Below are 262,206 nucleotides of genomic sequence, written 5' to 3'. Positions count from 1 at the left end.
GAACTATCCCTTTAAAGTGACAGCCAGGTGACTTTCACTGTGGCCAAACACAAACTCAAGTGAGTTTATAAAAGCAGCTGCAGTGTTTGTGCTCGAGCAGCGTATCACACTTGTCTCTCCCCCTCTGATGTCTGCAGCCCTGGGGGCCGCGGTCTCCTCTCTGCCCAGGGACCTCCAGGGCACGACTGAGCCCAAGAGAGGGTGTAGGGGTGGGGGGGTGGGGGGGCTGCTGGAAGGTCGCTCAGCAGGGGCTGGGAGCGCGCAGCTCTGCAGAGAAGAGGCCGAGTGCCCACCGCAGTCTAGAGGTCAGCGGTGGAGTGGCCCCCGTCACACATCCCTCCTGTGTTTTATTCCTCCATAACAAAGAAGGTAGGGGAAACAGGCAGTGACTGAGCAGCACTCGACCTACCGCCCTGTTTCTGAAGGGAGGGGTGTATATGTATGTGTATGTGTGTGTGTGTGTGTGTGTGTGTGTGTGTGTGTGTGTGTGTGTGTGCAGAAGGCGGGGGGGGGTTTCCTCCAAGTCTCTAAATGTGACAATAATTGATAGATATCTTTGTGTGAGTTGTATGAAGCCCGTCTCCAGCCAGTCTTAGTGGGGAGTCTTCTACATTATACCAATAAAGACGTCTCTTCGCCGCCTCCAGGCACGGTGCGATATGTCATGGCCGCGCTGACAATGAGGCAGGTCTGTTTTCGATCACGAACATTGTCGTGCGTTACGGCATCGTCAAAAATGTGCCTAGCTCAGCTCCGGGATTTGGATGACAGTTGCTCTGTAGGAGCGATAGACGGTGGATGGAGGAGCAGGAGGAGGAGGAGGAGGAGGAGAGGGAATGTGACAGCGGTCTGATTTATGAGCGCAGGCGAAGGAATCAGTCTGCGGTTTGCATCTGAACAACATTGAAACCACGTTTTCCCAGGTTGAGGCCACAAGTGCAGAGCGAACTGTCTGGAAAGGCAACAGCCATTAAGGTCAAGAAGAACGTCGGAGCTGAAAATGAGCTGTGACTCGACGACGCTCAAAGCTGCTGCTGCTGCTGTTGGTTGTTGGTTGTTGTGAGTGGTGGTGTGTTGTGGAGATCGGTGTGGGGAGGGGAGGGGGCCTCGGTGTCTGCATCAGTAGGTGCACATGGAGGGGGAGGCTCACACACACAGAGGTCCCCTACCGGGCCGGTTTCTACGGTGACCTGAGAAAGGCCGTAACCAGGTCCGGCTCTTTCTCAGGCCTAATCAGCGTATTACCACAAAGAAGGACATGTGTTCGCCCCCCCCACCACCACCACCACCCCGCCCCTCCCCTCCCACCCCCTCTACCCTCCCCACTCAATCCGACCGGCATGGCTGGACACAGGCAGCCAATAAAACCAGGATTAGGAGGGTATCTACACACACTGGGGCTGAAGCGAAAAAGTTTCTGAACACGCCCCGATCCCACCCTGCTCCGTTCACAAACTCCTTTTCATCGTCCCTCTCTCTCTCTCTCGCTCCTGCCATCGTTCACTTTATTTCACTTGCTCCCATGTTTATATCCGTCCTTTGCCTCTTCTTCCTTTCAGGGCCCTCGGCCTGTAAGCTCTTCACACAATGGGGCATCCAGAAATTACTCATTTTGCTGGAGCGGTGGTTGATGCAGCCCCCCCCCCGCCCCCCCTTCATGCTCTGGATCCTGTGTGCTTTTTTTTTTTTTTTTTGGCTGTTATGATAATGAAACGTGCTCCATCACAATGACAAAGCTGTGTGCATGTGTTTTGGCTTTGGTGTTTGTGGAAGGGAGAGTTTATGTGAATTCACGCTCCTTTACATATTTTTGCATGAATTCACGCTCCTCCACATAATGAAAGAGCGAGACGGAAACTCTTCCACTTGGACTTAATGACCAGGAAACAGATCGCCTGATTAATTAAACCCAGATAATAATAATAAAGATAATAATACTGATAATAAAGACCTGTATAGGAAGTATCACCATGTTCACTGTGGGGATTTGTCTTGACGAGCTGCAGCTTCACCGTCTTCAGCGTCTTTGCTGATGTGTCCTGGAAATGAGGGGGGAGTGTTAAAGATGATATCAATGTCCTTTGTCAGGACTTTTTAGGACTGGGTGGAGGAGAAGGAGAAGGGAAAGGAGAAGGAGAAGGGGAATGGGGGGGGGGGCAAAGACGACAAGAACTCTTCCCCCCAAATAAACCTTTTTCATTAGAGCAGCAAACACTTCATCCCTCTGCTGTGTGAGCGAAGCCCTATTGGGTGTATGTGTGTGTGTGTGTGTGTGTGTGAGTCACTCAGCGAGGTCCCACATGGAAGAGCATAAACCCCTCAGCGGTCTTTAGCCGGACACTGAGGCGGCCTAATTAAAGGGCACTTAAGCCCCCACAATGTGCGACGGTGCAGGTTGGAGTCGGTGGGTGGGTGGGGAAGGGGAAGGGGGGGGACACAGAATTCATGGCACTCGTAAACAAGGGGGAATCCAGGACGGACGGAGGGGACAGAACAGAAGAGGGCTACATGCCAGAGACTTTGTTCACACAAGATGAAGAGTCAACAGCCTCCCTATCCCTCACCCCTCCTTAGCCATCCCCCCTAATAACCACCTTCTTCAGAGGAGCTGCGAACACAATGCCGTCCCACTCCCCTCCTCTTGCTCTCAATCACTGTTGGGACAATGAGGAGAGGAACCCCACCACTCACACTCACACTCACACCCCCACCACCACCGCCGCCGCCACCGCCACCGCCGTCCCTCTGCCCCTCCCCGACCCCCAAACAGACACTTCTTTTATTGAAATTCTTTGGTGTTCTAATCCTCAGCTTCCTCCAGGGGCAATAATGGACTCCCTGCGTCAGCCTTTTCCAGCGGGGCTATCATCCAAGCCTGCCTGGGTCACAAGTCCACCTCTTCCCATTGGAGCAAAGTGGCCCCGGCACTGTCATTCCTGTCACATCCAGCTCATCCACAGCCCATACAAGCCCCCGCTGCCATTGACCTTAAGAACACATTGAAATCGCCATTGAAAAAAAAATTCTTAAATAGCATTTTCCACAACTTTGCAACCGGTAATCAAATAATCCAATGTCTTACCTTTCACATTTACAGAACAAGGTGGAAATATTTTTTAATTTTCCCTTTTTTTTTCTTTTTTTTTTCTAAACGATATTACTCAGCTTTATTCAATTTACACAAATCCCCCTTTTGGCTTCACTGCGTCTTAGTTCATCTGTACACAACTCGGGGAGTTCACCGAGCGTGTTCTGTTCACGACGTTGCCTAACAGTTGGCAGGAGAGCGTGGAAAATGCACAAAGTATGAAATACTGGTTAAAATAAATTGTCAGCAAATTGCATAAGTGAAATGACAAGAAACACAATGAATGCTGAGCAGAGATGAAGCTGTATGTTTGGAGTAATAAGAAGTGAAATATTACAGGGATCCGTTTTTATAAAGAAGAAATACCTCTCGGTAAGAAGCAGCAGCACCACCACCGCCACCGCCACCGGGGACGGACTCAGACAATAACTCAGGCTGAGAGTTTGACTCCGTCCCAGGCCACCCTGCTCGTGCAAACCATCAGAACCGCTCATTTAGTTGACTGTTTGTTGATGTAATGCTACTGGGCTAGTTATAAATTTGGCCATTATGCTCATCTGGGAGGAAAATTAGCCACATTACAAAATAGAAAAAACCAACAAATATGAGAAAATGTGCGCTCTGGTTACATCTGCTCAGTTTGTGGATAATCAAACATTATATTATTGATGTCTATTATCAAAGGCAGAAACTAAGTGCTTGAAGAAAAAGCCACAGAACTCCACTTAGTGAGATGACTGTACAGTTTAATCAAGAATAATATGCTGAGGATACGTTAAGTACTTTTAGAGTAGAAGTTATTGCATTGCAGATTTTATATTATTATCTCAAGAGGGAAACTTGAATTGTAGTTTAAGATAAAAGTGCAACGATTCACATAATGAAATAAAACACACAAACCATAAAAAAGGTCTACATTAAGAACATCAGACATTAAATACACAACACACTTGTGCAACTTCAGCAGCATTTCACTTTCAGATGTGTTTTATACACAGTGTGTAGGTCTCTGTGTGTGTGATTGTCTTTCCTGGTAACGAGGTCGATTAATGAGTAGAAATGCAACGATCTGTGTGCGTCGGTGTTACATCTCTCATGTCGACTGCAGCACTGTGACGATGAGTTTAAGTTACATCACTACACTGTAGGTGAAGCACAGCATCACACACACATACACCACATTTGCACCACTTCAGAGTGTGTTGATGGTGACATCTGCTGGTCACACACACCAATCAGAGGCTTTTTAACTGTCGTGAGCCTGTGATGTCATCACTATGGCTGCACCTGACGGGTTATTATATAGATTTGTTTGATTTATTGGGAAATAAAATGTCATTGATGGATGGTATGCTGATAGAGATCACCAACAGTGTGTATTGCTTTAACATTACAAAACAGATTGGCTCGGATTCATTCAGTATAGTGGCAGGATTTCATCAGTATATCTACAAAACACAAAGAATAAAAAGCCTTGAGGTTGAATCTCTTCCAACTTTTCTTTTAAAATGAGCTGTTATGGTTTTATGACTTTAAAAAAGCTGCATTAGCACAAAGAGTAGAGTGTGATTTCCATCCAGCAAGCTTTATATGACAAATGAATAAAAAGCTAAACTAAGCGTAAGTCTTCCAACCACAATGGGAAGATGCAGGAGACGAACACACAAGACACAAGAGACTTTGATATCAATGTTTCAACAATAAAAACATATTTTATAGCAATCCTTAAATCTGAATTATTTCTTGGACAAGTTGGTTGGTTATCAGATTGAAATAAACACAGAGGAGACATAAAGGTTCTTTAGCTCAGATTTCAGTTTTTGAATTTTAATGTTTCCCACCAAAATACACTGGTTTCAGGATTGTTCATCTGAAGCTGATAATCAAATACAAGCTCGTGAAATTCATCTCACCATTAAAAGCTTTCACTACTGGCATGAATCCCATTAACAGACTCACATTACGTCTGAGAGCCTCGGCCAGATGAACTGCAGGGGATCAGCCAGGGAGCGCAGATAGGCTATGTAGTTTTACATCTAAACAGCTATTAAATATGTGGTTGTGAAGAAATGGATACGACGGCGAGACTCTGAGGCTTTGAGGCTTTGATTTGATCATCGGTGGCGGCGGCCAGAGATCGCATATCCACCACCAAAACCATGGGAGCAACAGCCTGTGAACCAAGGAACTGATAGGACCGTATTGATTATTGTTTTTGCTGTTGGAGGTGATTTTAATCTTAGGATCTGCTGTCTAACATTTTAATTTTCACATCAGGCCCTTGAACTGTTGTCTTATTTTTGCTAAAATAATCCTTTTAGTTTGAGTTTGTGAGTCCAGATGATGCCCTGCTGATGTAGGCGTCATCGCTTCGCCTCCCTGCTCTTCAGGTGTATTTTATCAATGTCATGTACTCGCTCATTGTTCCAGTGCCAGCGATGATCTCACGGCTCTGTCATCCCTCGTCCGCACTTCAACAGAGCTCTAGGTTTACAAGAGCTGAGACAGGCTACGGCACCCAAGGCTACGAGCGTATGAGAGAGTCCACTGTCAGCCGGCCAAACCTGTCTGATGCCACTCATCAACAGGGGTCCCCTTAGAAACAGTGGGTGTCATGTGACATCGCATGCAAGTAGAACACAGTTGACCCCTCCAGCCTCGGGCTACTGTGGGCCTAAATTAGTATTGGGGCTTATCTTGGGATCCAGAACATGACACTGTTGATCTTTGATTTTGGGACGGTGGTATCAGCCACGTCACTCAGGTCTCTTTCTGCCTCCAGCAAGGTCTCCTCTCACCTTGGCTATAGACAGAGTCAAGGGCCTCCTTTTGTACACAGGTATCAAGTGCTAAACACGGAGGCATCACAGCCTGAGTTTTTCTTTTAATTTAACACAAATGGAAGAATTTATTCTTCATGAAAGTCTATTTAAATGATTCTCAGACTCACTTATCCTTATCTCAAGTGTTTTTCTCTCTTGTTTTTCTTTTTCTTTTTTTTTTTTATAAATATCTGCAAGAGACGTTTTATTTTTAGCCACACAAGTGGCTCAAGAGGCGGCCGGAAATATTTCAACAGTCACTGGATGGATTGCCATGAAACTTGCATAAACATTCTTGGTCCCCAGAGGATGAATCCCACAGAGTAATCATGAATTTTTCCCTTAAAATGGCATCAAATGGTTGACATCTGTTCTCTGAAATGTCTCAACAACATTAGGACATATTGTCATTAATCATTCATTTTCAGCCAATCTGTAGCAAACTGACTGTAAATGGGATGTAAATATTGTATGGGTATGAATATGTATATATTGTTGATTATTGATGGTGTATATCCTTTATAGCCTAATTTAAACATGGGGGGTTATATTATTTATTATTTTGTAATGTATTTGTATACTGTATGTGAAATGGGGTAGCCTATTTAAAGGCTCACAGAGTGGGTAACATGGTAGTATATTCATTGTGACACTGACATTTTTTAAATTTGAAATAAAAAACCTAAAAAAGAAATACATTTAATAATATCAGCAAAAGGAACCAGATGTTTTACTTGTTTAAAATAATATTTTATTTTATTTCATTTCAGGATTTAAATGTCAATCATGACCGTTTTCTCTGGATCCCTCCTACGCCGTGACGTCAAATGGGGGGGCGTAGTCCACGTTTTTTCAACGCACTGAGCGCTGATTGGTCGAGCCGTGTCACGTGACCCGGAACAGCCAATGACAACAGAACGCGAGGAGTAAAATAACGGGAGTTGAAGTGCGGGGCCGTGAAAACGAGCAGCGGTGACGTTCCGTGATGAACTGTGCTGTGTTGTCACCAGCTGTTGGCTCCACGACCCACGGAAAAGTGTCTGTGTCTCAATGGATCGTGTGTCCGAGCGCGGACCGGGACCCTGAGCGGCGCGTTTGGAGCCCGACGGTGGCACCGGATGAGCGGTCGGGACACCGGAGCCTCTCCAGCCTCCCGGTGATATAGTATCAGTTATATAACTGAAGGCAGCGTTAAGACAAAAAAAAAAAAAAAACTGTGATAACGGACTAGAGCCAATACAGGTCGGAGTTGAAGCCATTTTTCTCTGCAGTGAGTGTATTGATTGATTTCCTCACATATGTGTGTGTAGTTCTGACTCCAGATCAGCCTCAGTCACACTTGTGGATCTTTGTGTGTCGCCACGTTACCGATTATTTAGTATCCAGTTACATTTTAAGGCTGTGACAGGCAGCTCGGAGCACCGAGGCTCGTTACTCTGTTTGCTCCTCTGTGGACCAGACTCACTCCTCCTCAACATGACTGATCTTTGGTGACACCTTAGTTCCTTATAACAACCTTTGTCACAGGGAAATCCTGGCTTCTGATTGGCTGTCAAAAAATTGGCAGTCAAAAAGTAATTATTGATCATCTATTAGTAGTGCACAACAGAACAGGCCCAACACAAACAAGCATCCAGCCAGGTCAGGACTTGTAAGGACTGGGTTAGGCAGCTACATGGTTTATCACTGTTACTGTGTTGAGCATTTGTTGAATTATTCTGATTTGAAAGATTAATTTTGTAACAGGAAGTAAACTAATTTGATTAGAAGGTGGAAAATGATCAGTTGCTTTCTGATTAGTCTTGATAATGTGTTTCCAGGTTTTTAACAATCTTTAAAGACTTATCTCTGTAGAGTTATAAGTGATAAAGTTGCAGCCTATAAATGATCAATTATCAATATTTAATTGTGGCTGAAACAAACTATTATGTGGAGTTTGAACCATAGCAGTAAATAGTTTATAGCACTAAAGTCATAATGTTGAATGATCACCCTCCTCCATAGGAGTTATTATAACACCTTCACAAGTAGGCGAGCCACATCATTAACATTTATAGTATTATCCTGCTCATGCACATTAACATGAGGCTTCATAACCTTCAGTGTGCTTCTGTCTGATCACCTCTTTGCAGAGACAGAGCCAGTGTCACGCCGCCGCCATGAACGTGGGCACGGCGCACAGCGAGGTGAACCCCAACACCCGGGTGATGAACAGCCGCGGCATGTGGCTGTCCTACATCCTGGGCATCGGCCTCCTGCACGTCATCCTGCTCAGCATCCCCTTCGCCAGCGTGCCCGTCGTCTGGACGCTCACCAACCTCATTCACAACCTGGTCAGTGGAGCAGAATATGCCCATAGGCGCCCGCCAGCGCTGCTGCCATAGTTTGGCTTTTAACGTTTATTGAACAGGTCAGCTCAGTGAAGGACACGCTGGCAGCAGTGCAGCGCTGGCCTAGTTTAGTTTAAAAAGGTTTGGAGGATGAAAATACTTCACTTCACTGTCGAGACAAAAGAAGAAACTGTCCTGTCTGCTGCTTCGATGCTCTGGAGATATTCATCTGTGTTGCATCATAAACTTTGATTACTTCAGACCGTCTGTTCCACAGTTTCTGAGTAACTAGGACAAAGTTTAAAGGGATAGTTCAACATTTTGGGAAATTGGCCCATTGACGAGTAGGTTCGTTACCTTTAATTGTCGGTGCAAGCTATCTTTGGAACGGCGGAGCAGAGCCGCAAGCTGCTCAGAGCTACGCTACGGAGGCTAATGGGATTTCTTGGTTTCCCTCATCAAACTCATCAAGTACACAATCCAACAACTCCAAAACGCTCTGGTGGACAAGTTTTGACCTGCACATTCACCATGCTATGAGATAATAACAGAACGTTACCAGACAGAGTTGTTTTAGAGGCAAATTCATGCAAAACCGCTGATGCGCGTTACCGTCGGGGGCAGTTTTTAAGCAAGCAGTCTCTGCATTCACCTTTAAAACAACTCTGTCTCTTAACGTTCTGTTATTATCTCATAGCGTGGTGAATGTGCAGGTCACAACTTGTCCACCAGAGCGTTTTGGAGTTGTTGGATTGTGTATTTGATGAGTTTGATGAGGGGATCCCATGAGCCTCCGTAGCGTAGCTCTGAGCAGCTCTGCTCCGCCGTTCTAAAAATAGCTTGCACCGACAATTAAAGGTAACAAACCTACTGCTATGAACTATTCCTTTAATTCTCACTCAAGTGTGTTTTTTGCTGTACACTAAAAACACATCCACTTGCAGCTTTTGCAAGAATGCGGACGAGAACAACCCCTACACCCTGCCTCGGTCTCTGGGGATGTGGGCATGGCTATAACTTCCTGCCTAATTACTCATTTATGTTCTACACATATTTGCTGCAGCTGTGTCTCATCTCCGTCTCCGTGTCTCCTCTTCCTGTCGCAGTGCATGTACCTCCTGCTGCACACGGTCAAGGGGACGCCCTTCGAGACGCCCGACCAGGGGAAGGCGCGCCTCCTCACCCACTGGGAGCAGATGGACTACGGCGTGCAGTTCACCGCCTCGCGCAAGTTCCTCACCATCACGCCCATCGTCCTGTAAGTGGAGCCCTGCAAAAAAAAAACTAACAGTGCAGAGCAGACATGTCCAAACCATTTCACAAATAGGGGTTGTTGTGTGGCTGCAGGTTTTTGTTCCAGCCAATCGGTTTGGTGACCAATCAGCTGTCTTGAAACCTGCAGCCCTTTGTGGAATAGTCTGGACATGCCCGAGGTAGAGAAAAACTTCCCATGGTGCTCAGACAGAGGGACGGGGGGGGGGGTGTACGATCCCTCACTGGCTTCCCACCCAGCAGCAGCAGTTTTGTCACTGCTGCTGCGTGGGAGTGTTCCTGCCAAGCTCCTTTAATCAATAAGCCACCCCAAATGGATTTAGCAAATTCAGCCCGCTTGTACCGTAATTTGAAATTACTGTGAACCTGTTATGGTTCGTCTGTGGGAGAGAGAGAAAAGGAAAAAAAAGAAGTAGGTTTAATAAGAAAATGTGCCCCTCTTGTTTCTCTGCACTCACTAGGATTGTTTATTGATTAGCGCTTGCTGCTGCTGCTGCCTTGTTAGCCGGCCTCGCAGATTGTTCTGGGGCTTAGTATTAGCAGCAGCACCCCTCGCTGCTTTCATGCCCTTTTCCCGTCCTTATTAACCACCAGGAAGAGCTCCGGCTCCCTGGGGTTGATTTGCCAGCTCAGCTTGAACATTGTAGTGATAGCAATTTTGCAGGTGTACATTTTTTATTTTTTTATTTATTAATATATATATCTTTTTTTTTCTTTTTTAAAATTTCGTACTAGTTTTAAAGGACCTTTTGTTTCCCAACCGGTGCCAGCAGGAGATGAGCAGTCAGTCCCTCAGCACCAGATGGAAAAAAAAGAAGCTAGATGTGTGATTTTTTTTTCATTTATTTTTTTCATTTTTTTTAAAAACATGTCCTCACTTGTTCAGCTGAGAACAGGATGTGAAATTCTCATTTCTTAACTCACAAAAACAGCCAACACTGGTGTATGCAGAGTCAGTTTCTTCCTCCTAAAGCCGTCAGCCGTCGCCCAGCATGTAGTTATAGTTTTGAATACAACAACATGGTTAATAATCATTTCTATCCTTGTAATCATTACTTCCTCTTCAGGTATATCCTAACCAGCTTCTACACCAAGTATGACCGGGTCCATTTTGTGGTCAACACTGTTTCCCTGCTCACCGTGCTCATCCCCAAGCTGCCGCAGCTCCACGGCGTGAGGATCTTTGGGATTAATAAGTACTGACAAGGAGGAAGAGGGCGCCTCCTTCCCTGAGTCCCCGTGGACCGCCGAGAGCACGCAGAGTATCAGGCCTCCGATTTGGCTGCAGATCCGCGAGGATCCGAAGCTCTTTGGCTCCCGACTCTGCTGAGCTGCGCTCTAAATGAAGCCTACTGGGGACACTGCCATGGTACCAAACCCCAGGAAAGAGACACAGGAGGACTGTACAGAGACAGCAACAAAAGGGAAAGTGAACCGTTGTGATTGTTTGACGCCTAATCTCCCTCGAGTTTTTCCAGAGACACTAAAGAAGCATCTTTAAAGGAGAGTGTTCTGTGCATTTTCTGCAGGAAGAATGACAGTTTGCTGATGCGTTGGGAGTGGAGGACAGTGGAGTTGAACAAATAATCATGTGCCATTTTACACCCACTGGCACAGTGAGACAGCAATCAAATTTTTTTTCTTTTTTTTTTAATGATACACTGCTGTATTTATTCAGCTTCACTTTCATGCTAAGCTTCCTCTTTTCGGGCTTAGAGGAGAGTAACAGGACCTTAATGAAATGGTGAGAAACCTGTCAAGGGCTGCAGAGGCGAGACACAAGAAACCACAAGGTTTTATATTTAGCTCTCACTGCTCTGCTCAGGGCCAAGAATGGGAGGTTAAGCAACTCTTATTTTATCTGACCATTTCCATATTTGGACTCCTCTTGTCCTGGTTTGTGTCACAGCGAGCCTCCTGTCTGCAGGATCGTCTGGTGTGTGTGAACTGGAAGAATTCACGATGGGCGCTCCATTAATCCAACGATATACAGTATAAGCAGAAGTTCGTTTGAAGCGTTTGGGTCCTTACTTTATACTCACTGTTACACTACAAACAGGAACACGTGCTTGCAGCTCCTCTGCAGCAGAACTCAGGACACATTACCTTCACCAAGCCTGCTGTATCTGCGTTTTATTTTGAAAACCTGACACAGAGCGACCCATTTATTAGGTACACCTGTGCAGCCTAATGCACCACATCTAATGTTTTCTTCACCTCGATCCGACACTTTGTTCAACAAGGAACCTGTGAAGTATTTAAACATAAAGAAACATGAAAAACAGCAATTTAAAGTTACATTAATGTACCTTTTTTTTGGCAGAGAAGTTGTATAGAATAAAAATAGCCTGTTAACAAAATGTATCTAAAGGATGGGGAGCAACATTAGTGTTTGCTTGGAGTCATGTGTTCAATCTTCAATAACAGCTCAGCTTGTCGCAAACTCAGCTTTTCTTTCTTTTTTTTCCTGATTGGACCGAAGTCAGAGTTTATATTAAGATACTCAATAGAGCAGCTTTTAAGATGAATTGGAAAGCGATGTCAATCAGTTTTGTTTTCTTTAGAGTAGCTGTGTCCACAAGACAAAGCCTGATCTCAATCCTTTTTTCTTTCGAGAACATCAAGTCTTCACCCTGTCGACATTTGTTTTTTTTTAATGATCCAAGTAAATGAGTCATGTTCGAGAGCTGCTTCGCTAGATTAGCTGAAAAGGTAACTGTAGCTGTTTATCTTTTAAAGATTTAATACCTACTGCCGGTTTTATGCATGAATAGGCTCCATTCTTATTAGTCTGTGTTGTGGCAGAAGGCTCAATGAAGAAGTCCATGAATCTTTTCACTGTGGCAGGTCTCAGCGTGAATGAGTGGGTCGTGTGGGTGGGTAATGACTAATGATATTGACATGTGGGGTGTGAGTCGCCGGCTTAATGGGGATTTGGGCTTTTTTTACAGTGGCTTATGAAACAGTTAAATAAACCAAACCCCAGATAAACACCTGAGACTGTGTTTGTTTGAAAAAAACAGATCGAAGCAGAATTACATAATGTTTTAGATGTGTCCTAATGAGAGGGAAAAGTCATATGGATTATATGTTTATGTCGAACAGTGTTGTGGAACTGGATATTTGTTTTTTTTTGTTTTTTTTAACATGTTTACTAATGCTCGCCTGAACTACATATTTCACTCTCAGCAGTAATAATAGCAGTAGCCATGGTAACATTGATGTTATTGACAGTAGTAGCAGCAGTGGCCATAGTGACAATACCAATTTCAGCTTTTCCATCTCGGTACTCAAGGGGACTCGTTTTAACCCAGTTAGAGAAATTGTAACTCATGCTGTTTCATATTAATTATTGCTGAAACCAAAACGATTCCACTCAATTATTCCCTTTTGGCGGACTGACGTGTTGAATTGGCAGAATTTATAATCAATGTATTTGAAGCACGGGACCAAAGATCCAGACACTTGAGGGGGATGTAAATAGCAGTTGCAGCGTTTCTTTCTCCAACATGACGCTTTTCAAATGTCATCGTTTCTCACCATAAAGGGCTTTTATTCAAGGACATGCTGTAAGAACTGTAGCACAAAGTGACCATGTATATTTTACATGTGTGTGTGTGTGTCGTTCTTGTTTTTTTTGTACTCGACTGTTGAAGACAACAGATACTGAAAGACGGTTGAACTGAATGTTGATTAAATGTGAAACTGTGCTCATGGCTTCTGCTCGGTGGAAACTGCAACCTGCTTTTTGAAGGAAATGTCAATGTGAGCTTCTGTAAGAGTGCTTGACCCAAAATACAGTATTTTTCAAGTATCATCTCGAAATTGTTTGTGTGTGTGTGTGTGTGTGCAACATAATGTGAACCTGTTACAGGATTTGAAACCTGCAGGATCCTGTTGCCTTCATGTGACTTCTTTAACATCTTGTGTGCAGGTTTTTTAAAAGAGTCCTCGAGGCTTAACTTTAAATCTAAACACCATTTAAAAGATTATCAGGATTACTGATAATGCATTGTAAATCTCTTTTTATATTTATTATAAAATCTCTATGACTTGTTTTGACTTGCAGCCGTTATTTTAGTTCATTTCAAAAGGTTTTAATGCTTTTATTGTGGTGGATCTATAATACTTACAGCAATGTTTCCAGAGAAATTACTACAATTTGCTTTTACCTTTTAAATTAGCACATATTTCCTCACTTTTTTTCTCTAGTAGAGTTTGCACATGGAAAAAAAGTATTACATCACTGTGAAACAAATGTGGTTACAGCTTCCTGATTGTCGTGCAGTAGAAATTGCTGCTTTGCTTGCAGTGCAACAGACTAATCAAACTTACCAAATTAATATCACACACCGTGGTGCTGTCAGCTCCACCTGGAAACAAAGTGCCACCTCAAATCAAACATTCAATCCTCTGTCTTCATTTCAGCTTTGCAAACTGATACAGGCGCCGCAGCGCACTGTCACACAACACCAGAGGCTTTTTAAACATTGATTAAGTGAAAGTAACAATGAGTCTGAAATTCACTGAGTCAAATGCAAAACATTCACTTTTATGTCCTTTTCTCATTTTCCAGTGTTTTGTGACCATTAGAAAAAAGAGCAGAGCCATCTGTAAATGTCCGTCTAATTATCTGGCAGACGGAACTCTGCCTCCTTTTCTAATAAGAAATATTACTGTTGCTAAGGCAACTAGGATGATTATGAACTTTAATTGAATTTTTTAATTTAATAGATTTTAAGCCTGATTGCCCTTCCCCTCAAGATGCTGCTGCACAGCCCTGTAATCTCATATTCTTTTCATGTGATAGGAGTTTCAAGAGGTCGAAGCCTGGAGCCAGTGTAAATGTGGATTTGTGAATGTGAGCTCATGGTCCAATTAACTGAATTACATCCTGTACAATGTGGTTAAAATTTGAGGCATGCAGTGCACAATAATGTGTGAGCGAGTTACCATGACAACAACTGGATATTAAAGAGGAAACAGGTAAGTGTTCACATTATTCCTCAAAGTGGTGGGACTGATGCTGATACACTGAATGCTGTGTTTTTAAAAACAATATTAAACACAATAAGTCAGGTCTTTGTCCAGCAGAGGGCAGCAAAGGGCTGATAGTCATCCTAATCTGAGGAGACATCCAGCTCCTTTCAATAGAAAAGTGTTGAGGGAGAGGCTGTTGGTCTGTTTCTCTAGTTTCTCATTTATTCATTTGTACATAAAATTTCACAGTCTTGTGAAAATATGATTTATTTACCTTTTTCCTTCATAATCCTTCATCATAGACCATACTGTCTAAGACTTTGCCTGACAGTAAACACATAATCTTTAAAATGTACAGAGTTTGTGTGTAAAATATTAAGTTAGATTAGATGAGATTAGAAAAACTTTATTGTCTGTTTATCACAGAAAATCATCTTTGGCGTGGCTCAAAACACATTAAAAGGAGACAGACACTCTTCAGACACGTTAAAATGAATAAAACAAAATCAGAGGGGGAAAACACAAGCATACTGCACGTTGATTAAAGTGCTTAAAGTGCTGAGGTGATCAGTAATGTGGTGCAGTTGAATTGCTCAGTTTTGTTTAGAATGTTTATTTTTCATAACTTCTTTAAAAAAATGGTTTAAATTGCTTCTTGTTTGGTAGTAGGCTACATAGGTAGGCTACAGTTTTTGTAGAAAATGTTCTGTTGACAAAGAAAGTAGTGTCCTTGTCCTCCACATGGGTTTCAGAGAAAAAAAAAAAGTATTTTTTTCCTCTGGAGATTCATCCTTTCTTCTGTTGTTTCCCTTCTATGATGTCCAAGATCAACCCAACATATCTCAATACAGGTGCACTGAAAAACATCAACAACAGATGGGTAGTTTCTTCTTCTAGTCCACAGAAATGACAGGAGTATTCAATATCAGTTTGAATCTTCTTTTTTTTAATTATTATTATTACCAATACACAGCTTAACTGGTAATAAAAGTAGCCTAGTAGTAGACGAGTGATGTAGTTTTCTCAGGTGAGGCAGGTGAGGCCTTTGACAGGTCACATGATCATGGCTCATCGTCCAATCAGAACCCAGCTATGACGTCAACAGTTACGCGCAGATTCGAGTCACTTTTTTTTTTTTGAACTCCCCGAACAAGATCAGTTTAGTTTACAGTGGATCACGCGAACCAACTTCATATTTCGTTTATCTTACCTGAATATAAAAGTGGTACAAGTGGAGAGACTCTTGTTTAATGGCAGTTTGTTTGTCGACCTAAAATCAGTGATTTTGCGCGGTTGAGTTGTTGGAGAGTCACTCAGATTTACTCGTTAGCCGTCTCCGTTTGCTAGCACTTGGTTCAAAAATAAAAGTTAGGCGGCTCTGTACCAGCTCTGTACCCATGGCCCTCCCCTCTCCCTCTCTGAAAATGAACGGAACCTTCCCCAAGCTCCGAGTGTGTTTGTCCAAGAGCCAACTTCTTTGGTGAGTGAATTAAACCTCTACGTTAACTGTTGAGATTTGGTTTTGTGTTATTTTGTGCTAAGTAACGTTAGCATGTTCAACCGTAATGGTCCATTTGTGAGAAACTACTAAATATTAGGCAGTATGAAATGAAAAATGTAGGTTTTCCCCATCTTTAATAATGTATATCCATGTTAATTGTTGATAACTTGCCAAATTCTTGTAAATCGTGGATTTTTTTTTATTTTTTATTACCGGTACATTGATTTTCTAAAACCAGTCACTGTTTCCATGGTCACAACCTCCTCCTGGCTGACAAGAGCTAGCAAGCTCTGCTAGCATTAGCTACGTAGCAGGCATGAACCTGTAACATCTAACCCCACCACTAGCATTATATAATATAACTGTTGCCTGCGGCTCTTGGCTAAAACAGCCTCAGTCCAAAACTATTTTTGGTGTTTTCTCATTGTTTTATCTCTTACCTTTACCGAGGGCGTCAGACTGCCCCTAAATGGGGACATTTTTGCCCCTAAAATTTGAGACGGTGCAAGTAAATTTTTTATTTACTAGAGCTTGTGCAACCACTTTATTTGATTTTTTTTTTTAACTCTGGTGAAATGTGGAAGGGGCACCTCAAAGAATATTGTATCTGTCATTACTGGTGGCAGGCCAATGTGTGTGAGGATCATGAATGAAAAGTAAATGTGAATATTTGCTTTGCAAGTCGATTTACAGTATGTGCTTCTTAGTTTATAGCTTGCGCTCCTAAAATTTTAAGTTAGGGTGTGCTCCTGGTAAAAAAAAAGTTAGTCTGGAGCCCTGTTAGCCTAATGCATTAACAACCATTTCAAATTTACTAATGTATGTATGCAACTCTTCTGGCAAACCTATACCCTCTGATATGGTGGTTCTCAATAATAGTAATTCACCAGATGTATTTGCTGTGTGTTTAGGCTGTGGGCAAGAGAAGAGATGGAGCAAGCAGTATGTGCAAAGGAAAAACATGTAAGTATTTATATCTGCAATTGGTGCAACAGTGTAATTGGGGAAAAAATAACACATTGTTTCCTACTCATTACGCTGTTTCTCTCTCCCACATATGTTTGCTATACCCAATTGATTTACAGTCTGTTTTCTACACAGGCTCAACATTCACACTAATTTGCGCCCCCCTTCCCAGGTGCTGGTTATTCAGAACCATTAAATAAGGATTAAAAATGTCCAAAGACGCTTAAAACGTTTAATAATCTGATAATAATCTGTCTCCTCACGAGTGCAGGGAACAGACGTCCATGTGCTTTATACTTCCCAACAGGTGCAGTTTGCCCACCTGCTTTATTCACTGTGTGCTTCAGCTATTTATTTACTAATTGCAGTCACATAGATAAAACACAAGCAACGAATACAGAGGACGATAAGCAATTAATTCACTGTTATTGTTTTTTCTTTTCTGCCCTTATTAATAATTTCAAGACCACCCATGTTTACTCTGTTAAGTAGCAATTTAAAGGTCCCATATTTTTCACCTTTCCAGCGTTTCATTTGAAGTGTTGATGCATAACAAAGAACAACACAATTATACATTTGTGGTTTCAAGAACCAATTTCAGCAGAACAGGTTTTCTTTTATTTTTTTAAAGACTCAACTTTCAACTTGATTTTGCTGGTAATACTTTAGGTAATACTTTACTTTTGTAGGTAAATATTGGTCATTTTTAACCATTTTACTCTTTGATTATTTTCTTTTCTTTCATCTTGACTCTTGAAAATGTGAGAAAAGTTTGTGCTGGTGCTCGGACAGGCAGCGTGTCTGCCTGCCTCTCAGAGGGAAACACAGTCACATGGCTGCCACACGACCAACATCATTCAATATGGATGGCAACCCAGCCAGAAAGGCAGCGCCCCAAACAGGCCCTGAGCAACCGGGGGAACACGTGGCGCTGCCATCTACTCAGATTGAGCATCTGAAAAATGCATGCTGCATGCTCCCACTGCGTGTGCTCAGTGTTTTTTTTTTCTGTGGATGTGACAGTGTCAGGGACGAGATGAAACACAGCAAACCTTGGGTTTCCTTGGTTTCTCAGCCGCCCTGCTGCGACATTGATACAGTTCAGTCTAATAACAATAATGTGCTTGATCACGAGTGATGTGTGTTTCATGTATGAGGGGGGAAGTAGGAGGTGCAACTGTATAGAAGGGGTCAGCTATAAATAGAATCAAACGAGAAATGGATCAATTAATTATGAGCTCTGCCTCCCCCACGGGGCCTTTGAACTCACTGGGAAAGCCAAGGGCAGGAGTGATGACAGGAGACAGTGCCCCCTCGGAGCTAGCGTGCTGTCACTGCAATGCACTGTGGGGTTTCCTGAGAGCGCCTGTAGACTTCCTTAAGGTCAGCCCACTCTTTGATGGCTCCTCAACCAAACACAGTCAGACCAGTTCAGCTATATAAAGGCTGTGGCTACTCACCTAGAAACACATATGTTAAAAGGCAGTAGTACGGTGAACAGTATGTTTGAATTTTCTATTAGTCCACACAGCAGCAGAGTCAGTCTTCTCTGCTGTACCCCGAAACCTAAAGTCTTATAGGCTACTAAAATTAGCATTTAAATTAGTTTTTTTTCTGTATAAATTCAGTCTGTGGAGAACATTCCCTACTTTACCAATTCACAAAAACAAATTTCCTTCATAAAATAATCTACAAAACAGGCCTTTATTGTAAAGATGGAAAAAGTGGTTAGATGATGGAGTTTTCCAAAGGGGGTGTAGGTTTGATGTCAGAAATGGAGTGCATATGTTACAGTGCATATGGGACATTGTCCCTTCCTTAGTTTAATGAAGTACAGTAATTAGGACAAAAAATCTGAGTTATAATATGATGTAAACATATGTCAAAGCTTGGTTTTAAGTCTTATGGTTTCCTTATGAGATTAAATAGTCATAAATAAGTAATTTTAAACAAAGAATAAGTCTTAAAGGAGAAAAAACCCTTTGGTTCCTCAGATTTTGTGGAGGCAGGGCAGATGTGATTGAAATAACTCTGATCAGATATGAATGTGCAGGGATGAAACATAAAACAGAAGTATCTTATATGAAATAATAAAGAATAAAAGTCAAACCTTTGAGGTTATGTATCATCGCTGATTGAGAAAACACATTTTCCGGCCTGAAACAATGTTTAATACTCCACAGACTGTCTGCAGGACACAGTGGTCACTCCATGTCATAAGTCAGCTGGAGTGGCCTCCAACCAATGACAATGATGAGACAGATAATGTGTCACAGGACGGCGAGCAGCAAGAGCTGAAATGAAATGAAACGAGAAGTTGGAGTTCATTTCTCCCTGCTGCTGACATGTCGATTTGTTCTCAATATAACCAGCTCAGCTCTTTAACGGGCAGAAGAAACCACTGAAAATGTACAAAGGACGTCAGATGCAGAGGTTTATACGAGTCTCTCAGAGCCCAAACAGTTTGACTTGGCGACGGAAAACCACTTTAGTGCAGTTACAGATGAGACGGTTCGTGGTGACACCTCCACATGATGAATAGCTGTAAGGAACGAGCTGTCTTCTCTGGGTGGAGCTACGAGCCAACTCATAAAGCCTCTTACTCAGATCTATCACGGGAGCCATGAATATTCATAAACTGTTCTTCTTTTACATTATTAACACACTCATTCCGCCCAATAATAAAATTTATGATTGCTCGGTGACATCTGGAGTTCAAAACCAGCAGAATCACATTTTCCGGTCACCATGGCAGTGTCGCATAAATGGGGGAAAAAACACACACACACACACTCCAGAAACGCAGTCATAAATAAAACACACCACAGCATAGGAGACGGGCCTAATTAGCTTTCACTTCGCTGCAATTTAGCACTGCACTGCTGGGTATTAAGCCATGACTGGATCTGAATATTCTTAATTAATTACCTAGGGCTTACTGAACATTTTACGCTGGCTTTTGTGTTAGTTATTTATCTTTTTTTTTGGTTTTATTTTCCCCTCTTCAAGGACCTTCAGCTCTATTGTTTTCCAACAGTGTTTGTGCATATGTGGGTGGTGTTAGCTGAGGCTTCTGTGCTGTATTATTATCTCACTTTGTGTGAGTGCAGGGGGTAAAGAGAGTGAGAGGGAGGGAGGGGAAGCAAAGCCACAGGGAGCACAGGGTGTTTGTAAAGAAGAGAGGGAGGCTGTGTGTGTGTGTGTGTGTGTGAAAATCAGGACTATATAAAAACCACTCAACTCGAACCCAAGACTTCCTCAAACTCTGAAATCCAAGTCTGAGCACGTTTCAGATCAAATGACGACGGAGGAAAAACAAAGAAACAATGTTCTCTATCGTGAGCGTGAAATAACTTCAGATGCTGCACAGCGTCTAAAATAAGGAGGCTTTATTTGGTACATGACTCTATAGAAAACAAACATATCACACACACATCCTATATCACAGATGTTATTCCCTGATACTCTGAAAGCTCTTCACTCTTGTATGGCCCACAGTCACAGCAAACAGAGACACGGCTGTATGGAAGGTAATTTAGTTCCGAATTAGCTTCACAATGGGGAAATTAGCTAATTTACCTTGTGAAGACTGACATCATGGATCAAAACATTATATTAGCTAAATCCCAACTAGCAATAATTCAACCATAGCTCAGCAACTGTAACCTAAGTGTTGGGTGCATTTAGAAAACAGAACAATGCTATTTTTAGAACGGCGGAGCAGAGCCGCCAGCTGCTCAGAGCTACGCTACGGAGGCTGATGGGATTTCTTGGTTTCCCTCATCAAATTCATCAAATACACAATCCAACAACTCCAAAACACTCTGGTGGACAAATTGTGACCTGCACATTCACCACGCTATGAGATAATAACAGAACGTTAAGAGACAGAGTTGTTTTAGAGGTAAATACAGAGACTGCTTGCTGAAAAACTGCTCCCGACGGGAACACTTATCAGCGGTTTTGCATGAATTTACCTCGAAAACAACTCCGTCTCATAACGGTCCGTTATTATCTCATAGCGTGGTGAATGTGCAGGTCACAACTTGTCCACGACAGCGTTTTGGAGTTGTTGGATTGTGTATTTGATGAGTTTGATGAGGGAAACCAAGAAATCCCATTAGCCTCCTTAGCGTAGCTCTGAGCAGCTCGCAGCTCTGCTCCGCTGTTCTAAAAATAGCTTGCACCGACAATTAAAGGTAACGAACCTACTGCTATGACTATAGGGATTATGTTAATGGGCCAATTTGCCCAAAATGTTGAACTATCCCTTTAAATTAATTAAAAGTTGGTGTCAAAAATAATAATTGGGGTCGATGGCTTTAGCAGATTTGTATTCATGCCAGGATGTTGTTGTGTGTGAAGTGCTACAATGCAGGAGTGTGTGTCATTGAAAGTCTGAAGTGTTCCTCTCACCGTCGAGCCTGGACTCTCATCACGAGGACTCTCAGAAAGACGTGCTAATTTCATTGACTGTAATTCAGTTTCATCTCTCTTGAAGCGGAAGGATGTTTTTGAGGCGTTAGAGGACATATGATGCACAGGTGTTACGCACTCTATATGTCTGACTGACATGTTTACATCCACCTCACCTGAGTGTCTTTTTAATCTCCGTAGGTGGTCCAAGAGCAAAAAAGGCATCTGGCAAAATCCAAACTCCAGCATGGTACGTTCCCCACCTCGCCCTTATTGATTCTATTGATTCCGTATTTGTTTTTCAGTTTGGATCACAGAGCTTTTCTCCAGCTGTGGTGTTTCATGTATGTGTACCTGCGTGGATATGCATACTGTGCTGTTCAAAGGGGAAAAACTAAGTTAAAAGCCACTTTTTCAACTCAAGTCAAATATATGATGATCAACAGTAACTAACGATGATGCACTGCACTGATTTTCGGGGTGGAATATATTCCCAGAAGAATAAAAACAGTGTGTTGTCTTGAATTTAAATCATTTAACTTAAATTATTCTTATTTATGTGCCATAATTTAGACCTGTTACACTCAGTATGATAAATTAATCCCCTGTTTTGCATTCAAGTGACAAAATTGTAAGCTTCACTGGTAAATGAAGCCTCTCTCTTATGTGGAATATTAATCATTCCATCTATACTATACTTTCTGAAATAGATTCACTAAAGCTTTCTGTTCATTTATCATTACATTTTTGAGCTTCTCTCTCCCCTGTGTTATTAGCGAATCTCATTGACAGCTCCTGCCAGAGGGCATGTTAGCTCTGAAAAATAATTAGATGGGATGGTTCTACTTTGAACTTTGGACAGTTTTCACACTGAAAAAACAGTTTTTTATAGAGGTTACAGAAGTTTTCAAAACATCTTTTTGTTTAATAAGATCATGAGAACAAATGATCTCTTCTTCTCAGTCAGATCACATGATGCAAAGAATGAGCAGTTTTTCATTCTCTTCTTTTTCTTCTTTTTTTAAACTGCTTCTGGGAGAACTGCACAGACAAGTTCAGTCAAGTAGTATGCCTATGATGTTGAATATTTATATTTTAATGTGGTCGACCCTGAAATGGGAGGCCACGGTTAGCAAATCAAGGTGGAGGAGAATTCATTCCCATTGCAAAAGAAAACATTAGAAAGCCTTTGTTCACTTTGGTGCAAAAACCGACCAATCTGCTGTGTTTTTTGGTCTCCAAGCTGTTGGATGTTAGTGAAACCTCATTATCACACCAGTAACCACCAGATTCACAGACGACCTTCCACCCGAAAACAGTCTGGTCTTCATCGAATCCAGTAGGAAAGGAAGGGTTGCAACAGACGACGTTTACCATCAGGGAGGCAGCGTTAAAACAAAGACTGCATTAAAGCAGAACTATGCAGGTCGGCCGGAAATAGCTCGCTCCTTCGTTGGTTTCTCTTTTTTTCCCTCTCCGGAGCTCCCCCACAGTTCTGGGAGGCACATGTCACTGTCGTAAAAAAAAAAAAAAAAAAACTCGCCGCCGCCACCTCCTCCACCCCCCCTACACGTGCTGTTTGCTAAGCCCTGCTAACACCGAGCTAACGCTAACACGGAGCTAATGCTAACACGGAGCTAATGCTAACACGGAGCTAACGCTAACACCGAGCTAACGCTATGCTAACACGGAGCTAACGCTAACACGGCGCTAACGCTAATACAGCCACACACAGGCACAAAGACACAGACATACACACACAGGAATAAAGGTTCCAAAACGCGAAGGTGTGTGTGTGTGTGTCATGATGTATTACATTATCTTATAAAAGACCCATGGTGTGTGTATCTGTGTTAGCATTAGCTCCCCGTTAGCCACAAGCTGAACTTCATCAGTAAACATTTCATGTTTCCATGGTTTCCTCCGACTTTCCGAACTCAAACCAATCACGATTCGTGACATGCATGACGTCATATGCGTTCTTATCTCGTACTGCCGTAAAGCAGTTTCTCGCGATACTTCTATCCATTGACGAGATTTGTAACACCGAGACGGACGACTGATCTTGCAAGTGCGGTTTTCAGCCAGTGGGGGGGGTGAGCGCATTGGCCTAGACCCCATTCACTTCATAACAGGTCACTCAACCATCACAGTGACTCTGAGCCACAATAATTACAGCCCAAATCCTGCATAGTTCTGCTTTAAAAAGCGTGATATCGATCGCGCCACTTGGCCTGGCAACTGTGGCGAGAAGAGGACGTGTCGGAGATTTATGACCGCGCAAATGCTTCTCGCTGCAGATTTTTTGAGTCTTGGCCGAGCGATTTGCCCACCTGCTGTTTTTTTCGACACTTCGTTCTCGGAGGAGGGAGCAACGACGAAGATCAGATCTGACGGCCAGATTGGAAGAGCTCAGCTCAGCTCCAAACTGCTGGGGAAATGCAGCGAGGTAGCACGGATGATGAATACTGTAAAAGCATTCAAAGCCAAAGTGTCTCTCTGAACCTCTCAGTAGAGAAGACGGAGAGACTGAGACGTTTCCTAAACCTGAGGAGACTGGCGCAGAATATAAAAGGAGGGGATGTCCAACCGTTGTGTGGCCGTTTGGATAAAGTGCCAGCCGAGTCTGACAGGTGTTTGTCTGAGCTGCTCGACAAAGAGGAAACTGTCAAACTCATCACAAACGTGTATCTCAAGTGAAAAGGCCTTTTTTAAACAGTTCCCTACTTTTTTAAGTTCATGAAATAAAATGTAACAGTGCAAATAATATCCAAAGACAAGCTCGGTTTCTGCTGTCTGCTTATGCAAAGCAGACATCAGCGCTGAATAAAGTATGGAACAAGTTACCGTGTCAGAATTTCAATCTAGTAATTCAGTGGAACGATTTCCTGTTAACAGCAACCAAACATCTGTGCAGTTGTTCTTGGAGTTGTTCAAATAACAGTTTACAGCAAACATTTAATAAATAACGCTAATGTATTCCTATCTTAAAACGATTTCATTTTACACGACACAAGGCAAAACTAGACATTTTTCAAAGCGGCCACAGTTATTATTCACAGCGAGAGGTCTGCGCTCGAGAGGAAAAATCTGAAAGAGAGAGAGAGAGAGAGAGATGGAGTCTGTGACCAGAATATTATAGCTCATAAAGAGAGATTAGACTATAAATCTTCCTCTGCCAGACCTCTAGGCTTTAGAGCTGGTTTTAATGTTTCACACCTGGATCTAGTTCATAATAACCAGCTACTATATAAGCATATCTTAATGAAAATACTATATATAGCCCATACACAGTAGTTAATATAACATTACCTTATGTGGGATGACGGTGAACACTGACCTGGCCCAGATTCACTTTGGTTATATTGTTGAAAACATGAGGGCAACTCTGAAACCATATATAATGAGATATAATCGAATCAAATGAGTACTTGTAATGCTTGATTAGAAGTTGTCTCTCCTATCATACCACAAACTGAGGTTGGGCGATTCGATGATTGTAGTGATTGTTTACAATATCGTTAGGGATAACACACTCAGCTCAGCCTACTGGATGTTGTTGGCGACATGGCAGTGATTTTAATACATGGGCCGAGTTAATGATTTAATTACTGTTATTATCCACAGTTGTCCATGGATGAGAGCAGGCGGCAGTAGACCACAGACTCTTCAGTGGAGCCGGATCCTGTTTGTTTCAAGGTAAGAAATTCACTGTGAGACCAGAAGTAATTTATTTCTCATGTTCATGCATGGTTTATGTTACCAACAACATGAATGTAGATTCACGTGTTACTGTGACATGTGCAACAAAGACCTGAACCCAGGCGTCCTGTGGTTCATGGTCATTGTCTTGGTTCACTGTTGCTATGGCATTTTCTCTTTTTCTTTTCTCATTTGTTATATTCATATACTTATGTTATAATAACCTTTATTTACATAGCACCTTTATTAACAAGGTTACAACGTGTTGCACAGATGCAGAATAATTAAAGACGGATAAAATGAGGAGAAAACAGTGACAAATAACGACCCATCCAATGAAAATCAAAGTAAAATCCTGTTGCCCGTGGTATTTAAAACCACAAAAAATCACAATAAAAGCTCAGCAAAACAAAAACAATATACAATAGTGTGCATATCAGTCGATAAGAGAATATAAAACCTGGTTGGAGTCTCTCCACCAGTTCTGACGGGCTCTGCTGAGGAAGGATCAGGAGTTTAACAGCTTAATTGCACCACATTATTAAAAACTCTTTCTATAACCTAGATCTGGTCAAACTACATCCTGGAGAGATCATTGCTTAAAATATCAAGATTAATTTTTAGCTTTTAGCTTTTTAAAATTCTGGTTCCCTGAGCCACGGACTGAGATTGGGTGATGAGCAGAGGGTTTTGGTTTGGTTGTGGGGGAGGGGCTGAGGCCAGGATATCAAATACAGACAATTTTTGACAATTAAATGGATCATTGTAGAGTGGATATCAATTTCTGAAGATGACAACAAGATTTAATCAAAATAATCAGAGAAAAGAGAGATGTATCACTTTGTGTGTCTGTCATTGTATAGTATTGATTTCCTTGGAGCAGTCTCAGACGCTGGGCTGGTTTTCCAGTAACTGCTATTTTTATTTTATCCTAGAGGCAGGTTTTGCATTTTATGAAACATTGGTCTGAATGAATAAATTATGCAAGAAACGCTTCACCTCTGGTCTTTAAATTTTACAACCATGAATCACTGCAGTATGTTTAGCCATAGCATCTTGTGACTGACCTCCAAGTCAATGTTTCCCCGCAGGGAGCTCGGCCCCATCCTTTATGGATCATCAGACCCACCACTCATTATTTTAATAATTCATAGGTGATAGCATGTAAATGATGAGCGAGGTAAGTCACCCTGGATGAATAATGTAGACTGCAGCAACATCCCAGGACACTGGACGCAGCTTCCTACCCACTCACCCTCCTCTTTCAAATTCAGTCTTTCTTTCCTCCATTCCTCTTTCTTCTTTTATTCTGACTTTATGTACAATCACGCTCCACTCCCTCTCCCCTCTCCCTCTTTGTCTCCAGTGCTTATTTGCTCTGTCTCACTATCATCCATCTCAACTTTTCCCCGTCTCTCTGTCCGCCTCCTCGTCTTGCTTCTTCCTCTTCCCTTCCCTCCTCCTGACCCCTTTCTTTCACCCTCCCTCTTTGTTCCTCGGTGAAAGCATTAAGAAATTATTCACAGTGATTTTTTTTCCCTCTCCCTCCTCTGCCTGTGCTTGGGCTGAGTGCTTGGCTGATTCGTGAGGAGTACCAAGGTCAGCTACAGTGGCTGCTGCTGCTGCTGCTGCTGCTGCTGCTGCGAGTACATCTCTCCCATTACCTCTTTCATACATTCATGGAGGGAAAATAGCCTGCCTCTATGGCCTGGAGAAACCTGCGCCGGAGCTGTTAAACCCATTTCCCTTGTTTGCTTGTCACTGTAACTTGTATTCTCCGACACTGGGCAGAGCAGCACTTTGGCCAGTCGACGTTAACATCACTTAAGCTCCTACTCCTCTGTGGAGAAATGAGAGGTTAGTGAGGAAGAGGTCGCAGCCCTAATCACACATCCTGACCTTGTTAGAGAAGCCCACCTGAACCATGTATTTTCAAACATTTATTGAAAGCGGGAATTACATTTTTAGTTCATGACATCTTTTTAGATTAGCTGGGACTTTAGTGGACTCAGGCTCTGCCCACTCAGCTTCACAACTGCTCTTCAGAAACCTGTGGGAGGCGTCGTGGAGGCTCCATCTGTCTTTATTTACAGGCCATGCTACTGTAGCATAGCAGACCCAGTGACATTACAAGACAATATCACATTCACCACATAAATAAAACCATCTAAAACATTGTACTACAGGGCTAATAGAGAATATGAGTAACCAATTTATTTTACTTCTTTCAGATATAGAAGAGAGTCTCAGGTGAATCAACTCTCGGAGGTCAATGGATGTTTCTGTTAATAGCTTTGCCATGGTACAATATGGTTTGAATGTTGGTCAAACCCGTCGACTCTCCACTTTCTCTTTCATAATCTGATGAAATCATTTGTGACTCACAGCTGGAGCTAGGACACTTCGAAAGCTTCAACTCAAATTTAGTTTGGTTTTAATTTAATTTGACTCACATAGGCTATTGCTTTTGCTGTTTTTATGAATCCAACACTTTGAACCATTTTCCAAAGCACCAAAACAATTCATCCACTGCAGCAAAGAGATGTTTTTCAGAAAGGATGTTAAGAATCTGGCCTCAATTTTTCATCATTTAAGCCAAATGAGGTCTTTGCACATTTCTCTATGACAAGAAGGAGCCTAATTAGACAGATCTGAGATTGTGCTGAGAGTCACGTGGCTCTTATATCATATGCAACTGCCTTGGACCTAAAATATTTTTTGCTTTTGCTTGTGTTTGTAGGTGACATTTTTCTGATTCAGTGAAGATGAAGTATTCTGACCGGTCACTTGCAAGAATAACTGCCAGATTCACGGTAAGGCTCATTGAATCATTACAACTGATCTGAGACTAATGCTTGGAGTGTCAGTGCAGCTAAGTCTGAGATGTATGTGTGATGTCTGCAAGATGAGGAGTCAGATGGACTTGCAAGACAAGACAGAGAGAGATAGAGAGACAGAGAGGCTGCCAACATGTTTGAACACTTGCACCCAGAAGATTTCTGCTTTTTGTGTTGCTTGAGGATCACGGTAAGTTCTCCCACACCTACAATGGCGGGGGAAGTGAGAGGTGAGGAGAGGCGGCGCGGCAGTCTGCAGCCTCGCCACTAGATGCTGCTGAATCCTCCTCACCAGTTCCTTTAAGGTCACCCTGTCATGTTTAATTAAGACGGACGCAGGGGGATGTGGAGGGAGAGAGAGACTGACCCTGGATTCTCTGCCGGGTCATGTAATTCTAGATGGACTTTTTCATACGGTCTGAGATTACATTTCATTTACATTTGCATCAGTGACATTTTCTTAACAGTGAATGCTGCAGTGGAACAAGCTTAGTGCCCCACATCCCGATCATGACAAGAAAAAAATTGTGTTGGGGAGTGCTTGGGTCAGTGACATCCTAACAAGAAATAACAAGATGATAAAAAGGAGAAGAAACACTTAAGATGAAGGGAATTATACATATTATTGCATGAATTATGAGATTACTTTACTTATTCAGGCTTCAGACATATTCAAATAATCATAGGTTGAAGGTTTATTCACAAGTGGAAAAACAAAACTTTATTAAGGTTAGGTATTGTTTAAAAATGTGTAATATTGAAGCTGTAACACCACAAAACTCTAATTTTCATTGACCTTTGTGAGAGTAATGTAAACTCGTTTAACTTGGCTGTAAATTGAATTGTTTTAAAATGCCAACTGGTTGGTAAACATGGCTGAAAAATGGCTGATAAATCTCAGAGGTGTGTGTCCCCCTGCTATGCTACAGATTAATTTCAGTGTGTGCGCAAAAGTATTGAGGTTCAATATTTGAGCCTAATAGTGATTAAAACTGTGCTGAAGAACAGAAGGAGCAGAGATTGGAGCTGCTTCACTGTTCTGCAATTATTTAAGCCCATTTTATTATGTAGGTTTACTTTAATAACTCGACTTTTAATATAGTTTGTGATTTAATCCCAAGATTAAGTGATGCTGCATTTGTGTACTGGAGGAAAAATATTACCCTTCTGAATGATTGATTCGGCCGATGTTATCACCACCTTTTCAATATTGTGGATAGATATCATCGGTCGACAGGCTGAGCAGGGCTTTTCTCTCTGATTGCTTTTTATATATTACTTCAACTAAGTCAAATATTACCTCGACTATTAAAGTCAATAAATCCTTAAAAGCCTGTCCCGACGCAGGTAATCTATAGTTGTGGACATGTGCGCCTGAATACAGATTGTGGTGCTCTGCAGACCGAATGTGTTGATGCCTTAAAGGCGGTCGATTATAAATGCATGTGCATCATTGTAACTGTGACACTTCGCCGTAACCGCAGCGATCGGCGTGTCCCCTGTGGGAAGGTGGCTGGAGCGAGACGCGGCAGAGGGGGAGGGGGTGATGTACTGTACAGTATGCATGCATGACATTGAGCCGAAGCAGTGGGGAGGGTGGGGGTGTGAGAGTGGGAGACATGGCCGGCCGCCTATTAGCCATGGCCTGACTGAGACACCGAGCACGGTGTAGAGGCGATTAGCTGACAATGAGAAGACGAGTGGCCCGTCCATCTGCCCGGCATACATCACGCAGACAGGCCGCGGCCCCACTGCTTGCATTTGCGGTCCCATTAGGGAATCAGCCCTCGGTCATATTTCTTCGGTCCGGGCCGAGCGGATCAATGAAACGAGATGGACTCGCTGCCAGCAGGCCACTTGTGTCTGAGTGGGGGCCCATCACATCTCTCCTTGTCTGGCGTGCAGCGGACGTGGGGAGAGCTTCGCCTCAGCACTTTGCCTGAGGGGGTGAGGAGGGTAAGCGCGCTGGTGATGAGTCACTTCCACAAGTTGTTTATTGATTGGCTGTGGGGCATTATATCTCAGCGCTCGTTAAGTATGCTGTCTTACCCGTCCGCTCTGCTTATTTGCAAATGGAAATGATGATCTTTGAGACTGACACAGTGTTCCCGCCGCTGAATCGGTTATCACGGTGTCTGAAGAAAGAAATGAAGCGGATAACAAGGGATCAGAGGTTTTAGTGTCTGTCAATTGGGCAGGTACATCTTTTATTCTATTCCAGATTGGTTTTGGTTTGCTGGAGATAACGTTTTCCTCCTGGCTGATGTGGGGGAAAAATGAATTCATTTCAGACACAGCACAGACAGATTTTGTTCTGCAAAATCTAGCCGTGTGTATGTGTGTGGAACTGGGTGGTGCCTATTAAAATTCCACACAACAGCCACACACACTGACTGCACCACTATCACAATCTGCTCTACCATACTTTGCACATTTCTGCAGAGATTAGCCATTTGTTTAAAAAAGAAAAAAAAGCTAAATCCCCAGAGTAGAGAGTGAGAGCTGATGGAAAATGAAAAGCCAACACACTTCATATTCCTCAATACTGGTGCTGATACAAAGGCTGTGTTTTGGCACTCAACACTTTAAGAGAAATATGTGTATGTTTTCCCCAAAGCTTTGTTTTTTTAAAGAGGAACTATGCAAGATTTTTACCTTAATTAAACAGCTTCGGAGTAATTGTGATGGTTAAATGACTTGTTACAGGGAGAATGGAGGCTCTCTGCCTTCCATCAAGCGTCCACCTAGCGTGGCCGAAGAACCAACCTCGCAAGATCATCGCCCCCGACCTTGTGTCCCAGATTTCGTCTCAAGAGAAACATGGACTGCTCTACGGCGCTACGACAAAAACACGTAATCCGTGATCCGTAATCTCTTGTTAAAGTTACCCACTTTTAGGTAGACATCGCTCCACAGATTGCCTTCTCGCCAGCTTCATTGAAAACAAATGCACATGGCCAGAGGAGAAGGGAGGAGAGTTAGCTGTGAGTTTTTATGACAATGAAAATTTGCACAAATATGAAACTGTAGGGGACAAAAAGCGACTAAAACTGACTTGCATAGTTCTCCTTTAATTCAACAAAACAAGCCCTTATATGTAAAATGTTGCCATCCAGACAACAGCTTTGCCTGAATAAAATAGTCTTTAAATGTCATGCATTTTAAATGAGGGAATTTTTTCTCCTGCAGGCAGTTCAATCAGTATCCAAAAAGTATTTAGATCTATTACCCAGATTTCACGTTCTCTTTAATGCTTGAAAGCCTTTTTGTAAATGGTGCTGCAAAGCAAACATAACATAGTGTGTGTATGTCATGTTAGTGCTGGCAGCAAGTTAGTAATGTTCACTCATCTGTACCAGAGTAGAACGTCTCGACATGCGCCCTGTTTCCTACGCTTGGCTTCCCTCTGATCTTTGCCTTCGGTCATTCCTGCAGACTTTGCTTCACGTGTAATTTCCCCCCAGCAACATGTACGTACAACGTCTGCAGCTATACACGATGCGACCGGGGCGACAGGTGATTGTGCCTGTGGTTCTGACACTGCATGTGTCCCACGGCTTAGCGACGTACCGAGATCCCTGTTGGCAGAATTCAGGCACGACCAACAACAGGCCGACTGTGTTGGTTCGCCATGTTAATACGGAAAGGATGCTGCCCTGTCAGAGCGAACATGCACCAGAGCTGACAGCTGCGGGTTACATTATAGATTGTGAGCTGCATATTTAATGAAAAATACATGTCTTCTCACAGTACTTTGTAAAAGTCACAGTATGTTTGACTCGGAGCCAGCTGCACTGGAATTTATGGGCATCTTAGGAAACATGAAATGAAGCATTACAATAGGAGATGGCAAGAAGCTGCTGGTTTGCCAAGTATCATGTTTACTGTGTTAAGGGTCATATAGATGGTAAATCCTCCTCTGTTTTAAATGCTTTATGATCTGAAATTCTAGATTTTGATTTAATTTACACTGGTGAAAAATAACTTTTAAGATTTACTTGATAAAATGTAAATCATACTAATCTGTTATAGTTATGGCTATGGGTTGCATAAGTAGATTTTATTTACTCAGTTGTTATATTAAGTTATATCATTACCTAGTTATATTCATGTTGCATTTACCTTTTACCAAATAAATGAAATAATTATTGACCTTTACCACAAATCACACAAAAACAATGTTGTAATACAGTTTTTAATGTATTGTGTTATGTGATTAAACTCTTTCCTAAACAGAATTAGATAAAGAATAAAATGGTGACTGAATAAAAACACATCACTTATTAAAAAACAAAAGAGATCAGGCAGAAAGACACGGTGCATTGATAGATACTTGGAAACTGTTTGCATTTTTTTTTCTGGGGCTTGACCGACACTGCACATTAAGGTCAGGATATCCCACCTATCCTCTGCTGCTTCAATTGTTCATTCTTTTTTTTTTTTTTTTAATTTGTCTCCTGTGCACCAACCATCTTAATGGAAGTGCATCGGTGAATTGCTCGAGTACCCGTCTAATCAAAAGATAACAATCGGGAGATTAATTGATAATGAAAATAATTATTAGTTGCAGCCCCAGTCACCACCCCTCCTCCTTCTCCCTCCTCTTTCTCTTTCTCTCCCTCCCCTTCCCTTCCTCTGACATCTCCTCTATCTCACACCTTGTCATCTCAGACCTATTATGTTTTTTTTTTCTTTCTTCTCACGTGCTGCTGTAGTTGCTCTGGCTCATATTTTAAGGCTTTTAACCGAGAGAGCTGACACTAACGGAGATGGAGCCTGACAGCTCAGCGCAACCAAGCTCACTCACCTCTAAGCATGCTCCGAGCAAAGTGTGTGTGTGTGTGTGTGGTCTGATGTACAGCGTGGTACTTTATTTACAGTCAGGTCCATAAGTATTCGGACGGTGACATACTTACAGACTTGGGTATATACAGTATTTGTATGCTTGAGTGACCAGTGAATGTCAGTCATGCACTGGAAGGAAAACATGCAGCATGATACAGCCCACATACAGTATATGTCCCAACTCCATCAGGCAAATAATAAATAAATAATGTTTGTCGTGTACCCACTCATAAAAAAGCCATGAGCTTTTGAGCGTGACCTTGTTGTGTTTAATGTTTATGTAGCTTCACAGTTACTGACAGAATCCCAGAGGTGGATGAAGAGCACATCTCCATCACCTGAGCCGAGGCATCGAGTCGCCTCATCAAATATTACTCTAATACAAATGGAAGTTATTCAGTTGAATTTTTTATTTGACACAAAGTATTGTTGTGCTGCTTTTTATAGTAGGCAAAAGTACATGATCCGTGTCAACACACTGTTGAATTGTTTCATATTTACACAGCCTTAGGACTCTGAAACAGCCCCGCTGACTTGGAGAATATGACACAATCAATGGAAATAGCCTAAAAAACTACTTGGTTTATTCTTATTTATCTGTGATAAAGAAGCTTCTGCCTCGTCTTTACTTTAACGTAGCATCATCAGGACATTGGTGCACACAGTTTGAACAGTGTAGGAGTTGGCTATGATTGTTTTTTCTTCTACATACTGTATGCTCTGGCATGTTTTCAAAATAAAATAAAATTAATTCAGCTGATTTGAAAGTCTACTTACTGTAAGTGATTAGATAAGATTAGACTTTTATTTTTTATTACAAAATATTTACAAAGATTATACAGTATATACAGCGTTACTTGTACAAAATGCTTCATGCACTACAAGTGCTTCATAAAAATGTAGTTAAGTCAATACTTATCTTTTCTCTTTTGTTGTGCAGTAAATGTTATAAGTCCCCCCCTCAAAAAAAACAAAAAAACCCTCAATTACTCTATTACTGTCCAGCTGTGTCAAAAAAAATTGACCAAACAGATGTCGTACTTCACAAGCCTCGTTCCTGTGATCTTTGATATCACACATACAGATACAAAGGCGATTACCACAGATGGTCAGCTGAGAAAGCTCGAGTTTATTGCGTGAAGTTGTTGACAACTTTTACGTCTGGAGGACTGTATTCTTCATACAGACAAGTTTATTTTCCAGCTGTAAATTGGCTCTTTCTGTACATAGAGGCAAAACTCCAAAAGTCTGTGAAATGTCAGAATATAGTGGAAAGTACTGCTGACATGTTCCCAGACTATGTGTCTTATTTTATCCTAAAGATAATAATATTTTATCAGGGAAAAGACGAAACTCCTCACTCTGGGAAAAGTCTTTGCTTAAAAAAAAACTCCAGTGACTGATTATTGAAATATTTACTAGTTGATACATGATAACTGAGAGCTGAAGAGTTCTCAGGCTTGGGGAACAGCGCAAAAGGAAAAAAACAAAACAAAAAACCCCAGTAATACTGAATTTAACTGAGTGTGAAGTTGCAGAGGCGCGGCGCTCAGCATTAGCTGCTGTTCATGTGCAAATCAAAAACACAGCGTGTTGCTTTAAGTTGCATCAATCCATGTAATTCTGGCAGTGGCATCACTGAAGCAGCACCGTGTTAGTTCAAGCAGGTTACATCAGTCATGCACTGACATCATATGATAAAACCACCTATGGCACGCTCACTGTCTCCTCTCTGGTTCCCTGCTAATTAATATGCAGCATCAATTCACTTAAACCTCTCTGTCTGTGACTGCCTGTTCTGGTCCCTGGTGAATTGTCAGACTACTGCATACAGTATACAGAATTGGTGTTTTTCTTACAGACTGAATCTTGAAGGAGTGTCTTAGTGAAGGTTTGCTGCAGATTTGCATCCTGCCAGCTCCCCTCTGGACTGATTAAATCACTCTAAGCATTTCGAGTGTGCTGCAGCTCTTAGGGTCCATCCTGCATCATTTGAATGTTAAATATATTCAATGTCAGCTCTGTAAATCACATGTCCTTTGCCCTCCTTCAAGGAGGGGAAATGGCGCCCGTTAAAGTAGCATCCAAACGAGGTTAATTCAGATGGTTTGACTTCAGACTGTATTTGCATAAAACGATAAGAGCGGAGCAGCCTGTTACACACCACACCAGCCACACACTTCTCTCATTAGCGTTTCATCCTTATCTTAACTTAAAGACAAAGACACAACAAAACATCCACAGAGGAAAAAAGAAAACGTAGCTGGTCGGGTGCAGCATGCTACAAAGCACAAGAGTGTTTGTGTAATTGTCTCTGCATTGGGTTCAGATGGGGTCCACATCATTCAAAATAAAACACACAAAAGCCAAACACAGACGCTGTTTAACTTGACTGTGTGTTTCATTAGTGGGTCTCTCCACAATCGTCAATCAAACACAGGCACAGACACATTTTGTCTGTGGGTCACTGTGCTAAAATGTGGCTTAAAGAGTCTCAGCACTTTGATTGAAGTCATGACAACAGTTTAAAATAGTTTATCACATTGGTAGATTTTGCGGATCAGATTTGCATGAATGGTTTTATAGATAAAGCGCTGTCACATGGCGTCAGGATTCTTATCATTTTAGCCGTGGTCAGGATTTATGAAGCTCAGATTTCAGCTCAAACTCTCTGAGTTTATTATCACTGGAGCAGCTCTGGCTGTATTTTTTCAGAGCACAGTGAACAGGTTGTTCCAACCTTAGTAATGACACAATATGAATTCCTTCCTCTAATTCCCTCTGATATATAGTATACAATACCTCTGCTGTATTAGCAGCATAACAAATCACATGTCTTAACTGATAGAAATAGAAAACATGAACCCGAACACCGACTGTTTTTTAGTTTGAACTCTGTATGAGTTTAGAGCAGATTTATCTTCCACAGGAAATTAATTCTGCTTCAGTATGAAACTGTCTTAAGATCCACGGCTGAGAGATACGACGTCGAACGACCAAATAATTGACCCGTCGATAACCTGTTACACAACCTTTTGCTTATGTGGTACAGTAATGAGAACAATAAGCTGATAGGAGCATGAAGTTAAACTAAAACATACATGCCTTTTGTCAGAGAAAAATGTTTGAGGAAATGGTTAAAAGCAAAGAACTTTTTCTTTCTTTCTTTTTTCCTAAGAATGGGAAGAGCTTTTAATAATCAAAACCCAGAGGGTTTACATCAAGGCCTGAGAAGAAAGTAGCTGTTCAGAGAGAGAGGGGAAGAAAGTGTCAGTGAAAGCCAGCTGCATCTTCATATGGATTCAGAGTGGAGCTCTTTGATGGGGTTTGCATTTTTTAAGATGTTCTCAATCAGAGGGGCTTCTGAATTCATCCCAAGGTTTTAGTTTGGTGCTGTATAAAATATTAGCCCAGAAGAGTCGGGCCAACCGACTTTCAGAAGAAAAGTGTCCTTTTCAAGTTAAAGAGGCGGGAGGGCACGTGGGCTCTGCACCATGTATGAATATATACTGTAGCTACATAGACACACACAGGCTCTGGCTCGCTCCTCCTCCTCCACTACGGAGATTGCATTTCTCATTCCCTTTCTGCAGCTGTCCTCGTGTCTCTGCCTGGCCTTTTCCTCCAGCTGTTGCTTTGATATTAGCTTCATGAAATCTGTGTGAACACCATGGACCCAAGTAATCTGCCCCACTGCAAGGGGCTCGTTCACAAAGTCTCTCTCATTCTCTTCTCATCTTCTCGCGTCTTCTTGCACTCTTTAATCCTCCCACCCTCCACACACAACACAAGAACTGTCAGTCATTACTCTTTTTTCTTCTTTTTTTTCCTCCTTCCCCACCCTTCCTTTTCATAACTCGGAGCAAGTTGGGTGAAAGGATATAATGTTTTTCCGGGGACATCTGACTGTGCAGCTTTTGATAAGGTTTCCTGCAGGTGTCCTGATTTATCAGGTTCACTGTTTTGTCCTCCGCTCACCCGCTCCGTACCCAACCCAAAGGCAAGCTGCGAGCAACACACTTAAAAATATATGTATTTCTTTGAAAACTAGAGAATCAAGCAGCACGGTGAATGTCATCAGCCGGCAGCACGGAGAGTGAGATCCAAACTGACCCTGAGCAAATCAGTATTGAGCAAAAATATTATATTAATTTAAATAAATTTAAAGAAAGTCAGCCTGAGGGCATCTCGGAGCCCTAATCAAATTCAGTAGTATTTTTTTTCTTCTGCCTTCCCTTGTACCTCATATAGTTTAATACATTTCCAATCAATACATAATTAGATGTGCTTTGGAAATAGCCCTATATGAACTGTGCACATATGAAATGTGTTTATATTTATTTAAGACAGAATCGTTATTTCTGAGACTCTTTGTAGATGTAAACCGCTACACAGCTTCAGCCTTGTGCTCGCTGTTTTATTGTATGGCTCCAAGGCAAGGTTATTTACACAGTGCATTACAGAAGCATGGAAATGCATTAACAATCAGACATTAAGGCATTGTAGCTCTATTTAAAGGACAGTAAAATAAGGTAATTAAAACATTTAACCCAACATGATGAGAAGATGTTAAAATTTCAATAAAAAGTCTAGTCTGAAGAAGGTCACAATGACCGAAAGCTTACAATAAATTGATATATGCACAGTATTTTATTGTTTTCTAAAAAAGTCTAATAAATCACACTTTAAATCACTGAAGCTGCACTTTCAGCCCAGCTAAATGCTAACATGCTCAAGGAAAACAATGCTAACACATTAATGTATTGATGGTAATTTGTTCTTTACCATGGTTATTGTAATAGATTAGCATGTAGCATGTGAACCTCATGATGGTGCTAGAGGCAAAGTCTGAGCATCAGTAAGCTTCATCCACTGGGGAGCCCGAATGTCAATCCAAACATTTAGCATCACAGCGCTAGCGTGACAAAAAACAAACCACCACTTGCTGCTTTTACAACCCTTGAAATTGGTAGTGATGTAATCAATGCCGTGACTGATTGATTAGTATATTAATGGTCAGAGATCTGTCATTCGGTCTAGTTGCTCCCATTGTAAACAGGAGGCATTGATTTGGTGGTAAACACAAGGAGCCTGCCCCTCCGCACCCCCCCAGTTCAAGCCCCATTAAAAGCTCTCAGAAGGTTGTTTACAAACGAGAAAGCTCGTCGCTCCAGAGACTTTTCTTAAGATGTGTCAGAATCAAAGTATTGATCTTTCCGTATTGACAAGCGGGTACAGCAGCTTTCAATTTTGGCTGTTAAATGTGATAATGAATGGGATGCTTCAGACCTCATTATGGTATTGAACATGAGAGGAGACTTTGGCGGGCTGAGGGAGAAGATGATGGAGCTAAGCCGGCGTTACCTTGGTCTTTCGGGGCCTCGGATCATGGTCATTGATTTGCTCTCGGTCTGCTTGTGGTGTCCAATTAAGTTCAATTCGTTTACCTGGAGTTATGAATAAAAACTACGCTTGATGTAATAATGGAGCCCTCATTTTTGTCGATTAGATGAACTGGGCTGCATGTCTGTGCAAAAATATATCTCCAGGTTTTTTTTTGTTTTTTTTTTACCATTAAGGATTTCAAACTGCTGATGTGACTGAGATGAAAGTGAACTAATTTAAAACCAGGACACAGACGCTGCGACTGCACACGCTTTTCATTTTAGACGAGGCCTCGCAGGAATCTTAACAGACACGTCCACATTTCACATGCACGTAATACTCTGCACATGAAAAATCCGATTAAGGTGCAGAAGGATGTGCCGCAGTGGCCTCCACCTCTAAGATTAAATACACGGGAGTTGCCCGAGAGGGAAGCAATTTCACCTGAAAACAAAGTATTGTACGATCAGCATTTAAAGCCCATGTTTCCAAAGAGATGAGTCACAGTGTTCCTGTGAATATATCGAATGAGTGTGTGCGTGTGTGCTGTGCTGTGCTGCTGCAAGACCAGCAGAAATGATCATCTAGCTGTCAAATATGATTACTGGCCACCATCAATATTATTAAAATGGATATTACAGTCATTATAAGTATGAAAAATGTATATTATGTTTGGACGATCTGCTCTAGTCAACAAAATAGTTGTCCTGCAGAAACTTCAGAGTATTTATTTCACTATTTCTCTATAGTAAAGTGTTGTCATGAAGACGTATGAGCTGTTTGACTCGGGCTAATGGAGCAAAACGCAGGATTAGCATCTTCCTCTCGTTGAAATGCCTTCATTTGTCTGTTTTGAGAAGCAGGAGTGGTGCTTTGCAGAACCTGAACAATGAGTTTATAACATATCAGAGTAATCTGAAACCTGCACATTTTATTATGAGACACTAGGTGGAAGGCAGAGAGCCTCCATTCTCCCTGTAACAAGTCATTTAACCATCACAATTACTCTGAAGCTGTTTAATTAAGGTAAAAATCTTGCATAGTTCCTCCTTAAGGCTGAATCTTTCATTTAGACACATGACACAGATATGTGACGACCTAATGAGCTCATGTAAGACTAGATTATGTAAATTTAGATATGTATAAATTTGCTGTTTTATGGCTAGGCTCTGCTGTAATCTTGTGACTGCCCACAGGCGCTACATTGAACTCCACACAGCAGCAGCAGAAAGAGGAGGACGAGGAGGAGGGGGAAGGGGAAGGGGAGGTGGGGAGGAGTCAGAGCTGCCTGCAGTGTGATGCTAAGGTGGAGGTGAGGTGAAGCTTTCATAGGAGTGTTGGTGGGTGCATTGCCATGATCAATAGGAAACTCAATATTCACAGTTAAGCGCAGTGAGATGACAGTTGGTCAGCCTTTAAAGATGGAGCAGAACAATACGAATACTGTTGATTTTAGGACTCACAGTATCGCCTTCTTAGATCGGTGTAGAAGCCGCTGCTGCTGCTGCTGCTGCTGCTGCTGCTGCTGCTGCTGCTGCTGCTGCTGCTGCTGCTGCTGCTGCTGCTGCAGAGGCTCACTTCAAAACGAACACAATTACACTGAGAGTTTAAGCAGAGATGTTTAGGTTAATTACAGTTGCCCCCACCCTGACAGATGAAGGCGTCCGACATGGTGCCTGAAACCGGTTACAACACGAGCGTATAATAAATGCACCATTGTACCAATAATAATGAATGCATCGTTTCTGTCTGACCTCCACAGCGTCGATGTGGACGCCCTGTGTGTAGTTGATAAAACTCAGCTGGAGGCAGGACTCAGTTACTAACTTATGATTAAGTTTATCAGTCAGCATTTTTTTTTTTTTTTTTTTTCCGGCATGTAGTAATAATAATAATAATAATCAGAAATCCATGATAATTAAAGTTGGAAAAGAAATACAGCACTGTAAGGAGATGTGAATGGTAGCAGTTCAACATTAGCGCCTCAAAGGCAAATCTTTTAGTGATGAAGGCAACAAGCTTTTATTTTGTAATTTTTCCCAAAGCCTCATTCTTTAGCTTAAAACTATAATAAAGACAATATACAGTGCATCATCTCCCCATAAAGAAGTGTATTTGTATCATATACTGTATATATTTTATACAGCATTTTAATGGAACAAGTTTCCATACTTGTTTTAATATTATCTGTATGTCTGTGGTCCTGATGGTTGTTTGAGGACAACAAGAACCAGACAGTCCCAACCAAAGATCCATTTATGAGTTTACTGTGATTAAAAACCCTTCAATGTTGCTCTTTAGAATAATAACTTGCACGCTTGGCTGCGAATACATTTTGATTGTATATCGAACAAAACAACCTGTTCATCACAGTGTGTCACAGGTTGAGTTATGAGGAAATAATAGTGAGAAGCAATAAGAAGTTTTTCTAGTCAAACTTTTTTTTTTTTTTCAAACTGCATAATTTGCAGACTTATTTTGATAAATAGACAAAAGAAGGTAAAAAAAAAAGAAAAGAAAGAAGCAGATTACACCAGAAGAAGAAGAGGAAACACTGATGAACAGCAACAAGATTAACTGTCATGTAAGGACAGTTTAAGACTAATAAGCTCTTGCAGGAATATATATCTGTTCCTCTTGAGCTGCTTGTAATGGCAAAGGATGACATAAGGCCACATGTTCACATCACTGCTCTGTCTCTTTGAAGCAGCTTGAGCTTCCCTCTCGCTGCTTTCATCTCGCTGCATTCACATGCTTTTTGGTTCTCCTCCTCTCTGCCTCTCCGCTCTCTATTCTCTGCCATGTACCAACAGGCAGCATTTGATGTCAGAATTTCCTGTGTTGTGCGGAGACATCTGTGGAGGCATGGCTCAGATTAGAAAGAGTCTGTTGTGTGGAGGAGGAGGAGGGGGGAGGGAGGGCATGTTGGCCCTGAAGACTACAGTGCTCTGCTGAAGTAGGTCTGAGTCAAACAGGCGATTTTGAAGACACTGCATGTAAAAACCACAATCTGGCTGGAAATGTCTGCCAGGAAATTGCACTTGCAGACAGACAAGAGTAAAGAGTAAATACCACAACCAAACACAGACAGGTTCCTCTGCATTCAGGTTGATGATGTGTGATGTTTCATCTCAACACATCAATCACAACCTGCAAATACGATACCAGGAAGACAAACGGCTAACCCAGATAAACAATGCACCAAGTAAACACAGTCATTTACTACTTCTGCTTTTTGTTTTCACTTTGCTCTAGTTTGTAAAATATTGACAAGAACGTGTCATGTCTGATAAAACACTGGCATCATTTAAGGAGTCTTGGTTTTGTTGAGTTTTGTTTCTAGTGAACAACACAGGCTCACTCTGTCAGCCACAAATCACAATCAATTTTCACTGGTTTATACAAACGACCAAATTAGGCAACACATGATGCTTTTGGATATGGTGAGAAATAAAAACCAGCATCAGTTTTATGAAATACATTTGCTTGCTTATTAAAGCAGCTGAGAAACATAAGTATTCTCAGCTTTTTTTTCCATTATTGTCCAGCCCTGTTTGAGAGGTTATTATAGACATGACACAATTATCATACAATGTTTGTTATTTTGCAATGTAATTAATGGGTTTGTACAGTAACAATCATGATAATTAAATGTTTTCTTCTTGCGTTAATTGAATTAAGAAAGAAACTGTGGCACAGAACTTCCTGGAATGAGTTCAGTTCATTACCTTGCACCAATCTCCTTACATATGTAGGTATATAGATAGATAGATGGACGGATAGAGGGATAGTTTTGTCTTTCCTTGTGGAGGTTATTGGATAACAATGTTAAATTCCTGCCTGAACTAATCTCTAATGGAGAAATGGCTCCTATGAGATGGGTCTCTGTTAAACCCAGATATGTAAAACCAAAATGTCAGCAGCTAGATACCGTTAGAGTGAATCAGTTTGGAGGGAAAGTGTTTCCTTTAAGATTATTGCACGCTGTGATTTGATACCTGCAACTTCCTGTAGACGCTGCTGTATTTGGTTCCCAGGGCTCTGCCCGTTCTCACGCCGACCGTCTAATCAGAGGCTGATTTACACCTGTGTCACCAGCTGAATACATTTCATTAGATAGCAGAATGGAGAGCGGCACGCCGGGTCAATTACCCAACACTTAACCTCCATGACAGCTCATCAGCCTGAAACATGACGGACAGAGTCAATGATTCGCAGGTTAATTGGGTGCAGGTAAACCCGCTTATCCCGATGGGGCTCTGCTGATGATGCGCTCTGCAGCTTGACTGACACCTGGTCCTGTTCCCACCTGCCACACCTGCAGGGCATCTACATACTGCAGGGGTGGAACGGTTTTTGTATTCGTCCCGTGATGTCGAGTCCTCACTCCAATCCAGGTGGCGGTAATGAGCCTAAAAGCTGCTCGCTTAGAGCATGGACTGTATAAGGAGCCGCCCGCCTAATTTATATCACCCGTGTGGGAACACTTTGGCTTCTCAGGGAAACACAACGACGACGACACACGAGTGGTCGACCTGACCGTCGGCGATGCTTCAAGGAGTGTTTTGTCGTTGTAAACCATTGGATGTGTGATGTAAACACGGAAGAACTACTCAGAGCAAATCCACTGGGAGCTGCTACTACTACAACAAGGCTAAAAACAGACATCAAATTAATTTTTTCCGAATAACTTTTTCATGTCGCAGCTTCAGGACACTTGGGTCAATACAGACGAGCAGTATCTGGATGTTTCATAGTGTGTGTTTTGGATGATTCAAAAGTGAGCACAATCCACCGGCATTATATAAAAATCCGTTGCCAGCTGGACCCCCCCCTGGAACTCCCAAAGCCTTTTGATGACTCCAAACACTTCCTTGGCATGACGGTGAGTAGAAAATTGGTGAATTATTGATTTTAGGTGAAGTATCCTTTCACCTTTCCGTTTTTATAGTTTTTTACTTTTATTACAAAAGAGGGTTTTTGTTTAACATTTTTGGTGTCTGTTGTACCGAACCCGTACTGAACCGTGACCCCCAAACCAAGTTACGTCCCGAACTTGTGACTTGTGTGTACCGTTACACCCCTAACATACAGCTGTGTATCGAACAGTGCGTGTCCTAATGCATACAGTATTTATTAGCACCGTCACAGTTCAGTGTGTGAAGAGGCGTGATGCACAGGAATGTGAACTTTGGAAGCAAAAAACACCTGGACACCTTTTGCCTGGAACTATTGAAATTCTGTCCATGTGCCGCTGTTCTCAGCTCACCACTTCTCTTCCTCAAAAGGAGAAGACATTGGAAATTGGCCTGAGACTAATTAGCTCAACAAAACTAAGTAGCCTGACTTACTCAGCTCAATAATCAGCTATAGTAGGAGCCCCAGGAGGGGTTCACGTGCACCCCCCTTATTTTTTTTTCTAGTCTGGATTTTTTGCATCCTTGGAACCTCTAAAATAGAGATTTGGGTGATCCCCGGAACAAAACCTGTCCAAAATGTGTTTTTTGCAATGTTTTAGTACCCCTATGATACCTGTGGAATTGTTGCCAGGAATGCCAGTCAGACTGTCTTTCAAAGACTGTAGCACGCTCAAATTTCGAGCGAGCCCAAAGATAGAGATATCAATGTATTCGGGACAACCTCAGGTTTCCAGTGTGACCAAGTTTGTTAAGCTACCTTGTCAGAAAGGGAGCTAAAAACCTAATGATTTAAAGTCAGATGAAAATTTTGTGAGGGAAAAACAGCCATCTACATGTTTTCAAATGGTCCCTTGACCTGTCACCTAGATGTATGTCAATGGAAATGGGTTATATGGGTACCTACAGGCCTCCCCTATCCAGACATACCTAATTTGTGTGAATCTAATGCAGTTTTGGGGGAGAACCATGCAGTAATTTGCATGCAGTAGCCTACAAATATGTCATTTCCGCCTATATACAAAATGGTGTATTTGACTATTTCTGCACACTGGGTGTTCATAAACAGTCACAAAATTGCATGAATTGGGTATGACTGGATAGCTGAGATGCTTGTGCATCCAATCAGCCTATTCAATTGTGATTTTAGTCCATAAAGTAGTGTATTGGCACAAATGGTGCTTATTGCTTATCATGAGCAATAATTCAATCACTCTTTGAAATTAACATTGGAGGATTTATTCACGTGTGCTAAACAGTAATTTCACCAAATGTAGCCATTTAGTAACTATGTATGAAATGCAATAACTTATGGTCATAGGAGCAAGAAATATTGCAAACATTAACTACTGTAGGAACCAGGGACATGTCCCCTATAGAATTCCTCTAGATGAAGCTTGATTTCAGTAGTTCTCTTCATCATCATAAATTTTTGCTTCAATGGTCTCATCTTGCTCTTCTTCCTCTTCTTCACTATCTGCCTCCTGTGTGAGTATGTCAACCAGAGATGGGCATTATGGGTCTAGCAGTCCACACTACTCCACAGTACTCCATAGTACTCCATCTTCATTCTTCTCTCATCCCTGGTGAAAATCATTTTGTAATATATGTTCTTGTTATACATAAAAAAGCAAACACAGTTAACAATATAATATTATTTACCAGATGTAGGTCATTTAGGCTGCTCAGAGATGGGCGTAGCTGCCTGTTTGTAACCTGCCACTCCAAAAGAAAGTTAATGCAGTGCATGTGAAGATGATACACAAGAAGCTAAGTTTGAAGTGGACCTTAGACACCTCCCACCATCACAATGCTGTCGCCATCCACCACAGTGCTATCTCTCCACCCACATTGATCGCTGCAACCATAGAGTTGCAGGTTACAAGCGGGCAGCTACCTTTGACTGCTGGACCGTTAATGCCTCCATCTCTGGTTGACATATTCACACAGGAGGCAGATAGCGAAGAAGAGGAAGAACAACAAGATGAGACCATTGAAGCAGAGACTTTTTTTTTTTTTTAACTTTTTTTTTTTTTTATTGATTTTTTCCAACGAAAAGGAAAAACAGAACAAACATATAAATATACACACAAAACAGGTACATTAGACAGGGTCATCCATAGCAAAACACAATGACAGGTTATTGTTCTAAACAACGGGCTAACAGAAATCAGGCTGATGAATCATGTCTAGGGGCTAAGGCACCCACAGTTCTCCAGTCTCTCTGGGTCCACAATGGCTCATGACCCAGGGGAAAAATACAATAATAATTTAAAAAAAAAAAAAAAAAAAAAAAACACACAGATTGTCCCACACAGAATATGCGATTACCTCTCATCTATGTAGTCCCTCCATTTCTTCCAGTATTGGTCACCTTTTTCAGTATTGTATCTCAGGGAAAATGTTAACCTTTCCATGTTATAGATTTCTTCAACTATTCCTGTCCACTCTGAAATTGTTGGACACTCCTTGTTCAGCCATTTCCTGGTTATTGCCTTTTTACTACTAGCCAATAGTATTTGTAATAGGTATCTGTCTTGCTTATTTATCTCAGTTGGTATGTTTCCTAAATATATAACATTGAAACTGAGATCAGGTTGCAAATTGATTATTGAATTGATTGCTGCTATAATGTCTTCCCAATAAGATGAAATTGTGGGACATTCCCAGAATATATGAAAATGGCCAGCTGACACATTACCACACCCTCTCCAACACCGTCCTTGAGCTGGGTTATTAGTCTGTAAACTTTTGATTCTGGGAGTTATAAAGAATCTTAGGGTGTTTTTCCAAGTGAATTCCCTCCACAGATCTGAGCTAGAAGTAGTGGACATTGTCTTACAAATATTTAGCCAATCATCTTCAGATATCTGTACGTTAGCTTCTTTTTCCCACCTTGATTTAATATACATTGTGGAGAAACCCCTGTCCTTCTGTAAAGCCGAATAAATCGTGGAGATCAGTTTTCTGCTCAAGTTTCCTTTATAGGCTTTAATAAATATCTCTATCAGGTTCATTCCTTCTTCTCCAGTTGTTTTGATGTTTTTATTAAAATAATTTCTCAATTGAAAATATCTGAAGAGATCCTGTTTCTCTAAGTTGTGTTTTCTCCTGAGATAGTCAAAAGAAACCAAGACAGTATTAGTGGAAACTGTACAGTAAGAGGTAATACCTAGGTTTGTCCAATATGTAAACCTGCTGTCCAGTTTGGCTGGCGTGAATTCCGTATCGAATGCTACCCAGCGTAATAGTCGTGCATTTCTTTCAATTTTAGGGTCTTTGAGAATTTTGTACCATATGTTTAAAGGGTTTATGATCAAATTAGTTAGTTTATCTGTCAATAAGTACTTTTTCAAGAGAGTTTTGTCTCCCAACACAGATGGGAGAGGTTCACATATAAAATTTTGTTCTAACTCTTTCCATTTTGCATCACATTCCGGATCACACCAACCAACCAGGAAGCGCAACTGTGCCGCTCTGTAATAATCCTCCAAACAGGGTAGAGCCCTACCGCCTTTATCCTTTGGCAACTGTAGTGTCTGAAATCTAATCCGCGGTCTTTGTTTTGCCCAGATAAAAGTAGATATCATCCTATTCCATTCATTAAATTGCTTTGGTGGTATCTCAATTGGCAACGACTGGAAGAGATACAGGAGGCGGGGCAGCACGTTCATCTTAACAATTTCTATCCGGTTGTACATATTTGTCGGTAATAAGGACCAGCGACTTAAGTCTGTCTTGATGTCAGCTGTTATAGAGGTATAGTTGTGGTCATAAATAGTAGTTAAGTCCTTTGGTATTTGTACTCCAAGGTATTTCATAATACTATTTGTCAGTTTAAATTTACATGTTGTATAAATGTTTTCGTGTGGGCTCAGGTTATAAGTTAGAGTTTGGGTTTTTTGTAAATTTAGTTTATAGCCAGAGTATGAGCCAAATTCTTCAAGTAGATGTAACAGTTTGGGGAGACTTACTTTTGGGTTGCTAAGGGTCATAAGAATATCATCCGCATATAAACAAATTCTATATTGTGTGTTTCCAATCAGTATACCAGTTATGTCCTTATCCTCTCTTATCGCCTGAGCCAGTGGCTCAATAAAAAGAGCAAAAAGTGTAGGGCTAAGGGGGCACCCCTGACGACAACCCCTCTCAAGAAGTATTGTATTAGACAAAGATCCGTTAATTTTTATTCTGGCTGTGGGGGAGCAGTATAAGGAATTCAAACATCCAATTACCTGATCATTGAAACCGAAACGTTTAAGAACCAGATACAAATATTTCCAACGAACAGAATCAAAAGCCTTTTCAGCATCGAGGCTAATGGCTATAGATTCCCTATCGCTACTTCTCATCCGATTAATGAGGTGGAGAGCTCGTCGCACGTTGTCTTGGGTTTGCCTGTGCTTCACAAAGCCAGTCTGATCTGGGTCTATCAGATCTGGGACAATGTCCTCCATCCTTTTTGCTAGTATTGATGCATATAATCTGTAATCCATGTTTAGCACTGATATGGGTCTGTACGAGCTACATTGTGTCTTGTCTTTACCTGGTTTGGGGATCACTGAAATTATAGCTTGTCTCCAGGAAAGCGGTGTCTCCCCGCCCCTAAGGACATAATTAAAGCATTTTTTGAGTACCGGTACAAGGATTTTTCGAAAGGTTTTATACCATGCAGCTGGATAGCCATCAGCTCCTGGCATTTTACCTGTTTTCAATCTCGATATGGCTTTATTAATCTCTTCATCCGTAATATCTTGGGTCATTATTTTATTCTGCTCCGTTCCCACCGATGGTAAATCTAAAGATGATAAAAAATCTGATACAACTACCGATTCAGCTGCCTGGGGTTGTGAGTATAAGTTCTTATAATAAGTTTCAAATGTGTATTGAATATCCTCCAGTTCGTGACACATTCTATCAGTCTCTGGGTCTTTAATTTTGTGAATAAATCTCTCTGCCAATTGTTTGCGTATCCTCCACGCGAGCAGTTTTTTAGATTTAGGGCCATTTTCATAGAATGTTTGTTTAATAAATTTTAGTCTTTTTTCCATTTGATTTTCGTATATGTTATTCAGGGTTTGTTTTGTGTCTCTGATTTGATTTAGGACATCATTATCGTTATACTTCATATGTCTGATTTCCAGAGATTTTAATTTTGCAGTCAGATCATTAATTTGTTTCTCTTTTTCTTTCTTCTTACGTGCTGACCACATTATTAGTTTACCTCTGACAACAGACTTAGCCGCATCCCATAGTGTACTGGGAGACACCATCTCATTATCATTAAACAACATATACTCTTCAAATTCTTTCTCTATATATTTTTGGCACTGGGAGTCATTTAAGAGGCTGGTGTTTAGTCTCCACAGGGTCTCTTTAGGTCTGTTATCTAAATGCAGTGTCAAATATACCCCGGCATGGTCGGAAATATCTCTTACCCCTATGTCACACTTTATAATCCTATGCCTGTCAGTTTTAAACATAAAAAAATAATCAATTCTTGAATACATACAATGCGAATGGGAGAAGAAAGTAAAACATTTATCAGTCGGATGTAATTCACGCCATACATCCAACATGCTTATTTCTTTAAGCATTTTTTTGGTGTATAATGCTTCAGGTTTAATATTTTTTGTTCTACTTGTGGAGTCTAGGGTGGGATGTAAATTAATATTCCAGTCGCCGGCGCATATCAGCACACCTGATGCTTCTGTAGTTATCATGTTAAACACCTTTTTAATTAGTCCTTTATTAGTTCCTGGTGGTCTATAAAAGTTAAATAATGTTACTTCTTTATTATCAATAAAACCTTTAACCAATAAGTAACGCCCTTCTTTATCTGTAATTTGTGAAGAAAACTGGAAATTTACTCTGTTTGAAATTAATACTGCTACACCCCTTGCATTTCCTTTCTCAAATGAGGAGTAGAATGAATTCCTAAACCCCATTTTACACAGTTTCCCATGTTCAATATTTGTAAGGTGAGTCTCTTGCCAGAAGATTATATCTTGCTTCTCCCTTTTCATTTTAGCAATGGCCTTACTCCTCTTGATGGGATTATTTAGCCCATTAACATTAAGAGTGATCACTCTGTACTCTTGATGATGCATTGTTGGAAAAAAAATAAGTTTATCTTAATAGTCAAACATTCATAGATGACCAGAACAGCAAAACATCTGCCTGTGTACCCAAGTAGAACGCAACATGTGAACCTAACAAACATAATGAACATTCGTAACTTCCATCCAAGAAGTGTAGTTTCAACTTCTAATTTGGGAGGGGAATCCCTTAACCTGGAAGGTGCCCCTCCCCGTGTCACCCATTCTCTCTGACAGGAAAACATCAGAGCAGTGCACGTAGAAAAGTTAACATTGGCTCCCAGACAAGCAGTCAGTCTACCTGGAAAAGGTTTATAGTAGAAAAATAAACCTGATCATGCTATACAGTCTGGTGTGGTATTGGCTGTAATAGTCTTACCAGTCTCTGTAGATTGCTCAGTTATTCACAATACCAAAACCTCTCATTAAGCCTCCTCATTGCGACGAAACCCCTTCAGTTTGTCCTGAATATTTTTGAGGCGGACCTCCTGCTGCCGACGTGATTTTGGGCCAGCTGTTTCCCACGGAGTTTGTTTTGATCTCGTCGAGGGTGCGCTCTGCGCGGGGGGGTCTGCTCCGTGTCCGTCCGGGATAAGTCCCCTCTTCCTCAGGTCATCAGTCGTCTCCTCCACGCTGTTATAGATAACTGGCCCCGCGTCGAAAAACACTCTGAATTTCGCTGGGTAAAGCATCTGGAAACGAACGCCCTTCTCCTTGAGAGCTTTTCTGATGAAGGTGTATGCCTTTCTTTTCAAGTGTATTTCTGTGGGGTAGTCTTGCTCAAAAAACACTCGTTTTCCGTTGTGGTGGATCTCCTTCTTTCTCCAAGCGGAGCGGAGCACCTGCTCTTTAGTTGTATACTCCAGGAAATAAACAAGCACGGACCTGGGGTTGGCATCTTGCGGCGGTCTGGGTCCCAGTGATCGGTGGCAGCGCTGAATACCGAGGGGGGTCTCGGTGAGAGACAGTTCACGTTTGAAAAACTGCTCCAGAAAGGTTTTCATGTTATCCCCCTCGGCCCCCTCTGCAATACCGTGGATACGGATGTTATTCCTCCGGGAACGCGCCTCTAGGTCCGTTAACTGGGCTTGAATGGATTTTTGGAGTTCAAGTGTGTACGTTAACATCTCCGCGTGCTCGGCGTGACTTTCCTCCACGTCGGCCACTCTCTGCTCCGTCGCCTCAACTCTATCCGTTATTTCTTTTAACTCAGATGAAATGCCATTTAGCTTCGTACACATTTCTCCTCGGAAGTCCACCAGCTCGCTCTTGAGTGTCCCTATTGCCTCGTTCAGGTCGTCTTTCACATCCACAAGAACCGCCTGTATCTCGGCAATTATCTTTGTTTGAATAGCCTCCATATTAGCCTCTTGCTCAGCTAGTATGCTAACGTTAGCTGTATCCTCACTTTCCGTCGGCGAGTTTTCGTCTTTTCCTGGGTTTAGTTGTGAGTTCTGTCTGGTGTGTCTTTTCTTTCCCCCTGTCATGCTACATTGATGTCTTTTCTGCGTGATTATCTAGTGTTTTTTTGGGGGGAAATAAGGCCGTCTGGGAGCCGCTGTTTTTTGCTGCCGTTTGCTCCTACGCCATACCGGAAGTCGAAGCAGAGACTTTTGATGATAAAGAGGAATACTAAAATCAAGCTTCCTCTGCAAGATGAATTATGTATGGGACATGTCCCTGGTTCCTACAGTAGTTTATGTTTGCAATTTTTCTTCCTCCTATACCATTAGTTATTGCATTTCATACATGAGCTCTTGAGGATATTATTGTGTTAAGTTACTGTGTGTTTAGAGTAATGACTGTTCAGGGGAAGGAACTGTTCATGATTTGTCCTGGACCTGATGGACCTGTACCTGCTCCCAGAGGGCAGCATGCTGAACAGGTGATGGTTTGGATGGGAGTGATCACTGAGAATTGCTGTAGCTCTGGAGAGGCAACAGAGCTAGCAATATAGTCCAGGGCGGGAGGTGGACAGCTGATCACTTCTTCTGCAGACCTTATCACTCTCTGCAGTCTCTTCCTGTCAGTCACAGTGCAGCCAGCATACCATACAGATGGCATGGCATACACCAGCAAACTCTCAATTGAGATGAGAAGGTCTTCCTGCAGTTTGTTCCATCTCAAAACCCTCGGAGGGGGAGACGTTGCTGGGCTTTCTGGACAAGGACAGTTATGTCAGCAGACCACGATAGATCCTCTGAGATATGGATCCCTACAAACTTAAAGGTGGAAACCCTTTCCGCAAGGTCAGGAGGGGGGGGGGTCAGTCTTGTGCCTCCAAAAGTCAGGATGGAAGAGCTCTTGTCACCAACTTTAACAGACTGTGGATGGTTAGAAAGAAAATTCTTAATCCAAGCACAGGTGGTAGGAGGGAGGTTTAGTGTGACCAGCTTGTCTGGATGGTATTGAATGCCGAGCTGTAGTCGAAAAGCATCCTAACTTTCCCTGAAAATTGAGTAAGTGTGGAGGATGCCACCCTATTCCAGCTGAGATGAAGATGTGCTTTCGTGGTTGCCATGCTAGTGGAGTAAAGGTTAAAGGCCTGGAAGTGGAGATGAACTGGGTCCTTTCTGCCGTCAGTTATCAAGGGAAATGTCAACTCCCTGCCCATCAAGAGTGATGAGCCGGAGATATTGGACTCAGAAAGTAGATTGTTTCAAAATCATAACAATTGTGTACATCCCACCAACGGCTGCTGCTCAAGTTCAATGCAAAGTTTTCCATGCAGTCGTTGCTAGGATACAGGCCAAACATCCTGAGGCACTGACCTCAATGACGTTTCCCTGAAGTTCCACACTGAAGATGGAGGAGGCCATTCTGAATAACTTGGATCATCCTCTTCATGACACCTTGATGGACCAGGAAAGCAGTGGTGGTGGACGGCTCCTCTGTCTTCACTGCAGGACGAAGAAAGCCATCAGGCTGAAGGTAGCTACAAAGAGTCTTCTCTTCTGCAAATTGTCAGAAGACTCTTCTGCGAATGGTCAATCACAGACAAATTAATTTGTAAAGTAATTTGTATTCATATTTGTAACAGAAGTCCAAGGATGTTCCAGGTAGCGTCCTCGGTGGACCTGCTTGTCTTGTCGGCAAACTGATGGGAAGCGGTCCTTGATGTGCCTTAGGACCAGCCTCTCAAAGCACTTGGTGACCACGGGTGTTAGGGTGATGGGTCTGAAGTCAATGAGGCCGCTGATGGTGGTGGATTTGGGAACAGGGATTATGGTGGCTGATTTCAGGCAGTGAGGGACAGTGGCTTATGTCAGTGAGAGGTTGAATATTTTTGTAAATACAGTAGACAGCTGATCAGCACACACTTAAAATACTTTGCCAGGAACTCTGTCAGGATCAGCAGCTGTCTTCTGATTCACTGACTTAAACACACTTGTGAACCTGATGTTCTTTGAGGGAGAGTGTGTCCGTGGATATGCTCAGAGGAAACTATGGGCAGCGGTGTGTGGGAAGCTGGAATGCTTTGGGTTTCTCAAAGCGGGTAAAGAAGTGGTTTAGCTCCTCTGTTAAAATGACCTTACAGACCCAGCCATGTTGCCCTGATAATATGTATTTTAGGCCTTCCCACACTTGCCTAGGGTTGTTGTTTAACATGTAATCCCAACTTGTTCTTATCGACTTTATTGCTCAAGACAAGCAATAAGCACCATTTGTGCCATTACACTACTTAATGGACTAAAATCACAATTGAATAGGCTGATTGGATGCACAAGCATCTCAGCTATCCAGTCATACCCAATTCATGCAATTCTCTGACTGTTTATGAACCCCCAGTGTGCAGAAATAGTCAAATACACCATTTTGTATATAGGCGAAAATGACATATTTGTAGGCTACTGCATGCAAATTACTGCATGGTTCTCCCCCAAAACGGCATTAGATTCACACAAATTAGGTATGTCTGGATAGGGGAGGCCTGTGGGTACCCATATAACCCATTTCCATTGACATACATCTAGGTGACAGGTCAAGGGACCATTTGAAAACATGTAGATGGCTGTTTTTCCCTCACAAAATTTTCATCTGACTTTAAATCATTAGGTTTTTAGCTCCCTTTCTGACAAGGTAGCTTAACAAACTTGGTCACACTGGAAACCTGAGGTTGTCCCGAATACATTGATATCTCTATCTTTGGGCTCGCTCGAAATTTGAGCGTGCTACAGTCTTTGAAAGACAGTCTGACTGGCATTCCTGGCAACAATTCCACAGGTATCATAGGGGTACTAAAACATTGCAAAAAACACATTTTGGACAGGTTTTGTTCCGGGGATCACCCAAATCTCTATTTTAGAGGTTCCAAGGATGCAAAAAATCCAGACTAGAAAAAAAAATAAGGGGGGTGCACGTGGACCCCTCCTGGGGCTCCTACTACTAATTTAATCTAAGCTAATTCTTTTTTTTTTTCTTTCTTCCCAGTATGATTTCTCCTCAAGCCAATAAAGTCAATACTGAGATTCACTGAAGAAGAACAAGAAATCAATTCACCATCTCTGTGAAATGAAACTTTTTAACCAGCTGGATGAAGAAAAATCGATCCTCTGATTACTCACTTTTTTTTATTGATCTTTGTATTTGTGCCGTTTCTCAGTAACGATGCATCTGCGTTCAACATTGCATAAAAAGGCTGTTGTGGTTTGTTGAGTCATTGCAACATGTGTGAGCCATGTTGAGTCTTGTTCACTGTGACATATGAACCGTCTGTGCCGACTGTCGTGGCTCAAGATGTTTTGCCGACTCTTCTATCTTCACATCTGAGCAAAGACTCCGCAAGATGTACAACGGCCCGTAGAAATGGCGTGAACAGTGTGTGGTTTCCGCTCGGCTCTGGCGGTCATTGCCAAAGAGCCAACACCGGCTAACAGCTGTCTGCAGATGTTGGCCTGACGGCGGCAGAAAACTGTGCAGATACATCAGTGAGCTGTTTTTCACTTTTAACTTTCATCAAGGTGCACATCTGCACTTCAGCCCCTGTGTAGCTCTACACAACGGCTTTTTGGTGTTTTGCACAACTTTGTTTAGTCATTTTGCATTTGCTGAGAGAAAGAAAAATTCTTGCATCCTCCTTTACATCAATACAATGTGAAAATGAGGCTGGATTCAGTTTCCTCTGTAAGGCAGCTCCTGCTCCAAACTGTAGTTGGATGAGCTTAGGTTTGTTTAGCCTTGCTCGTAGGTTAACAGGTGACTAGCTTTCAGTCTGCTGAGGAATGATGAGTTGTTGAATTGGCGTTCAGAAATCCTTGATTCCCTTCTTGGCAGTGAACACAGTCCCTAACCTTCTAGCTTCTCTGGACACTTTTTTCTGACCACCATACCATTACTGTGGCTGCAGTTGGATGCTGTACCTTCTTACTTCCTATTACCACTCACTGACTACATCTCAAGTTACCCACAAGGCTCCTGGCCTTAAAGTGGAAAGCTGGGCCAGTAACACTGTGCCTCACCCTTACAGAAAGTTAAATGAGTTTGGAGGAGGCATCTGATTTGGAAGCTCTCATGGGTGCGACTTCCAGTGGAAGTTTTCTGGGCACGTCCGCCTGGTAAGAGCCCGCGGGGTAAAAAACCAGATCACGCTGGGGAGGTTGTACATCTCATTTAGCCGGGAACCGCTGCAGGATCCCCCCCGGAGCAGCTGGAGAGCAACGCTGAGTTGACTGCATTTCTTAACCTTCTGCCACCACAACCCAATTCCAGATAAGCAGCAGAAAATGGGATGGATGGAAATATAACAATGCTGCTCACTTGTTGAATGTGGAAGAAATCTTAGCTGCCAGGATCAATTCAGAGAGGAGCTTCACGTTCGTATTTATCTGATGTAACTGAGTCAAAAATCAAATTGAATCAATACTGAACTTTGATTCCTCCTAACTCGGCTGAAAATTGAGTTAGGAGATGAGTGCAATCCTTCTATAAGACATCTGGAGACTGACTAATGCCTGGGAGAGGATATACTCTCTACCACATATATGATATTCTACATGCTCTTCCCTCACAGCCACAAATATCCCTCTAGAAGCAGCTCCTTTTTTTATTAGCCCACTTTAATGTAGATTTAGCGGTGGCAAGGAGAGGCTGATTGAAAGTGACCACTGCACACACCACTTAGAAAGTTATTAGGTGAGTTGTGAATAGAAGCAGTCTGGAGATAAAAATACATTTAGGTTAGAAGGTTTCCAGTCTTTGTGTTCAGCTAAGTGAAGCGGCCGCTGCCCGAAGCTTCACATTTCCTGTGGGAAACATGAGAGTGGTATCAATCTTCTCTGCCAACTTTGAACTATACCTTTTTTAATAAAAGTTAGATATGTTGGTGATTGGATTACATGTAGATCATTGTTGAAGATGAAGCGCTTGTCAAACCTTCTGTACGTCTCAGTGATTTACCAGGCAATATATTTGTGGAGTTGCAAGATTGTTTTGTCTTTAGTTAGTTGTGTCAGCAGCTTGAAAGAATCATCAGGATTCATTTCTCCTCATTGCTCCTGGGGCTGGTTATGAAAATGTGCAAAATCGGAAAACATGTGACGCAGCTGTTTAACAAGCAGTCTGTCCGTCGGCCAATCAGTGAGTCTCAGCACAGGAAACATAAATATTACAGAAAACAAATGTGTTTTCTGTTTGTTTTTAAATTCTTATTAATTTAGGGAGAATTAACTGGAACTCACCATCAAATTCAGAAAATGATGTTTTCATCTTGAGGCCATGTAGAAATTATTTTTTTCTTTTTTGAATAATCTACAGCTCCTAAATTTCAAGCATCCCGTCCTGTTTGGATGCTGGAGAGAAAGTGATGGGTGAAAAATAGCTGCACCTTGAAGGCTCAGTGCTCTGTGTACATATTTGATGTGCTATTTATATTGCCTCCATGTCAGCTTTACATCCTTTAATGTCTGGAGGGAGGCGTCTCTTCATTTCTCTTGTCTTGCACAAATGCAGGACAGTGCTTTGTGTTTAATAGACTGCTGTGCACATCTGAGATGTATACTGTGGAGCCCATGAATCTCAATCATCTGATAATAAACTCCCAACCTTGTTTACAACTTTCCGTGATGAGCATGCTGGGTTATCAGATTTTAATTAGTGCAAAATTAAATCTGTGGCAATATCTGATCCTCCACACCACCTCCACAGGTGGCGGGAGTGATGCATTAGAGTTGGTGTAGAAGACTCAGTTGTAAGCACGAAGGCAAAGTGCAGCAGTCGTCGTCACCGTGTGGTAAACCAGCCGTTTCAAAACACATTCTCACTTCATTACAACTCTGGTCTTGTTGTTTTTGCGGAGGCTGATAACAGCTGAGATATGCAAATGTGTTGGTTTTGCTAGAAAGAAGGAAGACGGGGTGAGAAGTTTCAAACAAAGCCTCAGGTCGGTTCAAGAGAAAATTGTCAAAACTGAAAAATAATGAACTGGACTGTTTGTTGCAAACAAAGAATAGAACAAAGTGTGAGAACAACTGATAATCACGGTGGCCGCGGCTGGAAAAACAAGACCTTTAATTATCCTTTTAAAGTTAATCTTAACCTTACATCTCACATACACAAAACATTTTGTATGTGTGAAAACAAATACTCAGAGACAAATAGCTGATAATACCTGCTTTTAAAAGGACTAAATGTTTGCAGCATTGATCAGGGTTGCACCATTCACTTTTGTCTAACAGTCGCCTCTATAAACCAGTTTAAACTGGTCCAAGAAACAAATATCGTTTGCAGACATTACAATTACAAGGTAAAATTTGTCTTTTGAATAAAATGCATGACCCAAGATAAGCTAACGAGCTAAAATGTAAAATGATTAGTGAGAGTGTAATATCCAGATTGCAGCAGCTGCAGTTTTTTTTTTTTTTTCCCATAGAGTTAAAATGTGTCACAACACGTCTTTATAAATGAAACACTGTGGGGAAACAGAGATGCTCCAGCCTACAGTTCATATTCCTCAGAAAATCAAATCATTTTTCTATTTTTTAAATAGAAAATGAAATTTAAAAAAATTACTGCTCCCTCTAAAACTATGACTCATATGTCATTTCATTTGTTTTGCATATTGTTCAGCTCTGCACCGATCTTTCAGGCATTAAGACAGTCAGTCAAATCTCTGCTCCGGTGTTCATTACTCCCACATGCGCCATTTTTATGGCCATACATAAACCTATTTCAGCTTCGCAAGCCTCAGTACAATTGTACTCATAAAAATGTTAATGTGCACATCTGTAAATGTTGTTATATGAAACATATTGCCAATTTATTGAGACATATGAAGGGCTAAAATTATCACAGCTTTGAGTAAAATGTCATTCAAATCCGTTTGATGTTGTTTCCCTTCCTCTTTGATGCATTGAAGTTTGCATATTGTTGCAGTGTGTGTGTGTGAATCTCTTTTTGGTTTTTTTTTTTGCACATGTATTATTTAAACTTTTAGCTCTGTGGCATTGTGAGAAGTTATCACATGGCCCAAACGTTGCGTTTTGGTTAAAGATAGCCTGACCAAAATAAACAGAGCTTTAGCTCAGACACACCCAGTGCACACACACACACACACACACACCTGAACATCGTCCTCACTCACGGTGCTGAGCTCAGACAGGGTCCCTTTACAGATCTCAGCCAAACCATGACTCAAAGCTGTGAGTCATCAGCGAGAGGCCGGAGATCAGAGAATTAGCGCTCTTCCTATTAGCCAATCATTTTTGATCCAAAGCACCCTTTTTAGTCATTAACTGCAATAAAAAAATTACTTTAAACCTCTGCCTGGATTTTATGATGTTGGTGCAGAAGTATTTTGCATGGTCTTATTTGTTCATTAGTTTTGGCTGACCCCGTCGCCCGCGGTGACGTAACTCCACTGGGTTTGGGTCTTTGTTGTCGCATGCATACATATGAGCTGGAGAAAAGCAACTGCAATAGAAGTGATTGTTTCCATAGCTGGCTGGGATGTGGTTTGTCTCTCTGTTTGCAATTCTGGAAAAGGAGGAGATGAGGATTGCAGTATGTGTGTGTGTGTGTCTTTGCTGAATATACAGCACAAAAGGTTCTGGGAGTTCCTTTTGGTGGAGAGTCGGAGTCTGAAAGACGAAGCTTGTACCAGAATAAAAGAGAGTGCTTGAACCTGGTCTTGTGTATTGTGACAGAGGTTATCTGTCTTTATGTCAGGCTGAATGCATAAACAGAAAGGAAAGTTCACAGGTTCATAAAGCTGTATCGATAAGAAACAGACTACTGCTAAGGTTGACATTGACTGAAAATATTGTACCATTCAGTCAGAAGGAAAACATACAACTGCCATTCAGAGAATTGAGGAAAATACATTTTATATGAATTTTATAGTAATTACTGGTTGTGTTTATTAAGAGCTGATTTCAGCTACTTTGAGTAGATGGTTTATTGTCTTTTTTGTAATTGTTTGAGAAAGGATGACTGAATGGATCATTTCCTCACCATTTATGTACAAACATTTTCAAACTACTGTAATTTGTTCCCACCTAGCCCTAAACCCAGAACATCTGTGGTGAAACTTATTAGCTGGTACATTTGGTGCCTTTTAGTGATATGAAATATTCAATACCTGTACCTGTTGAGCTGTATATCAGTGTAATTGTGCCTTTTATCTTTCTTTTTCTTTAAAGTTGCATGGGCCAAACGCATCTTGTGCTCTTCTTTATGAAGCGCTCTCATTCTGACAACCGTCTGTTGAGAGCTGCAGGTGCATCTGGACAACCTGTGTAAACATATGCTGTGCAAGGCAAAACTAAAAATACGCCTGCCTTTTAATCTTAGAGAGATCTCAGAGAATATATTATTAATAGTGAGCGGACCAGCAGCAAAGACATGACCCTGCATACCTCCCACTCCATCTCCTCATTACCGCCTGATGAGAGCTGGTACATCCCTTCAGGGCCTGGGCGGTGCACTAATAGCTGCTGTCTGGTGACGGGGGTCTGGTGCAGAGCGCAGTCACCCATGCCATACCAACCTTTAACCACTCATTCATTCAGCCAGAACAGATCAACCCCACTCGCAGCAGCTCCTCCTGTCAGCACAAGTGGGTGCAACACAGGAAAATACAAAATGTATAATATATTCTAGGATAAAAAGGCGTAAATGGTGGAGTATTGCTAATATTAGCTCGTGTTTTTTTTTTTTCTCTCCGGGGAATAAAAGGCATGCTGTGAAGTGTACTAGAGTAGAGTGGTGTGTGTTGGGATTGTTCATTAGTACAATACACAGAAGGCTCATCAACGAGATCAACAACACTGAGCCTCATTCATGAAATGTTTTTTTTTTTTTTTTTTTACACTTAATTACCTATAAATTACAGTCAGTGTGTAAAAAAAAAACAAAAAACAATGCAGATACTCTCCAGTAGTGTTGTCACGATACCAACATTTTGGTACCGGTATCGGTACCAAAATGTTTTTCGATACTTTTCGGTACTTTTCCAAATAAAAAGAGAACACAAAAAATGTCATTATTGACTTTATTTTAATAGAAAATCTTAGAACTATAACATATCAGTAGCCTACTGAACTCTTCCTAAATTAAATCATTAGTGGTCTGTTTAAAAATGATTATCAACTGCGTTATTTGAGGTCTGAAAACACTGCATCTTTTTTTGTTATTTTGACCAGTTGTAATTTTTGGGAGAAATTGTTCTCAGTAGTTTATAGAATGAAACACAAACGTTCATTTTACACAAACACACACCTATTGTTTCCCATATGCAGCGCCACAGAATCAAGACCAAGCCCCCCCCCCACCCCCCCATCAACGCAATATCGCTCCGTTAATTCATCTCCGCGTAGCGCTGTTCACTCACTCACTCACAGAGAGAGGGAGGGAGAGAGAGAGAGAGAGAGAGAGACACACAGAGACAGAGAGCATGCCAGTGGTGGTGCGCGGTAAAAACGGACTTATCAACCAGCTGTTTACATTAATTAACGAGTCTGTGGCGGCCCGTCTCTCTCGCGCGCGGCGCGCACACACACACACACACACACACACACACACACACACACACACAGTCACACATAAACACAGGCACATGGACAGGTGGCGCTGTAACGGTAATAAAAAAAAGCACCTTGCTTCGTTTGTGACTCGCTCACTCGCTCGCCTCGGCTCAAATTACAATGCGGCGACTTAACGCGGCGACGTCACCGCTGCCGGCGGCGCAAAATGAAAGTACCGGTCCCATCTAAGCGCAGTATGGTACCGTTTTAAATGCGTCAGTACCCCGGTACCACTCTAGTACCGGTATACCGAACAACCCTACTCTCCAGTGTCTCAGACCGGCTCCACAAGATGACTTCATTAAACTGTGTATAAGCTACGGATGGAGTCAAACGTTCACACGCCTGAACAGGGCAAACAAACAAACAAAAAGCGGCATTCCAGTCACCTGAATGCCGCATTTTTAAAATTTATTTTGTTTGTTTGTCAATCAAACATGATCTTATGTTCAGGCGGTGAATGAACTGAGAACTCTTACTTTGATAAAATTGGTAATACCATATGTTGGTTGTTTTTGAGGTAAATTCATGCAAAACCTCTGATACGCGTTCCTGTTCTCTAAAACAACTCTGTGTGGTAACGTTCTGTTATTATCTCATAGCGTGGTGAATGTGCAGGTCACAACTTGTCCACGAGAGCGTTTTGGAGTTGTTGGATTGTGTATTTGATGAGTTTGATGAGGGAAACAAAGAAATCCCATTAGCCTCCGTAACGTAGCTCTGAGCAGCTCACGGCTCTGCTCCGCTGTTCTAAAAATAGCTTGCACCGACAATTAAAGGTAACGAACCTACTGCTATGACTATAGGGATTATGGCAATGGGCCAGTTTGCCAAAATGTTGAACTATCCCTTTAACCTGTAAGGTCGTAGTTTACAACCTGTGGCTCAGGACACATGAGAAGTCTCAAATGCTCAAAAAAACCCAGATATCATTGTGTTTTTTCTAATCATCGTCAATTTAATTTGAAGAATAACTCCAGATATTCCAGTGTTAGCCATCTGATCTTTGGCAGTGAAACCAGTGAAGGGTTTTCCCTTTTTTCTGTGTTATCTTTATGAACATAATAAAAGATGAAATGATCCCAGAGAGGAACATCACTCGCTGCTCAAAGAGCCTGTAACTGCTTTGACGAGGGGTCAGGAGCATTGTGACGCTTTAAAGGCTTAAAATGCAAAGTTATTAGAACCAGCACATTTAGATATAATAGGAGGTCGAGGTCAATCCAATTCTGAAGCAGCACTGATATTTTATTATTTTTTGTGTCGGCCACTTAGTTATACTCCAGCACCGCGCTGAGAGAGAGTGTAAATCAGTGCTTAACTCAGCTGAGAGTTACGTTGCATTGTCTTAGACTGTAAAGGTGTGTCCCACCTATAATAAAGCACCACCACCTCAGTGTATCATTATCTTCCTATCTGCAAAAATTATGATTCAGCTGCTGCAGAGTAAATATATATAGGGAGCTGAACGATACTGCTCATAATTTAACTTTGCCTTGAAACATCAGCAGAGTGTGGCTGAGAATACAGATCATATCAGTGAATGTAGATCATGTGAATGTGTTGTTAGGCCACGATTTGGACGTGATGGATTTAATTCATGTCTTACTTTTAAAAAGTTGTCCCAGTTTAAAAAGCAGGGTCGTTAAACAAGTCAGTTTTGTTCCTTTTTCCTCATTCCTGTCATTTTTTTATCATGTTTATTCAGCCATGCAATAAGCTGATAGCAAAGAGAAAAGCTGCCAAGTTCCCACAATGCAACGTGCTGTCTGGGGCTATACGTTTTCCTGCGTTTGTTGACACGGCAAATAAATGGCGCTTATTTCCAAGTAATCATTTCCTCATATTTACTCTGCCCCTGTGTGGGAGCAGACAACGTTAGATTTACCGCCGTTTCTCCAGCGTTCAGCAGCGACCAAGGAGGGAAACGGTGACACGATGTTAGTGTTGGACGTAAACAGAAGCTCGTGTCTCCTGCTTTGTCTTCACAGCTGTCAACGAGGAGCAGCTCGTTTGTCTCACTCGCGCTCCCCGTCTCTCGCGCTCTCACCCTGCTGCTGCGCCGACCATGAAGAAGTGTTTAGTCCTTAATGAGAACAGACCTGTTTCTTCCCCCAATTAAACAAGGAGAGAGGAAGTAGGAGATGTGATAGAAAGAAATAAGATGCATCAATTAGATTTCCCCACAGAGCTTCAGAGAACAGATATCCCACACCTGGATATCCAACTCCTCCATCACTGTAGGGATATTTACTGTATTAGGGATGCACGATAACTCGCCCTTTTCTTTCTCACCAATACTGATGACCGATAACTTACTGCTTTTCATAACTGATACCCATAACATTTTTAGTTGATATACTAGGGCTGCACAATTAATCGAATTTTAATCACGATCACGATTTTGGCTGCCACGATTAAATTAAGATGATCGTCACGATTATTAACATGTAAAAAAACGGGCTGTGCTGCATATCAAATCAAGTGCTTTTTCAACCAATAGTCCGCCAACCACCAGGGGGCGAACGAGAGGTCAGGCCTCCATGAAGCTGCCTAACTAACAAGCGAGCGCTTCCTCCCTTTACATGTTGTTTACAGTCCAGAGTGTGTGTCCCGGCCGGTCTGCGCCTTCAAATGCTGCTGTACTGTGTCACCTTCTGCGCCCGGTGTTACGTCTCACTCAGACTGTATGGATCTCACTCTGCAGTGAGAGTGAGACGATGTCGGCAGCAGACGGTGACAGTAGACATGACGTGTGTCTGGTCAGTCAGCACCTCAGGCTGTCTACTGTCGCCGTCTCGCTCTGGATCGGATGGAGGTCGGGCTGCGGGGTGGTCTCGAAGCTGGACCGAGACCCCGTCACCCCACGTGGCCGTTTTGGTGTTAATTACATATTACATTGTGTAATTAAAACGTTCCGACCGTGATCATAACGGCCGGTAACGGCGATCTATGGCCGTTTTGGTGGCAGCACAGTTGAGCTAGGCCGACCTGCTGGACGCTGCCTGTGTGAAAACACTTGGTCTGTTCATTAAATGTTTTTAATTCGTTCCAAATTGCTGCTGAACCACCCGTGCTGTGCTTTGGTCCATGCTAGACAGACTCTTGCCCACACATCTCTGTGTATCATTGATGGCAAAAATTAATTTTTACCTATAGCCTACTTTGAAATTACATTTCAGAGCCTGTACTTTCTTACTTTTATTTGAGTAAAGGAGTTGAATCAGCAGCTACTTCTACCAGATTTATTTTTTATTTTTTGTTTTTTACACAAGTATCTGTACGCTACTGTACAGAATGACACCTCTGCACTCTGCAATGGCATTTATTTTTCGCTAGCCCTTTGTCTTGGGTAAATTTTATTTTAGGCTATTATTTATTTTTATTTTACGTTTTATTTTGAACTGAAAGCCTTGTTCACATAGCCTATTGTTTGTTTCAAATAGAAAGTGCAATAAAAACATGTTTTATCTAACATAATGTATAATCGTGATTAATAATCGTGATTTCAATATCGACAAAAATAATCGTGATTATCATTTTGGCCATAACCGTGCAGCCCTATGATATACACACCTCAGGTTAAAGGGATAGTTCAACATTTTGGCAAATTGGCCCATTGCCATAATCCCTATAGTTTTAGGAGTACGTTCGTTACCTTTAATTGTCGGTGCAAGCTATTTTTAGAACAGCGGAGCAGAGCCGCGAGCTGCTCAGAGCTACGCTACGGAGGCTAATGGGATTTCTTGGTTTCTCTCATCAAACTCATCAAATACACAATCCAACAACTCCAAAACGCTCTGGTGGACAAGTTGTGACCTGCACATTCACCACGCTATGAGATAATAGCAGAACGTTACGAGACAGAGTTGTTTTAGAGGTAAATGCAGAGACTGCTTGCCGAAAAACTGTCCCCAACGGAAACGCGTATCAGCGGTTTTGCTTGAATTTACTTCAAAAACAACTAAACTTTAATGAAAACTACAACGTAACTTTCCGTTATTATCTCATAACGTGGTGAATGTGCAGGTCACAACTTGTCCACCAGAGCGTTTTGGAGTTGTTGGATTGTGTATTTGATGAGTTTGATGAGGGAAACCAAGAAATCCCATTAGCCTCCATAACGTAGCCCTGAGCAGCTTGCAGCTCTGCTCCGCCGTTCTAAAAATAGCTTGCATCGACTATTAAAGGTAACAAACCAATTTGCCAAAATGTTGAACTATCCCTTTAAGAAAGGTTTAGATATAGTATGTAAAGACAAATTTAACATTATCGCTCTGCCTCTGACTTCATACAATAAGATAACCAACACTACTACTGTTGTAATCACAGACTGAAAATGAGCAAAATCAAGGCAATGTTGCCTAATTATGATTGGCTCTAGTAATCGTTATTATCGGTCCTGATCTGTGTGATGTCATTTTTCCGAATATCGGGTATTATTATTATCAGTACTGAAAGTCATCATGCATTCCTAATATTTATTCACAACATTTACCGTTCTGCAAGCCTTTATCAGGCCTTAATCATGTTCAATTCCTAATGTGCCACCTGTAATTAGGAGCTTAATCACACATGTGTATTCATGCAACAACAGGTCTTAACAAGATCAAACCGTGCGGTGCAGAACGATCTGGTCCCTGCTGCAGTGGGTTATGGGAAAGTGAAGGCTGTTGGTGACAAACAAGTGGCGTCCTTCGAAGTTTCTTCAGCTGCACTCAGAGGAAGATTTGAAGCGAACGAGGCCTTGCACGGCCGTGATGATGTATTCAGTCTGAGAAATGAAGCGGTCGAGGCCCTGACCTCGCTCACAGCTGATCTGTCCCGAGGTCACCGAGGAAACCGAGCCGCCGAGGCTCCTCCGGAAAATGACTGGAAAGGAAAAATCATTCAGAATTTAATTGAAATGTACAGTCATGTACCTATGTTACGTTCAAATACACCCACACAGGCGTGAATCACAGTTTCAGAGAAATCTATTCACTTCCTCTTACTAAACCTTCTTCCTCTGTGCCTGCAGATGTAGTTAGAGTGAGAACGTCTCTTCTCAACATTCGTGAACCAAACACTGTGAATTCATTCAAGGGAATAAACTGGTGCAAATTATAATGTAAATGAACTGACAATTAAAAGTATCAATGTTCCACATCGCTGCCAACTCAAAGTTAGTCAGCTTTAGTTTTAGTTCTGTATCAAAACATCACGTCTCTGCTCTTTTACCACTGCAGTGATTAACACAGTATTGATGTGAACGCAGCACGTTCGGCATCTTAAGCAGCAGCGGGAAGTCCGACCACATTCATCTCGATGCGTTTGGCTTTCTCTTTATTTACCTTTTGTTTCTTTTCTGTGCTGTTTGTCATTAAGTCGGCCGGCGTTTTGCTGCGGCTGATCCATTATCTGTGTGACCTTTCAGGTGCGTCGTTTCAGCCTGAGTGGGCGGACATAAATGATGCACTACATGAGTACACATCAGCCGGCTGGTAATCGATGCTCGTTCAGGATGCTGCTCGCCCGTTCGGTCGGAGGCTCTGGTTGTAAAACTGTTGAGGGATTTCCTTCACTTTACAGCGATATTAGATATTCATGAGAAACGGATGCGGCAACGCTTTTTTTTTTTTTTTCCCACATGAAAATGAGCATCTGCTAAACAGAAACCAAAGTGAGCAGAGATACGATCTCAACCTGACAGGTGATTCAACATCACTGTTAAGCAGCTGTGGTGTTATTTGAGTAATAATTCCTACAGGTAAAAAGAAAGAATTCACTTTCATCTTCAACTATTTTTCAAGCCGGCGTTGACGCTTTTGACAACGCGCTACCTACCGGGCATTATGGATTATATCGATCTGACACCGGCTGTTGATCTATCGCCCATTCCTGTAATTTGCTCACATTTTTTGTCCACCATCGACAATAATGTGGACGGATGTTTAATATTTAATAAGCAGGAGAAGGGGGGGGGGGGGGGGGGTGTAGCCGCTGGCCCCGCGGAGCCAGACCTCTTTCCTCTTCCTGTGCTGCCGCTGAGTTGGCAGGATGTCGTCAGCCACTTAGCCACTCAGTTACCGCTAAACAGCGACCGAGGCCCATTGCTTTCAAACAATACACACCAACACAGTGGTCAAGTTGACATATTACAGATACGGGCACATGGGAATACACACACACACACACACACACACACACACACACCACACACACTGACTGGCAGCCCTGTTTAGCCCAACACCAAACTACAAATGGACCGATTTGTCTTTTTATGAACTTTTCCTGGTGTGGAAGCTTCTGCTGATCCAGTTGTTATTGTGTTGTTATTGTATTACTCTGGTTTCCATTCCACCTTAAGTAAAAATCCTGCTTCCTTCCTTCCTCACAACCTTTTCCTGTTCATATCCCACTTTAAAATCTCTATAATATCAGCGACTCACATCCGACCCCGTAACAGCCTGGAGCCCAGACAATGACTTTTTATTTTTGAATTTATTACTATTATTATTATTACATTTTAATAATAACAACTGAGTATTTAGGATTGGACTGAAAGCAGGGGAAGTTAAGTTTAGTTTTTTTGCTTGGTCGTTGATAAGAAAAATGGAATTTGTGAAGATCAGATTTTGGAAGTTTATTCTGAACATGAAAGAACAAACAATAACAAAAACAAGTCATACAACAAGTTCTCCATGTCCAATGTAACTTTGTTTTAGTACATTCATTCAAAACCAATTTGTATTTTATTTATTTGATTGTTCTATAATTACGTCTTTTCGCTGAAATTGTACCGTTTCACAGTCGGCCCACTTGCAATATCGGCTTCACCACCCACCAGCGGGTTGGCAATCAGTTCTTTAGTGTTTGTTACTGGTGGCTGCTAATCTGAGTTTGTATGTAAATGAGCTGGTTAACCTGCTATAACCATCAACAGTACATTTTGTTGATTGTTAAGTGCACCACGTCCCCCACACAGTGAATATGGCGTCCATAAATAATGTCGCTTTCATGAGGAGTTTGTGGATGAATTTTGAATTTGAAGACAAACTTGCAGTTTTTTGTTCTCAATTTGCACTTTTTTTTTTTTAATGTATTCCTCACCATGGCAACGACGGCTGAGACTCATGGGTAGAGCCATCTGTCAGAACAGACTCATGGAAACGATGCGTGTTTTTCTCAGAAATGAGGATCATTGGAAATAAAAGTGGCGACAATAGACTTGTATTTTCTCAAACAGTCTTCCAGTCTGTTTCTGTTGCTCTGCTTCCTTTTAGTCTTTTTACACACACACACACACACACACTGAATACCTGTGGACATGAGCCGACCCTGACATCTGACTCAGGTCACTTTGTGATATGAGGCAATAAAAAAAACCCAAGGCTTCCGTGTGGAACCGCGGATCAGTGGAGCTTTGATTTTCTCACGTCGTCCTCCTCTGTAGAGCCCGAGCCGCCAACAAAACCAATAAAAGCCCGCTGGAAATATCAGTGTGGGCTTTGCTCCGGGAAGAAGTAGAGATATTGAAGACGGCGGATGAGGAGAATAACACCGGGTTTTAATGAGTCTTTCTTAAGCAGCGAAGCTCTGGAGTAAAATTTCTTTTGATTTCAGACCGGCTGGCTTTTTCTTTACAGTAGCCGTGTGGCTCTTTCACCATTGTTTGGGAGCACTAGACATTTTTTCCCTTGACATCACATGTGCAGTTATTTGCTCTTCACACACACACACACACACACACACACACACACACACACACACACAGACACATTCACACAACTTTCTGTCAGGGAGGAAAAATTAAGGAGGTGTTTTCTAAGGATTGTGGCTTTTGTATGTGTGTGGGTGTATTTACCAAAGGGACAGCATAATGGATGAAGGAGCTGCACAGATGAAAACGGTGTGTTCTGCCTCACAATGTGTATTGTGAAATCACTAATCAGTGATGCTGGGAGCACAGCCCCCCCCTCCCCTTGGGAAAAGCAGATGTCAAATCTGCAACAGTGCTTTGTGCAGCATATCAGTGGAGCTAATAGATCGGAAATCAACACAGGTTGTTGATAACAGAGAAGAACACTGCAGCAGAGCATGTGACAAGTTTAACTGCGGTTTTTTTTTTTTTACTCCATTTTCTTTTTTCCGTCTCGCCTTTTAATGTTGTCACTGATCTTTTTGCTGCGGCGACAACATCAGGCTGCATGACTAATATTTTCTCCCATAGATATAACGTCCCCAAAGTGACTTCTCTTTGAATAATATTTCAATATTTCATTCAGCTGCAGAGAGCTCTCCCTCTCTCTTTCTCTCTTTTTCTCTCTCAAGCTCCATTGCTTTTCTGGAAAATGCACGACACATCTCAAACATCCCAGCGTCAGGTTTTATTTCACCGCACATCATAGAAATCAGATGGAAGTGCTGCCGGGCTCATTTCCATACACAGTCTCAGTAAATACTCTGCTAAATTGAGAAAAAATGTTGATGCAGAATGATGCTCCTCTGGCGGTAATATTCAGTAAATAGGTGTCTATTCGTTTTTTTGCCCACCCCCCCCGTTTGACCTTCTCTCCTCCTATTTCTTCTCCTCTTTCACTCTCCGTCTCCACTAAGATGATGTAGACTTGGACATTAGTTAGCCACAGGGATGCTCTCAGCAGCCTTTCCTCTAATCGCTTACTGGACCTGCTCCAGAGCAGAGGCCCTGCATGCCTCCGACCTCTGAAAACGCCTGCATTGCAGATGAGCCTGCATGAAGGATGGATAGAAAGATGGAGATGAGAGTGAGGCGCATTTACAGTATGTATGAGTGGAGAAAAGGCTTTTTTTCCCCCCTCTCTCTCCTTGGCAGACTGACTTTACATTGATGCGATTGGAGAGAGGGTTAGTGGTACATGCCAAAAGTGAAAAGCTTTAGACAGTGTATGATGGAGACTCAAGCTCTGCCAAGAGCAGTGCAGTGGTGCCAGTAAAGAGCAGCGTGGTTTATGTATATGTGTGTATATATATCCCTTTGTGATGGGAACAGAGCAGGAATAAATCTTACATGAGGTTGAAGGACTGTTAGGATGCACAATGTACTGATATACACTCGACTACACAAGTTCGGAAACATTTTTTTTCAGTCAATCATTTCTCCTCTATCATAATACCAGTTGTTGTTTTATTTTATATTGTTGTAAAAGCCTTATTAGGCACCTTACAACTACAAAAGGGTTATGCATTTGTGGAATGAGCAACACAGCTAAACAGAACTCCTCATCATTAATATACTGTATATACAGTATATATATATATATACATGTATATAAAGGCAATCTCAATTCAGTGAGATATCGAAATTAGATTCTGGAGCCAGTGGCGTTCCCATATCTCCAGGATCTGGGACCTACTTCCATCCTTCCTCCACAAGTTGGGAGTGGACCCTGAGAGTGTAAAACAAATAAAATGTAAAGATATGTGTTGTTTTTTTTCGTTGTTACTTTGGGCAAGTGCAGTCATCCGATCAAAACAAGCAACGCTGAACAAGAGTGAATACAAACAGGAGAATATTGCAGGGGAGTTTGACACATTTTTTTTGTATGCTACCCACACATTTAGCTATGTTGCTCATTCCACAAATGCACAATCCTTACAAGTTGTACGTCATTGTAAAGGTGACCAATCAGTAGGGATGTAACGAAATAGTCAACTCACGATACGAAATATGATATAGGGCTCACGATACGATATAAAAAAATGAAAAAAAATTACCCGATGAAGATCTGTGACAAATTTTTGTTGATGAAAAACAATTTGACTGCAAACATTGGAGATAATGTGTTAGACTGTTTTGCTTCACAAAGAATGAATTTACCAATCTCTCTAGTTCTTTTTTTATTACAGTATCTCTTAAACATGAAAGTTTTGAAAGCATTTTGTCTTAGGGCCTTTATACTTTCGGCTCAAAATGCAGAAACCAAAATCAAATCACTTAGCTTATAACAATTAAAATAATTCTGTTTTTAACCTTGCTGAGGTTGAAACTACAGCAAAAAGACATTATCTAAGAAACAAAGAAAAAACACATTCAGTCTTTTTCTAACTATGTGCACAAAACAAGCAAGCAACCGACTTAAGGCCCCCACATAGTCGGGTGGAGCGGACTCCGTGGACAAGACTGGAATAGTAGATTATATGTTTGTCCCCCTCTGCTGACATTTATCATCCAACAGCGCGGTAATTATTTCTCATCCTGGACCTTGAGCTGCTTCATTTTTATAAGTGCATTTCCTACATCATTAATGCATAATTAAAATCTAAAGTGCTGCTGGTTGTGCAAAAGATTTACAAGGGAACATGTTATAATTCTTTTTGGAGGTGTATAAAAAAGTTTTTCCAGGTGCAGAAGCATGAAAGGGAAGTGAGTGAGTAAGTGAGTTTTGGACCAGTGGACAAAAAAGAAGCAAAAACAGCAACGCTCGAGTGAGCAGAAGAAGGGTAGATGTGCTCCGCGGGGCATCGGGTCGCATCGCGCTGTGCACAGACACGACCTGTTAACACACCTGCCCCGAACCGCTGATCCTTTATTTCTCAGGGCCGTGCACACGGAGGAGGCCGGCCCTCAGTGGACAGTCCAATGTCACCGTGTCCTGAAATGCCAGCGGAGACTCACTGCCCTGTGCTGCAGGAGTTTCCCCTCAATTTTTCTTTCCGAGTATTACATCCAAAACAAAGTATAACGTAGTAGTATAACGAGTATTACGGCCACATTGAAAACATTTTTTTTCTCACACACTTTAAGAATAGTCATAATAGTACGAGAATAAAGTCATCATATTATGAGAATAAAGTGGCAATTCTATGAGAAAAAAGCAACGATTTCCTCCAAGCCCGTCCAGTTCTTTCTGCGGAATAGATTATTCTTTTCAAAGTCCTGATACTGATGATAATGTGGTGCTGATTAAGTATCTCCTTGTTTGTGAAACCTATACTGAAGTACAACTTAAGAACACCCTAAACCAAAATAGATTTTTTGAAATTATTAACATGTCTGTGTAGTGTTTGGGTTCTGCTACAAGGCATTTTAGCAGCAAAGTTGCTAATGCACGCCATAACTGAGCATTTTAGATTTGAAAATGCGGTTTCAAAACCAGAGTCTGAAAAAATTGGATTCAGTTTTTCAGTGAGGATTAATACGACAGAATCTCTAGCAACCAATCCCGCTGATTCTTTTGCATCTCATTTACATAATATGCACAGGCTAGAATGCGAGAGTAATGTTAAAGTTAGACAGTGATGGCAGAGACTTGCTCTGTGTTTGGGCGTTAGGCGACTTGCAGATGTAGGTTCCTCCTCAGAGTCTGAGCGAGACTCTGGCTCAAATATGTACTGTAAGGCTGAAGTGAATAATATCGCCAATATTGCCGCGAGAGGTAGCCATGCTGATGCGCACAGCTGTTACCGAGTGACTCTGGGCTTGGCCGCTGAACGCGAGCGCCTAGAGCTCCATGTCTCACAGCAGCAGCAGCGGCTCAGAGGCCAATCTCACTGTGCGCTGTTGTTGACTGTGATGGTGACACTTCACATCTACCTCCACAGCTAGATGTTTGAAAATAGTACCGTTGGTTGAAGTGGCCGAGCGGCATGTTTTGACATCACCTTTCCGTCTCCCCTGCCCCCGCTGACGCGCACCGCTGTTACCGAGCAACCCAGACCAGGCAGCGGTGGTGGGCGGACGCAAATCATGACGCATTTGCATACTCATGAATATTCATAGAACCTGGATTTTTCAATGAGGGAGAAATAGTAGACGTGTTTTTAGCCTCTTTGAGAGTTTTTTTTAAAGGGACAACGAGGAGTTTCTATTTGGTTATAAAAAAGTCTCACGTTAATGTGGATGAATCTACGCTACCCACACTTGTTAATGGGCCCATTTTCGATAAATATATTGTTTTGTCTCTATCGTTATTTTGTTATTATTAGTGGTGGCGGAAATGCTGGTCGAGCCGACCAGCGTTTCTTTACTTTCGGTTTCGTGGCGAGGTCAAAGAATTTCACGGTGCGCGCGGAGGCTCATAAATGTAGTGTGAAAACGCTTTGCTTTTCCAAAACTCCTCGTTGTCCCTTTAAACAACTTTTTTGTGTGAAAGCAATTTTAATCAAAAAATAGTCATATAGCATTTTTACAAATTTTAAAATACCTCTTTAGGGGGACTTTAATATTATGCTCTACGGCCTTCATTTTAACAACTTTCCACCTCTAAAACAGCAGGTAAAAAATATTATGACTTTATTCTCGTAAAAAAATTTTGAAGTCTTTGAAAAATGTGGCCCGCATACTCATAATAAAGTAATTTAATCGCTTTAATAGTAATTTCATATCTCGTTTGCCCCCCTGTGGTTTCTTTAATAACCTCAGCATAATGTGTGAAGTTCAACCCCATGCTGCTGTAGATACAGGCGATTAGAAACGTATTAGCAGCTGCCATGTCGTCGCCTTGCTCCTCATGTCGGCCGTGGAAATAAGTACATCATCCCACAGAGCACTGCTTTGCCTTCCTGGTGTAGATTCTCTTGCATTTGGCATTCACACTCCTCCGTCTGCTTATTTTTGCCCAAAGTGCTCATTACATGGTATATTTGAAGATAATAAATTAAATCTCAGTTGGATTCGCTGAGAGCTAAACAAGGGAACACTTCCCAACAACAAAGACATTTAGTTTGGCAGCAGCACACATGAGAAATAAGAGCTTGCATTCTTGCTGCTCGCATACCTCTGCAGCTTCTCCGGGCTCCAGCTCTCAGTGTCTTGTTTTCTCAGGCTTGTGTGGAATAAGAGACATCTTATTGGGGGGAGAGAGAGGGTGGGGGGGGAGCGGGCGCACGGCAAAACCACGGCACAGGCTGTGTTTGTTTTGGCTCCGGGTCGTAGATGAGGTTTCTGACAGCTGTGCTACCAGGCATGCGACACGATAAGGCGCCGTACGAGCTCCTGGGGCTGCGTCGACAGCAGCCAGAGGTGAGCGAGCAAAAGTTTGCTTCCCCTCAGACGTCCTGTGAGTTTTTTTGAGGAGAGATCACTGCCTCTGTTGCATCACATCTCCTCTCCCAAGATTATCTTTTAATCTATTTTACTTTTATTTGACACAGACAGGAGCGACGGGGGAGCAAAGGGAAGTGACATGTGGTAAAAGCTTCCTGTTAGACGCCAAACAGGGACACGAAAAAGTGGCCGTCTTCTGCTGCTCTAAAATCTCACTTGTGTCAAGTTTGTGCTGTTTTAAAGAGTCAGACTATCTCTTAATGATGTTCCCTCTTTAATAAGGACTTAACAAGGCACATTCATAAATTATTTATAGGTATTTAGTGGCCACACGTTGTTGGTTTTTATTCCTAGTTTTTCTTTCACAGATGGTCCTGTTCACATGCACTAGAAATTTAAATGTTTGTTGTTATATTTGACATAAAAAGAGGAATTAATGCATATGGCACAGTGTTAGTGATGTACTTAAAAATAAAAACATGTTATAAAATATCTCCCCAAATGTGGCTCCTGCACAGGAAACATTCATCTGTGAATTCATCTGGTGTCGGGAGGATGGCACAATGTGAGCGCCTGTGGGGCCAGTTGGAAAGCAACCCAGGAACATGACAACAGTAGCCAGCTAGCATAGTGAGCTAGATAGCTAATTAAGTGCCAGTTAGTGCTCGGCTGCCAGCTGGACAAAAAAAACCCCGGGCTCCCAGTAAACCGTGTCTCTGCGGTGGAGTATTTATTTATTCTGAAGACAGTTACACTGATGTGGATGGTTTTACATAGATGGTATCACACATTTCCTCTGCTTCCCAAACAACGCCAACACGGGGGAGTCGACTCGGGAGTGAGCTGTATCCCAGAATTCACCACAGTCTGCTGCATCACATCAGTTCAGATGAGTCTGAATGTGAAGAAGCTGAAGTCTGTGACTTAAAGGGGACATCACTTTTTAACTTTTTATACACTCTTTAACACTTTCCGGCCCCCAAAATGTGAGAATCAACCAAAAAATCTGTAATTTTCAGACTCCTTAGGCTGAAATCCATGTGGTTTTACGAGCTGTTAGTAATTAGTTTGCGAATTTGCATAATACCACCCCTACCAGGTACCAGTAGAAGGGGCGGGGCTAGCAGTGGTTCATTTGCATTTAAAGGGACAGGCACTGAAACCAGCCGTTCTGAACAGGGTTGTTTTGAGAGGATGAAAAGAGCTGTGATGTTTGATCCTTGGGGTATTTTGACCACAGCATGTCACAGAAATGTCTTTAAGTCACCTGGGAACTATTTTAATTTGTGGGAAAAAAGGCATAATATGTCTCCTTTAATGTTGGTTTTTAGAGTGAATGTTATTATTGAAGACTAAATATGACACAGTTACAGCAAAACCCAGATCATTATTTTATCTGTGTGTATTTTCTATGCCGACAACTTCATTTTAAATCTTTACTTTATTTTTCTCCTCTCAGCTCCTAAATTACAAATTTTTAAATGTTATTCTCAGTAATATCTGATTGGTTATATTTGTTACGATTTATTTTATTTGTCCCAGCACATCTTTCTGTGTGCACTGTTTGTATTTTCAGGCGCCAACTAAAGCCCTTATTAACCAAGTGTGTTGCTGTGAGCTCTGATAGACTTCCACATGCCTGCAGCTTTAATGGGTGCTTGGGCGCTGTGGCAATTACTGAAAATTCATCACGAGTGGGCACTTGACTACTCACAAATACCCCGAGTGTAAGTGCCTCAGCAAACCCAAAACACCCACTCAGATTTACTTGTTTACTGTGATTTGAGTGGGATTGAAGCTGTGGAGTGTGACTGGACTGAACGTTTTAACCTTGTATGTTAAATTAACTGTTTAGTTTTGAGTTTTTGGGTCGATAAGCATGAATTATCCTGTTCTTTACCTGCAAGTTAAACCTCAGTGTCCACATCAGATAAAAGAAAAATTGGGATTGAGGCATCAGTATGAAGGCAAGTTTTTTTTTTTTTTGTCTTTCCTTTTTGATCGGGGTCTCAGTAGGATTTGCAGACCGGGGAATGGCGGCCCTGAACGCCTCGCCAACTGTCAACACTGATAGATGCATTACACTTTGTACTGAATAACGGATGCTGCTTCCAGCTCCTGAAAACAGTTTTCAATCAAGGCCACTCCAGTACAAACTAACCCATCTCTCCCAGGGCTCTATTATGTCTGACTGCCAGGTCCTCAGCAATCACCGTGCCAGCACATCCTCCATTATCTTCAACACAAAGGCTCATAGAGGTCTTGGTGAATGAGTGACAGCCCACGTGTAACACAACAGCTTCATCATGTTGCAGAGGGCTTCAGACCTTTTTTTTTTTTTTTGAGGGAGAAAACGGTGATTACGTCGCAGCGCTCTCATCGTGGTGTTGACCTGGCTGTTCAACGGAGGAAGAGATTAAAAGCGGAGTCGAGAGGTCGCGTCAGATGTTTCAGCAAGATTTCCCCGGCGCTCTCCTTTCCGCTCAGGTGACACTTGCAGGAAGAAGAGGAGCAAGAACGGCTGTCCTCAGCTGGTGGAGGAGGTCGGCCATTAACCGCAAGGTTGCTTGAAGAGTCCTTGAGATAAACGCCAAAGCCCAAATAGCACGCTGATGTGAAAATTGTGAGTCGTTTGGATAAAAGCATCTGCCAAAATGAATGTAATGCCGTGTACCAGGGCCGGCGCTTTGTTCTCTGGCCGAGCTCCAGCACTCCGACTATAAAGAGACTCCACAACAAGCGGAAATCGATGAACAGTGACCCCCCCTCGTTTTCACCTGACACATTCGCGCAAACTATGGAAAATGGTTTCTCTCCATCACCTGTGAGCAGCAGAGAAACAAAAACGCTGTTACATCTGAACCAGCGCCTCAGTACGGACCTCACGCGCTACACAGTGGCTCTTTATTACTGTCATTATTGTCATTATATCATATTTTCTAGATGAATAGAAAGTCAAGTGCTTCGCAGCTCAGTAGTGGTGATAATAATCGTTAATGATAAATAATAATGACAATGTGTTATGCCATCTACTGTAAATTACACCTGAAAGCCACTTTACTCTATAAAGTAAAGACCAATAGTTACAGAATCATGATAGAAAGGTCTTAAGGGAAATCTAATTTTAGAATAAATGAAGAAAAGGCAATGTGACAATAAATTCACAACTTTAGGAGCAAGAAGTCATGAGAATAAAACATAATATATAGGAAAATATAGTTTTATCTTTGTCATTTCCCTCACAAAAACAAGTGTTGTGCTCCTAAATAATGGATGACACATGATTATTTTATTCTCATACGATGTAGTTGTAAAACGATCTTGAAAATACAACTTTATAATCTATTTCTCCTTTGAGTTTTGTTTCTCTTTGCCTAATCCTGACACCTGTGGGTGCAGCTCTCATACAAACAGGCTGTGAGCCATCACTATTAGCACAAGTCGTGACTCGACATCCTCCAAAAAGAAAAAAAAAACACACACCAAACAAACCTTCAACAACTTTGCATAATGAGATTTTGAAGACAAACATCTCAAAGGTTCAGACACAGATCCCCTCCTCTGGAGCGAGCCAGCTGGTTTACCAGCGTCGGGGCGGCTTAGGACGAACACGGGAGGATTTTTCTGATCCATTTCCCGGCTGCTGTGAACATGGAGGCAGGAAGTCTCTATTGGAGGAGGACATGTGCTCATTTTCTTCTCCTTGGCCATGAATATCGAGCAGGACTTACCAGCCTCCTCGCTGTGGTAAATCCTCTGCACCTGCAGCGCTTTGATCCTTGTGGCGTCAAATCAATGTGGACCTTGTTTTTGTTTCTTTTTTTTTCTTGGAGTGTTGGTGTGAATATGATGAGTGATTTACATGTAGTGCAGTAACTGTGTGTTCGGGGGCATTTTTGTCTTTGTGAACTGTTTGTTTCATGAATATATAAACAGGAAATACTCATCACAGAGAGCTGAAGGCTTAAACATGTGTTACTGAGTGCTGCTGTCTCTGCAAACTTTATGCATGGGTTTTTTGATGCATACGTGGTTATGGAGAAATCATAAGCAGGTGTGTTATTTTGTTCAAAGTCATGGCATCCCTAGTTATATAAAGGCCCCTACTACACACCGGGGACGTGTTTGTCCTGCAAGTAATTCACTCGTCAATATTTTTTTTATGGTGTTTTCACACGCCATGATTGTTATGCAGTGAAAATATGACATCTTTTTTTTTGATTTGCTGTGTTGGAGGTACTGTAGTAGAGTTGGTAACAAGACGCAGCAGGTTTGGCTAATGTAAACAAACCGCTGTTGAATACGTGAGGGGTAATCAACATGTAGGTGTGTGTTATCCGGTTTTAAAGTGTGACATGTAGGCAAAGAACCACCTGATGCAAAGCCAGATCTTGGTTAGTAATTGTCACGTATATTCGCATTGCCGCCGCCCGCCGGTATGAATGGTTTTGATGCAAAATATTCGCCGCTGAATATTTTGCAATTTCGTGTCTTTTATTCGTCATGCCCCCGGTGTGTAAGGGCCTTAAAGCTGTGATTTCGAACAGACTAGAAACCTGAAAAATATAGTTTTTTTTCCTAGTTTTGATGAATTGATCATCTTAAAGGGGAATTGCCTTTTTTTTTTTTTTTTACAATCTGGACCTTATTTCTAGCATAAAATACGTCATTCATTTACTCACCCAGATAACTTTGGTGTCATTACAAGTCATTCCGACCAAATTAGATCCAGCCGAGGATCGCGTATATCCGTATAATGCGAGTCTATAGGGCACCGGAATGCAGCCTCTAAATAACACATTATCTGCCGCAAAACTCGTTCATTTCACCAATATTTTGTTATGATATGCTAGTGCTACTCCCCTCTGAGTCCGGGGTTAACTGTTATTAAATGTAAATGATCATATTTTATGCTAGAAATAAGGTCCAGATTGTAAAAAACAGCAATTCCCCTTTAATAAAGGTAATATCTTGTTCTGTTGGACCAATCCAATCCAAACCCCTCAGTATGTTCCAGTTTGACAAACACTTTCAGCTGCTGCAGAGTTGAATCCTTTGACTCGCATGTGTGTGAACAACAAACAGACGAGCCGCTTTTGAACACGTTTTAAGAGACGGCGAAGTGATGTGCATAAACTGAACAGATTCTGACAAGCAGCGTTCGTGGAGCCAAGACGTCAGTCAAAATCAAAGTGAGGGGGACGTGACGGAGCCGATGCCGCTCCGGGGTTCACGCTCAGTGTGATGGAAGAGTTTTGTCTTCCATCTTCACAACTTGTTTCTCCGTCCAGTCGTTGACAAACTGCTGCTAAACTAATGTAACAACATCTCAGCAGGCCGTTCGATGTGTCAAAGAAACCATCCAGTGTGTAGTTTTTGGTGGCTGTTTGTGTTGTCCCTAATTTCATGAATAGAGAAGAATTCTCACAGATGGACGACATCTTTTTCTTCTTTCAAAGGAAACATGTTTGGATCCGCACCAAATTGTGTCTTCTTTTCTTTTTACATCAAGATCCAAAATGTATTTACTGAGAAACTGATGAAAATATTGAAACATGACTTCTGACCTCCATGAAGATGAATCTGCCAAAGAATTAGCGTTAGCGCTTCCTCTCTGGCTTATTCTTTATCCCAGTCTGTTCAGTAGTTTTTTTGTCTTAATCCCGTTAATAAACAAACAAACAAACAAACAAACAGACTGGATGAAAACGTGACCTCATTCACTGAGGTAAACATCCATAATGTCAAATCTCTCCCAACAGTGGAGGAACAATGCTGTGTGTGTGTTCCAGGGAGCGTATCTGTATATGAACATGTTTTCTCCTGTGGGACCAGCACGGCTATAGACTGAAGCGATCTCCTTATAAAACCCCACCACCATGTCTCTCTCCTTCTCTCTCACACACATACACACACTTTGATGGACCAGAAATATTCAGAATTTGCTCCAGACCCTTGCCAGCTCCCCGGCGGTATGGCTGGCATGTGTTGGGGGGCACGTTTTTGCAGATCATACGGGGCCTTCTAAGTGCTGCCAGGAGCTCGGGTTCGCAATGTGGGATCCTGACGCATTGCAGAGGGAAACCAGACTTGGACACGATGCCTTCTAGTACACTGTGCATGTATAGTAATACATGCACGCAGATTAGGCGGACATGGTTGTCTGTTATCATGCTCTCTCTCTCTCTCCCTTCCTTCCCTTTCCCCCTCTTGTCACTCACACTCTCGTGCACTCACAGCCCGTGTGTGAGAGAGATGGCACCCCGCTTGGCAGCAGAAGAAAGGCAGGAGCAGTGGGAATCTGGAGGCTGTACGTTCCCTCAAACAGCAGCATTAGTATGCAGAGGAGCCCAGGAGCCAAAACACAGGCGATCAAGATGCTTCTATAGCTGCTTGAAAAGAGATGAAGGCCACTTAAAGGTATGATGGGATACAGCCTCAAGTGTCCTTTGGGCTCGAGAAGCAATTTAGCGCATTCACATGTAATATTTTAAACATCTTAGGCATCTAAGTATCACTGACATTCACAATGCCCGACTCTGAAGAGACATTTCTCTTCTTAACCTCAGTGGGATCAAACCACTTAGATGGTTTTTCTGTGGTAATATTTTAACATATTATCATCTGAAATATCTGGTCCCACTGTGTTTAATCTCCGCCGACCCCGGGCCCCCCCTCAGTGACTGCTGTCCCCCTACGGAGAAGCGTGTAGGCCTGAGCTCAGCAGCATCGCCTGGCATCGCTATGTAAGAGTAAGAGTAAGAGGCCCAAAGGCACTGAGGCACCAGGTCTCGTCGTTACTGTCTTCATCTTCTGTGAAATCCAGTGAACACGTCAGAAACCTAGGTGTGATTTTCGACGAAGACCTTAACTTCCAAAAGCACATCTCTTTTATTTCCAAAACTGCCTTTTATCATCTACGGAACATTTCTAAAGTTAGATCACTTTTATCTGTATCAGACTCGGAAAAACTGGTTCATGCATTCATTTCTAGCCGCTTAGACTACTGTAACGCTCTTTTCCCCGGATTATCAAACCACTCACTTAATAAACTTCAACTCATTCAAAATGCTGCAGCCAGAATTCTATCAAAAACACACAGGTACGATCACATCAGTCCGGTTTTAAAGTCTCTCAACTGGCTCCCAGTCAAATACAGAATTGATTTTAAAATTTTACTTATTGTTTTTAAATCTCTTAACAGTGCTGCCCCTCCCTATGTTTCTGACATGCTCACCCAATATACACCTGACAGATACCTCAGATCCTCATGTAAATCTCTTCTCAATATACCACGTATACATTCAAAATCAGCTCAAGGTGCTTTCAGTTATTATGGTCCAACACTATGGAACTCTCTGCCCATTGAACTCATCTCCAACAACATCTTCTTTTAAGCGTAATCTTAAAACATACCTGTTCTCGCAAGCTTTTAATTAGTTTTTTGTTTGTTTGTTTGTCTTAACACATTGGCTTCTGTTTTAATATGCACTAACTTTTTGTTTTAATATGTACTCACATGTATTGCATCTTGCTTTTATCATGAAGCACATTGAGTTTATGCTTGCCATATGAAATGTGCTATATAAATAAATTGACATTGACATTGACATTTATTGTCACTGCATTAAAATACAATGAAATGGCAACTGCCCATCACAATGGTGGCATACATACTTAGAATCACACACATTATAAGAGCAGGAACACAGAAAAAAAAACAAAAAAAACCCCACATACAGCACAAAAACAAAGGACGAGGTAGGTTAAAAGAAGATAAGGAGACGAATACAACATGGCAGGTTACGTGGGTTAAAGTGGCTGTGCATGTGCTAGGAAGTGGTGGTGTATATGGGGGTATGGAGTTGTGGAATTACTGTGTGTGTTTGTTGAGAGTCTGGATGGCTTTGTGAGAAAAAAAACTGTGCAAGAGTATGTATTCCTGCATGCTTTCTTTTACCTGATCACCACTTTGTCTCACAACAACAGATTAGTTCTTGGCGTCTACTTCGAGGTCGCCTACTGCACTGAGGCTTTAGTCTTGCTTCCTGCCATCACGTTTTATTCCATGATATTCAAAAGAACTATGTGGGTGCTGAAGCAAACCTCTTTATTTTAAGCTTTAAAGGAGACATATTCTGCTCCTTTTCCACAAAGTAAAATAGTGCCCAGGTGTCTTAAAGACATGTCTGTAACATGCTTTGGTCAAAATACTTCAAGGATCAAACATCACAGCTCTTTTCATCCTCTCTAAACAGCTCTGTTCAGAGCGGCTGGTTTCAGTGCCTGTCCCTTTAAATGCAAATGAACCACTGCTTGCCCCGCCCCTTCTACTGGTACAGGTAGGGGTGGTATTATGCAAATTCAAAAACTAGTTACATCACTGGAAGACAACTGAGGGAACAGTTCATAAAACCACATAGATTTCAACCTAGGGAGCCTGAAAACAGGCTACAGATTTTTGTCAATTCAAGGCAAGACAAACATCTAAATATATGTTAAAGAGCCTTCAAAAAGTGATATTTCCATAATATGTACCCTTTAAGTAGACCAAGACTGTCGTAATCATATTGTCTCGTTTCATAAAAGTAACATTTAGATGTTTAGAATGAGATATTTGAAGCCTACGTTGTAAATCTGACATCCTAACAGAAAATAAGCAGCGGAGAGACAAACTGTCGGACGATGCTCAGCCTCATGTTTTTCTGTTATTTTCCTTCCTGCAAAAATGAAAACAGGATCTGTAGTGTTTGTGATGATTTACTCCTCTGTTTGCCGTGATCTCTGTCGCCATGGATACGTAAGCGTACTGCCCACAGGCGCTGACAATCACTCTGGATGCCCCCCCCTCCCCTTCAGACTGCACAGCCTACAGAGTGTGTGATTACAGCAGGCTTCAATGTGCAGCACACGGCGCCATAGGAAGCGTTGGATCCTTGATCCTGTGATTAAAATCTTCAAAGAGACTTCAGATAGAAGTGGTGGAATTTTAAAAAGACATGCATTTTTCACATTAAATATGAGAATATTTATTTTTGGTCCTAAACACTTGACTGTTCCTCTACCATCATTTCCTTTTGTAGTGAATTAAATGTCAAAGCACAAGCTGTCATGATCAACAGAGGGGAAAACATGTAGGTGTCAACACGGAGACAGCAAATCAAAATAACCCGGCTGTCACTGTCGGTGTCAAACTCATTCGTCAGTTCAGAAGCAGAAAACTGCTCCTTCACTTGTACAAATCTTTAAACGTGTATCTTCCCACTTATGGTGTGAGTTACTCCCCTGTTGTGGGGAGTGATTCTTTGGTGTGAAACTTCTTCAAACAAACTTCTCAGCAGCATTATTACTTTAAATAAAGAAAAAAAAAAGTCCCTATGCTATTATTCTGAAGTGTTTACTGTAACACCAGCAGCCAGGCCTGACTTTACACCTGCTCCTCAGATGAATGGCAGCATGTTTACATCTTGCAGAGGTGTGAAGGTGTTATCGAGTGACGGAGGCTCCAGAGACCGGTGCACTCTGTGTGTTTGGTGTTTGTGTATTCTGACTTGTGCCTCACTTGGGCGAGGATAAATGATGGACTAGCTATTACAGTTGTTATTTGTATGCATAGCTTCACATGACTGCATCACTAAATGGTCGGGAGCAAACAATGCAGCAAGCATTACAGTAGCGAAGACAAACAGTGCAAACACCGCTGCCGGTTTCTCCACCGGGCTTTGAAATGTTTATTCCTGCTGTTCAATCAAGGCGTCGGTTTCCCTGTCAGCCTGGGATCTTGATTATAGACGTGCAGACTGAAATATCATGTCCAGAGCTGCAATTCTCGTCTACTTTTCAATTATGGTTCCATTACCGGCTCTGTGTCAACACATGAATGACTGCAGCCGCTCGCTAAAAGCTTACAGGACCATGTTCCTACAGACTTTCCCTTTTGTTCTGCCACTTCCAACACGGGCTAACAAAGTGTGCTCAGCGTGGCTGTCAGGAGAGGTGTCGTAGACTTCAGGTTGTAATGCTGTCGCACTTCTGTTTAAAAATCTGTTCCTTCAACAACAGATATGTGGCGATACACGTGAGAGCTGCAAACTGAAATATGCGTGAAGGGATAGTGTAAACTTCTTCACGTATATGTGAGAGGCAACGCGTCAACTCTGTGTTTATTTTCAGCAAAGCGCGCGATTTCACACTCAGTGCTGTCACATCAAGACTATGCTAATATACAGTAAATGGTTTTGGACCTTGGCTTTGAAATGGGACGACAATGTCCTGTTGAAATTCATGTGCTACGGCCTTGTTATTAGCTCTCAGTGCAAACAGCCATGCTAACATGCTTATGTTTATCAGATTTAACATTTGACATGTTCACCTGCTTCAGAGCTCATGACGTTTCTTAGCCGAAGATACCCAAGCTCGACCTGAGTGAAAGTCAAGATCTACCTGTTTTAACGTTAAGAGAAAAAGCCAAACCAGAGTTTATTTCCAACTTGAGGCCTCTTTATTAACTGTATTTAAAAACAGGAAGTGTTTAAGCCCGACTTTCAAATGAATCCAACCAACCACATTACCTAGAATTTGAAAACCACAGGTTTCAATTTCATAACACATCACACTTTCAATTCTAACTAAATGTTAAATTTCATTACAAAACTACTGACAAGTATCACACAATTGGGGCTATAGAAAAAGTAATTCATTCAACAAATAGTTTTAAAATGCTTCACTGCAAACAATGAAAATCAACCAGTCATTTACTAGGATTCGTCCTGTGGAGACCATGAATCTGTAGCTGCTACTTTTACGTTTCTGTTAGTGAACAGATAAAACAAGTAGACAGATTGTGCGTTGAGTTTCATATTTACATTCATATCATCCAGTTGTTTGATCTCTATACACATGGGCCCACATTTATGACCATTTTTCAAATTATTGTAAACAAATGATCCGTTTAGCATGAAGTTCCAGCATCTCCTTCTCTTCCCTCACTCCCCCAGTCTTTACTGCCTGCATATCTCCAGCCTAACTGCCAATACACCAAGACACCATGAATACACTCATCTCCCCACAGAGATGTTAAACACTGTAGAAAATATGAATATAATCGTTATTCATACAAAACTCCTCGTAGACTCTTTGGAAAACACGCACCATTGGACGTTAGAAAGCTGCTGTGAATAATGGTATTAAACAGTCCACCTAAAGGAACGCTGCATGCGCATGCATTATTGCATTGTTTATTTCCACATGATGCACAAATGAAGACTAAAAGCCCTTAATAATTGAGTGACTCTTTCAAGGTCTCTACAATTTCTGCCTCTTTTTAATTGGCTCTGTGAAGCAGGAGCGCACACTGAAGGAAAATGAGAAGCCTTAATATTTTTATCCTTCACCCTAGGGCCCTCTCTTTATCGTGCAACAAAAGCAAAACTCATTACTGTTTAGGAATATCAACTCAATGCACAGACGCAGACTTGTGTGCAGTGTCAATGCCAAGAGCGTTGTGAAATAAAGCATTCCTTTTGAAACTTGTAGAAGACCTTCTCTCTCCGTGCTTTTAGCCGATCCCCAGCTACAAGTCTTTTCATTGCTTTGTTCCACATTATTTCCCCATAAGCCTCCTTCCACTTTGTTTAGTCGTTGCTGCACATCTTTCTCTTTCCCCCTTTCGCTCCGTCTTATCTCCCCTCTGTATTCACCCTCTGTTGCCTGCGTATGGATCTGTCGTCTCAATGTAAGCCCACGGCCATGTGACCTTGGTACATGTGTTGATGCTGCTTCCTTAAAAACCTCCGTGCAAATCGTCCTGTCAGTCAGAAACTACTGGTCCACAGCAGAGTATTCAGCTTTAGGTGCCACACACACACACAGGCCTGGTATTAACATTGGGGCCCGACTGATATGGGATTTATGGGTCAATACGGATACTAATAATCCTCATGTTTACAAATAGACACATATTTTGCATTGATCCGACAAATATGCTCCAAACACATGCGACTTATCTGTATTGGAGGTTCAACATATTACTGTTTTACAATGATTAACTTTTATTGTTCATTGTGTCCTCAGTGTAGCACTGAAGTAAACTCTTGGAATGTAAATAAGATGAATAAAATTAACTAGAAGGTGAAAAGGCTTTGCTGAATAATGACACACAAATGAGATAAAACCACAAACAGAATGAACACTGACATTATTTTTCTCTAACGGATCAAATAATGCAGTGACATCATTTTTGCATTAAACCAGACAGTTTACAGTTCACCTGCAGAGTTTGAAGGCACAAAAAAGTTGGTGCTGATACCTGTGTGAGTGAGAAAGGCTCAAAGCAGCTCATTAATTGTTTGGGTCCTAATTAACACCTGTCTCAGGTGATCCAGTCTCTAAATACAGGTGTTAAGAAACAGAAGACACATTAGGAGGTGTCCACCTTCCCTCTGCAGTGTGAACACAAATACATCAGAGCCACATTGAAGGAAAGTTTTAATATGAACCGAAAATAATACATACAGATAATACTTAGGGATACACACTGACAGTAGATTGACTCTATACAGCAACACACACCTCTTTATTTGAATTTAATGCAGGGAACTGAAATCCAATCACAAGTGGCCAATGAAGACACATGCATTTTAAAACCAGTTGTGAACACACACTCGCAGCTGACCGCCAGTGATTGGACCATTGATGACACAGGTTAACAGCAGGGCCACACACACCCTTGATCTTAGTGATTGTTAGTGGGAAGGGTCAGAGGGCACAGGCAGAGAAGGTGTTTAAGATGATCAGTAATTGTCTTGCAGCCATTAGAGCTCAGCTGCATGTTTGTATTAGACATGATAATGAACCAGTTGTCTCCCATCAACCCTGATTGTGTTGTTTGTTCTCCCTGAATTTTCAAATCTTCAGTCCAGCATCTCCAAATCTCCACTTCTCCACACTTGGCCTGAATTAAAGCTCTGTCGTCCACACTGAGTGGATGCCCCCCTCATGTGAGACACTAAACCCTGTGGTTGGTCCATGTTTTTGGCAGCTGTGTCCATGTTTGAACATATATTAACGTATATTTTCATGTGGACGGCGGATCACATGTTGGGAAGAGAGCGCATCTCTGCAATCATTTCTCCATTTGACACACGCTGAGTTGATTGTGATCCAAAACCGGATGTAATCACATTTGGTTTAGTGTTTATAATTCTAAGCCTTGCTGCTGTAATTCATTGACTCTATTTAAATGGAAGTAATATGCTCTTTTTAATCGTTCATGCTCTATATCTACAATCTGTCACCAGCTGGTGTGGACCTCATACAGGGAAACCGCTACCACAGTAATTTAGATAAGTCATCAATGAGCATCTGATTTAAACCACAGCAGGGTAACACACTCCCCGTTGGCACCAGCAGACTAGCACAAGGAAAAAGTGTATTTGAGACTATTATAAAACATCTATAATGCTCATTAAAATGTTTGCTTTATGTTAAATATCTATGAAAACAGGAAGGAAAACAGTTCTCAGCTGCTGAACTACTGTACTAGAACACTTTCCGACTCACTTGGCTGCAGCTTGATAGACTAAGACGATGGTACTCTGCCCTCAGACTGCTGCTGTCTGATGGATTATATCCGCTTTGAAGTTCAAGTGCAGTGTACAAATAGTTTGTGTGTCTGGAAAACAAGTACGCCTCAGTCTGTCCGTCTTGAGTCGTGTCACTGATTTCAGGTAAGTCATACATCTCCATATCACACTGGGTGTTGCTAATCACCTGTAAACAAGTTGTGTCGCCATGATGGAACGAGACGTCTGGTGCTGTGCGTTTCAAAGAGTTCCCCTCATGACTGTCCATATCCATTTGGATTTTGCTCCACAGGGATTTTTGTCTCTCTCATTTCTTCCCCCGCTAATGCAAAACCAGGGGAAATCAGTATTTGCCGGTGCCGAGCCCCAGCCGTAATGAGATTTGAAGGACATCAAAGTGCCTCTTCTTTGAGGAGGATAAATAGATGTGATGAAAAATAGGACTGAAATGCAAATATCCCGCTGCGATGATGAACATGAATCAGCTTCCTTAGGGAGCGTGGCACAAAGGGATGAGGCAAGTTTGGCCAGCTGAGAAGTTTGGGAAATGAGTTGATGGATGTGTTCCAGAGATGAGATGTTGGCGGCTAAATTGAGATCTGAATCATGTGGCGATGAAAGGCAGCGTGAGCTCCGGCAGAGAGAGTGACACTCAGGTGTTACTATGAAGAACAAGACACCAAACAGGTGAAACACAAGCAGCGTCGTTCAATCTTTCAACGGCATGAATGGAGGCGACTCGTCAGTCTTGTCAAGAAGGTTCAGAGGACTTGTTCGCAAACTTTAAGGTTAATTCTGTCCCATAACAATATCTGTCCTGCAGGATATGTTTGAAGACTCCTTTAAATGTGGCAGACGTCTTTTCGTGTAGACAACGAAGGGCCTTCATCAAATAAGTCGTCATCTTATTTTGGTCAGACCTTCTTCGACCTTGTTGGTGTCACCAGCTACGATTCGAACAGTCATGACAAGATGACGTCACTTCCTCCCGATCCTCTCCTCTTTGGCCTTGTCCACATGGAAATGGAGCTTTCCCAAAACGATCTCTGTCTTCTTGTTTCTCAAATTTTTTTCCGTAAACACGGATGATGTGGAGCTTCAGGCTCAGTATCCAAGGGAACTGACATTGTAGTCCGCCGTTGTTGTTGTTACATTACGTCTATTGGTGTAGTTCAAGTTACAGGTAAGAGAAGCAGGGCTATGACATCATTGTTTCACAAAAGATGCGTTTTTGGTTGCCTACACGGAAACGCTGGGGTGGCTTTTTAAGATTTATTCACTTTGAGACCTGTTTCCAAAAAATACCGTTTTCAACCTCCCAAAAACACAGAAACAATAAAGTTTTGCACAAACTGTGTGGATTGACCCTCGATAAATATGCCTGTGATTGACATTTTCAAATGGCAGTTGAGGGCCCCCCAAAAATAATGACGCAGTCAGTGAAACCAGCTGAGAAGCTTTTAATCTTTTCATAACCCACAGGTTGCTATGGAAAACAGTGCGTACATCTCCCACTTCAATAATGGGAGCCTCAGTCGGAGTAAAGGGTCATTTCCTCACAGCAGTTTGATTGAAACTCGACTGCTCTCTCCGGTAAAGTGAGCAGAGCATTTATAAGAGAAGCGTTGGTGCCATGAAGGATGCTGGGATCACAGTATGGTGCTTTTGCCTCTTAATCAAAAGTTAGGTAAATTGCTGGTTACCTACAGGGCATGATGGTAGAGATCAGTGCTGCCATAGTTGCAGTATACAGTACAATAGGCTACCTGGTTAGAAACATGTTTTTATTAGCAAGTTGGATTCCTGTAATTAACAAAGAATTGAAAACAAAGCAATGACAGAAGAGAAATGAAATGAGAATTGAATTTAGACTGAGTTTCACAGAGTGAGGAAAAAACAGCCTGGAGCTTCCAGGTGAGTTTGGAGAGTTGGTGGAGGTTAAATCGTTTGGCCTCAGTCAATTCGGTCTGTTGTGTAAAGTGAGAAGAAAAAAAAAATGAACGAACAAAATCCAACGATGATAAAAGAAAAAAGAAAAAGCACAGAAATAATAACTGATTTTATCAGCGAGATGAAAATCCCACGGGGCTGCTGAAAACAAACACTTCTCTGAAAAGAATAGCAGCGACGACAAACAGTAATATTGTACAACTGAATGATGCTGTAAGATGCATGTGTTCCTCAGACACATGGGATGTGTGAGGTGACTTAGAAAACAGTGATAAGAGGATGTGGGAGAGGACGATAAAAGAAAAGCAGCCTTTGAAAATATGTAGGCGATGAAAGAAGGAAATTTCTACTGGGTCATGATTTCTAATGACTCTTCAGTCTTGTCATGAATCCACATTGACTATTTAATAAACCTCTCTGGAGAAGGTTATTATTTCCTGTTGGTCAAGGTATTTCTGAAACTTTTCACATATAAAAAACAAGGCAACAGTCTAGATGGCACCAGTGGGGAGTGTGATAATCACACCTAAACACACAAATACAATGATAAACACAAAAACAAGCCAACAGTGTCTTTCATGACAGTTTCAGGTTGATGTACATTCAGCTTGACGCTTCCCGTCCCAAGACGATTGAAGAAGTAGTTTCAGCTGCGTGTTTACATGGAGTATACAGACAGTGGGGGTGATGTTATTTCACTCTATGCTATTAGCTTTTGTTTGTTCAGAAGGTAAAAAAAACAACAGGTCTGAAATCACTGCTGTGAAATGAAACGCTGCCTTGAATATTAAATGATTTTAAAAAGGGGAAATTGTACGGCGCCAGTCTGATATCAGCTGTATTTACCTGCTTTTACCGGCCCAGTGTGTCGCCTCGTTGCAGTGCCCCTCGTGAGATATTCTCTGTGACAAACATAATTTCCCTTTATCGTTTTTAAAATGCTATGTTTTTTAAAGATTTCCTTCCTGGTTGACTCGTTAGCCCCTGTGGTGTCTGGTTGTTGAGCAGCTACTTTGTCAGAAATAAAACCTCGGTGGTGCCACTGTTTTGCAGAGCAGTCAACCGAACTCATGTTGCTGCTGAATAGGCCGATCAAAAATAATAGCAGACAGTCTGATTTCATGCAGCTGCGGGTTTCAGACAATAGGGTGCAGTGACGTTTTAACCTGCTGAGGAGCTGCAGGTCTGAAACATCTCACATTAAACCACTATACAGCATGTGTTTCTCTAACTGCTTCACAATTAAAGCTGATTTCTCTTGCTTTTACTTTGGATATGCATTAGCTATAGCAGTAACTATACATGCAGACTCTCCTGTTTTCCCCAGAGTATACTTACATATGTTGTTGTTTTACCTGAAAAACTCCTGTAATTTAACAAATACATGCAGCCGAACATCTTATGTTTGTCTAATTTTATCCAAGTTGCCAGATTGTGTATTGACACCCATACGTACAACTTCAAACCATCTGTTAATCAAAACTTGGCAACTTGACTCGACTGAAGTCTGTAGCTCAGGGCAGCCTGGTAAGACATGTGACTGTCTGATTAATTGCTGTTAACAGGTTTTACTAAATATGTTTTATCTAACAAGTATCTAATGAAAAATATTCCTTCACATGCCATTTTTAACTCTGTGTTTATTGTGTAGCTATTTTAAACCCCAACATTGAAAAAGGTAGTTTGATTGGAAAAAAACCCCTCAAGGATGAAACCTTTATGATTTCATTTTAGATTAACAATCATGTTATTATACATTGCAAGAAAAAAAAATCATCCAATGCAAAACAAGGCCATTCAAAGTGCTTTACAGAGCAATATAAAATGGTAAGGTATACAATTTACTGCAGAAGAATAAAGAGAGGATATAAAAGGGTTAAATTAAACATTAAATGATTTACAATGATAAAAAAAAAACAGTTAACAAAACCCTCACAGAATATACTGTGTAGACATATTAGCAGTGAAGAGTCTGAAGATGTAGGAAATAGATAAAGACCATCTGCAGTAAATGACCTGTCGCCTGAGTTTACAATGCTTCATCAAAGTAAGTCATTACTAAACTATTATCCATCCATCCATTCATCTATTCATCCATCCATTGTCTTCAGCATATCCAGGGTCAGGTTGCCGTAGCAGCTGGTTAAACAGAGGGTCCCTCTAAACTACTGTGAGAAGAACAAAGGCAACTAAATCACAGCTAGTTCTCACTCAGTCGATTAATAATGCATTGCTGTGTAACCTTTAACGTGTTGTTGCCTGTGTAAACCAGAGAGCAACATGTTAACTTCAGTCAACAGAGAAGTTCATCAGCAGCTAAGGTTAGGCATGCGGTGCCATTAAGGCGGAGGACGAGCTGCAGATGGAGCGATCCATTATTCAGAGCAGAGCCTCTCCGGTATCGGGCGGCGACAGCCATTTGTTAGATTAACTCTCACTTGTTTGCGTTTGGACACAGGGTGAGTCATGCTGAAAAACGTATGGGCTAATTGGAAAGTGTTACATTTCAACCTATGCTCATAAAAACTCCTTGAGAGATTCCGTTCAGATGGCAGATGCTGTCATGTTTATATTCAGAGAAAGGTTTAGACCACTCAGGCTCTCAGTGGGAGGATCTGTTGGCAAATGTCACAGGTGCAGCCTGCCATTAAATGTGCTGATTCCTGCTGATTGATTGTGCGTTGTTTTCTTGTTCAACAACAAAACAGCACATAATCACTGAAAGGTTCAAGAAAACAAGAACAGAGGAGCAGGAAATGAGGGTGAATGGACTAAATTTACTAATGACCACTTCACACCACTTACTTAAACCTTTTTGTCCTGTCAGTCATGGGTTCATGAATGTATTCATTTATTGAGCCTCTGCTCAGGAAATTGCACTAAATCATGTAATTCAAGATCAGATTGATACAGAATATCAAATAGAGGAAAATATCTTGGCATCGGTTCTGGAAAAAAAAAAACACTCACTGTTGAGCTATAGCTGTAATATTGTGCAGCCTGATTGAGAGGCACACTTCGACACAGCACTCCCAAAGACAATTCAGGACTTGGCTCGTATGCTTGTGTGCTTGGGAAGAAACAAGTTTTGTAGAGATGAGGTTATTACCTCGACTATTTAACTTGGAGGTGTCACTTCATCAGTGTGTTTTGGCAGCTTAAGGAACAATCAATACACTAAATTGATTAGAATATTCTGTTTTGCAGCAGGACTGTTTGTTCTTCACTTTTAGATTTCTAAAGTTGGCGTGTACTAAGAATTCCCCCTATGTTAAAACTGAACTGGACTTCATTCTACCTAATTAAAAACATTGGACCTGGCTCCAGCATACCCCAGTAATTTGAATGTAATAATGTGCAATTCTGCACAGAACTTGAAAGGATTTACAATTTTGTTTTGCCAAAACCTCAATTAAAATCAAGATCAATCAACAGATAGCTCCAGTGGCTGGATCATCAACAACAGCAATCATCAGAAGGACAGCCTTCCAATTAGACAATTTATTACTGCACATTTATTTTGGGAAGCATTTATCTCCTCAGTGTGACATCCGTACAGCAGCTGAAGTCATTGATATTGAAGTTATTTTTTCCCATTTTAAGAACAGAGCCAGATGAGCTAAAAAAAAAATCCTGGCTAAACTAAAATAAATGGCACAAAAAGCCACACTTGTTCTCCAGTGGGTGTTGGGAATCATCACAATTTCAATATCTACCATTTTAAAATAACATGAGGACACATTAGTGAATCTTATCTTTACATTTACTCATCAGGCTGATTAGAGATTGAATAATGGATTAAAAACAGCCATGCATGTCGGTCCATTACGTGTGCAGCCGTGTGCATTATGGGATGCACATGAACTAATGAAATATAATCTAAGATGCAGGAATTAATTCCTTGACGGCGTGCGCTAATGGGCAAAGTCCTGGGCACTGCAGCGCTACTACAGAATGAGAGCTGGAGGAAATCCACGGGGTTGATCCAGTCCAACACACACACACACACACACACACACACACGGACTGTGTTTCAACTGTTTTAATCCAATCATAAACCCTGAAGCCTCCAAATGGAAGTAAATCCTCAACAACATTCATAGTGTCAAGTCCAGCCCTGGAGATACAATGAAAACATGAGGGTTAGGGTTAAAGCTGCGAATGCCAAGTTTGCCTTTGTACTATGTACAAACTGAAGCAGTTTAAATTATTTTATAGGAACTAAAAGTGGACATGACGAGTAACAGCATTAAGCTTTCAAGCTTTTTATGTGTGAATCTATATGTGTGAGTGTACTCATTTAATTTATTTATAACCTCGGCAATAAGCAGCAGTTTATTTACGCTTCTCCTGCCAGAGGCTCAGAAACACTGAGATTTTTTAAAGTATAGCCTATTTACATTCATACACACAGTACTGGCTAAAGAACAAAACTGATACAGAATATTTGCTGTTTTGTTTTACAGGATTGTACAATATTCATTCATTTAATAATTGTGGCTTCTGCAGCACCTATCCAAGTCTGTGTCTGCAAGCTGTGACAAGAAAATGACAAGTGGGAGCAAATCAAGACATGACAGGACTGTGACACTCTGCAGAAAACACTGCGCACACACATCGAGCTGTGGCAGAGTTTCCCCCCTTTGACCACATTTGGATTGCGTGGCTTCAGTAATGGCTCTGAACCATAAACCCACATGAAAGCCTCAAAGGTCCCAGATGCTACATCTATGTTTGTGTGCAGCCTGTGCTGGGAGTGGGTTCGTATAGACGGGGCTGTTATCCATCTGTGCAGCCTTTCACTCGTTCACGTGTTCATCCAAACGTTCTCCGGCTGCTTCAAAGTCCGGTCCCTCTGTAGGAATAACCAGCACTTGGAGGACGACTGTGCAGCCAGTACAGGACAGGAAGTGGAGTGACGTTTAGAGCCAAAAGTAAAGATAGGGTGTATAATTAATACGCTTAATTAGACACCGGAGGTTGGAGTTGGACGGATCTGTGACGTTTTTATTTTTTTGATATTCGACCTTGAATCTTAGTTAGATGTTTTGCCACCAATGACAGAGGATTGGCTCATCTCTTTGATTCAGACTGAAATGTGCAGCTAATAACTGGATGGATTGGCACACGTCTTGTAAAAGAAGTTCATGGTTTCCAGATGACGTATTCCTCTGACTTTGGTGCTTCAGAGTGAAATATCTCAACAGCTTTAGGATGGATTGACATATTTTCATGCATGCGTCCTTTTATTGGTGTTGATGTCGTCCACGTGTAACTTTAACTCAGTGGTTCCCAACCTTTTTTGGCTCGTGACCCCATTTTGACAATCAGTCAGTCATGTGATCGTGGCCGTCAATCATGCTTCAGCTCAGATATGCTGCATTTTATTTGAACTCAATTTATATTTGAGAAAGTGAAAGTATAGAATACAGTTGTTTAAGATTGTGTGTGGTGTTTTTAATCATAATTTTAAAAAGAATAATAATTAGTTAAAGGGATAGTTCAACCAAAATTCAAATTTCACTCATTATCTACTCACTCTCATGTCAACTAAGGGCTGGGAAAAGTGCCTTCTCTGAGTTACAGGGGGGGTCCGCACAGCAGTATTTGTCCATATAATGATTGTGAATGGTGCTCACTTTTCTTCGTCCACAAAGACACACCAAAAAATACATCCAAATACCTCCATAGTGCTTGTCTGTAATGTCCCTCTTGTATTGAAGCTCCGACATGAGAAATTATTCCGCCGGGAACTGAGACACTGGGAGCTTCCACTACAAACAAGTTTAAAATATAGACTTATTTAATTTTTTTCAGAACAATTTCTCATGTCGGGGCTTCAATACAAGAGGGACATTACAGACGAGCAGCATGGAGGTAAGAAAAGGTAAGAAAAGTGAGCACCATTCACAACCAGTATATGGACAAATACTGCTGTGCGGACCCGCCCCCCGTAACTCCGAGAAGGCGCGGAGGACTCTGAAAATTCTCCCAGCCCTTAGTAGACACGGGGGTGAGTAGATAATGAGTGAAATTTGAATTTTGGGTGAACTATCCCTTTAAAAGAACATTTTTATCAGTAATTTTTTTAAAATCAATTACTAGACATTTCAGGCGACCCCATTTGAATTCCAGGCGACCCCACGTGGGGTCCCGACCCCAAGGTTGAAAAACACTGCTTTAAGGACATATGAAGAAAGAAAACAGGAGGAAAGAATTTCATACTGAGCAGACACTCATCTGATTTGGCTGAAGCCTCATTAGAATCACTGTATGGATTTTGTAGTTTAATGGGACTCAAACTCATTATGGACAGGAGGAACGACTGCAGTAATCAATAAGCCTTTAATGTGTATATGATGAGGTAGACCTGTTATTTAACCATATTGTGATCATTCTGTTTCCAGTCGTTGTTACCTAACACTACAGTATAGAGTATCTTTAGGGGTCTGGATGTAGAATAATTAATAGACACATTTTCAGCTGCATCACTGTAGTGTTAGCTGAGTCACACGAGCATGATGGGAAATGCGGTCCCTCCCGTCTGTTCCGAATCTGTCCTGAAATCTCCCCTGCAGGTCTGTAATGTATTCCTGCAATCTGAAAGGCAGTGGGGAATCTGATAATTGGTACCCCTCTGTAATTGGTATCCTTCAGAGTTGTCACAGCAACGGAAACAGATAACATTTGCACTCTGTACCAGATGCAAACCCCCGTAAATCACGCACACACACATGCACGCACACAACGAGGTGGCAGAAGCTGAGGGGATCAAACGCAGCGCTAACTCTGTGATGCTTCTCAATGTGTCATTTCCTCTCATCAGGCTCAATGAAAGTGGAAGATCTGCTTTTGTTTCGATAGTAAAGACCGATCAAGCAGCAACTTCCTACATCAAGGTGTTTTATACGCTCACACAGGCCATCGTATCTATACACACATCGATGAGTTGTTCAGAGAATACGCAGGAATCCTTTATTCGTACGCCGTAGTGGCACTTGCGCTTAAAATAAACCTTTATTCTCCACCACAAGCTCTCTCCCACTTCTGCTGTTTAAAAACTCGCAAAATGTAAATGTCATATGCGAGATCAGTCAGACAGAAATATCTGAGCGGCTGTTTGGGGTCTGCAGTCAACAGCATGCATTCACTCAGTTTCTGCACAGTGGGAGGGGGGGAATCTTTGAAATCATAGCTCAAGCCATCTTCATCTTTAAACCCTGTCTGCGTGATGCATTTTAAATCGAAGTTCACTATTAAAGAGATGTGATGGCATTGAATTCATATACCTTATATACTGTATAATATATACAGTATATGTAAAAAGGCTTATTCACTTTGCCATATGTTGACATCAGTATCCTCGATGCTTTCAGGATGGTTATGTCAGCGTGCGCTCTATTTGAAGCAATTATGGTAATTTTGTCGAAGCGAAGAAAAAGAAGAAGAAAAAAAAAAAGACTTTTTTTCCAGCTGTTATTTTGATCAAAGTGAATGGAAGGAGTTTATTATCTCCTGCCTTAAAGTGGAATTCAGATGTAATGATGAGGAGGAAGATTATCTATGTCTGTCTGTCCATCTGTCCAACCGTCCAGATAACTAAATGACGTACAGAGAACCGGGTGCACTCTGGAAACTCTACAGTTGTGTGTTTTTTTTATTTAGCTGTGCGTGTTTTCAAACTGAAGATGTTTTCTGAATTTGCAGCACATTTGGGCTGTCAGGGCCACCGTGACTGAAAAAACGATGACAACTGTTAGAATTCATTGTGTAATTGTAGGAGATCGAAGGTCCATCTTCCCTCTGAGTGGTTCACCTACTGTACTGGAGGTTGAAGGACGGCAGCTGATTATTATTTTCATTATCGATCAGTCTGTTTGTTTGCTTCAGTCAGACAAAATGTCAAACCTACGGGTTTTTAAACCTCAAGGTGACGTCTTCAAAGCTGCTGGAACATCTGATCGATTGTCATGAAATCAACCTTCAACAGCTTTGGTAAGTGATTAACAGTTGGAGGCGTTTATGGAACAAAATGTGAAACTTTCCCACATGTGAGTGCAATATTTTAACCCTAACAGCCATAACATATATTGAAAGATAAAGAAACATGATGAATGAAGCTGCCAGACTTTACTAAATAACAAATAACCTACTTGAAATGTTTTCACAATGACAAGTGGGTGAGCAGCAGCGTAGCATGAATGCATCCATTCACGAGTCCCTGGAAGTCCCTCAGATGCTTTTGAATCTATTCAGTCTCTCCTGTGCGACGGGTTTATTTACCAAACACGTTCTCTGTGTTTGTATGATGGACACCGTCTCCTGCAGCCGATGCATAAATCAGGTGGAGTGGTCGACTTCCAGGTCGAGAGAAATAAGTTTCCTAGCAACCGTCGCTCCTCAAAGCCACAGATTAACATGACTTTGTCTTGTACTCCACCTCAATACTCCTATAATAGATTCATTTCAATTATCGATTATACAAAAAATGACAGTGGTATTTGCTTGTTCCAGCCTTGAGTGAGAGGATTTTCTGGTTTACTCTGTTGTATGGGACTATAAACTGAATATTTGATGTCATCTCATTACTAGACGGTTCATATTTTTATTTAATTTATTCTTTTTTTTTTAAACAAATATTGCTCTTTTATTGCTTTGTATCCATTATTTGCTCTTTATTGCTTTCATTGATGTCTGCTGCTACAATACAACAAGAATATCTGATTTTATCATCTTATCTTATTTTACGAGGCTCTGAGTGTATTTTTGAACATGAATTGGTGTTAAATAATCACAAGTTTGAGCCCTTGTCCTCACATTTGGTTGATAAATAATAATATATGCTTAAATTAATTGATTCATTGGCCAATTATTGTCAATATGAGGTGATAATGTTGTAGTATTGACACTTGTAGACTGTGTGGAGACTCACTAGTCCTTTCCACCTCACACAAGGTGGACTAATGTCACCTCCTGGGTGGGAGGAGGAGGAGGAGGAGGGGGAGATGATGGAGTCAATAAATAAGGGCAGCAGAGGCGAGTCGAGGCGGAGGAGGCTGTTCCGCATTTCACATCTCGGCGTCCTGACATGTGTTTGTGTGTGTATGTGTGAGCGTGTGTGTATGTGTGTGGAGTTTGTGCTTTACAGTGGTGGTCCTGTAGAGAGCGGTAGATAGTTTTAATAAGTGGTTACACAGCCGAGCGCTCCCCGTACTGTACTGTACATAAGCGGAGGGAGGAGGAGCGACCGTGTAGTATTTCTTTTTTGGTTCTTTCCCCCCGTGTCGTTGCGACCCATCCAGCCAGCCGCTCGTGGACGGCGGCAGCGAGAAGGGGGAGAAAAGAAAAAAAAACAAACGCACCATTTTCAGCCCACAAGCAGCCAGCGCTTCGAGCAGGAAGGAAGCGGGACAAGGGGAGACCGTGGGAGCATTTGACGGTACGAGGCTCGGCGGAGGACCGGGCTGGGGAGAGAGTGAAGCAGCAGCAGCAGGAGCAGAGCAGGAGGAGGTGGGGGGGAAGGAGTAGGACTGTAGCCATCCAGCGCCGCCGCCGCCGCCGCCGCTTCCACTTGGTGCTGCAGGCGGAGGAGGAGGGAGCTCCCGCTGACTTTCTCCCGCTTCATTTCCGCCCTAATGCCCTAAAATATCCAACCGGAGCCTGGCGTCCAGTCCAGACCGCGTGGGGTGGTGGGGGGCAAGTCAACCGACGGTAAGTGTCGTTATGTATGGGGCTTAAAAGCATGGAGTGTGTAGTGTGTGTGTGCATGCAGTTGTGCAGTTGTTTGGCGGTGCTAGCTCCAGTAGCCGGCGCTGGTTTGGTTTGACAGATGAGGGAAGGGAGGGAGCGCTCGGCTCTACTGTAACCGGGGGAGAGCTCTCCTCTCCCGGGCTGCGCGGCCGCTCGGTCCCGTCGCTGCTGCTGGAGGATCCCCGCGGTTGTTGTCATGTGAATGCTAACAGTGCCGGATGTTACTGTACAGGAGTCGTGGTGCCTCTTTTCTTTCTTTTTTTTTTATTTTCTTTTTTTGCTGTATTATGCTCGCACTGTGCCGCTGCACACAGGCCCCGAACTTGGATTTATGCCTGCTGCTGCACTCTGGCGCGCGCATGGTCCACTCATGCATGCACGCGTGCACATACACACACTCTCTCACACACACACTGAGGCAGATAGCTAATCGATAAGGATCTCTGGATACAGTACACCTATAATACTCCTATAGGGAGCTGTCAGTGTTTTGAGCTGCTCGTTGTCCTCAATTCACTTTTCTCCTTCTAATGTTGCACAAGTTGACTTTTACAGATGTGCTGGCATTATTGTTCCAGTATTATTGCCAATAACCTAATAGTCATAACAGTTGCATGTATCCAAGTGAGGTACTATAAGGAAAGCAAGGAAAACTAAAGAAAACATTCATCTGCTCACCTTATGAATGTTTGTAAACACAGTCGCCTCACACATCTGTATGGAGGGTGTATTTATGTTTTATTTATTTATTTATTTATTCGTCCACCTTTTTTTGCCTCGTGGTCGCTCGGTCGCTCGCTCCACTGACTGTACAGTAACAGGACGGATGCCCAGTGCAGCCCACATGATCGCCATCTGATGTGTATCAAACTGCCAATATGTGAGCAGGGCGTTCTGCTGTGGGAACAATGTGCGCTGCATTAAAACTGTCAGGGCTGGAGATTAAATTACCACAGATGCCCAAAGAGCAGCAGCATTGCCCAGGGAGTGGAGCCGACATGAATGAGCTGATTGTGGAGGAACTCGTATGATACATGTTGCCATGTAACAGTGTAGTAATAATATTAATAATAATAATAGAGGCCGACGTCCCACAGCCCCGACTGACTGACACTTAATCATTCACTCCGACCATGTGAGAAATCCTCAGGGATTCTAATCCTGGTGCATGATTGAGCACGGTGGCTCACCACTGTAATAGTGACAGTTTGGATCGTGCATTTGTGTGTGAAAAGCCGTCATCACCACATCACAGTGCTGTAATAATTAAATCAGTCAATGTAACCCACTCCACTCAGGGTCTGGATTCTTAGTCACGTTCATTTCCACACTACAGTGTCTTGCAGGACGCTGATAGAAAGTGACAGTGTAAAAGCTGCATGCTCTCGCCGCCGAATCCATCAAGCTGGCAACACAAGCATTTCCTTCCTCCGGCACGCTGGAGCTTATTTTAAAAGGCAGGGTATAGATTTTCTGATCAGCATAGTAACTGGTGGAGATTTGAAACACTTTGGACTGATGTTCCTTCAAAAACTTTTGCACAGGAACAGAGACAACACATCTGTAAGCTGCCTTCGAGACGTTCCTTATAACACGTTTAATGTAGAATCCTCCGGCGCAGAGGTGTCTGTAAGTTTTATAGTGTTAATAAGTGTCTCTGCTGTTGTTGTTATTATATAAATGTGCAGAACACTTGGACAAAAACAGGCTAGAATAAAGATAATTAACATCAGATCAGTGGGTATGGCACCAGGTGCCCACTCTTCATTAATGATTATCCCTGGGTTTAAATCGCTGTGTTCTCTCCACCGGGTTGATCATTAGCTCAGGACAAACCCACCGTTCGAGTATAAACATTTTCAACATCCAAGATCCGGCTTTAAACGCACCGTGTGTGTGTGGCTGTTGCAGACTGGAGGGTAAACCCCCCCCCCCCCCCGTAACCAGAGGCACATGACCAGAGCAGCAGCAGCAGAAACTGTAGCTCATGTTTTCTCAGACACCATCAGTGCTTATTGCAGATATGTTTTTCCATATGGAGTTAAGCAAGTGGGGAAGTGTTGGCTGTGGTGCTGCTGGAGTGATGTAACGCCGTTGTACATGAGATCTCTTCTCCTCTTCTCTTCTGGGTTGGGGCTCCTTTAGGGGGCCAGAGGTGACCTTCTTCAGTCTTTCCCTGCAGCGAGCAGCCAGCACCCCAGCGGGCCTCTCTCTTTTTGTGACCCTGTTTCTGTCTGTCTTTCTTCCTGGCCTCCTTGCTCCTTTTCCTTCTCCTCCTCCTCCTCACCCCCTTCCCTCACCCTCCCCCTCCCCCTCCCCCCTCACCTCAGCCTACTCCCATCCTACTTCCCTTAGTGGGGCAGCAGCAGCAGCAGCAGCAGCAGCAGCAGCAGAATGCTTAGAAACATTAGAGCGTTCACTTATATAACCTCGGCTGTGCAGCTGATGTCCTGGTCTGTGTCTGTTGTATAATGATGTCAGAGCTGTCTAGAGAGGCAGAGGGCATGCTGGGTAGGCCAATATGTCAAGAGCTATTCCTGAAGCTCCGGGGTCGCCTCCCCTCCCGTTTCCCCCCTTTTTGTTCCTCACGGGGTGATTCGGGGGGAAATTCCTCAGACGTTGCTGCTGCGTTGGGCTGAAACGTGTGAACGGAGCCTCTGACATGGCAGCGCCGCACACTCTTCGTCCCATTTGTCAGTCTTAATACCTCAAGACGAGGTTGTAAGTGCGTCTGAAGCTTCCTCCTCCTCCTCCTCCTCCTCCTCTGTGGAAAAAAAAATATATATACATCCTAATTTACAATAGCAGGACGTGGCTGTTATTCCTCCGCCTTTACATCGGCTTTGACCTCAATTGACTGTTGCTCATCCCCTTAGAAGCCGGGCCCCAAGGCACTTTACCATGTCGTATGTGTTTTCGGCTATGACTAATTAGATTATAGCACCCATATGCCCTAGACGTGGAGCCTGGGTCAGAGGATGTATTCAGCCAGGGCGGACGCAGTCGACCGCGACATGTCATCTCATCATCACGGGTTTTTGCACCAAAACTGAGCTGCTAGACTTCGTGGCGGTGGGACGTTTCCAGCCGCACAAACAACAAACAACAAAACAAACCGTCTTTATGATGGGAGCATGGTGAATGTAAATGTTTGAGGGAAATCGACGTGAAGCGATGTGTCGGATGACGACCCGAGCATCACATGTCTGCGGTCTGTTTTTTTTTTTTTACTGTGCGTCGTTTTCTGTACTAATTACCAGTGTCCAGGCGTGAGAGGGAAGTTCGGGGAGGTTGTAGAGGAGTTTGGCAGCCGCTTGATCCACAGACGTCCAGCGCTCACAGACCTCCTCTTGTTCTAGTTGCTCAGTTATGATGGGAAATGTACAGCGTGTACAGCGCGTACAGCCTGTTGCTGCAAGTGACAGAAACAGAAATGACAGAAATGCCGAACGGGGTCAGAGGTAAACAAAGACGACAGTCAGTCACCGCTGCATAGGTTTGTCGACAAGAGACACAAGTTAGTTTTTACACATCGTGTGTATCTGGGTTCTGCCTCTAGATATTTTTTTATTTTTTATTTAGTCCACTTCACAGCTTCATTTGTTTCAGTATTTCAGATTATTTGGTTGTTCAGCTGCAACATTTTTGTTTTTTAACATTTTCTTCTCCTAATTTTTAATTCTTCCATCAGAAATGATCAGTCGTAGTCGTTGGTAGCCATGAGATGATCGGGATAAAGTCTAATTAATCACAGATTACTGCAAAATAAACTAATTTGTAGTGTTTGATAGTAGGGCTGCCCCGACCAAAGATTTTCAGTACTCGTCATTTACATGTATGGCGATTAGTTGACTTAACTAAAAAAAACTGACAGCGAGTTCGTGTCACGACTTTCTATACTATACTACTATAGCCTTTCATATACAGTTCAGTCATACTGATTTTGACTTAATTTTGACAAGACAAGGCTCCAAATGTTTGTTTGTTTTTTTGAAATTTTGGTCAGCTAATGTTTTATTGGTCGACTAGTGCTTGGTCAACTATTTGGAGGCAGCCCTATTTGATAGTGCAGTTCATTAACACCTCAACACGTTTTAAAGTCACTGTTCCTCATGAGTCGGATCAAACTGGAGCTTTGTTTTGATCTTGGCTACAAACCTGTAGATTTGTGTGTTGTTGTTCTGGTTCATTATCTCACCACACACACATACACTGATGCATAAACACCTGCCTCAGTCCTCAAAACCACCTCTGCAGTAGAACGACCACAATGTGAAAACAGCACTAACCATATATGTCATATATCCAGCTGAAGCGCTATATGCTGTATCTGTGTGTGTGTGTGTGTGTGTGTGTCATGACTATATGTCAACTAATGGACTCATTGTTCAGCTCTCAGATTCTTGACCATATGCACAGTCATATGAAGTCTATTAAGCTCCAGTTATTTGTGTCTTTACAAAGTAGGTCAAGTCTGCTGATATCTATACACAGTGGGGAGTGGAGTGGAGTGGAGGGGTGGGGAGGAGGGGGCAAATTAAACAACAAAAAAAAGTGCTGTCAGACATTTGGACCACACTGTAAATCAGGAAGAATAATAAATGCGGTGCATCCTCTGTCCTCGCCGCGCCGCTTCCTGCTCTCGTATCTGGCACACGGAGTAATGAGTGTGTCCTCACCGGCCGAGTCCAAACCTCATTAGCTGAGAAGAATGAGGCTAACTTTCCTCTGTGTGTGTGTGTCTGTGTGTGTCTGTTTGTGTTGTGTGTTTGTGTTGCACTCCGCTGCTCCGCTGCTGATAAGCATGTCATCATGGTGAACACGACAAGAGATTATCAGCGTGCTGCTCGGCACCAACCGGTGTCCACACACAGACCGCTGGGGGTCCTGCTGCCCTCAAGATACTGTAACAACCCCCCCCGCCCCCGCCCACCCCCAACACACACAACACACACACACAGTTGCAGACAGATGACATCAGTTGTCAGGCAGCCTCTCTGAGTTTGTGGCTTGTTCTCAGTGTTGTGTGTGTGTGTGTTTTTTCTACTCGTATTGTGTTTGATTTAGTTTTTTCTCCTTGTTTCTATTGAGCGGTGGTTTCTCTCTCTCTCCCTCTGTGTCTCTTCTGTGACCCGGCCCCGCGCTTCATCAGCTTCCAGATCATCAGGGAAAATAATAAACTTGTAAAAACGGCCTTTAACCGTGCTGTTTTTTCTATTTTTTTCTCTTACACGGCTGCACTTCTCTCTTATTAACACCAGTCAGTCAGCTTGGCTCGGCCCCGGGCACAACTGGGGCCACTCACTCACTCACAACTGGCTCCTCATCAACGGGAATACTTGGCACGGAGGCTCGCGAGGTTTATTTTTGCCAGGGCGAAGGCAGCGGAGCACTTTTTACGAGGAGGAGTCTGTGTCCCACGTTTACTGGCGCAGTGAAGAGCTCCCTCCCCTCCTCCTCCCTCCCTCCCTCCCTGTGAGAGCCACCTCCAGAATATACAGCAGCATGTACTCGTCACAACACATTTGCAGACATGTTAAACATGCAGTTCCCAGGACAATAAAGTGACAACTCTCTTCCATCCTGTCATAAACACTGAAGCACCGCAGCGTATAGAGGGGGAGTCCCTCTGCTGCGTGGGATTATAATGATAATCATAATAAACTTTATTTATAGAGCACTTTTCATGCAAGAGGTGGGGCTTTAGAGACACAAAACAACAACAAAAAAATTGAAACTGCATATTAAAACAAAGGCGCATGGGAAGACAATAAAAGACAGTAGATAAAACAGTAGATTAAACTGGCAATAACAAATTCAGTCTGTGTGGCCCCGGGGCAGAAGATAATCAGTTTATAGTCAGTCAGAGCTCCTGAGAGGAATTAATGTGTGATTACGAGTGGCTGCTTCTGTGTGTGGGAATTGAAAACAAAAATAACAAGAAATAATCAGTATTTTTTTTTTTTTTAACTCTGAACAGATAAGTGTTCTTATTTTGGCTGATGCACTATTGAATTCCTGGATTTACCTGCACTTTAGAGTAAATAAAACACCTGCAGGTTCATACACAGACTGTTTCCATTATTATTTCACCTGTTGACTCATTTCTGATAGAACCGATTAATTCATCGTTTCATCCACTAGTACTTATCGCAAGTGTCCAGCACCAAAAAACAACAGTTATTCACTTTAAAGGGATAGTTCAACATTTTGGCAAATTGGCCCATTGCCATAATCCCTATAGTCATAGTAGTAGGTTCGTTACCTTTATTTGTCGGTGCAAGCTATTTTTAGAATGGCAGAGCAGAGCCGCGAGCTGCTCAGAGCTACGCTACGGAGGCTAATGGGATTTCTTGGTTTCCCTCGTCAAACTCATCAAATACACAATCCAACAACTCCAAAACAAGTTGTGACCTGCACATTCACCACGCTATGAGATAATAACAGAACGTTACGAGACAGAGTTGTTTTCGAGGTAAATGAAGAGACTGCTTGCTGAAAAACTGCCCCTGACGGGAACGCACATCAGCGGTTTTGCATGAATTTACCTCTAAAACAACTCTGTCTGATAATGTTCCGTTATTATCTCATAGCGCGGTGAATGTGCAGGTCACAACTTGTCCACCAGAGCGTTTTGGAGTTGTTGGATTGTGTATTTGATGAGTTTGATGAAGGAAACCAAGAAATCCCATTAGCCTCCGTAGCGTAGCTCTGAGCAGCTCACGGCTCTGCTCCGCCGTTCTAAAAACAGCTTGCACTGACAAATAAAGGTAACAAACCTACTGCTAAGACTATAGCGATAATGGCAATGGGCCAATTTGCCCAAAATGATGAACTATCCCTTTAAATATTGAAGCCAGAAGGTGAAAATGAACCTTTAATGAAGAGCTGCTCTGATCCTTCCAGCTGCAGCACGTTGGTAGATTATTGCATATTTGCCTGAGTGTATATAGACAAATGATTTCAGCACAATCAGCCACCTCCCTGTGGGCGGAGGGAAGCACGGTCCACGGCTCCCACGATTAAGTCAATAGTGTTAAAACGCGTGCGATAAGAGGCCGGAGAATGAATCTGTTCCACCGCCGCTACCACTTGGAATTTTTCCATGTGCCGCCATATTATCTGCTGAGGTAATGAATAACTCTGAGCAAAGAGATGCTTATAAAACCCCACAATTAGGATTTTGGCTCCAGCCCAAGTCCCACTATGGCCGCTGCGTTCCTGCAGCATGTACTGTATATGGGTCACTATTTTATTACTGGAGGGAAAAGAAAAACACATGAGTGCAGAATAGTTTGACCTTTGTTAAAATCTCATCAGAGTGACTCTAATGCTTTTCCCTTGCTTTTTTCTTTGTGTTTTTTTTGGGGGAGTTTGAGACTTTTTCTGCTCCTCTGCTGGAATCTGGAGCTGGATAAATATCTGCCTGTGCTGCAGGAGGTTTTTACTGCTCCCTGTTTTGTAATCTGTCACGCTGGAGGGAATTTGGATGGACCTGTCCCAGCGAGCGCCTGACGGTTTGGCAAGCATCTACAAGAACTCCTCCTCTCCATCACTGTAATTTTTTTTTATATTCTAGATTTTATTGGGGTCGGAGTCAAGGCCACGTCTTCTGCCAGACACCTACAGTACAGTATAGTTTTAGCCACGATCCTTACCAGACCAAAAAGTAAAAACTATGTTGTCGTCGTGCGGACGGTCGTAGCTTCTCATCAGAGTTGTGGGATGCAGCAGTATTTCACTCAGGTGTGGTTAAGTTGTGTTCTTGTGCACATCGAAAGTTTTTATCTACAAAGTTCATGCTCTATTTAAAGAGCATGAACTTTTGCATGATCTCACTTATTTTTAGCCGTTTCAATCACTCTGAACGTCGAGTTTAGCTGCAGCTACGTACGTCTTTGTGTGATATATTTACGCTGCGGTGTTGCACAACTACTGGTATTGATATATTAGTCTACATGTGATAATATAGTAAACAGCACACGTCAGGTCTTGTTGTAGTCTTGCACAATTATAGTGACAGACTTTGTATTTGCACCGACATGAGCTCATGTTTGACACAAAACAACAACAATTAAACCAAGTTAAAGATGAATTATCATTTTTTTTATTTATGCTTTATTCCAAATCCTCTAAAGATATTGCAATAATTTCATTATCATGTTTTCTTCTACAATTAGCTGTACCACTGCTCTTCTGTTAATTTAAAGAGACCCTGAGGAGTTTGCGTTTGGTTATAAAAGAGTCTCATATTAATGTGGATGAGTCTACATTACCCACTTGTTAATGGGTCAATTTCTGATAAATATATCGTTTTGTCTTTATAGTTATTTTGATATTATTATTTAGTGGTCGGCTCGTCCAGCATTTCCTAGTTTCAGTTTCCCGGACACTTCTCTCCCGGATCACTAGTTGGCATCATTTATGGTCTGAACTATGACGGTATCTGATCATCTTCCAACCTCCGACTTTCATTCTTGGCAAATATTTTCTCTTTCGTCCGTCTTGCGTCGGCCCAAGAATTTCACCGTGTGCGTGGAGGATCATGGGAAATTTAGTGTGAAAACACTTTGCTTTCCGTAACTCCTCGCAGTCCCTTTAAACTGGTTTCATCCTCAGATGAAGAACGCCCCAGATTGCGGTCACATGTCTGGTTTCACAGCAGACCTGGGTCACAGCCTCTGGGCCAACACGTGTGTGTGTGTGTGTGTTTGTGTGTGTGTGACGTGTTGAGGAATCAGACTTTGCTTTATGTTATGACTGTCGACCTGTGAGGTTAAAGGTCAATGCAGAGTTTAGTTGGACATCTTTGAAGCGTGACCTGCTCTCCACCCGAGCCCCCCCTCCGTCACCGTCACCGACCAAACCACGACTCCTCTGTTTGGGGAAACTTTTTTTTCTTCCTCTGACATCACATCTGTAACTGGTGTCGGTGATTTTCAGATTCAGAGTGAAGTCAAGACTCTGGCTGAGTCAGGTCAGTGCAGCCAGGTGCTTTTTCTTTCTCTGTGTGTGTTTGTGTGTGTGTGTATGTGTGTGTTTGTGTGTGTGTTTGTGATCGACCAATGATAGCAGCGGAAATTGCCTGCCATTATATGACAGCTGCAGGTGGCTGTTGTGTTATGGAGGGGCATATCTGTAACAGGAAACACAGTGAGTCACCTTTCTGACAGTTTGTTGGCGCGGTGATGCCAAAGACACTTTTGATGAGTGTCTCTGTTTTTGTCATCCGCTCATTGACTCTTGATTATTATCTCCAGTTCCTGCCAACACACACACACACACACACACACACACACACACACACACACACACACACACACACTGGCATTCTTGTCATTCAAGACTGTCCCAGTTCCCAGACGGTGATTAAAGCATGATCTTAAAAAGAAAAGATAATTAATCAGTGATCATCGTTGTGATTAACCTTTTTTTTTTTGCTTTTACTATGTGTAAATGTTGAAGTAATCTATATAAAGGAAAGACGGTAGTAGAGGTTTTACCTTCAAAAATGTTGCTGATAAAGTTTTTTTGAACCCAGATCATCTCTGCAGGCATCACTGTTTTGAGTTAAGTGAACTTTTTTTTTGGTTAGAATGGTCGTTTTCAATATTTTGTGACTGTATAAAAAAATAAATGTGTTTTCAATCGAGAAAATGATGATGATTGACTAAGTTAAATAATGATACGATGAGTGGTTTTCTTAGCTAAAGCCGCTTAAGCGCAAAATAAGCCTGCGTGAGATAAACTGTGTCTTATAAACTGTTATTGAAAGCAGGGCGTGTGACTCCAAGAGCCCGGGCTTTTTCTTTTCATACGAGTCGTTGCATTTGTTTTAGTCATTAGGATTCCTGTGTTGGCATGATTCTTTTAATGTGTTGAGGCTATGATTCATGTGAAAGGAAGGTGTGTGTGTGTGTTTGTGTGTGTGTGTGTGTGTGTGTGTTGGCTCGTTCAAAGGGAAGTTTGTTCAGCCTTGGGTGTGAAACTATCAAATAATCAAACACAGAATAAAAGGAGTAATCTGGCAGCCCGCCCTTAAAAACAAAGAGGAGGGAAAAAAAATCAAACATAATTACATCCTCATTTTTCTCAAAAGAGCTGTCGTGCAGCTCCCGAGCTCTGTGATTAAAGGACAATTCCGGGCAAATTCAACTCGGGGCTGTATTTTCCTAACATTTTAGGTCTAAAAGAAGGAATCTGAAGATTTTCATGCACTGAGAAGTTTATTTACTTTAAGCAAGCCGACATGTTTGTAAAACTAGATCTAATTCAAAGTCTCGCGCAAGACCCAAGTTGACGCTCGCTGTGTTCACGTGCAGTAGGAAGCTCCCGTTTGTGTCATAAACACAGGAATATCAACTCTTGACTTGCTTGAAGTAAACAAACTTCTCGGTGCATGTTTGAGTAGATTCCTTCTTTTAGACCTAAAATGAAATAGAATAAAAAATGAATAAAAGAAAATACAGCCCGAGTTGAATTTGCCCGGAATTGTCCTTTAAACCTTTAACAACTCCGAGTTAAGAGTTAGGGATCAATATTAGATACATAAACAAACACTAACGTAACTCAGCCTGTACTAGAATCCAGGTGAGTTCCTCGTCGGCGCCGTTTTTACCTGTTTTTCACCTCCATTTGGAAAAAGTCCAAGGATGTTTTGGGCCCATAAAGTATAAATGACAGCAGGTGCCTCAGCCAGGGAGAGTGTTTCATCTGCTGCTCGCCAAGTAGAGGGATGGAGAGCCGGGAGGTCCACACCACCAACTTAATGCCAAGTGCCCTGAGGCTGTTGGTGTGTATCTGTGTGTATCTGTGTGTGTGTGTGAGGATTGAGAGACTTGCTGATCTGGCAGCTGAGCACATTCCTCCTCTGCATCAATCACCACGAGCTGGCACAGGGGTAGTTAGTGTAATCCAGGTTCATTCAGAGTCTTGCAGATGTCGAAACTAATGCCTCTTAATTTTTTACAAACTTGCATGTGTTGGCATGTGGCGACAGGCCGTGTCCTATGTATGTTGATGCTCATGCGTGCCCGTGTGTGTGTCTATGTGTGTGTATCCCTGCAGCGTCCCGGTGTGTTGGGCGGACAGGAGGATGGGCTCATGTTTCCCTCAACATAGCTGGCCCAGATAGCAGGAAACTCAATCGGCAAAGTGTGAGGCAATCGCTCTGTGATTAGTGCAAAAGCGAAATACGGGGAGGATGCATGCGAGCTGCAGCGCACAGCTCACGGCCTCATACAACTGATACTCTTGTTTATTCGGGATGCGGGCCAGGTCTCTCTGCTGGCATCAGAAGATGTTGTGTGTGTTAGTGTGTGTGTGTGTGTGTGTGTGTGTGTGTGTGTGTGTGTGTGTGTGAAGTCAGTTTTGTCTCGGTGGATTTTCGCTTTAAAAACTTAAGTCAAGCCTCGATAAAAGGACGCAAGCTTAATCGCACACACTCGGAGCCCACACATGGAGGAGTGCAAATTAAACACACACGAGTCTTAAAGCAAACATTTTCATACACTCGAACCGCTTTGTTTTTGTTCAAATCCCCTCTTTAAAAAAAAAAAACCAACACGACTCCATCGCTGCTGTTTCTTTTTTAATACGACCGAGTTCACCTGAGGTCAGTTTCATTCAGTTTGAACAGTAGTTCAGTTTGTTTTCAGGTAAAAAAAACAAAAAAAACAAATCACATACACAACAGATAATACTTGACAATCAAATCAGTCCGAACAAGAGAAGAAGGCTTTTGTCCATCTATATGTCCATCCTGTTGCCATGGACGCGATATCTCAGGTCAACTTTGACACAAAACATTTATTTGACTTCGACTGTGAACTGATTAGATTCTCCTGGTCGAAGGTCAAAGGTCACGGTGACCTCATGAAGCATCAAGGGAATCCCTCCGTCCCCTTATTTTTTTGCATTCCTGCATGAATCTGGAGGATGAACTGAGTAGACCGTCAGAGGTCAAAGGTCAAGGACAGGGCGGCTCCAGAATGTGGTTTTTTTTTCGGTCTGGCGGCCGCTGTGTTTCAAAACCGAGGGAGTTTCCTCAGATGTGGAACAGTTGTGAATTTGTAATCAGTATAACTAAAAGAGAGAAGAAGCAGCAGAGAGGAAAGAGTGTGAGGACACTTCTGTAACACAGGTGATGATGGTGGTGATGATGATGGTGACCTTCGACCTGTGAATGGATTCAGTGGAAGTGATGCTGCACTGTGTCTGCAGGCCGAAGCAGAAGTGGTTAGAGTGGTGTCGCAAACAAGGAACGAACCCATTCATGTGCAAGTGGCTCTTTGTGTGTTTGTGTGTGAGTGTGAATCCTGAGCTGTATCTCAATTTGAATACTTCCATGACTACACTGTTATGTAGTAACAACAGTATCAAGTTGTATTGTCCCTGTGCTGTTCATCGTTTATTCCTGTCATTTAATGTATCAGGTTTTCCTCTGTATTTTAGATTGTGTTGTGTGTGTCTGTTGTTGTGTATCACATGTTGGGGCTGCACATGGAAATTAGCAGCTCGCTAAATCTGGTGCAACCACCTCCTCATTTCCTTGCAAATGATTAATGTCATTGCACACTGTCCCTTAAAGGGATACTTCACCCAAAATTTTGGAGTTATCAAAACGCTTCTGGAGTTCCGGGGGGGGTCTGGCTGGCAACGGATTTTCATATAATGGCGGCGGATAGAGCTCACTTTTGAAACGTCCAAAACACACACTGTGAAACATTTAGATACCTTGGCATGACGGTGAGTAGAAAATTGGTGAATTATCAATTTTGGGTGAAGCATCCCTTTAATAAACGAAATAAATAAACTTACTTCTGTAGTGCGCAAATTCCGACAGTTAGTGTTGTCTTAAGTCGAATACGGTCGTTGTGCATCTCAGCAGTTGCCAACATCATCTTCTTTTTCGTCTACCGGTTTGACTGGTTTGTATTTTCACTTAGCATTAACAAACGCCTTAGTTGTGCTTTTATTTTGCTGGTGTGGGCCACCTGTTTAATGCAAGGTGGTGGAGATTACGCCGCCACCGCCGCGTCAGCCGGCTCCTCTTACTGGTGGAAAACATTGGCCTACTGGTGATGTATTGATTTACATATATTATATTCCGCTACGTAGCCAAGACGGCCATCACCGAGGCTGGGAAGAGTCCGTCGTCCTACACTCCACTTTTTGACCTTTATGAGTGAACCACCCGGTTTCTGTACACTGTGTTTTGCCAGACTTGTCAGTGTGAATGCACTTAACACACTCCAAATAGTTAGTGTAAGTATGGAAGTATTTGAATTAAGACACAACCACCACCACCACCACACACACATACAAAGAGATGAAGATGTTATCACTCTGCCCGCTGCAGAACACATGTTGCACTACATGGTGTTTGTGCATCACTGTTGTATATAGAGATATACACAGAGGCACTCAGAGCTCATTGCTCATGCAGCCAGCTCCCTGTTTGTACAGCTCTGTCTAAACCGAGTCCAGTGAGAGTTTCAACGCTGCGCCCCGGCAACAGCTGTTTAACGCGGGAGGGATGGCGGCGAGCGGAGAGCGGAGAGCGGCGAGGAGCTGCCAGCAGCAAACTGTGACTGGAACAACTTCCTGTGTCAGAAACAGTTGTTTGTCCAGTTTGGCAGCAAATAGATCGGTATTTATTTATTTATTTCTCAGTTAATCCTGTTGTCCTTCTGGGTCAAATTGACCCAATCTGTTTCCTTCCTCCATCCTTCCTTTCTCCCTTCCTTCTTTCCAGAATCCTTTTTTCCTTCCTTCCTTCCTTCCTTCCTTCCTTCCTTCCTTCCTTCCTTCCTTCCTTCCTTCCTTCCTTCCTTCCTTCCTTCCTTCCTTCCTTCTTCTTCTTCCTCTTTTGATCCATCTTTCTTTCCTTTCCTTTTCCCTTCCTTCTTACCTCCCTTCTTCCTTCCTTCTTCTTTCTTCCTTGAACGAATCTGTTCCCTCCCTCCATCTTTCTTAACTTCCCTTTTCCCTTCCTTCTTCCTTGAACGAATCTGTTCCCTCCTTCCAACTTTCTTTCCTTCCCTTTTCCCTTCCTTCTTTCCACAATCCTTTTTCCCTCTCTTCCTTCCTTCCCTTCGTCCTTACTTCTTCCTTCCTTTTTGACTCAATTGACCCAATCTGTTCCCTCCCTCCTTCTATCTTTCCTTCCTTCTTTCCTCCCATCTTTCCTTTCATCCTTCCTTCCTTCCTTCCTTGACCCAGGTGGACAACAGTAGGGTTAATTGAGCCAGCCGGTGTAATCTCACTAGGAGGATCCTGGACCGAGGCCCAGGGCGACTGACTGACTGACGGAGGGGCTGTCTGTGTCGGCGCTGGTGTCGGTGTCGGCCCTCGGCCCTCGGCCCCCGGGGGCCCTGGGATGAGGCTCCAAATGCTGCCTGTGTTCACAGCCGTGGCCCTGACCCTTGTCCAGGTTGGACGGGCTCCAGCTGGTCCCAGAGCGAGCTGCTCCACACTCTCACATCTGTAGTCGTCGTCCGTGCCAAGGCAGGCAGCGCCGACCCGGATGACCTTGTGCTCATGTGTGTGTGTGTGTGTGTGTGTGTGTGAGGGAAAGGGAGAGACAGAGAGCTGTTAACAGATAACATTAGAGCCAGGAATTAGCATAAAGAGGGAGATGGTGAACGGATCATGAGTTAATGTATTCTCTGTGTGTGCCTGGTTGTGTGGTTATCATGTGAAAGTACGTTGTTTGCAGTCCATTGCTTCCTCTTGGTAGTCCCGTTTCTGTGTGTGTGTGTGTAACGTACTAGGCACGAGTGTGTCTGTAGACCCTTATCTGACACAGGAGGGTAGGAGGGAGGATGGAGGGGGGGTGGGGAGGTTTATTTGACCGAAGGCGACCCCTGGTCTCCTCTCCCCTCTGCCTGCACTGATCCCTCCTCTTGTTTTTCCACAGACTGCCACTAAAACAAACTCAGCTACTGTACCCGACCTTCACTTAAAGGAGCTGTCGCCCAAATTATGAATTTCCCAACATTCCTGTTGATCACTTCCTGAAGCGTGCCATATGTTCCTGATTTAATTCCCCACCTTCCCGGCAGCCGTCGGTTTTCCTTTCCTTTCGTTTTCACTTCTCCTGCGTGAAGAAGAAAGCCTCTTTTCTCAGGAGCCGTAGCGTCGGGTCATTATACGTCTAATCTGTGTTTGTCGTTAACGTTGTGATCCTGAAGATTGTCCCGAGCCACAAACACTGGTGTTCATTGTTAGTTTGTTGTCACAGTGCAGAATCCAGACGGCCTAGTGTATATATATATAAGTGACCTACAAGAAACAGTATACCTCACACTTAAAAAATGTCTCTTATTTTGAAGGAGTCCCAGCTACCTGTGCTATTGACTCCGCATTTGCAGTTACCACGGTAACCAAGGACATCTCTCAATCATCCAGGGTTAAAAACTACACGATTACGACTCTTTTAGTTTTCATTAGCTTCACAATGAGCCACGCACAATTAAACCTGACAACACATGCACACACACTATGGTGATAGATGACAACACTCTTCTGTGTGAATCCACTTTGATTTCAATACACAGCTTCTTTTTTTTCCCCCCGCTATCGATACTGCTGTTAAATTAAATGAGATATTTTGAGATGCAAGTATTGAAAGTGAAAAACATCATCCCTGTCACCCCATCACACATGTTATAATTTGCCTGAACTGCCCCTTTAATATCAACCTGCAGTGATGTGGTTAAAGTGCCACACTCTGCACCACATACGTTCATTTTTAGAAAGCCACAGATTATTATGTGATGTGAAAATGCTAATATGCCGCGATGGGGAAACGTCTCCAGATGATTATATGTAATTACACATTCATGTATCCATCATTCGCCCTAATGTGGCTCCATTTGATTCTCCAGAAATGTAATAATTTTTTTTTTTTTGTGTGTGTGTGTGTGTCTTTGCATCAAACAACAGTCGTACCATCAGATTTTATTATTAGCGATGAGCACCAGTGTGTTTCCAGCCACTGGGTAATTGATTATTGAATTGTCTCTGTTGGAACACAGGCTTCTCATTATTCGTCCTGATGAACACGTACAGTACATGCGCACACACACAAACACAAACACACACATTCCCGTAAAAAAAAAGAAGAAAAAAAAGAAAAGCCCACACAGAATATAAAACAGTTTCCAGCTCGGGCGTGTGTGCGTTTTCTGCTTCTGTTTATTGCGGTGCCATGCTGCGGATCAGGTTGGCATATGTAGGTGTGTGTGTGTGTTGTTGTTGTTGTTGTTGTTGTAGTGTGTAGGCTGGAGTGCAGTGGCGCTGCCTTTCATAGAAACACACAAGTCGCAGCAGCAGCAGCAGCAGCAGCAGTGAATCTGAGTCATACTTCTTTTCTAGCGTAGATTAGAGGAAGGAAGGAAATCGCAGAGAAAAGAGGAGAGAGGGAGAGAGCGGGAGCAGAAAATGGGTCAGACATCTGAGAGCCAGGCATTCCTTCTGCTGCGATGGGTGTCAAGACATTATCCAATCGCACCTCTTTTTCTCCTTCTCTTATGTGTGTGCTGTTTTTTTTTCTTTTTTTTCATTCCTCCCCACTTTTCCTGGCTGAGGAGAGAGAGAGAGGAGAGAGTTATTATGCTTGGCATGTCTGCAGAGGACGGGCTTTAATTTGGACACAGCCCAGCTGATCAATCTGCACATTGGCTCGGTTACAGCAGAGTGTGTGTGTGTGTGATTATGTGTGTGTGTGTGTAAGTGAAGTCCATGTAACAGCTAAGCTTTCAAACTATGCAAACCAGCCGGTTGGTATGAAAGTAAAAAAGCACAGTGGATTAATCCTGTGTGTGTAAATGAGTTATTCTACACACACAGAGCCATGGAGGAACAATGAATTGGATTAAAGCTGGAATGAGCTTTAATGGGATACATGCTGCACTCATCTGTAACAAAGTCAAAATAAAGGAAATTCAGTTTATTCCCTGAAAGGACGTCCAGACAGGAGCATCAGCTGATGGAAACCTGGGGTCATATATATATATACACTAGGGATATTTGACAAGAATATCTCTATAAAAAGTTCATGCTACAGTGATATTCTATTATCATCTATCAGGCATTTTAAGTAGAAGGATGCAATGCTCATTTCTTTATCTCAAACAAAAGCTAACACCCGTGGTGGCTATAGCACAAGAAAAATCTCAATATCTCAATAACTTGATCAATTTGATCAAAGTGTCGTCTTGGTCTCATGATGTCAACATGTGAACATGGTGGAGAGGAGAGGGAGAGAGAAGAGGACTGTATACAAACTGTCATTGAACCAGAACATTTAGTAGACGGTCCTTGTGATGTTTGTGGTTAATCGCCTTGTTAGAGAACAGCATGTTATTCAATAAGGACTGAACAACTGGACATGTGCATTCAAAAGTTTAGAGAAGGTTAGATTAAGTTCAGCTGTAAAGGGTATAGTGCATTTTCGGTGCATTCTGAAATTTAATCCAAAAGCCAAACATAACTAACTTTTTGTGAGTAGTGTATATATATATATGTGTGTGTGTGTGTGTGGTGCAGAGCTGGACGAACATGTGCTCTGATTTATATCTCAGTAACTCTTGGTTGATTTGCATAATATGCAAACGCATGGATGAGAGTCAGTGGGTGGTTTGGCAAAGTGTCAACGGGGCCGGCAACACTTCCTGTTCTGAGGTCGTCCTCCGGCGTGGAGAGCACTCAGCCCACTAGTGTGTGAAAGTCCCAGTTGTAGGCAGAGTCCACGCAGCATTAAACATTACACACACACACAGCAGAGAGGCAACAATCTGGTTTATTCCCCTTTCGCTGTAAAGAAATGAGAGCTGATTATTCTCTTTATTGATGAATCGTTTAGTGAAAATGCCTGTTAGACTACGACGTCCTTCAGCGTCTTGTTCCAAAGACAAAATCCTCACAGAGGAGGAGTTCTGTTTATTTTTATTTTCTGCTTTGCTCTGAGTTTGTTTTCATTGCCTAAAACAGCAGCTCTAAGTCCTGGCGGTCACAAATTATAAGGTACGGGGGGAAAATCATGCTAAAAGTGTAATTGGAGGATCAAACTGAATGGTATTATTTTCCCTTCAATATATGCTTTTATTTTGAAATAGCTTGACGTTCACAACACGAGCGGCTCCGTCCCGCAATGTCAGATTTGTCTAAAAAGATTAACAATGGCTTCAGTCTCTCCCCCGTTCAGAGACCCTGTCATTTTTTACAAGCGTTTTATTTCTGTTGTGAAGATTAAGCAACGTTGTCGTGGTCGTGGTGGTCGGCCTGCGATATTTTCATCTGCAGGACGGGCGTAGCAATTTGTCAGACGTGTTCTGTCAAAGGGAGAGAAAGGGGGAACAATAATTCACAGAGTGTGATGATACAGCTCTGGCACGAAAACACAGAAGGTGAAGTTTGTTATTCTGGATTTGATGGATTGAACAGACGGCAATTAAAACGATGCTTTTCAACCAACGATCACACACACACAAACCGTGCAGCCGGAGCAGACGGAGGCACACAGCTCTTATAAATACCCCATCAGCCTGAATTTATAGGTACAGTCACATAACAAGGGTGAACCATGCATCATCATCAGCTTTAATGGAGAGAATCAGCATAAATCTCATTGTAGGAAGAAGCGCCGCCTTCATTTAGTTCTTCACATTCCTACACTCTCGATTGTTTTAGAGAGCGGTGGACTCTGCTGTCATGGGACAGTCAGTGACGCTGTCAACTGATTATTTTTCTTTAGAAAAGGTCATTTACATCCTTCTTTTGAATGTTCCTCAAGACAGAAAAACACTTTGTTGATAGTAGAGCCGAACAATTAATCAATGAATCGAACAATAATCGATTATTAAATTAATTGTTAACTATTTTGATAATCGAATAATTGGTTTGAGATGTTTAATTTTTTTTAAAAAGTCAAAATTCTCAGATTTCAGTTTCTTAAAGGTGTCGCGCCTCCTTCCACGAGTTTCCATGAGTTGCCGCATGAGTTTACCGGAGTAAGGAAAACAAATTTGATTGGTCGTTATTGAGCGGGTGGGACAGAGCTCGGTGTGTGCAAGTGTGTTTAGCTAACGTAGCTAACTGTTAGCTAGTAGACTTGCTACGTTATAGCATGCTAACTTAGCTAGCGAGGCTAAGTGATGGATCGCAGGGACGGAGGAGAGTTTGTGTCGGTGGTGGTGGACGAGTCTCCTTGTTTTTCTCAGACGTTTGATTGACGGATGATGGATCCTGATATCACTGGCTGATGAATTGTGAGCAATGTGACGCATAATTTGTGTGCCTGCATTATCCAATGCGAAAAAAGTTTGGGCTACTGTACATCGTCTGATAGATGAGTGATTACACTCATTTTAAGACCCATGGTGAGCTCAAAATCAATTTTCTTTTCTGAATACCTTTAAAATGTCAATATTTCTGGTTCCTTTGTTCCTTCGTCATCTTGTCGAAAGCTTGAAATTCCAGTGAAAGCTCAAAAATGTTGCATTTTCGCCGCTAACAGTGTGCCGGTATGAAAGGACTCAGGATGAGAACCGGAGTTTGAAAAAAAATTGCGTGAATTATTCGCACAAAAAATAGGTCCCCGCTAACGTCTTCCTAACTGCAGCTGTGCACTTGAAACAGATGTTCATGTCACCATCTTGGATTCTCTGTAGCCTTAAAGTTGCTACACCAGCATGTTCCTCCTCCCGTCTCTCTGCTGACAACACGTGTTTACCATCATGGTATCTATTTCTTTAAGTGACTGGCTCAGCATGTTAACACTATAAAAGGCTGCGCTCCAACACAACGTGTGCTCTCAATGCATAATCACAAACATGATATGCAGTAAAAGTCATTTTATGCACAGTGCAGGCAGGATAATGCAATAATCCATTACAAGCCCGGGATAACATCAGCTCACGTTTTTTTTTTCCCCTTTTTACGTTCAGGATGTGAACATGTGATGGAGAAACAACTTGTATTCTTTAATGCGTTTAAAACCAACCAAGCCATAGGGCCCATACAACACCTTAATCTGCTGTGGCCATCTGCTGAACCTCAAAATCATTCTCTGACCCATCGGTGAGGCTGCGCTGTTGTTTCTCACCGCAGGATGTATCACAAGACCAGAACTCGTGTGTATGTGTATATGTGTGTGTGTGTGTGTGTGTGTGTGTGTGTGGGCACGTTATCTTCCACACAAAACTATTCAGTCTTTCAGAGCGGAGACATTAGGAAAGAGATAGAGATTCTGTGATTTCCTCTCTCCTGCAGCTGAAGCTGTGGTGTGGAGACAAACACCATCAATCTCTATCTAAAAGAAAAGGGAAAAAAAAGCACAGCATGCACAGATTTACATCTGATGGCAGTTTCTGTATCAAACTACGATCAATCAAACTTTATTTATACAGTACAGCACTTTTAGATCAGCCCAAAGTGCTTTACATAGTAAAACAATAGACAGCAAAAGATATCGTCCAACCCCCCACATTCACACACTCACAGGCACAAGCACACACGTACTCATGCAGATAGAAAAACAGTGAAGAATTAAAACAGAGGAAACGTTATAAACTCAACAATTTGAAGTGAGGAAACACTAGAGCAGGGTGCTCAATAGGTTGATCGCGATCGACCTGTAGATTGCAATGGTAGTGAGTGTCGATCGTGTGACATTCAATGTTTTTTTGTTTTTTTCCACTAGATTTTAGTCTAACATCCATCATCCTGAATAGGCTTGTGCCGATCGGCGATCAGTCATTGAAAGGACGATCTGCAATTTTTGTTTTCTTGTTGATGTTACGTGTAGACTACAGGCACACTGCTCCAGCTGTGCAGCGTTCAGCATCCACTGTGGATCTGGATCTGCGCTCAGATGGCAGTTAGATCTTCAGTTTTTGAACAGTTTTTAGTGCAGCCAAATGTCAGGCTGAATAGAAAGAAACAGCAGAGTGCTCCTCTGACATTTCATCTGTTTGCGATGCAGGTGAGTCTTTTTTTTTTTACTCCCACATGCAGAAGATGTCCATCTCAGTTTGGTATCCTATATATACGGTGCATTCAGACACGTCTGTAACCGATGCCATCAGTATGTTCTGCAACATACTGATGTTACTTTGCACTGATAGGGAACAGGATTACTTTCTATACTGACAGACTCCAGCTGCTTTCTTGGCTTTCCAAACCTTTCCTGTTCTTCACGTGTTCAATACTTATTCCCTATGTCATTTCACTTTTACTTAATTTATGGACATAAATGTTTAGATTTCTTTTATATATATACCGTATAATAACAGCATGATCTACCTCCATAAATAATGGAGGCAGATCATTTTGGCCTGGTCATTTTAAATGCAACTCGCAAGGCGAAAAAGTTTGGGCACCCCTGCACTATAGAATAGATAAAAAGTAACAAAAAAAATGGACCTAAATAAAAAGTTGGGAAAAAAAGTAAATAACTGTTGAGATCATAAAAGGATTTAAAAAAGCCTTAAATGATAAAGAATAAACAAATAAAAGATGGACTAAAACTGTATAATTTAAAACTTCAGTCAATATATTGAACAATAAAACGAAATTTGAAGCAAGAGGCGATATAAAAAACAATAATAATCTAAGAATAATATCATAAATACAAAAGTCTTGAGTCATCTTTCCGGTCCCAGCTCTGGTGTCAGATTTAGATATGAAGTCACTTCCTGCTGCTCTGAGACCAGTTGTACTTTAACCAGAGTGGCAGACAGTGGGGTTGTGTGGTGTCATGTTTTACCCCCTCCTCCTCCTCCTCCTCCTCCTCCTCCTCCTCCTCCTCCGTCTCTGCGGCCCTCTTACCTGTCTTGCCTGCACTGATGCATATTTACCCCCCCACCACTCCTTCATGAGAGCTCAGCTTAGCATATGGATTAGTCGGGAATCAGATGCGCGGCCACACGGCTTCACTGTAGCTGCTGATGAAAACAAGCAGGTGGTGCTGAGCGCTTCGCCTCGGGGCCGGAGACGTGGAGGACTTCAGTCAGCAGCACCTCCTCCTCCTCCTCCTCCTCCTCCTCTGTGTCTCTGGATAATAATTCTCCACATGTATATTACACCAAACTCCCTCCACCCTGTGACCGACCCCACACAGATCACCACTCTGCCTGAAGAATCACCTGAGAGGCCGTTTGACCCGTCGGCTGCTTCCTGTTAAAAATTGAAGGCACTTAATGGGCTTCACGGCGCTCAGGGGTGTGAGGAAGCATATGTACTGAATATTATGGTTAAATTGTTACTGTAATAATATATATATTAATAAATAAACAGATAAGATGCTGAGCTGAAAAGACATTTCAGGTAAATGTAGTGTAAATATTTAGCTAAGAAGATGTAGAAGCTGCTATGTCAATATAGAGACTCTATTGTACAGTATGTTCTAAGGCTGTATTTGCTTTTTTCAGTTCCTTACAGCTATTTAGTTTGTTTCTGTTTGGACTCTTCACCGTTGGCTCTTAGATCTAATAAACGTCTGTCTGCGTTTATCTCTCAATGCTCTCCTTGTCTGCTTTTAATGGCAATCACAGAGGGGAAAATTTAGTTGAATGCCAAATATAGACATTTGGGAGTAATGTTACTGAACTCCACAGCAACTTCTTCTTTTTCTATCTCCTCCTGACTTTGATTTGTGAGAAAGTTGATATCAAAAGGCCACAGGTTCTGTTTCACTTTTTTTTTTTTTTGTTGCATTTTTTTTTTTTTTTTTTGCTTTGATAACACGACGATCATGTGTCACGTTCCTGCGCATCCCAGAGTTTTTGTTTCGTTATCTCAGGTGGAAGATAGGGGGCCGGCCTCGGAAAGGTGAGACCGCCGCGGTGCTACTTGGCTGAATGTCATCAGATAAAGAGACAAACTGGAAAATATTATCTAGGGTGACAGAAACAGAGACGATTATTATGTAATGATAGTGTGTGTGTGTGTGTGTGTGTGTTTTTTTTGTCTCGATCACTGAATGGACGAGAATGACAGAATATTAATGGGCTACATTTTGAACATACTGTACTTCGGGCTCGCCTTTATTGTCACAAGCGTTTGTCATGCGCTTGACATTTTAATACTATAGGCAGCACCTCTCCACCATCATACTGATAATTATAAGATTTAAAAAAGAATAACTTACTTAATTACGTAGCACCTTTTAAGGAATGCAGCTGATGATACTTTAAGAATATATAATTCTATATTATTTATTCATATAAATGATGCTGCAGGTCTCTTACATTCACATTTATATGTATATGTATAGTGTTGTCGTGTATACTTGTGTATATAAGAATACTCGCACATATATAAATGTGAATATAAGAGACCTGCAGCAAAAAAAGATATACATATATGTATATCTTTATTTTTATATATAAGTATAATGAACTCTAATTTCTGTTTCTGTTTTATATCTGATAAAAAGTAAAATAATGAATAACAAACAAGAGCAAGTGCATATTATTTTATTGTCAATTAATCTGTTGATCATTTTCAGCTAATTGATTGGTCTAAATAGAAAATGTAACAACAAAGTGAGATGAGCATTTTATTAACTCATAACACAAACACATTAAAGAAGTGGTAACTGCAGGATATTTGGCATTTAGACTACTGTAATTAATGAATTGACTGGTCTCAGATCAGTTTTATGTGGAGGAACCAGGTCATAAATCTGGGTGTTAATCCCGGCCTCAAGCGACTGCTCGGGGCGCGGGCCCGCATTGCTGTCATCGTAGGAATGTTGTGAGTGACTCGATGCAGGTCTGAGATCAGGGAACATGGTGACCCAGCAGGGGAGGGGGGGGGCGGGGCTCACACACACACACACACACACACACACTTACACACACACAGACACACAGACACACAGACAAGATCAAGTAGTAGTAGTAGTAGTAGTAGTTGTTGTGCGTCAGTGAAGCAGAAACCTTCATATCTGACACGGTGAATGATTGAATGACAGCGGTTTGATTTGCAGCGCCGATCTACCTGCTCTGATTCTATTTGTAGATTATGTGTGTGTGTGTGTATGAATATGTGTGTGTGTGTCACTTTATTTGATCCAATGCAAATCCCGTGACTGAATGAGATGTACGGTGCAATCTAAACATCAAGGTTGAGGCTGCTCTGTTTGGTTTTTTTTTTCCGTGCAGGTAATGATAAACACGCTCTGCGGCCTCACAGCAGCACTTATGCAAATTCGCACACACACAAGTGCATTTCTCATCTTCACCTTGGTGGTATTTGTCGAGGATCGACTGCTAATTATTCACTTGTGCTGTCAGGTCTGTGACAAGTACGAGTGCTAATGCTGGCGGTCTGGGCCCAGCCATCTGGAGCCTGTTTTCTCTGACTGTAGTCGTATATACCGGTATACTGCAGGTGTAAATAACAGCGTGGAGAGTGAGTGAGCGGATGATGGAGGGGAGTGTATACCTGCAGCACATTCCTCAACAGACGCTCCTCCTGTCTAGCAAAGTTCATACTATAAACTCCCTTTGATTCCTCTGGCCGGCCTAAGCCTTAAGTTAGACACTTCATTTGGCTAAAGGATTAGACTCCTAAGCCTTTTAGCTGTAAGCCGGTCACATGAAAATCTAACATCGGTTTGCATAGACCAGAAAACCTTGCACCCTCCTTCGGGGATTTTCCTCTCTTGAACCCTGAGACTCCTCCTCCCCATGTCATCCCTGACTTAGCAGTACATGCATGCATCAGTGGCCATGTGGATTCCCCCCTCCACCCCCCACCCCCCAACTCCCCACCCCACTAGTTTGCACTAGAGCTGCAGCTATCTGTAAGGATTTGGCTAAGTCAGTGTCTTCACAGCACCGCTCTGCTCTGTAAGCCGTTTTCACTCCTCTCTCTCTCTCTCTCTCTCTCCTAACCTGTGTTTTTTTTTTTTTTGTCTCCGGGGCGGATGTTTTTTTCCTTTGTCGGCAAAGATATGAAGGAATCACAGATCGTCTCTTCTGATTACAGAGTTCCCTGAGACCTGCACTGGGATGAAAGCTGGGATCAAAACAAGTACAGAGACAACGCCGAAGTGAAGACAGCTGACCACCAAAGGTAAGGAACGCTCCTCATGGCTCCGTGTGTGTGTGTGTGTGTGTGTGTGTGTATTCCTGTTCCTGCACGTATTTAATTAACTGTGTGAACCTCCATCAGTGGGATCTGTGAGTGTATAGTTACACTGATACCTCGATAAGTGTCACAAAGTCAGAGCAGAGCTGGGGCGGTGGGGTTGGTTTCATTTTTCCATGCTGGAACACACGGTGTATAATTTACACAGGCGTGGAGATCAGATTTGGTGTCAGCGGGGGGGCGGGGGGGTATTTATAGTCTACATACAGGACGAACTGTGCAGAACATATCAACAGACTGACACTGACATGTCGGTGTCCCGCAGCAGGAATGTCCAGTTAATTGGAAAGTGATCACAAGTGTGGGAGCACAACTTCCTGTCTGTGACACCTGAGCACCATGGCAACGATGATGCATGATGTAAAGATGTGTTTTATCGGAAATAATGGGACTAATCAAATAAGAATGTCAATGGTAGCCCCTGTTGAAGGCTTGACACGGTTCTTCTTGGGGGGTTTTTTTTGTTACTTTTTTGGGTAACACTTTATTTTAAGGGGTCCTTGTTCCTGTGTATCTACCTAATTAATTACAGTGTAATTACCTATGTAACCGTCTGTAATAACATGTACTTACATTGTAAATACATAGTGTATTTTCGTGTACTTACAGGTCCTTGTTACACTTGTAATAAGAAATGCTTGTGCAAAGAGAGAGGCCACTTTGGCATTTCTTATTACAAGTGTAACAAGGACCTGTAAGTACACGAAAATACACTATGTATTTACAATGTAAGTACATGTTATTACATACGGTTACATAGGTAATTGCACTGTAATTAATTAGGTAGATACACAGGAACAAGGACCCCTTAAAATAAAGTGTTACCCTTTTTTGCTTTTCCATTAGCACTCTAACAGAATCAAACCCGCTAAGTTTAAAAACACAGCAGCAGCAGCAGCAGCGCCCACTGATCTGTACTGAGACTGCTGTTATTCTTTCTCCTGAGTTAACGAGGTGTAGATGAGTGAGTTTGGAGCTGACGAGAGGAGAGAAAGAAGAGAGTGAGACGACGCGGCCGTAGACGTAGTGATATGGCGACCCCGCCCCCGCTGAGGAGAATCTGTGAAGGACCTAAACCCAGTCGAGTAGCGCTGTAACTGTGTAGTGGAAAGGGCTGCAAAGTGATGGTAACTGGTAGTGGAAAAACCCTGCTTTACATTGTTTTAACATCAAAAAAAAATTGTTATCTTGCTAATAAATCGACCCTTTCGCCGGTAAGTTCAGTAAGACGACACTCCTCCGACTCTCTCTGAAGTGTAGAGTGTAGATACTGAGCAAAATAGTTATCTGTAGTTTACCTTAGTACTCGACCCAGTGCAGGACTCTGCTGTGAAGGTGGAAGCATGCGGTGGTGGTGGTGTATTTGCGACAATACAAAAAAAAAAAGGATTCATTTAGGACCGCCACTCCTGAATGAATGTAGAGGAAACACTGAATATTCAGTAAAATAACAAAATGATGCCTCAGCTCTGTGTCCACATCTGTAGGAGGACACACACAGGAATCAGCTCTGGTTGTGTGATGAGGGTTTCTGGGCCAGTTTTTCTTTCCCGCCTGCTGGCGTCGGGCCAGCGTAGCGCCGGCCGCACAGTTCACAGAGCTCAGAGCTGCAGCCGCTGCCTCCTCCTCCTCCACTATTCCCTCTCGTCATCTCCACGGTCGTGACACGCTGCGTCTCGCTGACGGGTCACACCTGCTGTTTTATGATCTCCTTCATATTGCATTTTCATGCTCTCTGTGCTGCAGGACAGAACGGCTATTGTCAGTTATTTGGAAACTCAACCCCGCTGCGTTTCAGTTTGAACATTTTTACTAGAAATGATAGATGTAGCTCTGTGATCACGGCTGAATTAATGCTCACTACACTACATGTGTCTCCTAACAGAGAGAGGGAGACGAACAGAGTGTGAAATGTGGGTTGCATCCTGCTGCAGTTTATTAACAGTCTTTGTCTTGGCAGGTGTCGTAGTGCAGAATGTGTTTCTTTGTTTCATGTAATTGTTGTTAAAGCCCCAGTATGTAACTTATCTGGCTTTTTATTAGCAAAAATCAAATATTGCTTTCATAAATACGTATTTCACTGAAGTGGAATCACACCCGCATACAAATGAAAGCTTTCTCGTACCTTAGAATGAGTTGTTACAAGTCGTTACAAATACATAAGTGGGCGACGCACCGAACCGAGGCGGCCATGTTGCATCGCCATTTTTTACGTTCAGTTGCAGCGTGACCGTAGGTAACCATGGAAACTCAGCGGAGCTGTCGGCTCGGGGAGAAAGTTTTCCAGGTAGCGCCTGCTAAAACTGTCACCACTGTGTAGTGTGAGGAAGGACGGAGGCACTGATGTTGCATTCAGGTGTAGTCAGGCAGACGGCCGTCGGCAAACCAACCGGATGTCATTTTCCTCCACGAGAGAGAGACGGTAAAACGTGGGTCAGGTAAACAACATATTGTCATGCCTGTATTATTATTTTTTTATCCTGTTACATGCAGCGTCTGTTGTCCGTCTGACGTCTGCCCGATTTCACGTGAATGCAACATCAAGAATACATTCAGATATGCAACCGCAGCGCTAGATGGGGGGAATTCCTACATATTATACCTTTAACACAGGTTTGAATCCTGCCTTTGGTGTGTGTAGGTGTGTGTGTGTTGTCTTTACCTGTGCAGCCGTGACACACACTCGTCCCTCTGTTGTGTTGCCGTGCAGAACAACTGGACGTCGGCTATTAGCCCCGTTTTTATAAGGAGCAAAGACTGGAACCAGAACAAGGTGACTCGTGTCAGAGCGGGCTGAGGGGAGACACACACACACACACACACACACACACACACACACACACACACACACACACACACACACACACACACACACACACACACACACACACACACCCTGCCCTCATGCTTCTCAGGTGGCAGAGAGAACAAGCTGGGCCACTCCCTGCCCATCTGTCACGCCCATCAGGGGAATCAGTTTCCCGCCCTGGCACACACACTTACACACACACACAGACACACACACACCCATCTGGGCATGCATTCATAGACTCAATACAAACACGGCGCACACATAATCAAATGGACATAGATACAAACACACACTGTGTCTCACACACGCTCAGATTCATACTCTGATAATCTCCGCACCGCGCTGACATTTATCTTCCACCGGGGATCCAAACAGTGAGTGGGCTCGGAGCCAGCGGTTGAATTACTTTTATTCTCCGACAGTTTGACTCACCACCTGGCCGGGTAATCCCAGCGCTCGCTTTTGGACAGCTCTGGTGCTAAACCTTGATTTCAATTTGGGTGAATTGAATTTTTTTCTCTCTCTCTCTTATGGCCCAGTTAAGTCGCCGCCGACTGGAAGAAGTCTGGGTTTATGACCGTTAATGCTGCGCAGGAGAGAGAGAGACACGATGACATTTAAACTGAAGCCATTACAGCCAGACGGATGTGCCGCCATATTACCGCCGTCTCCTCTTCTGTTTGTGACATTTGAATAAGCTTTTTTTTTTTTCCCTGATAATCAATAGACTAACTTAATAACCTGCCCCGAGGCTCTTGCATGTCTAGACAGAAGAGAGAAGTGGCAATTTGGTTTTTTACTCTCTGCAAAGAAGCCGGGGATTAATTTAAAAAAGAGAAAAAGACAATTACCAAGCATGATGCTAAATGACATTTCCAGGAAGTGTGGAAACAATGAGTTGAGTAATGAGGCTGGTTTACACTGGGCTCTGAATTGGTTTCATTTGCAGCGCAGTTAACGCTGTGATTGGTGGTTTTACCTGCAGCCGTAGCCAGCAGCAGCAGGCTTGGCCGGGACTTTGTTGGCAGCGGCGGCGGCGGCGGCTGCTGGTGGAGGAGGAGGAGGCGTGACACTTGAGAGCACAGCTGGAAGCTACAGTACGGTGGCCCTGAGAGATCAATACACCGCAGACCTGAGAAAACACATGCACAGGCACAAAATGTTTCCGGGGGGGACACTAAAGAGTGATGCACCTGGCTCAGACTAGCTGCCAAATGCCCAAGTGTCATGTCAAGTTCATTTTTTTCTATGCAAGTATGGAAAAGTATGGAAACTATTGTATGGAAATATCTTACTTCTCTGGGTTTGGTCTTACCTGAAGTTATTTGGGTTAATTATTTGTAGAGGTGCGAATCTTTTACTATCTCACGATTAGATTAGATTCTGATTTTTGGGGCTACGGTTCGATTCAAAATCGATTTTCGATACAAAACGATTAATGATTTCTGCTACAGTCTATCGGTGTGCAAAGGATCCTCATGATCTACTCCAGTCTGCTTTGCAAGACAGAATGACTAAAGTGTCTTTTTCACATTTATTGAGTTTTAAACATTTATCCATGCTTAGATGGAATTGTTGAAACTGTTGCATAAAAGCAATATCGCATATTACAAAATTAAAAGTGCCTCTTTATTAAAAAAAATAGTGCAGTTAAACATGCTGCCTTTAAATTGTAAGGAAATGGAGGCCGGCAGCCAGCAGATTTGTTTAATTTTTTAATTTTTTAAAATCGATTTTGGGACATTTTATATCGATTCTGAATCGTATTAAATGAGAATTGCGATTCTTATGTGGCACACCCCTAATTATTTGTATGCGCTATTGTACCTCGCTACAATCTCTTACAGTATCTCTCCATTTGTTGACATAATGGCATACAAATTCAGAATAATGAAAACAAACAATAAATTGCACAATTTATTTACATGATACACATCTACTTACTCAAATGTCACAAATTATTTGAATTTTCTTTACCGAGAAGTCTGATCATTAGTTATTTTGGGCCTTCACTCGAATATCATGAGTCAGAGAGAGAAACAGGAAGTTGATATTTGCATGTGTTACGATGTGTTATCATCATTATTTGCAGTGTGTGTTGTTTAATGAGAGTTTTCTGCAGCATGTTTGTTTCTTTGCAAGCTGCCCTGTCTGCGTTGAGCCCTCAGGGCCACCGTAGCTGTGCGAGGCGGCAGCAGCAGCAGCAGCAGCAGCAGCAGCAGCGTCGTCGTAGAGCTGGAGTGGAGTGGGTGGCATTTCATGAAAGTGTGCGGTTTCTTGGACAGCTCTCTCATTCACTGAAGGGAAGTGGTTTTTTCTCCTGCACTCAGCAAAGCACAGAATGTTCCTCTTTCGGCAGCTTTCTGTTTATACTCCGTTATTTCATTCACTCTTGTGCGATCGCATCAACATGAGCATTTAAAAAAAAAAGCGGGGTCTGTTCGGGGTCAGGGAGGGGGAAGTGCAAACCGAACCGCACTTGGCAGAGAGAACAAAGTGTTTGTGGTGTAATGTTAGGTGACATTGTTTCCAGTTGTGACGCTCCGTATACCTCTCATTGCTGTGTTTTTATTATAACTGGAGTTGATTGGTCAAAGCTCCAACCTTGAGGGATTTATCCTTTAATTACCTTTTTTTTTTCTTCTTTTTTTTTTTTTTAAATATGGAGTTGGAGCTGTGAGTATAGTCCCCACCATCGATCGATCCGCCCGGCCGCTGCAGCACAAGTCTGGATTAAGGAGCTGCGACGGATAATGTGAAGGATGATGTGAGCTCTGCTTTATTGGAGACATGACACAGAATTCATTGATGTAATACTGTAGAGACACGGGAGGACACGTCTCTGCACCACTCCTCTGCTTCATTTATTTATTTATTTATTTATTTATTTATAATCCCATTGGGTTTGTTGGTCTGCAGTTATTTCAGATTTGATCCATCAGTGAGCGACTCTGTTCCTGCAGCCGCTCTCTTCTCTTTAAGCCTATTTTATATAAATACACCCTGTGGAGATCCTTGTAAACACACGCTGTTGTTTACATTCTGTGTTCATCACCAAAACACGTTCTGCGAAAAATACTGCAGAGTGTTTTTTTTTTTGTTTTTCCAGCATGAAACATTTGCACAGTTGATATTTGGATAAAATGAAAGCAGTCTTCTTCTAGTTCCTCCTCTTTTTTCTGCTTAATAGTCTTTCAAAATCTTCTTTATCAATCATTTTGTCAGATAATGGTTGTTTCTGCTGTGATGGACGACAAAGAAAAGCATCAAGTTGCTCGTCTCAGGATGTTTGTTGTGTCTTTCTTGTTTCTTGTTCCTGTTTTTTTATTTTACATTGACTGTTATTGATCAGTTGACTCTGCACCAGCTAATTCAAATACACACGTGTCCTGTTCAGGATGTTTGACAGCTGTTTTTCTGGTGTGATGTGAAGGCAACACATCAAATATGTCACACTTGTGCTGCGGTTTCTTCTTGATTAACTGACAACTGAGTGTTTGTGTTAAGTATAGTGAGTCTGTGGGATGATATGAGTCAGTCAAAAACTCCTCTTTGCACCTTTGAGTCAGTCTAAAAGACGAACGTGTCGAAATGCGCAGCGAAGATAAGACGTCATGTTTCCTTTAAGACTGACATTCATTTTAAAACTTGAGCGGCTCAGAGAACGCTGCAGCCGGCGCTTTATTCTACAGATTCTTCTTTTAAAGTGCGTTTCTGTTGCTGTGAGAGCTTTGTGTTTGATCGCTTAGATGCAACAGTGGATTTCAGCAGCGGATCTGACACATTGATTACAGCGTGTCTGGAGATGACAGCAGAAATGTTTGCTTTTACTCTGGAAAAAAGGAAAAAAAAAATTGTGTTTGCAATTTCCTCAGTGAGTGGCAGCCCCCTCTGGCCTCTGTCTGCAAACCTGTGATCACAGCTCAGACTGCAGCTTCCGTCCCCCGATGCACGTCGTCGCCGCTGCCGCTGCCGCCACCGCTGCTGCTGCAGTTCCTCCGGCCGCTGCAGCAGCTCCTGTCAGTCGGCCAACTGGATATCATGGTGTGAAACAGATATGATTGTATCAGCTGCTCTGAAGCTTCTCTCTGCCAACCACACCGGACACATTGTTCTGAAGCAGGGTTGTTATAGTTCACTAAAACTAAAACTAGCAGTGAAAAAACAATTAAGTAAACTGAAATTAAAATAAAACAAGAACTAAATAAAAACTACAATGAACAATACAAAACTAACTAAAACTTAACTCTATTGTAGATAACATCAGCTTAGTTTTAGTTTTCTTAGAGATGATTAAAGCTGCAGGAGGAAAAAGGCACAGCTCAATATGGGACGACTTCAGTATGACCCACAGGTAGATAAGAGTGAATGTAATGTAATGAGGACTGATGGGAACATCAACTTAAAGGGATAGTTCAACATTTTGGCAAATTGGTCCATTGCCATAATCCCTATTGTCATAGCAGTAGGTTTGTTACCTTTGATTGTCGGTGCAAGATCGGCGGAGCAGAGCTGCAAGCTGCTCAGAGCTACACTATGGAGGCTCATGGGATTTCTTGGTTTCCCTCATCAAACTCATCAAATACACAATCCAACAACTCCACAACGCTCTGGTGGACAAGTTGTGACCTGCACATTCACCACGCTATGAGATAATAACAGAACGTTACCAGACAGAGTTGTTTTAGAGGTAAATTCATGCAAAACCACTGATGCGCGTTTCCGTCTGGGACCGTTTTTCATCAAGCAGTCTCTGCATTTACCTCTAAGACAACTCTGTCTGGTAACGTTGTGTTATTATCTCATAGCGTGGTGAATGTGCAGGTCACAACTTGTCCACCAGAGCGTTTTGGAGTTGTTGGATTCTGTATTTGATGAGTTTGATGCCAAAATTTTGAACTATCCCTTTAAAGGGAAACATCCCACAAATTTGGAAGTTCATCTTCAGAGGTCTCACAGAGTCTTTCTCCTAAAACCTGAAAAACTATAAGACTAAATAAAAACTCAGTCAATTCCTAACAAATTAAAACTAAATAATTAAAACTGCTTAATCACTTGTTGAACTAATTAAAACTAAACTGAAATAAAAACGCAAACTGAAAAACTAAATAATGATTTTAAAACTATAATAACCTTGTTCTGAATTCCCGACATTTCACTGACGTTTTAATGCGTTTATATTCTTGAACATCTGGTGAACGTGTCCCTCAGCCCTGCAGCGTTTCAGCTCGGTGTCGACAACATCTTCGGCGCGCTCTGCCTCCTTGTTCTGCACATAGCAGCATGTTTACAGAGCCAGTCATTATTGTAAATTAAAGCTCTACCTACCTGCGCTCTGCGTTATCTGCCGCCGCGGCGCTCCGAGCCTCCGCCGGCAGCTCCCGTAGCTAAGGTCGAGTCTGGGGGATTGTGTAACGTAGCCATTTGTAATTACAGGACCCTGATAAGAAGTCTGATAGAAATGGTAATGAAACATGGTCGAGGGCATATAAATTAAAGTGTATGTGTGTGTGTGTGTGTGTGTGTGTGTGTGTGTGAGTGAAGGGCCTGAGTGGTAATCAGGCCTCAGTCTGCTCAGCTTCACCCACATGCTGCTCATATTACTGTCTATGATTACACATCTCATATTGACTAATGGCATCAACACCCATATAAACGTTTATCGCTATTGGCATTGTGCTGCATTAGCAATAAAAGTGTCCACCTGGACAATTTATAAAAGATATATGATCAATCAGGCGACTATTAACCAACAATCTTTGATATTTGCAGAAGTCTTATTGATTTAATCCAGGAGGAAGTTCCTCTCGAGGTGTTTTCAAAGTGAAATACCATTTGGCTCCGACTTCAACTGATTCACTGATAATGAAACATAATCGTTTCCTGCGATCTGGACAAGAATCCAAACATGGACTGATGCAGTTTGTCAACGTTCATCATATCTCATATCTGTCGTCCTCCCTGTTTGACTTGCGATTGGTTACAGGTGCTTCCACTTCCACTCTGTAGTTTTATTTGAACATACGCAAAACAAGAAACGAGATATTGAGTCTTTATTATAAAATACATAAAATTCATCCAAATACAAGATGAGAAATAGAAAATAGAAATAAATGAGCAAACACATTTTTAAAAAAAAATTGATTTTCACACTCACGGTGATAATTAAAAACAAACAGTGGTGATTGTTGGTGATAGTAATAACCAGTGTCCCTGTGTTTGTGTTTGTTATAATTACTGCAGAACAGTCTCCAGGTCAGCGTCCACATTGTTTCTGTCACGTCCTCAAACGCAGGGTTATTTATCTAAGATGGAAGGAATCGGTCCATACTGCACATAGGCAAATAAACGCAGCACACACACATACACACACACACATACACACAGACAGGGCGTTGGACTTTGTGCGCGCTATAGACGGCGCTGTACATAGTGTGCTATACAGTACAGCGACTCGTTTGATTGGTCGGTCATGTGAACGGATGAATCTCGTCCTCATGTTTGAGACTATTACATTAACAGCAATAAAGGATCTGAAGCCGAGTGTGTGTGTGTGTGTGTGTGTTGGTCACAGATGTGTATAAGTTGTAGAATATATAGAAAAAAAACCTAAATACTTGTATTACAACATGTCGCCCCCCCCCCCCCCCCCCTCTCCCCTCCAGGCGTAATCTTTCCCCAAGGCGGTGTCAGTTGAGGCGGTGAACAGGTGCAGCAGCGAGTGATAAGAAGACACAAAGTTCCTGCTTGAGCAGTTGCCCCCCTCACCCCCCCCTCCTACACACACACACACACACACACACACACACACATTATATACTGTATGTACCATACAGTCTGGGCCTCCATGCGAAGGGAGGACAGGTTCAAAGTACTGGAACACACACACCAGACACCTTTTCTTGCTTAACGCTGCCCTGCATCTGTGTGTGTGTGTGTATTTGTGTGTGTAGGTGTGTGTGTAATGTATGTAGTGACGACAGTTCGGTTTAGACGTCCATTTTTTTGGTTGGTTGGGGGGGAGTGGGGGGGTTACGTCGGTGTCAGATTCAGCCGTCTTTACACCCCGGGGTGTTCGGCTTATTTGCAGAATATCACAATGTCTCAGTGAGGTCGCGTTTCAAAGTCCTTTCTGCTGTTCAGTGTGTGTGCGTGTGCGTGTGTAAGTTTCTTTTAATTAGAGTGCGAGTTCTTGAAAGACGCCTAGAAAGAAATGAAAATGAGATCACACTGCAGTCGTTTCGGTGAATTGTTTTGTGGAGGCAACATGAGTCATGATTTTAAACTGGAGCGGAAACGTTTGCATTTGATGCTCACTACAAATACTATTAAGATGTTTCTTGCTCTTAAAGGAAACATCACTGAGGTTGGGAGAACATGAGTGTAGGGCTGCAACTAACTAACGATTATTTTCATTATCGATTGATCTGTCGATTATGAAAAATTAGGGCTGCAACGATTAATCGATTAATCAATCAATAATCGATTATTAAATGAATCATCAACTATTTTGATAATCTCATAATCAGTTTGAGTAGTTTTTTAAGAAAAAAAGTCCAAATTCTCTGATTTCAGCTTCTTAAATGTGAATATTTCTGGTTTCTTTGTTCCTTCATGACAATAAACTGAGTCTCTCTTTGGTTTGTGGACAAAACAAGACACATGTCGTCTTGTGGTTTGGGAAACACTGATTGACATTGTTCAGCATTTTTTTTTTTACATTTTATTCACCAAACAACTAATCGATTAATCGATAATGAAAATAATCGTTAGTTGCAGCCCTACTGCCAATCAGTGTTTCCCAAACCACAAGACGACGTCCTCAAATGTCTTCTTTTGTCCACAAACCAAAGATATTTAGTTTATTATCATAAAGGAGCAAAGAAACCAGAAATATTCACATTTTAAGAAGCTGGAATCAGAGAATTTGGACTTTTTTTCCTTTAAAAAAAACATTATTTGACTATCAAAATAGTTGAGTAGTAATCGATTAATTGTTGCGGCTCTACATGTGTGTCTTTGCACCTGATGTTCATTTTTACCTTTGGCCACATTGCAATATTTCATGGTTAAAATAATGCTTTATGAGGTCACAGCGGATTGTACCGTTGACTTCACTTCTAAAATCAAATCAATTCAATCTGTGCTCAATTTGAATAAATTCCCTCTAAGAGCTCCTGATGTACTGTATGTACATAATGGATGTATGTACAGACGTATGGACGCAGCTGCAGCCGCTCAGTCTGAGACCTGAGACCTGACACAGTCTCTCACCTCATGTTGAGGACAAAACCACAGAGTCTGTTGGTTCACAGGTTTAATAAGTAATGTGGATGAGTTGCACCGCGCCGTAGGAACGGTACAGGAGAGAGGAAGGAAAGTGGGTCGTTGTGTTGCACATGCTGGAGAGGGAGAACATGTGAGAACATGCCGGCCCATATGGTTCTATACCTGCTGTTTATGGCTGTGTATAGGCGCGTGTGTGCGTGTTCGTGTGTGTGTGGTGAGCAGGATCTGATAGTGAGCTGCTGCAGTCTCAACTCCAGAGACGTGGGTGTAAAGAAAGTTGGTGTTAATTTCAAAGCTCCCTTCTGCCCAAGACGAAGACAGGCTGTCTTTGTGGCGGTGGTGGAGGGTTAGGGTTAGAGGGGGGGGCACCTCACTGAGACTCAAAACAAAAAGCCAGTATATCTATTCTGTAGCCAGCGTATTTATTATGTACATACTGCGGTAAACACGGATACAAAGCTCTGGATACTGTGAACATTTCCATAATCAGGACCAGACCACTTGCTTTTTTCTTTTTTTTTCCTAGAGGGAGAGAAAGAGAAAGAAAGAGACGAAGACATGCAGAGAAACAGAACAAAAAACAAAACAAAACGCAACACAAAGAAAGAAGAGAAGAATCTGAGGAAGAGGAGGAGAGGAGAGGAGGGCAGCGGTGGGCAGCGGCAGCATTAACCAGTTTGGAGAAGGGCATTCCAGCTCTTTTGTTGTGGGGCCACAAGTATTCCAGTCCTCCCCGCTCGCCCCCTGCTCCTCCGCCACACATCCAGAGTGAACTTTAGGTGACTCCAATAAAGGCCGAGCAGGGGGGGAGCGGGGTAGGGGGCGAGGAGGGGTAGAGAGCGTATTAAATGCCTAAGGGTTTGGGAACACTGGCTCTCCACGGCGCGCACAGTGGACACTGGTTTAGCTGTGACACTCGCTGGTCTGGTTTGAGTTTCTGCAGCGACATGTGGAAGAGTTTCGTGGAGTTTCTGTCGCTCGATTAAAGGCAGACGAGGAGGATACGACGCAAACACACACACAGAGAAAGAAAAAAACATGTGTAACGTGCGAACATGTGTGCAGGTAAAAAGAGAGACAGAGGGAGAGGACAGAGAGAGAAAGAGGGGATGGGCAGAGGAATGCTGCAGCCTACCTTTGTGTTGTATGTGAATGAGTTCCAGATCAGTGAACCGTGTTCTGCACCTTCTCATTAAAGACACACTTATGTAAGCTGGTCGGCTGGTTGCAACACGCCATGACCACGCTCAACCATATTGGGATGGGCTTTTTTTTTTTGTTTTCCCGCCACTTCTGTGGTCAGAGCAGCAATAAAATCTTCACACCTCCTTTTTTTTTTTTTTTTTTACTATCATTTAGCTATAGAGCGTCTGTGCCAACACGGGTTGTATCATTAATAATATCCGAGCCAGACGTGTGACTCATATTGTGTCATAAATTAGTCCCAAGTGACTGGAGAGGAGTCGCTCTCTGTTTCTGTTTCTTTAGCTCTGTTACAATAATTACCCACGTGCCCTTTGGCAGAAGCACTTCCTGTTTGAGAGCTCTGCCAAGTCTGTCAAGGTTGGCGCGGCTGAAATTGTGCCACATTGACTTGACACACCCCCCCGTCTGTCTGTGTGTGTTGTTTTGATTGAGCAGTGATGAGTGTGTATAAGGAGACGTGTGTCATGCAGCCTCGGCCTCGACCTTTGGCTGCTGAGGTCATTATCAGTCCAGTGCCATGTTCAAGTTCTCTCTCTCTCTCCCTCTCTGTTAACATTTTTTTTCGCCTCGGACCAGAAATAAAAAACTCATCTATAAAACGTCTTGAACAAAATGTACGAGTGCACGGCTCGGTGGCGGAGAAAGTCGGCCATTAGTGGTGAGGTCGGTGGTTGGAGCCCTGGATCCTTCTGCGGGATACATGTCAGAGCTCGAATGAGACTCCTGCTGTACAAAAAAAAAAAGTACAACTGTAAATATATTTATATATATATTTGTTGTTGTTTTTTACTTTATTGCCTTTAATACACGTTAACAGACAGTTAGCATCACATGAAAACATCTTGACTCATCTGTCACGCAGAGATGGAGCACATACTGTATACCTGATCTAGTTCTGTAACTCTAAAAAAGGGCTATTTAAAACAATAAATGAATAAAAATAAGTCAAATGATAATATTAACAGTATTTATTTAAATTAAAATTAAATTTTGAGGTATAAGAGACGAGTCTTAGGCGAGATGGGGGTCCACCTTCTCATAGAAATAGGTGCTTTTCGCCGTAACTGGGCAGTAATCAATGTAGACATGCTTTACTTTCTGTAACCATTGAGCGATCATGGGAGCGTTAGGTTTCATGCAATTAGTAGTAATCATGTTTCTCGCAATCATCAGAAGAACATGTCATATATAACATTGTTCTGTGGTAAACAGGTGGTCAGGGAACACGTCTAATACAAATAATGGGGAAGTCCATTTATATATATGTTTTTTAATCAGAATAATCCACTGATTATCATTGTGATCGAGTCGTGAAAAAAGAAAACCAGCAAATGTTTTCACCTCCGAGACCCTGCGAGAGCCGGTCTATAGTCTATACGTACAGCGATGCATTCAAGTGCCTGTTTTCACCTCATGTGTCCTTACATGTGCTGCTGTGTCCTTGTGTGGTCTCTCTCTCTCTGGGTGTTTATCACTGTCTGTTTGTCCCCATATCTTTGTCTACACGTGTGTGCCCAAGGCTGTGTGAGTCCACGTCAGTAAGTGTGTTACTGTGTGAGCCCCCTCCTCTCCCCTCCTGCGACCTCTCTCCCTCCCCCCTCCCCTCCCCTCCCCCCCCCTCTCCCCCTCCCGTCTGTACGATGGCAGCTCCTCTCTCTCTCCATGCCGCTCCAGAGACGAATGCAGAGGCATGCCTGGGGATGTGGTCAGGAGAGAGGCCTCTGTTTTATGGAACATACTGTACCGAGCTGCGCCGCCGCTGCAGTGGAGAGCTGCTATAAATAGAAGGTGCTGATAAAGAGGAAGGAGAGGAGGAAAAAAAAGAAAAAAAAGAAAAAGAAAAGGGGGCTCAGTGTGAAGCAGACTCACCGAGCCGGTTCCTGCTATAGAGCGCTCAGCCCGCGGCTACGGGAGCGCTGCAAGTCCAGGCTGAGCTGAAACCAACACTGAAGGTGCACAAGAGCTTATTTCCAAGAAGAGAAATTAAAAGCAGCCGTACGCTGGGATTGACTTTTTTAATTTATGTGTTTACATTCAGGGTTAAGGTTTCAAATGTTAGATGTATTTATGATTTCCATTAAGGGAAGTAACCCATGATTCTGTGTATACATGAAGCCACATCTGAAGCCACGGTGGAGGTCTGTTAGAGGGTCGTCTGTGAGGTTATTACAGGGTCTGGAGGAGTTAAAGAGTGATGTTGGTGTCAGATTCATGTGTTCAAACATGTAAAAGAGGTGAATTTGATGAGGCTGGGTTCTTTCCAAAGTCACTTCACACAGTGTAATACCTGAGCCTCCACTTTGTACCACAGACTGGAAATAAAGACGGAGGTATAGAGTCCACAGGTTTCTGGAGAAGAGGGTTTGAAGTTCAGAGTTAGGGCTGAAACTAATTTAAATGGTTAATTGATTATTGTTTGGTTAATAAAATGTAAAAAAAAATGTTGAAATATATCAATCAGTGTTTCCCAAACCACAAGATGACGTCCTCATGTGTCTTGTTTTGTCCACAAACCAAAGAGACACTCAGTTTATTGTCATAAAGGAACAAAGAAACCAGAAATATTCACATTTAAGAAGCTGGAATCAGATAATTTGGACTTTTTTTTTCTTAAAAAACTACTTAAACTGATTATTAGATTATAAAATTAGTTGACGATTAATTTAATAACCGATTACAGTTCGATTAATCGATTAATTGTTGTGGCTCTACTCAGAGTGAGCTGCTGCTGATCCAAAAAATGACCAAAGAGGAACCAGACTTCAGAAGGACATTCATCTGTCAGTCACAGCTGCACCGTCGATTATGCAGAAGCTGAAGCTTTAACGAAATATAAACAAAGCTCAGTCCTGGTTCAGTCACCATGGAGGGTCAGGACATTGACCATAGAGACCAAAGATGTTAATGAACCAACCAGCTTCCTTCTCCATTAAACTCAGTGGAGACTGACTCGCTGTTGTTTCCAGACTCTAGTGGCCGTTTGAAGAAGTGCAGCTTGTGTTTTAACATGAACCCGACCTGTATAAACACAGTCAGACCAGATCCCATGATAAAAACTGTGGCTCCAGTAGAAAATAACTCAAGTGCAACAACTGCACGTTAAATGAATGAAAACCACTTTTCTTATTCATGACGCTCAACATTACAAATGAGTCTGACAGGCTGCGGCTTTCCCCTCGATCCGTTCACCTCCATCACTTCACCCCCCAAAAAATTCTTGAACATCATTAATTGATTCATTCAAGTGAATCACAAACAGAATCCTTGCGGTGAATCTGCTCGTTTGATGTTTTTTAATGAGATTTCTGACATGAGAGGTGCAGCAGGGACCGACCCACCCACCCACCCACCCATCGACCGGCTGCGTTCTGCTGCTGTGGAGGCGGCGGTGGAGGTTTGAGCTTGAGAAATGAGAGGAGTCGTACTGTAACTCCTGTGGTGGCCGACTCACTCTCAGGAAAGAGGAGTTTTGTATATTGTGTAGCCGACTGTTGGTCCTCTCTGATCGTACATGTACAGATGAGAGAGAAGCGGAGCATGGAGAGGTTTCTCAGTCCTTCAGCAGAACGCGGCACAAAGAGAAACATTTCATCCTGAGCTGTGTGAAGGCGTCTGTGTGTGTGTGAGACATTCATTAATTGCCTATTAAAAGCTCCTCACTCCTCCAAGGTGATGATACATATTGAACAGATCCAGCCCAAGGTTGCACCGCATCAGTTTGAAAAACATGAATGAAAAAAAAAATAGGCGCCGGTTTCTCTTCAATCTGCAGGAAATCAGATTTTATAAAAACACACGAGCTGCTTCCGTAACGTGTCTGACTTCACCTTGAGCGTCTTTTTTAAAATATATTTTTTGTCTCGACACTCTGACCCACTTCTCTGACCCGCTTCTCCTTCTATTTCCTCTCCTCCGTCTCCTTCCCTCTCTCCTTGACCCTGATCCTCCCTCGTCCCCTCTGCTCCTCCGTCACACTCCTTCATGTCAACGTTGTCCCACCGCAGTAACACACTCTTACACACATGCACATATGCACACATACAGTATGCACATGTGCGCACACTACACCCCCCCCCCCCTCCCCTCCCCCTCCTCTAATGTTCCAGTTTGGAAATCTCCCATTCCCTCATTCCCAGAATATTGTTTCACCATAGCAACACCAGCATGTCTGCACCCTCTCCCTTCCTCTCTCACGCACGCACACACACACACACACACACACACACACACACACACACACACACACACACACACTTATTTCATATTCTCTACATTCCCCTTTTTTTTCTTTCTCTCTCTCTTTCTCTTTTTCTTTATACACCAGTCCTGGGCTGGTTTTTATGGCCCCCTCCCTCCTCCTCCTCTTCCTCCCCCCTCCCCTCCCTCCTTTTGCTTACTGTGTTCCTTCAGGAATTTTGGCTCGTGTTCAAAAATCCTAAATCAACTACAGACGGCCCCGTCCCGGCCCCCGGCCCCTCGCTCCGCGTCTGTCACCCCCACATGTTGACCCCGGGGAGTGTGTCTTTGTGTGTGTGTGTGTGGAGAAGAGGAGGAGGCTGACAATCAAGTCACTGACAACCTGTCCCCCCAAAACACTGTCAGATATCGCCCCCCCCCTCCCTCCATTTCTCTCTTTCCTCCTTCCCTGTCTGTCATTTCCTCTCTCGTCCACTTTGCTCCATTTTTGTCTCTACCTGATAAATGGTCCGGCAGCGTTTAACTAACCTCTCTGACCTGCATCACTCTCACTGCAGCTCTCCTTCAGGGATGGTCGGGTTTGCAGCCGCCGCCATCACTCCCCACCCAACCCCCCCCCCCCCACACTTAAAATCTCATTACCCCTCAGAAAGAATGACTTTAATGCTTCACATTCATCTGTGTATCGGTGACACGCTGCTCGCGCTCCGATGCCATTTTCAACAGAGCTCGTGCAGTAGCTCATAGAAACATGAACATTGTGGAGCAGCTACTTCCTGCTCCGGTGGAGAAACAGGAAGGAAAATCAACACAAGATACAGAAAAAGGAGACAAAACCCCCTTTTTCCTGTTACAGTACAGAGCATCTTCCAGTTTCCTCAGCAGCCTCAGATCCCCCCGACACAGAAAGTCAAAACTGTGCCACATTCTCCTGAACTTTCCACTTTCACTCAACTTATTTTGCGAAAAGTTGCCTCGGCCCTCGTTCCTGTTCAGGTTTTTACGTCATTTTACTTTTACTTTTCACTAGAATGAAGTGCAGGTCTTTTAATATTTAGAGAGGTGGAGCCCTGGGAGAGATGAAGCTGCATCAGTGGTGTTTTGTATTCCTGTGTACGTTGTGTATAGTGCAACACACTCTCGCTTTGTCTCTTTGCCCGTTGTTTTCTTCTTCGTCTTCTTCCAAAATCGTGAGTCTCCTCTTTTTGTGAGGGAGAGAGAAAGAAAAAAAAGAAAAAACAAAGTCAAGTGGAAAGAAATTTGTTCTACAGATGTCGTGTATCCTGCAGCCAGGAGCTGAGTCGGGTAGAGGATTGCTTTCTCTTCCTACTCTTCCTGTCTTCATCTGAGTTCCCCCTGTGACTCGTCTGCCTTCCCTCCACCTCGGCCTGACCTCGCAGCCTCATCGTCTCGCCCTCATCTTTCGTTTTTCCCTCCAACGCATCACGTGTGACCGGTCGGCGAGTGCTAATCAACCCCAACTCGCCTCTAAATAGTTTTACTGTGTCAGAGCATAGCGTGGCGCTAAGATCTCTCTAAGCCCTGTCAACACTGGGCTTCGTCAGCTCCGCTTTTATGTGGCCACATGTAAATAAGACGTAGCGTGTTGCAGAGACAGCTTTTTTATTTTTTTTATTTTTTTAGCGTGTGCATGTGTGAGATGCAGAGATGACAAGCCTGCTGCACATTAGTCCGGTGATTTAGTGAGTTTGGCTGCGGCGCCATCCTTTATCCCCCCCCCTCTCCCTCCTCCTCCTTCTGCCTCGACCGCCCCGCTCATTCATCCCTCTATAGCAGGCATCTGTGGTCGTCCATTGTGTTTGGTCTGGTTCGGATTTCCAGTTTGGTGGCTCCTCCGAGGGCCCAAGAAACACATGTGCGCAGCGGATGTGTTGTCTTGGCGTGTCTGCAGCCGAGCCAGCTCCCGCACGTCCTGGCAGCGACTCGCTCTGTGTACGGCAAAACGGACCGGTTCACTTAACACTTGCACTTCCGTTCCCCAGAAAAAAAAGAAAAAAAGTCAACTTCATGACTCTGCATGCATTTAAATCACATTACACCTGGGATGTGTGAGCGTCCGTCTTCATCCGTCCATCCATCATCTGCTTCTGCTCCGGCTCCGTTTACACCAAATGTAAATCCGAGTGTGTTTATCCTGCCTGAGCTCATTGTGGTCCACGCTGAGAGCCAAACACGGTTAACAGACCGTTCCTAACTTGTTTAGCAATCGCATTTTTTCCACTATTATTACATTAGAGGCTGTCTTCTTTGGTCGAAGGAGTCAACAGTTCACTGGTTGGTCTGTTCCACATCTCAGCTATTCAAATACTTCTCTTGTTGTTGTTGTTGTGTTTGTGTTGCCTGACGACTCGGAGCTTTGTTTTTTAAGGGGTTACGAACATTTCTAGAAAGTTACGTATCAACATTCATGGTAAACGCCGACCGCAGAATATCAACATGTGTGGATCGCTGCATGTTTCCTGTGTGAAATGCTACTTACAGAAAGTGTTACCACAACTTTGAACCGTGTGACTCTTAACTGATTTGTGTATGGCTGGAAAAAAACAAAACAAAACAAAACCAAAAAAAGAACAACCCTACACACCCCTTTCAGCCCAAACAGGAAATGGTCAGAATGATGATAAAGACACAACGGCCGTGTGTAGCTCAGAAGCTGCTGAAGCTAACAGGACGGTGACAGGCAGGGAGGCTTCTTCACTTACTACTTAACAAAATAAATAACCCCCCCCCATCAACACCACTAAACATGAACACAATGTCAGAGTGAATGAGTAATGTGTGAAGCTGCACAAAGGCCTCTCACACTGCACTGAGGGCTGTTGCATCAGGCGCTTTGGAAATCTTCTAGTCGTTGTGCAGCTTCACAGTTTAACACCAACTACCACAGAGTGTCCTACAGGTCTGTTGTGGTCGCCGACATTTCTCTTTGAATTTCAACCTCTATTTTTTTTCCTTTTTAACCATTTTAACCATCTCAGATTCACTGCCTTACAACCTTTAAAGGGATAGTTCAAAATTTTTGCTGCAAATTGCCCCATTGCCATAATCCCTATAGTTTTAGCAGTAGGTTCGTTACCTTTAATTGTCGGTGCAAGGATTTCTTGGTTTCCCCTCATCAAACTCATCAAATACACAATCCAACAACTCCAAAATGCTCCGGTGGACAAGTTGTGACCTGCACATTCACCACGCTATGAGATAATAACAGAACGTTATCAGACAGAGTTGTTTTAGAGGTAAATACAGAGACTGCTTGATGAAAAACTGCCACTGACGGGAACGCGCATCAGCGGTTTTGCATTAATTTACCTCTAAAACAACTCTGTCTGGTAACGTTCTGTTATTATCTCATAGCGTGGTGAATGTGCAGGTCACAACTTGTCCACCAGAGCGTTGTGGAGTTGTTGGATTGTGTGTTTGATGAGTTTGATGAGGGAAACCAAGAAATCCCACGAGCCTCCGTAGCGTAGCTCTGAGCAGCTCACGGCTCTGCTCCGCCGTTCTAAAACAGCTTGCACCGACAAATAAAGGTAACAAACCTACTGCTATGACTATAGGGATTATGGCAATGGGCCAATTTGCCAAAATGTTGAACTTTCCCTTTAACATTCCTCAGCTGGCAGATGAACTGTCTGATATCTTCAAATGAGTAGATGAGCTCTTTGTTTTTTCCCGGCAGACATCATTATCAGATGTCAGAGAGCACACACACCAGCAGCAGGTTTTTCTGATCCGGGGGGTCCAGAGAAAATGTTTTTGACTTTATCACGGATTTGATCACAGATCATATGAGCTGTCACATCTCCAGTTCTCCCAGCACAAAGGCAGACAGCGTACAGTTACTCCTCGAGGAGCGTCCTCTTCTGCCGGAGACACCCGATCCGCACCAAAACATGGCAGCTCATATGTTGAGCCATGAATTATGCACTTTGAGAACGGGCGTCACGTTTTTCTGTGATGCCGCCGTATAGCTTTCTTAATTCAGGTTCGGCTCCTTGCACGTACAGCGGTGGATATTTAACAAAGAGGGACGGTGGCTTCGTATATCATGTGATCCACTGAGCTCAACTGTGAATAACTCCCAGTCATTTAGCTTAAGAGCAATTCGTCATGGTCGATTTCCCTCAACTTCAGCTGTTTAATAACAAAAAGCAATTTAAAAAAGAAGCTTTTCCCCAAGTTGACTGTATGAAATAATCCACAGGCTCATGGGAAATGAGTTTTCTCTGTCCCGGCTGCTGCAGGTACCGTAAAGACATGAAGAATGCACATGCACAGTGTTGCATGGTTGGTGCGTACCTGCAGGACACAGTCGGTGTGTTGCTGCTCAGTATCCGTCCCCGTGCTGCTGCTACTGTTGTTGTTGCTCTGCTTTAAAAAAAAAAAAGCACATGTACACAAGCCGAGAATTTGGCAGAGCGGCGGGTCGGAGCAGAGCGCGAGGCTGCCAGCAGCACTGACGCTTTTTCCTGCTGCTTGTCTGTTCCCCCGCCAGGCCTCCGCTACTCCAGTGTTGTTGTGCTTATCTGGCGAGGAGCACCGGGGGAGGGGGGGGAGGGGAGGGAGGGGGGGGGTTGGCTTGAACTTATGACAAAGTCAAAGTTAGTCCAGATCAGCTGGAGAACTTTTGGCTGCCGCACGTTCATCAAGCTGCAGCTAAGCGCCTGAACGTCTTTCACTGGGAAACTTGAAACTCACACTGCAGCCTGTGTGTGTGTGTTTCTGTGTGTGTGTGTGTGTGTGTGTTACTACACCGTTTATTTACTGTGCTCGTGTTTATCCTGATTCCTTTCAGAATTGATTTTGCAGCAGCGTATTCGCTGTGACAGGAAATATTATGGATTATATTTCCCAGTGTCAACGACCTCTGATTCACATGCTTCTATAGTCGACATGTCTTAAAGGGATAGTTCAACATTTTTGGTTAATTGGCCCATTCTCATAATCCCTTTAGTCATAGCAGTAGGGCTCATGGGATTTCTTGGTTTCCCTCATCAAACTCATCAAATACACAATCCAACAACTCCAAAACGCTCTGGTGGACAAGTTGTGACCTGCACATTCACCACGCTATGAGATAATAACAGAACGTTACCAGACAGAGTTGTTTTAGAGGCAAATTCATGCAAAACCGCTGATGCGCGTGCCCGTTGGGGCCAGTTTTTCAGCAAGCAGTCTCTGTATTTACCTCTAAAACAACTCTGTCTCATAACATTCTGTTATTATCTCATAACGTGGTGAATGTGCAGGTCACAACTTGTCCACCAGAGCGTTTTGGAGTTGTTGGATTGTGTATTTGATGAGTTTGATGAGGGAAACCAAGAAATCCCATTAGCCTCCATAGCGTAGCTCTGAGCAGCTCGCGGCTCTGCTCCGCTGTTCTAAAAATAGCTTGCACCGACAATTAAAGGTAACGAACCTACTGTTATGACTGTAGGGATTATGGCAATGGGCCAATCTGCCAAAATGTTGAACTATCCCTTTAACTTGATGTTGCACATTCCTGCTCTGCTCACAACAACATACTGTACAGAGTGCAAACTAAATGCCATTGGAGCTGTCTCATACACCCACTGAATTGAGTGAATATTTAATCAAAGACATTTCTTCAATATTAAAAGCTGCAGCCAGGAAATGGTTTTGAAAATGGTGGAATAAATCAAGAATGATGTAATCAAATACATTTCTCCACCTCTCTGTGCTGGCACTGGTAGGCTCAGTTTGTCTTGTACTGTATATCTTAGGGGGGAGATTTAGTGCTGCCCTGACCCCCCCCCCCCTCCTCCTCACATGAGGAGGTGCTGAAGGACTCAGGCAGAGGTCACTGAATCCACAGTTTTCCAGGAACAACATCACCGGGGGGGAACTGTCGGTCCATCCTCCCATCTCCTTTTTTTATAAGCAGCAACATTAGTCCAAAAATTTGACTGACCCCAGGTCAGCCTGCAGCGAGCAGCTTGTCCGTCTCCCAGAATGCTTTATGGATCGACAGTGACCTCTCCACTGGAGGAGACGAGCCGGGACATGAGGTCATGTGGCTCCAGGCTGGGTAATAATGTTCCTGCTGCAACTGGCAGCCGTCCCATCCTGCCCCCCCCCCTCCCCCTCCTCCCCCCTCCACCTTCACACCTGCCCTCTCTACACCTGTGTAGGTGCAGAAACGTCATTAACAGTGTCTATTGTTGGTATTGACTGAATGAACGCAGCTGTTGTTTCTCCACCTCGAACCTTGAAAAATACTGTAACTCTGGAAAAGTCCCCGTTTAGTTCCGTACATTAACATCAGCGGCTCTGAAATGACTTCACCACGGTCTGTTTGTAACCGCAGCGGAGCAGACGAGCCGTTGATTTAAAAATAACACATCCACACGTGCCTCCTCCTCTTTATTCACCATGACGACTAATTATCATGATTTAAATCTTCTTGCTGCATTTTCTTCTACGAGTTCAACGATTCACCAGACGCCAGTGTGAAACTGTCACATGGCTCCTGTTGATATCACACAGGGTCTGCACCAGACCACAGTGCCACTGCATCACTGGCTCATCTTCATATCATTGTTAAGATTTGATATCATCGTTTTCAAAATTATTTCCCAAAATGTTGAGCTTTTTTCAAATGAATCAAATTAGACTTTCTTCCTGTTGCATCCACAGTGGGAAGTGTGTGGGATTCACTTTTATCAACCCTCAAATGATCTTCTCCATCTATATATATATATTTTTTTTTGCAGGATGAAACATGTACTTTATTGTTTTTTTAATCATAATTATTCTTATTTTTAACTCATCGACAACAACAAAGATATTGGACACACTAGATAATACAAAGAGAAGGAGATACCCTCCCAAACAATAAACCACTGATAGAGCACAAAACTGATAATAAGACATCACATTAACCACTTATGCTATTTATATGTCTTCTTTGCTTTAAAAAGAAGTAAAGGGAGAAGGGGAAAAGAGAGGATGAGGAGGGTAAAAATGTGAAATAATATAAGAAGATAAATAAATACTGCACCACAAGGGGAGTTCCCATCTCACCTCAGGTTGGGTTGGGGTGGGTGGGGGGGTTTAGGACTGGGTGATCTCCACCTTTAACACTGTTGGACACGGTGAAGCGCCTCCTCCTCCTCCTCCGGCTGTAACACCATCTGTCAGAGCGGTGTCTGGATGAAGATCTCCTCTGTGTTCACGCTGCAGATCGTCTGGCTTCGTGTCTCCAGCCGGGACAATGTGCTCTCACATCAGAGCCGTAGACGTCCAGGCAGCCAGGTGGACACCCCCCCTTCACCCACCCCCCACCTCCACCACCTCCACCAGAGCCTGAGACAGGATTACAGAGGCCTGGGACTGTAGCACAGCACAATGTCATGGTCCGGTACATACAGTACTATACTATACTGTAGGTGGCATTAAAACAAGCTCAGACAAAGAAGGGTGTGTCTACTGCTGCAGAGTTCATCTTGTGCAACATAACGACAAATGAGAGAATGAAAGAGCTAAACCGTTTCCATACAGGAGGCGTTTGTGTTGTATGAGATGTAATCTATGGACTGCAGCAGGCTTTCTACATGTTTGCAGAGCGTTAGGTCGATTCTTAAGGTGGAACAGATGATGTGATGCTTCGGTCCCTCGCTGCGGCTCCAATCTTCCTTTCAATTATTGATGCTTTTTCCTTCGGTTAATTGATTATTTGTCGTCTATGCGCCGAGGAGAGGTCTTTAAATTGCATGTCATGTCTGAGATATCTGGGTGGAATAGTGCAGGGACATCCAGTGTGGTGCAAAATAAGGTGAAAGAGGAAAAAATGTACTGTATGCACACCGGTAAAGGCTCCCAAAAGATTAAAAAAGACAAGGTCAATGTTTCGATCTAAAACAGATCTTCTTCAGGAAGTAGGAATGTACTTTTAAAATGTCACACCATGAATCCTAAATATCCTAAACCAGATATAGGTGGACTCAAGGCAATGGGCTCCAGGTGGAGTGTGATCCAACCATATGTCAAACAATTAAGCCCAAATATACAACAAAATATATGTGGATACAACGAACTGGACAGGAAGATCAAGAAGAACAAAGGGAGGAAGGAAAACCTCAATCAAAATAAGAACGTCAGATATAAGGTACAATATAGAGTACTAGTATAAGTACACACTAATTCATGTCTAAGATATTTGACTGAAAACATTAGTAACAAGGAAAATCTGCAGATTTTCTCATTCGAGAAGAAATGTCATCAGTAGAAATCCCTCCCGTCTTTCCAGTTGTTGTAGTCGAGGCAATTTGCAGAAATCTCCCACACTGGCACTAGAAGCTGCACACAATGGCCAATCAGGCTGCGCAGACACCACAGCGACTGTATTTGGTTTTGTCAGGCGGCTTTTGTTTTTCCTGGCACGGTGTTTCCGGGGTAGACCTCCTCCGTGCATCCATCACCACCGCCACCACCGCCACCGCTGCTGCTGCTGCTGCTGCTGCACTGGATCTGTTTTGCAGTGATTGTGAGAGTACTAGGCTGACGGCGCCTACGGCAAAGCCATGGCAATATCTCGTCCCAGAAGTGCAGCAATAATACAACTTCTCATCTTACATCCATTCAGAATCGCTTTCATTGTCATGCAAATGACCAGAAACCAGCTTCTGGATATCACCACTGTGTGACAGTTTGTCCCTTAGATAACACAAGCTGGTGAGATCTGATGTAAATCGACCCCCAAAAAATTGTGAAGTTGCGTAATATATTATGTTCTGCACATTGTGAAGTTGCCAGTTCCTAAATCTGCCCTAAGAAATAATAATCCAGCACAGATACACCTGCAAAAACCACACAAATGAGATTAACCAGTGAGCTAACAGTATGTTTATACACTATTTAATTCCCTTACAATCAGGAGGGGTTTCAGTTCCAACACCCTCTTCCTCTTTAATGATCCCGTTGCTCTCTCTCTCACCGCTGCTGCTCTTTGACACCCTTCGAATTAGTTTCTTGCTCGTTGACACTCTCCCTCTCATCTGCCTCTGCCTCGGTGTGTAGTTGTATCTACAGGGACCGTACGACAGCTACAGTACAAGAGGCTGCATGCAAAAAAAAAAAAAAAGAGAATGAGAGAAGCGCTGCCTCACAAGCCTTACTTTACATTACATTGCATTACAGTACAGTGCCTCTGTCAGCGCTGAGAGAATGGGGAAAACCCACAGAGGAAAGAAAAGGGAAAGATACATAGAAGTGTGAAGCTTGAAAGGATTTTGCAGAAGTCTTTGTGTGCGTTGTTCCCATGACGGCGTCATATCTGTATCAACCCACAGCCGCTGTACTGGTTTTCTGTCTAAATGACGGCTTCATCTTTTGAAGATTATTGCAATGAATCTTGGACTTCTTGGCCGTCCTGTGCATACAGATGGGCAGTTTTAGTTGTATTTTCACTCATTTGACACATCTTTTATAAGAATAAATGAACCAAACAAAATAAAACCTACATTTATTCAAATGTTTTTGCGTCATTCAGAATAATTTCCTGCTTTTTCTTCACTCCTCTGACCTGTGGCTGCAGCCTAATACTGTACGCACGGGATTATGGTATTGATATTGATGATATAAAATGTCAAACCAAAGAAAAGTAAAGTGCTGCTCAAGTTTTAGTTTGGGACAAAAAATCAATGTCTTTATATACAGTCACTGGCTCTGTTTCTGTTTCATGTGTTCTCCTCACTGCTGCTTCTCTGGAAGGTAAACACTGAGCGGTTTAATGGCTGCTTGACATTGAAGTGATGGTGCAGGTGTGTGTGTGTTTCAAAGCTCAATGTGTGTGTGTGTGTGTATATCCATTAGAGCTCCTTGTTATGTCGAAAACCCCGGTGCATCATTACTGCTGTTACAATGATTCTGCCATATTTGGGATTTGCTTATCTCTGCCGCTGCACACACACACACACACACACACACACATCGTGGTGTCTGTGATACCATCTCCAACAAAATACCACGGTAATATTTTATCATGAGATATCTGTTAGATTCCCACCTCCAGCATCTGTATCCATGCCGACTCTTTGAACCCAGCTGGAGACGCAGCTCTGATGAGTTATGCCACAGCCTCTCGTTGTTGTCGACTCCAGAGCAATCGCACGGCAAACAACAACGTGCAAATCTGAATCTGAATCTGAATCTTGCTTTCCGATCTACCTCCGTGTTATTTATCTGCGGTGGAGAGGAGGGAACGCTTCAATTTCAAAACAAAAGCAGCGTCTGGGCGGTAAAAGCGGTTGCAGATGGAGCAGAGTGAGAGATAACAGACCCAGAGCCACATGTGGCATCGTTTGGTCACATGGTCTGTTGGTCTGGTGCCCTCAACCACTAACTCCTCTTATTGTGCATTAAAACACCATCGCTCTAATGGAAAGCCGATGGCGGCGGCACGCTGCGTGTTTATATGTATACATGCGTGTACAGGCTTTATTTATCAACACGCATGTGGTTTTTTTTTTTCCTGCTTCGGTTAACGCACCTGCTGAGGTCAGAGCCAAGAAAATTTTAGATTTTTACAACCACACTTTATTTACCAATCACAGGACATTATCAGCTGTTCCTTCTACCCAACTACAGACTTATCTAAGCCAAGAAGAGGAAGAGGTAGAAGAAGAAGGTGAGGGTGAAGGAGGAGAAGGAGGAGAAGAGGGAGTAGAAGAGGTAGAAGAAGGTGGAAAAGGAGGAGAAGAAGAAGGTGAAGGATAAGGAGGAGAAGAATGAGTAGAAGAGGTAGAAGAAGGTGGAGAAGAGGTAGAAGAAGGTGAAGGGGTAGAAGAGGTAGAAGAAGGAGGAGAAGGAGTAGAAGAGGGAGAAGGAGGAGAAGGAGAAGGAGTAGAAGAAGGTGAAGGAGTAGAAGAGGTAGAATAAGGTGAATGAGAAGGAGGAGAAGAAGAGGTAGAAGAAGGTGAAGGAGTAGAAGCTGTAGAATAAGGTGAATGAGAAGGAGGAGAAGAAGGAGTAGAAGAGGTAGAAGAAGGTGGAGAAGGAGGAGAAGGAGTAGAAGAGGTAGAAGGAGGAGGAGAAGGAGTAGAAGAGGTAGAAGAAGGAGGAGAAGAAGGAGAAGAAGGAGTAGAAGAGGTAGAAGAAGGTGAAAGAGAAGGAGGAGAAGAAGGAGTAGAAGAGGTAGAAGAAGGTGAAGGAGAGGTAGAAGGATGAGACGAGAGGAAGGTGGAGAAGGAGGAGAAGAAGAGGTAGAAGAAGGAGAAGGAGTAGAAGAGGTAGAAGGAGGAGAAGAGAAGAAGGTGGAGAAGGAGGAGAAGAAGAGGTAGAAAAAGGTGAAAGAAGGAAGAGAAGGTGGAGAAGGAGGAGAAGAAGGAGTAGAAGAGGTAGAAGAAGGAGAAGGAAGAGAAGGAGTAGAAGAAGGTGAAGGAGGAGAAGAAGGAGAAGAACAAGGTGTAGAAGAAGGTGAAGGAGTAGAAGAGGTAGAAGAAGGTGAAGGACAAGGAGGAGAAGAAGGAGTAGAAGAGGTAGAAGAAGGAGGAGAAGAAGGTGAGGGTGAAGGAGGAAAAGGAGAACAACAAGGAGTAGAAGAAGAGGTAGAAGAAGGTGGAGGAGAAGGAGAAGCTGCGTTTTCTAAACAGGTTAATCAGCTGGTGAAGTTCCAGTCGGGGAAAGTTTTAGATGTCGTCGTGTCGTCGTGCGGCGGCATCAAACGGCATCAAACGGCCCCCGCGTCTCCAGACCTCATCACGTCGTATGTTCTGTTCTGTAGCGGCGGCTGAAGCAGCGACGGAGCGACGGAGCGACGGAGCGATGGAGCGAGCGCAGCAGTGGCCCCTGCAGTGTGCTGGGTTATGTTAATCACATGGCTGCACAAAGGAACTGTCTGCTTTAATTATGGAAGAGTGTTGGGCTCACGGCTCCTGCTCCCCTTTCTGTTTCTTTGATATCCCTTCCTCTTCTTCCACGCAGTTCCTCCCTTTTACTTTTTTTGCCTCCTCTCCCCCTCTAACGTTGGCCCTTTGATTCCCTCCTCCATTCCTCCTCCTCCTCCTCCTCCTCCTCCTCCTCCTCCTCCTCTGTCTCTGCACTGTGCCAGGAGAGGTGGACTAATCCTGTGAATCAGATGTGTCACCTACTCTAAGCAGGAATGAATAGGCCCCTAGATTACCACCGGACACTAATCGCATTTAGCCCACGATGATAGCTTCTGTTCTGTGGCCCCGGCCTGATTTAATGCATCTCCTTGCAGCTTTGGTCGGGGCCAAGCTGTTGTTGTCGTCGTCGTGCACCTGTGGAGCTTCTTCCTTCCTCTTCCCTCCTCCTCCTCCTCCTCGTCCTCCTTGACTCTGTGTCGATGGGACGCTTCACTTCAAATGCATGATATGATATGCTAAAGATGGCGACAAGTCTGTTTTGTTTTTTTTAACCCTCCTGTTGTCCACCTGGGTCAAGGAAGGAAGGAAGGAAGGAAGGAAGAGTAGGAAGGAAGAGTAGGAAGGAAGGAGGGAAGGAAAAGTAGGAAGGAAGGAAGGACAAAGGGAATGGTGGGAGTAAAGAAGGAAGGGAAAAAAGGAAGGAAATATAGATGGAGGGAGGGAACAGATTGGGTCAAAAAGGAAGGAAGAAGGAAGGAAGGGAGGGAATGAAGGGAGGGAGGGAAAAATGATAGTGGAAAGAAGGAAGGGAAAAAGGAAGGACGGTAAGATGGAAGGAGGGAACGATTTGTTCAAGGAAGGAAGAAGGGAAAGAGGGGAGGAAAGAAGGGAGGGAAAATGAAGGAAAGAAAGATGGAGGGTCAATTGGATCAAAAGAGGAAGGAAGAAGTATGGACAAAGGGAAAGAATGAAGGAAGGAAGGAAGGTAGGGAAAAAGGATTGTGTAAAGAAGGAAGGGAGAAAGGAAGGAAAGAAGGAAGGATGGAGGAAGGGAACAAACTGGGTCAATTTGACCCAGAAAGACAACAGGAGGGTTAAAGCACAACTGCAGACCAGGAATAGCCTGCAGGTCACTCACACACATACTGTACAAACATGAGACATGGAGCTGCAGCTCGGACTAATTAACACCTTTGATTGTGAATTTAATCCAGACAACAACCAAAGTGTGAAAACCACACGCTGTCGTCTTCCTGTGGGTTATTATTATTTTTATTATGTGTCGGACTATTTCTGGACTTGGTCACATCACACATTTGAAATAAGTGACAGACAGTCAGTATAGAGAGGTTTGCATCGCTCAAATCTGAAACTTCACCTGAACCGACCTCCTCTCGTCGGGGGAGAAAACGTCGACAGAGAACGTTCTGTAGCTTGAAACATGATAAACATATTTCAGATATGATAATTGTGTGCATCGGCAGCACAACAGGGGCACACACACACGCAGTAATGTCCTAATTACCGGTGGGACCCGGTGGTATTGTGTCTTTGTTCACGCCTGCGTGGCCTCGCTGATGCTGAGTGAGACTGAGAGGGAGAATACGGTGGAAACAACTCGGTCTGAATCCTGTTTGGTATTTGTTTAAAGAAATCTAAAACCTGTGAGGGAAATGACACTAACCTGTTTTTAAAGTCCTGTAATTAAAAGACGCTTGAGTCGCATTCGCAGGATCTGGACTCGCAATTAAATGCCTCTCATTGCACAGGACATTATATTCTCATTTTATAGATCCCATCTGTTTCCATTGGACCCGGAAAAATATTTTAATCCCTTTCCAACCCCTCTCTCTCTCTCCGTCTCTCTCCAGTTTCTCCTGCTCTCTCCTCACCCTCCACGCCGTCCCTTGCTCTTTTTTTTTTTTTTTTCCCCTTCCCCAACACATACTTCATGCAAATTCAGCAGCGAGGGCACTGGAGGAAAAGCGATCTGCAGCTTGACCGACAGTAAATTTTCATTTTGACAAGCCCTGTTGCATTGTCTCCTTCCTGTTTGCCGTGACCTTCTCTCTCAGCCCTCCCCTCCCTCCCTCCCCTCCTCCCCCCAGCGTCTCCTTGAACCATCCAGCTGTGCAGCCTCTTATCAACGAGGCCTTGTGTCCCTCGCGCTCTCTCAGTCTCGGTGCCCGTCTATCTTTGTCGTCATCTCCCTCTGTGTCGTTATCCTCCTCCTCCTCATCATCATCTCTGTCTCTGCTCGTCTTCCTCTCTGAGTGCTGTGTGTCCAGTCTTTCACCGGGTCCAAACGACCACCCTTGGAGTGACACCACGAACACGATGCCACCTCCCTCCCCCAACCTGAATGGACTGACACACAGATGGCCTGAAGGACATTTACTCCAGTTCATGTGTGGGGCTTCGGGCTTCGGGCTTCGGGCTTCGGGCTTCGGGCTTCGGGCTTCGGGCTTCGGGCTTCGGGCTTCGGGCTTCGGGGGGGCGTGCATGTCCGTGTACGTGTGAATAATACAGTTTTCGGTCTGAATCTTGCGGTCACAGTCATTGCACATGGCTTAAGAATTGATTCCTGATGTTTTAGGGCTACATCTGAAGCTTTATAGTCTGATTGAAGAAAGCGCTGGAACCCAGAACATGTTTTGTTTTCAGCTACATGAAACAGCTAAAACACCATGAAGGAACATTTTTTTGTCCCTAACTTCCATCAGTTCCAGATGGCCGGCACGGATTTCCCTAAACGAAACCTTTACGTGTGTGTGTGTGTGTGTGTGTGTGTGTGTGTGTGCGCGCAGCTGCTGTCATGAAAAGGCCATCACGATGTGGTTTTAAGGATGACGACGATGATGCCTGTGCTGACACGCACTCTGGACCGCAGAAGCAATGACATAGCAGAGTGTGGCTGAGACCGGGCTGAACCTTTAACTCCACTCTCTCACTCTCTCTCTCTCCGGTGAGGTGACGTCCAGACCGACACTCAAAGTTCAAAGTTCATCCAGTCATAAAGAGAAAGCCAAGAGTTCATTTTTAGAAGTGCGATCAAAGTCGACTAGTCGCTGATGGCGTCATTCATGTTTTTCTTGTCATAAATAAAATCACAGGAGGAGGGAAATGCTTTGCAGCAATCTGTATTCACTGACAGACGCTCATGCACAGGAATGAGTCCACAGAACAGCAGGGATATAAACAACAAGCTGTAAATCAGTTGTTTCTTTTTGGTAACATACACTCCTATGAGTGCAAAAGAAACTAGAAAATGCATTTCCTGAAGGAAATACGTGTGAATGCTGAAAGCCATTGCACAAAGAGTGCAAGTGGTGATGCGACATGCAAAGACATGACAGAGGCAGGAATCAAACCCATGACCTTATGGTCAGGAAACCTTTACTCTGCCACTAGGCCACAGAGAGCACACAGTCTCATAAGTGTACTGTGCTAAATCAAAGCTGTTTGAATGCTCGCTGAAGGTATTTTGAACTTTTTACAAATTTAATGGCCTGTGCTTGGCGTGTGCTTTCAGCATTCACACTAAATACTGTAGCCTACTGTCCGTTAAACAATAGGGAGGAAAACGACACCATCCTAGTCCTGCTCAGTCACAGTTTTAATTTTTTTCCTGGTTGGTTGTTGTTGGTTGTTGTTGTGCGCGACATAAAGCTGCCTACATGATTTTTTAAATTTTGTTTAACTGCCTTTTTTTGTTTTGTTTAACTGCCTGCTTATTCAGCTGCGGTGGTGTGCAAGTGTTTTTTTTTCAATGAAAAGCGGTGCGCTAGAAAATGGACTTGCACTTATAGCGCTTTTCTAGTCTGTAGGACTGCTCAAAGCGCTTTACACCGTGTGTCACATTCACCTTTTCACACACAGTGCTGGAAATCTACTCATTCACACACATTCTCACACCTAATGCAAGTGTGGGTTCAGTGTCTGGACCAAGGACACTTAGACACTTAGACTTGTGGTTAGTGAACTACTCGCTCTACCTCCTGAGCCAGTCTATAAAGTCAATATATAGTAATATAGTCAATAAAACTGATTATTATCAGCTGAGAACACTCCAATTTCTGCATCATTCCTCTCACACAACAACCTAAATTGGATTTTGTGTGAATAAAATCGACTTGATGCTTGAATTAAGAATTTCATAGTCGTGGTTTCACATTTAAAGTGTGACTGAAACATGAATCTGACAAGTGAAAAACTCATGTGTGCGTGCGTTTCATGAAGATTCAGAGGATTTTTAATTGGACCAAACTAAAACCAACGAGCCGAAGTGACAGTGACGCTCTCGGCCTGTGAGACTTTGAACTTGTCTGAACAACGGACGCCTCATTTCTGCACCAATCTGACTTCTGCCTTTTATTATTAGACACATAATTTGATGCTATTTCCTGAAACCAATCCTCCTCCATGCGATGAATTACTGGTTAATCATATGAAGCTTATAGGATACACACCACTCTTGAATCCATACGTCACACACATCTTCACTCCTAACAATGAGTAACTTTCTCTTTTGTTGTTCGGCTCAGTAAAGTGTGTGTTCTCCCTCCGGCTGCTGGCACTGAAGCTCATAAACCGCTGCAGTCGTCTGATAGTATTTTTCCTTCATGCCAATCGGTTGTGTGGGTCGAGTTGTTGGTGCTCAGTCTTCATCCAAAAAGAAAAAAAGATCAAAAAGTTTCTTTGGATGTTGGATCGTAACTAACTAAACTAACTACTTATTTAGAGTTGGTTCAGAGTGAGGTGCCATGTGAGGGGGAGCTGGTGTGAAGGTGCAGATGAGTGGGATACGAGCGCTGGTGAAGAGCCCTGTTTTCATGTGAACTCGGCAAAGGCAAGCCGCTTCATACCGGATTGGTTCTGAGCCCTTTCCCACAGACGAGACACAAGAATATCCATGATGCAATGCGTTGCTGCTGCTGCTGCTGTTGCTAAGTGGATGAGTGGGATCTTGGCTGGAGTTTCCAGACCTGACAACTGGTCCATCAAAACCATGGCAGTTTGAAATATCGCATTTTTAAGAGACACCTCAAAAGTATTTCTGGAGACATCTGTTTCCCAAACTTTCCCCCCCTCCCCGACAGTCTTATCATCAATTATGACGTCTGTTGCTGAAATAAGTATAAGTAATTTGGTGAAAATGACCTTTTTGCGCACAAGTGGAGCTGGAGCTCTTTAAGAGTTGGCCATGTTTGGCTCGTCAGAAGATCGTCGTCTCCCCGAAGGCAGAGCAGCGAGGCAGGATCTGATCTTTTCCATCCACCATCACTCATAGTCCTGACAGGCCAGTGAATTCCCCACACCCCTCCCAGCCTGCAGTTCAAAGCCTTACATTTGCCACCAGAGAGGAGGGGGTATGGGGGGGTAGGGGGGGTGTAATGGTGAACTTGGGGCCCACTGACAGAATTTACCCTCAAGATGTTTTCAGTTGGACGTCTTCTGAAGTGGGAAGACGTCTTCTGCTTCTGTTTTAGACTTCCTCCAGTCCACTGTGGGTATTTTATCTGGTGAGATCTTACTGCTCGTACTTTCACTGGCATTTTTTTTTTTTTGAAGATACTGGGAGGAAGCGGCGGAAGCACATATGGTACAAAACAACCCTCTCTTGTAGCTTGCATCAAAGACGTCTCAAATGTAGAACTTCGCCACAAGACTTCTAATTGAGATGCCTCGGCTTGTCGCTTCAGTGTGAAAAGGCTTTTCCCCCTTTTTGTTCATTTCTTTTTCTTTCTTGCATCAACTAATGATTGTTTTCAGTGTTGGACTGAAAATAGTAAGGCTGTGAAACGCTGAAATGCTTAATTGGCACCCAAGAACGTGCCTCCACAAGAGCTTTTGGTCAGATTGTTAAAACATCATCAAGCTATATTTACAAGGCAGGTTTTACAGCCTCCCTTTGAAAGTGTGACGATGTGGTGGTGGTGGGCAGGAGCGGTCAGATAGGCATCAAACGATCATTCGTGGCACGAGACTCGGCCTTTTGAAGGACCTTATCAAAGACTCACCCCCTTCGGTTTGTCTGGAGGCCTTCCAGGTTGGTTTTGGTTCATCTGAAACAATCTGATAATTAGTTTTGTTCATTGAGAAGATTCTTGGTGCCTTCAGGTGAAATGAGATGCATTTTCACAGCAGCACATCTGTAAACACCTGCTGGACCTTTGATCAACGCTATAGCCTTTGAAACTGGATGTAGACCGCGATCCGTAGTAGAGGTTTAAAGGCTTAACAGCTATTTCTTTGTGTGTTTACTGTAAGTACTACAGAAAACACCATTACAAGGGACATAAAGTATACTGCATATTACTTTTTTTTTGGTACATCTTTTCAAGAGTCGTCCATTTCTACAAACGTTCTTCCATCTTTTCCAATTCTTCAATTCTCCAATATCTCACAAACAACTTCCTGAAATGTCCTCCTTAAACGTTCTCTTAAACGACTCTTATGAATTATGGACCATAATTTCACACAAATGAGGAAGTGCTGACATTTTATATGATATTTTCTGCCCATAATTTAGCGCCATAACTCTGCACCATTGTGCCTGTTGCTAACATTTTGTTTGCATACTGAACTGCTGATACTCATCTCTGAAGCCTCAGCTTGAAATCGTGGTCACAGTTGCTGATTGTTTGTGCTGCCGGGGTTGAAACTGCGACTCGTGCGTCCACGTTTACGCTTCATACAGTATGTACGAGGCTCTCAACCACGAGACAGTCGCTCTAGTCTTGGTGTCACAGCCTGTGTAACCTCACAACCTGGTATGGTTTACCGTGTTTGCTTTGTTGACAGGAAACAGGAAGTTGCTTGTTTACATCTCGGTCTGTTTTTACTGCTGATGCACCTGCAGCTCCCGACCTTTGCTGTAGGTATCGGTATCAGGTTATTATTAGTCAGCACACATTCAAACCGTATGAATGTTTTCTGTCAGTTTTCTGTCTAAGTCTAAATTCAGGTCAGATCAAAGAAAACAAGCAAGTAATTAGATGCAAACCATCATGAACGCTGCCGTTGGTTTAGACTCAGCTCGCATTTGGTACGATGTGACGCTGCAGCGGGAGCGCCTTCGATACGTTATAAAAAGATTGCCTCCAAATCTGCAAGATCAGGCAGAAACTATTCCACAAAGGGCCGGTGTGGCTGCAGGTTTTCTGCAGGATTTGACTCATTTAATCAGACAGTTGATTGGTCGAACTGTGTCCTCTTGGTTGGTTGGAACAAAAACCTGCAGCCACACCGGCCCTGTGAGGAGGAATGGTTTTTCCCATGCCTGTTATAGATACTACATTGCTCACGATGCATTAGTAGCATCTTAAAGGGATAGTTCAACATTTTGGCAAATTTGCCCATTGCCATAATCCCTATAGTCATAGCAGTAGGTTTGTTACCTTTAATTGTCGGTGCAAGCTATTTTTAGAACGGCGGAGCAGAGCCGCGAGCTGCTCAGAGCTACGCTATGGAGGCTAATGGGATTTCTTGGTTTCCCTCATCAGACTCATCAAATACACAATCCAACAACTCCAAAACGCTCTGGTGGACAAGTTGTGACCTGCACATTCACCACGCTATGAGATAATAACAGAACGTTACGAGAAGGCAACGCGCATCAGCTGTTTTGCGTGAATTTACCTCTAAAACAACTCTGTCTGGTAACGTTCTGTTATTATCTCATATCTCATAGCCTCCGTAGTGTAGCTCTGAGCAGCTTGCGGCTCTGCTCCGCTATTCTAAAAATTTGCCAAAAATGTTGAACTATCCCTTTAATGCCAATATTTGAAGCTTGATGGGTAACTCAAGGAAATCAACAGGGTCATGCTGTTCCTTTTCAGAATAAAACACTCCATCATGACTAATTTGACCTTTTTACATGTAAAAATCAATAGTAATAAGACGTTTGGTTCGTCCTCAGCTATAGATTGATCTTCTTCCTGTTGGTCAACCACTCCCCAACAATTATGTGATATGGGGTTTTGACAGCTCAACCACCTGTCCGGTTTGTGCCCTGAGAAACCAGCACAGCATGACAGCTGAGAAGTTTCTCCTCACTCGCCCTCATTTTTTTTCCTTTTTTCCCTCGCTCGGCTCACAACACTCAAACTATATTAGTTAGTTTTAGGCCCGGCAGGAGGGCATCGTATGACTGCTTCTCCATTGAGCTTCCTTATTGTTTACCCAGTTCCCCTCGCAGTGAGCTACCTCTCTCTCTCTTTGTGCCCCTGTCCCTTTTTTTTTTTTTTTTTTTGCCCACACAGGCCTGCAGAGGAAGAGCCCTCCAGCTAATTCGAGACTTGCCAGTGGAATTTCACTGTGACAAAGGGAGCTATTCATGGCGGCAGGATGGTGAAAAGGCCGCGCTGGCAGCCGCGATAGCATTGCTCGGAGGAGTTAGCAAAATGAAGAGTCTTCACTTTGAAGCTCGCCTTGTTGCAAAGACGTAAAAAAAAAAAAAAAAGAGAGAGAAAAAAGAAAAAAAAAAAGCCTCGGCCGAGTGCAGCGCTGCCAGTTGCCCCCTCACTTTGCCTCTGCTTTGCCCTCTGCTGCCAGTGTAGGAGGGCAGATCTGAGCCGGCCCCTGTCACACACACACACACACACACACACACACACACACACACACACTGTCAGCAACAGGGGAGAAATTGTTGATTGTTGACCTCCCATCTCCTCAGTCAGTTGATCTAATGTCTGACCCATATTCTGCTCAATGCACTTTTCATTTCCACCCATGTCAAACGCTGCACAGACTCGATCCATCCCGGCGGTTTCACTATAAATCCCCAGCAAGCAGCTCACAGATCCCCTGTGTAAATGCACTGTGTGACCTCCGACCTCATCTATTAGCTAAATTAGTCATGTTTAGAGGCTCCTGCGCTTCTTTGCACTTCTATCCATTAAACCATCCATCCAGCTATCCTCCATTCCTTCACTCCTCCTCCTCCTCCTCCTCCTCCTCCTCCTCTCGTCCTCTCCACGGCGTTTCTACAGGAAAATCGATTCTCTATGTTCAGGCTGAGGGGAGTTCCCCTCATGTGGCATGTAGAGTGCAGCCTCTGCTCGTCTTTTTCCGGCACATATACACACACATGTCATGAATGATACAGTGGGAGGAGGCGATAATGATCAAATGCAATATAAATCACAGTATTAATACACGTCAGGATGTCGAGACTCTCTGGATTATCCCTCAGGAAACGAGAATGTGAAAGTTCAATTTTTGTTTTGGGAAAAGCAGCTCAACAATAAATGAAATTTTCAGACAAAGGAGAGGATTTTCTTTTGGTGGAAAATCTAGAATCAATTGAAACATTGGATAAAAGCTTTTATAAAGCTTAAAGCCACAACATGTCAAAATCTAATGAATTAAATATCTGAGAAATTAAGATTCACTTCCTGTCTTGTGGTTTTCTATAGCATGAAGAGTTTAAAGCTCCAGACAAAAGAGCTTCAGTTTAGTCAGTAAAATATGTATCATTGTGTTTTAACACAGGACTCAGACACTCCCCAGTTTCATACACATCCACATATAGAAAAACAGGACAAACACACATGCACACAGGCTCCGGTGGGAGCGTAGAGACATTAGCAGCTTCCTCTTTCCCATCCCGTCTCAAAACACTTTACAGTTTTAGGTGCTTTCCTTTCCTTTCCTCTTCTTCCCCTTTCTCACTTTCGCAGATTTCCAGTTTAGTGGATACCGTCTCATTAAATCTGTTTTTTTCCCTCTGTGCCAAGCAGCTGTCTGTCGCGGCCTGCGCGTCGATTAATGCTTGTGGGCATCGGCGTCCATGTGGAATTTTTATGGAGACACGCAGTGTAATGAGTTGTAGCAGGGACGAATTTCCTGTAAAAGCTCAAGATACAGTTTGTCAGCGCCATGTCGTTTGCTAATATATTCATTATGAAGCTGTAATTACCCTAATAGACCCCACCAGAGAATAGACGTGTTGTGAGGTACGGGCTCCGATCTGCTTTTCATTCTGCGCTTAATAGAAACTGACAGGAACTGAAGTCAAAAAGTCGTATCGAAGCTGAACAACAAGCGACAGGTGACTCTCATTGATACAGAGCCAACTCTTTATACACTGCCTCCGTAAATGTAGCAAAGATTTTATCTTATATTTAAAAAAAAAAAAGAAGAAGAAAAGAAAATATTCAATATTCAGCCGCCCTGCTGTGAGTAATGTGGGCAACTAGACCACACTGGTGTTTAAGGGAATTGTTCCATGCTGAGAGGAAGATGAGGATATTTACACCACCGTCGTGTCTGTCATATAAAACTAGATAACTAAATGTTCTTGAATATTCACATCACCTATAGGGAAAATAAGAGTTGGGTGTGTGGATGAATTCTTTATTTAACTGTTTATTTCATGCTAAGCTAGGCTCATTACATCCAACTTCTGCATTTAAAGCAAAAAGTTGAATCAAATCTTCGATATTGCTGAACCTAGCTTAGCATAAGAGTGCTGCTGTGCTAGCTTCTTATCTGAGCCGGCCGGGTTGTAAACATCAAAGTGGGCAGAGGTCTGTAGCATGCATAATAATACGTCTACCTGATGTGAAGTCTGGAGTGGCAGCGCTGATATTAGAGCCAGTAATGTAATGTAATGTAATGCTAGCAGCAGGAGGCGGCTTCTGCACCAATTATAGCATGACTGTGACGCAGGCCCATAGATAAATGTTTTGGCTTTCATGTCTGCGAGGTAAACAAGCAGAGGCTCCTGAGGCCACGGTGAGAGAAGAGGAAGATGGAGAGGTAGAGGGGTGAAGAGTAAAGCAACAGACGAGTTGAAGGGATAGTTCAACATTTTGGCAAATTGGCCCATTGCCATAATCGCTATAGTCATAGCAGTAGGTTCGTTACCTTTAATTGTCGGTGCAAGCTGTTTTCAGAACGGCGGAGCAGAGCCGTGAGCTGCTCAGAGCTATGCTACGGAGGCTCATGGGATTTCTTGGTTTCTCTCATCAAACTCATCAAATACACAATCCAACAACTCCAAAACGCTCTGGTGGACAAGTTGTGACCTGCACATTCACCACGCTATGAGATAATAACAGAACGTTACCAGACAGAGTTGTTTTAGAGGAAAATGCAGAGACTGCTTGCTGAAAAACTGTCCCTGAAGGCAACGCGCATCAGTGGTTTTGCATTAATTTACCTCTAAAACAACTGTTGGATTGTGTATTTGATGAGTTTGATGAAACCCCATCAGCCTCCGTAGCGTAGCTCTGAGCAGCTCACGGCTCTGCTCCGCCGTTCTAAAAATAGCTTGCACCGACAATTAAAGGTAACGAACCTACTGCTATGACTATAGGGATTATGGCAATGGGCCAATTTGACAAAATGTTGAACTATCCCTTTAAGGAAGGAGCGAAAAAAAATAAAGTCTCCAGGAGAGGAAAGGATGAAGGAGGAATCAGGGTTGGAGGAAGGGAAGGGGAGGCTGGGTGTGTGTGTGTGTGTGTGTCCCCGCTGGCTTTTGTACTGTATGGCCCTGTTTGTTTTCTATATGCTGTTTCCCTCCCTACCCTCCTCCCTGTGTCTCAGCTGCTCGCCCACCCTAACAATCCTCTTTTTATTTCTTCCAGGGCGGAGGAGAAGAGGAGGAGGAGGAGGAGGACCACACAACGCAGGAGGCCTGGGGAAATCATTAACCACACACAAACTCATGCAACATGACTGGTAGGTTAAGTTCTGCCCCGGCTGCCCATGTGTTCAGCGCCTGTACGCTTATTAGTATTATTATGATGTGTGCGGACGTAGCGCAGACTCGGCCGCTTCGGAGTCGCTGCTGTTTGTGTAACGATTCGTTATCTTTATCTGCTCTTCTGTCTTCGTTCTCTAACTGTGTGCGATATCTTCATGTGTTTACACATTTTACATTACATTTGTCTAGTTTACAACCAGGAGGCCCGAGTGACTCCCGCTGTTGAGTTGCCACAGGTTTCAGAGCGGTGTTGTGTTGTGTTGTGTGATCCAGCGTGATCTGAAATTATATTCAGGAAGTTTTGAAGTTTGATTTGCACATGAAACGTTGTCGATCACAGCCCAGCAGCTGTCGCCGTTTCAATTAAAAGACAAGTTTGTTTTTTTTACCTTGTGCTCACAGCAAGTTTAATCTTCTGTGTTTTTATCGACTCCTCTTTGCCCTCTGTTTTGCCTGTCAGGCTTCTGTTTTTCATATTTTGTCGAGCCTTTATTGTAGAGTTAACAGAACGATGTGCAGCGACAATAACAGCCCCCCTGAGGCCGGGCGGCTTGGACTTAACAGTGTCACAATTTCTGTTCAGCACTTCAAAAAAAAAAAAGAAAGAAAGAATAGAAACAGCAATAAGTTGTAATGTGGAAAATGACAAACAGTGAGCAGCAGCTGGTGAACATGGTGCAGCAGGTCGCAGCTAAACAGCCAGATGCTTCAGTCATGAGTCGATAGAGACCAGGAAGAGAAAAAAAAAACGGCTTCACATGAAAGTTAATGTAGCTGCGGCTGTTTCCTGGCTCTTTGTCCTATCAGCTGGAAAGGTGATGATACGGCAGCTTTTTTTATTTTCTTTTTAATCACAACTCGTTTCCTGTCGCTTTACTGTGGTTAGATATGTGAGCGCAGTTTTATCTCCGTCTCACTTCTCTATTAATGACACCGAGTGTAAACACTTGTCTCTCACTGACACAGACATGAAAGCTGCTCCTTTGTTTGACTTACAATGGCTATACTATCTCACTTACAACAACGTGCATAAGCTGCAATCTGCAAGTTAATATTATTTAATGCATATAATGAACACGTGCAGCATCATTCACATTTTTGTTTCTTATTTTTCTTTTTTAAGACTCTAGTGCCTCAGTGCAGCAGAATATAAATAAGACCGCATAGCATGTGAAGCATAATATAAAGCATATTCTATCAAATGCATATGGAGTCATATGTTCTGTCTGAAGAATGAGTGTCTCCAGCTTTAACTCACCATGAAACGCATTTCAATAAAGATGCGACTGTGGAGAGCAGATACACAGATATCATTGTGCTGCAGTACAGTAGTACGTCCAATTGAATAAATATAATACCATAGAAAAAGACAAAAAAAAAATCAAAGTACAGAGACCAGGAAGTGCCAAATATGGCACCGCGACTGGAAACACGCTGTTTTGTGGACCATTGATGCTGAAGAATAAGAAGGACACTGATGTGTTTTGACATGTTTTGTACACTGCTGTGTGTAATCTGGACTCTCTCTACTGTAGCTGAATGTGTGTTCACATTAATACTGGATCAAAGCCCGTATATTAATGTCAGCTGCTGCGGCTCGGCCAAAAAGGGAAATAATAAATCTTGCATTACAAGTCTTTGACACTGCATCACAGTGAAGACTTGTGTAGCTTGAAGTTACATAATGAAACACAGCAGCATTATTAAGTGAGTGCACAGAGTGATTGATTACTGTTGGGGGGTTTTTCTTTGACTGTCGTCGTCTTTATTCGGCAGACGGTCGAGAGGTCGCAGCTCGTTTTTTAAAAATGAGACAGTGATTATTATTTTTTTTATTTTTTTTTATTCTGAGGGAGTATATATCATGTTTTTTTCATCCACTACAGCTCTTTCTGATTCATTTAGTGCAGACGTAGCATCACATCTATAATATATAGTGGTCGTGATGCGTTTAAGGACTTCTCCTGCATCCTTGTGTATTGTGAGGTATTTTAATGGCTATTGAAGACAGCACTGGAGAAGTAAGAGGTTTTTCTCTGAGACAGGAAATTGAAATAATCATGTGATTGTTGGAAAGATGGAGCCATATGCCTCCTTTCTCCCTCTTCCTCGCCTCTTCCTCCTTCTCCTCCTCCTCCTCCTCTCCATGCACAGCTGGAGAGAATAGGGAAGTGCATAATTGAGGTTTAATCCTGCTCTAAGTCCCTGCAGCATTAGGGAAGCAGCAGCAGCAGCAGAGGCAGAGGCAGATAATGCATAGCAGCTCGGGCAGAGTGGGACGGAATAACCCCCAGAGTTGTTTGGACAGATGTTTGGTGAGGACGGCTTTAATAGTGGAGAGCTGGCGGCCGACCGGAGGGGACCGGTGTCAGTCACAGGCTGAACCAGACACAGGTGATATTAAACTGGAGCTCATGTAAATGATGCTGCTGCTGCTGCTGCTGCTGCTGCTGCTGCTGCTGCTGCTTCCACCACAAGAGGCAAATCCTGTATAATTCATCAGTGAAGGGTTCAGTGAGTCTCGCCGTCAATCTCCATATCAACATCCCTGATGTTCCCTCCTTGTCTGTTGCCACGGTAATCAATGCCATATTTATATACAGTATGCAATGCACATCAGGTTTGGGTTCGGTGTCCTAAGACGCCCTGAACACCAATTATAAATATTTAGCTGTGTCGCTGATGCTCAGTGACCCTAACCCTATAGATAGATAGATAGATAGATAGATAGATAGATAGATAGATAGATAGATACTTTATTTATCCCAAGGGAAATTCAGTTTCTCAGTTGTGCGATTTTTGAAAATGTTGTAGTAAATACCAACACACACTGTGTGAAAACGACCCTGACTGTCCTGTCTATTGACAGCTGTCAATAAAGATTAATTACAAAGCTCACATGCCAGTTTGTTTATTAGCAACATGCTAACCAAGCAGAAGAAGGCTGCTTTGTTGATTGCAGCGGTAGGCTACTGTGCGACAACAACAAAAAAAACGTGTCACTTTGCTTCTCATCGTGCACGCGGCGGTTCCTCCACACACAGAGAGTAAAAAAACACAAACAAACAAAAAAAAGGAGGAAAGAAACGTTGAACAGACATTCATGTTGTTGCCACAGCTCAACCAATCTCGCCTCCATATTTTCGTTCCACCGACGCGAGAGAAGGGAAGTGGGGCCGAGCGTCGGCAGGTCGTGCGTCTCAAAAATCGGGTCAAAAACGGACTAAAATCGTACAGCGTATACCTGGCTAAACCCTTTTCTCTTGTTTTTTACACCTGAAGCTTTACACATATGTAATGTGTAAAAAAAAAAAGAAAAAATCAGACTCCATCATGTGGTTCAAGTGTAAAAAGTCACATAAGCAGAAAACCTACACAGTAATCATCCCTGATTTAAATTACAGTGTGATATAAACTTTACATTACATTTCTTCCACTTGGACTCTGGATTGCTTCTAACAGCCGTGCAGCTCTCTCTCTCTCTCTCTCTCTCTCTCTCTCTCTCTCTCCCTCTCTCCCTCTCTCTCTCCCTGGTCTCAGGCTCCAGCTGTTTCCTCTTCAACCACTTTCAAGCTTTTCAATCACAGCGTGTCCCCACTGGACATTATCTCCACACGCTCAGGTTAGACCCACCGAGCCCACCGAGCCCCCGCCACAACACGTGTGATTTCTCCACAGAGCTGAGGAAGAGGAGGAGGGGGAGAGGGAGAGGGGGAAGAGGAGGGCGGGGGGCGAATTGGAAGAAAATTGTGGAATCGAGCAGTGGGGATATTTTAGAAGGTGTGTTTATCCCCAGGAAGTGAGTGTTTCAGAGCGGGGCGGTGGGGGCTGGAGGGAGGGCTCAGACATTAGAATCACACTTTAAAGTTCAGGGGTTGTTGTGTGCTCGCGTGCGTGCGTGTGTGTTCATGTGAACGTGTGCCGTTTAGTGCCTGTGTGCGTCGTTAAGCAGGAGCCAGGCGGGGTGTTAGGGGGGGGGGCACCGGGGTGGGGGCGAGGGTGGGGGTGGGAGTGGGGGGTCGGTCTCCCATCACTGGGCTACAGGCAAGCATTCTTAACACCTCATAAATATCACCTGGTGCTATAGGAGCGCTGCTGACATAGCTGCTGCACACACACACACACACACACACACACACATGCACATTTTGCCATGCCATGTGTACACATACATATGTACATATACATCTAGCCTATATATAGTATGTTTAATTGCACACATGCAGTAGAGTCGGGGCTGGGAGTCGGTCGTGTCAGCAGCAGCAGTGAAATTGGAAAGATCAGGTGATGTATGATGTGACTGTGGCGCAGCACAGCGCCGCCGCTTATTGAAAATGATTTCTGTTTGAACAGAGAAGGAGAAAGAAAGAAGAGAAACTAAAAATAAGACAACCTGCCTTTGTGTCTGAGTTGCACTGACAAAAAGCCTCCTGTGTGTTGTTGTTGTTGCTGTTGTTACTGTACAGTATGTTTGTGGCTGGATGTTCTCCTCCCTCTACAGGTGCTGCGGAGGAAGAACATCTGGTCGCACTCGTCTTTTTCTTCTCTATCCGGGTTAGACAGCGCGCTGCAGCGACGTGGTTCCACTTTAATGGAAAATCTAATCACAGCTTTTTTAATTTTTTAATTTGATTTACTTCTTATTCGTTTTCTTTTAGTAACACACACATATGCACCAACTGGGCACAAGAAATACAGCATAACAGGAGGATTTGGGCATCAAGTAAGACAGCAGAGTCAATATTTGCATATCAGACGTAAAAAAACATAAAGATCCTGCTTGGTAATAGGAAAAAACATTGTCTATTAAAGGGTTTGACCTTATCTTTGCCATCTATATGAAGTCAGGTCTTACAATTGATACTAACGGCACTACTTTTTTCACTAACGACGAGTAATCAAAAAGTTACTGTTTTCCCCCGTTACTCGCCGTTACTCCACTGAAGAAGTCCTGTCACAAAATAATACACCCGATAGAGTGTAGCTAGCTACATTATATTCACATTTTTGTTCAGTCCATCAACTAGTTGGAAAAAAGCCGTTTATCTGGAACTAACCAACTTACTCAGTATCCCTCTACACTGGCAGGCTTCGCGCGGAGGGATACTGAGTGAGTTGGTTAGTTCCAGATAAGCGGCAGGTTAGGGATTCCAAGAAATTTGACATATTTGAGCATTTTATAAAAAAGTAATGGAATTGTTACTTTTCCTGCTGATTAGTTACTTTTATAATGTAGTAATTCAGATACTAACTCAGTTACTAGTAACTAGTAACCATAACTGCACATAGCTGAGGGTAGCCATTCTGACCAGTTTTCTGGTTCCTTAGTTTGAATGTAATTCTATATATTGTAACTTATATTAATCCACTCATTTATTGTTGGTTTGTCTTCCTTAAGTCAAAATCTTATTGTTTTTATGACGCATTCAGAGACGTGTGTTGTTGAACTGACCCGTCTGATCATGTCCGGCCGGTGTTTACACACAGATCTTAATTAACACACTGCCGCTGATGTTAATGAGTTTTAAGATAAAACCGACACAAAGGAAAAGCCGTCGCTGACAAAATGAGCGACACACAGCGAACGCCCCCAAACTTGGACGACATTGTGCATAAAATAATTCACCGCCCGGCCTCCGTGTGTGTGTGTGTGTGTGTGTGTGGAGTTAATCTTGGCACAGACTGGTCCAACCCAGTGAATTAATCTGCCACACAGGAGCCCAAGTAAAACTAATCCCTCCTCCTGTGTCTCATCACAATCCACCGACTTCTCCGTTAGTGCTCAACTGTCCAAACCACGTCTCAAGTCTTGACACTATGCAAAGCAGCAGAACCTTTTATTTTTTCTCCTCACACTGAATATTATACAGTGGATTTTCTTATTATGCCTGTTATGACAGTCTGTCAGCTCACACTGCTGTGACACTGAGCCAGCTGGAGACGTTTCCAAAAAGCAGTGGCTGAGCTACAGACCTGGTGTTTCAGCAGGAATGAACTCTCTTCAGCTTAATTGTAATTATTTTATTTCCTAGAGATGTTTGTAATAACTGTAATGTGATATTTGTTGGGGTATTTTTTTTTCAGCCATTAAATCAAATAACTCTCTGATTCATTCCTGCCACCACTTTGGGTGGTGCAGTTTTCTGTAAACACCGCCCTGGGGCTCTCAAGAGGAGAAAAACATATTTTCCACTTGGGTTTAAAAAGAAAAAGAAAAAAAAAATCATCAGCCTCCTTTGCTCGGGAGGAAATGACACTTAATCTCTTTGTGCGTTCTCGTTTTCCTATCCGCTAAAAAGCTGGATGTATTGTCACAGACAATGAAGCAAATTACCCAAATAACCCCGACAAATGGAGAAGCAAATCGCTGGTGTAACTGCAGCGAGGAGACATGCAATTACTGGTGAGGGGCATTAGGGCGCTTTATCTCCGCCTCTGTGCACCCAGTGAACCCATAGATCCTCTATAGGCTTGTGTACTTCTGTGTATCTTTCCTGTCTTTTTTTTATATTATTTTTTTTAGTTTATTGTTTTTCCTTTTACAAACATGGGGTGTTTTCTGTCACAATATTACAGCAAAGTAATTAACCAATCAAGTACAGTGAGTACATCTTGATATAGAAAAGAAACTTAAACAAAAGAAGGGCGTTTCAGGGAAATGTACATTTTCCATTGCTTCCAGATGTCATTGAATTCAGATTGCTGGAGCCTCATTGAAAAAGCGATTCTTTCCATTACATACACATGGTAAATAATATCATACAGTAGCATTCATCTATAGATGGGATGTCTGGCTTGAGCCACTTCTTTGTAATTGCTTTTCTAGCAGCTAGACTTGAGTGTACAAGCCCAAAAAGACGTTCGTCCCAGTTAGTTCCAAATATAGTTACTAGTTCTGAATAAACCTTGCGCCAGAAAATATTTATTGTATCTTTACTGTCTTAATGTACATGTACTCTACATATCCACACTGTGTCGGGCTCTTTGTGTCTTTATGACCCAAGGGACAGATTCTACTTTGACTTCAGTTCAGGCCCGGTAAATATTTCCTCAGGTGAGCTGAATACCTTCTCAGAGAGCGGCCACACTGTGCACCTGCTCTGTCTTCTTAATCCAGGGAAATTAGTGATGACTGATGTGCACACTCAGCACATCTCTCCCTCTCTCTCTCACACACACACACACACACACACACACACACTCAGAGTTGACTTTAATTACCATGAGGCTGGTTCAGTGGAATCTGTTTTTTCGGAGGCGTTTGACAGGTAAGCTCAGTTGAAGGTAAAATCCGTCTTCTGCCCGAGGCGTCATGGGAACAGGAGAGCGTTTCTTCCAATTTACCTCACCTCTGTTTACACACAGACTTGACTTTCCTCACCATCGAATTCTGCAGGTGGCTATACTGTAGATGCGTTTTAGGACCAGTAGTCGTTGCAGGGAGTTTTGGCGTCGGCGCTCACTCCCCAAACCCCCCCCCATCCCCTCCCCTCGTCACGCTCGCTCACCACAGACGTGTTGAGAGGACAGCACACAGTGTTGCTGCCACTTCTTCTTTTTCACATGACTGTGCAGAACACACACATGCCTGTGAAGGTTTGCACAGTAACGGCAAGCAGAAGCCACCAAGTCACTGCAGATTACACACACACACACACACAGATGCAGGTTAGAATAAACACACACAAAAGAATCAACTGTTTTTTTATATACTTTATTGCAGGTCAGTATTGCACAAGTTGTTGATTCATGTTTCATCACACATCTTTTTAGCCATTGTATGCAATTTGTAGTGAGAAACATAAAAGAAATGAAAAAGTTCATGGTAACAGAAAAAAGAAAAAGAAATAAATACAAATTAAAAAAGGAATAAAAATAATAATAATAAAGGGGAAAAAAGAAGGGTGGGACAAGAATCAACTGTTTTGATCAACTTCTGCATAGTCTGATGAATTTTTTTAACGTTTTTAACCAAGAAATCAACAGAAAATCTGTAAAAACAGTTGCGTTATATACATATTATGACTCCAGCTATTAGGACTGTTATCGTTGGTTAATTTTCTGAAACCAAAACCAAAAAACGAACAAAGAAAAAAATCAGCACATTCTCACATCGCGGCTGAAAACTGCAATTATTCATCATTTTTCCTTGATTAATGACTCAGACAGTTTCAGTGATTCAGTCATTTTCCAACCAGTGAGAGGTCACAGGATGATTAATGAGGTAAATAAGAAAGACATATTACTTTTTCTGAATTCTCTCCCTCTTTCTCTCTCTCTCTTTTTTTTCTTTCTTGTGAAATACTGGAAAGTTTCACGTGTTTGCGGGCTCTAAAAAAAAATTTACGCTTCGGTCGATCGCCTCTGTTTACACAACTCTCACAACACATCATAACTCATTTGAAGGCAATAAGAAGGCAATAAGTTTGGGAACCATCACAGTGAGTGACGTTAAACCAAAGCTGAGGTTCCACACACACACGCACACGCACACACACACACACACAAACAGTTAAAAATACAAAGTCAAACCCTGCCAACAGTAACAATAACACAAAGGCTGAAGCTCAGACTCACATGGGTTGGCAGGCAGCTCTCCTGAGAAACCCCATGTAAACAGAGGCAGGCGGGGGGGCTAATGGCCGACAGCAGAGGCTCAGAGGGTGTGTGTGTGTGTGTGTGTGTGTGTGTGTTTGAAGCGTGACTCCTCTGGGCCTGCAGCGAGGCAGATTCACTCACACTAGAGATGTCACGATTACTTGTGTTCACAATTAATCGTGGTATTAAACGCCACAATTAAAGCAGAAGTAAGCGATCCGGTCGTTTTGGCTAACTTCTTGTCAGCAGATGGAGTTAGCAGTCCTCGCCCTCGTCCCTACGTCACCACATTCACGCGCATCCCTTGGCTGCACACACAGAGAGGACCGCCCCTTTATGCCGTTCTCTCTCCTCATTGGATAAAGGTTGTAGGATACAAGGAAAGTTTTCTCCTCGGCTTACAGCAGAGCAGAGTGACTGACAGACCCGTGTTTCAGACCAAACACTCTATGTAAGTGATTGCTGTCGGAAGATATAACTATTTAAGACTTATATTAACACAAACATTCCGCTTACTTCTGCTTTAATTGATCGTAAAGATTCATAAATACTGTCACTTTCCGAAAAAGATTGTATGAACCATATCGGCAGATGTGGCGCCAAAGTAAAGGAAAATGCACAGATACTGGTCCATTTATCTAACGTAACGCTGAATTGGTAGAAATTTAAATGTTAGAGTGTCAAAATGATTAAAATGAACTTTTAATGACTTAAATATTTCAAACACTTCCCCCGGGGGATTAATAACTGGTCCTATGTTAAGAGTTTAGTAATGTAATTATATTTTTGACTATATTTGATTTTACACATTCATAGTGTTGTGAAATGTATTGATGCATAATAATCGTGATAATTGTAAAACCGTGATTATTTCTCTGACAATAATCATACCAAGAAAATCTATAATTGTGACATCCCTAACACACACACACACACACACACACTGAAAGCCCGTCTCCTTCAGAGAATGATCAGCTGAGCTAACTAGCTGTCTGATGCCATCCTGTCCACAGCTCATTGATCATCAGCCCCTCGCCCCCCCTGCCCCTCCTCCCACCGCCACTGCTGCACCAGGGGGCTATTTGCCAGCGGCTCAGAGGGGAATGGTTTCCTGGCAAACAGCAGCAGCGAGCCCGGGGCCGGGGGGGCCGGGGGGGCCGTGGGGGGATAGAGTGTGTTCTGTGTGGCCGGTGTGACTGAAGTGAGCAATGTTTAAGCTTAACGAGAGATCGCATACATTAGCACAGAAAATATACAGCGCTGACCCGACCGCCGCACTCCCGAGCTGCTGCCGCCGCCGCCGTTTCTGAGTGAGTGTGGTTATTTGCAGCTGTCAAACACAAGTGAGGCCCTATTTTGTGGTGGTTGAAGACCAGACTCATTCATTTGATTTGTATTTGAGGATGTCAAACCCCCCCACACCCCCCCTCACCTCGCTGCCCCGTGACGTTCAGTTGCTTTTTTGGGGGGAGTCTTTCTTCTTGGCCTTTCTATTCCCAGACCTGGTTAGCATTAATGAGCTGTTATGTTAGCCACTTGCAGCGGAGCTTCGACCGCACCTCTCCGCTCCGAGGCGTCGTGTGCAGCCGGAGCTGAAGGCCCCATATTTCATGGGGGCAGCGCTGGCTGTTTCCTGCCCCCGCCCCGGCTGCTGGAATCTGGGCAAAAAAGGCAGCGTCACTCAGGAGTTTTGCACTATTTCATCCTCCAACATTAAAGGATAACGCCAGAGTTATTTTATATTATTTATACTCAATAAATCTCTGCAGAAAGAACCAGAACCAACCATCAAAGTCCACTTACCAAACTCCCGGCGGTACACTTACCTCCAGCCTCCATTTGATGGGGACTACTTTTAGCTGTGGATTAATACACATTAGCTTCTACTATAGTGAGTGTTTTTCCAGCAGCAGGACGGTCGGTGTTTGTTTTCAGAGTAATGAACATGCGCGTAGCTCCCTGGTGAGTTCTTTTAAGGAGATTTTGGTCAACAGCAGTAGAACAAGACGTATCGGGTTTGCTCTGGGTTTCTTTTGGGTTCTGGTCTCGTGTCATCGATGGATGGAAAAATTTCAGAAAACTATGCAGCATCTCTGCAACTGCACCTCAGCATGCCTGAGGTGCAAAGCACGCTGGTCTCTGCCACTAATTGGACAACAATTTGTCTGCCATAATTGCAAACAGATTACAGCGCGTCTCCTCCCCCGCTGCAGCTTCCTGCCTGCACGTATCACTAAAAACCGAGGAGGCTTTGTGTTGTTTTTTTTTGTTTGTTTTTTTTGCATCAGCATATGTTCAGCGCTGTGCGAGGATTTGCTGCCTGCCAGGATCCTCGCTGATAATTTATCGTGCGTTAATAATTGTTTGTTTTGTTTTTTGCTTTTGCATATGAAATCCCTCTGAGGTCAGAGGCCCCGGCTCTCGTCAGGAAATTTCACTCTTTGAGCGCATTGACATCAGATAATGAACTAGAACAATTAAGCCTCCCTCTCCCTCTCTCTCTCTCTCTCTCTCTTCCTCTCTTTCATGCTCTGGCTCACTCGCTCTCCTGCTGCAGCAGTGTCAAGTGTAATGACTCGTCCACATCCTCTCTCTCTCTCTGCTTATCTTTTGGCTCGTCTCACTCCTCCTCACATGCCTCCTCCCGTCATCTCGCTCGCTTCACAGCCAGAGACACAGAGATGCTGTTCAGCAGCAGCAGCAGCAGCAGCTCCTTCTTATTAGGAGCACCAGACTTGGAGAGCGCCCAGAGAAGTGCCTGTTTGTATTGTGTGTGTGTGTGTGTGTGTGTGTGTGTTTGCAGCCTGTTAAATGTGCTTATGTGCAACTGTTTTTAGTACTGTGTGTGTGTGTGTGTTCCCTCTATAATTTACAATCCCCCCTGGACTTGAAATGTGACAGAATGTAAATATTCACACACTGTATTTTATCCCCAAAATGGCATCTGCATATTCAGGAACAAATATTGTGTGTCTAAAAAAAAAAAACAGCATAAAGAAATCCTTGTTGCGCTGCCAAATCATGTCGCAGTTCTTCCTCCCGTGCGTATATATAGGCCTACACTATTTCATCTATGTGTCTCGGCCACCGCTGATGACATCACAGCCCGTAGAGGGCGGGGTCTTTCGCCGATCAAACGACCACATACGAACACACACACACACACGGCCGCCTGGCCACTGTCCCGTCCGCCAGCTCGTAAATGTCATCAGGAGGAACGCGGGGATGTGGCGGCTTCGGGACAGAAACATGGTGCGAGGACTTTTATCCGGCACAGTGGGATACAGTGGGAGGTAGAGCAGCTTCAGTCCTTATATAAGTTTAGCCTGAGTCTGGTTTCTTTAACTGGCAGCTGGGGCCTGGTCTGCTGGTGACAGGCCTGCGTCTGGCCAGTGCCGACGTGACGGGTGCGTTCAAGTGTGAAACTGGGATTTAACGCTGAGAAACGTCTTTTTTTTTTTTTTTCCCTCCTACATGGTAAAGTTGTAACACGTCAGGACTCTCTGACTGTTTCATTATTAAGTCCAGACTTTGAAATTAATGAAAACAAAAGAAGTTTTTGGCAAAAGAAATCATGAAAACACAATCAAACACCAGTTGCTTTAAAGGTCCAGTGTGTAATATTTGTTTATTGAGCAAATCTGAATATACTACCCATGAATATATTTGTATAAGTGTATAATCCCTAAAGAAATAAAATGTGTTTGGTTTTCTTAGCCTTATATATGTTGTACGGCAACCCGAATGGAAAATCCAGCCAGCCAGAGAGCACATTTCAAGAGTTTTGCGTTCATAAATAATTCAATAAAGAAGAAGGAGAAGGAAACAGCAGACGTATCGTAAAATGGTTTAGATCTTCACCTCATCGCTCCATGCTCCTGAAATACTCCCAGTCGTTCCAGTCATGTTAAACAAGTTTTTTTTTTTGTCCTCGGGGGGCCACCGTCACTTTACCGACGGCAGCAAGTGAGCGCTGCAACTGCACGCTAGGCTTCACGGTTTTCCCCCCTTTTTACACACTGGACCTTTAACATTTCCTGACAGGTTGCAAGCTACAAGCTAACAATGCTAAGTCCTGCAGAACTTGAGAAAAAGTGAAATGTGAAATGAGATAAAGAATCTTTTTTTTTTTAAGTTTTAGAGGAAAACTAAAGCGATAAAGTAGATTTTAAGATCCTTTATGTGTGTCACCATCAACTGTTACAGTGGTGGATGGAGGGTTAGCATGAAACAAACTGTCTTTACACCTCTCTGGTGGAGTGCAGGACATAAATACTGAGTTTACAGTGGAGTTTATTGAAAAGTCTGTTTCCACCTGCAGCTAAAACACACACACAACAAAAAAAAAAAATCAGATTTCCCGCTGTAGAAATAGTTTGGAGCTTCTAGGTTTTTGTCAGTAACAGGGAGAGTTGAGACAGACTCGTAGCTCCAGACTGATTAGCGCTCTGCGGCGGCCGTCGTCTCCAGCAGCGCTGTCGGAGCTTAACGGCACAGTCACATAGAAACCAAATACCTAATGATGTGGATTATTAGAGCCCACCCACAGCATGAGCCAGGACCACTGTCTTATCTGTTTGATCAGATAATTACCACTATTATGCACACACACACACTGACACACACTACCCAAGAGACTGGTTTAATGCAGAGAGCCGCTGGGCTTTGGGCTCCCCCCTCTCTCTCCCTCTCTTTCTTCTATTTCTTCTCTCACCGTCCCTCATCCTCTGCTTTATTCCTGGCCTCAGCCTTGGCAGCTTGTGACTTATAGAAATAAAACAAGGTCTGGAAACTATAAAAGAGAAAGAAAAAAAAAAAGGATAAGTGGCCTTGAGACTAAATTTAAATTTATATCAGTCTGCAACATGGCGCTCCAGACGATGGTCTCTGGCAGCGAGCTGCGCCGTGCGTTTAACGTTGAGGGCGAAATATGAAATGTAAGGTTGTTAATGTGCAGGAACTGTCCGCTCTACAGCAACATGATTTAAGTCCTGCAGACTGGAGATCTGAGCTCTGACTCTGTGTGGTTCAGTATAATTTGATTGCATGTGAGGGACTCTGGTCCAGACTGAAATATTTCTGCAGCTCTTGGACGGAGCGCCGTAAAGATTTGCACGGACGTTCATAGATAACACACTGATTCTCTACAAATGTTCACCGTTGCTAAGCGATGTTGCTGCATGTTTTTGCTTAACGCATTTTCCTCTAGTGACGCTAATAGTTTCACTTTTTTCCAGTTGCGGTTTACAGTTTTCACTTTTCATTCTTGCCAACATTTGAATTTATATAATATTTTGATTTATATCCAAACACCTGCAGACCAGGTGCAGCCTATGTAGAGTTCAGAGCTAACATACCAAACTAAGATGATATTCTTTACTGCTCAACATCAGAGTGCTAGCATGCTGATATTAGCATCTAGCTTCTATAAAAACACTAATTACTCCTCCCTGACCACCGCCTCCCCTTCCCTCCTCTTCTTTAATTTGCTTCTTTATGTTTTCCCATCACATCTGCCCTCTCTTTCTCTCTCTTTGTCTTTTTTCCCATCTTCCCATCATCTCTCCTTCATTTCTCCTCTGAAGGAACGAGACACGTTTCCTCTCTGTTAATTGCCGTAATCGATGGCCGCCTTTCCCGCCACCGTGTTCGCCTTAGTGCTGTTTTCTGCTGCACTACATGTCTACCACCTTAACCACCACCACCCCTCCACCCCTCCACCCCTCCCTCCCCCTCTCTGCTCCCTCCCTCTGCTGGGAAAAGACGAGGCTCATTACCTGGCAGCCGGGGCCTGGAGTCCTGCTCAGTGCATTACAGCCTTAAACCTTAACCTATATCAAGTAACTCTAATGCACAAAGACAACAAACAACCTGGACCATTAGCAGCTTCTGGCTATTGTATTCTTTACCATGGGAAGTGAGAATATTACAGCAAAGTGTCCCCGGTGCCAAGAAATACATCTAATACCTTTTTTATAATCTTTTATGGCTCTGGCTATGAATTTCCTCGGAGCAGGTTGATTTATTTTCTATGAGGTTCATTCACTTTTGTTGAGTTTAAACTCCAGCGTTTATGTTTTTTTCTTTCTTTTTGCTGCTTTAGGGGTCGTCGCTGAGCTGGAAATCCCCTCTCTGTGCGTTAAACATGTGTGCACTCCTCACTGCACTTTTTTTTTTTTTTTTTTTACATTTCTATAATTTAATTCTAAACCCTTATAAAAAAAAATAAAAATAAAACCGACAAACCTAAAACCGCACGGTGAGGTTTTCTAATTTTAGCAGATCATTAGAAAATATTTATTTTGCCTTCTCCTCCTTTTGACTGTCATTCAATCTCATGTCCACAGTCATGCATCGGTGGCTGTGCGGTGTGCAGATGGAAAGCTCTTATAGGTGGTCTGAGATGAAGTTCCCACTATGGGATAAGTGTGTGGTTTAACGGGCGGTGCTCTCGGAAAACCCACAGAAAGAAAATGAAAAAAAAAAAAAAACCTGCCTTGGCCCCGGAGGAGGGAGCTGAGTTGAAAAGGCCTGAGCTGCTGCCGGAGGAGCCGTCGTACATCACTGGGCGGCTGTCACCTCGCCTCACCTTATAAACTACTTCACTAAGAGCTTATCAATGAAACAGTAGTGGCATAAACACAGTGTGTGTGTGTGTGGATGGGTGTGTTTTGACACAGCCAGTCACTCTTGGCAGCTGTCCTCTGCAGGTCTGACGCTGCCTAATGCGCTGACTCTAGCACAAGTGTGTTGGTATGTGTGTGTGTGTGTGTGTGTGTGTGTTTTCTTAACGTCTACACAGAGATGTTTGCGTGTGTGATGCAAACCTCTAATTGCCCCGTCAGAAAGGCCGGGAGCCGGTGCCAGCAGCAGCAGCAGCAGCAGCAGCAGCCTGGGTAAGCAGCACTTCAGTCAGAGAGCCAGTGAGTGAGTGAGTGGGTGTGTCGGGGGTATGTACCGCTCGTAGCCAATCGGCTGGCGGCTCCTGTCGTCAGGAAGTTGTGGTTTTGAACACGTGTTACTGCGGCAACAAAAGGAACTGAGAGGATAACGCACGGCGGGGTCGAGACGGAGCCGTTTGGAGTGGATTTTTGTTTTTAAACTGCTCTTTAATTACACACACACACACACAGTGACATGATATGAGGCAGAGAGTTTTACAAGAGTTTGTCGTAATTACAGAGTTTCCACCGAGCTGATGCAGACACACACACACACACACACAGAGACACACACACACACGGATAGAAAGAAAAGCTGATCCAACAAAAGTAATCTCACCTTTCACAGCCGAGCATTGAGTGTGACTCTGCTAATGTTCTCCTCACACACTCCTCCACTGTCACCCAATGCACTGGCGCAGCGTCAAGGCGTTTTCCACTCGGTTATCCTGAGAGAAGATTGAATGACACGAGCCATTATCCCCCTCCCTCCTCCCCCCTCCTCCTGCACCCAAGTAGCTGCACAATGATGCTTTTGCGTGGCGACGGGAACAGAAAGACGACAAAAGAATTATAAAACAGCAGCAAAGTGATGTAGTGTACAGGTGATGGGAGATTGAGTTTCAGTGAAATCTCAGTAAAAAAAAAAAAAAAATGAGTGAAATATGTCTTCAGTCCCTCGGGGGGAGAAATAGACACCGCTGTGCACCGCCATGGTACGACCGAGTATTAGGGCCACATTGAGAAAAAAAAACAAAAAAAAAAGTCATAAATTTAGGCGAATAAAGTAGTAAATTTACAAGAATAAAGTCGTACATTTCATGCGAAAAAAAAAGTCATAACATTACGAGAATAAAGTCGTAAATTTACGAGAATAAAGTCGTAAATTTACGAGAATAAAGTCGTACATGTCATGCGAGAAAAAAGTCATAGCATTACGAGCATAAAGTTGTAAATTTACGAGAATAAAGTCGTACATTTCAAACGAGTAAAAAGTCATAACATTACGAGCATAAAGTCGTACATTTACGACTTTATTCTTGAAGTTTGTGATTTTTTTATTTGTCAATGTGGCCCTAATACTCCATCGTACCATGAAAACCAACACTAGGTATGAAATGTGCGACTTTATTCTAGTAAATTTACTACTTTATTCTCCTAAATTTACAACTTTATTCTCGTAATATTATGACTTTTTTCTCGTAGAAAATGTACGACTTTATTCTTGTAAATGTACGACTTTATTCTCATAAATTTATGACTTCATTCTCGAAGTTTGTGATTTTTTTTATGTGTCAATGTGGCCCTAATACTCCGTCGTACCATGGAAACCAACACTAGGATTTGGAAAAGCAACACTAAAAAGACGAGATAAATCCAGGGTGGATTAATTAATAAAGACCCCCTCCCTCCCCTCTCCTCTGCTACATTGTGACAAAAACACTGTAACGTCCTCACTTATATCTTTTCTTCTTCCTCCTCCTCCACACGCTGCTGTAGCGGCCCACTCCAGTCTCCTCAGAAGACGATGGCTCGGTATCAAACAGGCTCCTGATTCGCTGCCAGTTTCCTTGACTCCAAAGCGAAGCGATAATGTCTAAACTAGCATAAAGCTCTCCTGTTGTTTCTCAGCTCCCTGGCATCTCAGCCTGCTGTTTCATCAAACATTACATTCCTCCCATGTGGCGAGTCAGAACGTTTTAAATTGAAGCTCTAACATCTGCTCTTCCCGTCTTTTTTTTTTTTTGGTGAATGTTTCATACCGGCGCAAGATGAGAAGAAGAAGAACATTTTCCTCGCTCCTATAAAAACCTGCACGGAATAACGTTGCTGTGTTGAAACCTAAAACATTTATCTTTTCGCTATTCGCTGCACGGTGTCTACCTGTCAGCATTAAAACACTACATACATTAGCATAATGTAAGTTGCAAAACTCATGTTGCCAATTCCCCCACCTGTCAGGCTTGTCAGTAATATATTAATCTGGTTACTGTTTTAATCGGGCGCACCTTTTCCTTGTAATGAGCTGTGTAATTTGCTTTAGAGTCATGCACTGAGAAGTATGTGTGGTAGAGAGGGAGAGAAGGAATAAGAGAAAGAGAGCAGGCACCTTCCCCCAGCAGGGAAGAAAAGGCATTTTATTAAATCAGAAATTGGGTTTATGCTCCGTGTGCAGGCACAAAGGCTGCTTCTCCCCCGAGAAGCTCGCTGCCTGGCATTTCCTGCTCTGGGATGGCGCTGTCCAGATTAGAGGAAATTGATTTAATGGCTTTAGTTTAATGGCTCAAAAGGCTACATCCACTGTGGAGGCTTTTATTCTTCTCCTTCTTCTCTCTTTCTTGTCTTTATCTCCTTTTTTCCTCCTCATCCTGTTCGTGTTTGCACCTAATTTCCTTTATTTTCTCTGCAGCGGGTATTGTACAGGAATTGCTCTGTGTGTGTGCATGTGTGTGTGTGTGTGTGTGGATGCTTCAGTATGCTGCAGCTGCAGTCAGAGACAGTATAGCAGCACAGAGGCAGAGCTGGGATCAATAGCAGTGGTAAAGCTACACCTACAGCCTGAGGCCCAGCAGGGCGTTCAATTAACTGGAGCTGGTACACACACACACACACACACACACACACACACACCTGTGGGGGGGGGTTCTGCTGCTCTTCATCTCTTCTGCTCGGCTGCATTAATACAAATGTCCGAACTTCCAGGTGTTTTGATTCAAACAACATGAGATAGAAGAGTCGGAGCAGCTCGACCTGAACTGGAGTTCAGTCGTGTTTCAAAGACAGAGAGCGACACATCTCCACCTCCTCCTCCACGCGCTCTAATGTGCACTAAATGCAAAATGTCGTGCACTCACAGGTGAAGCTGCGGGAGAAATGTCAGAGTTAGAATGAACAGACTGGTGACCTTACTGTACATATAGGCCTCGGAGCTCTGCAACTTTATTATTATTATTTAGTTTCATCTCTGCTTCTCTCCCCAGTTTAAGAAAGGATTTGGTAATCCACCAAAGAAATAAACACATATGGTCTGAAATGTCATGCATGCTGTGAGAGCAGAGATATAAACCTCCTGGTATTTGACGTTCTGCCAGAAGATCTTGCGACGTTGCTGAGAAAACACGAACGCAGCTGCTTGTTATTTAAATACAACACTGATCTTATAGCTGCAGATGTATAAAAGTCAGATAATCAGTGATAATCAGTGAATCAGCTCGCGGCTCTGCTCTGCCGTTCTAAAAACAGCTTGCACCAACAATTAAAGGTAACAAACCTACTGCTATGACTATAGTGATTATGGCAATGGGCCAATTTGCCAAAAATGTTGAACTATCCCTTTAAATTTGTGGCACATGCACTGTTTTTATGAGGCCTTGCATAGGGTGTGTGTGTGTGTGTGTGTGTATACCGACAACATGTGAGGAATGTATGGTGTCCACTCAGTTTTATGGTTCCCCCCTTTCACCACTGTTAAAGCTCCACATATAGACACATGACAGGTGGGAGTCAAAGTATTGGGGGGGGGGGGGGGGGGGGGGCAGAGAGCATCACATCTCAGTGATTCACCACCACCAACATGGATACAAACACATTCCTGTTTGCACAGAAACTCGTGCAGCCGCTTACAGGCTGAATGTGTAATCTAATGTTCCATGTTTGTTTGTTTCAAGTTAATTCCCGAACATAACACAAGCATGCTAACAGAGAGTCACACACAGATACACACACACACACGGCCGCACACGATGCTCAAAAAGTCAAAAACAATACTAGAAACCCACACAAGTGACCTCATATTAGAAACCCCCACGCCACGCCGCGGCGGGTTCAGTCAGCGACAGATGTGGAACTTCCTGGGATGGCACCCGTTCAGAGTGCGATTAATTAAACACAGACACACAATAACAATGACAGTTAATAAAGATAACCATGAGGTTTTTTTCTTTTTTTTCTTTTTGACTAACGAGGATGCTAATTATATAGCCACAAACAATGTGATTAGCTGTAGCGCACAGAGGTCAACGAGGGGACACACACACACACACACACACACACACGTGTTGGCTTCACCAGTGTCGAGGGAGCGTCAGCAGCAGCGGAGGGGAAGCAGGATGGCTCCAACCCCCCACCCCATCCCCACCACATCCCCACCCCGGTCCCCTAAGGTCCCATGTTATTTTAATGTTTCCCATCTGACGTCGGCCATGCATGTCTTCCTCTGTTAGTTAGCGTTGGCAGAGGAGCCGACCGGCCGAGCAGCCGCTCTGTCTGCTGCGTTACCTCGCATGACGGCGTATGGTGTGTGTTTGAGTGTGACAAGACGGAGGGGAGTGGGGACGGTATATCTAGGTTATCTGTTTGGACTGCTTTTTTAGTTTTAGTCGCAGCGAAGCCTTGAGGGCCGCGGTGATGATGAGTCACGGCGGTCCGAGTCCTTCCTCTGCCTTTTTTTTTGTGTGATGCTGAGATAAATAACTCAGACCGTTGCGTTATAATTCATCACAGGAGCGGCTGTGCGTTGACGTGCAACCTGGCAACTTGTTAGAGTTTGTACTTTAAATATTTGTGCAGAGAAATATTAATATTTTCAAGCTGGTCAGCGCCGGTTGCCAGAGGGGTTTTTATGCATAAACATCATAGCGACTGTGGAGAATGCGCCTAATGTGGAATCTTAGTATATCCTCTCGTGTCCTAAATATTCTTTGTTGAGGGGATTAGAGAGTGTATACAGGATTTTGGCAAAGCCAGTCCTCATGAATTTATCGCAGCCGAACACTTTTTTTTTTTTCCAGCCCCACAAAGTCACAGTTTGCTGACTTTTCCTTTTAATCCCTGGATTAATACTGGTAATGGGTTATGGTTCATTGCTTATCCAACAGAGGCACCAAGAGAGGGGCGGCGGGTTTGGGTGGGGTGGACTGGGGTGGGGGGGCCGCCATCATTATATCAGCTTCACAAATAATGCATCGATGTTCAAACGCTCAGTAAATAACGTCCCCATGGGGGAGGGGGAGGGGGAGGGGAGGGTGCTGCATTCAAAGAGCCGGCTGCGAGATCAAAGACCACACGTTTGATTTATCATCCAATTACACTGCAAAAAAAAGAAAGATAAAAACTCTCCAGTAAAAACTTTCCACGTGCTCCACAAACATGTAGAAGTGAACGAGCGCCAATTGTGTTGATTTATAATTGGAGTCGTTTTCATCACATCCAACTTCATAACGATTCTGTCGATGCAGGTGCTGGGGGTTTTAATCTGAAAGCAAAATAAGATAAATATGTCATGTTGCTCCTGGCACTTCATTAATAATTATATTTGAACACGCTGCCCCCCTCCCCTCCCTCAACCACCACCACTCGCCCCCTCTCTGTCATTTATTCACTGCAGCGCTGCACATCCACACAGGCTTTAATATTTTACTTTTCCACCAGAAGACTTGGGATGCAAAACAGGAGTTGTGCAAACATAAAAGAGAATGTTTAAAAAAAGAGAAAGTTCACTTAGACAAAGGGCTGCCTCATTTAGTTGCTCAAACAATCCTCAGTTATGCATATTTGCTTTAGGCAACGTAAAGGCCAACTCCACCTTAAACCTTTTCTTTACTTCCCTCCTCTAATCTGGCTGCAGCTCCACGCTCACCGATGCTTTTATATAAGTCCAGGTCGCAGCCTTGACGTCTTTCCTTCGGTTTTTGCACACAATGGACTCAGTCTGAGATACGAGCTGTTTGATCTCCCTCAGTTTTGTTCGACTCAACATTCACAGGCCTGAAAAGTGTAAAATGCAAGATAAACCATCACAGTGGAGAGATATGAAGCTGTAATGGTGTTGTTGTAGTTTCAGATTTTCATACATTTGCATGTTGCGCAGGAATAAAAGTTTCCCACTTGTTGTGATAAAGATGTTTGAGCCAGATGGTCAAAGGTGCCGATCAGATGATTGGACAAACCCTCTCACTGAGTTTCCTGTGTGACAGTGTCAGATTAATAAATCACTGAGAGGAAGATGTCACCATATGTAGCCTAGTTGACATCGTCTGTGAGCCAGAGAAGCAGAACAGTTCAGGTCACAAGTGGCATTAAGGGTTAAAAAGTTACAAACTACAAGTCCCATGTGAATAAAAACACTGAGGACGTGTGTGTTCAGGTCTCACTGGGAGAGCGGTCCATGTTGTAATTGACGTTAAAGGGGACATATTATGGAAATATCACTTTTTGAAGGCCCTTTAACATCGATTTAGATGTTTTTCTTGCTTTCCGGCCCCAAAATGTGAGAATTGACAAAAAAAATCTGTAATTTTCAGGCTCCCTAGGTTGAAATCCATGTGGTTTTATGAGCTGTTCCCTCAGTTGTCTGACAATGATGTCATTAATTTTTGAATTTGCATAATCCCACCCCTACTTGGTACCGGTAGAAGGGGCGGAGCTAGCAGTGGCTCATTTGCATTTAAAGGGACAGACACTGAAACCAGCCGTTCTGAACAGGGCTGTTTTGAGAGGATGAAAAGAGCTGTGATGTTTGATCCTTGGGGGATTTTGACTGAAGCATGTCACAGACATGTCTTTAAGACACCGGGGAACTATTTTAATTTGTGGTAAAGTGACAGAATATGTCTCCTTTAAAACACAGATGCCATGTTGACCTGACGGAGCTGTAAAATAACATCACTCAGCACTCAGACGTTCAGTGTGTGACCTCCCAGAGAGTCAAAGACACCGGTCTCAGCCTGAGTTGCGGCACCTTCACACTGGCTATCTGATGATCTCACAGCATCAGTCACCGTCCCGCCTCATGCCTTCTCCAAATGTCCTCGGGCTGCCAGGAGATAAAAAGCGTCCTGCATCGTGCTGCGGTGAGCCGTGCAGAGTCTGAGGTGCTGCAGTGATGCAGAGCTTACCGAGGATTAAATCTGTGCACGGCGAAGAAACAAACCTGTTGTTGTTGTTGTTGTTGTTCGTCCTGCAGCTCTTACTGTCAAATTTCCACTAAACACTCCACACGCTGACATCAAAAGGTGAGCGTGATGCCTGGTAGCTGTGTGTCTCACACACACAGGCTCCCTCCTCCACCACCACCACCACCTCCACCTCTGTGCAGAGCCAAGCATCCGAGCAGCACAGGACCCCTCCAGCTGTGATATTTTATTCAGCAGAAACTACCTGGTTTGAATTCCCAATCCTCTTAAGCGAGGATATCGCCACAGTAGGAGGAAGCTCCTGCTGCCTCTCAGCATCCGTGGAAAAGCATCTCTGCAACACGTGGCTGCTGCTGCTGCTGCTGCTGCTGCTGAAATCAGCCGAGGGTTGGAAAGATACAGATGTTTAAACCAGCAGTGAGTTCAGCCTGTTTCAGCATGTGTTGTTTTTAAGGTTGTGAATGCAAGATACAGGAAAAAAAACAGTTTGAAGGCTGATTGTGATTTATAGGATAACGGTCTTTGCCCACCAAGCCCGTTTTTTTGTATGCGTTTCTTTAATCCATCACCCGACAAAAATCGTTACACAGACACCTTACACACTGAGTCCGATGCGTTTTATTACCATGCGTTTTTATATTCAGTTTTGGAAAGGGAGACAAAAGTCGTCACACAGTGAGGGTCACTTGTTGAGAAATAAAATAAAGAATAACAAAATATTGAATACTTAAATGACGGACTAAAGTTTCATATAAACATGATCGACAACATGAGGTCAAATTTATTTTTTAAAGGCACTACGAGGAGTTTTGGAAAGCGAAGTGTTTTCACACTACATTTCCCATGAGCCTCCGTACACATGGTGAAATTCTTGGAACGGCGCAAGACGGACGAAAGCGAAAACATTTGCCAAGAATGTTTTCATTAGTCAAGAATGAAAAGTCGGAGGTTTGAAGATGATCAGATACCGTCGTAGTTCCGACCATAAACGATGCCAACTAGCGATCCGGTGGCGTTATTCCCATGACCCGCCGGGCAGCATCCGGGAAACTGAAACTAGGAAATGCTGGGCGAGTCGACCACTAAATAATAATATCAAAATAACTATAAAGACAAAACGATATATTTATAGAAAATGGACCCATTAACAAGTGGGTAACGTAGATTCATCCACATTAATGAGACTCTTTCATAACCAAAAGCGAACTCCTCGGGGTCTCTTTAATGTGCGGCAATTTCGGACGGAAAAAAACTGATGAAGTGAGAGGATGATGTGATGTGATGTGATGTCAGAGGAAGGTGAGCCAGAAGGAAAAAGCTCTTGATTTATAGTCGGTGCATGTTCGGGGCCTTCACCTGGTTCCTGCAGGGTTCAGTGGTGATTGTGTCCTCAGACCAGGGGCGGAGCTCAGCAGCTCAGAGGAGACCCTCAGACCCGCAGACCCACAGACCCACAGAGTTTAACGGTGACAGATCCTGAACCTGGACACGTCCCAGAGGGGTTTTTCCAAGAACACCCACCTGCACCTGGACCAGACCCAGAAGTTTCCCATCAGAGAGCGGCGACAGGAAGCAGCAGAAGATCCACCTGCTCTGACGTTAATTACAATTTATATGTAATGGACCTGATCACCTGTCAGGGAGCCAGTGCTGTGAACAACAGCGACGTCTTTGGACCTGATTTGTTCCACTTTGTCGCATCAGTGAACTCCGACTGGGGTGAACTCCTGTGCACTAAATGGAGGGCGTGTTATGGATTATGTCAAACACTGGATTTGTCCTGGAGCAACACTTCTGTGCGTATCTTGTTTCTCTGCATGTGTGTGTGTGCATGTGTGTGTGTCACCGTCAGGGAGGAGGAACAGTAACATGAAGCAACACAGAAATTTAAGATGTTCTGTAAAAGATGCTCGTATCCACCCGTTTGTCCGTGAAGTGTAATCACAACAAAGGAGCGGGAAGATGGATCGTCATGTAACCAAAAAGAAGGAGGAGGAGGAGGAGAGATCCCAGCTGTAAGGGAGAAGGCCGCCGGTGGCAGAAGCCCTGCCAGTCAATTATATTATTAATGGCTCTGCAGCGACCTGTAGATCTCAGCGATATGAGCTCTGCTGGCATGTTAACATTAATCGAGCGGCCATTAGTCTAATGATAGGTCACATTAGCTGCGGGCAGCTGGCGCGGGCCTGCTGCTCGTGATAAGGCTGCTGAAGCGGCCTGTTTGTCTCTGAGTGCAGCTGTTGCAGCGGGGCTGTGAACGCAGCATAATGGGCTCTTTTAGCATCTACATGTGAACAGATGAAGGGGCGGCGCGCTCCCCAACAACACACATCACACAGCTACGACTTGTTTTAATGTTTATTTTGGGTCTTTCTGAGTTTTAATACAAGCTTTGGTTGCTTTTTAACATGGCTGCAGATGTTTTTAACATCATAAGTTAGTTTTTTCTTCTATGGACGACATGTTCAAGATCAAAATAGACAAGTCAAAGTTCAAGAACATGAGGGGGAACTGCATTAGAACAACTAAACACACCCCACACCCCCACTTTTCATACAGTTAAAAATGTAATACAAACTACCCACCCATAACTCCCCGTATTATTAAAGAAGAGAAAAAGAGACAAGTGACTAAATCAACAGGCCAAAGCAAAGGATATATAATAATAAAACAAGTTATAATAAAGCAATGAGTAAGTAGAATAATAGAAGTGCAGCTGCAGAGAGAAGTGAAGTAGAGAAAACGGATTAAATGTGGAAGAAAACGAGATGATTAGTTTTTCATTTTCATTTTGAGGCTGAATATCTAGTAAATCTACATATTTCTCAGTATCGTCCAACCTGAGTGACTCGACAACCTAATCATTCATTTCACAAATTAAGTGGAAATATTGCAAATCACTCTCTCGTCACTCGCTCACATAAAAAATACCCTTTAAAAAACCTTTTTAGGATTTTCCTCCAGCAGCTCTGTCTGTCTGTCTGTCTGTTTTCTTTCATAGTTGGACTTTAACATGCTGGAATCGAACCTGGTGATGTTGTTGACGTTGTGGTTTTGCGTGGTGGGTGGACAGGTCAGCGGTGCCTCCTGGTAAAACACCTTCACTCAGGGAACTTCATCCATCAGGCTGCTCCGTCCTGCTGCCGTGGGAGCAATTTAACAGATCCTGGTATCTGTGTTACAACCTGTGTGACCCAGAATGCATTGCTACCACCACCACCACCCCCTACAGGGATGTATATATATATATATATACTTAAACCCTCCTCATCTCACAATCTCTGTGCTTATCTTTGGCCTCTTCCTCTGCTGCTGCCTCCCCCCTCTCCCCACCTCCATCTCTATCTTCCCGTCTTATCTCTGCCTCTTGATTGGATGCTGAGCCAGCGAGTTACTCTGCTCTAATGGTATTGTAGCTCGGAAATACATTCCCAGAGTGAAACGGCTAATCCAGTTGGTGTTGTGTAGCATGCAGCTGCAGCCTGGGTGTGTTACTCTTCTATACAGTATGTCCCGAGCAGGTGAACAGTCCAACATCCTGAATCTGGCTTTTACCGTAGCTACAGTGAAGCTCACGCAATTAGCGGCGGTAATCCTGTGTAAACAGAGTATTTCCTGGATCCTTGTTATCCAGTTGCAGGAAGTCAAATTAAATCCCGACATATCGACTCGCTCAGACCTGTGAATCTATAAATAATAGATGAAATGGGTTGAAAAATGACGTGTTTTCAGAGAATTTGTGTCTTTTTTGTAGGGGGGTTCATTAGCTTCATGCGTGCACATGCTTCGAGGAAGTAAAGCAGACACTCAGAGCTCATGTAGCCTTCCCATCACTGTGCTGCAGTGTGTGTGTGTATGAATGTGTGTGTGTTACCGCTCCTTCCAGCAGCTATAAGCTTGATTTCAGCGATCGTTGCAAGAAAATCTCCTCTCTAACACAACCCTGTGCTCAGCTTAAGTAGAGCAAATCCTACGTGCACTGGTGTAGCTTAGTCTCCCATGGCAACATATCATCCCCCATCATATCTCTGTCTATGATGCTGACGGCACATTTAAATCTGGACTATAGATCCCAGTGGCCCTGCATGCTGCTGCTGCCGCTGCTGCTGCTGCTGCTGCTGCTGCTGCTGGGCTTAATGGGGCCTCGGCAGAGCTCTCCTCTCTGTTTGTTTCACCTGGGCGCTTCCTGGAAGACGGTGAAGAATAACAGCCGCGCTTTTGAACTTTTATTCCCAGGGATGCGAGCGAAACAAAGGCCACGTTTGATCTCAGGTTTATAAGTCTTTACATTGGCCCCGGTGTCCCACTTGACTAATGAGAGCTGAGGGAGTGGCTGCCGGCCCTGCACTAGATACTAGATACTAGATATTAGATACTAGATATTAGATACCGGCTCTTCTGCTGCACACACCCGTTATTACAGTGGCTAATTGATTGCGTTTGACTCCCTGATTGTTTGTCTTTGATGTCTTTGTCGGGTCAGATTGATAAATGATGCCGTTCATTCAACAACAGCAGTGTATGCATGACTATGCTGTACAATCTTTGGGTGAATCAGGCCTAGGAATCGTCATGTTTAATTCTTTCATATGTTTTCCCTCGTTCTACGTCGAATGTTAAAAATGAAACGATTCGTTCTCTATCTGTTAAAGTCTGTTAAAACAGCCCCCACATGCCCCATGTGTGCATCATTCTCACTGTTATCTCTCGTCCCATCGATTCTCTCCATTAAGAAATCCCTTTCTGATGCACAAAAAAAAACCCTCTGCAGAAGTACATCACATCACATCAGCACACAAAGCCAGTTTCATACGAGCTCCAGCAGAACAATCGATTGAGCGTCTTCCAAAGTTTTGTATTAAATTCTCTTTTGCTCCGCAGTCGACGCTCAGTAGCCGAGCCAGGAAAACCCAGTTTGAGGAAACAAGAGAGAGAAATCTGGACTTCCAAAGACAAACTTTTGGAAGATTTTAAAGAGAAGGACCCACTTGATTTGATTAAGTCAAACCTCCGAGGTCTCGTATAAACTCTTTGTAAACTTGGCCGACCGAGGATGTTGTGACAAAAGTGGGAAAGAGGGGCGGCCGTTTCTGAAATGATACAGACGCTGTGAGAGCGCTGCTGGGAAACAAATGTGTTTTGTTTTTTTTTCCAGAGAAAGATAAAAGTGGCGATGATGAACTGTTGTTTGCACCTGTTTAAATCCAGACTCCTGTTGTGATTCTGGGATGTTGTGACAGACGGCTTCCCCTATTGTGCATGTATGCGTGCATGTTGGCCCGCATGCACCCGGCCCCCATATACTGTAGTAAATCAAACATATACAGATCATGGTGTGAAGTGGAGCGTGCAGGCTTTCTATCTCTGTCGTCTCTGTTTATCTACAGCCTCCTCCTCCTCCTCCTCCTCCTCCTCTTCCTCACTTAGCTGACCGTCTTTTGTCTCCACCTTCTCTTTGATGCAGACGAGCCTCCGGGTTGAGAGCACGCAGGGGTCAGCGGCCAAATTATCTCAGTGCTGAATAGTTATTTTTCTGAGAGAAAGAAGGACCGACCTCAAACAGCCTACAGAGAGGTTTTGAACTGAAGCGCTTTCAAACCCTCTGACCTTTTTTTGTCTGTCTCTGTACTGTGTGTGTGTGTTGGCACCTGCACAGTGTGATGTATGTATGTATTTATGATGTGAGCGTTGTGTTATTTTGAACACAGACTTCATGAAGTGTGAAGGAGACTCGCCTCCATCTGCCTCGCTCCACAGCCGCTGTTTGTGTTTAAAAAAAAGAAAAAAGGACATTCTCCGTCTTGTCCCAGTCAATTAGCACATACACAGCGTTGGCTTCTCCTCCGAGGGGGGCGAGGGGGTGTAACCGCTCAGACCAGAACTAACCAAGCGCACGTAATGATCCGTTGGTCCGAGAAGCTTTCTGCAGCTTCTCGTCAGGTTAATTAAGGGACAAACTGAGACGGTTCTGTCTAAACCTGTTTCTCTTTGAGCTCCAGACTCTTGTTTATATCTCCCATTACTGCACGTTTCCTGTTACGTTCACACCACATGCGCTTGTTTGGACTTCCCAGTGATCTGATCTCATTACGGCAAGTTGTTATAAATTACCGCACATTTCTGTCGTCCAACGTTCAAACAAACCTGCGTCATTTTGTTGAACGGCTCACAACTGACAGTAAACGTTAAAACCTGTTGTAGAAGCGGTGCCAGTTTTGCATAAAGCACCAAGAGATCCCACCAGATCAAGAATGGTCGTCAAAGAAAATGCTTTTACTGTAAGTGGGCGGAGCTTTGATTCAATGTTTATGGATTTAAATTCTGATTAATTATCAATGTATTAACGTACAAATTATCAACTGAAGGTGAAGTTGTTTTAGATGTTGGCTCAGTAGAAAACAGACTGTAGTGCAGTGGTTCCCAACCTTTTCTGGCTCATGACCCCATTTTGACATCACAAATTTCTGGCGATCCCGTCAATCAAGGTGCGCCAGCTCAGATATTTTTATATTCCGCATTTTATTTGCACTCGATTTAAATTTGAGAAAGTGGAAGTATAGAATACAGTTGTTTAGGATTGTGTGTGCTGTTTTGAATCTTTTTTTTTTTTTTAAAGAATAGCCTAATAATTAGTTTTAAAGATATTTTATCGATTACTAGACATTTCAGGCGACCCCATTTGAATTACAGGCGACCCCACATGGGGTCCCGACCCCAAGGTTGAAAAACACTGCTGTAGTGGGTCATTGTATTTGAAGACTGTTTGTCTGCCTCCAGCTCAAGGACTGAGAGAAACAAACACACACACTCACACTTAAGAAGTGACGGGGCCTTTAGTTTCCTTCTGTAAGTGCTCATTGTTACTTCTCGATGTTTGACCTTCGTTGCACAGAACGATGCACGCACTGTTTGACATTGAGGTTTGTTTTCATGTGTGTGTGTGTGTGTGTGTGCAGCTGTGGAAACCTCTGGCAGTGCAACAGTTAAACAGGATTTGCATATTCATAGATTTGTCAGTGAGGCAGAAAGAGTAAGTGTCATCTCGACAATCTGTAATAAGGTAATTATGTTTTTTAAGTGTGTGTGTGTGTGTGTGTGTGTGCGTGTGTGTGTGTGTGTAAACCACAGCAGAGTGTTTTACATCTTCTCCACACGCCCGCAGCGACGTTTAACACCAGCACCATCGTTTAGTTTGCACTTTTAACAAATCCAACACGATGTCATCCGAGTCCACACAAACCGAAGAATAACACGCATCCTCACAATCACAGTGGATATAGAGAGATCACACACACACACACACACACACACACACTGCCATGCAGCTCCAGAGCCGACATGATCATTACTCAGTTTCCAACCGACATGAGCAGAGACACAAAGCGGAGGTGGCGGTGACGGGCTGCCGACAGCTCGCCCTGCCCTTCGACCCCCCCCCCCCCCTCCTCCTCCTCCCACATAAAGACGCAGCGTTGCTCAGCTCTTCCAGCCGCTGCCACATGCAGTTAACCTCAGTGCAGCGTCGGAGGCGTGTGGCTGAACGCTTAATTGGAAAAAAACAGCAGGTACAAGGCTTAATTGTGTTTACAGGGATAGTTCAACATTTTGGCAGGCGAGTGGGATTTCTTGGTTTCCCTCATCAAACTCATTAAATACACAATCCAACAACTCCACAACGCTCTGGTGGACAAGTTGTGACCTGCACATTCACCACGCTATGAGATAATAACACAACGTTACCAGAGTCGGTTTTGAGGCAAATTCATGCAAAACCACTGATGCGTGTTGCCTTTTGGGACAGTTTTCAGCAAGTAGTCTCTGAATTTACCTCTAAAACAACTCTGTCTCGTAACGTTCTGTTATAATCTCATAGCGTGGTGAATGTGCAGGTCACAACTTGTCCACCAGAGCGTTTTGGAGTTGTTGCATTGTGTATTTGATGAGTTTGATGAGGGAAACCAAGAAATCCCATCAGCCTCCATAGCGTAGCTCTGAGCAGCTCGCGGCTCTGCTCCGCCGTTCTAAAAACAGCTTGCACCGTCAATTAAAGGTAATGAACCTACTGCTATGACTATAGCGATTATGGCAATGGGCCAATTTCCCAAAATGTTGAACTATCCCTTTAAGTGCAGTTGTGGTGGAATCGCACAAGTGACAGTGTTGGATTCTCTGTGGCTGTGTTGTGTGTGTTTTTTCTTTTTTAAATGTGGACAACAGGGTTGAAAACTTTCCCTCCGCAGGTTTTACATATGGAATAATTTATTAACGCCTCATGTGGTGAATAACCACCGTGATGACAGATAATAAATCATCAGACTTGCCCGTGAGGTGTGTGTGTAAGGCAGGTGGCGCCTGTCTGAACCCACACACACACACACACACACACACACACACACACACACCACTATCCCCATATACATTAATGCTGACAGAGATTTGCAGAGATCCACCACAGGCGTGTTTAGGTTAGGTAGCATAAAATCCATCCTGACTTCCCACCTCAAACACATTTCTTATCTCCTCCTCTGTTTCTATTCTTAATCTTGCTCACACACACACACACACACACAGTTACACACACATGCACACAGTTACACACACATGGTGGAGTGGGACATGATGTGTATAGGCGGCCACATGGACTCAGTTTTCCTCAGCTTCTTTAGGCAAATACACATTGGCAGCAAACTCCGGATGAACTCATACACGCTGCAGAAAAACATCTCTCTCATGCACGCACACACACTAACACACACACAGTGCTGTGTCTGTTGGCTGAGGCCTGAATGTACTCTGTCTTTGTGTCTGTCTGCATATGTGTGTGTGTATGCGTGTGTGTGTGTGTAACATCCATGAAAAGAAAACAAGGAGAATGCATGGAAAAGATGAAATGATTGAGTAACTGTTTCATTTTATTCCTCAGGGATGTTTGCAATGAAAATTCCAAGCTTTGCGCTCTGACAGCCTTGGCTCCGCTCGGGTTCTTCCACTGCTCCTCCGTTCGCTTTTTTCATCCCCCCCTGCTCTCCTATTTTGCTCTGTTTCTTATCACCGTGTTGCGTTTATGAGTCAGGCGAAAAAGAAAGAAAAAAACTCCAAACTGCCTGTCTTCTTTATCTGTCCTGACATTGTTCGGGGAGGCGGCGAGAGGCTCTGAAGTGTGAGGTGTGGTTGCACTTTTTGTAGCGCAGCAGCAGCAGCAGCAGCAACATATGCACAACATGTGTATACTAACTGTACTGTAGGAGCCTGATTGGCTGTGTTTGTGTAAATGCTAGCCCTCGGTCGCTACGCACAACACATGTAGGCATCCAAGCTACCATGGCGTCGTGTGTGTCTGTTGTATGTGTGTGTGTGTGTGTGTGTATGACGGTATAGGGCCCCCGGTCGGTCGGTCGGCGCTAATCAGATCCAGGACCACACACACGGGCGCTCGGCGTGGGAATAATCGGGCCCCCCCCCACTGGCTCCTCGGTACCCCGACCCTCCGACTCTCTGCCAAGAAAATCACCTTCCAGCCCGTCGGCCCCCGCCAAGTCCTCCTCCTCCTTTACCACCTTCTCCTCTTTCACAGGTTCTGCTGCTGCGTCCAGTCGGGAGAAGATGTAGATTACGGTGCGAGGGGCGTGTAGCGGTAATGGTTCTGGGGGGCCGCGGGGGGCCGCGGGGCCGCGGGGGCCCTCGCTCGGCCCTGTTAGGCTTCATTATGCCCCTGGGTGGGAGGGCGAACATGTAAGGAAACGTGTTGGTCCTTTGCGAGTGTATCTGTGGTCTCTTTACAGTTTGTGTTTTATTGCTCATTACAGAGGTGTCTGAGATGTGGAGATGGATGAAAAAACTCTGAGGGGGCGGAGGAATGTGACGCAGGCGTGGCGCGCGCGTGTGTGTGTATGTGTGTGTGCAGGTCTGTGGACATATGTAAATGGGCATATGTGTCTTTAAACACATCTGTATCTGCATTCGAGCGCCGTTTAAAGGAGCCGTCCGTCCTGGTCCTCGTCCTCTGAGCCAATCACAGTGTCTGATCCGTCCCGATCCGTGACCTTTGACCTCCAGTCGGGGCTGAAGCAGCAGGGCTGTGATTTCCCAGCAGCCTCAGCTCAACATACCTGCTGCAGGAGAAACCAGGCGAGCTCCAGGCTGCATCTTAATGTTGCTCCTCCCTGTGGAGCCACACACACACACACACACACACACACATGCCAATTTGTTGAGGCTTTGCTATTTTGCTTGATAAATTTGCACATATTTATTTATATCATTTTATTTGTGCTCTTGTTTACGCGCCTGACGCGAGTCTGGTTTGTTTTATTTGAGCTGCGGCTGGTGCCTGGATCCCAGCCCTGTTTGTAAACTCACAGAAACTGAGTGCACAATGCACGCACTGAAACACACACACACAATACTCACTGCCAGACTTGTATAGCCCAACACTGCATGCACACACAGACACACACACATGCACACAATTGCTGTTGTTTCACAACCACTTTGTGAGACATGCATCTGTGAATCCACGTGTTCCCGAATGTGATTTTTATATAAAACAAACAACTCTTAAAAGTTAACGCTCCTGTGTGTTAACACACCAGAGCAGTGTGTGACCTACTCACACAGGGTTTTTTCATATTAAAGCCTAAAAATAAACATTATAACAAAATGATACGGAAATTAAATGTGTAAGGACAAATATAAAACATGGAAAGTTAAAAGAAAGTGTTAAGATAAGTGGAAATTAAATAAACCAAGTGGAACCATCTAAATAAATACAGTAGAAACTCTCATGTATGCAGATCCAGTTTGTAAATGTCAATATTTTCTTAATGAAAATGTTATTTCCAAACTGAAACATCGACACAATCATTTAAAAAAAGAAGCTTTTTGTGTCAAAACCTGCTTTTCCTCACAAACGTGTTGATGCGTCCTGATGTTTTCGATGAGCCTGCTGCTCATTCTCTCTCTCTCTTGGGGCCTAGCGGGGGGATTCCCTGTTTCTCCATCACTGATCTGAGGGAAAAGGGAGACGTCTCCCTGGACCGTTGGCATGGCAACAGCACCTGTGTGTGGGTGCCGCGGGGAGACGAAGGTAGAGCGGGACCAGGAGGAGGAGGAGGAGGCAGAGTGATTGCCCAGATTGCTGGCACAGTTGGATAAAGTTACCCATGCAGTCACACACCGCATGTGGGTGTGTGTGTGTGTGTGTGAGCGATTACGCACACACACACACACATACACGTAGTGGTGCTGCAGGTTAGGCTCCATGCCCAGACACACAAACACACACACACACAAACCTCTCCACCGGCCGGCTGTGTTAGCGCTGCCAGCTCAATCTGCCTAATGTCGGATACACACTCATGTATAGTGAGACACACACACACACACACACACATAGTGAAAATGGAATTCCCTGGCCTGCAAACCGAGCTAATTAAACCACCGGCACACGCTGACACACACACACACACACACACGTACGCCACACACACACTCACACCTTTCCCGCCTTTTCAGAATAAAATGTTGCCAATCATTCGAACCCACACAGGGATTCAAACCCCGACGCTGTGTGACTGCATGTATGTGTGTGTGTGTGTGTGTGTGTGTGTGTGTCTGTGTGTCTGTGTGTGTGTCTGTGTGTGTGTGTGCTTTGCAAATGAACAAATTCATCTGCAGCATTCAAATCAGGACAAACTTTGGCTTCTCCCTCGTCAGGGTTCGTTTCCTCCTCATTTGTATTTTATTGTGAAAGAGGTTCATGTGTCAAACCGCAGGTAAACAGTGACACACACACTCTCTCTCTCTCACACACACAGCCACACACACACACACACATGTTTGTATGGCTATCTTTGTGAGGACACTCATTGACATAATGTATTCCCTTTAGCCCCTTACCCTAACCTTAACCATACAAAAGAAATGCCTAACCTTAACCATTAATCTTAACCTAATTATAATAACCTACTGTAGTTATTATAAAGTCTTAACCCTCGAAGGGGTCTGAGAAAGTGAGAACCGGGCCAAAATGTCCTCACTTTCCCAAAATGTCCTCACTCTGCTGGTTTAAAACTCAAACTGGTCCTCACATGTAACCAATAGCTGTACAAGTACACACAGTGACTCCTCCGTATCAAACACCTTTGAATAAGCTGTAAATCTTCAACCTCTGCCGCCTTGTTACAATTAGACGTTTCCATTAGAGCTCGGAGGAAATGAACAAGTGTAGGGAAGTGGACGTCTCCGGGAAAATAATCGTGGAAAGCACACACACACATGCACACACACACACACACACATACATAGACACATACACACAGCCTCCAGTTTCACAGAGAGTGCAGTTTTTCTTAAGGTGGTCCGACCAGGGGAGGTGGTGGAGGAGTCAGAGGAGGAAGCAGCAGAGTGTCTGTCGGGACGATGGGATCATCTGAGTGTTAAAGTTGCATGAACAAAAAAAAGCAGCGAGGTGCAGATAGTTTGATCCCTGTGAAAGAAAAAAAATAAAATGTCAGCAGCAGCCTTAGGGAGAAAGGGAGGGGAAGGGGAAGGGGGGCTCTGCAGCACTCATGGGCCCACCTTAAGAAGGAAAAAAAAAAGAAACTGCAAGTGGAGGAAAAGAGAAGAAGTGAAAAAAAGAGAAGTGAGCTGGATTTGTTTTCCAAATGCAGTCACATTCTTGGCAGCACCTTTGCTTGTCCTGGCCAAGGGAGGGTGGGAAGAGGAGGGATGAGCGAGGCAGAGAGAGAGAGAAAGAGCAGATTGTTTTTCTTTTTTCCTTTTTTTTTTTTTTTTTCATTTTCCCCGAGTAGATAAAAAGTTGAACACGCTCTGTTAACATTATCTCCAGATTTACATTCATCTCTGCTCTTGGCTCGAGCCGACACGTCTTTATCTTTTCTTTTTTTTCTCTCCATTTACATATGTCCGAGCCGTGCGGCGGAGCACATCGCCTCATTTGGCCCCTCGCTGACAAAACCTAACGTATGATGTTTACTCTCGCAGCCACTCAGGGGCCCAGACACAGGACGTCGTCCACCACCGATGGCACTCCGCCTGGTTCTGTCCGTCTGTATATACAGAGAGGCTTTAAAAATAAATCCAGCATACTTTCATATTTCTCTGTCACCGATAGAAACCACCGCCACCGTCTGAGATAACGTATCGTTTTCTCAATTGTTTTGAAAAATCTCCCCCAAAATAACAGAGCGGAGATCAGGACCGAGACATTTTAAAACACAGACATGATTGCTTTTCAAACATGCGTGATGACGGCGCGGTTTGTTACGATGAATTAGTTTGGATGTTTCTTCTTTGCGGCTGGAACATTAATGCACAGCAGCTCTGACTCTGACAATAACACCAAATATTTGCTGGTTCTTCCAGCTGCATTTCTCTGCTTCGTATGAAGGTACTGTATGTTTGAGTTGTGGATGTTTGCTGTGACATATTTGAAGGTTAACTGAGTCGAAACAGAAAATGCAAACCGTCAGGATGCACATAAAAACAGACAGAAAAGCACAAAACCTCGGTTGTGTGGACACCAGCCTGTCACGGCTCTGCACTCGTTTACATCTGCATGTCCATCGCTGTAGTAATGCGACAGTAAAGTGACAAGAATGAGGCATTTTGTGACTGAGAGAGAGGCCGGGGCGAAGACGCGTAAAGATGTCATGTGTAAATTTATGGCCTCCACTGCTCATCGGTGCCGGTGCCTCCAGGCTCCAGGCTCCAGGCTCCAGGCTCCAGGCTCCAGAGGTGGCAAAAGTACTCCGATTCTCCGATTTACTCAAGTAAAAGTAATAAAGTACAGGCTCTGAAATGTGCTTTAAAAGTAAAAGTAACTTGTACGGGCAAGGCTCCGTCCAGCACCGACGGTTCAGAAGCAATTTGGACCAAATTTAAAACATTTAATAAACAGACAAAGTGGTGTTTGCACATGCCGCCCGACCTCGATCCGCTCCAACTGCCTCCATTGTTAGCATTACTGTACATGTTTACAATTGAGAGTTGATTGATTGATTGATTTTATTTGACACTTTGTTATAAAACATGATGCATTTCTGCACCATAGTTAAAACAGAGGGTCGGGATAACACAATAAAGCCACAGGGCTTATTTCCATTGTGGTCCCTAAATACAACATCACAAATCACAGTAGTCCAAGAGTTTACATACATACAGTAAAGTCTGAGCCATTTTTTCAGATCCTTTTTAAACCTTTCTGTACTGCTAACAGACTTAAGACTTAACACGTAAACATGACGCGGTCAGTGGGTATGGAAGCATGACGCTCTGTTTGGACCAGAGTGGAAACCAATGGGTGTGAACAGGAACTGTACGAGCCCAAAAATGCATCCGGTGTGCAGCCTCAGTCCGGTCGTCACTCGTGGAGGTTCAAATGTAGGGAGTAAATGTAAAAAAGTAAAAAAAAAAAATACTCAAGTAAAGTACAGATACCTGAAAAATCTACTGAAGTACAGTAACGAAGTATTTGTACTTCCTTACTTCCCACCTCTGCCAGGCTCTGGTGTTGCTGCAGCTTTCTGGTGTTGCTGAGCGCTCAGACAAAACTCTTCTGTATAAACAAAGGTTTAAAAAGGGCCATGCCGCTCTTTTTCAAACGGCTTTGTTCAGTTTTTTTTTTTTTCTCTCTCCACCTCAGACTCTCCTCTCCTGCACTTGCTTTCCTGTTTCAACATCTTTGTCTGTGTCTGCCTCTGGGGGCCTTGTTGCAATCATGGATGTTTTATGAGACACCGGGGGCCCCTGGGCACAGGCTTGTAAAAGGCCCCTTACCCTACTTACATGGGAGCGAAGCATCCAGAGGCACCGAGCGGCAGCCGACGCCTCGTTTGAAGATGTGTGTGTCTCTTTTTTCTTCGTCTCTCAGTTGTTTTGCTTCCCTCTGTGGTCGTGTGTCTGCTCATGGTCATTTGTTGTCGTCTTTGTGTCTCTGTTTTGTCACTTTCCATCTCTCTGCAGCGGTTTGTGCTCCTCTTTGTGGTCACTGAAGTCATTTTGCGTCTCTTTGTGTCTTTTCATTGATTTTTCTTTTCTCTTCAGTCACTTCAGAGTCTCTCCCACCGCCTCTGTAGCCACTTCAGTAATCCGTCTGCAGCTGCCATGTTGACGTAGCATGAATAAATTTGGCCCCGATGGTTAATAGCGGATCAAAAGTAGCAGAGCTCCTGTCGCCGAGCTTCAACTTTCCCAGGGGTTTTGTTTTCGGAGCCTTATCGCGGTCGTTATCATCGTCGTCATCATTAGTTTTGAAAGCGACGCGCAGAGAGACTGAGAGTGGGAGAAGTGGTGACGTGTAGAGATTTTTAAAAAAGAGAAGAAAAAAGTCCCTGCTGAAAGACAGATGATGGAGACGAGGAGAGAAATTTGGAAGAGGCAGATAAGGGCCGAGCGATCGAGGAAGAGAATGAGGAACAGCGATGGCGACTGAAACAGATTAATTGCGGCGTGTTGCCATGTGGCCCCGTGCCCGGTCCGTCTGTCCTACGCGTCCTTGGCTGATGCAGACGTATCTCAGGCTGCAGGCCGACTGTCGGACATGAGACGGAGCGAGTCCCGCCGATCGAGGCCTGAGAAAAGGCTCAGGATCAAAGTTCAAACCGGTTTCACGTCCTTCCGCTTCTGCATGCAAGTTGAACATTAAAGGGATAGTTCACCCAAAATTGAAATTTTCGACAAAGGGCTGGGAGAAGTTTCAGAGTCCTCCGTGGCTTCTAGTGCATGTCCATATAACGGTTTCAAATGGATACCGACTGTCTTCGTAACAAAAAGACACCAAAAAACATCCAAATACCTCCATGGTGCTCCTATGTAATGTCCGTCTTGTATTGAAGCCCCGAAATACGAAATTGTCCCGAAAAAAATTAAATAAGTCTATATTTCAAGCTTGTTTGTAGCGGAAGCTTCTCTTCCTGGTTCATCCAAATTTGACGAACCGGGAAGAGGAGCTTCCGCTACAAAAAAGCTTGACATACGAGCAGCATGGAGGTATTTGGATGTTTTTTGGTGTGTCTTTTTGTTACGAAGACAGTTGGTATCCATTTGCAATCGTTATATGGACATGCACTGCTACGCCGAGACCCCCTGTAACTCAGAGAAGCCACGGAGGACTCTGAAACTTCTCCCAGCCCTTAGTCGACATGAGGGTGAGTAGATAATGAGTGAAATTTCAATTTTGGGTGAACTATCACTATAACATTTTTGTTGTTGTTGTTTTTATGAATGTGGGCGTCTGTGTGTTTGTGCATAACGACGACATCAAGGTCACATTTAAAGATTCCCGCGCACGCCGCCTCGCTGCACTGTGATCTATTAGCACCTATTAATAATCCCCTGACAGTAATTAGCCTGCTGAGGGGGCGACGGAGGCGTAGCATGAAACATGATCCTTTTGCCTTTGACAGCTCGCGACCCTGGGGTACTAACACCCCCCTCAGCCTCACCCACCCCTCCACCCCCCCTCCTCCTCCTCCTCCTCCTCCTTTTTCCACCTCCATTTCCTCCATGATCAAACTGCACACACCACATCAACAGCTCGGCCCTGCCCCTGCTCCATTACTTAACCACTAATTGCACCGGGCCACCTCTGGGAGTCCGGTGGGGGGGGCAGGGGGGGCACTGACCCCCACGTTTGCTGTCACGGTGTGAATTTTAACAAGAGCTCTCCTTCAGGAGCTTGAAGGGCTGAGATTTGCAGCCGAGCACGTACATGTATACACACACACACACACACACACACAGAGCACACGTTCTGCTGCAGGATGCGTTCTACCTGTTGAACTCTGACCCCCCAGCACCACCACCACCCCCCTCCTCTAACTGGACTCGTAGGAAAATGCAACTACTCTGTTGTCATGAAATGAAAAGACATCGTCGTGACAACCTTCGTCGTGAACGTGTCACCAGAAAATGACACATCCGAGCCGACATGTGCTGCGGCAAGTTCCAACACGCCAGCAGCTGCAAGAAGCATGTAGCTTTAACACTGCACTAAATAAATCACTTCAAACAAATCTGAATCTATTTTATCTCAACTTAATCTTTTCTTCATATTGGTGCAAGACTTTAAAATGGACTGAAATGTAGAAAGAGACGTAGAGAGGGTGATAAAAAAAAAGGTTTATCTGGTTCTTTCACTGAAGTCGGAAACTGAAACACTTCTTCAAGCTACGTTTTGTATAATGGTCGACAGCTGAGAAGCTGCAGAGAGAAGGATCATGAATCCCAACATGGAGAAGCTGCTGGACCTCCACACACTTTTTATTAAGAGCAGCGATCTTGGGCGGCAATAGAGATGAGAAAGACTCCAATTAGTGCTGCACCATTAATTGTTGCCGATCGTTAGCACCTGACTTTCATTAAGAATACATGATCAATATATTGGAGTCAATGCAAAAAAATCGTGTTTACAGCATCTCTGACCTGGATGTTCAGTAGTGAGCAGGTTGTGTTATCGCACTCTGAATAACACAGAAGATCAGTTGTCATAATAATAATATTAAAGCAGAAGTAAGCGATCCGGTCGTTTTGGCTAACTTCCTGTCAGCTGATGGAGTCAGCAGTCCCCGCCCTCGTCCCTACGTCACCACATCCACGCGCATCCCTTGGCTGCACACACAGAGAGGACCGCCCCTTTATGCCGTTCTCTCTCCTCATTGGATAAAGGTTGTAGGATACAAGGAAAGTTTTCTCCTCGGCTTACAGCAGAGCAGAGTGACTGACAGACCAAACACTCTATATAAGTGATTGCCGTCGGAAGATATAACTATTTAAGACTTATATTAACACAAACATTCCGCTTACTTCTGCTTTAATAATAAACTTTATTTACATAGCGCCTGTCTTAACAAAGTAACAAAGTGCTGTGGAGAAAACAAATCATTTTTAAAAACCATAAAACAAGGAGAAAACAGTTTTATTAGACCCATCCGATGAAAAGTAAAATAAAATAAAAAGTAAAATCCTCTAAAAAACAAAACAGCCCAACTAAAAAAATAATAACAATAATTGTTTGTTTTTCAGTCACGTCTTCCTGGATATTCAAAAATTCATTTTTATTTATTTTTTATCTTTGATACTAAAAAGCAGAAACGTTAAGAAAAAGCTTCTTCCTCCAGGGCACCTCCATGCTGGTGGTGGTGGGGAGGGGAGGGGGAATGGGGGGGGGTCTATGCTGCTAATTGGTCCAAACAACAATCTGCATGGTCGCTCCTTACCCCCCCCCCCCTCCCCTCACTCCTTCTACTAATGGCTCCACTTCTTCTCTAAGTGTCCTCAGCTCACTTCATTTTTTCTCTCTCTAGAGAACCTCGGTTCCTAAATATTGTTTCAGCGCCCTGTCAGAGCTCGACCTAAACATCCTTGAAGTTTAATGACTTCTTCCTGGTGCCGAGCGGCGCTTCACACCGCCCGGCAGGCAGCTTATTACCGCACAGCTCACCCCGGCTCTGTGTTGGGCGCTTTTCTCTTTCTGATGAACAGAGGGACATCGATCTCTCCGGCCTGGAACAGAGAGGAAATACAACAAAAAAAGAGGAGTAGGTCATGTTTAATTAATTCGGAGCTTCTCCAGGCATCAACACGCGTTCACTAGTTATTCTTTTGATGCATTTTAAAGTCTGTGTTTCAGAGCGCGCAATTAAAGGTGAACCCTGCTCGAGGGAGAATGCCAGTTTTTTGCAAGGCCCAATTAAAATTTGGAGGCTGTAACTGGAAGGGAGGAAAATCAAGGTGCATGTGGCAGAGCCATGTGAGTCCTTAGTGTGTGTGTGTGTGTGCACTCACAACAAAAGTGGTGTTATTGTAAAACATCAGAGAACTTGTTTGGTTCAACTCTCACAGGAAATGTGACACTTTGATTGCAAACCACAGACTTGATGTGACGATGCAAAGATGAAATCTGGGACCTCGGCTCTGGAAACCTGCTTAATTAATAAAGAAATAATTGTTCAGAAGGAATTGTTCAGGTGGTTTGTTGTTACCTGCCTTGGGACTGATGTCAATTAACATTTTAGCTCCAATCCCACATGAGTACATTGTGTGTTTTCATGCAGATCTTCATTAATATGCATCATCTCAATTCAATCAACAACACTGCATGTGACGGTCCTGGTGCTGGCTCCAGATGTTGTTGTCATCTCCGTACTTCCTGTTTACCTTTCTCTCTGGTCTCCACCAGATAAAGAAATCATTATTTTTGGACGAGGTGTTGCTGCTTTCCCAAAGTTTCCCAAGAACACCATTCGTCACCTATTCAAACTCCAGCGCTAACATGTTATTATAAATGATTTATTTCCTGATTCGGTCGCACTGTCACACGCACACTGAGCAGCCTGCACACATTTATTTTATTGCTGAGTGATGAGCAGGGAGGATAAATGTCTGTGTAGTAAATCTGTAACTCCATACATGTGTATTTATATAAACTATATATAACTATATGTAGATTTTAACTTAAAGGGGCTGAAACGCCCTAAATCTGCCTCTCGACACACCCTGTTCTCTTCCTGTTATTTGTCTCCTCGCTCCGATAACTCAGTTTATTTTGACTTCTTTCCAACAGAGGCCTAAATCAGGCTTTTTTTTTACCCTCTCATCGACTTTACCCTCTCTTTCTCTTTCATACTTTCTTTCTTTCTCACTTTATCCTTATCTCATTCTTCTCACTTTCCTTCCTCAGGCGTGCTCTGTTCTGCCTTTTGGCTCCAGACCACTTGACAAACTGACCCTGGATATAGGGGATGTTAACATAAGCATAACTTTCTCAGTGGGAGCGAGGGCGAGCGAGTACACACAAGGACGTGGTGTTTGAGATGAAAGAGGGCAACGATAGCGCTTAAAGATTTATGAACGTATTATTGCAGTTTGTATTATTCTTTTCTCTTTTTTTTTTCTCTGGCAGTGTGTCCGTGCTGTGTTTCTCCTTGACCAGTTCATAAGAAAAATCAAATATAAGCCCTAAATTGTTGCTAATTGTCACTAGAGGTGTGGTCGGGTGGATTTTTCCTTTTAACGCCAACAAAAAATCTAATACAATCAAGTATAACCATTCTAAAAAAAACAGAACACACAGTATATCTTTGTTATTTGTCAAAAATACCAAAAGGAGGAAACAGTGATAGTTATTCAGACTAAAACTGTCAGTGCTGTTGATTTGTCTCGTATCTATTTAGAGGCACAAGTTACAAAGTGTAACCTGAGTACAGAAAAATCTAATGAATAAGATAAGTAAATAACTAATAACATATTAAAGGGGAACTATGCAAGTCTGGTCACTTCTCCTCCGTGTTGCTAACCCTCCTCTCGGCCATGTGCATCTGTTTTCAACGATGCCGGCGAGAAAAATCCTGCATAGTTCCTCTTTAATACCCTAAATTAAACTCATTTAGGAACCAGTCGCTTCCTCTGCAAAGAATTATAAAGATAAAGATAAAAAGTTGAAATTTACAAGATAGATGTAAACATTTAAAAACCAATTGTGCCAATACTGGTGAAGCAGAAGCTATAGTTAGCGTAGCTTGTTGTGCGTCTGGTCGTCCCAGATGTTGTGGTACATCCAGATGTGTCTGGACAACACGCTCCTCTGGATGAGGTGGGACATTGGCTTGTTTATTTGCTGTGGCTCAGAATTCATTTCAATTAATCAGCTAATCAAACAAAGGGCCTCCTCTTCTGATGCCATGAACAACTAATTGTTTGCTCTTGTACACAAACAGCAGCAGCGAGGCCCCCCCGGCCCCCCCGGCTCCTCTTCAGTGTGACAGTGTAACAGTCTGATAAGGCCTTATGTTATTACTGCTTATGTCCTCACTGGCTGCAGCGGTGGACTCTGCCTGACCTTTACCACAGAGAGCCGAGCCGAGCCGAGTCTCTCCGTGGTTCCCTCACAGCAGCTCGTTTGTGTGTGGCTTGTATGTGTGCGATTGCGTGTTTGTTGTTGTTGCGAACACAAGTCTTAATTAAGATTCTTTTCACATGTGAAGAGCTGCTTCTCCGTGACATGTTCTTCTACGTGCTTATTAATGTTACAGCGCGCGGCAAAACAAACCAACAAACCACCTTCTAATGTGATGCAGATTTTTATGTCATGAATGAAAAGATCATTAAAGAGGCCGAACCTTCACAGCCTAGATACGTCCCTGCTGTTTATAAATCCATTAAAGGTTGCAGCACTTGAGTGTAAAGCTCACTGTACTGTACTTAACTATCCATTAGTAATTCTGCTCATAAGGATAAATAGAAGGTGTTTGTTTTGTTAGTGCATTAAAGACTAATTCATAATTAATAGACGGTATTTCTTTTCATTGAACTTCTCAGGTGTGTTTGCAGAAGGAAAAACAGTGTCAAACTCTTTTAATCATCACTTTTTAAAAGAATTACATGATTGTTAAACCAATAAAGTCAGAAATAGAAACATAAAGCTCTCAGTTTTCTTACTTTATCCAGTTTATAGCACAAATATATTGCATTTATAAAGATATACAACTCTTAAACAAACAGTAAATAAAAATAAAATAATTAAAACCAAAACTTTATTCATTATTATTGTTTTTCCTGAGGAAGAAAACGATTTGAGATGCGGATCAGTCGCCTTCTCCTGCACGGCGCTGATGAAACGCTGCTTTGCCCCCAGAGAGAGAGAGGGAGGTTGTTTTTGAATCTACACATAATCTCTCTATTAGCAGTAAAAGCAGTAATAATATCAGTCACGTCTGAGTCCATTCTCATGTCCTGTATCCCACTGTTCCGGATTAGAAAGGCATTGAACCGGGGATTAGCGGAATAGAAAGAAGCCTTCCTTGGCCAACAGTGGAGGGGGATGAGGGGGAGGAGGAAGAGGAGGAGGAGGGGGCAGGAGCTAATGGATCAAGACCTTTTGAGCACTTGTGCATGCACACACAGTCTCTCTCTCACACACACAGACACACACACACGGTGAGTCTTTCGCATTGATTCAGCTGCTCATCCTAAAGCTACTTAACCCTGTGAGAGAGGTGACGTTGTGTGGGCCGTTCTGCAGGAACTCTCCAGTTGTAGCAGCAACAATCGAAGGTGACAGACTTTGACCCTTTGACCTCGGGGGCCACGATATCCAGTCTTAAGTCTGTCTGTGTGTGTGTGTGTGTATGTGTGTGAGTGACTGGGAGGAATCCCTGTGCTGAGGAAAAGCCTCTGTTTCATGTGACTGAGGGTCATGTAATGCTAGATGGAATTTGAGACCGGCTCACATGGGAGACTTAGTGGAGTTGACAGCATAACACAGTGTAGACACAACATGTGGTGGAGCATTTAGGGAAGCTCCCGTTCAGCCGCTGGCATGGCCGGGTACTGTACGTTTGGAACAACTTGTATTTAAGGCAAACCCGGTGATCTGTGTCCAAAAAAAAAAAAAGACACAAGACGCTGTCATCGCTCGCCAGAGTTTGGGACGTGGGTAGGGCTGAGCGATTTATCGTTTTCTGATCGAAATTGTGATTTCAGACAATGCGATCTTGTTATCGCCAAAGCTGCGTTTTTTGCAGATGGTAGGCATAAGATAGTGCCTATACCTACTTGAGATCATTTGGTAATTGTTCAGTTTTCTTTTTCTTATCATTACTTATTTAACATTGTTTTTTTGGAATTCTTTTGTATTTTATTTAACTTTTTTAACTTAACACAATTAAGGATCCTTGCACTACTTTCAGTTAAGACAATCAAAGTCGAAGATGGCTCTTTTAGTTCTTCAGTTGTAATAACTGACGTTTGCCAAGGACTTTATTAATAAATACATTTGAAATCAATTCTTAACTTTAGTTTTCATTCCTGCATTCAATGGTATGATGTCATTTTCTGTCATTTTTGTAAATGTTACTGTTCACTGAAGCTTGATTTGAAGAAAATCGTGGATCAAATTGAAATCGCAATATCTGCCAGAAAAATTGCAATTGTTCAGCCCTCGACGTGGGTGTTAATTTGCTGCACCTGTGCATGCGGTGTTGTGTTGTGTTGCAGAGCGTCAACGCTGCAGCGTCCTCTGCATCAGCTTTGTAAACATAAGTAAGTAATTTATTTGGGGTCTGGTGTCGGGTGTGAAGCGTCTCAATTTCACAGCTACCGGTCGGATTTATCCAGTCAGGTAATAAAAGGCTGGAAGGATTTCATCAAGCTCTGCAGAGCTTTAGATCTGAGAGAGAGAGAGAGGACGCTGAGAAACCCAAATCAAGTTAAACATTGAACACAACACAGCAGCAGCGGTGGCGGCGGCGGAGCAGGAGTGTCTGACTGTGACGGAACACTTGATGCCTCTGATGCATCCTGCAAAGGCTCCGATCAAAGAGTGTTGAGACGTGCGCTCGCTACAAATAAAGTCCCAATTTACTACAATTTGCACAAGGTTCTCAGAGCAAATGCAGCTCTCAGATTGAATCATGGGAGAAGTTTTGTTGACAAAACCTTGATGAATTCACATGAGAGAAGACGAACGAAGGCCTCGCTTTGAAATCACACACGAGTGTTTTCATTATTGAACAATTTGGTTCATCAAATGTTGGAATCTACGATACAAAGTCTCCATCCTCAGATGTTTTATTTCTTTGTGGCCAAAGAGCCATGCTCATCAATCAGAGCTTAATTACATTAATCATCAATAGGACGATCGCTACTACTAACTACTTCCGGGTAGAAAACCAGCATCAGAACAATAGTGACAGATGAGAGTTTCGCTATATAGCTCATTTTCACATAATTATATCACCGTTTAGACTAATCTGACTAATCTAATCTGTTTGTAAAGTCTATAAAACCAATGACTGGACAAACATTACTATTTCTGTGTGCACGTTTTTGTAATTAGTCAAATTATCAAAAATTGGCCGGGCTAACCGTTAGCTACCTGTTTAACTTTAATAACTCAGTGACTCAATAAACGGTCCATACATTTTTTTTTTTACAGCAGGTGTCTTAGTTACAATATGACTGAGCTAACTGGAGTAGTTTCATGTCGTGTCCGACAACGGGAGGGTTTTAACAGTTGACATCCTGATGTTAGCTTAGCTACCGCCGTTAGCTTAGCTACCGTTAGCTGTCCCTGTCAGCTGCAGCCTCTGGTGCTTTCTGGACACCGTGATTCCCCCAAACTGAATAAATACCACACATAGCAACACAAAACATACACACAGAAATAGTAGCCTAATGTTTCTTCAATCATTTCAGATTTGTCTTAACGGTGACAGGGCGTGAAAAACATGATATAGGCCTACTGTAAACTCTCATTCGTTAGCTACTACTGTTGTCATTCAAATTACATGCTGGTTTTCTACCAGGAAGTAGCTGTAAACAAGGAGATTCGTTCTATACTGATTGATTTTTTTTTTTTTTTGCCTCGTTGAGAAATAATGAAGTTCCTAAGACACTGACCCCACTCTTCTTCTTCTTTGTTCTCCTCCAGACTGGATCCCACTCCACGCTCCGTATCCCTGAGATCCACATCCACCTCCACCTGCCCGACCCCCCGATCCTGGACCCCCTCCCACAGCAGAACCTCCACCCACCAAGCCGCAGAACAAACCAACCTCACCTCACCTCAAAGGGGGGGGTCCTCCGCTTCCTATTTTGGAGACACCCAACCCCCCCTCATCCCTCCCTCCATCCCTCCAACCCTCCAACCCTCACCCCCCCCCCTAGGGACGGGACGGGACGGGACCCTGTCATGTTCCACTGACTGACCCCTCCCGACCGGCGAATGACAAGCGTGCATCCGAGGGCGGGGCTTGCCTCAGTCTCTCATCATTGGCTGCTGGATGGAATTAAGGTGAATGGAACACATGCCCAAGGAGCAGGACCCTAACCCATCAGAGGGAGAAGAGAAACGGTGAGTGCTCAGCGTCGTGGGGGGGTGGGAATGGGAATGGCGGGCTTGGGGGGGGGTTTGGATGTTGTGAAACCGGCTGCCTTCGTCTCCCCTGATGTAAACCTCCCTCTCTCTCTCTCTCTGTCTGTCATTGTGTAACGCTGTTATTTATGGGGGGAAGGTTTTCTGAGGACATCCAAAGGAAATCTTTATTTTTCACTGGGACTTATCGTCTAAATCTTTCTCATGGCGCTCATGTTTTCACTAGTTAAACAACGTAGCCGTCCTCTTTTCTTTTTTTCCTATTTTTTCTTCTCCTCTCTCTCTCTCTCCTCTCCTCTCCTCCTCGGGGCCCATGCACAGCTCCATCTGACCCCAGCGGCAGCAGCGCTCCTCCTCCTCCTCTTCCTCCTCCTCTTGCTCCTTCATTTGTGGAGAAGCAGAGCCGCCCAAACACAAACAAACACGGGGCTGGTTAAGCCCCTTCTCATTAATGAAAACATAATATTAGTGGAATGGAGCCTCGCTCATAGAGCTGCTGCTGGAGGAGGAAGAGGAGGAGGAGGAAGAGGCCCTCTGAGTGGAAGAAGAGGAAGGGGTTATAGATAGATAGATAGATAGATAGATAGATAGATAGATAGATAGATAGATAGATAGATAGATAGATAGATAGATAGATAGATAGATAGATAGATAGATAGATAGATAGATAGACTTTATTGATCCCAAGCTGGGAAAATTACAGTGCAGCATGCAGCATTACACACAGTGACGATAACAACATATAGGGTAAGAATATAAAGAACAAACTATACATAATAAAATAGCAATAGCTGTCAGTCAATATCAGTCTGAGGAGAGGAGTTCAGCTCATTTATAAAGTGCTATACCTTCAAATTAAAAAGTTACTGAGTTAATCTGCTGCCTGGGAGGTTGTGTGTCTGTTTGATCGCATCATGTCGTCATGGCGCTAATGAGCCGGTGAGGAAGTAAACACTTTTATATGTTGTTTTTAAATGGTTATGAAGACACTATAAACTCTCGCCCTGTTTCCATAATTTAACATACATTACACTTATGTTGACAATAACAGTAATAGTGATTATGTTAGGAGTGTGTGTGTGTGTGTGGAGGGCGGAGCAGCAGCAGCAGCAGCATCAGATTCCTCTTCTCCTTCATGTGTTGTATTACAAGCCTGTGTTAAGAAAGTCAATCCGGAGCCCTGATGGATTCCTGGGCTAACACGGACACCTGTCAGGAGATTAACAGCTCTGCCACCCGGGGGACGGGTGGGGACGGGTGGGGACGGGCGGGGGGACGGTCGGTGGGGAGGGGGTTGGGACAGTTGGTTGGCGCTCGTTGGATGTGTGGCGGGAGTGAATGCACAGGCCTGTGTGGACGGTGGAGGTATTCGGCGTATCCCCGCTGCGCCGCCGACACCTGCACCCGCAGCCGGCTGCAGCGTTTTGCACCTCAGGGATAATTAAAAGCACAAAGCATGGAGGCGCTGGCGGAGCAGTTGCTGCCCGGAGTGGATGTCAGTGTGTGTGTGACTTTGGTATGATAGTGGATAGTGGGTTTTATTAAATCACTGCCCCTCCCTGCTGCATGTTGTCAGCCTGTTGTTTTGAACTGCTCCTCTCTTTGATGTGATGCTATGGTTACTAGCCGGCAGACGGAGAAAGGAGCTCTATGGGCTTTATGGATTGAAGATTGTTTGATATGTTCTCTGCTTCTTTTTTTTCTTTTTCCTTTGACTCATATTTGAAGCTTCTATGAACAAAATGAAATATTGGTATTACACGCCCTATAAGGTTTTAATTCAACAACATCCAACGTCACATTGCACCTGTCTCCTCATCAGGCGGCGACGGCTCGTTGAGATGCGTTAAACTGTTGTACAATTAATGCAGAGTTTAGTTAAAAGGTGGATCTGGAGTTGCAACACTTGTCTCAGCGTGTCACCACAGCTGATGCAAGGCTGCTTGCACTGTGTTGCATTAACAGTGGCAGAGGCTTGCACCATAGTGCATAGTGTGTGTTTATGTGTGTGTGTGTGTGTGTGTGTGGCTTGTTGTATGCAGGAATGTTTGTCAAAAGGCCGTTTTGTTTTTTATCCCCCGTGGTGGTGGGAGAGGCTGCAGTCACAGTCCGACATGTTCTCCAGCAGATCACAGTCAATTGTTGGTTTGCTTTTCCTCCCGCTGCTCTGCAGATCAACTGAGCCACAATAAGTGACTGCAATGACTTAAAGGGATAGTTTAACATTTTTGCAAATTGGCCCATTGCCATAATCCCTATAGTTTTAGCAGTAGGTTCGTTACCTTTAATTGTCGGTGCAAGCTATTTTTAGAACGGCGGAGCAGAGCTGCGAGCTGCTCAGAGCTACACTACGGAGGCTAATGGGATTTCTTGGTTTCCCTCATCAAACTCATCAAATACACAATCCAACAATTCCCAAACGCTCTGGTGGACAAGTTGTGACCTGCACATTCACCACGCTATGAGATAATAACAGAACGTTACCAGACAGAGTTGTTTTAGAGGCAAATTCATGCAAAACCGCTGATGCGCGTTCTCGTTCTCGTCAGTCTCTGCATTTACCTGTAAAACAGAAAAAAAAATTCTAAAAATTAGAGATAACAAACCTACAATTAGAGGTAACAAACCTACTCCTAAAACTATAGCGATTATGACAATGGGCCAATTTGCCAAAATGTTGAACTATCCCTTTAATAATTACTCAGAGTCACTGAGGTGGGCCGAGGCTGCTCCTGCATGTAATTGTTATTCCGTCTTTAATCCCACTTCCTTCTTTGAACCTGTTGCTCATCTGAATTTCAAATCGGCCTCAGAGTACAAGCTGTTTCTTTTTTCTCCTTTTTTTTCTCTTCTTCTTCCAGCTGTGATTAACATGAGGACGGTGATAATAGCTCTGCAGCATTCATGTCAGGAAACACACTAATCTGTGCATCTCGAGGCAGGAAGATCCATCTACCCCCCCTCAAATAGACATGGCTGCCTTTACTGAAGAACATAAACAGCTTTTCCTTCCCCTGGATGAGGACGTCCTGTCATGCCCGGGTTAAAGCCATTGTTATTTCCTGTCTTGTTATGGAAGTTTATGACTTGTTATGTCACTGGTTCCTTCGTCTGCTTGGAGGACCGGGGGGGGGGGGGCGGGATTGAATATGAAGTTTTCAGGCTTTAAAACTTAATGACTCGCATCGTTGTTGAATAGACCGGCCGTCAGATGAAGGCGTTTCGTTTGGTTAGCGTGAGCTTTATGTGTATAAATCTAATACAGCGTATGAAATGAAGAAACTCTCTTGGCGATAAATCATTAGAGAGAAACAGACATTTAGAGCCAGGTGAGTTAGAGTGTGTCAGTCAGTGAGTCAGTCAGTGAGTCAGTGAGTGAGTCAGCCCGGCTCCTCTCTCTGCTAATCAGTGATTGACCGAAACGCCGTCAATTTCCTCGGTTAATTATTGTTCCCGGATTCGTACAAGAGAAGTTTCCCCCCCGGCAGCAGCAGCGGCAGCAGCAGCAGCGGCAGCAGGTCTGTGCACGCTGTGACATTTTCAAGTCGACGCTCACAGTAGCAGGAAAGTGGCTGCAAACTGTTTTAATGCTGCATTTGAGCCGTTCCTCTGAATCCCAGGTGGATTTATCTTTATCATTATCATCATCATCATCATCTCTGTGACACACTTTGCTTTGTGGGACCCACTGGTCCAGTACGTTTCTTGTGTTTTGTAAATGTAAATTAATTCCCATAAACGTGCACAAGCCTCTGGCAGTAGTCTGCTTCCACATCCACTAAATTGGCTTCATGCAGATTCCCAAACTGGGAATTCTCCAGTTGATCAGTGCTGCTGCTGCTGCTGCTACTGCTGCTGCTGCTGCTGTTGTTCTTGTGGTTGTTGTGGTTGTTGTGGTTTGACTGGCAGCGTGGACTCATTAACCAGAGCAAATATACAACAGAGAGAAATCACATTATGCAAATGTGCTGCTATAGATTCAGATGCACCTGCTGTTGTTAATCTACACGCATTGTTTTTGCCATGAGCATCAATCTGGACCGGATTTTTTTTTTTCTTTTTTTTTTCTCCTCCACATTTTTTTCCCAATCAAAATTAATCGTTGCAACATATTTGCATAGTGCGATCATTTCATCTCATTTGCATTTGTTATACTGGCACCAGTTACACCACGATGAATGAGAGGGATCAGATGTGAAGTAATCTGGCTAAATGCAGCAGCTCCCTCTCTACGGTACTGGACCTATCAAGCTGTTTGTATTTGAGGTTTCAGCTCAGCGTGTTTATTATTGGTGGTATGTGGCGTACAGCAACAGTACACTGGTGTTTGGACAGAGGGAGTTGTCTCGCTTTCACCCGGAGAGCTCGCTACGTCCCCCCTCCGGCTCGGCCTGTAATTTAGACAGTGGTGGGACACATGAAGGGAACAAAGTCTCCATTAGCGCTGGATGTATAGCACGGGGCTCACCCAGCTGTAAGCGCCGTGGCGTGCATGCATGCCGAACAATAGGCCACAGTTGCACTCTAAACATAGGACAGGGGGCCTTATTCAGACGCTGTTATGGATATAATTCTCTGGAAGATTCGCAGTGCGTCTGTATTGTTCTGTCTGTTCAGAGAGCGTGGGCTTCAAAGCAGGTGTCTCCTGGTCTTTAAGTCAGTTCGTCGTCCACTTTATAACACAAAAAAAAACTCATCGCCTCGATTACGCCCAGTGTGCATCTGGGCTTTGTGGATATAGCTCTGCTTTTAATTTGAATTACGCACCTCTTGAGATTTCTCCCTCCGTCCCAACGCGATGGAAGTGACTGGAAATCTCATTTTGGGAGTTTCGCAGCGATGAAAAATGACATTTCAGAAGTTTAACGGCTACATATCTTTCCAGAAACACCGTCCCGTCCCCGTTACTGTGGAGAACTCACAGAGTTTTTTATTTTATTTTAGTAGTAGTAAAGCCTCTGTAGCCGCTGCATCCAAAGTAAATGAGACATTGTTTCTGGAAAAGCTCACTGAATTTTTCATTGTTGTGAGAAATACGAGCAAAGTCCTTCTCCATCCATCCACACTGTGTTGTAAAAACCTGCTGATATTCTTCTTGTTTTCAACAAATCCTCTGAAAAGACCAAAACCAACATTAATTGATCCCCCGACACGAAGCCCGGCCAGAAACCGGACTCCTCTCTGAGCCTCGGAGCGCCGGTGTTTTCCAAAAAACTATTAAAAACACATCAATGAACCGCACTGTCACACACGTGCCAAGTGTGTATTCATCCGCAGCTGAAAATAGTCCCTGAAAATCCACTATATCTGCCTGTTTGAATTAAGTCTCCTACAAACTACAGTGCCCAGCTGTTTAAACAAATTGCTGACTCTTGTTTTTTTAAAGGAAACTGTATACTGGAGCAGAGAGGAGGCAAAACCAATTCTGCATTTTGACATTTCAGCATATTATCTACACCCCAAGGTTTGATTTCAGACGTGGAGGCAGTTTGTATCCGACCTCTGGTGACCTTGACATCGACAGCTGCGTTGCATTTTCTCAGTTTTGCATTTTGTTTTTGGGTTCAAATTAAGATGCTTATTTGTCATTTTAATCAGAAGCCGCGGCGTGCTGCTGCTCCCTGTCCCACAGGTCACATCAGAAAATAAAAGAGGAATAAATAAAAGAGAGTGTCACGCTTCAGCAGGAACCAGTGAGTTTGAGTGAAAGATTCACAGACGCCTGAACACATCGTTGGTTTTTGATCTTTTTATTGGATTTGTTGACCATGCCAAAGCTTTAGAATAACACCAACTTCATCCTTTAACTCTTTGACTGCCAGCCATTCTCACAGCAGCTTCCTCCAGCTTGCCAGGCATTTTCCAGCTTTTTGACTGATTTCCGTAGACCCACCATAATATTATGTACTGTTACTACATACACATTCAACCCATCAAAGGAAAGAAGAGGGTCTCTAGTTTCCAGCAAAAAAACCTGTTTGTTTCTATCTTGTTCCAGTCTTGTGGAATTGACGGTTGAATATAGGTTAGTTTAGCCCAAAATGCCATTTTGGCACCAAAATCTTGAGAAAAAGAGGTTTTTGTGTCGGCTGTCATTTTCAGGTGAACCAGTACAATTGGCTCCTTTATATTTTGCTTTAGTGACGCCTCAACATCTGTACAGTTGTTCTCTTGTAAACAACAACTAAATCAACACTGACAAATGACTTTTGATGACAAAAGACTAAAAACTATCTGAGTGATTTCTCGCAAAATCTGGCGACTTTCCAAACGCTCTTGACGACTAACGACGAGCGATCGACGGGGTTGTTGTTACTAACGTTTGTGCTTTGTATCACGGAGCTGCACAGAGCTTCGACGAGCTGCCGAGCCGCCATGAGCCCCGCCGCCGCCCCCTAAGCTCTCACCGGCGGCCAGAGTGTCACGGAGCGGCGCCGCTGCAGTCAGACACCCGCTCCGCTCCGTGAGGGGGGGGGGAATACGCTATATTTTTTACATCTCTCAATCCAAATGTGTTTTTCTGCACTTTATTTTGATGATACAAGTCTGATCTTCACAGAGGAGTAGGGCAAGACATTCAGCATGGCGTTGCCATTAAAAAAACGCTAAGACGAGTTATCTCGTCTTTGGCAGACTACGCTTGGATTCGCTAAGACGAGATAACTCGTCTTTGGCAGTGAAAGAGTTAAGTGTAGCAGCTTATGTGGATCTTTAAGGACATGGAGATCTCCCTCGGTATGGATTGTTGTTTTCTCTGCTGCTGCTTCTCCTCCTCCTCCATACCTTTTGCAGTCATGCATGCAGATTTGGCCTCGATGAAACGTGCGCCGTCTTAAAATAGTCGTGTCTCGGTTACTTGGCAGCGCGGCGGTTACCTGTTAGACTCACTCCACCAGTGGCTGTGGGAGAGAAACACGTCGCGTCAACTCTGGCCGTGCTCCAATCAGGGTGGACTGGGTGGTACCAGCGACCGAGCAAGGAAGTCACACCGAGAGAGAAAAAGAGAGAGGGAGGGAGTGAAGGAGGGAGTGGAGGAGGCCGAGTGTATTGGAGTGGGTCACCGGGCTAAACATACTAAGGCACAAGTGTCAGAGACTTCATGGTGCACGAGAGGAGGAAAGGACGTGGAGACTACAGTATGCGTGAGGGGCTGTTGAGCAGCTAGTCAGCTACATCTGCAACTTCAACTAGAGCTGCCATGCATATTTCACAGTACCACTGCGTCCTCAGGTCAGCGCCGGAGCTCTTCTTCATGTCATCTCTTTGGCTCGTGTTGTTGATTCTCATCCCTCTCCGAGTCTCTAACCGTTCGGGGGCAGAGCAGCGTGTTTTAAAAGTTGTGCAACATATTGTAACGCACGTATTCTGCACAGCTATTGAGCCACAGGACTTAAATTATACTTTTTTTTATTTTTTTATTTTTTATTTTTTTTGTGCTTTCACACACTGACTGGAGTTTTAAACTGCGTCTGTTGCTGGAGGAGCTGCAGAGACAGTGTAGTGTGAGGTGTGGGTGTGTTGGTGTGTGTGTGTGTGTGTGTGTGTGTGTGTGTGTGTGTGCGAGGCTGGATCAGGTTGCTGAGAGGCACATTGTGCAGAGCCGAGCACATTCAGAGGCGTGTTGCAATCCGTGTCCCATCAGGGTTTTTTAAGAGCTGGAAATTGAAAAGCGTTCTGTGGTATGCCTACGCCGCCTGCGCCGCCGCCGCCACGCCGTGCCCCGACCTGCAAAAACTCACATTCCATCAAAAAATACTCAATTATGCATGATGTTTTCATCTGCAAACAGGAATACACGTCTACATATGTGTATGTGTTGCACGTTCTATGGGAAACCCGTCAGGCTGCTCGCTTTTTAACAGCAGTTTGTTTCCATGTTGCTGTTTTTTTTGAGCCAAGGAACTCGGATAAGATGTTAATTATTGTTTCCAACCTCCTGCAGGAAATCTTCCACGTTTGTGTACGTTGTGTTTTTCCTTCTAGAGCCACTTGACTGTGCTCCTTCACACAGAGAGAGCTCTCAGAGCGCTGAGCAGCTCCTCCAAGGCCTCGCTGCCAAGGGCGCTAAGCTCTTCTTCCAACTGCAAGGGTGCTAATATTTTCATTAGCGCTATTTTGGGATCATTCAGATCTTAATAGCGGGGTTAGAGCCGGAGCTTATTAAGGAAGCCGGTGACTTGTATTATCATTTCATTATCATATCATTTCCGTGCCAGTCTCTTCACGCTCGCCTGAAAACAAAAACACTGCAGAGAAACGCTCCGTAAGAAGAAGAGGGAAAAGAGGAAAAGCAAAAAAGCTCTGTAACACCTGGCAGGTTGTGACATCTTAGATTATCAAGGACTTGTTGTCGGGGGGGATGCAGGATCTCAGCACAGAGATGCAGAGAAGGTGTAGTTGTCACCGGAGTGACAGAGACCTGAATAAAGAGAAGCTGTTTTTATCCTGTTTGCTTATATTTCCATCTGTAACAACACGCCGCCGCTCTGGGAGGACTGAACTGTCACCAAGCTGACAGCTTGATGGCTGCCGCCTGCAGCCGCCGGTGGAGGGATGGGGAAGCTGTAGCCCACAGACGGAGGCAGAGTTGTTTTTTTTGTTTTTTTTACCTTTCAGCGATTCCTTTTTGTCCCGCAGAGCGAACAGGAAGACTTTGCATCTTAAAGGGATAGTTCACCCAAAATTCAAATTTCACTCGTTATCTACTCACCCTCATGTGGACTAAGAGCTGTGAGAAGTTTCTGAGTCCTCCGTTCCTTCTCTGAGTTACGGGGGGGTCCGCGCAGCAGTATTTGTCCATATAATGGTTGTCAATGGATACCAACTTTCTTCATCCAAAAAGACACACCAAAAAACATTCAAATACCTCCATAGTGCTCGTCTGTAATGTCCCTCTTGTATTGAAGCCCCGACATGAGAAATTGTTCTGAAAAAAAATTAAATAAGTCTATATTTTAAGCTTGTTTGTAGCGGAAGCTCCCAGTGTCTCGGTTCACTGCAAATTCAATTTTTTTCAGAACAATTTCTCATGTCGGGGCTTCAATACAAGAGGGACATTACAGACGAGTAGTATGGAGGTATTTGGATGTTTTTGGGTGTGTCTTTTTGGACGAAGAAAGTTGGTATCCATTGACAACCATTATATGGACAAATACTGCTGCACGGACCCCCCGTAACTCAGTGAAGGGACGGAGGACTCTGAAAATTCTCACAGCTCTTAGTCCACATGAGGGTGAGTAGATAATGAATGAAATTTGAATTTTGGGTGAACTATCCCTTTAACCTATTATTACACTTTGACACTGGCACAGGTGACTCCTGCAGCCGTTGGAGACAGTTGTCATTATCAGATCTGCTCCCACGTCCCGGCAACAGTTCATCTTTTATCCTTGAGTTGGCCCACAGATGAAAGTAGTGAAAGACACAACAGACACACAACAACAATCCCTAATAAATCAGGCTTTAACTCAATAGGCTATTTAAAGGGCTTAATTTAATGCCCTGTTGAGCCATCTGATGTGTTGTGAAAAGGGCAAAGGGAACCATAACGGAGAAGCAGACAGTGCTGTAATTGAAGCCGGGGCAGAACATGAAGGGCAGTTTGAGTTTGGCATTTAGGCTCAATTACAGCGACGGCCTGAACTTAACAGCCACTTATATTGTTATGTTTCCCAGAGGCCGACAGCGTCTGCTTGGTGTGAACAATAAAAAACACAACATAAAAAAAAACAAAAAAACATGCTGACTCACAAAAGAAGTGAGAAACCTTTGGGACGTTTTAGAGAACGCAGCGCTCTTTATTGGACCTTTGGAGTCACGCTGCCGATAATCTCCTTATGAGGCAGAAACATCTTTGACATAATATCACAGTGAGGCTCTGTGTTTTGATGAAGATCTTCACCAGGATGTGTTTCATAGAAAAACAGTGACACAAAATGAGCGGGGGTTTTCTCACTGAGTCAGTGGGGTTTTTTAATGTCACTTGGAAAAGAAAAAAATGTTTTTCTCAGTAATTTTCTTTTCTTCTTTTGTTCTGAGTAATTTATTTATCTCTCTGTTTTTCAGATATCAATTAAACAAACAGATGCTTTCATTCCCTTCTTGAGAGCTGGATTTAATGGAAGCTTAACAACAAACGCTTGTTGTTTAGTTTAATCCAGTTGAACTTTGTTTTAGGTCTGAGACACTGAGAGACGCTCATGTCTTAGAGATGATATTAGTTTATGGCACCTTAGGAGGAAAGAAAGCTCATTCATTCAGATCAGCGGTGATGCTCCGGGGTGGTGGGAGGGAGCTACTTGCAGGATTTTGAAGTACTGTATCTTGGTGATCCAGAAAAAAAATGACTCCAAAAAACATAATAAATACCTCATGAATGCAATAAGCTTCTGTAATATATCGTATATAGGGAAGACATTTGTCTCAAAGGTCTCTATAATCTGTGCAACATACGACTCCCTCCGTCCGTGGACGCTTCAGATAAGTAACGACTCCACCAAGAGAAAACCCTTTAATGGGACAAAAGGTCAAACTTCAGGAGGAGAGAGGGGTGGGGGGGGAGTTCTTCCTGCAGATAATAAAAGAACGTACGTCTCTATATCGCACAGCAAATGAGAGCCGGACCGGGTTTTATTTATGACGCCGTCCCGGTCCTGTAGGAGGAGGAGAGCTGGAGGCGATCAGGATCAGCCTCACTCCTGGGATCTCCAACACATCCAGCACTGACATGGAGCACTCACTAACTCTCCCCTCCCCACCCCCCACTCCCCTGACTCCCCCACTCCGCCATGTCCCTCCTCCATCTCTGCGCTTTCATAATTCCCTTCTGAGAAGAAGCCAGTTCCCATCTGTGCTTTACATGCCTTTCACATGTGTCAGTGCGGTTGCAGGTGTGTGTGTCTGTGGGTTTGCAATTGCGAACACTCGATTCATACTGGAGTGGAGTGGCTGGTCCTTGTGTTGTGTTTTTCTCTTTCTCTGTTATTGTGCGGGTTTTCCCACGTGTGCCCTCATAATTAGAGTTGTTGCGCGGCTTTAATCGTGTTTCTCCACAATAGCTCTGTTCTCTGCTGCGAGAAAACAGCAGCGTTTTCTGTAAGAAAATCTCTCTTCTCCTCTCACCTCACCTCTCATAAACCTTTGGTCCAGAGCTCCATTTCTTCTCTCTTAGAGTGAAAGTTGCAGCAAATCATGCCTTTTGTGTTTTTATTTTTTAACCTAAATTGAGAAGCAGATGGTTGGCTGGTAAAAGGATACACGGTGATAGAGAGAGCAGGGTTACACGAATATAGAAACATCTGTGAGGCCAGGATGCGTTGCTTTGTGTGTTTGATTTTAATTTCACTGCCCATATTAACAGGTTAGAGAGACACTTCCTGCGCATTACAGCAAAATCACACCAACTCCCTTCCACTAACGTCTCTACGTCTCTGTCTGAATCTGGAGTCAAACCCAGGACAGGTTGCCACAGGAACGAACAACCGCACACACTCATATTCACACCTACAGGCAATTTAGAGTCACCAATTAATTCATATGCACGTCTCGGGACTGTGGAGGAACATGCATTGAAACTCCACATGGTTCGAACCCAGAACTTTCTTTCCCTGAGGCTGAACAGTAAAAAAAAAAAAAAAAAAAAAACACCGCGCCGCCTTGAATATGAAAAAAATATGAGAATATTTTTGACCCAATTTTTTGCTGCTGCATGTGGAGGAAAGTGGCATTTTGGAGACGTGAATCAGACATTAATTTATAATAAGGAGAAATCTGACATTTCAGTAACAGGCTGGATGAAGAGAAAGTACAACACAGGTGGTGTTAATGGTGAAAAAGTCAGTTTAGTTTCCTTTGTCCTGAGCTTATGGGCTGTAGATCAGTGGTTCTCAAAGTGGGGTCCGGGGACCCCCAGGGGTCCCTGAGAGGGTTCAAGGGGGTCCCCAACTTTTTCTTGAAATTTTACCACTTTTTTCTAGAATTTTTAAACTTTTTTTGAGAAATTATTATTCTTTATTTAAAAAAAATTTTCCTTTTTTTTTTTTTTTTTTTAGAAATGTTACCACTTTTTTCTAGAATTGATTTTGAGAAATTTTACCACTTTTTTCCAGAACTTTTTCAACTTTTTTTTTGAGAATTTCTAACACTTATTAACATTAACAAATGTTTAAATGTTTTGGGAGAAATTGTACCACTTTTTTCCAGAAATCTCTCTACAATATTTCCAAAAATTCACGCCATTGGCCCTAATTTGAACGTACATTGACTAAAAAAGTAATGTTCTTCAGTCTCGGAACAAATGTTTGTGTATTTCTGGTGTTTGCTTCAAAATGTTGTCCAATGGGGGGGGGTCCGTGGTCTAATTGGTGTCAGTTTAGAGGTCTTTGATGTATAAAAGTTTGAGAGCCACTGCTGTAGGTGACAGTTAAGATCCGTGATTCGTTGCGTGTAAACTGTAGCCTATCGGACAGTTTGTCTGGGGGGTTTTGAGTCGTCAACTGCTTTGACACCCGACTGAGATCCCATCATCACCTCAGACTAGATGAGGATCTGGATGAGGATCTGGGTAATCCAGTTTGCTATGAGCTTTGCATAACCTAACATGCTTGTCTGCAGCCACGTCACACTCCACAATACTGATTCTTCTTCCTCTCTTTCTTTTTCTTCTCTCAGGTGGCTCAATGGCCCGAAAAGGAAGAGGAAGAACAGCCAATGTTCGGTGAAAAGTATGACTGGTGAGTAAATGATGGTATTTTACTCCGGGTGGGGGGAAGAGTCTGAATTCCTGAGTGTCCACAGTGTTAAAAGATAAATAAACCAACATCCATCTTTCAGATCTCTTCATTTGCCTGCATTTTGTTTATGGATGTTTGATATATTTCTGGAGTTGTACCCTTTTCTTTGAAAAGAGAAATTGCATCTGCCTCACACAGCAGCAGAGACAGCGCAGGCAGCTGAGTGACTGCACAGAAGCCAGTCGGCGCATGATTCATCGCCGCCTCTCGTACATTATGCTTTCGATTTGTCACCTCCGAGGAGAAAAAAGTAAAACATCTTGGCATCTGCTATCAATGAGCGAGAGGCTTCCGCTCTGTCGGACGCAGCACATTGTCTGAGTGACAGCTCCAAATCCCCGGAGCTGAAAAGAGGCAGGAAAGAGAGAGAGAGAGATATTGAAGGAGATATGGCGGGAGGAATAGCAGCATTAAAAAAAAAATCCAGAGTCTACAGGATGGTTGATTTGGCATTTATAAAATACATCTCCCAAGGCGTGTCCTTTTCCACATGTTTCCCCTCCCAGCAGGCTTGTTGCCTGCTTCTATGGATCACTGCTGGAAACTTGTACCATATTCTACCTGCCATGGTCCATTTGAACTGGGAAAGTATGACAATATGTCTGCCTGGGGGGGTACGGTTGTCTGAGATTGGATTGCATGCACTGTAATGATGTCAGCATTTTCCTGTATGGAGGAGGGAGAGAGGGTGTGTGTGTGTGTGTGTGTGTGTGTGTGTGTGTGTGTGTGTGTGTGTGTGTGTGTGTGTGTGTGTGTGTGTGTGTGTGTGTGTGTGTGTGTGTGTGTGTGTGTGTGTGTGTGTGTGTATACCCTCCACCAGGCTTTGGATCCTCATTCAAGAAGCTTTAGACAAGTTGTATAACCTGTGCGTTGATATTAGTCACTGTTTCTGTGGAGCTCACACAGCTGGATGTGGAGCCATTGTAATGTATTTTTTTAAAGCAGCACATCAGATACAGATGTACTATATTCAGTGTGTATTGAAAATGCAGTTTGCTCAGAGATGAATGAGTCAATTCCAGTGTTAGAGTGATTAGTGTATTGATCAGTGGACCAACAGAACATAGTTTGACATTTTTAAAGCTGCGCTAATCGATTTTTTTTTTATTAGGGATGCAACATATGATTACAGTATGTGTGTATGTGTCTAAACCATAGACTGTATAATGTCTAAACTGGAGCTTGTGAGTTTGTTTTATGGTCTCTGAGCTCGTTGTTTTGGTTTTCTGGAGTTAGCTCTAGTTAGCTAGCTGTTAGCTGAGGAGCACTCGGCTAAATACAGAACCAGATGTTTCCCTCTGGAGCTGTTGGAGACCAAAACAAAGCTAAAAAATAAGAGCGCTGCACCTCCATTCAGCAGCTGAAGTCAAACTGAACTCCAGGTGAAAGCTAACCTGCCCTGTGAGTCTTATTGGACGAGCCTTAGCCCGCACGTTAGCAAAAAGTATAGTAAAGAGTTTCTATAGTGATAAAACATCCATGCTGTGTTCTGTCACCCCCTAGTGGCCAGAGAGGAAACAGCTGCAACGCGGAGCACAGAGCAGGGTAAATATTATTCATGCAGCTTTTCTCTTTATCTCACATCAAAATAAACAGAATCAGATCCGACTGGGAGTCGACGACCTGGGACCAAACAAAGAAACAGACTTTAATCAAACCTAAATCAGCAGATTAATTGGTAATAGGACTAATCATCAGTCGCAGCTGAATTAGCTCCTATCTATGTGCGATGTAGATTGAATCTGGGGTTTTGAAGAGACTTTGATTTTTGAATGAAACGGGGAGTAAACAACAGCAGCAGCAGCAGCAGCAGAGTTCATGTAACAGCTGCTGTTTCATCTCCAGCTCCCGTGCTGCAGTCTCAGTCTCAGTCTCATCTCTCCATGACTTCAGTGTTTACCGTCTCAAATGTCACCTCACCAGTGTTGTTGTCATGTAAGGACCTCGGAGAAACAATCCCAAGTTTCCTTCAGGGACCCGCCGCCCCCTCCTCCTCCTCCTCCTCCTCCTCCCTGATCCATACACGCTTTGATAAAACCAAATGGCAAATGTCACGTCGGGAAAGTTGTGAAGACAAAATATTTGTCTTGACTCGACCTCGGTAGAAAAGAAAGAAAGAAAGAAGAAGCCGTCTCTCCCTCCCACTCTTCTTCCTGGGTTTTGTTGGTGGAGGTATTGCAGGGCCGCGATGGGAGGAAGGGGAGGGGAGGAGAGGAGGAGAAGAGGGAGGGAGGCCAGAGCCAGAGCGCTGCAGCAGTATTGATTTTGGGCTTGGCTTCCAAACACAGGCACAGCAGCCTGGCTCTGGGATCCGGTTGCTGCGAGGCGAGCGTCTGCCCGGCCAACACACTGGAGCTGACATTTTTCCTATATGATCATTCTCTGATGTCCTTGTTATCTTTCATTTGCCCCCCCGTCTCCCCTCTCCTCTCCTCTCCTTCCTCTTCCTCCTCCTCCTCCCCCTTCCTCCTCTTTTCTCCTCCTGTGTCCTTCCCCATTTACTTTTCTATTTTCTTGTTGTCTCCCGGCTGCAGTGATCTCTCTTTTTCCCTTTTCTCTCTCGAGGATCGGTTTCTTTCACTTTCTTTTTTTTTTTTTTTACTTTAACAAATGAACTTTTTCCTCCATACGTTTTCCCTCCTCCTCCTCCTCCTCCTCCTCCTCCTCCTCCTCCTCCTCCATCTTCTCCATCTAAATTCTCATTATGCTCCCTAATGGATTTTTTTTTCTTATCAGCAGAAAAAAAAACAACTCAAGAGCTTTTCAACAATATATGAAAATCAATTTGGCTAAAATGTCACTTGTGTCCCTTTAGCCCTCGCTCTCGTCTGTCCACCTCCTCCTCCTCCTCCTCCTCTTCCTCCTCCTCCTCCTCCTCCTGCTCCTCCTCCTGCTGCTCTGTCTTGTCTTTTTTATCTCTTTCCCACCATCCCCTGCTTGCCCTTTCGCTCCTCCTCTAAAATCTGTAACAAAGCCAAAAGGCAGAGCCCAACTGACACTGCCAGTCACAGCTCTCACCACGCCTTGGTGTACACACACACACACACACACACACACACACACACACACACACACACACACACACACACACACACACACAGAGAGACACACGCACAGCAGCAGCAGCATATGTCATGAGAACATCACACACATGTGCTCTAAGTCCATAGCACAAAGATCTGCCAGTGCCAGTGGCTCAATGTGTGTGTGTGTGTGTGTGTGTGTGTGTGTGTGTGTGTGTGTGAGAGAGAGAGAGTTAAGATTAGTGTGTTTATTTGTGGATTGCAGTCTACCGTCTCCTCCTCCTCCTCCATCCCACCTCCCACCTCCCCCCTCCCACTTTCTTCTCTATATGTCATATGAAATGGCTGGAAATCTGCTATTTCCTGTGTCTCTGAGCTCACTCCCTCAGTCTCACTCAGGCAATATGGAAAAAGAACAAACTGTCCTACTCCCAACCTAAAACAGGCGGACGAGTGCACAGAGAGAGAGGAGGGGGTGGGTGTGCAGTCCAAATACTGTAAATGAACATGAGCCAGCGCTGGAGTTTATGTAACAACAACACCATATGATAATTGCAGCATAATTACATCCACTTATAACAACACAGAAGTGAGCCTGCAGAGCTGTGACTTCTGACATGAGGTATGTGTCAAAGTAAAATAACCCTCTCTTCCAGTCGCCCTTCAAATTAAAAGCATTTACCTTAAAGGGACATTGTGTAACTTCCCTGTTATCTATTCACGAAAATTGATTATTTCGTTCAAAAGTAAGTTTTTCATTAATCAGTAATCCCCCCATCAACAAAGTGAAGTGTTCCTTTCAGCTCTGAATGAGCCGTTCATATCATTCATATCTCCATGGAGCGGGTAAGCTCGGTGCTGGCTGCCATGTGGTGTCGCCATGTTTTTACGTTCAGTGGCAGCGTGACGGTAGGAAACCACGGAAACTCAGCGGAGACACCGGAGCTGTCGGCTCAGGTGGAGGTGGCGTCTGTGAAAAGTCACCGCGGTAACGCAGTGAGGAGGAACGGAGCGTTACGCTGATGCTGCATTCACCTGCAGTCGGGCAGACGGCCGTCGCTAACAAACCAGACGTCATTTTAGTCACAGAAGTCCAGAGAAAGCCGGTAAAACGTGGGTCAGGTAAACAATACAACATCGCCATGACAACATATTGTCACATCATGTATTGTTTTGCCTCGTGCAGCGGCTGTCGTCCGTCTGCCGTCTGCCCAGTTTCACGTGAATGCAGCATGAAAAATACGATTGAGTTGCTTGCGATATACAACCGCAACGCTAGATGGGAGTAATTCCTACACAATGTCCCTTTAAAGTTTACAAACAGGACTGATGTAATAAACCTTTTTCATTCAGGAAACATTAAAGGCCTCATTTAGCCGTCCAGTCCTCCTCCTCCTCCTTGTCTTCATCGACGCTCCATTAGAAGACGTGGTGTCAGTCGTTTAAGGCTGTAATTAGAAAGCGTGGACGTCCCGACGTGCAGCTCTCTCTGCGCCTTTCTCAGCAACATCAAAGGGAGAAATTTGCATTTACCTCGTGCTGCTGCTTTGTTTACATTTGACTCACAGAGACGGTATAGAAAGTCTGGGACCGCAGCCATCGTGTGGGTTTGATACAATTTACTGGATGTGTGTCGCTGAAGAGGCCGTGGCGTCTTTCAACGCTGCACTGTCGAATTTTATTGTAAACAAGCTAAATGTATGTTTACATTTCAGCTGGAAGAGAGAAAAAAAGTGAGTCCTCGAGGGCTGACTAAAGTGTTGGATGACTTCTTTTTTTTCTCCTCCTCATAAAGCTTCTTTAAGAGCTGCACCTGTAAGATACTAAACAAACATGGCTCCATAGCACTCAGTGGAAGTGACTGTGTGGCCCGGCAGGTCACACGTTGTCACACTGAAACAAGTGGCTCCATAAATGAAGCAAGACGCCATATATACACATATATTATATATAAATTACAACTGCTCCTGAACGCAGCAGCCACACGTCTCACCAAAACCAAAAGGACTGTCATTTACCGCCTCCTCCGTTGGTTTTAGGATTTTATTTATGTCTTCCAAGGCTCTAGATTTGCATCATGTAGTAGCCTCCAAATCTCCAAATCTCCAAATTCCCACATCTACGACTGAGCTCTACAGGTGACCCCCCCCCCCTCCCCCCTCTGAAACAACCTCCCTGAGCAGATTAGATCAAATCCCTTTTTAAATATATATTTTTATAGGTTTGTTTCCTCTGAGCTCTGGCTCTGAATTTACTAATGTATCAAATCTATTACTGTTTCAGCTCATAATCCTGTTTCTTATCGATCAGTTGAATTATTTTAGACCCCTTCCTCCCATGCTATGAAACCTTTAAACTGTTTCATATGTTTTTTTAACCATTCAGTTATGTATTGTTCATATCTAACTTGAAAAGTTGTTTTGAAAGGTTTAATATAGGGCTGGAACTAAGGATTATTTTCATTATCAATTATTTTGTCGATTATGTAAACGATTAATCGATTAGTTGTTTGGTTAATAAAATGTTGAAAAATGTCAATCAGTGTTTCCCAAACCACAAGATGACGTCCTCAAATGTCTTGTTTTGTCCACAAACCAAAGATATATTCAGTTTATTGTCATAAAGGAACAAAGAAACCAGAAATATTCACATTTAAGAAGCTGAAATCAGAGCATTTGGCTTTTTTTTCTTAAAAAACTACTCAAACCGATTATAGATCATCAAAACAGTTGACCATTAATTTAATAATCGATTATTGTTCGATTCATCGCTCTAGTTTTATATAAATAAAACTGATCATTAATATGGCCATTATTATTATTATTACCTCTGACATAGTGTCCCTTTCTAGCTGTAATATTTTTATATGTTTGCATCATCTGTGTGTTATGAGGAGGTTTCTCCTTGGTCATGAAGTTAAACTCAGTCATATGAAACCAGAGAAAGTTGCTGTTCAATCAATGTTTTGACGTCGAGACAGAAAATCCAACATGTGATCCGACCTTTTCATGCGATTTTTCGTAAAAACAAATGTGAGAATCTTCTGGGAAGCTTCATAGTGTGTCTGTTTGTGTGTGTCTGTTTGTGTGTGTGTGAATCAGCAGATAAACGTGTGTCCACACAGTGATGATGAATAGACGATATTATACTCCAGTGATGTAACAGTGTGTCTGTAACGTATTCAGTGATAATCTGTGGTGTTACTCTGTCTGACCTGCTGTGTGTGTGTGTGTGTGTGTCTGTGTGTGTCTGTGCTTCACAGGGTACATCCCCAGCTACCTCGAAAAGGATGAGCCATGTGTGGTGTGTGGCGACAAGGCCACAGGTTACCACTACCGCTGCATTACATGCGAGGGCTGCAAGGTACACACACACACACACTCATGCACACTTACACACACATCCCAAGGTCGTGCACGGCGACATGAAAATGATGCATTAACATATTTGCATAAGAGCTGTCAGTGTGTCCCATCAGCTGTTATTTGTCTTCCCGGGTGTCTGATCAGTCCGCCTCTGTTCTCCTGTTTGTTCATCACTGACACGACGTCTGAGGCAGCGACAGACCGACTGTGATTAGAGGCAGCGGCCAATTGTGTGTTTGATGTAAAAAAAAAAACATTACCATAGTTATTTTGGTCTTTGTGCAATCAAACACACACACTCAGGTATCTTCACTCTGCAAAATAATACCTTCAATCTAATAATACAGCTGCACCGCTGAGGCTTACATTATGGATTTGTTCGTCTCACTCCCACTCTATTGCCTCCCAGCAATTATAGCTCTTGGATTTTAACGTTTACGCAAATTGCAAATTGCAAATTGCAAATTGAGATTTGGAGGCAAGTGAGACGCAAATTAGATTAAATTCTAGATTAAAGATCATTTTTTCGTAATTAGTTTTTATCACCCAGAGAATAAGCAGTAATGGTAGTTAAAGTGTCTCCTATCTGCCTGTCTGGTGTTCAAACAGTTACAGTGTGATGTGTCTTTGTCTTTGTCCTCTCCTCTGATGATTTTATCTACGTTCGCTCTCTTTCTTCTTTCTTTTCCGTCTCTCTCTCCCTCTCTCCTCCGTCTGCAGGGGTTCTTCCGCAGGACCATTCAGAAGAACCTCCACCCCTCCTACTCCTGTAAGTACGACTGCTGCTGCATCATCGACAAGATCACCCGCAACCAGTGTCAGCTCTGCCGCTTCAAGAAATGCATCGCAGTGGGCATGGCCATGGACTGTGAGTGTTGCGTTGCACCTCCACACACACACACACACCTGATAACACACACACTGCAGCACACAGTGACTCACACACACATTAATGCACCTCTAGATGTAGCTGCGTCTTAAAGGGATAGTTCAACATTCTGGCAAATTGGCCCATTGCCATAATCCCTATAGTCATAGCAGTAGGTTCGTTAACTTTAATTGTCGGTGCAAGTTGTTTTAGAGGCAAATGCAGAGACTGATTGCTGAAAAACTGCCCTGACGGGAACGCACATCAGCGGTTTTGCATGAATTTACCTCAAAACAACTCTGTCTGGTAACATTCTGTTATTATCTCATAGCGTGGTGAATGTGCAGGTCACAACTTGTCCACCAGAGCATTTTGGAGTTGTTGGATTGTGTATTTGATGAGTTTAATGAGGGAAACCAAGAAATTCCATTAGCCTCCGTAGCATAGCTATGAGCAGCTTGCGGCTCTGCTCCGCCGTTCTAAAAATAGCTTGCACCGACAATTAAAGGTAACAAACCTACTGCTAAAACTATAGGGATTATGGCAATGGGCCAATTTGCCAAAATGTTGAACTATCCCTTTAAAGTCTGGCTTTATACTGCTCTTTATTTAGAGCAACATTGTGAGCAGAGAGCAAACATGTGGTTATTTTACACAGAGGGTGTATATAGAAACTTTATATAGAAGCTGCCACTTAAGACAGTATGCAAACTTTTGGCAACGAGCAAACGAGTCACATACCTCTTTTTTTCTTCTTCTTTTCCTTGGCGCTCTCTCCGTCTGTGGCTCTTTTTTCTTCTTCCTCCTCTGCCTTCTTCCTGTCTTCTGTCCTCCTCCTCCTCCTCCCAGTGGTGCTGGACGACTCCAAGCGGGTGGCTAAACGGCGCCTGATCGAGGAGAACAGGGAGCGACGCAAGAAGGAGGAAATGGTGAAAACCCTCCAGAACCGTCCAGAGCCCACCGGGGCCGAGTGGGAGCTGATCCGCCTGGTGACGGAGGCCCATCGACACACCAACGCTCAGGGCGCACAGTGGAAGCAGAAGCGCAAATTCCTGGTAAGAGAAAAAAAACGGGGGTGCGCACCAATCCACGACACACAACGCAGGAAACACTGCATCACTATTACACCCAGAAATGTGCAGTTTGAAGGAGATAATTCAAGTTTATTAGGACCTAGGCCTCGGTCAGCAGCAGCAGTAATAAGATCAACAGTCTGGCAGGGAAAGAAGCGAGGCAGACGGGAGATGAGACGAGCTGTAAACAAGTTGTAAAGAAGTTGTAAAGGAGTCAACAGATTACTGTAAACCACTTTATCAGGGGGTGAAACTGAGAGCGAGCGCATTCGAGGTGTCAAGTTATAATCTTATAATCATTGTACAAGGGAAAGGTCACCAAGGTGTGGAAGATAATATAACAATAACTTTATTGTTTGGCTTTGTTTTCTGCAACAAATTCATCTCAGGTTTAATATTCAACATGCAGAAGTGCAGAAATAGGTTGTGACAAAGCTGTAAATCCTTGATAATTGACACAAAAACAGAGCGGAGGTTATAAAAAAGAGAAGAGACGAGCAGTATGAGACATGCAGACATTCATTAACCTCCTTAAGGAGCAAGTGGAGTAAGAAAAAAAAAGAAGAAAAAAACCTCAATAAACAACTATCACGGGTAATTTCACTCTGTAAACTGCTGCTGTGGTCTCCGGCTCTCGCGGCCCGACAACAGGAAGATATGGATTATGTTCTCGCACAAACATGAACGCCTAAGTCAGAAATGATAGGGTTTCATTTTATCTGGGTGAGCTGCCACAGTAGCTCTTTATGACTTTATCGCTCTGCTCTTTCTCTCTCTTCCTCTCTCTTTATTCCTCGGCTCTCTCCAGCATTTGGGGAGAGGAAGGGGGGGGTTTATTCATCCTAATCCCTCTGGGCTCTTAACCAGACCTAATTCCCTTCATAGTTTTCATTGACACCTTGAGTCTCTCCTTTTTCCTTTTTAATCTCTTCCTCCGTCTCAACGTCTTTGTTTCCCCTCTCCTTCTCTGTCCCTCAGGGTCTACCCTAGCTTCCCCCCACCCCCACCCCCACCCCCACCATCCTCTTTTCCTCTCACTTCGCCCGTCTGTTTTCCGCGAGATCCCTCCCTGCTTATCTCAGCCGAGGCAAATCCTCCGTCGTGAGCGCTCATCCCGAAGTTGGCAGCGATGTTGGCAGGCGGCGTCTCTCCCCCTCTCAAACCGTCTTGCGGCCGCTGCTGCTGCTGGCGCTCGCCTCACGTTGATCCTGGACGTGTCCCTGCCCAGTGTCCGTCCTCTTCCTCCCCACACGTCACTCACAGACACAGACGGACACTGACCTCATGTTCTGGCTCAGATCATTAACGGTTTCTCTGCAGCACTGGATCAGAGCCTGCGGCCAAACCAAGAGCCCTCATTTCTATATATATTTCTATATATCTATATATATATACAGTATATGTTGTTACATAATGAATAATATAAACTAAAGAGGAGTCTGCAGCAGGAACCTGAGGTGTAGGTGGAGATGGGGGTTAGATGAGAGAAATGAGGGGCGCTCATCTGGAGAGGGGTTGAAAGCACCCGCGCCGTGGTGGCAAGTATTGTGGAGGGAGTTGCTAGGCAACAAGTTCAAGTTGGAGTGATGGGAAGCGGGGCCGCATGGGGATTACGTAGGTGAGGAGGTGTGAAGCTTCAAGCACAGAAGAAGATGTGTAAGAATTTCTCCAAAGAGAAAAGAAAAAAGAAAAAAAAAAGGGCCGGGTCTTTATTCTCTCTTTTTGTTTCGGTGAAATTAGTTCATTATTTTGTCGTCTCCCTGCTCGGCTTCATTCATCAGGATTTATGTTTCGGGATTAGAGGTTAAAGTTGAGGAACGTATATCTCTATAAACCCCACAAAGTTAAGAGAAACTCCTCTGGGTTTTAGAGAATAAGCCCCACGACTGTGAAATACTGTATATTTTAGCCCTGAGCGGGGGTTCATCTAAAAGGATAAACAGTTCTGTTTCAGCCTCTAACGGGGCTCTGGAGGCTGCAGCCGCTGAACCCTCAACATCTACATTCACACGCTAAGCCGCCGCGATGAGCCCGCTCAGCCCTGTGGGAGTCGCTGCCATGACAACGACAGCAGTGACACCACATCACCGCACTTCAGAGGATGATGATGATGACGGCCCGATGACTGGGCTGAGTGATGACACTTAAGACCGCGAAAGGAAGCCAAGGATTAAAGGGATAGTTCAACATTTAGGAAAATTGGCCCATTGCCATAATCCCTATAGTCATAGCAGTAGGTTAGTTACCTTTAATTGTCGGTGCAAGCTATTTTTAGAACGGCGGAGCAGAGCTGTGAGCTGCTCAGAGCTACGCTACGGAGGCTAATGGGATTTCTTGGTTTCCCTCATCAAACTCATCAAATACACAATCCAACAATGCTTTGAGATAATAACAGAACATTACCAGACAGAGTTGTTTTAGAGGTAAATGCAGAGACTGCTTGATGGAAAACTGTCCCTGAGGGCAACGCGCATCAGCGGTTTTGCGTCAATTTACCTCTAAAACAACTCTGTCTGGTAACGTTCTGTTATTATCTCATAGCGTGGTGAATGTGCAGGTCACAACTTGTCCACCAGAGCGTTTTGGAGTTGTTGGATTGTGTATTTGATGAGTTTCATGAAGGAAACCAAGAAATCTCATTAGCCTCCATAGCGTAGCTCTGAGCAGCTCGCGGCTCTGCTCCGCCGTTCTAAAAATAGCTTGCACCGACAATTAAAGGTAACGGACATACTTCTAAAACTATAGGGATTATGGCAATGGGCCATAAATGCCAAAATGTTGAACTATCCCTTTAAATTCAACACATGTGCAGCCCTGATTCGATATCAAAACAAAAACACCTTCACCTGTGTGACGTTATCTGTTGAATCCACACTCATCCTCTGAGGTGGAGCTGTTGAAAGGAGGCAAAGAACCAGAGCACACAAATTATAAACCATCATCAGATTATTATTATTATATAAAGAAACTTGTCAGGATTTCATTCGTCCTGCAGACGACTCCAACCATAACACCTCGTCCCTTTGGTTCAGGAGTTGTTTCACCACATTTCCTGAACCTGTTTGCATTTATTTTATTTTCTGTGAGTCTCCAGTTTAAACTGTTCGCTGCCCTTGAATGAATCAACCTCTCCGAAACAGCAACAGTTGTGATCATCACATCGACCCTGAGCTGCTTCACCACTCAACTGCTGCAGCTCCAGACTGTATCAAAACCTGCTTCATTGCTCTGTTGTATAGTTTGGCTGGATGTAAAGAAGCCACACACACACACACACACACACACACACACTGGTCGTCGTGCTCTCTCTGCCATCTGGAAACAGCTGGTAGCAGAGAGATTCAGTTAATACAGCTGTGTGCGTACGTGCACGTCCACATGTCGGCCTAGAAATAGTCCTAATAATTTGGGAGTTTATATTAAAGATACGTCAAAGGTCTTTCAAAAGCAAACAGAGAAATAGACGAAGCGCTGGGATTAATGAGCAAAAACAAGACTCCTAATAAAGCATTAAATGATTGAATATGTGTAGATGCATGTGTCAATGTGCATAATTATCTGTTTTCATGTGGAAATTGACACCGACAAACAATCTTTCTGGGCTTGAACCCAACAGCGATGCAGCGTCAGGTGTGTGTGGCCAAGACCAACAAACTCAGTCAGAACAAAGATGGCCGACAGCAGATTTAAAGAAGGATCATAAAACCTTCTTCTCCGTCCCGGTGACATGTAGGACTTCACTTTACTCCTGTTTACCAACCTACAGGACGCTCCGACTGTCCTCTGGTCCCTTCTGTCTCGTGCTGGAAAAGGTCAATCCGCACTTTACGCTCCAAGAATTTTATTTAGTTTTCGTGGCCAAGTGAAGCATGAAGCCGCTGGCAGCCTTTCAAATCACACAAATTCTCCATTTTCAATAGGTTTTTTGAACTTGTGAACTCAAACTGCCCACAAGTCGTTTTGCTGTTGGTCTCATAAAGCTAACCAGAGAGGACAGCTCAACCTGGACGCCTTTTAATGTTCTGCTCAGGTATTACACTAAAACGTTACAATCAGGACCAGAAACAACTGCAGGACATATGGTTTCAGTTGAATCCAGACATTCAGACGATGAAAAACAGTTTTTGGAGCTGTGTACCTGCAGATCTGCTCTCATGAGGTGATTGTTGTGGATTGTTCTTCTCTTCTTATTCTTCTGCTGCTCTCCAACAGATTTTATCAATCATTCACTTCTGGGTTCATAGGAGCGAAGTCAGAGACGCAGGACGATGGGAAATTTAATAGTGAATCACACAGTATTGTTCTGTAAATAATAGAGAGAACAAACAGGAACCAGTTCTATAACACATCCTTTTGTGCTTGAAGCTTCTCGTTCGTGTCTCGGCTCGTTGTCCAGTCGTCTGCTCTCCTTCAGCTGAACTCACCTCGAACCTTTTTACACATGAGTTTCTTCAGGTCACGGAAAAATCTGAAGGTCAAGATGATGATTTCTTTCTCTTCTCCTCCGCTCTGTGCAACTTTAAGATGAAATGAAGCATTTATATCCAACTGTGAGCTCTGCATTTCCTCAAATAGACTGAATTACAGATAAAGGCCTGTTAACCCTTAGCTGAAGGATTGATAATATGGACACGATCATAAATTTTCCCACAATTACAGATAACCAAGACAAGACATTCCTTAAAAGGGGAACCAAACCCACATCCAGTGCCTGCAGATGATGCCTTCACAGTCCTAAAAGACCAAGAGGCAAAATCCATAATCAGTAATTCTCCAAAATCCAGATTCCTCCCAGATTATGGAAATGAACAACCCACTTTTCTTTTCTTTTTTTTAAAGATATCTTTATTACTTTTTCAATGTATACAGGAAAAGCTTTGTACAAAAGCATAAAAGCGCCTGATACTACACAGAACGTGGTGAACAAACAAAAAAACCCACACAGTGACAGAAAGAAAGAAAGAAAGAAAAAACAGGCAAACCTGTAAAAATATATTCAAAGAAGATTATAATATGAAGTACAGACATGTAAGGGAGAACACAAAAAACAAAAAGACCAAAACAAAGCAAAACCATACGACAACATAAAAAGCTCAAATTGACAGTTGAGGGAACAACCCTCTTTTCCTGGACACCACAGTCTGTTTTTATATTAAAGTTTGGAGAGTAGAAGTCTCAGTGGTGTGAAGTCACTGCTGAGTTATTATTAGTATTGATCAACAGCTCTTTTTTGAGTTAATAAACTCTGACAGCTGCGATGAGACTCTCTCTTTCTCTCCGTCGTATTATCCGATGAAGTTATTGTGGAAACAAAACACATCACGCAATTAACTTCCTTCACTCGTCATGTATCTTAATCACGGCGAACGCGACCCAGACGAGCGGTTCACGGCACCGAGACGAGACGAGACGAAACTCAAACATATATACGAGCTTCATTCCTCTCCTCCAGCTCCACTGGAACCAACTCTCCAAAACTAATCCATCTGATAAAAGGTCAACAGTTGAAGCTCATCGTATGAATGATGAGACTGCACTCAGGAGTCTTCCTCCTCCTCCTCCTCCTCCTCCTCCTCCTCCTCCTCCTCCCTTCAGTGCAGATTGCTTATCCCCAAAGTGGAACATGATGGCTGCCGTTAAAGTCCAAATATTTTGTTGTGTTCTTCTTTTGCAGAGCCGTTTGTTTTGTCTATACATGCCAGGCTGTGTATGTGTGTGTGTGTGTGCAGTAACGAAAGACATAATCCCACGTCTCCGTCTCTTGCGGGCACAGCGCTGCGTTTCTGGAGACACGCTGCCCAGATGGCCGCGCGGTTCATAAACAAACATTTAACAGTTCCAGGAAAAGCACATGAGTCCATAAGACGGCGCATATGAGCGCATAAGCACGAGCTTAAGACGTGGAGGAGAGCGTTCACAAACACAAATTAATACCCATGCGCGGAGCTTTTAATCGCACACATTTTTGTAATTGTGTGCATTGTGTATTAGGAGAAACGCCAGATTAACCTCATTATGACATCACTTAGGCAGCCGAGTGAGGTCACGGAGAAAAGGAACTTGTTTTCTCATTTAAACTTTGTGATCATTTTGAGTCTCACGCGTCCATCTGTCGCTCTGGTTCCTCCCCGCGCTGCTGCTGCTGCTGAGGAGATCTGTGGCTTATTCAGACTTACTGGAAACACAGACTTTTTTCTTTTTTTTTTTTTTAAACAGGCAATTTTTCAACTCTGTCAGCACTCGGGCTGCTGTGGGGTTGAGGTGGAAATCTAAGCTACATCAAGAAACCTGGACAAATAAAACCCAAACTATCTCCATGGCTGGATGCCGACCGCCGGAGCCGCCGTGTGATTTACAAAAAAAAGAAGAAGTGTGTTAAAGACCTTGTGTTTTGTTTCTGGCGTCTGTGCCGGTGGTGACCCGTGACCTGCAGCTGACCCACCGCCGCCGCCGCCGCCACTGAAATGTTGTCTTCTGCAGCGTGGCGTTCAGACCGCGGCTGCTCCCGTGTCTCAACACTTTGACGGTGAAATGAAAAAAAAACGCAGCTGACCTCCCTCTGTGAAACCGATGCTTTGTTTTGGCTCCTGCACGACACGAGTTTCAGTCCATCAGAGTTGTTATTACAGTTATTTATTTAAATTGACCATAATTGCAAAACTTTCAGAGAGAGAGAGAGCTGGCTAAATTCCCTCTGATTCACCCCACACACTCTCTCTCTCTCAAATTTCAAATTCAAATTTTCTTTATTGGCATGAATGTTACGAGAACTATGTTGCCAAAGCATCAAGAATCAATGAAACAAAACAAATACAACTCACAGAATCAAATATATACAAATAAAATTAAAAAAACAAGTATTATACACAGATTGGGTGTCATTAGGGAGTTGCAAGTTGTTGTAAATAATGAAAAATACAGATACAGTTCATATTAAATGATGATGATGATAATAATAATACATAAAATAAAGAAATTAAAAACAACAGCAACAATGCAGCTCTCTCTCCTATCAGATTATGACCGATGCCTCCTCGTGTGAGGTGATCACTCCTCTACTTTTATCTCGTTCCATTTATTGTCGGAGCTCGAGCGACTGAATAAACGACTCCGGCCTCGACGCGTGCTTTATTCAGCCGAGCGTGAAACGATATTTTTCATCGTCATCACGGCCTCGATTCACACACACACACACACACACACACATGCACGCACACACACAGAGCTCTGTAAACATATGTGTTACTGATTTGTAGCTCTGCAGCCCACGGTGCTATCTGTCTGCTGACACGGCTCGTTCCTCTCACACCGTCCTCATCTGATAAAGCTGCTTTAATTTTTCTCCCAAAGCGAAAAAAAAAAAGAGTCTGAACTTGTTTAAAACTGTTGTTTCCTCTACGATATTTCACTCTGAGCTCCACACAATCAATTCTTCTTCTTTTTTTATTATTCTTTTATTCTCTTTAAATTCTAAAGGCACACCGGTACTCTGAACTAAACCTTTCAGTAACATTATTATCATCTATCTGTGCTGCACTTTGTTCTGCTCTGTATTCTCTAACATGCTTCTCTGTTGTGGCTTGTGCACTTTCATGTTGATAATATTGACTTTCCTCTTTGTTGTCAGTCAGTCTGAACAGTGTAGAACTTCTCCACAACATGTTCCCACCGACGACTTAAAACCAGACTCAATCATTTTTCCATAAACAGCCAGAATCTGTGGTTTCTACAAATGTTCATAATCAAAATCAGAATAACTTTATTGATTCCCAGAGGGAAATTCTCTTGTTACAAAGCTCCTGAGAGAGAAAAATGAAAAAGACAACAGAGCAAAGATAAACATTTACACAACAGGAAGAAATAGAATCAGTATTTCCATATTTACACACATATGTACATGAAAATCGGAAAAAAGTAGACATTATTTACAATTACAGTTTGCTGCTAAGTAACTAACGCTCAAATAGGAGAAAATGAATGAAAGTGAATGAGTTTGGGACTATTTTTATGTGTGGATTGATAAATATGTTGTAACAGTGTGTGGCATTGATATGTTTTTAATGGGAGCTAATGGAGCTCTGTGGCTCTGACACACACACACACACACACACACACACACACACACACACACACATATTCCTTAAAGGGATAGTTCAACATTTTGGCAAATTGGCCCGTTGCCATAATCTCTATAGTTTTAGGAGTACGTTCGTTACCTTTAATTGTCGGTGCAAGCTGTTTTTAGAACGGCAGAGCAGAGCCGTGAGCTGCTCAGAGCTACACTACGGAGGCTCATGGGATTTCTTGGTTTCCCTCATCAAACTCATCAAATACACAATCCAACAACTCCACAACGCTCTGGTGGACAAGTTGTGACCTGCACATTCACCACGCTATGAGATAATAACAGAACGTTACCAGACAGAGTTGTTGTAGAGGTAAATTCATGCAAAACCGCTGATGTGCGTTCCCGTCGGGTGCAGTTTTTCATCAAGCAGTCTCTGTATTTACCTCTAAAACAACTAACAACTAACAGTGTGTGGCATTGAAATGTTTTTAATAGGAGCTAATGGAGCTTTGTGGCTCTGAGGACACACACACACAATCCTTAATATATCTGGTTTCCATCGTTTTCTCTGTATGACTTTCCCTGACAGTGATAAACTCGTCCTCATTCACATTCAGACCGCAGCTCTCCTCCTCCGCCTCACCTCTGATGTCTAATTTTCGACTCTGTGTGCTCTAATCAACCTCCTACGTTTGCCCTCTCTCCTTCTCTCCCCCTCTCTCTCCCGTGCAGCCAGACAAAATTGGCCAGTCCCCGGTCGCCCCCACATCAGACGGAGACAAGGTGGACCTGGAGGCCTTCAGCGAGTTCACCAAGATCATCACTCCTGCCATCACCCGCGTCGTCGACTTTGCCAAAAAACTGCCCATGTTCTCTGAGGTGAGTGGTGGAGTAAGTTGGAGTTGGGAGGGGTGTTATATGGGGGAGGAGCAGGGGGGGAGGAGTGGGGGGGTCGCCTGCCTGACAGAGTGAAACAACTGTAACACACAGCAGACGCAGCCAGGATTTATAGAGGAAGTGTGTGATTTAAGAGGCCGGTTTGTCCACTAGAATCAGTAGCTCCTCTGTTGGAGACGGACCACAGCGGCCGGTGTGTGTGTGTGTGTGTGTGTTTGACGGTGTGTGTGTGTGTGTGTTTGACGCTGTGTGTGTGTGTGTGTGTGTGTGTGAGGTAACAACTTTTCTGCGTCCAGCGTCTCGGTGGTGACGACAATCAGAGACTTGAGCTCTTGTTTTGCTTTAATTGGCGGCCATGTAATCACGTCTCTTGTCTTTGCTGCCTCTAATGAGAACTTGTGTGATTGGACAATTTATAGGGCGGCTGTGTGTGTGTGTGTGTGTGTGTGTGTGTGTGTGTGTGTGTGTGTGTGTGTGTGTGTGTGTGTGTGTGTGTGTGTGTCTGTGTGTGTGTCTGTGTGTGTGTGGTCTGTGATAAATCACAGGAAAGGGGAAACTTCTCCTCTGTAATCCACTGCAGTGTGTGAGCTCATTCATCACGGAGACTTCTGAAAGCCGCCGCTGACGTCCTCACGTTCTCAATCAGCATATTTTAAAAAGTGAAATTAATTCCCATTGTTCCGTTCTGGCCCCAAAAATCTCACTATTATGATGGATACTACAATTCAGACCCGTGTGTAAACTAGAATACATTCCTCACACTGCTGCTGGATATTCTATTAATTATAGAGACCGAGAAATTAAACCGGCGGCGGATAAGGAGTTGGAGCTTTTTATTATTATTCCAGACGCCGCAACACATAATCAGTCATCGCTTTTAATAGGTTATCTTTTATTCACAATATAATAAATTGCTTTATGAAAGAAGTCTTTTTAATCTGATGAAAGAGGTGGAGCGAGGGAACCTGTTTAGCTTACATGAGATCTGCAGTGAATTACTGATAATAACGCAGTGAAACAAAGCCAGCCACTAAAAATGAATCTATTGCTTTTTCCATACAAACTGATGCAGCGGTAATTGCATTATAAGCATTTACTTTAAAGCCTGCCACCCCACCCCACCCCGAACCACCCCTCCAAGGTACAAATTTACAAGACAAATCAAGCCAATGAATGCCAATTAGTCTGTCGAGCAGCGAAATAAGAAACAAGCTCTGCATTAAGGTGAGATTTCATTCAGCTCAGCTCAGTCTGGAGATTTAATCAAACAGGTTTCAACCCACAGATTCTAATATCCATGTAAATCAGAGCGTATTAGTTCTTCTAATCTGTGTTCGCCCCGTCCCACGTCTCTCCTTCCTCACCTCCCGTCTGTGTGCCGACGATTGAGAGAGAGGTTCTGGTTTATTTCAACTCTGAACAACTCTTCAAGTTGATTGTTTAGGTTTTTGGGAACAAGACAACTAAACGCATCAAAAACATTCAGTGTTACGCGTCCGATATGAAACGTAACAGCAAATCTCAAGTTCCTTGGAGCATCTTGAAGCATTAATACTAATGTATTAGACATGGTGTAACAACATGAACATATAAAAGTCTAAATATCTGCAGCATCAGGTGTGATCACAGTGTTTCAGCTCAGGATTCAAGATTCAAGATTCTTTATTTGTCACATGCATAGTCATAGTGTACACAAACATGAAGTCCTGACTCCCCCAGATTGTGCTGTCGCTCGAGTAAAAACTAAGTTAAAAATTAAGAAAATATAAATTACAAAATTAAAAATATAGATAACAGCTAAAAAAAAATGAGGAGATAATTTCTCCACGTCCATCTCCAGGAGAGTCGAGTGTGAAAACGTTCAGTTCAGCTCACACACGGATGAGATTTGTCTTTTTCTTCTCCTTCTTTACCCTGTTTACTTTCATTATCATTATAGTATGTCATCATTTTTGTACTTTTTTTTTCATATTTCATGTTATTTCTATTTGAAAGGGACAGTGCAAGTTCATGGATGATAATGTAAACATGCCAGATTGTAGCCATGGGCTGGTTTCCATCTGTTGTCCTATAGCAGATGTTCCCTGGGTAAAATAGAGACACAAATTAAAACAGGTAATCACATTATTAAAACAAAGGAACAGTACATTCAGTAGAAACGTCTGGTAAAGTGCAGACATGCCTCAAGTGCAATTAATAATAACAAAGTGCAATCAGTCGTAATAAAGTGCATGTAGCAGTACATTGTCTGGATAACAGTAAAGTGCATTAGTCATTAAATAAACATGTTTCAATCAGTCAAATTTAGTAATGTAATTCTTAAGTATACAGTTGTTGTATGTATTGTGCCTGTATTATTTACATGTATTTAAAAGCTGCATTTAGTGTCCATTTTATCTCCAAACACACCAATTTGTTTGATGATTGGTTCTAGTTTTAGTTTCTAAAGTTATGACTGTATAAAATGTGACAAGAACCTTTTCATTTCCGTCTTGCGAAGCTCATTCTGTTGGTCGTTAACTCTTCGTTTCCCCGCCAGCTGCCTTGTGAAGACCAGATCATCCTGTTGAAGGGCTGCTGCATGGAGATCATGTCGCTGCGAGCCGCCATGCGCTACGACCCCGAGAGCGAGACGCTGACGCTGAGCGGGGAGATGGCGGTGAAGCGCGAGCAGCTGAAGAACGGCGGCCTGGGCGTCGTGTCGGACGCCATCTTCGACCTGGGGAAGAGCCTGGCGCAGTTCAACCTGGACGACACCGAGGTGGCGCTGCTGCAGGCCGTGCTGCTCATGAGCTCAGGTCGGACTGACGGAGGAACTTCTTGTTCTTGTTCTTCTTCCTCCTCCTCCTTCACCTTCTCCTTCACCTTCACCTTCTTCTTTTCCTCTTCTACCTCTTCTTCTACTTCTTCTATTTCTCCTCCTTCATCTTCCTCTTCTTCTCCTCCTTCACCTTCTCCTTCTCCTTTTCTTATTTTCCTCTTCTACCTCTTCTTCTACTTCTCCTTCACCTTCTTCTTCTTCTTTTTCTTCTTCTCCTCCTTCTTCTTTTACTTCTTCTTCTCCTCTTCTTCCTCCTTCTCCTGCTTCTCCTCCTCCTTCTTCTCCTTCTCCTCCTTCTTTTACCTCTTCTCCTCCTCCTTGTCCTTCTCCTCCTCCTCTTTCTCCTCCTTCTCCTCCTCCTTCTTCTCCTTCTCCTCCTTCTTTTACCTCTTCTCCTCCTCCTTGTCCTTCTCCTCCTCCTCTTTCTCCTCCTTCTCCTCCTCTTTCTCCTCCTTCTCCTCCTTCTTCTCCTCCTCCTTCTCCTTCTTCTCCTCTTCCTCCTCCTTGTCCTTCTCCTCCTCCTCCCTCTCCTTCTTCTCCTCTTCCTCCTCCTTGTCCTTCTCCTCCTCTTTCTCCTCCCTCTCTTCCTTCTCTTTCTTTTCCTTCTCCTTCTCCTCCTTCTCCTTCTCTTTCTCCTCCTTCATCTTCCTCTTCTTCTTCTCCTCCTCCTCCTCCTCCTTCTCCTCCTTCGTCTCCTTCTCTTTCTCCTTCTTCTTCCTCTTCTCCTCCTTCGTCTCCTTCTCCTTCTCCTTCTCCTTCTTCTTCCTGTAAACTTGTCTGTTTGGTCCAGGAGTTGGAGCTTGATATAATGTAAATGTAAATTTCAGGGTCCCACGACGGCACACACTCTCAGCCGTTATACACAGTATTATATATATACTATATATATATATATACTGAAGCCCATTGTGGAGCAGAATGTAATTATGATAAAAGCCCACATACATATTCAGTGTTGAAAGGAGGGATTCTGAAGCTCATCCTGAACGTGATTAAAAAGCCTTAACTCAGTTTGCTCACTGTAAAAACTCCAACACCACTCTGTTACATTATGACACATTATGTGTCGCAGCTTTAGAAATAATAGGATGCAAATATAGAGAGAGAGAATATGTATCATCCTGGAGGAGCGGTGCAATCACTCTCACAGGTTATTAAAACGTTAGCAGAAGTATAAAATGGTAATAATAATAATTAATAATGATATTTCCCTGCCACACTGCAAAAACTCCAAATCTTTCCAAGAATATTTGTCATATCTCTTGTCAAAATGTCTAATTTCTAGTCAAAACTAATCTCTTTCCACTTTAAATAAGACTCATCACCTAAAAATTAACTTGTTTTTAAGATAATTTTCACTTGTTTCAAAAAAAATTTCACTTGAAATAAGTAGAAAAATCTGCCAGTGAAAGCAGGTTTTTTGTGCTCGTAATAAGGAAGAAACTTGCTCCACTATCAGATTACTGATTACTTACTTATTTCAAGTGAAAATATGCTTGAAAAAAAGTCAAAAGTGTCTAAAAACAACCTACTTTTTAAATGTGATGAGTCTTATTTAAAGTATTATTAGATTTGTTTTGACTAGAAATTACATTTTGACTAGAAATAAGACAAAAATTATTGGTAAGATTTTGAGTTTTTGCAGTGCACAGTTTGTAGATTCATACACTGCAAAAATTCAAAATCTTACCAAGAATATTTGTCTTATTTCTAGTCAGAATGTAATTTCTAGTCAAAATAAATCTAATTATACTTAAAAATAAGACTCATCACATTAAAAAGTAGCTTTTTACTTTTTTCAAGCAAATTTTCAACTTTAAATAAGTAGAAAAATCTGACAGTGGAGAAAGTTTTTCTTTTTTATTACAAGCACAAAAAAACTTGCTTTCCCTGGCAGATTTTTCTACTTATTTCAATTGAAAATTAGTTTGAAACAAGTGAAAACTGTCTAAAAACAAGTTCATTTTAGGTGATGAGTCTTATTTTAAGTGGAAAGAGATTAGTTTTCACTAAAATTGAGACATTTTGACAAGAAATAAGACAAATATTCTTGGTAAGATTTTGAGTTCTTGCAGTGCACAGTTTGTAGATTCATACACTCACATGCTCTTTTACTCCCTCGCCCCTCCTCCACTCGCCCCGCAGACCGCTCCGGCCTGACCTGCGTGGACAAGATCGAGAAGTGCCAGGAGACCTACCTGCTGGCGTTCGAGCACTACATCAACTACCGCAAGCACAACATTCCCCACTTCTGGCCGAAGCTGCTGATGAAGGTGACGGACCTGCGGATGATCGGGGCGTGTCACGCCAGCCGCTTCCTTCACATGAAGGTGGAGTGTCCCAACGAACTCTTCCCTCCGCTCTTCCTGGAGGTCTTCGAGGACCAGGAGGTGTGACCACCAGACACGGACGCCAAAAAAAAAAAACCCCGGCGAAGGGAAGATAAGAGGACGTCGAAAAAAACCGGGAGATGGGAAGGGCCATCTTTTTTTTTATAGGGGAAGGATGGAGAGAGAGAGTCGTCAGTCGTCCTCTCAGCAGGAATCTGCATTTCTCCGACATCGCATTTACAGCATGTGGATTAAAAACTGGAAACAACAACAACAACAACGGAAACAACAACACACCAGCAACAGGAGAGTCGAGCAAAACAGGATTTTGTTTTTTTGAACACACCTCTCCTCCGCCTCTTTCTCCTCCTTTTACTTACCCCTATTTCAAAAATCCGTGTGGGGGCCCTTCTGTCTGAGCATGATGTCTTATCTAGCAAGAGTTGTAGCCATTTGCCAAGACGCACACTCACACACACACAAACACATGCGCACACACACATACACAGAAACACAAACACACAGCCACAGCCTGTTCCACCTCAGTTCTTCAGAGCAGCAACCCCCCCTCCTCCTCCTCCTTCTCTCTGGTTCTTTGTAGTGGTCACAGATTTACACACGTTTTTGAAGCCAGTGTCTCAGCACCTCTCAGTATTATTTCTGAACAAGTGTTAAGGCAGATGTGGTCAAACGGTGACATGTTATCACACTCGCAGCAGCAGCCGCAGCAGCAGCAGCCGCAGCAGCAGGCACACGCAATCAGCAAATTTCAGTAGAAATGCGTTATTATTATTATTATAATTATTATTATTCGTACTTCTGGTGTATGATGGCTGTCGTTGTTAATGCTACCAGATCTAGCTATTATCGATTTCTCAACTCAATCTGAGCCGTTACAGCTGTTTTTTGGAGCTTCTTCTTATTCTTATTCTTCGATCCCAGTGAAACCGGTGCTATATTTATATAAAGCTACTCCAGTTTTATGAAATTGTGTTGTCTACCTTTGAAAAAAACAAAACAAAGGTGCAGTGCAGACCATGGCTCCATATCTACCTTCATTTTCTTTTTTTTTTGTCATTGGACCGGCTCCTGTGACATTACAGTACATGCACACACACACATGAGCACACACACACACACACACACACACACACACACACATGAGCAGACTTTGCTTAGTCATTGCCCGTGCTGCTTGTGCCAGCAACTCAGCGTCTTATGAATGACAATTAAGCCCTTCTCTCTCCAAGGAGTCAGTGCATTGAGGGAAAGAAAGAAAGAAGGAAAGACAGACAGACAGAGAGAAAGAATGAAAGAAGAGAAGGAGACACTTGGAGGCTGAGAGGAGGGAGAGGCAGAGACAGAGGGAGGAAACAAGATTTAATAGCTGGACTGTGGATTCAGGACCAGGGGTTAGAAGTAAATCTCCCGAACTAGGCCTCCGAAGAGGTTTTTAAAAAGCAGCAACCACCAGCAGGACAGCAACACTCACACACACATACTCTCTATCTATCTATCTATCTCACACACACACATACACACATATAAACATAAAAAAAAACACACAACATCACCTCAGAGTAACGTGAATGCCTCATTTTACTGTATACACTGCGCGTCAGTGTCGATATACAGCCCTAACCTGCGGGGTTTGTACCGAGTCCCCCTCCTCACGGACTCAGCTCAGTGTGGCCCCTCCAGGCTTCCATACACACATGCCTTTTTTATTTTTATTTTTTTACCATGGGCGTCACTGAGAGCAGGCAAATGCCAAGAAGGCTACTACCATTTACCTCAATGCGGACACACCCCCAGGCTGGGGCGGCAATAACTGCCCCTGTGGTGTCAGGCACTACCTCACCTCTGTGGACACAGGGCAGCTGCCCACAGCCTACACACAGACATACACCATTCAAGTTGGCGCATGTGTAGATTTAACACAAAACAAATGTGCATAATTTTTTTTTTTTTTTTTTGCGTAGGTGCACACTTGTAGTACTGGAAAGACAAAAACACTCACAGCATACACACACACACCCTCAGTGCTATCACTTGGTTGAAATGAAATACCACTGAAGACAGGAGGGCCGGCCATCCCCCCCCAACCCCGGGAGGTGTTGTCACCCACTCCAGGGAATGGTACCCATTACATTCGGGTTATCTCTCTTCTTTTTTTTTTTGTTATTATGGGACCAAGTGTCATCTTTTCAAAAGGAAATTGGATTAACTCGTTTCTGTCAAAACAGAAAGCGACTCGCAGAAGCGTGGAAGGACATAGTGTGGATGTGCAGCCCAGCTGAACAGGAACTGACTAACCAGCGGTGGCCACGTCCGCTGAGTTGGATCAACGTGCATAAGGAAGGGGCAGCCTGTGTCTGTCCGTCTGTCCGCCGCCGTCGGATCTGGATTTAAATGTTAATTGGGGGTCGGGGGGTTGAGAAGCTTTTGTTGGTGCATGAGACCTAAAAAAGACGGGATGTTCTCAACGACGCAGTGGAGTGGAGCCTCTTTTAGTCTCATGCACTTTTACCACTGTAACAGTAATACGACCTGGCAAATATCCGAGGCAGACATCGCAGCTCGTTAGCCAAACAACCATCCAAGAATGTTGATTTGATTATATAAAAAGAGAAAAAAAGGAAAAAAAAAAAAAAAAAAAAGCCCAACTCTGTTCATTCCAGTTCTGGGGGCCGAGCCGCCTCCGGCCGGCGTCGCACCTCATTCACACAGAGAGAGAGAGAATGAAAGAAGAGAAAAGAAAAGAGAGACTGAGGAAAAATCTATTTTATATTCGATGCCAAGCAGTAGTCGGTGAACTGGGCGCTTGTACAGGAAGTACCGAGGCATAGGAACGAACGAACGTGCAGCAGGGATCGTGGGTAATCGTCACAAAGGGGGCAGGGGTGGGGGGGGGGGCAAGCCTGAGCGCCGCGGCAACGTCTGCTCCGAGAGCTCGTCATCGCCTCCAGAGATCCATCAGCGGCTCGTGACAGTTCCCCCTCTTTTCTGGAGCCGAGCTCAGACTGAATTGCACCCCGACCCCCCCACCCCCACCGTTATCACAGCCCCCCACTCAGCCAGGCTGGTGGGAGTTTTTGCACTACTGCAGTGGTCCTCCTCCTTTAACCCCCCCACACCTCCCTCCCTTTTACTCATCCTAGTTTAACCAGTGCCCCCCCCCCCCCCCCCCCCCCGTCCTGACCTGCTCTGTGTGACAGAGGCTGTGCAGGTGCAGTGGGCTCAGTCCCAAACCTGTCTCATTGTCAGTATTAGTCCAACCCCAACCCCCCCCCCCCCCACAAAAAAAACAAAAAAAACAAGACCAGGGCTGGAGAGAGAGATCCCCATGATGGTGAAGGGAGAATGGAGGGAGTATGGAATTTGATTTTATACATTTCCAGGTCTGGAAAAGTATGGAAAATTGGAACTATTGTATGGAAATATATTTATCTTAAAGCAGAAGTAAGCGATCCGGTCGTTTTGGCTAACTTCGTTTGTTAGCAGCCCCCGCCCTCGTCATGGATCTATTGGTCCTCGTCCCTACGTCACCACATTCACGCGCATCCCTTGGCTGCACACACAGAGAGGACCGCCCCTTCATGCCGTTCTCTCTCCTCATTGGATAAAGGTTGTAGGATACAAGGAAAGTTTTCTCCTCGGCTTACAGCAGAGCAGAGTGACTGACAGACCAAACACTCTATATAAGTGATTGCTGTCGGAAGATATAACTATTTAAGACTTATAGTAACACAAACATTCCGCTTACTTCTGCTTTAATACTGTCTCGGTTTGGTCTTATCTGAAATTATTTGGGTTAATTATTTTGTATTGGCTACAATCTCCTGGGAATTATTTGGTGACATACAGGCAATGGCAGACAAATTCAGAATAATTAAAACAAACGATTAATTGCATAATTTATTTACATGATACACATTTAAATACTCAAATGTCACAAATTATTTGAATGTTTTTACTGAGAAGTAAAGAAATTAGGGTCTGGGAAAAAGTATGGAATTTGGAAATTTCAAATGTGTAGGAACCAATTGCTCTGGTACTCATTTTCCCATCATCCCTCCCTGCAGCAGCGTCAAAATCTAAAACCTCCTCCCTCCGCTTTCATCATCATCATCCTCTCTTTCCCTGAACACCCAAGCTATCTTACCCCTAAACTCCCCCTCTCCCCTCTCCCTCCTCCCCGTAGCTTGGCCCAGAATCACTGACACAGAATGGGATCCAGGCCTGTCCCTTGTGAGACAAGGCTGGCCACAACTGCCCTTTAGAGCAGCGCCACCGAATGAATGTGAACGGCGAAGCAGCAGCAGCAGCAGCAGCAGCAGCAGCAGCGACGGGAACGACAGACTTGAGCGTAAGGATGTGAGAGAGAAAGAAAAGGAAGAAGATGAAGAAGTAGAAGAGGACAAAAACAGGAAAGGAAACTGCCATCACGGACATGGATGGATGGGTGAGAGAGGGGGGCGACGTGGCGGCGGCTGTAGAGACCATGGTAACGGACACTCAGAGGAGCCGGTGTAACGGTCTCCTCCCCCTCTCCTCCCCTCCCCATGCCAGCTGACCACCCCCTCACCTCCCCCCCTCCCTCCTCCCTCACCTCAGAAAAGGAGAACCTCCACTCCAGAGATGCAGGTTTGGAAATCCAACACACCCCTTTGTAAAAGAACTGAAAAAAAACAACAGAAAAACAAAACACTTTTGACACGTTTGTGGTCGTTGAGCTGACGGGTCTGTGTGTGTGACGGTCGGGGTTCAAATGCTGCTTTACCTTCTGAGTCTGATTCAGATAAAGAGAGAGAAAAAAAAGATATATGAAATGATTATAAATCCATAAAACAAAATGAGAAGAGATGACTTTAAAAAAAAAAACACACAAAAAAAACAAAGGACTCCTGAATAAAATTATTGGAGATTTTTTTTTTTTTTCCATTTTATCATTTTCTTATTTTTTTGTTTTGTTTTTTGATGCTTAAACTGCTCTGTGTAAAAGAGGGAAAAAAAAACAGCTGTAGTCACTTTTTGACCATGCGTGCAGTGTAATATAGAAAATATTTCACTTCTTTTTCACATCTATAGTTTGTGTTGATAAGCCAACTGATCTGTTTGTCTGTGTGTCTGTCCAGTTGTCCGTCCCGACCTCTTATCAGGAGGAATTTACAACCAACAAAACAGGAATTTCTTTTCTCTTTTTTTTTTCCTTTTTTTTTTTTTTTATATATATATTTTGTTTTCTTTTTTTAATGAAATACAACTTTGGAGAAAAAAAAACACACAAACAGGAAAAAAATAATGCAACCGAAACTGAAAATACAAAAAAAAAAAAAAAATTACAAAAAAAAAAAGAAAGAAAGAAAGAAAAAAAAACTGAAACACAATCTTGTCATACCTCACACAACACAAAACTCAAAGGAACTTGGGAGGAGTACTATTTTGCAGGCACATGTGAAAGTTCAGAGATGCATATATAGATTTAAAACAAAACAAAACAAAAACAAAGTGTATATGTAAAGATAATATGTGCTTGTGTGTACGCATCAGTAGAAGTTACAAAAGGACTCTTCCCTCAAGCTTTGGTGCTCTCTTTACTTTTTCCCCATTTGGTCCTCGCAGCAGCAGCAGCACGAACACATTGTGAGACGTTTGAGGACCCTCTGCTAATGTGAGCACTTCTCCATCTTTTAAAGGCACAGTCTGCATAACGTACATTTTAAAAAGAGAAAAAAAAAAAAATGTGAATAGCCCAGAGACTGAGGGAGCGTGGCTTTTTGTAATGGCTGAGTGTTTTATGGTATTGAATGTAGCTGACAGGAGCGGGCGAGCGGGCGGGTGGGACGGGGAGGGGGAGGGGGGGTGGGGCGGGATGGGGGGGGGCGGCTGGACCTGAGCCCGGCACCCACAACCTAACTTCCACACACCAGCAGAGAGGATAGTGGTGTCACATAGAGGTTACAAACAACCAACAAAACTGAGAATATATATATTGCCCATCTGCAAGGTGCAATACTATGTTATGTATTTTTGTATGTTTTGATTTTATTTTCATTTTGTTCTTTTTTTTTTATTTGTTTTGTTTTGTTTTGTTTTTTAAATTTTTTTTGGCCATAACCAAGGATGTAAATACATAAACATGCAACTCTTAAGATTTTATTGCAACAAAAAGTCAATTTAACCGCTCCATCCCACTGTCATGTCAGAGGAAAAAAGCAAAAAACAGCAAAAAAAAAAAAGCAAAGTAATGTGTAAAGCTTCTTACATCTGTACGTGTGCACTCTCTCACGTGCATGCAGATCCATATTCAGAAGTGCCCCGTGACATTAATCATGAACCCTGTGCCTCCTCTTGTTTGCAAAGAGATTCGTATCCCTCATGTTCTCATAACGACATGACACGCTAGACATGAATGCCTATAGATGTGCGTATGTGTGTGTATGGTGTGTGTTGTTCACCTATATGGAATCAGATTCAGTTCTTCCAAACTATTGATGTGAGTGTCGCCGGCAGCCACAGTGGCTGAGAGGTCAGGAGGGTCAGAGAGGAGAGGGTGGGGAGGGGGGAACAGAAACCAAACAGATTATATGAGGATGTATCTGTCAGCTCACCTGGCTGCAACACACACACACATTATAGTTGGGAAAAGAAAAGTGCAAATTGGATTTTTTTTCCCCCATTTGTCCACCGGCCGACAGCCCCCCAGGAGCCGGACTGAAAACCTAAAGTTATAAAGTGTCTTTCCATTCATCGACCGGATCAAAAACAAATCTAAACGTAGAGACAGAAGTTCCTCACCCGACCCAAAGATCAATGATTTTTTTAACAGCTACAACATCAGCTAGCACCTGTTGTTACAAAGGGACAGACCTGGATAATCTTTAAAGGGATAGCTCAACATTTTTGGCAAATTGGCCCATTGACATAATCCCTATAGTTTTAGCAGTAGGTTCGTTACCTTTAATTGTCGGTGCAAGCTATTTTTTAGAATGGCGGAGCAGAGCCGCGAGCTGCTCAGAGCTACGCTACGGAGGCTAATGGGATTTCTTGGTTTCCCTCATCAAACTCATCAAGTACACAATCCAACAACTCCAAAACGCTCTGGTGGACAAGTTGTGACCTGCACATTCACCACGCTATGAGATAATAACAGAACGTTACCAGACAGAGTTGTTTTAGAGGTAAATACATGTAAAACCGCTGATGCATGTTCCCGTCGGGTGCAGTTTTTCATCAAGCAGTCTCTGTATTTACCTCTGAAACAACTCTGTCTGGTAACGTTCTGTTATTATCTCATAGCGTGGTGAATGTGCAGGTCACAACTTGTCCACCAGAGCGTTTTGGAGTTGTTGGATTGTGTATTTGATGAGTTTGATGAGGGAAACCAAGAAATCCCATGAGCCTCCGTAACGTAGCTCTGAGCAGCTCACGGCTCTGCTCCACCGTTCTAAAAATAGCTTGCACTGAAGGTAATGAACCTACTGCTATGACTATAGGGATTATGGCAATGGGCCAATTTGCCAAAATGTTGAACTATCCCTTTAAACGTGTCTTTGTCCCGTCCTTTCCATATTGTAATTGGTCTAAGATGATGGTTGGTTTCCAGTTCTCACCGGTTTGTGTGGTTTTCAGGCCGGCTCTGTGGCACCGTTCAGCTCATCCCTCCATGGAAGTTTATGATCCTGGTTTTATTCTCGCATGTTGACACATTGGACAAAAGGTGGAGATTGTCTGTGATGTTTTGTTTTGTTTTGTTTTTTTTGTTTTTTGGGGTTTAATGGTTGTGTTTGGTCCCCTCCATGCCAAATGTAGAGTTTGTGAAGACATGCAAGTAGCAAGATGTCTATGCAATTTCCCTCCGACTCCCTCCAACATGAGCTCAGTGTAACAACAACAACGAGCCAGTTTTTTTTTGTTTTTTTGTTTTTTGCTCATGAAAATCAAATTCGGCCTGGTTTGAATTCCAGAGGTTCTTTGCTTTGACCTAATGACCCTTGCTACTTTGTGTGGGCGAGGGTCCGGACTGGCCCTCGGGGGTCGCTGACTCTCGGCGGCGGTGGTCTCGGTCCCAGAGAACCAGACGTACAGTAGGAGGAGGGGAACCGGGGGATGTTGTTGTGGAGAATAAGGAATCTACGAGATGTGCTGTTGTTTGTAAACTGCTCACAAAGTGGTGTGTGTGTATGTACATGTGTGTTGTTGCTGTTGTTGTGTTTGTTGTTGTTGCGTTTGGGTTCTGCTTCTCTGATGCAATGCTCTCATCGTCCGGTGGGTCGAGCACTTAAAGCCTCCGATTTCCAACGTCGAGCCCCCTCGAAATTCAACCCCCTCTATACCAGATGTGTGTGAAGCTTTAAGTTTTTCTATCCTGCGACCAAGTTAATGTAACATTAAGAGAATTACGCCGCCACACAGCAGCAGAGGCAAGTTTACTTCACCCCCCGCCTCGACTTCTGCTTCTGTGATGTGACATAAAAGATTTGATCTGATTGGGAATCGCAAATCTTTCAAAGTAAAACATAAAATATTAAATCAACCCCGCCCCCTCCTCCTCCACAGGAGACGGTCGACGCCATGCCGACCATCACTTCTACTAGAGCACTTATGTGAAAAAGCACTTTGAACGGCCCCAAACAAGAATCTTTGAGACAAGATTTAAAAAAAAAAAAAAAGTAAATACATAGATAAGAATCTCTATCTATAAATTGCACCCAAGCCAAATGCCTTTTGCACCATTTAATGTTTTTTTAAATTAGTTGAACCCAAGAACAGAGACAGTTTAAAACTAACTCTAAAGTTTACAATTATCTTCTATGAAGTGCAATAAGTGAGTGAATCATTGGATCTTTTTTATACGTAATAATAATAATCTTTAAAAAGATTTAAAAAAATAAAAAAAAAACAACGCGCCCACCTGTGTGAGAGCATCAGATAGACCCACTCCAGACACACACACAACATACACAACACACACACACACACATGCACACACACAAACAAACACGGACCACTTTTTGTGACTGAGTAAAGGAAGCTATTGAAGGATTCTCTCAGGTAAAAGAACATTTTCTAATAAATGATGATGAACCTTAGATGAAAAAAACCATTGGTAGCTCATCTTTTCTTTTGTCTCGATTCTCGATTTTCCAATCAGCAGTGTTCTCTCTTCTTCTTTTTCTTTTTAATTATTTCTCCTCTTGTGTTTTCGGAGCCTGGACGTGAGTCAGGATCCCAGACCACCGTCCAGGCTCCAGAACGCCGGACCCTCCGAGTCCGACTTCAGATGTCCGATGCCCTCATTTGCTTTCTTAACCCTGAATGCAAACACATTTCTTTGGTTGTGCGGACGTGGGAGTGTGTGTCCATGTGAGTCCTGTCTGTGTGAGTTGTGTTTGTTGGGGTTTCGTTTGCTGCGCTGTGTCCAAGCCCATTCCCTCCAGGAAGAGACACAAATAAAAAGAATTGTCAGGAACGACCAGAATAAAAACGTTCTTGTGGTAAATCTAGATGATTTTTGATTCAAAGCCACATTTCTGACTTTTTTCCACAACCTGAAAATGAAAACTATTATTATTATTTTTGCCATATTTAAGATTTTTCCTATTGTCTCATTGATTTAAGTTTAATCTTCCCTAACCCTTTATCTCTATTATTATTATTCCCACTGGCAATGGGCTGCAACACCACCGTTTTTTTAATTTATTTTCTTCACTCAGAAGCTTATTTTTATTTCCAAAATGTCCAGCTTTCAGCATGTGATCCTTAAAATAAATCACATTGTGACTTTTCTCATAAACAATGTACAAAAGTAAATTCAGCTGAGGCGTTGCACTTTCTTCCCTTCACGGTCAAAGTGCCAGCAGCAGCAATACTCAGCTCTCCCCCTCACCCACTTGGCTAATGGTGGACATAACAGCAGTACATGGCTCCCGTCCAAGCCGGGCAGCATCCACCCTCAGGGCCGGGGGGGAGGGAGAGAGGGAGGGGGGGGGGAGAAGAGGGGGGGGGCACAGAGGAACTGGCTTTGTTCTTCCATTCCCAGGCCGCCTGTTCTATTTCAGTGTGCTTTACTTTACTGTCCGACGTTGTGATTCACTGGAGAGGTTGGCATGGCTCGAAGTAACCGAGGCTGTGAGTGAACCGACGGGTGACGAGTTAAAGGACAAACCTTCATTAATGAGCGGACGGTTCGATTCCAGCAGCAGCAGCAGCGTCCGTCCCATCATGCTTTGCTGTGGTCCAGCTGGTGCAGAAAGAAAGAAAAAACAAAAAGATCAAAATGTTGAATTTGATAATTGAAGCTGCAGCAGAGACGTGAAGAAGTCATCCACCCTCCACCACCACCAGGGGTCGCCGATGTGGATGAAGACGTCGTGAATCGGGCGCCATGACACTCCACTGTCACCGGATCCAGATGCCAGCGGATGAGATGATGAGGGAACGCGTGGAGCAGTGACGCTGGTTTCTCCTTTAGTTTGTCGCCCGTCTGTGAACGCCTCAGCCGCGTGCATGTGACCGTCGGTGCTCATCGACTGTGTTTGGTGTGTGAACGTTTGTTTTTGTTTGTTTTTTTTGCTTTGGACGTCTGTGCTGCTGATTTCTGATCGACCTGCTTCAATCTCACCCCCCACCACCACCACCACCACCACAACCACCTTCATCGCCCCCTCCCTTCCCCTTGATCCCCCCTTCCTCGCCCAACTGGAAGCACCTTTCGAGGCCGCAGCACGTGACAGAAGTCTGTAAAACAGAGTCCTGTCGTAGACTTGCATCATTTCCTTTTCTGAAGAATGTAACAAATATTGTGTTCAGGAGGCCGACAGAGAGTACAACTTAGGGGGGGGGGGGGGGAGCCATTTGTATGTGAGGGTGTTTGCGATTGTGAGAGATGAAACCTGAATTGCAAGAGTGGGCAATATTTCAACAACAAAAAAAAAGAGAAAAGAAAGAGAGAAAGAGAGAGAGAGCTCAGTCGCAGTCCAACGCTTCGCAATCTGGTTTCTCTTTTCAAATGATGGCCTTATTGATCGCTTTCCTATCCCTCCTCCTGTGTGGCTTTCTTCTAGCCGTGAGCTTCATAGGGCGCCAGAGGGCTCATTATGAAGGCTCGCACTTAGAAAACACACGCTGCGCGGTTTGATCTCTGGTAAAGAGTGAATTAATGCGGGCGGGGTGAGGAGTCCTGCAAGTTCATTTTTAGGTTGTTACACATTATTACATAACTGGATCAAAGCCAACGCTCCCCGAAAGGCCACATTAGCAGGAAAATAAAAAATCACTAACTAATACTAAAGCCAGAGAATATGGGACTGTGGCCATCGCTCATTATGAGTTTGTTGTGTAAACACAGAGTCGCACTGCTGACGAGAAAACGCTGCACCACCTCGGCCACTAGGCTACATGAAGAGCTTTGAGTGGCAGCTGTTCTGGAGTTTGCAGCAAATCCCAGAACAGGACTTAAAGGGATAGTTCAACATTTTGGCAAATTCTCCCATTGCCATAATCCCTATAGTCATAGCAGTAGGTTCATTACCTTTAATTGTTGGTGCAAGCTATTTTTAGAACGGCAGAGCAGAGCCGCGAGCTGCTCAGAGCTACGCTACGGAGGCTAATGGGATTTCTTGGTTTCCCTTATCAAACTCATCAAATACACAATCCAACAACTCCAAAACGCTCTGGTGGACAAGTTGTGACCTGCACATTCACCACGCTATGAGATAATAACAGAACGTTACCAGACAGAGTTGTTTTCCCATAATGTTTGCTTCATGTGTCGTAATGTTACATAATCATATGTTATTATCTCATAGCGTGGTGAATGTGCAGGTCACAACTTGTCCACGAGAGCATTTTGGTGTCGTTGGAAGTTTGATGTTAAGTTTGAAATGCGGAAGTACCATGCACGCAGCTAGCGTCTCTGACCCGCCGATCTAAAAACAGCTTGCAACGATAATTAAAGGTAATGAACCTATTCCTAAGACTATAGGGATTATGGCGATTGGCGAATTTGCCAAAATGTTGAACTATTCTTTTAAATGGTGCGTTTCCAGTAGAACTCGGAAGTCGAATTTTCCAAGTTTCCAGTTTCCACAAACTTGGAAACGTCGAAAGAAATCCACTAACTGCTCAACAGTGAATAAAAGTCACTTAGTCTTGTATTTGTGGCAATAAATAAGTCGTAGCGACGTGTTGTGCAGCTTCTACCTGTCGTCATGTTGTTATGTGGCTTTCACATGCGAATAATCACATAGTGTATGTATGTTATCAGCTGGTGTTTGTCATTCCCAGCTCTGAGCTCCGACTTCTGAGGTGACTTGAATGCACCATGAGAGGACTTAAAGCTTTGGTGGTGCAGCGTCAGCTTGCAGAGCTGTTTTGTGCTGCTCAGACTATCTGCGAGGAGATTTATAGCCGTGCCGTGCGTGGGTATTTTTGTAAGCGGGTGGAAATCACATGCCTAGACAGCTAAGAATGTACACAAAAGAGCTCGTTTATTCAAAGTCTATCAATCAGAACTATCGATCAGAGATTAGATAAATGACTTGAATTGTGCTGTGGTTCAGGGAGGGAGGGAGGGAGGTGGGGGATCTGTGCTGATGAGAATTAAAGAAAAAATATGCAATGTTTGTCAGGTAGAACATAAGGTTTTGAACTGGTTCAGAACTGCTCAGGTTTGATAAACCGGCCTCAAGAGGTGCTTCCTCTCCTCTCCTCCCTCCCTCCTCTCTTTCTCCGTCTTTATTCCCACGTGCTCTCGGTCCAACATGTCTCCTCCTGTCGTCCTCTGTCCTGTCCTTAGAGCACATACACTGTTAGCTCTGCTGACACATGCAGTAGCTACATACATAAGCCCACTGTTTGTTGTATGCAAACCTGGAAGGAAAATGCTCTCTGCTCAGCTTAAAACCTAAAGAAAAATGAAAAATAAAAAGGCAAAGGGATCAAACTACCAACCATATTCCGCTCTATAGCAGGTTCAAGCCACTTTTACACAGCACCAGCAACTCACCAACAACCACCTCTTGCAGGCTTCATGTCCGCTGCCTGTTGGATCAACACAGAGGACCGGGTGCTGCATGGACAGGAAACTCAGCATGCGTATCGTTGGTTCTTCAAAACCTTTTCTTTCAGCAGAAACCTGGTGCAGGTGGTGGGCTCTATACAGTTGGTGCTGGTAGATGTTTCCATGTTGTACAAATGTCTATGAGCTATTTGTGTGTGTGTTCACTATTTTGCTATCCACTGTCCTGTCAGAAAATTAAGAAAGGATTGAAAAGACAAATGCATCAGAGAACATGTGATAATCGAAGAATCTGAGTGAGTGAGTGGTTCAAGGTCTGGACAACACATTCAACCGTTGAGAAAAAAAAAAACAGCCAGGTGAACCTGTGTCCGGTTCACTTTTTTTGATTTTTGTTGTTTCTTTTTCTGTCGTTTTTTTCTCTCAAGGAGCCTGAAAACACACACAAAACTAAAGTCTGTTACTTTAAACCAGCAGTAGGTACAGTATTTCACAAAAAAACATCCTGACAACAACCAGATTTTATGACTTTTTTTGTATCACTCCTTCAAGAGTTCCTTGCTACACTGTGACTGCAGGGGCTGCTGGGAAAACTATGGTGTGTTCTGCAGACACTCAGGGGTCACGACCTTGTCCGGGTCAGGGTCAAGGTCGGGGTCGGGGTCAGTTGGAAGGTGCCAAAGACAGGATGTGAGGTGTGTTTTCAGTGTCAAGTTATGTTGAAAGTTTGTCAACCTGTTGTCACAGCTCTGCATGATGCAAACCACAGTGAAAACCTCCTGATGAGGCCTGGAGATGTCGCTTGTTTCAAACCGGATGTTTCAGCCACTCAGCGCTTCCTTAACTTCATGAGTTAAAAAAAAATATTGAAGGCAGTCCTTTTAAAGACAAGATGGGAGGACAATGGGAAATGCTCGCCTCGAACCAAGAGACACCCCATGTAATATCGATGTCTGTCGAATGCAAAGTAAGAAAAAGGTCTTTACAGTCAATACAAGTGGAGATAGCACAGTCAGATTAGCGTCCTGCTCACTCCGGGTATTGGCTGCACTATTAATCAGGCAAAAATCTATTTATGTGGCACTTTTCATGCAATTCATGCAAAAAAGAAAAGACTGGAATCACAATCAGTGGAGGCAAAATAGACAAAATATTGATGAAAATGTAAAATTGATAAACAACAAAAATCATTGATCCACACCAGAATTAAATAGGCTGTGCAGCAGGATCAGGACAAAACCTGACGAGCATATTTTTTGGCTTATTTATGGTTCATCTATGATTTTGAATTTCTCTTAATCTCTTTTGTTTCTTTATGCCACTAAGAAAAGTTTGTGTTTTCCACATTTTTTGTCGTTGGGTGTCTGAAACGTCCAGGTTTGCACACCGTCGGCCGTCAGAGCTGCCGGGCTGTGACGTGTGGAAGAGAGGTTTCTATAGAGACAATAATAATAATAGTAATAAGAGCCCAAAGGGAATAAAATCTGATATAGAGATAAAACACTGCACCTACAGTGTATGAGAAAGGCTACAGGTTCAACCCAGGCTCCCGGCTGCTGCAAAACAACAGGAAGAGTTCACAGTTTTATGTCATGGGGGAAAAAATGGCCACTCACTGTTCAAAGAGTAGAGGTCATCCTCGTCGGTCTCTATCCAGAGGTGCCACGTAGTCGTCAGGGTAACGATATGATGTGATGTGATGATGTGTGAGTTGCCCTGATGCTACAAAACCTCAGCTTCTTCTTCAATGTGGTGCAGGTCGAATTTATCAGTATCAATATCTGAAATCTGAAACTCTTTGATTTTTATGACCCAGCTGGTTTTTTCTTCGTTACCTGTTTCTGTCTTTGTTTAACTCTCAGATGACATCACTGTCGCCAGGCAAAAGGAACAATATTCAGGATTCATTCCCATGATGCACAGGGGCAAAGAAAACAAAACAAAAAAAAAACATGCAAGGAGATACAGTCAGTCGAGCTTTAGGCAACGCTCGGGGTGAACTAAACACACACTCTGCCGTCTTTCAAACAAACAAAACAAACACACATACGCAGGAAAACCTCCGAATATCTACTGTGATCTCCTCTCACACCACCCACACCTTCATCACACCAAACCCCGCCTCCTCACCGGGACCTGTCCTCCCTGCGATCTCCCTGTTCCTCCTCCTCTTCCTCTTCCTCCCCTTCCTCTTCCTTCTCCTCCTCTTCCTCCCAACACGAGTCCAGTGGGTGGTGTGATGTCAGGTTTTTGTGGTGGGCTGCTTAACGACAGGTCCAGACAATCAGCGTGTTTGTAAATGTCAATGTGTGATTTTCAAATCTTTGTTTATGGTCAGGGTTTTAAAGGAAGATATTTTTATGGTAATTGTCGCTGGTCTATTTTACTATATATTTATGTAATAAATATGTGACTAAATCTACATCTCACTGGCTCTCTGGTCTGTTATTGGCTCTCGCGGTTCTGCAGCCAGCTCCCGTCATGTGCTGGAGGGTTTTCATTATTAATGGACTAATAAATGAAACCAACCAAACTCTTGTTCTTGTTATGACCTCATTGTCTCTGTGTTACATGCTGTTTGTTAATGTTAAAAGTTTTGATGACTTTATATTTTAATCACTTACTGCTGAAGTCACTGCTGGATATTGCTTAAAGTCTTAGACGGTTATTTTTTATTCATGGTTTGAACAACCGAAACCATCTTAATGTAGTTTTGCATCGCCTCCCTCAGCTTCTCTCTGGAGCTCCAGTTATAGATTGGTGTCAGCCAATCAGAAAAGAGGAGGCTCTGATGCTCTCCCCTGATTGGCTGGCTGTTTACTGTTTCTGTTTCTCTAATAAAAAAAATACAATAGATTTCAGAATAAAACACT

General features: G+C 43.3%; 2 protein-coding genes and 2 long non-coding RNA genes across 7 annotated transcripts; all 4 read left to right on the top strand.

Moving 5' to 3' along the window:
* The first annotated feature begins 6,854 nt into the window (after positions 1–6,854).
* On the top strand, positions 6,855–13,337 carry LOC146967241 (ORM1-like protein 3). The gene is made up of 4 exons (XM_085760757.1): positions 6,855–7,180; positions 8,043–8,243; positions 9,347–9,498; positions 10,580–13,337. Exons 2-4 carry the CDS (start codon positions 8,070–8,072, stop codon positions 10,713–10,715), a joined length of 462 nt encoding a protein of 153 aa, XP_085616883.1. The 5' UTR covers positions 6,855–7,180; positions 8,043–8,069; the 3' UTR covers positions 10,716–13,337.
* An 8,243-nt stretch (positions 13,338–21,580) lies between these two features.
* Positions 21,581–79,651, top strand: LOC146967240 (uncharacterized). The gene is made up of 4 exons (XR_015034441.1): positions 21,581–21,625; positions 25,003–25,074; positions 27,818–27,890; positions 79,425–79,651. It is a non-coding gene; the product is annotated as an uncharacterized LOC146967240 (long non-coding RNA).
* Positions 79,652–96,599: 16,948 nt separating this feature from the next.
* On the top strand, positions 96,600–249,056 carry thrab (thyroid hormone receptor alpha b). 4 transcript variants are annotated; one of them, XM_085762205.1, is made up of 11 exons: positions 96,600–96,713; positions 123,471–123,557; positions 163,607–163,700; positions 210,630–211,052; positions 223,743–223,804; positions 230,150–230,250; positions 230,973–231,120; positions 231,970–232,175; positions 240,994–241,140; positions 243,698–243,956; positions 246,125–249,056. In XM_085762205.1, exons 4-11 carry the CDS (start codon positions 210,997–210,999, stop codon positions 246,373–246,375), a joined length of 1,230 nt encoding a protein of 409 aa, XP_085618331.1. In that variant the 5' UTR covers positions 96,600–96,713; positions 123,471–123,557; positions 163,607–163,700; positions 210,630–210,996; the 3' UTR covers positions 246,376–249,056. The 4 variants fall into 4 exon arrangements, with proteins under 4 accessions (XP_085618331.1, XP_085618332.1, XP_085618333.1 ...); XM_085762206.1 differs by lacking the exon at positions 96,600–96,713 and adding an exon at positions 98,266–98,429; XM_085762207.1 differs by lacking the exons at positions 96,600–96,713; positions 123,471–123,557; positions 163,607–163,700; positions 210,630–211,052 and adding an exon at positions 218,130–218,303.
* Positions 249,057–250,494: 1,438 nt separating this feature from the next.
* LOC146967238 (uncharacterized) lies at positions 250,495–252,483 on the top strand. The gene is made up of 2 exons (XR_015034432.1): positions 250,495–252,150; positions 252,210–252,483. It is a non-coding gene; the product is annotated as an uncharacterized LOC146967238 (long non-coding RNA).
* The last annotated feature ends 9,723 nt before the right edge of the window (positions 252,484–262,206 follow it).

The sequence above is a fragment of the Trachurus japonicus genome, chromosome 19, assembly GCF_045865225.1.
Source record: "Trachurus japonicus isolate A0001 chromosome 19, Traja_1.0".
Classification (NCBI taxonomy): domain Eukaryota; kingdom Metazoa; phylum Chordata; class Actinopteri; order Carangiformes; family Carangidae; genus Trachurus; species Trachurus japonicus.
Note: the sequence above shows the minus strand (reverse complement) of the source record. Positions and strands in the feature narration are given on the sequence as shown.

Excerpts from the sequence above, each read along its gene's own strand:
- LOC146967241 (XM_085760757.1), top strand. The coding sequence starts at position 8,070 with ATGAACGTGGGCACGGCGCACAGCGAGGTGAACCCCAACACCCGGGTG. Across the intron at positions 8,244-9,346 it reads CCAACCTCATTCACAACCTG|TGCATGTACCTCCTGCTGCA; the intron begins GTCAGTGGAGCA and ends TTCCTGTCGCAG. Across the intron at positions 9,499-10,579 it reads ACCATCACGCCCATCGTCCT|GTATATCCTAACCAGCTTCT; the intron begins GTAAGTGGAGCC and ends CTTCCTCTTCAG.
- thrab (XM_085762205.1), top strand. The coding sequence starts at position 210,997 with ATGGAACACATGCCCAAGGAGCAGGACCCTAACCCATCAGAGGGAGAA. Across the intron at positions 211,053-223,742 it reads TCAGAGGGAGAAGAGAAACG|GTGGCTCAATGGCCCGAAAA; the intron begins GTGAGTGCTCAG and ends TTCTTCTCTCAG. Across the intron at positions 232,176-240,993 it reads AGCAGAAGCGCAAATTCCTG|CCAGACAAAATTGGCCAGTC; the intron begins GTAAGAGAAAAA and ends TCTCCCGTGCAG.